At 47.5% G+C, this 261,141-nt stretch overlaps 3 protein-coding genes and 1 long non-coding RNA gene across 6 annotated transcripts; 2 read left to right on the forward strand and 2 right to left on the reverse strand.

The window, feature by feature from the left end:
* The first annotated feature begins 587 nt into the window (after positions 1-587).
* Positions 588-7,899, forward strand: LOC129736985 (uncharacterized). Its single transcript, XR_008734252.1, has 2 exons — positions 588-3,276; positions 3,330-7,899. It is a non-coding gene; the product is annotated as an uncharacterized LOC129736985 (long non-coding RNA).
* Positions 7,900-9,129: 1,230 nt separating this feature from the next.
* KCNB1 (potassium voltage-gated channel subfamily B member 1) lies at positions 9,130-137,213 on the reverse strand. 2 transcript variants are annotated; one of them, XM_005435928.3, is made up of 3 exons: positions 137,023-137,213; positions 134,313-134,965; positions 9,130-11,755 (listed from the first exon to the last, which is right to left on the reverse strand). In XM_005435928.3, exons 2-3 carry the CDS (start codon positions 134,877-134,879, stop codon positions 9,734-9,736), a joined length of 2,589 nt encoding a protein of 862 aa, XP_005435985.1. In that variant the 5' UTR covers positions 134,880-134,965; positions 137,023-137,213; the 3' UTR covers positions 9,130-9,733. The 2 variants fall into 2 exon arrangements, with proteins under 2 accessions (XP_005435985.1, XP_055578740.1); XM_055722765.1 differs by lacking the exon at positions 137,023-137,213 and adding an exon at positions 136,081-136,480.
* Positions 137,214-164,750: 27,537 nt separating this feature from the next.
* B4GALT5 (beta-1,4-galactosyltransferase 5) lies at positions 164,751-205,077 on the reverse strand. Of its 2 annotated transcripts, none has more exons than XM_055722461.1 (9): positions 204,792-205,077; positions 178,658-178,792; positions 174,202-174,315; positions 173,217-173,341; positions 172,426-172,542; positions 171,404-171,591; positions 171,044-171,166; positions 170,438-170,539; positions 164,751-167,840 (listed from the first exon to the last, which is right to left on the reverse strand). In XM_055722461.1, the coding sequence occupies exons 1-9, from the start codon at positions 204,916-204,918 to the stop codon at positions 167,693-167,695; spliced, it is 1,179 nt and encodes a 392-aa protein (XP_055578436.1). In that variant the 5' UTR covers positions 204,919-205,077; the 3' UTR covers positions 164,751-167,692. The 2 variants fall into 2 exon arrangements, with proteins under 2 accessions (XP_055578436.1, XP_055578437.1); XM_055722462.1 differs by lacking the exon at positions 204,792-205,077 and adding an exon at positions 188,535-188,745.
* A 20,043-nt stretch (positions 205,078-225,120) lies between these two features.
* On the forward strand, positions 225,121-255,982 carry SLC9A8 (solute carrier family 9 member A8). The gene is made up of 16 exons (XM_055722364.1): positions 225,121-225,278; positions 226,021-226,199; positions 230,786-230,866; positions 235,782-235,840; positions 238,905-238,988; positions 239,937-240,038; positions 240,721-240,755; positions 241,813-241,956; positions 243,253-243,391; positions 245,222-245,327; positions 247,776-247,892; positions 249,409-249,491; positions 251,275-251,386; positions 251,817-252,037; positions 253,135-253,281; positions 254,531-255,982. The coding sequence occupies exons 1-16, from the start codon at positions 225,271-225,273 to the stop codon at positions 254,636-254,638; spliced, it is 1,725 nt and encodes a 574-aa protein (XP_055578339.1). The 5' UTR covers positions 225,121-225,270; the 3' UTR covers positions 254,639-255,982.
* The last annotated feature ends 5,159 nt before the right edge of the window (positions 255,983-261,141 follow it).

Genomic DNA, 261,141 nt, shown 5'->3' on the forward strand with positions numbered 1-261,141 from the left:
TTAAAGTGACCTTACTAAACTGAAAATGAACACAAGCAAATACAGAAACGTGCCATTAAAATGCTATGCATGGACTTCCTAAGATTTGTCCACTTGTGCATTTAACTTTTTGGTTTCCATTTGGAAATGTGGAGGCTGTATAAAATAAGAAGTAGAACTGTGCACTTGGTGTTTTTAATTTGATTTGTATGTGCAGGAACCTGTAAGGGTGCATGGAGTGCAGAACCATACAAGCAAGCTGTCAGACTGGGTAGAAACCTGTGCTTATTTGTTCTTTTTACATTTCTAAATGGCCATCAATTAACGACTCCATAAATCAGGGGGTTCAGATTAGAGCTTTGAGGGCTCTTACAGAAATTGCATTCCAGTATAAAAAAATTCTGATGTAATCAACTCAGAGAAAATATTCCTGAGCAGTTTGAATTACGTTTGCTCGGATGACTTGCATAATTTAACCATCCCACTGCTTCAGTTAATGGGGAAGAAAACCACGGTGGCTCTAGTAGAAAGCCCAAGTTTTTGCCTCAAGTAGCAGCCAAAGCAGCTTGTTTGTATAGTTGTCACACCCAAAGCTCTTTGTCTCCAAACCTCGGCTGTTCTCCCATCTGCATCTCTCTCCACATCTGCACGATGAAGATGCCGATTTCCAGGTGCTGCGTGTGACAGGGATCTGCCCGTGCATCGCGCACACACAGAGAGAAGCTGGGAGATGCCCCGGTCCCCGAGCCTGGATGTGGCTATGGCAGATGAGGGTAGATTTTCTCCGTGTAGGGTGAGGACTGAAGCCCACAGGTTCATGCACTGAATCCGTCAGGCTTAAAACAGGAGGAGTCCAGCCCAGCACTGCTTTCCTGAATCACGGCTGTACCCGTGAGCAAATAGCATCTGCCTAAACCTGCTGTCAACTGCAATGAGCTAAAGCAGAAACTCGGTGCCAGCTGATGGTGGTTATATTTTTGGCCAGTACATATGATCATGAAACAGAGCAAATAAAGGCTTTGGTTTTATCCATACCTTTTTATTTATTTCTGTAGTCTGTAGTAAGGGACCATTGCTTTAAAATCCTTAGACATTTGGACATATTTTACAAGACAGTACAGTTTCTGAATGTCACACATTGATCACAGTTTCATACTACTACATGCATATAAAGACACTGATTTTTTTCTTTTTTTTTAATAATTTGTTTACGGAAACAACTGGAGAGGTCAATAAACTTCAACAAAGAATGACTAAATCAAAGTTACAAAAAATGTAAGACTCTAAGTACACTAGTATATGGCTAACGTTGCTGTAATCACCCCAAAGTGCCAGGGTATTGAAACATTGCTTAAAAGGGGAGAGAACACCTGCTGATGTATTGCCCCTTGGGTCGATCCAACATAACCCAATGAAGAGATTCTGCAAGATGTGCAGGATCTGCTGGGCTGGGGCAAGAGGCACTGCCCTTCACTACAGACACGCTGGGCTGGGTTCCCCAGTGCTCCCCCATTGCGCAGCTTCAAGACTAACTGCGGTGCAAGGCAATGGAGGAACTTGTCATGTTCTGCCCTTTCTCAAGCCAGGTCACAGTCAGTTCCAATTTCCAGCTACAAAAGCAATTTGATCTACGTGTACTAGAAGAGCCACAGGAAAGTTACATTTTTCCAGTTTTTATTTGTTGTTAAACATGACGTTTTTCTTTTAAAGGGAACCTCACAGCTTGCTTATCCTTCAATGACTAGGGATGCTCACCGCTTTGGAGATGCAACAGGGAAGCCCTCGCCCGGGGCTCGCGGGCTGCTCTGCAGGTCCGGCAGCTGGCAGAGCTCTGCGGGTGCAGCAGCTGTCCTGTGCTTTGGGAGAAGGGAGACCTGAGCTGTTCCCTGGCCTGTGAAACACTGAGCAGCCGTGATGTGCAGCACAGCAACGGACTGCCCCAGCGTCCTTCCGCGGGCATGGCGCTGACATCAACAGCACTTGCAACAGCTTCTCATCGAGTGTTTTCTCCCCATTCAGGAACTGCTTCACTGGCCTGATTAGAAAGCAGGATTGTGCTGCGGTAAGTAAGTTGGGGTATCTTTTTTTAATGCTAATCTATTTGGAAAGCGAGTTTGGTTGGTAGCTGTGGCTGGCCTTTCTGATTGCAGTATCATGGCTTCAAAGTTCAAAGTAACATGGAGATGCTGCTCCCCCCCAACACCAGTGGGGAATGTTTCAATGCAAAAGCAATTTTCTGCACCCACCACCAAAAAGCCAGAAAGAATGGGAAAAAAAAATGTTCTTTGTCTTTGCCACAAGCCAACAAAACTGATATAAACAGAACAGATACCAGTGGTCACATGAGCCGACATGCGGCTAATGATACTTAGAGGCAGTGAAACGTAACAGGGAGAAGTGGCATAAAGGGCAGAGCTCCTAAATGAAATATGGAGATAGAGAAGAACTGATGAATCTTAAAATGGTCTTAAATGTAGATTACCAATAGGACCAGAGGCTGTGACACAAAGGTGACCAATGGCCCATCTGCTGGTGGTGTCCTCCCAGCATCAGTAAAATCCCTGGATCGAGGGCTGAGACTGTTGAACCGTGTGGCTGAGCTTGTGGTCCTGCTGCAGGGACAAGTTATCTGCAAGTCTGGGGTGCCACTTGCAGCATCAAGCCCACAAAGAGTGAGCTGACATGGAGGGATGCTCAGTCAACATTGGGATGACATGATTATCATCCTTATACCTGAAGTATTCTGTCCTTTCCCTGTCTCCATTTCCCATTCCCTCACCCCACTGGTTTCCTTGTAGGTGCTGTGGAGAGACACCTCCATCCCTGAGGTCATTCAGAGCTTTTGTTTGCCGTTAGCTTTTAGAGCTATGGGTCCTAATTCTTTACTGGGCTAAACGGGGCACAGCTCCATTGACCTCAATGGACTTTTACTTACAGCAGTAAAGAATTTGGCATTTCATGCAAATTTGGCTCCCTGGCTTCCACAAGGCTCTGGTCTGGGTGGGTCTTTGTACTGAGCCTGGCCCAACTGTTATTTTCTTGAAGGTCGTGTTGCTACAGCCTTGCAAAAAAACCCCTTTACAAATGTCAAAGGTTAGTCCTTGTTCAGTCTTACAGAATATCAAGAATATTATTTCTAGGTATAAAGTGAAGCTTTCTCTTCTAAGCCTCTAGACTGAAAACTTCTTGTGCGATGAAGCCAGAATCAAGCAAAGCAAAATTCTGAGTAGTATTTACAGATAGGAACACTTGTGGCACCCTACCATTGGTGTCAAAGGACACTTATTTGTGGCTTAGGTAACACCAGCAACGAAGGGGATACACACCCTGAATGCAGACTTTCAGTTTAGGTAACACCAGCAACGAAGGGGATACACACCCTGAATGCAGACTTTCAGTTTTTCTAAGGTTTCCCTTGTCTGGCCAAGACAAAGTTTCAGTGCAAGAGCCTAAATCTGATCAGCATGGGGTGTGAAACACATGCTGGAAAATAACCGCCTCTTCTTTGAAGGGCTGGTTGGTATTTGGGTCGTTTCTGTCGTGGGTGGGCTACCTGCAGGGGCAAATTTAAGACTAGTCTGACTAGAAGCTTTCTATGGTTTTGTTGATTATGCTCAAACAAACTTACTGATATGGAAGGTGCCTTTTGAAGGGTTTTATGTGATCGTTAATGACAGATAGGGCAGGCTATTGCATTAACTGCTTTCAAAAAAAGAAATATCCCACCCACTTTTAATACCTTCCTGTGTGAATAGGTCTTGCTGACACATCACCACATGCGGAACTGTATCTCGTTGTTATTCTGTTCATTTGGGTGGTATCTGGACTGTCTGAAACACACGGTTTCCCAAATTAATTGTTTCAAGTTAATTGGCTCATGTGGTGGGCGTATAAGAAAACCACACAAGCAAACAAAAGGAAATGGGACCAGAAACTCCATCTTTGGAAAAACCCATGGTCACTGACCAGACTGCTGGGTGGATTCAAAGGGAAATGTTTGTGCGGAGCTACAGAGCTGGTCCAAAGCTCTTTGTCATGCTAGACTTCAACAAGCCATGAGATAGCTTCAGGACACACGTTTATCTCATGGACTTTTTATTCAGTTTATGTGATGGTACAGCTATAAAGGAGCAAGGAAGATCATTAAGTAAGCAGGTGTATGGATGGACTTTACCATAACAAAATCCAAATCCGGTCCCTTTCTGAATGTATACATTCAGGTTTTTCATTCCCCCATAATTTTTTCTTGTTTCCTGATTTTGTCTGGGGCTGAAAATCGAAGTTCCAAAACCCAGTGGGAAATGAAAGTCTTGACCCTTCTGTTTTAACCCAGGAAAAGCTCCCCCGACGGTGGGAGCTTTGCCTGAGCATTGTCAGGTCACTGCCTTAAAATAAGAGCCTGAATTTCAATGCTTATCCCAACTCCACCATAATGATGAGGACAATCAGATTCAAATCCTCTCTCTCTCCTTTATGCTCTGAGCTTAATCAACGTAAATCTGGAAAACCACTGAAGTCCAGGCTGTGGCTAACACTAAAGCCAGAGGCATTTGCTGACATTTACGCTGCCATAGCCGAGGGCAGAGCCTGGCCCACGCTGTGTTTCTCAGAAGGAACACCTCGGTTTCCATAGCCAGTCCCTGGGTATTTTTAAGTACCACAAACAGGAAAATACAAAAATGTGACAACATCAGACAAACTCAGTGACCTTTTGCAGACGCACTTCCAGGAGGGATGTTGCAGGTGTTTTTCAGAACAGAAGAAAAAAAATGACAACAAAAAGGTTAAGGGATCAGCTATGTAAATGAACACCAAGAAAGCATCTAATATATTATTCTGTAATACAAAAAGAAGAAATCTGACTTGATTACCCTATTATAAATTTGCTAAAAATACAGATATATATTTATATTTTTATATATATATAATTTTTTTTTTTAAATCTGAACAGAAAAATAGACTACTCTGGAATGCATGAAAGTCACATGACTTTTCCATACATCAGATACTTATAAAGCCAACACAATGGCAAACAGGAGGTACAGAGGTAACTAGAACATCTGTACTTTATTCAAGAACTATTTAAAGCCATATTCTCCCCAAGTGGGTGATCCTAAAGCAACCTAAGGTAACACTTGTTCAGTCTGATTACCGTAAGCAGAAGTGACAGACCAAACATGAAGACATCGGAGCTAATTTGGTCGCCAGGGAAGCTCCCCTCCCCATCCCGCTCCCGACTGAGCTGCACAGGAGGGCGTCAGTGCCACACGGTCTCCATCGCTTGGCTACTTTATTCAGTAATTCTACTATGCACTTTAAAATGAGGTGTTAGAGACTATTGGAGATCAGGTAATGTGGAGCTTACCGACAGAGAGAGAACTTGGCTTTAGAAACCTTGTCTTTGCGATGAGTTTTAAATACCCTTGTGATTTACTATAAACTGTACCAGTCATAATTCTGTCAAGACATAAATATACAATAGGTACAAATATTAACAATACATTACAATTTTACAGAAGAGAATACTGTTTTCCTTAGAAATGTGTATCTTATTAGCTGCAAGGGAAGAAAAGGCTACAGTTTATCACAGCCATAGTTGCCAAAGAAACCGACCGCCTCGGATGTGTTTCTGTGTGACTTGCGCAGACAGATATTCCCCGGCATTTGACACACAGCATGTTCAGGAAGGGAATGTGCGTTCCATGGGTTTTCTTTTCCTCTTTTTTATTTTTCCTTCTTCTACCTTTATTGACTCTCGAACCTTTCAGAAAAATATGGATTTCACAGGAGACTCTTTTGTTTCGTGGTTTGGTTTTTCTTTTTTCCCCCGTAAGTGTGCTTAGGTGAAGTTTCTAAGAAAAGGCACTGAGAAATCTACTGCAATGTGACTGCTGTTTTCCTCTATTCAGGGCTAAAACTCAAAGGAGCTTTGCCTCCTGGTTAAGAAAACTGCACCCATTCCTTCCGCGCATATATATATATTATATATATATATATTTTATATATATGTATTAAAAACGATGTTGATGACGTAAGATACAAGCAAGTGCAGGCATCACACGTACATAGTCCGTTCAGATATGATGTCTTCTGCAGCAGCAGGTGAAACTCTGTCGGCTTGCTTGATACATGATGCACAGTAAATTCGCAGACCTGAATGCCAAATATCAGTGATTAAACTGCACGCTTTAGCTCGATGCAAGAGATATTGCATATATTCCCCAACTGTTATGAGCTTTGGGAAACACGTATCAAACAAACTATAAAATGAAATTGTCTTTTTAGTGTCTATAGGATTTGATGAGCGTTATGTTTTCAAAGCACTGCCTTTCCTTTTGTAATGAGTACAGATTTAGTCTACCATAGCATTATGTTAGAGTAGATTTCCCAGTGCTTACATTATATATATGTGTATTATGCACACACACACATATATAGATACATACTTCATATTCAGACTTTATTTCATTAAAATAAATTAAACATACTTCCTTTTTAACTGGGCACAAAATGAGAGCTACATCTTCATACACAAATAAGAAAGAAATGCTCTTCAAGCATATTATATGCTTAATTTTAAATTATTTGCTTTCTATAAGAAATCTATAGGACTTTGGCTATTCAGACTTAAAAGGTAGATTTTTAATGATACTTTTGAATTTGGCTTTCAAAAGTGACTCAATAAAATGCTACTTTAAAGGTAGGACTAAATAGATGATATAAGGTGTGTGTCATGAGTGATCACACAAGGCAGACAGAGGGCCTTTGGTTACAAGGAGAGTTGCACCAGTTGATTATCAGTTAAAAAATGATAGAATTGTTGATCTATACATTTTTGTCAGTGCCATCTATAAACCAAATACATCAATTTGGATGAGAGTGTGGTAAATACTACACTATATGGCTATATTTAAATACGTTCACTTTCGTGATATGTAAAATATGACTTTTTTTTCCACATGAAAGCATCAGCTCTAAAAATATTTAACTTGGAAATCACTATTACTTACTTTATCAAAAAAAAATTCCCTGATTTTTCTTCTTTTTACATTTGTGCTGATGGCAGACATGAATGATCACTGAAACATAGAGATTATGTTAAGACTGTTCTTTTTAAGATTTCTTGTTGCCGCTCTATGGCCTCGGAAAGCCACAGAATAAATCAGTATTTAAAGCTTATCTGCTGGAAAGTCACTTTACTTTTTTGTGATGACTCAATCTTAACTAGTATCTCAGCAATACGTTGGTTCCTCTAAGTACACTTGTATTTACTATGGCCAAATCCTAAAGTCCTTCACCAGGCAAAGAGCCCACTCAGAGGAACGGTGGTTTTGGCTGAGTGGAGGCAGAGTAAAAGCTAACGAACCTCAGGAATTGGCCCTGTGTAAATACTCTGGAGAGTATTTTTTGCACACGTAGGTGCCTTGAACTTATTTCGAGTACCTCCCGCATCATTCTTTGCATGGCACGAGGTCTCCTTCGCTGCCGGCGAGCTAATTCGTGAGGTGGTGGCTCAGGTCTTACTCACGCCTTCCTCAGGGTCTTGCCTTGCTGGGGCGCAAGGGTGAGTTCTGAGTGGGGACCTCGGGCTGCGTCCCGCCACCCGGGGATGGGGTCGGCTGAGCAGAGTTAACTCCAACGCGTGTACAGTTTTGTGCCAAGGAGAGACCTAACAAAGCTATCGTCGTAACCCATAATAGTTCCTAAAACATATATGTGCTTATTGCTTTTGTCCGTACATGCTGCATTCACTATTACGGATTACAGACAGAAGTACTGTACAGCTTGGACGGACAGACATTTACATTCAGGACTAACCAACGTGGTTTTTGTTTTTTGTTTGTTTTGTTTTTGTTTTTTACAATAGGAAGGAACAAAACGCAGCAGGCTCGAGCGGCTCGGGGTCTTCCTCCCTCCTGTGCACCTCCGCTCCCACGTCCCATGTCCCGGCACGTCCCCGGACCTGCTGCCTGCAGATCGCCACATACCCCGGCAGGTACTCAGAAATAGGTCAGGAAACGCTCATTGACAGAGTTATTTACAATTGAGTTTTTACAGTAGAAACAGAGAACAACAGAAAAGATTACCATCACAGTTATCACAGGACAGGTTGTGACTTGCTACAGGCGTGTAACAAATCACGGTCACAACAGGAGGCACAAATTAAAATAGTGCTTGGTTAAAGTGCTTGATTGTTACACTCTGCTATCCTACTCCAGCATCACAACAACAACAACAAAAAGTCAACGTAAAGTGCTTTCCCCCCCCGAGATTAAAAACCAAAGACAAATTATTTCCTACACAATTTGACATAACTTTATTGAAACAATAATATTTTAAAAACCTAGGCTGGTGGCTGCTAGTTCTGTTCATTTAAAATGGTCAGATCTTTTTTTTTCTTTTTTTTTTCTTTTTTTTTTCCTTTTTTTTTTTTTTCTTGTTTCCTTTAAAAATGACTGGATGTTATTAAAACATCAGGCCTGATTCTCCTGTCTCTCGCAGCTGCTTGACGCCACAGCTTTGCAGGAGCCTCTCCTGCCTGACCTCCTCACGAGAGAGAGCACAGCCAGGCCCGGGGCGGGTCGCTAACGAATCCCTCTTTTTGCATATTTATTTAACACTTGCATATCTTTCACTGCGCCGCTCGGGCGCAAAAAGCTTCAGACCGACCGGTTCCTCTCCTACGCCAAGGGCGAGCCTTTGGCTGAGGCCTGGGGTCGGCGTGCGGGCGGGAAGGGGAGGCCGGAGCCATCCCAGTACCCCCAGCACGCACCGCAGGGCCAGCCGCAGCATCCCCGCCACCGCGCTCGGCCATCCCCACGGGGCAGGGCAGCCAGCACCCCCCGGCCACGGAAGGGTAGGGTGAGAGCTGAGCTCTCCTTCCAGCCCTCCGCTCCCCAGCACCGGGAAGAGGGTCTGGCTGCGATGCCCCCAGAGAGTCCTGCTTCTGCATGGCTCCTTCACTCCTTCCCAGCGTGGGCTGTGGGTCCCCTGAGGGCCACGCGCTGGCCCCTGGGGCAGGGATCAGCTTTTAGCAGAGGGTAAGTGCAAGTTTCACTATGTCCTAGGGGATGTTTGGGCTTAGATACAAGTGGTGCAACTCACCCTGCTGATATTTCAAAAGAAAACATCAGGTCCTACAGGATATCATATTGTTAAACACACACAGAGCATTTTAATAATTGGTTTCTCTAGACCGTTACTAGTTTTAAATGGGTTTTGCTTGGATTTTTCCAATAATGTAAGTGTTCCCTGTTACCTTTAGACATAATATCCATCAGAGAAAGCTGTAGATGGGGAACAGCTGCCCTGAAGCAGTGAGCATTGTGTTTTTGATAGCTTTATACCAACCCCAACAATTTATTCCAGAGTTCAAATCTGGCTGCCTTGGCATCCTTTATGGAACTAATGGAAATCTGATGTTACTATTTCCAAAAGGAGCTCTAGCGTTCAGGGGGAATGGGTGGATATTTGGTCACATTGGCTTCACTGGACAACATGAAAGGAGATCAATGTGTGATCATGATTTGCAATCCTTATTTTTGACTGATGTGGGCAACGTCTTTAGAGTTGTTTCAGAGAAGGACATTTTCACAAACCCACACTGGACCTCCCCCAGACTTTTAGAAACAGGTGGCTTGTTTCAGCCAAGTTCATGCCATGCAGAAGCTCTTTTTTTTTTTTTTTTTTTTTTTTGTGTGTTGACTGTAAAGACATTCCTTTAAACTTTCAGTAAGTTCTTTTGGAGCCCATCTCAGATGCTTTGCTCATGTGTGTTAGCATGTCCTCCGCTGCCTGGTAATACATGGACTTCTGGGGAAATGTGATTTTCTAGTCTGACGGTCTCCTGATTGCCCTGGGTTCTTCCAGTGATACCTTCCATAGAGTAAATGCAGTTTTGCCCTATCAGCTTAGGGGAGGTGGGTAAAGCAGCAGCTTCTAGATGATTCTTCTCTGTTCTATAAACATTGTCCTTTTGCTTTAGATAGCCACTGTTTGTAACATTGTACTTGGGACTCATATTTCCAGGTGGGCTTGAATCGTAGAGCAGCTGACCTTCATCATCTGTGTCAGCATCTATATATTTGTGTATACCAGCATCGTGGAAGTTGAATGCTATGGCTGTCTGCGTCTCTGGTGACTTTGGGGGTGTTCTCGCACTCGCGGTTGTGTAGATGGAGGTTTCTGGGCTCATGAGAGATCTGTCGGAGAGTAGGGAAGAATCTGTGGCGGCAGCAGCAGCTCCCTGGCTCTTGAGAGGGCCTGAATATATTCTCAGTACATTTGATGCTGGTACTAATGTGCTGGTGTCCTCTTCCATGAAGTTGACTTTCAGAGATCGTAGCTTTAAAGGGTTAGTGGCCTTTATGGAGCTTTTGGGGCTTTCTATGAAAAAAGCAGAACGGTGGCTGCCTTCAGAGCTTGGGTTCATTTCCACAAATCTGGCCCCGCTCCCCTCCGGCCTGCTCTGCTCCTGAATCACGTTGATGCCACCTTTGCAGGGAAGGGTAGCGAGCGGGCTGTGGGAAAACCTCCCAGAGTCAGGGAACTCTGCCGCGCAACTGATGAAGCTGTCGATGCTGGACATGCTCCTCATGTCAATGATCCCGTCAGTGCGAGTCGTCAGCAAGGGCACCATAGGGCCGGGAAGGGTTTCCATTTCCAGCTCTTCCTTTTGCTTTCCAGGTTGACTCGACTCTTTAGTATTAAGGTTTGGCTGGGACTGAGTCTTTGCCATTTTGTTATACATGTCCTCTAGCTGTTGGACATTTAGGTGCTGGGGACTTGAAGACGACCTGGCTTTTTCTGGAGAACCTTGTTCCTTAGTTTCAAAAGATTTACTAGAGCTAGTTTCCGAGAGCGTTCTCTTCGTCCATTTCCATTTGCTGGGAGATAAATGATTGTCCTGAACTTTATCCTTTTTGGCTATGCTTTCTCCATTCTTTTCAACCACAATGTCCATGAGTTCTATACTGCGGGCAAATGCATCCTTCATGTTCATGGAAACAATACTGCCATTCCTTTTTGCCCTTTCAAGAGCTTCCCTGCGCTTAATGGCTTTCTCCTGCCTCTTCTGCTCTTTGTAGAACTCAGAGAAGTTATTGACAATAATTGGGATGGGAAGAGCAATCACCAGCACTCCAGCAATGCAGCACAGTCCTCCTACTATTTTACCTAAAAGTGTTTTGGGGTAGATGTCTCCATAGCCTACTGTTGTCATGGTGATTGTTGCCCACCAGAAAGAAGCTGGGATGCTCTTGAATTTTGTATCATCCTCGTCCTTTTCTGCAAAAAACACTAGACTGGAAAAGATCATAATGCCCATGGCCAAAAACAAGATGAGTAATCCAAGCTCATTGTAACTCCTCCTCAGTGTAAATCCCAAGGACTGTAAACCCGTTGAGTGCCGGGCGAGCTTTAGAATCCGGAGTATCCTCATAATCCGAAATATTTGGACCACTCGTCGTACGTTTTGGAACTGAAGTACACTTTTGTTGGATTCTGTGAGGAAGATAGTGACATAGTACGGTAAGATAGCTAGCAAATCAATAGCATTCAGCGGGCCTTTGAAAAACTTCCATTTCTTAGGTGAGGATAGGAACCGCAAGAGGTATTCCATTGTAAACCATGCGATGCACACCGCTTCCACGTGGGCAAGTTGGGGATTATCTGTGGTCTGTCCAAATTCATCCACGCCTTGTAGTTCAGGAAGTGTGTTAAGGGACAAGGCAATTGTAGATAGTACAATAAACATGATGGAAATGATTGCCAAAATCTGGAAAGGAAAGAGAAAACAGTGAGTTCATCTCCGAATGTATTATGCCGTCTACCATTGCCATTAACACATGGCTGTATTTCCACTTCTACATTTCAAGACCAATTTTGCTCTCAGCGCGTGGAAGTCAGATAACTGATGCATCCTGAGGTGGTTTTGTTTTGGAAGCTGCTTTAGTTATGCCAGATTCATAAAGGAGATAAAGCATCTACTTCAGCTCCTGCGCCTTCATCTCTGTGTAGTCAAGGAATGTGTACCAAGCAGCTAGGATGCCAGGAGGGCTGTGAAGCAGTTCACAGCAGGAGCTTTTGATTAACTACTAATGAGGTACCCAACAAAGCCCATCTGGACAACAGGCTCTGAAATCTAAGCAAGAAGGAATGTGATTGTGAATGGAAGATTCAATCAGAGCAATGTCCTCCATTTAATGCATGGTTACATCTGTGATTTTGGGTGCCTATGGCTAATTCCCGAGATGTGTGTACAATTCTGTTAGATAGAAGCGTACAAGTAATACACTCTTTTTTAATGACTCATCTCTAATCTGAAACTTGATGGCTGTGAAATACACCAAAACTTTATCAAGCTTTCTAAAACATTTTGAACTCTGAGCTACTCTGCATGCGATTGACTGGCCATCCTAGTTCCTCACTGCAGCCGGGGGAAGGAGCAAACTCATCCCGGCAAACCAAACTGCACAACATGAGACAGCCAAGGTGGGGCAGGTCCAGCCACTGGGGACCTCATCCATTGCCAGAAACCAGCGCCTGGGCTACAGTGCAATGAGAGAAGAAGGGTCTGCAGTGAGCAGCCTCTCTAAAAAGCCACGTAAATCCGCTCGGGTCCAGGGCCACTGACTCTGTGCAGAGCTGGAAAGTGTGAAGTGCTGGATTAGTGCATCTGTAGCTTTCAGGTGGTGTAGGCAGGCTGTCCTTCCATACCTGTTTTATATATACGTTAATGCTGTACTTTCTAGTTTTCCCTAATTACATCTTTTAAAATAAGTTCAGGGAGGTTTTAGAACTGACAGACAATTTGAGGAGTGTTTTTTTCTATCAGTGAATTCTTTCTTTAGTTAGTTAATTGGGTGGGATTTATCTAGTTTCTTAGGTTACTGCCAAAATACCGCAATGATTTCAAAACACATGTATATGTGACTCATGTTTTATGTATTCATTTCAGTGTAAGCTGGTCCCTTATGCTCGCTTTTCTCCTGCTTGATAGAAAAGCAGCATGAAATCAATTGCAACGTATGTGCGTGATGACTAGATACACAATATTAAGCAATGAATTGTAAAACATACACCGTTCTGCATCATGAATTGCAAATCTGACACACTCTTCCTTTGCCAATATAACTAGATTTTAGACTTCCTTACAGTGACCTTTCTCAGCCAGCCTTGCGATTACCACAATATCCACAGTTACCACCTGGAGCACTGGAGAAAGGAATTCTTGCAGGATTTCTCTTTAGCCAAGCCTGGCACAGATATTCTAACATTCAGGAAATATCAGACTTCTGAATGTTTAGCCCCCCATGGACAGACACTACAGAGGAACAAGCCTTGCTGCTGCAGGAGAAACATGCAGACCCAGTACAGTTCAGAAACCCCGCGGTCTTCTCAAGATAGGTGTCCAAAGCTGAAAGGCAGAAGTGCTCAACAAAGGCCGTAAGCTTTACTTGAATTAAATTCATATAGTAAGCCTAAGCTATGACTTTAGGAGAAAAGCCCATATACCTTCAAAAAATCCAAAACTAAGGCAAAGAGTTTCAATTCTGAAATTTTTATTTCAACAAGCATTTTGAAATCCACTCGCTGTTAAGAAAACCCCTTCCAAATCAATGTAATGAAACCATTTACCTTCTAACTCACTAAAATGTACTATATAACTTTGATTTGTACGTTACACTGCAGACCTAGTAATTTAATCTGAAGAATGAGATTTGACTAGAAACAAAAATTAACTCCATTAAACACTGGTTTCATTGTCTAAATTGGATTAAATGGAAGAAGTGAACACTGTAAATAGCCTCCTGTGCAATGCTCTAGTGCTGGGAATTTTAGAATAGCCTCGCTTGCAGTTTCTAAATTGTTGCCAGGAAAAATGCTGGGAGGATTCCTTTTCCTTTTTAAAGAGGTTGCATAAAATAATATTTGTGGCTCGCTGTGCTGTGCACCGTCGTAGTGCCAGTGAACCTTTTGCCTCCTCCTTGCCACCTTCCTCTCCCATAAATTTGCTGCTGAGATATGAACAACGCCACAACAACTTGTGCAATGGGGCATTTGCCTTGTTGAGAGACTTTGCAGGTCAGTGAGGCAAAGAAGCTGTGGGAAAGGCTTGGGGGGTGCAAAAAAGGGAGAAGAACCACGGGATGAAGAGAAACAGAGAGACACAGGGGAAAGTGCTTGAACTGATGGCTTCAAGCTCAGGAGAATAAAATGTAAGTATCTCATGGTGAGAAATGCAGATGCTAACTACTTCTGCACAGTTGTTTGTTTCAAAAGACCATCTTCTGATGACCAGGTAATGCCCCCAAGAAGCAGGGTGCCTGATTTGCTTTCCTAGAAGGCTCTTCTAGTGTTTTTGCTGTCATTTCTTTGTTTACAACCCAGCATTTCTGAAGGTGTTTGGGATGTTTTCAATGGCAATTTCAATTTTTTTTCACTTGGTTTTATCTCTGCCCACTATACACAGAAGGGCTTATTTGTAGACTTAGGTGTACCTAGTGTGTTTTATCTCTTTCACTTTCGGTGTAAATATTAACACTCCATCTTTATTCAGTGGATGGCATCCAGCAGCAGTAATTGGTGTCAAAGCTTCTGTTTCCTTTGATATACCTTCCTTCTTTGAAGATCAAGGCAATGCCAGATGAACATAAATTTGAAAACTAGGAGATCTGAGGGTAAAATTTGTTTTTGGTTTAGCAGATTTAGCCACAGAGCTAAGCAATAAAAAGAGAGAGACATTTATCATTTCTTCTGCAAGTTGCAGCAAGATGTCACCTGTGCTCCTAAGATACAGATTTTTCTCCCTATTGATCTACTGCAATCATACATCTTTGTGAATCTTGTCAGGCTAAGAAAAACTTCTAAATGTGAGTTGACTGTTCTCAGGTATTCAAAGCACTTTTCATTTTGAGAGTACAAAAACCTGAGAGATGGAATATTTCCAGCGGGGATTAGAGGATCCTTCTACTTCTCTAAAGCATCTAAAGCATCCATCAGCATGTCCTGGTAGCATCCACCATCCAACAAAAGACACCCAAGGAGCAGCTGTCTATGGAAAACTGGATCCAGCTGCTGTTGCCAGGCATTAACACTGCATCCAGTGGCACAGGGCTCTATGCCAATGAATTTACAGTCTGGGATTTCAGATTCTAGAAATCACCGTCCGTCTGTCTGGTAAGGTTTTCTATCTTAGCAGCTTTCGTATTTTCATATTGTCAGTAATAAGAGACAGAAAGCTGAAGGGAAGACATTTATACCACTGAGAATGCCTCTAGCCATGCTCTGTGTGGCAGGCAACTTTTTCATTTGATTCCTGGCCTTTCCTCTGTCCTTTCTTCTTCCACTTGCTCATTTTAACAAGAATGGGACAAATCTGGACTTGAGCAGGAACGATCCCTGTGCAGAGAACGAGGCTCCGGCTGCTTAGGCAAGCGGTCACCAGGAAAAAGCGCCTGTTGTCCCTGCTCCAGAGTGCTGACCCAGAGTCTGGCTGCCGCATCAGCAGCTGCTTGCAATGGAAGCAAGAATGGGCCAGGGGCCTCCTCCTGTAGCACTAGTTTCCATGTTTCCTTGAAAACCATGCAGCACAGCCTTGTGCTGGTGAAAACTTTTGGGATGGCAACCAAAGAGCTGAGGCTGAACAGGCTTAAGCACAGAAAAGTCCCTTGAGTGCCAGCTCAGACTTGCAGAAAGAACCAGGAGGGGAAAGTTAAGTATTAGGGGCCGGTTAAGAGTTTGTGAGTGCTGCAGAAATGTGCATATTCCTCCTTATAGAGCTAGCTGTACCCCCTCCTGTATCTTGCTGATGGCTTATCTGGCATATGCTGACTTGTTATGGGAGCTAGGGAAGGTACCTCCAGTATCCCTGCAGGCACATCCAAAGCTTCTGACTTGTCTGCCCCATGTCTGCAGTAGGTCCTATAAAACATGTAGCTAAAACCACAAAAAAGCTTGCAGCCTAAAATTTGGAGGCATAGGAAAAAGATTTGGAGGCACAAAAGTCTGAAAGAACTGGCCTGAGGACAGGCTACATTGGTGGCAGAGGCAGATGAGAGAATCCATGTACTCCTGGTGCCACCTCCATGAGCGCTGCTCTCCAGCATCCTCACACGGGCTCCATTGGAGCTAACGCCAGGAGCCCTGACAGCCCAGGTCTTGCTGGGCAAGTATCCACAACAGAACATCACAGACACTCCTTAAGCAGCTCATGAAGCTGGCAGGGTTTAAGACTAGTTTTTCCCCGCACAACTTTCAGACAATTTCCGCAGCAGATTGCCAGAGAGAAGCTGTGTAGCTTCCTCTTTGCTTCTGTATTTACTCTTACATTTCACCTGTAGCAACATACTATAAATTGTGAAATACCCCATCACGTACTTTTCTAGGTGACTTGCAGAGGGTGTTGGACGGGCTCCTAATGACAGCACTGGCTCGTAGTGCAAGTCTCGGTGTGTATGGGCAGGATTCCAGAGAAAAAAAATCTCCACTAAACTGACTGTTTCAGAAAGATTTTTGTTGAGTGAATCTCTGGATTGCTCTTATGGCTCCTCTGTGAAAGCTAAATAACCCAATGACAGGCAGGGCAAGGTTTTGAATGAATTTAAAGCAGTTGCCTCAAAGTGATTAGCATGATTGTACATACATGCTGGTTATTACACATGCAAATGAGACAAGCAAGCTGATTATGTGAGTAAGTGTAACCAGTTTGTGTGCAACTGCTGCTTCCTGAGGCAGGATGGATGTGCCATGCTTGCAAGCCACTAATCCCCATCTCCTCCAGCATCTCCCCAAAAACTGGGCAGGTAAACCTGTCAGGAGATACTCCCCTGCTCTGCACCTGGTGCTTGCTGGGTGAGAGTGGCCCCAGAGACTCACCCTTTGTGTTGGCAAGGTCACTGATATTTATCACTTGATTATCTGCTCTTTGGACTGCTAAAGACCATAACTAAGGTCAAGGCATAAGACCAGAGACTTTCAAGGCTATTGAAATTGGTGAGAATTGGCTGTCCCAATCCTATAGATGGCTCTAAAATCTCAGTGTGTAAGCACCCTGAGATCTATCTGCTCATGGCAACATGCCCTACACTTTTTTTGTCTTCATACTCAGTAATGAAGCTGATATAGCAAGGAGAAGGGGTGGTGTGTGGGAGAGAGTAGGAGGGTGTTTGAATATAGATTCAATATTCTTGGAAATACGATGAGGAAATTGTTATGTAATCAAGAAGTTCAATAATGGTTTTGTCTAATGTGCTTTTTTAGCTCCATCAAGGCCTGCAGAATAAACTTGGCATCAGGAACAGGTTTCATTCATATGCTCCATTTACTAAGGGATTTTTCCTGCAGCCCCCTTACTTCCTCAAGCAAACAATCTACTTTTGAGTCAGACTGTCCAGCTCCAACCTGCCATGCCTATGCCAGCCTCTGTCTCCCCAGGCTCTGAGAAACAGAGTGCAGGGTGTATTTTGAGCAATATCCAACATGCTGCAGAGTGCACAAACAGATGGAGAGTTCCTTAATCTTCCCCCTGCTTCATTCTGCATGGGAATAACGTCTCCTGCTCATGGCAGCTATACATGCCTATGGTATTTATTGTCAGGGACTTGTTCTAGGAAATAGTTCTTCACTAGAAAATGCCTATCTATTCATTAACTGGAAGAGCTCACAGAAAATGCTCACTTCTGATGTCATGATTCTGACCACTGGGCTTGCAGGACATTTTTTCTAGAAAATGCTGATGCCATAACGAAAAGTAACATTTGCTTCTTGCATTATGGCAAGAAGTTGAGGTCAAACTTGGGGATAGAGTTGCAAGGGAAATGCAGAGAACCTTTATTTTGCTTTTTCATGTGGAAGGATGTTAAGATGCAAAATCAACATTCTTTGTTGAATCTCCAAAACCCTTAAGGCCCACTGATTCCTGTGGAGTATAAACCATGCTGAAGAGCTTTCCCTGGTGTGGCACTTTACATGCCTCTTCTGCATCCTGCCCCAAGCGGGTCCTTGAGACCCATTTGCCCCAGGAGATCTGAGCTCTGGAGGGGTAGGACCCTGCACACACCAGCTCACTCACATCCCTATGGTGTCCCCAGTGACTGTGTCCACAGTCTATGAGAAAGGAAACTATGCTCTTCTGTAAGCATCACTGCATAGTATAAAAACCATAAAACCAAAATCAAGGTAAAACCATTCATATTTTGCTTTGGAAATACATGAGATCTTAATTGTAACATTGCCTGGAAAAGTCCAGATTGAATAACGGTTAATTACCTAATTTCGGTTACACTTGTAATGATTTTACCTGTTGAGGGGGTTAGTCTGGTTTAAAAGGGGATACAATACTTCTGCTGATTATATGCCAGTGCTTCGTTTGCCTACAGGCACCCAGAGAGCTGCAGCTACAACTGCTGCTGACTAAGCTAAAGTGGGCAGAAAAGTAGCCTTCAGGCATGGCTGCCTGCAAATTCCTTAATGCTGTTAAGAACATGTTTAGTTGTCAGAGAGCTATCAAGCCCCATTAAATGATAAATGGTGTCAGTCTTCCTTCTGAGCAAAGCCCAGATGCAAATGGTGTGCTGGAGAAGAAAATGATAAATGAATGAAAATACTGAAAAGGCAAACTTCAAAGGCATATGCTGCCTTCAGACATCTGTGCAGTGATAGTGCTCAAGAGAGGATGAGAGGGGAGCATCTGTCCTATTTCTGCTGCTGTTAGCCTGGGGAAAATCAAAAAAGAAAACAAACGCACGGCACATGGAAACTGAAGTTTCCCATTTTTTTTCTCCTGGCCTTGCCTTCTGCCCAGAAAGACTGCAACCCCAGCAAGCGGCACTGCTGCAAGAGACTCAGCCCCAGCAGCACCAGACAGACCCAAACTGCGTGTCCTCCCTGCACGTCCATGCAGATGAACCTTACTGCCATGCTCAAGCCGCAGCAGCGTGCTCTGCTCAGGCCTCGCATGTCAGAAGGCGACACACGCTTCCAAGGAGGGCTCCAGCCGTGCCAGTACCTGCTGTCCCCAGCTCCCCGCCAGCCGGAGCAGGGGGTCTCCCTCCCCAGCCCTCCTGCCACCACCCTTCCCAGCCCTCTGGCCTGACCCACTATGCTTTCAGCTTGCTCACACCTTCCCACCCTCTGTGCCATGCAAAACGCTGGTCTTGCAGCACAGAAGGTGGAATGGCAGTGTGGTATTGCACAGCCTGGTCTTTCCCTGGAAGACAACTAAAGACACAGACACCCCCACACCCTCACCACTCCCACCCCCCCCATGCACAGAACATCCCAGCGGCTCTTCAACCCTTTGCACTGCAGCACATCATTAGCTGTTAACAGGGTCAGGCTCCAGACCACCTGCCCAGGCAAAGCCTTCCCTCCAGCTTGGTGCTTTGCTTTCAGGTATCTCTCCCACTCCTGCTATATATATTGCATTCAAGTAGATGATGGTTTGGATTCAGAAAAATAGAAAATAATTACAGAAAAGAGTGCTGTAACCCTCAGCACTGGTAAACGCCTTGGAACATCTCTTCAAGATGCTTTTGTGATTTTACTCTGCAACAGGAACAGAATATGTTCATGATCAACTCCCACTGTCCCAAACAGTCTGCTCAGCCTCAGACACTGTTTACAGGGGATGCTGTGCTTAAAGTGTTGGTGTTTGCTGGAGTAGTTGTGGAAGGGGTTTTTTTAATGGTTAAATTCAATCAGGAATGTGCCAAGATAGCATGAAATCAACTAAATGTAATTAAGTAAAAACTATTAGCTTGATTGCTAAACCAGTCTTCCTCTCATGACTATGCATGAGAATAATTGATATTAATTCTTTTCAAATCTGAGCCACATTAGTCCTGCATATTATAGTGTGGAATTTTTTGGAAGAGTAAAGCGGTTCCACTGCCACTTTCTCACCAAAAGGTATAATTAATGTTGCTGCAGGGAGATTTACCTAGTCATTGATACCATACTGGGTTGCCACATAGAGAGGAAATTAGAACAGAGCTGAAGTGACGTTTTGTCTGCAAAAATGGTGACCTGTTTAATATTTCTCCCAGAAATGTGTTAGGAGAAGTGGCAAATCCGGTTACCAGCACCAGCCACACGAATGACATTACAAAGAGGCAGGGGAGCCTGCAGGAACAGCAAATCCCTATAGATAGAAAGGCAAAGGCAATATCTTCTACCTGTTTAATATGTTTGATGCTAGCATGGCCCTGTTACCGAAGCACCTGAGCATTTCAGGAGGCTGTTCCAAAGGGCTGGCTTTAAATTACTGGGGCTGCTGCACCTGGGCTCCTGCTGCCGGTCATGTGAGATGTCTCCATGGGGTTTTAGAGGTGTTTTTTTTCCATTCATGCTTGGAACAAGGGCACAAAATTCAGGCTGAAGCATTTCTACTGCCTCACAGGCTGGGAGAGAGAGACTTCTTTAGGGAAACAAATCCTTCTGTACCTTGGGTACAGCCTTCGCCTGGGCTGCACCGCCCCAGACTTTGCCCATACACTGTAAGGGGGGCTTTGGTGGCAAAGCTTGCACTGATGAGGAAGCCTTGGGCTCACACAGGGCATTACAGCTATTAATTGTCTCTTCCTTGCAAGTAGCCTGCAAGGAAATTGAGTACTAGCACCCCTCTTTTTGCAAAAGAGACATAGGAAACCTATAGGGAGCAGGAAACATCTCTGCAGGATCCCTCCAGTCTCTCAGCACCTTCTTAATTCTTAGTCCTTTATTTTGCTAAAACCTCTTTATTTCCTGATCAGCTTCTCTGCTTTCCATCATGCCCACTCTCACCTTCGTGCTCGGCAGGCAGACCCTCAATCAGACTGAAGGGCTTTGGTGCAGGGACGTGGCCACACATGGCCCAACCTTCCCAAAAGCGGCTTCCCAAGGTTTTGCTCTAATACAGCAGAGCACGGAGCCCTTGGTGAGGGCTTTGGCACAATGTGAATCAAGTGTTTTAATCTCAAACGTGGATGGTTCCTCCCTTTGTAAGCGCTGGATTAGATATCACATATTTAATAAAAAGCAACAACTGTATACAAACTGTGTAGAAAAGCAGCTAAAAGCTAATCCTTGGCAATTAATCACTCAGTACGAGGCAAGTGGTAAGCAGAGACAGCGGATAGCGAATCTGTTTGAACACAAAAATAAAGGCAGCTGTACATCAGAATTTCAACAAGAGAATTTCATCTCAGCTCAGTAAGACAAATTTGATGCATTCTAGCTATAAATATAGAGGATGAAACTGAAGTGTGGAGATGCGCACTTGGTTCTTTATTGGGATTTGGTTGTGTTTTTTTGGTTGGTTTTTTTTGCTTTTTTTTTTTTTAAACTGAGCTCAGAAAAAGCTCAAACTCTTTGAAGTGTTGGCTGGCAATCTGGGAACGCTCACTTGGGTACTTACTGACTTCTGGACATTGACACAACAATAAACCTTTCCAAACCACAAGAAATAAAAGCCTACCTCAGATAGCCCTTGGCTTTCTGATAGCTTTGAAACCTCTTCTGATAGCCTTTCCTATGTTACTGCCTCCCAGCAGGCTCCCAACAGACACAGCCCAGGCTGGCCAGCAGCAGGACAGGCATCACACAGCATCACACAGCGCAGTCGCTTCCCTCTCCCATCCTCTCCTTGACCCAGACCCCTGAGATCACCCCGCTGCTGTCACCCTCCCTGGGTGGTCACAAACAGCAGAGACTCATTTATGCTACTGTGGTACCTGAGAAGTCCTTTTACAACAGGAACTTACCTTTTCTTTACTACACCTTTTGCAATGGTCAGGGGACTACAGAAAATCAGAGCTGAATGAAAAGAAATAAAAAAAAGTGTGGGGGGGAGGAGGAGAAAAAAAAAAAGGAGAAAAAGAAAAATAAAGCCACTTTGTTTTGATAGGGAGCAGAGCTGGGGTTTGTACTGTTTCTTGGGTTTTTTTGGTTGTTTGGCTTTTTTAGTGGCTGTTTTACTGATATTTTGCCCTTTACCCTAATAAATGTCACCTGAAACTGGAAAATGCAGGTGTGCTGCCTTTCATTGAATGGTTTTTGAAGAGAGGGAGAGGAGTAGACAAGGTTCCCTGTAAATGGCAGCCGAACGGTACCAGGTGGCATATCATATTTTAATCCACGTGCAGAATAGCAAAGCCAGTCCAGAAGATTAAAGGGAACGATACACTTCCCTGGTTTTAGCGCGTTTTTCAGTTGCCTGTTTTGTTTTTTTTTTTTTTATTTGGGGTTTCTGTGTTAATATAGGATGATACCATGGTATATACTGGCTGGCAGAAATTAATCTTGTCACGAATGTACTTCTTTGAAAGGCTGAGCCTTCCTGAGCTCTTAATTTGAGCTGATTTGACTGCCTCATTATCATAGCAGCAGATTTGAGAATAGCAAAGTTGAACCTTACTTGAACTTGCTGGCTACATTAGCACTGTTTTTCTCTCTCCTCCCCACCTCCATCCATGAATAATAATAGCCAGAATCACTTTTTTTTTTTTTTTTTAATCCTACCGAGGCCTCCTAGTAACTGTTTGCTAAACAAACACACGCTAACATGGCGTGTTGGGGGAGAAGCATATTAAAGAGCCTGAGTTTTGTTTGCCAAAGATAGAACTTGTCATTCCAGGGAAACGTGCGGTTTTGACGTCCTGGGAAACTCGGGATTTTCTGTCAGGCACGTGGTCCCGTTATCTCGCACACTGAACAGACTGCAAGCACGACAGCTTCAGCGTTTGCGAAACACATACTAAGTGTGGATGGGGGCCAGGTCACTTGGTTTTTGCGGTTTTGTTCTGAAATGTCATTGCAGTTCAGCTGCCCAGCCCTCGCCTGGCCCCGCCGTTTTCCCCCTTGGAGCGTGGCTCTGCTGGACTTGCCCTGCTGTGGCTCCCGAGCTCCAGCCATGTCTGGGCGTTTCAGCCAGCAGAAAATAACCTGTCCCTCTAAACACACACATCTAAATCCTGAGTGCCACCGTCCCCGCGGCAGAGGTGCCCATCCCTTCCATCTGCAATAACTTTCTTCGGAAAGAGAGAGCGGGTCTGCAGAGGCCGTGCCCTGGGGCAACACCGCGCAATCCAGTGCAAGGTCAGACAAAAGCCACCCTGTGGGTTCCTTTAGCCGCTGGATAAAGCTCTGTCTCCCATCAGGTTGCATTATCCCTAACGAGCTCTGGCAGATGCTTCAGCTCTCTGCTCTTCCATCAAGACAAACTGGTAAGACCCACCTTCCCAAGGGCAGCACTTCACCTTTTCCATGCATGCTTGCGTGCCCACGGGGAAGCCCGGCTATGAACTGGGTCCTGAACAAGGCACATAAATTGCTCACGGTCCTGCAAAATGCTGGTTGCTGAACTGGGGGATTTACCCCAAAGCTTCCCTGCTGGAATAGGCGATCCTGGGTTCTTCTGGAATGGGCACCTATTTGTAAATACATTTGGCCTCACCATGAGTACAACACCAAATGCCAAAACCCCCCAATGGAGCGAGATTAGCAAAAGATCCCAGCTCCTCTCTAGGTATTAAAATATGGCTTTTTAATGCATGCAATACCCAGCATCTCTCATCAACAACACTTGTGGCAATTATCTGCTGCCTGGTGCGAGCTGGTCTGGTGAGAAGTCACCCAGCACATTTGGAAACGAGACACAGAGGAAGCCTGGCACAGAGAGAAACCCACTGCTAGGTGGGAAAACCAAATCCAGTCTAAACTGGGAGTCGTTTAAAGAAGGCAAAACACTAACGGGGAAAAAAACCCTCAGCGTAGCAGGGAAATAAGTTTATAGGAATTACTAAGGAATCTAGGAATAACCTTTCAATGGTTGAAATCTGGCACAGATGTGAATGAGAGTCCTCAGCAGCTGAGGGCTCTCTGTGCGCTACGTGGAATGAGCTGGCAATTCCCAAGGCAGTCCCGAAAGGCCAGGCTCATCAAAGGAGCTAATCCTGGCTTGTTGTTTTCCTTTATTTCTTAGAGAGGAAAAAGCATCCTAAGGGTAGTGATACTGGAGCTGTGTGTCCCAATTAACCTGCTGCAGGTAGGGTCAGTCTACTTTCTCCTGCATCCCCTTCAGAGGGCACAAAGTGTGTCTGTTCCCATGGCCACTCTCCCCTGGGAAAGAAAGAGGGGAAGGAAAAAAGGTGCCGCTCTATTTATGTGATAGTCCTGCTTTATGGTGCTGCCCTTCCTGCAGCCTGGCTGAATGAGCTGTCTTTTTATTTTTTTCCTCTCATTTCTCTGTCAATTGATTGCTCACTGCCAGAGGGTATTGCTGACTTCAAAAGCTTCGTTTTCTGGTTCCTGATCCGCTCATCTTCTCGTGGCTCATTGCTGCTGCTGGAGGTCAGATCCAAGTCCCAGAGTCATTAGGCCATTTTGGGTTTGACCTTGAGAGCTTCCCTTGCTTACCCATCACACGAAAAGCCCCTTTGATCATTTCAGACACACAATTTTTAAAGAAAACTCCAATGGCAGGAGATCATTATTTCACTGGTAGGTAGAAATAAGCTGGAACCGAGATGTCCCCAGCTAGGGTTAAAGAACCCCAGTGTCTGGGGGTGTTCCTGCTCACTGCTGAGCTGGGGGGCTGCAGCAGCACCCCTGCACACACCAAAAACTTGCTTCAACTCTATAAACCAACTCAATTGTTCTCTGGCGCCAACTGTTGCTGTGGATGGATTCATGGGTTGCAAGATGTTTATAGTCTGCATGAAAACTATAGCCTGTTCCTGAAGGTTTTCCACCTGGACTGGAAATTCCCAAATTGTAACTTCCAGTTAGTGGCTACTGAAAGCACAAGCTGAAAAGAAGAAGTGGTGAATCCTAATCCTGAGCTTCTGTGCTCTGCTGCTCAACTCCACCCTGTCCAGCTGGGTAACTATGGAGAAGAAGGTGCAGTGGTAAAAATGCCTTACAGAGAACAATTATTTTCTTAATTTAACACCTTATACGTTGCTCCCTGCAATATTGCAGAGGATTAGCTTGTTCTCTGCAGAGTTTTGCTAGCAAGGTCTCATGAGATTCAAATCTTTGACGTGAGATTTCTGCTACCTTCTGGGCGGGAATGTCTTTGTCAGGTTATCGAGCAGACAGTGGACTTGTTTAGGGAATGGTTACTTAGAGCATAAGATCAGCAGGGCAAGGAGCAGACGCTTTCCCTGGGCAGGCAGGGAGCCAGGCACAAGCTCTCCTTCCTTCTGGGGTGAGCAAACTGGACATGGAGCTGCTACTACTGCGGCTAAGCTTGACTGAAGATGTGTGGCTTGGGGCTGTCTATGCGTTAACTCATTTCCTCTAAGGCTTTGTACCTTTGCAGAAGGAATAAATAATGTTCCGTTCTGGATGGTCTCATCTTGTTTTGCTGCAAATGTGCCAGCGCAGGCTCCCAGCCAGAGGCTGTTAACAGGAGCCCCAGACAAGCCAGGCTTGTGCTGACTGTATCTGTGGCCCCATGGAAGACACAGGTGAGATGCACGCTCTGTGGACAGCTGGACTTAAACATCGACCTCCCCAGTTTAGGACCAGAGATCACAGGTGTCAACTCAGGAAAAGCACCGAGAAGGACCTAAGGCAAGGAGAGAGGCTGTTCACCTGTGGGACACAGCTGGGGACAGCCCACGTGAGGTGGTGTTTTCAGGAAGGGCTGACTTCTTCAGGATCGTTCTCATTTATGAACTTTTCCTGCTTCTGAAACTCTCTGAACATTTGATTTAAGGCAAGAAGAATAATAGTTCAGGGTTAAAGAGGTCAAAAGGAAAAGCTTTGGTAAAATAATTAAAATTTAAGATGAAAATATAACAGAAACATGAAAATAATGAAAAAGTAGCTTTGTTTCACACCCTTCTATAGCACAGGCAGCTTCTGTGTGTATTGCAGTGTTCGTGTGGTGAGTCCTCAGTCACCATCTGTTTATCTTGATGTACAGAGACGTGTCTGGAGGAGAGATGCAGTGACAGGATCCTGCTCCTGACCCGGCTGAGGTCAGCAGCAGAAATCCCTTGCTTCAGTAGGGCACTGTTTCACCAGGGGTCTTTCCTTCCCGTGTTATTTGCCAAAATACAATTCAGGGTGGAGGGATGAAGTCTTTTTCTTAACAAAAAGGATGCAAACACCGGGTCTGGCACTCAGCATGCTGGCAGGGTGGTCACTGCCTGCCCAGCCATGCCCCGCTGCCCTGCTCTTGCCACCAGCCCCATGAAGGGAGGCTTGAAAACTTCCCATTTCAATCCTGGCTTTGGGCAAGCTGGATACCAAATCGGACAAAAATGGGGCATTCTGGCTGAAACATTGCTCTTGGAAATATGAATAGTTACTCAGGCTTATTAAAGCTGCATGTAAGAGATGACAGTATTGGAAACCAAATAAAAAATCACGAATACTTTGTCAGCAGGGCAGGACGGGAAGGGATGGTTCCTATTTAAAGGTGTCTTAATCAAATGCAGCCCCTTCTACACCTCTACATTATGCTCCAATATGCAGTTAAACCGCTAAGCTAACAACGATCGCAGTTACCGAAGGGAGAGATAATGAAGATACAAAGCAAGAAAATTAGCCAGCAATGCCATGCTCCTGGTTTATTTCACTGCTCCACGGGGAAGCACTGAAATGCTGACAGTTTACCTTTCAAACCTATCAAATCAAGCAACTCTTGAAAATTGCTAAAATATTATTAACACAAACAGCAACATAGCAGCAGGGTTGCTTTGTCAAAGTGACAGCAAAGGCCACGTCTCCCCTCGCTGCCAGCAGTAGCGTCTGACAGCCACACCAGGAGGGATTTGCTTCATGCACACCTGGATGCAGGATGCGGGACCCTCCGTTCCTGCACTGTTGCACTTCTGTGGGTGGGAGATGGTCAGCCTTGCTCATACACTGAGTGTGCTACTATTGCAGCCTGAGAACTCACTTAAAGAGAGGATTTTCAAAGGCTGTAATGTGTGAAGTAATGGACCTCTGCCTCTCAGCTCCATCTTTTGCAAAACCTCCTCTCTGCACCAAAAAATAATTCCCAAATAAGTGAGCTTGAAATTAGTGTGGGACCATGTTCAGCCCCTATGAAAGGCAGCCTGGAAGGAGGGGTCTGCCTGGAAGGAGGAATCAGGAGTGCCTTTTGCAGGGCTCACCCGTCTCTTCCAAGACTTCTCCCTCCAGGTTCGCATGCTCAGAGGAATCAAGGTCGGACCCTGTATCCCCCTCCAAAGTTGCTGTTTGCCAAAACTAATTGCGGCCGATCTCCCTCTATGCGAAGACGGCAGAAAACATAGAAGAAATGGGAAATTTGGAAGGAACTATACAGTTAGTCAAAGAAAAATGTCAAGTGTTATTGTTAAAGAAAATTCTGTTGAAGAAAACAGTAACAATCACCAGCTCTCTGCATTTGCAGCTCGGTGTCTGCTGCTTTGAAATCAGGCTCTAGTTGATGTTATTTTGAGGTATTCAAGCCAGACTCTTGCTGTCACCATCTCAACGTTCTTGGCTTTGTTGCTGTTTCTCTGTTTTATTATTCTGAAGAAAATAAGTCTATTAGTGTTCTTTTTTTGGCAGAGGAACGGCTGCGTGAGCACCAAGTGGACGGACTCCAGGTGGCACAGTGGCTCAATGCATGAGTCCTTCCTGCTACAGCAAGGCGCAATGTCACGGGGATTTCCCTCCTGTGGCACAGGGGTTTTATGGGCTCTCAGGGTGTATCCTTGCAGCATTAAGCACCTGAGCTGTGCTCCAGTCCTGTGGCCAAATCCTGCCAAATGGCTTGTGCAGCCTGGATGTGATGCTGGGGGCCAGGGAAAGGGATGCACATGAGCTGGCACCTGTGTGCACATCCCACCTGGCCCTGGTCTACCCCATCCCTGCCATCACGAGGGTCTGTGCCACTAGACCTGAACTTCACGGGAAAAAAACCCAATCCTCGTTATACTGCCAAAGTTAAAATTCTCTGTAAGGGTCACTGTGTGCATGTGCACAGTGCTAGTGAGCCTTTGCCTGCCTCCAGACACACAGGGCACTGCTGCTCCCCGTGCACAGGAGTGCTGGGTGTAAATAGATGCCAGCAGCAGAGGTGACTCTCCCGAGCACAGGCTATGAACCAACCTGTCTTCAACAAGCTGTTCTTAAGATTACCTGGTAATAGCCCGACAGAGAGCCAGGCAGATCTCCTCCCTCCCAATCATTTTCTTTTAAGAGTTTATTAGATGCCTGCTGTTGTAGTAAAGACTGGTGCTGTTACAGGCTCTTGTCTCCGAGCGCTCCTTAATTGTCCCCTGAAAACCCCACCACCCCTCAGTACCCAGGCAATTTACCAGCCAAACGTTGATGCCTGTATTTAAAAGGGTGACCCTAGTTTGAGAAAGCATTTTTTGGGGGCCAATCTGTAATTTGAAACGGTTTAAACATATTTTTAAGTAACCTTGTAAAATAACGTGCTGCCAAGCAAGAGCTTTGGGTTAAATTATACCCCCATGAAAATCACAGCATGGAAAGGCAGCTGCTGGAAGTTGACAGAGTGTTAATTATGGCAGCCCCAGTGGGCGATACAGCAGCGGTACAATCAAGCCTTGGAAAACCTGTGCTTTAAGGCCGCCGGTTAATCCTGCGTGCCTTGCGCATGTCCTGCTTTGGAGCTGTGCCGCTGGCGCCAGTCATGAGCCCTGAACGACGTTTTCAAGGGAAACAGCTTCAGAATAGCCAAGCGTGTCCGTCCGCTTGCTGGGGGAGGTTTCTGGGTTTTTTCTTCTCCTAGTTCAGGCTGCTCCAAAAAATAAACACAGAAACTGCTCTGCACAGTGTTTCTTGACACGAAGCCACCGCTCTGCTGTGTTGCTTTGCGACAGCGGCATCATAAAATATACGTTCCTTGTGCTGCTCTGTTCTGACATCCCCAGCTTGCGACTTAAAAGTCAACATATTCCCCCTCCTCAGTCCTCTCCCACACCATCTCCTACAGAGCCAGAAGTATAAAAACACTAAGCCCTGTTGCTAATGGCCTAAGCAAATGATTTAATCATAGTGATGTAAAAGGAGTGAGGAGCCTGTAGGATGGAAAAAATGCTGGATAGACAGTAAGACTAATGAGGTAATGTGTAAACCCAGGCATTTTCTAACAGACGGGACGTGGCAGAGCTGACATGTGTATTCAAAGGGACATAAAAACATAGACAAAATGATAGCCGGGGTTGGCCATAGCTTGATTTACGCAGTGGAAACATTTTCCTCTAAAGGCGAAGGGGAGAAGCGTAGAAGGCACCATGCTTGGTGGTACAGTCACAGCATCGTGACTGGAGATGCAAAACACCTGTACTCAAGCACACCCAGCCTCTGCGGCTGCAGTGCGAGGCTGTCTCATGAGCACTCATGCAGTAAGTTTCCCAGGGCTCTGCGAGATGAGCCAACATCACTGTCCCCACAAGGAAAGGGGAGCCCAGACAATCTGTTAGACATAATCTGTTAGACATAGTGTGAGAGCGCGAGTGCCATCACCGAAGCAGCAGGCTGGTGCACAGGAGCCAGCCTGCATTGCTCATGCTGGCCACTACTTGCAAGGTAGCTCCGAAAGCAAACTCAACTGCTCTGCAAACTGAAGCCCACCCCATGCTGTCTGTGCAAAGCAGAGGGTGCCCCAGTTCACACCTCTGGCTGCCACAGGGTAACACCCATGTGCAGGCAAGCTGTCTGTTCACACCATGGTGGAGTTTGGGTAGCGCGAAGAAGCAAGCGCTCGGCAATGCTTATGGGCATGGTGGTACCACACCAGTCCCAAGGCTGGGATGAGACATCTGCTTCCCGAGCCAGGTTGGGCGCTGCTCGGTGAGAGAGCCAAGTGACACAGCTCCTGGGACTGCCAAACATATGGTGTGCTCCACGCGTGAGCTCTGTACATGCTTCTTAAAAACACCAGCTGCTCAAGGTGAGAGCAGGAGGACTGGGGAGGAGAGGACAGCTCAGGGACATGAGCACTTGTGCCCAGTTTTGCTATGGGATGGCTAATGAGGAAAGTCTGTGGTTTTGCCTGCCTGTTTTTACTGGAGAAGCCTCTTGGAAATTCCTGGTGGTACATGCAGAAAACCACGAAGCAAAAAATCTGAGTCATCTGTTTCAAACTGTCATAGCAGCTTCCCCTGTCAATCTGCATGACCCACTCAATTCTCATGCATTTTCTCCATTTTGGGGGAGCTGTGAAAAATAAATAAAATCGTTCCAGCTGATTGGTTATAACATGCTCAAACTGCAGTTATTTGGCCAAATTCTTCTATGGCTGTACCACAACTTGAGTTTTATATAACCCAGGCAATAACACCAGACACAAATCAGAGAACTTGGTCTGACTGCATTGCTGCTGTGCCCTGGACAGATTTACCACAGTTCAGTGTTCTGCAAGTAGCTTAGCCAGGGCTAAAAAAAAAAAGGAATTTAGTTATTAATGTCATTTTCCATTGAGATAGTGTGTGAAATCAATCTATCATGCTAAATCTACAAGTTCCAAACTGTATACATAAGGTATATTAAGGGATTTGGAAAGATTAAGAATAGCTCCTAAGCGTCTGTGTGTGTATAAGCACTGATTGTTTTATCTATGAATTACCTGCTGCTGTGCAGAAAAGGCAAAGATAAGGGAACCGGCCTGAATCGGCCTTGTTGGGAACAGCATTAGTGGGATTATTTGCTCGCAGCTGAGCTCTGCTTCTGCTTCTCAGGGTGATGTGACAGTATCGCAGAGGGGTGCTGCTCTCCAGAGCCAGGGGAGCCAGACAGCTACCTGCCACCCCTAAACCAGCTGGCATCTCTCCTTACTGTGCCTCTCAGGCCAGCGCTCACGGGATATGCCGGGGCCGTGGCACATTAAAAAATGCATTAAAACCCCACAGCGTTACAATGCAGGAGTGGCTGGGGCCAGTAGGAAGAGACCTCTTGCTTCCAGTGGGAGCCAAGGGTGTCTGCTGGCACCTCGCCTTCAGCATGGCGCTGCAGGGGTGTTTTGATGCCCTCTGTGTGCACCAGCTCCATGGGCATGGCAGCTCCAAAGCAGGATGGGTGGCTGGACTGTGACATGGGGCTGCAGAGCCACAGGAGGGTCTTGGTGTGCAAAGCCCACCCTGCACATGTGCCACGGCTCGGCCAGCTGCCAGCCTGCACTGCTGAGCGGGCGGGTTTCCCAGGTGGCAGCTCTTTTAAGAGCAATTGGGACAGCCTGAGGACTGGGCACTTTTAAAATTCCATCTTGTTTTCAGTGCAGCTTGCTGCTCTGTGTGCATGGATAACTACCGGGGGGGTTGTAGCTGTTCCTGGTTAGTGACAAAGCGTCAGGCTCAGCCTGGCCCCACTCCCAGAGGACCAGCAGGACTCTGGCTCTCATAGGCAGTAGCCCAGGAGTCTTGTCTCTGCTCCTAATAAGACATGCTGATGAATTAGCCATTCACACACGAACACCATCCTGCTCTCGCCTTGTGGTTTGCTGGATCTCATCATTCCCGGAGGAAGGCAGACACCCACCTCCCACAGCCACCGGGCAGCTGCGCTTACTGGTTCTGTGTGAGCCTGGGCAGGCGAGATTCACCAGGGCTTACACAGCTGGAGGCACCTGGACTTCAGCTCCAGGATTAGTATCAGGGGAAGCACTTACAAGGAAAGACCATTCCACGGGATAGCAAATACATGACTTGCGCCGTTAGTGGCAAACCTCAGTGCCCCTGGCACGGTGAGACATGTGCTATCCCACAGCGGTTACCTGGGCTGGTTCTGGCAAACCTGCGTAAGGAAGGATACCTTTCCCCAAACGCTCATAGCGTGCGTAACTGTGCAGTTTATAAAAAGCATCCTCTGAAAAGATTTTCCTACTGGGTAAAGGCCCATTATGAGGACTTCCTGGCTTATGTGGCTGTATATAGCAGCAGTAATCCTATTATGCTTATCCTAAACTGTCCTCCACCGAACAGTGAAATGAACTTTACAGAATGCTAGAAGCTTAATTAAGCCTCCAAGCCTGCTGCGAGCAGCACAATTCTGCCTCTGCAGCCGCATGGTCATGTTATCATAGAAAACACAAACAGCACACCTGTACCACAGCCCCCCCAAAGGCTGCCTCCCTGTCTTCATTCTGATTGTTCTCCACAAATTCAAAGCAAGTTCTTTGTAGGAAGAGTTGTCCTGCTAATCCTTTATGACCGAGAGCCCAAATCCACAACCCACATGCATATGGCAATAACTCTGCTCTTGCGAACAGCTCTGCTGCGGCTGAAGACTAGTTGCTCATGCATGTCAGTATTTTCATTGCACAGCTGTGAGGATAAATAAAATTGGTAATGTCCAGCCAGGCCCTGAGCCTGGCCTTTCTGGAGGGGCTTTGCAAGTCTCTAAGGAAGCAAGATTACACCTGCAGCTAGTGAAAAACAGCTGGGTAGCAGTATCCCCAGTGCTCCTATGGACAATTTTTGCTGAACATCAGCATGAACCTTCACAGCACCCACGCAGACTGGAGAGCTGAACAGCTGTGTCAGGCTGTGCCATGGGTGTCAGGGCACATTTGAATGGCCTGGCCATTTCGGTTCGGCTGTGTAAGCTTGGCTGACAACATGCATGTTTCTCCCCTAACACTTTTTCACACTATTCACACTTGACAGTCTTTGAATTGCTCCAGAAAAAGCTGAACATCAATGAAGCTCCTGTGCAGAAACCAAAGGGATGAGCAAGAGCGTACAAGCTGCAGCTGGAAAGGGCTATATTGGTGATTATCCTGCAATCTTAATATTGCTAACTAGTATCTTAAATATTGCTTTAAAAACCACAACGCAACTCACAATCCCGAAAATTGCCCATCTCTGACTGCCGCAACAGTCTGTCTGTGCCAGACATGTCCTGGATGGGACAAGACCTGACCCGAGGATGTCACAGCACATTTGCAAGCATGGCAAGAGGTGCTGGTGTCACCCCGTGTGTGGCCAGCATGGCTTAACTGCTAACCATCACTAAATACCTATTCCTGTGACCTTTTCAGACCTTCCTTGTGCCTTTTTGCACATCTGAGGTTTAGCTCTAGAAATTAGTATCTTCAAATGCTTGCTTTTTTTGGTGTAACAGACTGAGACAGGCTAAATATTTTGTGCTCTTGTCTTGCCCAGCTGGTAACCCAGATACTATTAGTGAAGCACAACTGGGTCATGTGAATTAATATTAGCATCTGCGTTAGCTGCTTTATTTACAGCACTGTAGCTGTCAAAAGTTGTAGGTAGCTTAAAAGTAATATGGTTTATTCATGTTGACACCAGCAGTAAAATAGCTAGATGAAGGAAGGCTGGCTCCTCAGGACCAAGAGGCCAGGCTGGGCTTGTGGCAAGCACAGGGCCAAGGGGGGCAAATGCCCAGTGAATGGTCTGCCCAGTGCAGGGTGAGGAGGGCAGCTCGTCCCAATGGACCAGCAAAAGACGTGGCCAGCGACACAGCCTAACAACATCCACTGGTTTTCTGTATTGCCCAAAACCAGAGTAAGTGTTGTTGAAATAATGGAGGATGGAAGGACCCTGATTTTCCCAAGCCCCCTGCTTCAGGTGAGTCCTGTCAGCGCCATTCTGGCTGCTGCTGGATGCAAACACGTGAAATGCGTGTGTCCTCATGGCTTAGCAACAGGGATAGAGATCGATACTGATTGTTAAAAAGGGAGCTCTCATGCGTCCTAAGCTAATGCCAGGTATTCTGGGTGGGGATCTGTGTTGCTTCGAGATGTGGACCTGGCAGGTTTTCATCAAGGTTCAAGTTGAACCTTTTCTTGACGGCTGATCCCTGGCTCTGCTGCTGCAAACTTCCCCACGTGGTGCTGCTGTCACATCAGGACTAAGGGACACAGGCCCTGTTATTCCCAGCTCCTGCTGAGGTGTGTGCCCACAGTGGGGAAGGGGGAGACTGCCCTGCAGCCCCCAGGGCACCCCCCCCCACCAATGTCCTGCCCTGTGAGCTTGGGTCCTCCCATGGCATCTCACTGTGCTTCAGCAGGGCTCTGTCAGGGCAGAGGCTGGGTTTGAGGCATCGGGTAGAAGAGGTCAATTTTTAAAACCTCTGATAGCTGTTTCAGTATAATTAAGGAATTAATTAACTTTCCAGCTCAGTAATTATGGAAGCTTGAGCCATATGAGGTAGTCCCTCTTTCCCTGTGGCTCTTACAGTGGTCAGCGAGTACCTGAGAACACCCTGCACGTCCTGTTTGGAGTGGGGGGAGCCAAGCTGCGGGGTCGGTGCTCAGAGGGGGCTGCTGTGAGTGAAGTCAGACTGGCATCAACCTGAGCACACAGCGTGTGGGGACAACACTTAGTCAAAGCCCAGAAGGTGCCATGAAGCGCAGGGCCAGTTGCACCTCTCTCCACTGAAGCCTGCAGCCAGCTCTCCGACATGCAGGTGCTCAATCACGTCTCTGAAGGGATTTCAAAGCCAGGGCTTTGTCTCCACCTTAGAACCTGCTGTGGTGGGAGACTGGGACTGCCAGCTAGTGCATCTCATGGTGGTTTCATTCCTGGTAGGTGGCCACTACCTTCTCCAGCAGATACTGTGTCCCTGCTGTGTTCTGCCCCCTTTCCAAGATGCCCTGTCACCAAGAGCCAACCATCCTGTAGCCAAAGCCAATGCTGGGCTGCAATTTTATAGGAACCAAGGTAACACAAATTTCTGATTAATAGAAATCTCAGCAAGGTGGTATTTAAGTAACTGCTGGCAGGGTGCCTTTTATCAGCAGAATTCTTAGAATTCCTTTTTCTTATCGGTAGAAATTGTATCAATACATTTTTCCAGTCTGCTCAAATAAAACCTTGGACAAAGAAAACCAGAAAATGGTTACACAGACCAACTTTACTGGGCAACAATACTGTTAATTCCCTGGGTGCCTAAAACTTGTTTTGAAACAGCATAAACCAGCAGAACAAACTCAGTGTCTGCAGGGCACAGACATTGCAGACAGGCCAGGAGCTTGCGTCAAGCAGCTGCCTTTGCCTCCGGTTCAGGCAAGGGATGGAAAGAGCTTTGGAGCTACCAGGGGTGTGTGACATTGCAACAAATATCTCCCTGGATTCCCTTAGCCAGTTACAGCTGGATGGCTTATCATGTCACCGCATGGATCAGATAGATCACCAGCTGTTCCAGCAACCTGCACCAGGAATGCAATCACTTGACTGTCGTAGAGTCCAGTTATCAGTGAACTAACCAAAGCAGAAACCGCATCCTCCCATACGGGACAAAGAAATTACTATAATCCTCTTATATTACTGTTTCGGTTGTTATCTGGATAAATTCTTAAGCCATTATATCACAACAAAGGCAACATCTATTTTTTAAAGTGAGCTAGTAAAAACAAATCTCCAGGAATCAGGTGGTCCCAGAGCCAGAGATATTTTTCTCTGTTGGATTTTGCTACTACTGGCTGCTGAGTTTCTCTTTGCCTTCAAGAGACACAAGTAGCCATCTGGAAGCTTTATCAACACACCAGAACAGCAGCTACAATTGTGCTTATTGAAAAGAGTCTAAATCTGTCCCAGAGAAAACAAAACTCTCCCTAGGACCAAGCACAGGAATGCCACCCTGGACCCATGGCAAATCTGACCTCCCAGTAACCACCAGCATACTGGTAAGAAGAAAAATTCTGGCTGAAGCATAAACTTTGGAACAAGAGGGACAAGCCCTACTGCACTCCGCTTTGCTGGGTGCTCTCTGGCCCATGTACTGACCTTATTCGGTATAAATATTCCCAGACTACAAAAAACCAGGGAAAGACAGTGGCTTTCTCTGATTGCATTTTAACATGGTGAGGCGCTGCCAGTCCTTGGGATTACACTGATCTCCTTACGCTGAGAATGAGCAGAGAAGAGGCAGCAGCAGTCAGATCCTTCCCTCTACTTGTCCCAATGTGTGATTTTGGTTTTAGGAGCAGCGTCTGCCCAGCAGTACAAGGACAGCACAGTGCACTCTTTTTTTTCACTTGGGAAACCACCCAACCCCAACCAGCTGGTGCCTGCTCCTCCATCCCATCCCTGCTCAGGCATTCCCCAAACCCAGATCCAGGGGAGCCCAATGTGTACATCCAGTGGCAGGAATTTATCCCTAGAGACTCTGAGCACCGAGACATGTGGTAGAGAGAAATAGCTATTTGCATACAATCAAGTGTAATTAACCTTGAGAATACATTATGCCCTCAAACCGGTGTGATTTTTCACCCAGAGTTACACAATAGCATATTTTCAGTTCAGCCTTTAGCTCCATTCTAATTTTTAAGACTCCGATTCCTACTATCCTTCTCTGCCATACAAAACTCAGTTCCTTTTGCCTGATCAATCAGTGTGATTGCTCTGAACTTGACCAGGTCAGAAATATTACAGTTACATTTGTGACAATACAATCATTTATCAAACCAGAAACATTCTGGGATCAAGAGTTGGGTTCCTATGGTCTGTGTGAAAAATAGATGCGTATTTTTGCATGTTCAGAATGTTCCCTTTCAACAACATTAAAAGAAAACCTCTCTTTTGAGCTCAAAGTGCCTTCTTTCCCTAGTTTGGTTAATTAATTTTTTTAAAATTACAGATGTTTTTGAAATGTCCTGGTCTGAAATTACTTAAATAAAATATCTTGAATACTCAGACCCAAAATATAGGATCTGGGGAGAAAAATGGTTGCACAATTTGGGGAGGGAAAATTTTCAAAGTATTAAAAATTATTTTAGACAAGAAAACTATTTCCTGCACCTCCCCAGTCTACCACCTGTGCCTTAAGAAGATCTGGCGCATTCCCTGCTTGGACCTCCTCGGCCTTTGGGTGGTTTGATGTCCTTCTCAAAGAGACAAGACACAGTCACAAACGTATCTAGAGATGCAGCTCCTGGGATGACACCCAATCACTATCAGCTCTTTTTACTGTATTTGCTGATGAAAATTTACATTTTTACAAGCAGCCTTCAAGATTATGCAGGAATTTCAATTAAATTTTCAAGTTTCAACCAAATTAGCATCTCTCCTATCAGACTCATCAGCCTTGCACTCAGCTGTGACACTGCACTGTGACAGACCTGCTGGGTTCGTGCTAGAGCTCGCACTCATCCCTGCTGCAGCGTTCCCATGAAAGCCCTCTGTCCTCGCCAGCCTGTGCCTCCTTTCTACTTCAGTAACAGGAAAAGGCAAAGCTTTTCTCCCCTTAATCAACTGCTGGCTCCATAGGTGTTCCCCCATCAGTTGTTTCCAGCAGTAATCACAGCGTTAGCCTCTTCTTGCCTTGCACTAAATCTAGACAATTCCCTACCAGGCCTGTATCAGCTTTGCTCTTTGATCTCCAAGGGAAGCCTGAAATAATTATGGATTTGTGCCTTTTTTTTTTCTTTCTTTTTTTTTTTTTTTATTTTTTTCCTGGCAGGTTTAACAACCCTCTGACCGGCTCTTTGGACGCTGTCCTGCCAGCTGTCAGTCATACTTTGTAGAGGCAAGTCCATAAATATTACCTCACCTTGTCTAAAAATCTCACAGAGGACTTTTTAGGGGATGATTTGTTGGTGTTGGCTGCGCAGCCCCTGCCAGCAGAGCCCTTTGAGCTGACTCTTACAGATGACTCTAAAGACAGCTTTTGAGTTACTGCCTTCATCTCTCACGGTAGTACCGACCCCAGCCATTGCCCCCGGGAAAGGAGAGAGCAGGGATTCTGGAGTTAGTATAACTTGTGCTGTTTATACAAATACTTCAGTGTAAGACACCTTGCATAGGACTTGCTCCCCCCCTACCTTTCCAGAAATGCCACCCTAGGCCCCCTGATCCTCTTCACGGCAAACAATTTCTTTGAACAATAAAGGCTTCCAGAGACTGAGAGGCGATGCTTCACTGCATCCCCTCTCACAGACACTTGCACATCCCACCTAATGATTACACAGACACTTCTCCCTGCATTAAAACTCCCAGAAGTACATGGTCAATTATTTGGAAGACTTGGGAATACCAGCAAGTGCTGCTCCTGATTTGAGGAATGAGTTGGAGCTGTTTTGTTGCTCTTTGCATTGTTGTTGTGGGGCCAAGAAGGTGGTCTGGGGGCTGCTCTCCTCCTCCTGAGGTCCACAGGAAGAGAAGTGTAGGGAGGACACAAAATACATGAAGAACTGGTGGAAGAAACAGTCACTCTGGCTGGTTATATTTGACTGAGAGCTCTGAGCATCTGTTGGCTTTAGTTTGCTAACTGTACTTTTTAATTTTGGCAAGGATGCCTGGAGCCCAGGAGAGGAATGCGCTGTATATATAATTATAAATCAAAATATAATATAATAAGTAAAATGAGCACTGAAAAATACCACTCACTAACTGCATATGCCATCTACCTAATAGTTCCAGGTTGTGAGTCACCACTTGAATTAAAGAGGTGCAGCAAAGCGGCAGAGGGCCAGCTCTGCAAAGGTACTCGGGGGTCTGGCGCCTGCCATGGCATCTACCCCTCGCTGAAGCCAACAGCTCGCAGCCCCAACCCAATCCACCCCCCAGGGACCCTGAGCTCAGCAGTGTCCTACCTGGCTGCCCTCCCAGAATCAGTGCCGGGTTGCACATCTCCTGCATTGTATAGGCAAAGAGTTAAATGCCTGAGAAATGGGATCACAGACCTGACCAGAGATCAGCCTAAAGGAGTGAAAGAAATCTTGGGCTGGGGCAGAGCTAAACATCACCGTAAAAGGCAGATGGCAACTTGCAGGAGATGGACACCTCCACCAGGGCTGTCTTTTCCCACAGGAAAAAAGGGAGAAAGAGAAGGTGGTGGCATACCCTGAGGGCTGGAGCACGGTGTTTGGGACTAGGGGGGTCAGTCCAAGCTCCGATCCCTGCTCCGCTGGGCTGGTGCAAGCCTTGCAGCAAGGGAAACAATCCGACTGCTGAGAGCTTTAGTCCTGGGGCATGGGAGGCTGTGAGGAGCAGGGTGGCTCTTAAAAAAAGTTACACAGGCTTTTTCTGAAGTGACTGCTTAAGGCACTAGAGAATGGAAATGTGAGGGCGAGAGGGAGAAAGATGCAGATATGAGAGTTTTCTGCTGTAACCTTAATGCCCTGAACACAAGATCAAATTTGCGTGAAGATAACGAGCAGGAGAGTGTGTGTAAGGGTCTTTCACGTGTTACAGAAGCAAATGTTACCCCATCCGCAGTAAAGTGTTCCCATAACACATCTGCACGCACACGGGCTTGCACACTGAGCTGCAATGCCCAAGAAAAGCCACCAGCCAAGGGCTAGACCTTCTCTGAGACCCCCATGTCCCTGGTGGTCCTGCAATAGTAGGTGCTTAGGAACTTACAAAAACCACCAGTGCAAAATAATTTAGTGCTGCTTCACTGACAGATGTCAGGATCCCATAAGAACAAGTCAAGATGATTTCAATCCCATAAGAACAAGTCAAGATGATTTCACAGCAACTTTAAGCCAGACAGTTTCCATCCTGCTGTCAAAGCCGTGGACACATGGACACTTGGCTTTGAACCATGTTCTCCCCACTAGAATCCAGCCACCTCTGCACTGGGACACACTGGGATTTTAATCCTGTAAATGACAGCATCAGTCCTGGCCTCAGGGGCTTCCCTGGGAGCGAGGGACTTGCTGCAGGATCCTTCAGTTCTGTTTCCAGACAATTAAATATTCCCAGCAAGCTGTTAAACTTTGAGAACTGAGCTGGGCTTTGGTCATCATTACTTAAATGGAGTGGATGGCAGAAGGCAGGCACCTGAAACCTTAATAAAAACCCCAGCCAAAAGGTGTGAATATCTCATTCCTCTACCAGAGCAGCAGCTCCAGTGTGTGGCAATGCTCTAATGACATGCTGTCTTGCTGTTCCAACTGGCCAGAAACAGAAAAAAAAGCCATTTTGTGACACATTTTTCTTTACAGGATTCCAGAAAAGCTCTAGGTCTTTTGGAAACATTAGCAACAACCTCAGAAGACTTAAAGTTATTTCCCTCACAGGTGTTTTTTTGTTCCTAAAGTGCTTTACATTTCTTATGTTTGGGAATGGCAATAACAATGATTAAAGCCCATAAATCTAGGAGCGAGTCTCCTAACCACCTTGTGTGTGGTTTAAATGAAGCAGATTTGTTTACGGTATATTAAGGGCACTGGGAGGTTTGAGCATTTTTACCAGCTGTTCCTTGTGATTTTTTGGCAGCTCTCTGGATGTCATTGTCATTCCCAACATATCTCGAGATGGCTCTCAGAAGCCCAAGGAATGGCAGCCAGGCACTTCGGCACCCTCCCGGGAGGCTCAGCATGCCTTGCATGCTCCGTCGTCGTGTTTGCTAAAGGAAAATCCCCCACTTAGCTGTGCCTTGGAGCATGAGAGGTCTGCAGGTCAAGAAGCTCCTCTCATTGCATGCAAGATGCAAAGGCAGGGAGAAAGAACACTTTTAAAAATACTATTTTAGTAATTTTAAAGCTTCTCACTAGGAGCTTTTGAATTGCTGAGAAAAAGGTGTTAACTGTGATGCTGGAAATACAGCCCCTTGCCCTCAGGCTGAACCTGGACACGGGCTTGCCAGATCTCACAGCATACCTGGTTCATGCTGATTGCCCTTACACTTACTCTTTCTGATATTTTTATCAAAATTTGCTTTATTCTGCAGGAAATTAACTGCTAAGCTTGGTGATTGCTCCTTCGTCTGATGGGGGATGGACCTTTATGATTCTCATAAGACCTTCAGTACATCCAGGTTGCGATTTGGGTGTTCCCTTTCCTGCACATTAAATGCACTTCTGATTTGTTTCTGCAAAAAAAGCTAGAGTGTTTGTTGTGGTTTGTTAATGTATTTTCTTTCTTGATTGATAACGCTTCAAGAGAATGTGACACATCTAGCTGCAAACTCTGGCAATACACCATACATTTTGTCCTGCGACAAGCCTCATCCAGTCAATGCACCAAGAAGTTAATTTTAATTCAGATACTTCTGATGATCATGTTGATGCAGTACCTGCTCTTGACACTTTTAAACATGATTACAGGCAAAAGGGCCCTTTGCAAGGCCATCGGGATAATCAGAGTTAGCCCACATTGACTGGGAGACTGAAGAGCATGAGATTGGAAGACTTTAGTGTGTCCATAGACTGAACTGATCTCAGCCACAATTTGGGTTGATGAAACAATCAGTTCCACTACTTCACAGAATCAGGTTTAAAAACCCTGTCATTATTAAAGGTTAAAAAAAGCTGTAGTCTCTCAGGTAGCTCTTCCCAAAGCAAAACAGAGCACAAATTAGTATAAATCGGTGCTTCAACACAACCGTGTAATTTGCATTTAGACTCTAAAGAGACAAATGCAAATCTTACTTTGCCAGACACGATGCTACACTGAGACTGAATGCTTCGGTGTGTGCCGTGGTACAGCTGAGTCAGAAGTGAAGAAGTAGGATAGGTACCAAATGAGAAAGGGATCGGGTGCGGGGGGGGATGACAGGGTGCCCCAGGGACAGTAAGTCACAGCGAGGAGGAAAAATAACATTTGCTGTTAAAACCCAGGAAGGAGAATTAGGCAATCTGGGGCCTTTTCCTAATTATGGCATTTTGGATTTGTTCTGTGACCTTGGGTAAATAATTTATTCTCTTTGTGCACGGTTTCCTCATCTGTAAAAGAAGGTTAATAGCTACTGCTCAAAAAGGTTGGCTTTTCTTGGCTTAGGTGAAGGTATGAGTCAGGGCAGACTTTGGCACGCAGCAAGTCTGTGATGTGCTAAGAGACACTGTAGAGGTTAAAAGTGCAAATAATTACTATTTATTTTACTTGAGGTAGGTGTCAGATACAGCTGTATCGATGATGCAAAGCTGACCAGAGGGGCTGCCGGCACCGGGAGCAGAAGGAGCTGTCAGGGGGCTCTGGCTTTTATGGGGGGTGAGTCTGGATCTGCTTTGGTCACTTCTGCTGTGGGTTTGCATTTTTGTTTACCAGAGGAGCAGCGTAAAGTGGAGCAAAGTGGGTTCTGACAGCTTTAGTAGCACAGGGAGTGGAGTAGCTACATCTTGCACTGTGGGTAAGAAGCTGCAGCTCACCCTATGACCACCTGCATTTCCACCCATCATCTTGAAATCCATAGTGCTATTTTGGAAGCCAAGCAGGAAGAATAACACAATATTGTACTTTCTTTAGGTCTTTTTCAACCTAGCTATAATGCACGGCAGATGTATTCACCTTGCAAACTTGCTAGCTGGCTGAGGGTGATGCAAGACGCCATCAAATACAGAAGTTTGGGTCTAACCATGTTTTCAACCCCTTTTATGTTGAAGCTGCCATTCCCAATGTGCAACACCTCTCCCCAGTCCGAGGAAATAAGCTCCCTACAGAGTCTTCCTGTCTGGCTTTTAGAGCCTTGGAGAACCAGTACCTAGAATAGATTTATGGGATCCATGAGCAACCATTCTTATTGCACTCCAGCCCAGAGTAACTGCTCATCTTGGTATTCAGTGACTTGATCAACACAGCAGTTGATGAAGCTGATAGTATGGTTTAACCAAATTACTGAATTTCTATAGATACTCAGTGTTTGCACCAATATACATGAGAAGAGAATTCATCTCCCAATGATAAGAAACCCTTTATGAAAAGCTATAAATGTTGACCTTCTGTGTAACTTTATATTCACTTCTTGCCTCCCGTAATATTGATAATGTACAGAGTCTCTTTAATGGTAAGTCCCAGTAGAACACTAACGACAAATCTGCTGTACTACTTACCCTACTATTTCTTAGTGGTGTGAAAATGCAGAGCCCAACTCATTCATAGTATATTAGCGCTGGCCTGAATCCCTGTGAAGTCACTTATTTTAGTTTCAGTGCACAATAAAAGAAAATGCAAGAGCCCTAATGCTACTGCAGCAGGGAGGCATCAGCCTCTGGCATCCTCTCTCTTGCCACATGGAGCAGTGGGAACCGCGCACGAGGGAGCAGAGCTGGTGGGGTCTGACCCATCTCCAGTGACAGCACCGTGTTGCTCTGTGCTCTGTTTGCTCAGGATGATAAAATAACTGCTCTGTAACCCTGCAGGCTGTAGCTTCATGCACTGCTAAAGTGAATAATAAACCAGCCTGGACAGCAGATGGGTTCTCCTGGCCATATAACAATGAACAGCATCCTTATATTTTTAGTGAATTGCTTCGATTTCTGTACCTTTTGTAAAAAAAGAAGCTATGTGCACTTACAAGGCAAGTCACATTTTAGGAGTTTCCTATTATGGATGTCATTCCCAATGGTTAATAACTCATCCAAGTGTGACTTGAGTAGCCCACATCATCAATATTAAATGTGACATTTACTATCAAGAGCAAAGTTTTGGGGATGCTGCCAGCCCCACTCACTGAGCTGTAAATATTTTGATCATTGAGCAGGAAGGAGAAGGAGCTGATCAGCCTGCACTCACGCCTGATACCAGCAGGGAGTAAATGGGTGTTTGCAGAGAGCCCCAAGTGGCTCAGCAATTGCAGTCTTGGCAGGAACATCTTTGGGCTGGTGGAGCCAAGGCAATGTGTAACACGCCTGTGACCCTCTGCCCAGGCTGGTACCCTGCACTGCGGAGACTGTGCTGCTGCTGAATGTGCCAGTGGGCACATGGGGGAGAGATGGAGAAATTCCTCTGAGGTTTTAACCTCATTGCATTGCAGCTGACAATACTCTGGAGCAGCAGTTCAATCAGTCCTGCAGATGTTTGCACTAAACTGGGCACCGGGCACTTCTTGGGAACGGAAGAGCCCCAGTGCCCTGGGGAAGATCACCTGGCCCACCACAGCATCCAGTTTCCAGCAGGTCTCTTGGATGGAATCAGTGACATGTCACCTTCCCTCCTGGAGACCAGCTGAAGCCTGGCAAGTGATTCATGCAATAATTTGACCCTCTCATGATGTTTTACACATCCAGTTTGCTCATGGCTGTGTCCAGCCTGGAGCTGCAGTTGTCTGGGATGTCTAAACATCAATTAAATCCAATACATTGATTTCCATCCATAAACATGTTGGTGCCTACATCTGTTTACTATGCAATATTGTTGCTATAGCTGCTTTATGATTGGAGCTGGCTGTTGCAGCGTGATCCCTGCTGAATGATACACAAAGGTGCAAAACCAAGAGGCTGCTGTTTTTTGAAATATGTGTTGTCACTCTGTGGTTATACTTGTCCCATGGCCATGAACACTGCAGAGCTTATGAGAAGAAAGGCCCTTGTGAAAGACCTCCACATCGGAGTTTCCTCCTTGTATTTCACCCTTCCAGAGCAACAAGACAGCTGGAGAAGCTAAGCTGGGTGTTGCTGGCATGAGAAACACCCCACAGCTCCTTCTGCTGAAGTGCAGTGAGCTGCTCATTCTGCCTCTGCTGCATCCAGCACCAGGTTTAGGAAGTCCCATCAGCTCAGGAATTAGGGAAATGGAGCTGCAGGCTCTGCCAGTGCCAAACAGCAGTCCGGGCACCCTGGCTGTAGCCTCGCCTGAGCTGCCACAGATGCAACAACTCCACGGTTACCAGCAGCACAAGCCACTGTCTGGGGCAAGCCTGCCCATTGCAAATGTGCTGCTCTTCTTCTGAGCAACAGGGTAAATAGAGACAGAAAGCTTTCCTGCAGCGAGGAGACGTAAATCATAGGCACATACAGGGCCCAGGGGTGCTGCTTCACTCCAGCCTCTGCTTTTCCACCATTCCATAATTTAAAAAACCCAAAGCAGTTATTTCTACTCTTTTAGGCCAGAGTAAGCGCTGTGTCTTTTGCCTGCTGCCTGAGTTGCACAACTCCAGCAAGCCTTAGGTAGAGCAGAGAAGCCCTTGCTTTGGCAGGGAGGTGGGGATACAACAAGCAGTGCTGCCAAATAACAGGTTGCTTAGCTGGGAGACCACACGGAAAAACTGAAAAATAAAAATTTGACTAGACTCAAAATATTTTTTTCTGTTCAAAAGAAAAAAAAGTTTGATTTGCTCTGGGTTACCAAAATTAAGATATTTTTTTTTTTAACCAGAGAAGTTATCTTAGCACGATTTCAAAAAAGAACCATTTCATTTAGAAAATATTACAACAGATCACTTCCCTTCAGCTCAAATAAAATGTTTAGCCATCCCTGAATTACAGTTCTCATTGCTGCAGACTGAAGTATTCCTCAGGGCTGCAAGCTGTGCAATGCCCCTCTCTTCCTGAAAAGGAGTATTTTGGCAACTACAAGATTTACTAAAAAATACATCACTCAGCTATAGCAGTAAGGAAACGCCAAAGAAACACTGTTAAATAGTTATATTAATTTTTTTTCAGCATCCATTATTTTAAGGGGAATAATTTTTGGAAAAGTACCGAGCATGTTTTCATGAATGTGATCCTATAACTAGAGATGATAAATATGCCTGGAAGGTCTCATTACTGCGCAATGGCACTGTATAATAAAGACTGCAAATTCCAAATAGCTTCATTACTCCCATTATTGTCTTTTATCATCATTTAATTGTGTGTATCAATTTTTAATAAAGAAACTTCATGTGCCTATGAATTAGCTCATACTGAGAGGGGCTTTCATTGACTGCAGAAACACAGCCAGGCTAGCCGGGTCATCCAGACACAGAAGCAAGGTGGAGCAGGATGAAGCATTTTAGTTATTCTGGTCAGCATGATGAACAGAATCACTTGTTAAACTTTACTCAGTGTCACTTAACGTTATTAGCCCTCATGGACCACAGTGATTTTACTGCTCCTCCAAATAACGACAAATGGTGCAGCTGGACAGGGCTGAGCTATTCACTCCAGTGATAATTGCTGCACAACGATATTAAAGAAGCATTCACCAAAAACTTCCCCGGTTAATGATGTTTAATTCATTATGAAATGCAGCTCATTACTGTTGGAAAGAAGGCCATTTAGCAACCATCAGCTTTGCTAATACTGCTGAAAGTTTTGCAGTGGTCAGACAGCAAGGGGGGAAGGCATGTTTTAAAAATGTATTTTCACTTCAGAATACAAATGGAAAATTTTCTGGCAGTATTTTGAAAGGAAATAACGTCTAATACCACCTGAATCTCTTGTTTCCCTGTAAAATCAGAGCAGTCAGTTGTTTGCTTCTGGAACTAATATTTACATGAGATTTTAAAGGTGTAATTTTCATTGCAAGAAAATCTCCTTATTCAGCACTTGTTCGCTGCCTGCTTCTCACCGGCTTTGCTCTGACACAAGTACAGGCTTTTTAACCACAGCCTGTCTGAAAGGACTTTCCTCGCTGCCACTGAGTCACCAAATTTCTCCCAGCAGGTACTGCTGCTCATGCTCTTGTGGGTGCTCCCCCTGGAGCAGCAGAGCCCAAGGACAGTGTGGTCCCCGCACCACACGAGGTTTAAGCCTCTTACCCGAGGCAGCCTCCCTGGTGCACCTGAACACGCAGTTGCAGGATGTTTGTTTAATTGAGGTGCTGAAGGTGAGGCCAGATGGTGCTCCACTTTTGAAGCTCATTAGGGAAAGGTGTTTGGTGACTCATGTCTAATACCACGTTAATGTTTCTCCAAGCCCTCGGGTACAATTCCCAATGCGTCTTCTGGGTTGGAGTTACCGGGTAGACCCGCATCGCCCTGAGCCAGAGCTGTGCTGGCAGGTCAGCCACATAGCTCCATAGTAAGACCTACAAGTGGAGCATTAAAACCCACCAACAAGAGGAAAGGAAAGCTATAAACTCTCAAAGTAATCTGTTCTGGAGTCTGTTATCTCAAGGTCCAGGTAGACCCCTTGGCCATCCTGATACCACAAAATGTCACTGTTCATGATGCAGAGAAATGACCCAGGGGACACAAGCCGCTTTCCTGGGGTGGCCTGCAGGGGCTCTGTGGGGCTAGGTTAAACCCGCAGATTCTTCTAAAAAGCAGATGTGCCAGCGGTGTTGCCTCCCTTCCTCCACAGCTCATCTCGAGACATACGTGGACAAAGCACAGCGCAAGATCAGTTGCTGTTGTACAAGTAAATGGCAGCTTCCCCACCGATGCGCTCCGAGCTGCACACCATATGTTTACAACAGAGCCATTCTAGATATTGTACAAACATTGCTTAATTAAAGAGCAGATAATTCTCCGGAAAGGACTGAATAGCACTGTTATCATCAACATTTACACACGCAGAACTGAGATGTAATGACTGGCCCGTATTCATACTGGGTTGCATGTGTCAATATGGGCGCCCATCCCTGGGGATGGTGGGCATGGTACCTGGCTCCCAGCACGCCCTCCTGGCCATATGCACCTCTAAACCCTCTTCATTTTATTTTCCTCATTCTGAAATTGCAAGCATTACCCAAGGACTTCCAGCATGACAAGATGAGACACCTGAGTAAAGGGACCCAAATGCTCTTACTCTTCGTGGTATAAAAAACCAGGAGGGCCATGGCCCCAAAACAGCGTAACAATTTGTTGGTTTAAATTATCTTCTCCCCGTTTTTTCCTTCTGATCCTCCCAGAACCTAGACTCTGGTTAGAACCGGTGTCAGAAAACATCTAGCTCCAGTACCGAAAAGCAAAGCCACCTTTCTCCAGATAACATTACCAGGTCAGCAACAAATCTGTACTGAAAACATGAGATTGTGTGGACCAGGAACGGGCCAGTCCTGTTCCCTGTAATGGCGCTTAGATGCCATATCACATAAAATAGTATTTTGCTCAGAAGGGAGCCAGGAGGAGGATTAATCAGTTCAAGGGACATTGCTTGGGACCTGCAGCAGGACCAAGAAGTCCCGCTGTGCTGTGGTCCGGCAGCTTGTCCCTCCCCGTGGCTTGGAGCGGGGCACGCGCTGTGCCCTGAGCATTGCCTACAAACACTGCTCGTGCAAAGGCTGGAGTAAAAGCCACCACGAACCATCCCAGCAGCCTGCACTATCTACCACCACTTGCTGGAGACAGGGCTCGGCTTTCTCGCCTTACTCTGGGGTGCTGCACGGTTGCCTTGGCAGACAGCAGCTTGGGATGTACAAATGCAGCTAAAACCAACGGAGCAACCATCAGCCAGTACAGTGAGCAGTAAGTGAATTTAGGATAGGATAGGATAGGATAGGGTAGGGTAGGATAGGATAGGGTAGTGTAGCGTAGGGTAGCGCAGCATAGCATAGCATAGCATTAGCATAGCATTAGCATAGCATAGCATAGCATAGCATAGCATAGCATAGCATAGCATAGCATAGCATAGCATAGCATAGCATAGCATAGAATAGAATAGAATAGAATAGAATAGAATAGAATAGAATAGAATAGAATAGAATAGAATAGAATAGAATAGAATAGAATAGAATAGAATAGAATAGAATAGAATAGAATAGAATAGAATAGAATAGAATAGAATAGAATAGAATAGAGGAGGTAGATCTAGTGGTTTGCAACACAATTACCCACAGCAACCATACAGGAGCACCAGAGGCAGTGCAAAGGAACTGGGCTGCTATGGAAAAGACTGGTTTTACCTGGTGTGATGGGGCACACCAGAGTGCTCAGCTCAGTTTCAGCTCTCCTCAGACAACCACAGTACTGAAAGACAAGAGAGCAGAGGTGCCAGTTCCCTCCAAGGAGATATCTCAGCACTAATTCACATCTTTTGAGCTAAAAAATTGTACAGGGTAATGTCAGGTTATAAAACAGGCACTTGATTTGCCCTGGTTTAATTAAGATAATGAGAAGTGTAGGATGATGAGCTATGGTTCCAGGCAGCAAGGAAAAAAAAGGGAAAAAAAAAAAAGATGAAGAGCAATTACATTTGGAACAGGCCTACAGAGTTAGGGGCTGGGAAGAAGGCTGTAACAAAGGGGATGTCTACAGGAGATTTATTGGTACCAAAAATAGAGCAGGACAGGACTGGGCGACTGGAGAAGTTTGGTGTAGCAAAGCCTTCTGCATCCAGAAGGCAGGTGCCCATGCAGCCTGCTGGTCCTCTCCAGTGGTGTCTGATGGGTGGAGGAAAAATGAGCTGGGGAATATCGGCACTGTTCCTAATGCACAATTAGAAGTTCAACCCACCTGCAGATCTCTGCAGAAGGGCTGCTCCCCGGTTTGCTAGCACCACAACACTGCTGACTGCTCATAAACCTCGCCTAGTTTTGTTTTAATGTATCATTGCCAGTGGTGGGGTGGCTAGCTGAATTAAAACCTGGTGCACATGCTGCGTGTCGGACAGACCCCTCAGTCTCTGACAAATAGCTCAAGCATGTGGTTAAGTCTCCAAGATTTCAGTGGGACTTGTGTGGACCCAAGCTGAAGCATCTGTTCAAGTGCTTCGCTAAACTGAGCTTAGCTGCTCCCAGTACCCAGACACACATGAGAACGCTTCTTCTTTAATGCAAAATGCCGGGAAATCCTGGATAAGTCAGTCTTACTGTGAGGCACTATTAGCTCTGCTAGCTCTGGATCAAACCCAGAAAAGGTTCAGTACTTTCCAGTTTAAATATAGTCTGCCCTTCCCTAAGTCCACCAGTGTGCATTATTTCTGTCCCAGCTAGGAGCCCGTGATATAATTTGGATGAAAGTGCCTGTTAGAGAGAGCACCGAGTTCATTACTGATGCTTTCTTAATAGCAATAATGGTAATAAAGACAGTAACAATAATACCACCACCACCGGCACCAGAACTGGTATGCCTAAATTTACTATTTCGTAGCAAATACTGTTTGCTTCTTTTATACCATTATTACAACACATTGCCTTGGAGAAAGAGACCCCTAAAACCACAGACCTGCCCTGTCCCTGCAGCATTGTTTTGACAGCAGTTGGAAACTGTATTCTAGGAAATCCAGATTGCAGGCTGCGCTGGGACAGGGAAAACTCCAGATGGGTCTGTATGTGCATGCTACGAAATCCACCACCACCACGATTAACCCAGCTCACTTAGTTCTACCAGAAGTTCTTCAGCAGTGTAATTAAGCTTATCGGTGATCTAATTGGGTCTGGCTTCAGCATCGGAAGAAGAGCCAGAGAGAGAATTGCTCGCAGCAGGAGTGAGGAGAGTTTAGGCTGGAGGCAGTTGGTCAATACTTGGCTGACATGAGACTCATTATATATCTCCTTAACAAATAAGCATTTAATTTCTCTTTCACTGTGTCTGACCCACATGACTGACATTTTATTGTATTGTGTTTCTATGCAGTTTTTATAAGTGGAGACCCAAGAACCATAATTTATTGACATTCTTTCATAAATCTTTAAAAGGGCAAGAGTGACTGACTTAATCAGAACAAATCATTTCCCCTTTGTTTGGACCTGTTTAAAATCACTTGCTTGCTACTTGATACAATTTAAGTGACTAATTATGACTTGATTTTCTCCCCTCCCTATCTCTTTGATTCATAATCAGTGCTTTCAGCTAATGAATTTACCATTCTCACAGTCCCATTAAAAACTTGGTCTCCTCCATGAATAGTCCTATTTATGCAAGTACCCCCTCGACTTCAGAGAGCATCAGAGTGATTAATTCACAAATAATTTATCTGACAAATGTTGTTTCCCCTCTCCCCCCTCCCCATCCTTGCAAACTGCTTGTGGGTGAATTAGAAATTTCTCAATTATTCATTATTCAGAATTACTTGCAATTTTTTTTTTTTTGGTAAATAATTTTTGCTCTAAACACTGAGTTTACTGCAGTGTGTGAGCACACATCATGCTCTCTTGGTCAGCTTCTGAAGCCACGTGGCCTCATTTCAGCCCACAAACAGTGGTTTTGGTATCTAACCGGCACAGAAGCAACGGAGAATTTTACTTTCTGACATACAAAATGATAGCTATTTCTGTATTATCTTCAATTATTTATCTATGAGCCCACTTCGAAGTATTTTAGGCAAGAGTTACATAAGAGGAAAGTATTGTTATGCCTTCATGTGCCCTCCTTTTCCCCGGGACGGTGCTCCTCGATCCCGCCTGCTCAGCCACCGCAGGCGTGGGCAGCTTTTCTAACTTCTGCTTGGCGGGGCTTGGCAGGGCATGTGCGCTGCTGGAGCAGCCCCTGATGCTGATGGGGAAGGGGATTCACCTGGTTTCAGAGTGCTGCTCTCCCCAGACTACACCCTGCCTTTGCCCCCTCTCACTGGGATGCCCAGGACAGGGAAATTCCCTGTGCTTCCCAGCTGCAACACCTCGACCCAACAGATTCTGAGCCGCTCTGAGCACTGGTTTTAAATGGCAACGAATGGAGCTGGTGGAGTTGTGTGACTCCCAGTGCCTTGCAGGGACAGGAGCTGTGCAGCCTCTGGGAGCGGTGGCAGCCAAGGGTCGCGTTGCCCAGCCACGTGCCAAGGACCTGGCGTTGTGGATGGGCTGCAAACAGCACCCAGAGCTGCACCAGCAAAGGAGCCCAGCACCTGGGGGCGGACTCAGGGGTTCCCCAGAGACATGCTCAGCATCAATGTTCCCAGCAAGCATGTGCATGCTGGGCTCAGGGAGACTTGTGGCAGGTGATGGTGCAACTGCTGTCATGACTGCCCAGCATCACTCTTACAACATCTGGGATGTCTGATCCCCGGCGAAGCAGAGGCTTTGTTGGGGGCAGGCGGCTGCAAGCATCTGCCAGGCCAAGTGAGGCAGCGTCCGTGAGCTGCGAGGAGAAGCTTTTTATTTGTCGGGGGATTGGATCATTATCCAACAATGAATTCTGGGCAGCCACTTACTCTCCTCTTTCTGTGGAGGCTTTTTCCACTCTTTAGACTCAATATTGTACGTAAATAGAATTGATCTAGGTCCTGAGAAGCAGCTCCTCGGCAAAGGAAAACAAGAAAGCTCTGCAGAGAGAGGTTTGCCAGGACACACACTATATCCCTCCTGGAGCAAGTGGTCCTTCTTGTAGAAACCCCTTCACATGCAAAGTGCTCCGGTGACTAACAGAGCTTCATCTAATTTAAACAAAATGACTAAAATGACTCCCTCGCTTTCCCTTCTGACCTCTGGTCCTTGCTGGTTGCCATGGAAAATGGACAGATGAAATCCACGAAGAATTTAAAGGAGAACTTAATGAAATTGAAATTGTCGCCCTAGAACCTTGTTCATCAACCTGTTTCTTTGGTGGCCTGGCTGTTAAACAATTGAACAGCAGTACTGACAGAGCACAAGTTACAAATCAAGGTAGGTAAAGGGTCAGGTGAATGAAGGCAGCTTGGCAGACGGCACTTTGAGCCGTGACAGGGTCTGCGCTGTGTGGAGATCAGCACGTCTCAGCCTGCGGTGAAGGGGGTGTCAGCACCTTCTGGCTGTGTCTCCAGATGCCCTTCTGCTGTCACTTGTTCCTGTCAGAGGAAGGGCTGGACTGAGGGTGGTTACAGGGATCTGAACCAGATCAGCCAGGTGCCAGAGAAGAGGAAGGAGGTCTGGAGGGCTTAATAACATGTGTATGGGGCTGGGAGTTTCCCACTCCATTTTATGGCCTCTCTGACCCTATCTCCACTTAGCAACATTAAAAAAAAAAGAAAAGTAGGTATCTATTATGCATAAATAACCTTGTTGCCATGACAGCAGCAGTATCTGCAAGCACGAAGAGTATCAGGAGCTTTTAGGTAAATGAGAACCGACACCCTGCTCACCAAATGAATCTCCCAGGTTAACCAGGTGAAGAAGAGCTCAAGTCATCTGCCAAAGGGCAAAGGGCTGGATAGAAGTGGTTTTGGTTTTCAGGAGATTTCTGAGCACAACAGATATTTCATCACTATGCCTTTGGAAAGAAACCAGCCTCCGGGGCGTAGGCTCCACCGTGGAGTGTGCAGGATGCACACGCCAGTGACAGAGCAGATGCAGCACCGTGTCATCCGTCACAGTGCTTCGCCTGTCTGCAGCTCACTGCAGCGTCATCTGTCTGTCACGTCCCCATATCTGCCGTAAAACTGGGCAGTAATCGAGGAGCTAATATTCCTAAAAGATTTGGCACATTTCCCAAGTGCCATTTTGGACTTTCATGAATGAACAGTGAACAGTGACTCACCCACCGCAGGGAGAGCCAAGCTGCGAGCAGGGATATGGGGGGAGGCAGGTTTGGCCCATGCCAGCAGAGATGGGTTACACAGTGGATCATCCCAGTGGTCTAATTCATCATCATCTCTTAGAGCAATCAAACCCAGATGAGGCCTCTAAATCTCTCCCTTTTGTTTGCAGTTAGCTGCCTCGTTCTTTTCAAGATCCTGTGAAGGAGAGAAAGGGAGTGCCGCGAGAAGACAGGGGCTCACCAACATTTTGTGGTGGGAGAACTGGCTTTTTGTAGAATATTCATCTTTAAGAGATAAAGGAATTGCAAGGAGGATGCTGTGGATAGGTTTTCCATGTACATGTGTGTGCTTTATCAAACCCTAAACCTCCATAAATTAAGCCAGACCAGGAGAGCTCAGAAATACCAATGTGCCTGGTGCACAGCCTTGCTGACTCCTGAGGACTGGATGCTTCCTTTGCCTTGGTGATCTATTTTTTTTTAAAGTCTAATAGCCAACGATTGTGGATGAAGCATTTCCAGCAGGTCCTCTGCCAGCACAGGTGGCAATTCAGCACCCGGACACCCCAGCACCTCTGGGTCAGGTTTTCCATGCCTCCCTTACACAGCCCCTGTCCCAGACACAGGCCTGATAAGCTTAATGTCCCAGGTGATTACTTTGGGAGAGCTGATCTGCTATTCCACACCAGCAGCAATAGGCCTGGTATCAACCAAAACCTGGGAGAAATCTCTCTCTTACATAATATGCAACCAAGAAAGGACAACAGCTCACCAGAGGCTCCCCCCCATCTTTTAAACATTGTTTCAGGGGCTTTTTCTCCAAGGCATTTTTGAATAGGAGCTGCAAGTATTCAGTACAGCTAAGATTAATGATATTGGTTTTATCCCAGCAATGTATTGCTTAATCTCGGGTTTCTGCTTCTGGAAAATGATTTCTGTATTAACAGGATCTCTGTGACATGCCTTCCCCACGGCCCCACTCTCTGTTCCCGTGACTGTTCCCATGACCATCACGTCCAGCACTGGTGAACTGGGCCAGCGCCTGCTTCCAAATTTATTTTTAAAAACCATTTTGCACTGCACGATCGCTGGTGCCAATGCAAATCTCTGCTGGTGCCAGATGGAGGAGAGAGGCCAACAGGTCATTCCTGCCCCAGATCTACCCCAGCCCCTTCCTGCACTCACTTCGCTGGCTCTGCTGTGTCTCAAAAAAGCTTTTGCTGGAGGGGAGCTACACGTAAGCTGAGCCCTGAAAGTGACCCCTCTTACGCGAACTAATGACTCCAATTTTTCCATGCAGAGTGCTGTAAGAGAAAATTTCCCTCACTGACCGCTTCTGCCCTCCAAGGAACAACTCCAAAAATGTTCCACAGACCCTCTGTAGATCCCACTTTGGGAATTAGTAGTGTAACTAGGATATATTTTCCCCAGGGAAAAAACAGAGGCTTTTTTGCTAAAACATTTTTCTCCTTACAGGAAAATGCTTTGCTATTGAAGTTTCAAATACAATGTGTAAATCTTTCTTTTAAACCATTAACTCTTCCTTGGCTCTTCTTATCTTCTCAACTGTCTCTTAAAAACCCAGACACAGAAAGTTACCCCTTGGCTAAAAACCATCTGGATTCAGAATTGCTGCCACTGCGCGCCTCGGGAGGTGGCCACTTTTGAAAGGAAGGGGGATCTGGATGCAACGTCAACCTACAATTCCCAGCTTGTATCTTCATGTTTAATTTTACAGAAAATCAGTACTTATCATTATTCCAGCAACACCGAGACATACTCCCTGCACACTTCTTTGTCAGACAGTTCTGCAAGACTTGTTCAGAGAAGACTGAACAGTGTCACCCCAGCATCGCACGGGGATGTCCTACTCATTCCTTTTCCTTTCTGGAGGGTGGATACTCACTCATGAACCACTAAGAAAACCTATGTTCATCTATTTAAGACAGAAATAATTACACTGACTTAAATGTGAAATCTCCAGCATGCTTTTCCCAACATTAATATCTCCTTGTATAGTAACCTTATTACAGCCAGAGAGAAGTGACCCCACCACAGTACTGGCCTTGTTTAGGTTTCTTAGTAAGTATAAGAAGATTACTATATATATTTTATTTCTGTTGCGATAAGCAGCTTAGACAATATGACTAAGGGTCACTCCATACAATAGCTCTATGTAATTATATATAATTTTCTGGTGTGCAATGAAGTGAGCTGAAGGTTTCCAACGTGTGGCTTCAGGTCTTTGCCATTAACCAAGCGACTCTGTGCTAAGACTAGAGCAGATTTTTTTTTGTTTCCCATAGGAAATAAGGACATTTTGACATTTACTGTATAACACCATTTTTGAAAATATACTATGTTTCAGATAAATAAAACCATTTTGAGAATACTGAAAAATTTTGTTCCATGAGGTCACGCCCTTAAGAAACACTATGAGCTATAGAAAATAAGATGAATCTTGGAAAGAAAAGTCATTCCAAAACTGAACCAAAGTTGTACCATCTCCATTTTATCAAAAGCAGTATCTCCCTTACTGTTTTCTTCCACAACATCCATCTCTGCTGATACCCACACTCCAGAGCAGGCAGGTAAAGCAGCTCACCGCCTGGGTACCTCAGTGCTCATGCAGGAGCAGACCCTGGTGCTGGCTGGCCTCTTGTGCAAGCCCCTGTTTCCCAGCAGAGCCAGCCAAACTGGAATTGGGCTAGCATGCAGTCAGCGTACTGTGGCTGAAGAGCCAAAATACCATGGAAATAAAGAATTTTAACAGAAGACAAGCTTCTGGAGGCAAAGTGCTTGAGGGGGAACTCCCTGGGCAGCCCTGAGAGTCTAGGTGCCAACAGGGAACTCCTGATTTCCTGGGGGGGGTTGGTCAGGAGGACTAAACCCACCTTGCCCCCAGTAATCCCAGTTCAAGAGATCGCAGGGAGTTGCCGTGCTGGGTGTGATGTACAGCAGCCCCAGCACGGAAAGGCAGTGGGTGCAAAGCCGCATCTCCTTGGCCTCAAACTCAGCTCGGTCTTGGCATGGACCTGAGACCTGGTTGTCAGCTGCATCAGCCCAAACTAACCCCCAAGCAGGGAGCCACAAGGCTTCGTAAAAACAGTGCAAACCCTGCTTTCAACATCAGCTCCACAGGGCTGGGCAGAGGCTGACGTTAGCTGTTCATGGGAGCAGAAGCAGGTCTGGCAGGAAGCACTCTCCTGCTCCCTGGTTTCCAGAGTTGTATAATTCTTTCACCCAAAACGGGTGAAGCCACTGACAACTGCATTTCACCTCTGCTCCTCGAGTGTCCTGTTATACTGCAGGTTTAAGAGCACTTCAGAGCTGTGCTTGTACCATCCAGAAACATTTCCCGTCTGTGGTAAGATGCATTAGCAAACAGGTCAAAATGCCATTTACTGAATACTCAGTATTACTCAGCCATTTGCTGAGCGAAAAAACCAGCACATTAAGGAATTCAAGAGATAATGCAGCCCAGGGCTCAAGCAAAGTTAACTGACCCACAGTCTGGTTTTGTGAACACCTGCAAATGTCAAGTTAGGGGTTGCAAAAGGAGAACCTGGGGTATTATAACTATAACAGCAATTGTCCTTATCGAGGGATTCCCTTAGGTCCCTTAACTGAGGTAGAAGAACCACAGAATGGTTTTGGTTATAATGAAAGTAAGTACTGTGCTCCTCACTGCACACCCATGCTGAGCCCTGAAATCCACTGCTCACCCACATCCAGCCCAGTGCAGGTGTAAAGAGCAATACAGGTACTCAATGAACAGCCTAATTTACAAGCCAGGTGATACCAGTTTAATATATAAGCAGTTAAAAACGCACCCTAAATCACATGTAAACAGACACCTATGGGCAAAGCTGCATCTCCAGAAGCAGAGTAGAATTTTCTTCTCCGTTTCTCACTTGCTGGGTGCATGAAGGCTGCAGCAGAAGCACCGAGCACTTGAGACCCAGTGGTCTTTGGTTATGAGGAGTGCAGCCTGTGGAGCATCTGGTAGGAGCCCTACAGAGATGCCTCCAAAAGAGCCCTTCCCTGTGCTGTCAGGCTGGGCTGGTGAGCCCAGAGCCATGCCCTGCCAACATGTGGAGTTTCCACCGTTCAGGAACCCCAAATCTCTCCTGCTTGGAAATCCCTCCTTTACAGAGTGGAGCATGATGGAGCATTTCAGGGCCCTGGGTTTGTGCTTGTCACTGGCCATGCTCTGAGCAGACAGTGAACGAGCTACTAGACATGCAGTGCTACGTCCAAAGGAGACAAAAATCCAGAGAAAGAAATGCAGGGACAGGTTAAGAGACAAAGTGATGCCAGAGACGGCCACTTCAGCACTGTCACTGTACAAAGAAACTCCCCCTCCTGCCCATGCTGACCTGCTGGCTTTGGCAAAGGTGTGGACCTGACCTGACCTGCCCCTGGGAAGAACTCATGCAATCCTGTGGAGCTGGTGGCTCTGGAAAACCCTCTGTCCCCTGCAAGCTGAGCTTGCAAGGTAGAGAAAGTGCCAGGCAGGGAAAATGCTTTTGGGCAAACTGGTGGGATATTGAGGTTCTGCTGTTTGTTAGGGGAGGGCCAGCTCTCCCCTGACTCCCAGAAGCACAGCCTGATACAGTGCTGCCCTTCCAAAGTTGTTTCATTTTCCTGACAAACAGGAGACAAAACACCCCTTGAGACATGAGCTGCAGATGACCAAAGCTTCACTACGGTCCTGAAAGAGGGCTGCAGGTCAACTTTAAGTCTTATTTGGCCATTAAGATACTGATTTCCTATTGACTTTTTCTGCTGAGCTTCCTATGGAGAAAAGCCCTCCTTAGCTGGGTCCCCCAGCAGATCCTGCTTCTGGCACATGGATTAGGTGATCCTCCAAAGTGATGGTGGCCTACAGGAATTTTTCCTGCAAGAAGATGACATGGTTTTTTTTCTGCAAGGTGCAGGGGAGGGCTGCATCTGATTTCTTCGCAACCCATTTCACACAAACCCTCATTACCACTTGCTCTAACCATTTCCCATTAGCCTGCAGTTTTTGCAGGGAGTTGACGTTGCCAAAAAACAAGGTCTGAGTAGACCAGACAGTCTGAACTCCCTGCTCACCCCTGGGGCTCCTGCCAGCCAGATCGGGAAGTGCTGCTGGAAGAGGAGCGAGGGAAGGTGCCTGGCCCCTGCCATGGGGCGCTGCATGCGAACCGCAGCTCAGCCTTGGCGAAGCACAGAACGCCTTCAGTGTCTTTCCCGATGAACAGCTTTACAACTCAGTCAATCCCCAGTATAATTACACACATCATGTATCATTCCAAGCAGATTCATTTTGAAATCAAGAGCTTAATTGTGAACTACTTTTTTATTACCTGCTTATGGAAGATTTTGAAAGGCCTTTGAAATCCAGGATGCTAAATGGCTGCTCCACGCAGAAGAAGAAAACCCTTATTTTCTACTTTCTTACACTCTTCCCCTGCCCCAGGGATGACTTTTATTCTAAGCCTTGTGTATGTCAACATCTCCTTCCATAAACCAACTATTAATACAGGGCTGATTAGCCCTAGCACATACCCAGCTCTTTGTAACCTCACTGAGTTGAGATGGGGATCAGAGAGAGGTAGGAGCATGAATAACGTATGTCAAGTGGAGATCCACCTAAAATCACATGGCTTCCATTCTTAATCAGAGAGACCGAGGGAGGTGAATGGGCTGCAGCTCACCCTCACTGTACATCTCCCTTCTGCACATCTGTCTCTCTCATCATTTGACTCAAATTCTTCTGGCCTGTTTCTATTGATCATTGGACATCACAGACTGAAAAACAGGGGCCAGGTTCACCTCTGCCACAAGCAGCTCTGACAGGACCCACAGCTCTGACAGCCTTTGCCCTGCAGCTGCAGGCAGGCACCACCGGCTTTCCCTCCCCTTCCCAGGCTGGCTCCCGGTGTGCCCGCTCAGCCCCCAGCCCTACATGAAATCAGGGATACCCAGCTTCATCTGGCCTGGAAGAAAACCATGGATTTATGGAGCAGCTCCCCTTTCTCCCCTCCACGTCACCCAGTGAAAGCCCCCCCGTGTCTGCTTTCATGAGGTGTTACAGAGCCTCACTGCACCCGAGGGTGCTGGGGGCATTGGAGGGGGGGGCAAGCAGTCTGTGCCATAGCTGGACAGCAGAGAGGATGAGGCAGGGAGAAGGGGGAGGTAGCATGGGGTCAGCACCATGCCTGGTTTGGGCACAGAGAGCCCAGTGCAGGCAGTGGATTTAGATTTACAGGCAGCCCATTCTTGCTGGGAAGGGGCCGGTGTCTTTGAGAAGGAGCAAGAAAGGGGAAAGGAGATCATGTTTTCTCAATGCTCTTATCTGAAGCAAACCCTTAATAAGGATAGGGATGAGCCCAGATAGAGGGGAGGGTTACCTGTGATACTGTGAAAAGCTGGTGGCAGGCGGTGGGCTGCTGGGGAAAGGGGCAAGCTGCATGGAGTGGGGGGCTCAGCTGGCCCCCAGCAGTGCTGACGTAGGCCATGGACCTCCTGTCTGGAGGAACATATACATGTGTACACTGCTGTGGCAGGCTGCCACTGCCAGCCAGCATCTGCCTGGACAGGCAGCGCTAATCCCTGTCTCTTAACCTTGTAGAACATGTTGGATAACTTACCTGGCTAAAAATGAGAAATATTACCTTGGGCAACAGGAGTCAGGGGTTCAAATGAACCCAGACCCCCCAAGACAAGGACATGGTGTAGTAGCACCTGTCTGACACCTTCCTTCTCTCCTCACCGGGACTCTTAGTTCTCATCACTGCTGGTCCTCTTATATTTGAGTTCTCGTGGCTCTAAGGTTTTGGGGAAAAAGGTGAAAATTCAGTCTTTTTTGATGAAAAGAAGGCCTCCCTCCATTCTCTAAAGAAAGCAAAGCCAGAGGACACTATGGTGTACTCTACTCTGGAGGAGAGCCCATGAAATACAGGAGTCCTGGAAGACACAGCCAGTGCCAGTGTTTTCCTTACAGACTCAGCACAACGGGAGCGGGGGGGATATGGGCGATCTGCAGGGCACCCCGCAGGGTACCATCCACACTGGACCAGATACATCCCTGCAGAGTCAGCAGAGCACAAATGGGAACTGTTACCCTCGTCCCTCACCTGTTAGCGGCTGCTCTCAAAAAAACAGAGAAACAGGGATTAAAGGATTGAAAACTCACTGGGTATTAGGAGCTACAGAAATACTCATGGTGCGTGTCGGTTTGCCGCAGGCGAGGTGACAGCAGCTGCTGTAGGACAATGCCACAACACGGTGTGGGTCTCCATCCCCTGGGCTCAGGGTCTAACAGCCATTTCAGTCCCCCCTGGTGTTTCTGTCCACCTGGGGGGAACTGCTATACTGACTGGAGCCCTGATATACTGGGAACCATCAGTTGTGGCAGAAATTCCTCTGTGAGGGCTTGGAGAACTCAGAAGTGCTATTATTTCCTGCACTTAAAACGACTGGTAATCAAAAGCTTTGTTTGGAAAGCCCCATTTGTGCCTCACACAACCCTAGGCTCTGATGTATACTAAAATCTCACTTTAATTATGCATGAAATGTACGTCTTTGGCTTTTAGGGACAGAGGAAACAGTTTTGTCTTGGGAATAACTGAGAATTATTTTGGCCTGGAGTCAAGAACACGCAGCCCAGTTTTTGTTCATTTCATTTGGTTTTGGGTTACTTTCTAAGTGCGGGCAGCTGTTTGACGAGGGCCCATTTCCTACAGAAAAGAAAGTTATTGTGCTCTCCACAAATTCTCTCAACGCACCATTGCAGAGCCAGAGCAGGCAGCGTAACTCCTGTCTTCCCAGCTCCGGGGCTGCTGCCTGGCAGATCTCCAGTGACTCCAGAGGACACGTAAACCTGTTCTGAGTTGTGTTCCACCCCTCCACACCTGAAAAACCAACCATGAATCCTCCAACACTTCTAGGCACCTAATTAGTTTTTAAACAGTGGGCCAGAAAAAGGGTTGCAAATCATGTAAGTATCTTAGAAAAATGTTGCTGCTTATTTTCTGCTCGCATGCATGCTCCCTGCACCAGCCTGCAAGCCCTGACTGCCAGTCTGCCACGGCACTTGGGTGTATTTGCAGAAACCATCGTTTGATCTCAGCTGAGCCGGGTGTCTGGGCACCTGGCAGTTTCCTGTGATCACAGATAAAATCCAGATGATGCTGTCTTGCCTCCTTCCCTCTGCACACACCCAGCAGTGGGCATCAGACATGCCTCTGAGCTGCTGCCTCTAAGATACCCACCACCCAACAAGGAGACACTGGAGCTCTTCCTCTGCTCTCAGATACACAGAAGTTACCAGGAAAAACACTAAATACATGGCTGCAGATTCCTCCTTCACTTAGGCAATGTCCAGCCCTCCAACTCCATTCCTGTTCTCCCAGCCCCATGCTGGCTGCTCCAGCTCTCCCCTGGGTCACCCACACGAAGCCCAGCTTGGATGTATCCTCATTCCTCTCATCCTCCCTCTTCCTTTCCCTCTGTGGCACTCACCTCTCCCTCCTACTGCACACTAATCCCTCTCCATCCTCATCCTTGTGCTGGTCAGCGTGGAGGGCAGCAGGACCTCGGCCAGGCCAGTGCCTGACCTGCCACAGCAGTTCCCAGGGGACCAAGGGGACGCATCCATCCCTCGGAGAGAGTTGGCATGATCCCTTCTTGCTGGGATAACACACAGCCAAGGGCTCAGCGCTTCTGCCTCTGCCCCAGATCACTCAGGCCAGGTCCATCCCTGTGTACCATGTCTAAGTTTCCCTCCTCGTTACTCACAGTGATAAAAAGGGGCTCTGGGCGACCTCTCAGCTCACGCTAGCTTTTCCAGGAGAAAAAAATTTGCCTCTTCTGAACCTCCCTCCCCTTGCAGCCATGAACAGGGAGCTGCTTGCACCCTGAAGCACAGCTGGTACCTCAAAAACGTGCCTGGATGATCGCATTCATCGGTACTTTGGGGAATGTGGCAGGAGATGAGGTCCCTTCTGCTGCCTGCAGAGCCTGGCAGGGCAGGAGGGAGGGCTGAGAGCAGGGTGGCGTGATGAGGATGGGGGATATGGAGCTGGGAGAGGCAGTGGAGGATGGGGGAAGCTCCCCATGGTGTGGACTCATCCTGGCTCTGTTTCTGACAGACAGCACTCTGGTTTCCTAGTCGGCACCAAGTGGTAAGGGGATCTGAATGTGGCACAGCACCCAGGGGAGAGACGTGGCCCCCTCTCAGCACCTGGCTCTAACGCGGATTTTGCTTTTCCCCTGACTGTACAGAATAATCTCAAGAGGTGAATACAAACAACCCTAACAGATGTTCCAGCCCAGGGCTCGCGCAGCCAGGTGGCTGGACCGTGATCCCCCCAGCCATCCCAGCCAACATCTAGGCAATTCCCATGGGTTTCGGTGGGACAGGACCCAGACTGGGGTGTTTCTTCCTCAAAACCTGGCCCTGAGTGAGCAGGCAGCCGTGCAGCACAGGACCCTCTCCTGCTCCCAGCACAAGGTGAATGAAATCCAAATGCCACTGCGCTCTGCGGCAGGCATCTCGCTCACAATCTCACTCCCGACTTCAGGAGCATCCCAAGAGCTGCTTATTTCCAGATTATGCTTCCAAGGAAGAGCAAACAATGCAGAGCTGCCATGATATATTTAACGATGAATCATTCCCTTAAAAATTATCAGCTGTGAAAGGCTTTCACCACTCTGGGGATAATGCAATGATGTATTTCATGTGAATCAGTGCAGAGCGTATCCATGGCAACCCCATCCTCTCAGTTTGCCAACAGTTGGGGTAACCGGCCTGGAAGAGTTGCAGAAAATAAACCCGCATATTATGGGTTTTTAAAGGAAAAATCAGGCCTGTTTTGAATTACAAGTGGCTTGTCTGTATGCTTGGCTTAGGCTTGTTTGGTTGGCATATTGCAAGACCTTCAGCGGGTATCACTACCCAGGGAGGTAATTCATCATCTCCGTGCAGCATCCGTCCCCACTGGGTGGGCACAGGCACCCAAGGGCTCCTTCCCCGGTGGCTCCCAGCTCACCACACACATAGCCAAGTGGCCACGGGCTGGACCCAGGGACCCAGGGACCTGCAGCAGGGGCTGGCCGTGGAGGCACACGGGTACAGGCACAGGCGTGTAAGCCGGCTGTGATGCTCAGAACTGAGCGCTTGATTTAGTAGCCTGCCTCCTACTCTCAAAAGAGGCGTAGGCACTGCGGGGCAGATCGTCATAAGGCTACAGGCAGCTGAGCCGGCAAACAGATTCTAAGCCCACCCCGAGGGCACTGATGAAAGTAATGCAGATCCCACCATAGGGGCAGCGTTTCTGCCTGTCGGTAATTTTAAAGCAGCCAAAATACTTGTGATATGCTCAGAGCCCTGTTTCCAGTGGGTGCTCCAGAACCTGCGGTACTTTGGGAAGAGAGCAGGAAGCACCTGCATCTCCACAGGGGCTTGATCCCTCAGGATGTATTTTTCGGCAGGCTTGGAGAACACCCTATCGTGTTCGACAGGCTGCTGTGAGCTCCGGGAGGGCGGTTTGTGGAAAACTGCTGCCCTTGCCTTCCAGAAAGGGCAGGGCAAGAGACAGAAATTCCCTGTGCGATTGTGAAGTTGTACCAAGCAGCATCTTGCATTACTCAGAAGCTGAGTTTTGAAGACCATAAAGAATTGGGGAAAGTCTCAAAGGGAAAAAAAAACCATTCCAGTTTGCTCTTTGGCTTTAGCACAGGTGTTAGACTCTCCCTGGTTCAGTAATATGAATCTTATAGAAAGGGAAAAAATGTAATTCTTCTGTATTATAGCAGGATTATCATCAAGTTATTTAAAAAAACCACCCTGCAAAAAGAGTGCCATGGCTTGTTTAACCCTCATCAGCTCAGTTTGGGGTCTGTGTCTGCCTCAAGGACAGAAAAAGTAGAGAACAAGTTCCTTTAAGGAATGAAATGGCTGTTTTGATGCAGATTGCTGGGCATTAGCAGGCTGTGTTTGAGGTGCCTCTCTGTGACCAGACCAGGAATGCTCAGGAATGGTGAGAGCAGCAGAGCTGGACCATCCCTCCGGAGCGCTCAGCCAAGCTTCTGAGCCTCAGCCCATTCCTGGTGCTCCAGAGCCCTGGGGACATGTGAGCTCTGCTGAGATTTCCTCTGTGCAGATACCTAATGGGTTTTATGCCTGGTATTTGGAGTTCGAAAACCTAGCCTGAGGCAGCATAAAACATGATTTTCCCCTCAGTATTATGTGGTGAGTGACTCCAGCCCATCTTTATTTTCTCTAAAGTGTTATGAAAGACTAAACACTCCAAGAAAATGGCATCCATTCACAGCACGCCAAGGGCCACTGGCAGTGCTAATAAAAATTCTAATTGCAAGAGGATAACTATCAATCTCTCTGACTCATGCTATGGAAGATGCTGAAATGGCACTCCCGTTTTCGTCTCTCCAGCACTCTGTCGCAATGGTAGTGTCTTTATGGTAATGTCTATAAAGCACATGCAGGTTTTTATATGTTTTCTAATTTCACTGAACATATCCCTTATATTTCCCCATTAAAAAGGAGAAAAACAAAGGGGCAAAGGATAAAAGGATGAAAAATGGCAGAGAAGAAAAAACAGGGAGAAAATTGGGTAAGGGAGAGGTAGAAAGAGAAACAGTTTGGCTTATGCCAACCTAAGATTTTTCAGTCTTCTAAATAATTAGAACCAAATATTTATCCATTTCTCCATGTTTCACCTCTCCAAAACTTTGCTATCCCACATGCCACTAGGTCAGCCCAGTTGCCATGCCCAGCCCTATCCTGGAGGCCGCCTCCTCTCCCACCCAGCAGTCACAGGTCAGTTGGCAACACAGATTGCTCAGGAGAACCAGTTCTGCTGCCATGTGGAGAACTTCCAGGTTGCTGGGCTATATCCCAAAACACCACCAAACCCAGCTCAGGGAAGTAAATTTAAGGAGGTATCCATTATCATATTAGTCCTCCTACTAACTTCCAGCCATAAGAATTGTGTCCTGGCACAGCCTCAGGTCTTACAAGCCCATCCACATTGTCAGCAACGCTACCTTGGTCTCGGCCAGGACCAGAGAGTACAGCCTTGGGGAACAAATGTGAGCAAAATCTAATTTTCTGCTGGATCAACCTTAATTGTAAATCGATAGCTGAGGTTTTTACTGCTTCACAGGGTGCTTTGGCGCTGACTAGGACGAAAGTTATGTACAAGTGCTGGTGCTGAGCCTGGCACAGGTGATGGAGCCTGCTGGGTTAGGAAGCCTGAATGGCAGGAAACTTTGTATGGGCAGTCACTAACACTCCTGCTGCATCACGAGTATAGAGGCGATTAATTACCCCACAGTGCCACAGAGAGGCTGGTTATAACTGGAGTAGGTGAAATGACAGAAACTGGTATTCTGAGATGTACTGGGAGGTGCAGATCCATCTATCCCCACGACTACCTGCCTGCCCATGGTAGCTCACCTGCTGAATGGCTCCTGGTTAGTATTCAGCAATACCTGGACAAGCAGGGTCTGTCTAGAGAGGGGAGATAATGTGAATATTCAGGCTAACCTGGGTGATGCTTGTTTGGTCGTTGATATGTAAAATCTGGGGCCAGACTCTGCCAGGTGACTGCAATATTTAATATTACTGTATTATTTAAGTAGTTGCAAAAGCTCACATTTGAGGAAGGCTGAAAGGCATTTCTATACATGTATGCAGGTATATTCTCGTTTTGGAAGAATGGAAACTCAACCACCCGGGTCATAAGGGAGCTACGGGGTGCTCCATCCATGCTTTCAGCTTGGACAATGGCAGCACCAGGATTTCTGGCTTTTCTGTGTGTACCCCTTCCATGTACATAGTCTAAATGTAGTTAAATGGACGTGGCAGTGCCAGGGTCAGAGCCCAGGTGTGCCGGCTTTCAACATCCTACCTTCAGACAAAGCCATTCGGGTCCAAATCACCCATTCCAGAGGTCTCCTCTACCAAAAACAAGTAGTGATAGAGCAGAGTGACCAAGGCCCACGGTCTGTGCTTGTGTCCAGGTAAAAGCTTTGTGCTTTCATATTGAACCTAGAGGGGACAGTCTAGAAAACCATGCTGAGACTGTCTGTCCATCCTAGCCTCTGCCTCAGTGCACACCTCATGTGGGACACATCCATACCTGGATGTCCAAGGACAGCAATGGGACCAGGCTGAGATGTCGGGACCCTCCTGTAACGAATGTTGGCCAAGAAACCTGCAGCTCTCTAGAGAGGCTGCAGAGAGGCTCCCTCCCACATGGTGCCTGTCTCATGCTGGGCAGGGCTGCGTGCTCCTCTTCCTCCCAGCTGCTGCAGCCTGCCAGTTCCCATCTGTTCCCCTGCCCAGTAGCACTTGAGTACCAGCATCACTCTGCTGTTGCCCATGTTTTATTGATAAAAACTTGGTCACTCCCTTTGGCAGATGACTTGAGAGGTCTGGCTTACAAAGAAGCATCTCACCCTGCTCTGTTTCATTTCTACCAGGTTTCTGTCCACATTCTCTCTATGCAAGTCCATTGCAGCCTGAGCTGGTCTATGCCTGCCAGCTGGGCTTGGTTATGCTAATGACAACCAGATACACTGAAATTGCTCTGATTAGCAGGCTCTGCAAAGTGCTGCCTGTAGTTAGCACCCTGCAAACATGCAATGCTAGTCATGACCAAAAGGATATGTTTTCCTTACCCACATCTGCCAAGAACCATTTCACAGACTTCTTTGAAGCAAAAATACATGTCAGTGGGTAAAGCAGACCTGGACACATAAATTCGCATGGAGCAACAGAACTTCACTGTCTTCCCCTCAGAGCATTAGTCCTTTTCTGCAGAGGTAGTATCACACCACTGACAATACACATGTGCATAACAAGAATAAGATCAATGAATCTCTACCATGTATGGTAGAATGAACAGAGACTTCTTTGAGAGAGAAAGGCAAACGTATATTTTCCGAGGCCGAGGCCTGCCATGAGGTCAGCTAGTACAGCTGATATCAGCAATAAAATAAGATCTGACTGATTTTAAGGAGACTCAGCAAAGCACATTGCCATGCAGGATTGGGACCTGAGATGCTATTTTCAGTACTGTGTTCTTTTCATACTCATGCCATTGGTGAATCTGCAGCATGCAAGCAGGCAAGCCACAGAGGGGAGGTTAAAAATACTTTTTCTGAATACATAGCCCTAAACAGTGGAACCTGAATTTCATCCTATTCAGATAAGAAAATTGAATATGCCATTCTGATAACGCTGTTTTCAAGAGGTGAGTTTTCCTCTGGAAGCTGCCACTCTATTAATACCCTATGTCCAGGTCTTAACTTTCATTTTGCATCACAAAGTGGCATTTGTGGCAGATAAATTGACCATTGCCCCCATTCTATTGATGACATTGTGTCTTCCAGAGGTTAAATGACTTTATCAATGTCCTATTAATAAAGAATACATTACTCTCGATTGCTTGCTTCCTTCTAGGCACCCTGAGATCTGTAGTTCTACCTCGAGAGCGGAGTCCTCCTGTTCTCAGTTCTCAGCTGCCGGATCAAACTCTGAGGACCTCCCAGCCTCCCATTAGAGAAGGTGTAACGTAATTCAACAGAAAAACTCAACAATATCCTTTTACTGTGTTGCCTTAGTGGTCTGCATTGATGGCTGCAAAAGGCAGTCATGGTTAAATGTCCAATACTCATATTTTTTTATCCCTCTGGGTTTGTTTCCTGGGCTGTGGATGCAGTAGCATGTGCTTGTGTGGTTTTACGTATGGTTTTGGTAATCATTCTTTGCAACCAGTTTCTCCTATGGACCAGTTGGGAATGGCTGACAAGCGCCTGAGGAAGTTCTCCATGAAAACAACCTGAGGGTCTCTCCCTAGTCCTCACTGTCACCAGAAGTCAAAACTCTCACAACTCTTCTAAACCCTTCTGCTGCTCAGGGTCTGGCAGCTAGAGAATTATCTATTTCCTTGAAAGACAGTTTCTGAAATGCATCATTTTGATAGGTGATAGGATAACATTGTCCTATTTTGTAGGAATTTATGTTTTGAAGCGATACGAGTGGAGTTACAAACAAAGTAAGTAGAAAACCAGAAAGATATGTGCACACAAATTTACATGGTTGGTATGACAACAGGGATGTTTTGTTTAGATAAGACTGAAAGGCCTTCAGGGGAGAATGAAAGAACATGTACACTCCAAAAAAATGCAAATCTGGAATGGCTTCCCCAAGACAGACATAAATTTATTAATAATTTCCTTCAGAGGGAAGATAAGGTTGGCACAGAGGAGAATTAACCTGAGAATCATCAGTTTGCAACGAGCTGAAACCAAGTAGTAAACAGACATCATGATTACATTACAGCTGCAACTGGGAGAGATATTTAATTATTAATTGTTAATCATGTGAACAAGTAAATTTACTCCACCTCCGCTAACATTGCTCTGCGTGTTTGAGAGATGAAGATCTACAGCCCCTCAGAGCCACTTACACTCTGGCTTGAAAACTCCCCCCAGGTCCAGCTTTGAGTTTATATGTGCCAGGAACCTCCAGGAATCCCCTTTGTTTGTGAGTGTTTGTGAGTGAAACCCTGGAGGATCTCCTGTCTCTTTCAGACAGGAAAAAAACAGTGGAAACTCACCATAGTTGGAGTCCCACCTTGGTAGCATAAAGAAAAATTGGCCACTGGTGTTGTTACTTCTGGTGATCTTAATTTGAAAGCTCCTAGAGGGACAAAGCAGCATGGAGCAGCTGCCACGTTCCAGCATGACACTTGCAACATGGAGAAGACCCTACTCCCTCCCCAAGATGCGTGTGACTGAGTCTGTGAGGACAGCAGGGTGGTGGAGAAAGCCACCAAAGTCAGCCTGGCACTGCAGATGCTATGCTATTCCCAGCTGCAATAAACCAGACACAGAATCAAATATTCCCTTTTCTACCAAAATCGCAGCGCTTTCTGGCTTGTTTCTTTCTTTAATAGCCAAGATGGTTAGAAGGTCACTGTACGCTCAGCCTTTTAATGCATTATATGAACTGCTTTGAAGCAGCACTGGGTTTGTTACCCTCTCTTTTCCCTGCAGATAAGAAGTCGGATGGAGCAGCCACCGTGGGAGCAACCCGCGGTCTCATGAGCCGGGCTGTCCCCACGCAGCCCAGCTGGGAGCTGGGAGCGTGCACAATGCCAATGGAGCTGTGCAGAGAAGTGAGCAGCTGGGGGAAGTTATCAGCAGAGAACCGTGGAGTGTGTGACACGGAATTAATAGCACATATCGGTTCAACTTGAACCGAGAGCCAGCCAACGGCAGCATTGAAAATACATTTCCAAGATCATTCCATTTTTCTATGTCCAGCAAAGGTAATACCAGGTATATGCTGCTATGCCCTCCCAGTACTCCTCCCGCAGGCACTTTGGTGGGGGAAAGAGGGACAAACAGCAATGGAGAAGGCTGGCACATTTCCCACCCTGACATCCCCTGATTTTATGCACAACAGAGAGCTTTCATCTCTCCAGACTCAACAGCTATGATGCTGTATTTATCTTTACTTTAGCAAAGCTAATCAGAAAAATCTGTTTTGTGGAAACTTGTGATGGTCTGGAGAGCCGTCATTTTTATATTTTCTTTGGAGCAACAGAAAAGAGAACATGGGATAATGTGCTTTGATAATGAATCGTTTCAGTTTGATGAATTATGATTCTTTGTGCTAAAAGTGCAAAGTCATAATCCACTATAGAAGATGACATGTCGTATGGTTGGACTCGACGATCTTAAAGGTCTTTTCCAGCCTAAACGATTCTATTATTCTTTGATTCACATTTTAAAGCTTGTATTTTCATCTAACTCAGAAGCCAAAATGACACAAACTGAAATGATCAAATCAAAGGGAAACATTTTTACCTTAGCAAATTGAAACACCTTTGATGTTATTGAAACTAAACAAGAAAGTCAAAATGATTTGACGTTTCCCATGAAAGACTTAGTTGGTACTGACACATTTCCATGACATATTTCTAATTTGAGGAGGATCTGGGGAGGCCCCACACCATCACAGCCAGAGCCTCCCTGTCCCTCTCGCTCCCTTCCCGAGTGCTGGCTCTGCACTGACTCATTGGAAAACCACAATGCTGGTGCAAAAGGGCTCAAGTTTCCCAGCCAGTACTGATTCTGGAGGTCCTGTGGGGCTGTTTGGCATTCCTCCAAGGGGCTTCAGCTCCCAAAGCCATCCCTCGTGCCCCCAGACCCTGAAAAGAAGGAGGGTGGCTGACCAGCACTGTGTGGGGAATCCCACAGACCTGAAATGTTGCAGCGGGGGGTCAGCACGTGGGCTGGGGATGCTGGAGACGATGCAGCCCTGGCGCTGGGCTTGCAAGCCCCGCGGAGGAGCAGGATGCCTCTGTGCATGCCTGTGCTCTTTCTGTTGGCGTGAGCAGAACTCCAGAGGAGTGTGAGCCTCAGCGCCTTCCCATCTCACGCAAATCAGTTCCTTTGATGCTCTTCCCCACCTCCCCCTCTAGAAAAGTCTCTTAGACGCTTGTGGGGACAAAGTGGGTAGAAATCAGTTCCACTGCTACAAGCATTAAGAACCTGCAGGTATCAATAAAAAGTTTATGGAGAAATTTATGCAATGACTTATATGATTCAGCTGAGAATTATGCTTCATCTTTATCATCTTATACTCTAGTGCAAGAAAGAACATTATTCTTTGTAAAATCCTACAGGGTTTTTTATGACAGATTTAAGAAAGGAAACAAGAACTGCATATTCCATCTGATTCTTCAGTACCCCAGCAGTATCTTAATAAAACTAGAAAACAAGATAAGGTAGTCCAAAGTGGAAAATACTAATACCCTTTCAAGTACATGGCTTTCCCAGTACAGGTGGAATAAAAAAAAGGAATTAATTGTAAAGTCAGTTAGTATGTGATTTCATTCCAAAACACATGATATTTCTAGGTCTGCCCTTTAATATTCTAGAGAGGAGAAATCTTAAACCTTGATTTTTGTGTTTTGACTTAAGGGAACACGTGTCTACCACCTGTTTACAGAGCAGTGTCTCAGCCAGCCAATTATTTAAATACCGAAACACAGACATCACCTGTGACTCAATTAAGCTGTTTCTCTACCTTTCCAACCTGAAACAATCTCCCTCTTGTTCTGGGGCACTTTCTCTATCTGGCTGCTAAAGAAACAGCCTAGCCAGAAGTAATTTGCTGTATCCGAGCAAATTCACCCACAAGAGAGGAGAGGAAAGTTAATTTAAGCTCAGCCTTTTCACACAGCCTAAGACATCTGTCCGGAGCCACCCTGGGATCCAGCTGTGGCCACGCTTGGGTGTTGGAGGGGCAACAGTAGTGATGGAGCACACAGCAACACCAGCCCATGACAGCTGCTGTGTCCTGGTGGGAAACAGCAGGATCCAAGGTCCACCTCCTGATGCTGCCAGCTGCTTGCTGCACGGCCAGGCCGAGAGCAGTGGAGGCCACCGCTCTCCTCCTGGCAGTGACAGGAGCTCTCTGTTCTCCCTCCTCTCCCGGACAGGATTCAGCGTTAAAAATGGATCTCGTTCCATACATAGAAGCAGACAGACCCAGAAACGTCACCCAGCTGAGTGTGCAGCCTTTGCGAACTTGGCCGGCAGCTTCCAGGTTTACCAGAACTCCCATTCCCACTGACCTTATAGCGATTACAGAGGCTAAAACCACAGGGCCTTAACCATTAGACCAGAGAACTTGTTTACACAGTGAAGGACAGCAGCTCTAGCGGCACGAGAAGTGAAGCGGTGACGGTGTGAGAAGGGAGGATGAGGGTGCTTTCGCCATGTAGGTGGTCAGGTCTGATGTAGGGAGGGCAGGGATGCTGGGTGCCTCCCTCCAGGTGGCTGGAGGAGCCTCCTCCTGCATGAAGCAGAACTGCACGTCTCTGCTGAGGTGGGGTTTTGCACCAGGACAGGTATACATTTTGATAAGTCCCATACAATAACAAATTCCTGATGTGAACAGGCAAATAGGTCTGACCTGCACTCGTGTGTCATGGGCTTCGTGGTGCAGATGTGTGAGAAGAGGCAGGGGGGAGGGTCCCCAGTTCTCCTCCTGTTCCAGCAGTTTCAGGTAGTTCTAATGAAACCCTGGGCAACTCAGAAGCTGCCACAGTAAGGTTATATAAGTACCTGTCCCACTGCTCACTAAAAAAATGAGTTTTCAGAGCACTGCCTTGACATAATAATAACACATCAATATTACAAGGCTGTTTGACGATACACATGAAACTGCTATCTGGAGCTAACTGTAGCTTGTAATAGATGCTAACCTGAAGCTATGAAAACATATGACAAAACAAAGCCTTAAAATAAAACAGAAGACCTTTATGAAAACAAGCAAAGTTTTAAAAGGTAGGATTGTGGTTTACCCACAGAAGCACAGTAAGTGCAAGGAAAGACTCAGCTGCTGGAACAGTACAGGACAAACCACCCACGCCGAGTTCCTTAGAACAAGTGAAACTTTTGCACCTCATTGGCCTCTCCCACGTGCCATCAGCCTCTTGAAAAGACAACCCATCCGCCACCCTCACGTTAAACTAGATGCACCAGGAGCAAATTTCAAGGAGTGTAAGGAGCCAGACAGGCTCTTCTCTGCAGAGAAGCATTATTCATCTGAGTTCACCACAGATGCTGAATGAGGGACAAAAATACATCAACAATCACCATATAACACCATTTGATAGACTGTGGGAAAGAGACCTGACCCAAGAGTACCGAATATTTATGACACAGATCTGTTCAGTGTTCAGACTCAAGTGAACAATGTTCAACTTAGTACTTCCCCTTGTGCTCATTTTTATCATGTTTGTTCAGATTGCTTCCTCGCTGCCAAATTTTTGCCAGGGCATCCCAAATCTCACTATTTAGCAATAGCTTTTTATTCCTTTTTACTGCCACCAAAGCCTAATCCTGTATGTTAGCAGCCTCCTCACAAATGTCATAACAAGAGGTGCATCTGAGCTCTGAGATCCTCGGGTCTGACTTGGTTTGTAAGTACCTCAATGGATTGCAACTCCGTTTTATCTAGATTTACTGCTTTGAAGAAAGCAGAGCATTTTGTGCCTGACAGATTCATTTGAGTTTTAACTTCAAATATTTTGCAGGATAAACTCACAGCAAAGGGTTGAGTTATACAACTGGAAACACTCAGAAAGAGCCTACAATCATGAAATACATCTGGAGCTAATCCTTTCGTTAGGGTATTATTTTGGGCTCTGAGACAGCCCTTGAAAGGACCTGAAGAGGGTTCCAACCCTTTCCCCTACCCTCCTTTGGGTGCCCCTTAGTGCAGTCACACCTGGGTCAGACCTGCCCTCCTGCGCTGAGCAGCTCAAGGGAACTCACACATTTGTGACTTGACTTCCCAGCGGGATTTGTGTGACTGCCAGGGTTTGGCATGCTCGGGGCCTTCGTGACGCATTGACTTCTCCCATCAGACTTGCTCTCCTGCCGAGGAAGTTGACTAAATGGTGATTTTTCTGATTTCTCCGCTCTCGACATGACTTGCTTTTTGAATATATTCACAGGTCCAGAGTAACTTACGGTACGCATTTTTTTCAAGTCTTCCTTTTTACATATCTATACAATGTGTTGGTAGCCATCATGTCTGAGAGCCTGGTGGGATTCCTTGGAGGCTGCATGTGCAGGACTAATGCCACTGACTCATGCAGCACTTTGGGGTCCCCAGTCCTCTCCCCGAAGCATGAGCAGTAGCGCTCCTATTTATAATGACTAATGACTTATTTAGCATTTCTCATTTCTAATCCCAAAACAGTGCAGAAGGAAAGGGAACTAACAAAATCCCGGTTTGACAGAAAGAGATTTTTATCCTCCTGTAGCACAGGATTTACACAGTAATCAGGACATGGAAAAAAACCCCAGTTTTCACAGCTTGAATCCTAGGGCCTTTGGCACTGTCCCATATTCCCTGACCATGGATCAAGTAATTTAGCAATACATCGGTCCCTTCTTACTAAATCAGAAGTGTGCTGATGTTTGGAGAAAGTTCAAGGGGAAGGGAGTGGGACAATGATGACAACCATTATTTTTTAAATCTCTTTGTCCTGTAGAACTGGCTGATCTGAGCTGAATCACCATGGTTAATACACGTTGTTCTCAAAGCTTTTCAGAACCGTGTTTGAAAAACAGGAACACTGGAAACCTTGTAGGAAAAATCATATTCCCATTTTGAAGAGATCATTTTGGACAAGTTTACCAAAAAATGCGATGATCTATCGAACAACTTTCTAAAAGGAACTGTTACATGCTGGAACCGACCAAGGGCTTGACTCATTCAAGGTAGCTGAAAGCAAATCCATTGCACAGCTTGGGATCAGGTCTGAAGTGATTCTCTTATCCTTTCCATGAGACCAAGCGGGACCAACTGTCCTGCTGGCAACAGAAAAAGAGCAGAGCAAATGGGTGTAAGAGTGAGGTCAGAGTCAGCCCTTAAATCATCGTTAGATAACAAGCCATGCTGGCTTCATTATTTCATTTAATGACACATGAACTATAGAGGTGTGGGAGTAGAAAATGAATTATCTGAAAAAGCCAAGATTCAAATTAAAACATTTTACACAGATAAGGATTCTTTTCCTTTCTTTGAGAAAGCTAAAAAAAGGAGGGAAATATCCAGAATTTTAGCCCAAATAACACCATTAATCCTAAGCAGAAAAAGACATTATTCTGCTTGGATCCCTGGAGCAGGATGAGAACATTTTATCCTATGCAGTATAGCGATTTTCCTTGTTTACATGTTGCACATCATATGCTCCTCTCCTAACAAGCAGCAGTCATTGCCAGCCCTTCAGCAGAGCCTAGCCTGAGTGTTCATATTATATGCATGGCTGTTTCAGAGCCAAAATGCTGTAAAATAATCTACCACTTGAACTTATTATTATCTTGACTGCCAAAGCCAGCTGCTCTTGCTGTTTAGCATCCCTTTTCAAAGGAAACACATTGTTTCTACCAGCTTTGGGTCTCCTCTCATACACTGATGGAAGCATGAATAGCTTTTCTGAAGCCTGTGGAGTTGTGGAGATGTAAGCTTGGGGCATGTGAGAAGGAATTTATTGCTGTCATGTTGCCTCTGTTGCCATAACTCCCCCAGCCCCTCAACCAAATATCTGCTCCAGTTGTGCTGGGAGTGCTACGACATGTAATCCTTGCAGCATCCTGACTCAAAACAAGGCTGTTTTGTTTCCTCTGTGGTTTATTCTGCTTATGTGGGAGCTCCTGTGAAGCCAGGGGCATAAATACATTGCGTGATGCTACTTAGACCTCGAGGAATTAGTTGATCTTGGAAACGATGATGAAGAGCCATGCTGTCTGAAATAGGATGATTTTTATTATTTTGTTAGCTGCTGGCACAATCAAGTCACCCTCAAGACAAAAGGTACGACAATGAGATTTACCTCTTTAGAAGATGATTTGGGTCTTATCCAAAGATCTTTGGTGCAATATGTGTTGCATACAACAGCTAAATATTTTGTGCACCTTGCAAAAGAGATGCGGAAATAAGAACATGTGGAGAACATGTGACTTCTACAATACAAACCCCTTTCCACAAAGTTTTTTTTTCATCTGCTAAGCTTCGCCTGCTCTTCACACATGACAACTGTTCACAAAACAACGGGGTCCTGGATAACGGGATTAGAAACTGTGAGCCCTGAGCTGAGCTAAGCTCCAGCCTTGCTGCATGAAAACAGCCTCTGAGCTCAGCAGATGACAGGCTGGAGTAGGGGGAAAAGACAACTTTTGGGGAAATGCAGGGGAAGTCCTGCAGTGCTTCCACCTTGGGGAGACATCAGACAGGGCTTGCTTTCTTGCAGGCTTTGGAAACCTATTGCATGGCCTGGCCCTGTATGTATTTGTTGGCATTTTCATTTGTATTGAGGGATGTCACTGAGCATGCTGCTGTGACATGGACACAGACATGGGTGACAGGACACAGGCTGGTTGCCACTGACAGCAGCACGGTGCTGCCTGACTCTCGGAGAAGTGACCGTGGTACGTCTTCATGCCACGCAGGCAACATGACCAGTGAGGGCAACCAGCTGTGACTGCTGGAAGAGCAGAGCTGTTGAAGCAAGGGGGACGGCAGTGGGAGGCACGTGCGGTGCCCCAGCAAACCAGCCCAGGCGTGCCAGACCCCGGCTAGGCAGGCACTTGTGTGTACTGCTCAGCGTGCAACGCTGTCCCCCCGGCTATGTCCAAAGCACGTTTAGTTTGGGGGGTTTACAGAGCTCCAGCAGTTTTTGCACGGAGTGATGAGAGATTATATTTATCAAAGGAAGGAGAGGAACTGCTGGCATCCTTTGTGTCTGCCTGCCTCTTTCTCTGCTGCAGTGATGCTTTCTTGCAGAACATGAGCAGTGTCTCACACCTGCTGCTTAATGCATTTTCCATGTGTGTTAATCATACAGACTGTCATTTATATGCCTGAAATCCAAGGTTTTTTGCTTTCTCAACTATTTGCCTCACTTCAAAATGCCTGGAGGTGGTCCCCTGGGCACATACACAACAGTGTTCACATGCTGCATTGGTTGGATGTTCAAGAGGTACTGTAAGATCATAAACCAGATGCAACACCCTATATTGTTGCTAGAAATGAGTGGAAGTTAATATATAAACGGTAGACAAACAGAATATTTCATTCTGCATACAAAACTGCAACTGGAATACACAGATCTAACACCAGAACTAAAAGTGTCTGTAGCAACAGTTATGACTTGTGCTCGTTCCTTCCCACCTGCATTAAAAAGTACTTCTGCTCATTTGATGGCTTTTCAACCATATCAGAGCTCTTCATCTGAGAACACAATTTCAGGCATCAGGTAGGGTCTTAGCAGAGGTTTTAAGCAAGACTTCCTGAATATCTTCCCGTTTTCCCGATTTTTTCTTATGAGCTGGCTAACCATTGCAGCCCTGAAACACCTAGGCTGATGCACCTCAGAAGCATCTGGAATACTAAGGCACAGCCTGGAGCCTCTTGCTTCAGATTAGCTGGGAAAGCAATTGCAGCACAGCATCAGCAGCTGAATGACTGCACTACCCAGTGACCTTTCGCCATTGCTGCCTACTCATGGCACCCTTCAAACGATGACCCTTCCACCAGTTATTACTGCGCTGGTTCTCCTGTGGTTCTGGAAACAGCCTCAGCGCGTGCTGCCAGGGATCCCTCTGCAGCTCCAGGCTTGCCCGTCGCATAAGCAATGGCAGCAGGGAGGGAACCAGCCCCGACACGGTGCACCCACCCACGGAAGCACAGGTTGGGAGCCTGCTCTGCAGTATCTTCATTGCTTTTATTATCCACATTAACTACACTGAAGACAATCCTAAGCCACGCTGCGGTCCCCATGGAAACAGGTCCAAAGAGCTTTGGCTGATTATTAATCAAAGCATATGAACGCCCTTTCTCCTCCAAAGGTCCTGAGGAAATGACTCCTGTTAGGACCCCCTGGAGCAGATGGATCAGCAGCAGAACACAGACCCGGGAGGGTGTAGCCTGGGGCTGGCATGGGATTTTACTTGCTTTTCCACAAGGGATGGAAAGGAGGAAATCTGCCCAAGTCTCCAGCAAGTCCCTACCCTTTTTATCCCACAATATGCCATGAGATCATTTAGAGACATGAAGTCATGCTTGTCTCCTTGGTCTCAGTGCTTGAAGGCCAGCAGTGGCATTTCCAGGGCTAGCATTTGGGATGACAAAGTGTTTGCAAGCAGGGTGAATCATTTCCCTAAGGACACCCTCAGACTTGCTGCAATGCATTCAGGAGGAGAAAATGTTCTGCCTTTGGCCTTGACAGTCTTTTAGTATCTCTGAAGTCCACCCGTCAGACAGGCAGACACACAGGGTGGTCATACCCAAGGCCTCAGCTGTAGCAATTACCGATGCTCCCAGGGCAAAACAAACACAAATCCCAGTACCAGACTGGTTACATACCAAGGGTTATGAGGCATGTGTGAGAGATTACAAGCAGCACAGTGAGGAAGGGGCTTTAGAGGACTCAGACCCTTTTTTCTTAGCAGATGACAGACCAAGGGAACTGCACTGGTGGGAAGCAGGTGCCTCCTCCTCCACCCCTGCCCAGTTCTTAGACTAAATTTGCACCGGGGTGTGATGGGCAATTTATGTCCAAATCAGAACATAAAATTTTAAACAAAATTTTAAGTTCATATAAGCAGGATAATCTAAATTATTTATGATTTCACAATATTTTTTTGTGATCTAAAAAATTGTTCATTTTAATATTAAACATAAAATATATGAAGTCTAATCATAAAAGCTGTTTTGAATCACACATCAGAAAAATCCCATTTCAAAGCTTCTCTTAAACTCTTGTTTTAAACTTGTTTCAGAGAAGGGAGACCTGAAAGCTGACACTTTCCTGTATGCAGCTTCAGCTTCAACAGTCGTCTTCTAATAAAAATATTGCACCAGAGACCCAAACAGAATTTCTACAGTGTCAGATTGTTCCCAGATCTTAAAATAGGAGACTTGGGGTTATCAAGCCCAAAGTCTTTCTTGGTCATAAGCTCTTTTTTTCTTAAAGGAAAAGCAGACTGGCCTTTCCATGAGGACCTGCAGCCCCAGTGACGCCACGAGCACTTCCCTCCCGTGGTGAACTAGCCCCAAGCTCACATTCAGCAGTGGGAATCCTTCTCCCTTTCCAGGAGTTTTGGCACTGGGCTTTTTCATGGGAACAGAGAAAAGCAGCCTGGGAAACATCACCCTCTGTGATCCACCAGCCACCACAGAGCAAGATGATGCAGCCAAGAGGTTCCAGCCACCTCCAGGACAGACATGGCACCATGCAGCTGCGCTGCTCCCTGCATAAGGTCGTTACAGCAGCTCAGCACCTGCAGGACTCTCCAGCATGGTTTTGTGGAAAGCTGCTTCTAGTCTCCCCAGGCAAATGCTTTCCCCCTTGGAAAGCCTCCACCTTCACCAACAGGCAGGACCACCAAGTGCGCAGCAGCCTGGGTGCTGCTGGGCAAGCTGCTGCTTCCCAGCTGGCCCCATTTGCCACTTCGTGTCTGCTCTGCAGGAGGTTCTCCAGGGTGGGAACTGAAAACGGCAGTGCCCAACACCAGGAGAGCCAGAACTGGAAGCTCTTTGCCATTTCTGCTTGTTTGAAAATGGCATCTTGGCAGAGTTGAGCTTCCTCTCCAGGCATGGCAGTGTCTGTGTCTGGAACCCCTGGTCCCCCGAGGAGACCTCTTGCCATCTTCCATGCTTGTGAGCCAAGGAACTACGTAGTCCTTCTAACCTGCTCTTCTAAAAATGAAAGCGGTAGATTTTCCTCTTCCATTGACCCATATTTTTTCTCCCTCAACACAAAAGGCACCCTGAGGAGTGATAAGATAAATTCCTCCTTCCCTCTGCCACTTTCATGACTAGCTACAATCGGTTTTGCTCATGAGATGCCACAAACCATATATACAAGCTGCCACAGAAATATGCAATTAGAGTAGATCTATACCATACATGGTTATGATCCCTGGGAGTTAGAGGACAGGGAAGCTTTCGTGCTCAGACCCAGGCCATGGGCAGAGGAGCACAGAGCAGCCAGGCAGCCACCAACATACCGGTGTGCGGCTCCCACAGCTCGGCATGCTCCCCGCCGTGGTGGCAGAAGGGAGCATTGACTCACTTGGAAGTGTGGTGGGATCTCATTGTTAGCTTGCAGTTCTTTTGTGGTTCTTGGGACAGCCGAAATGTTACAAGATGGCAAAGTCACTGATCACATTCCTCTCCCGGGAGTTTCACAAGCTTTAAACGTCTAAAGCAAACAATACAAATAGAGCAGCAATTATGTACTGGAAGTTTCCTTTTCTGTCTTGCATTAAACAAAGCCTTTTTTCTTTCCCTCTATTCTGGAAGGTTCAGGCTCTCTGGGCTGCACCAGAGAGAGCTGCATCCCTCCACCCACAGCCGCATCATGGCCACTAAGTGGTGTAAGCACAGGGTCTCCGCGAGCCAGCCACTGTGAGGTCTGCACAAAGGAAAACAAGATTGGGACTTCATCCCTAAAATTCCTTTCCAAAGTCTTCCCAGCTACGAAAATGTCTCCTCTGAACCATTATGCCTTCTTCAAGCAATGACACTGAAAATTAGGCCATGACAGGACACTCAAAGGAAAAAATATCAGTTAATTCCAAGGAATTACGTGTTCCCTCACTTAAGTTCAGAAACGCCTGCTCAGAAGACACACACAGTTCCTCAATCTATCCTCCAGCCAAACTCAAAGAGAAATTCCTTGATCTCTGAAGAATGACTGTTTTGCAGAGTTTTTAGATAAATTCTGAGCTAGAGGCATTTTTACAGAGAAAAGAAAAGGCCCATCATCATCTTCTGGGCCATAAATGGAAGCCTGAGGCGTGGTTTTGTGTGTATGTTAAGATCAGGGTCAGAACAGGTCCGAGTTTTCTATTTCTAGTCAAAAGCTTTACAAAATAACCCAGTGCCAGCAAGTCCCATAACCTTCTTTGCATGGAAAGGGCAATGACCTCTTGGCCAGCTACAAAATGAGAATATCCAGTGTCCTTCTGATGTCATTCTTTTCTTATGGAAGAATAAAGGCTGGGGAGAGGAGATGGAAACCACTGAGAGTGAGGGGCGTTCAAGATGCCCCGTGTCAGCAGCACTATCCTCTTTCCTAACAACTCCTGACTTCAGCCAGGCTCCAGCTCAAAGTGAAATACAGGGGTTAATCCTCAGAGGCAGCAGCTGAAATAACTGGAGGTCAGACACTAGATCCTTCCTGGTATGTTTTAGTCTTTCAGAGGATTATGAAGCTTTCCATAGAAAGAAAAGGTTATGCATGAGCTCTTGTCTCTGCCCAGAATTAAGGTGCCCTGGTCCCTCCTCACCATCCTTTGCTCTGCCCGGCAGGGAGCCACGGTCAAATGCATATGACAAGAAACAACAAAATGTTTAGACACTTAATTCCTAGTTGGACTAATAGATATGAGCTGTTAGGTGTTTGTATAGGAATTGGGAACCTTAGAGCTTTTTGAAATTGGACTTAAATTTTGGTTTTTCCTTAATGAACCAGAAAGCCTGTGGCATCATCATGAGAACAAATCACATGGGTGCTGCCTATTTTCCACATCAGCGCCTTACCCCTTGGGCATTAACAGCTTTGAAAATTCATGGGAAAACACACGCATAAGACCGCTTCGGGCAAAAATCTCTGGCCTTAAAGAAAACACAGTGATGAATGATGATCTCAACATGAAATTAACGACCTGAGAATATTTTTTGCTTTCCTTGCCATAATGAAGAATTTGTAGAATTATCCATAAATGGTTAATGTCCTCCTGAAGATGGTCACAGTTTATTACTATTATTACTATATTACTACCATAATGATTCAGAGACTGGCAGAGAGAACCTGATCAGAAGCCCAAAATCTCTTGAAGGTGAATGTCACATTTACGTTCCTCCAGAATCGTTTCTTCTTTAAAGTCCTCTAACAGCAACTGCTGTCCAAGAGCCTCTCCAAAAATTTACTCCTATCATTTGCCTATGTCGCCTTGAGGAAACAAAAATAGGAATTTCTATGGGCAACTTCCTTCTGTTGGGAAGCTTCTTCAAGCTTCAGGCTCTTGCAGGGCACATTGGAAAGTTGTAGTGGTACTTTTCAATCCTATACAATTGGGAGAAAGTACTCACACCTATCAGGATTTTAAATGGGAAGAACAACTGAAGTGTTTCATAGCACAAAGTTTCCCGAACAAGACTTCTAGCTCAGCAGCATTCCTGAGCACAGCTCAGTTGTCCTTCCAAAATACAACATGTACTGAGAAGACTTTGCTGTGTCTGAATACCTTTACTGTTCTATTTCTTCTTTTTTAAACATGCATATTCTAAGGTTGTTTTTCTTTAAATACCTTGGTCTGGTCTGGAAGGAACGAAAGGCCAGTTCTCTGCTCATCCTTTTGCTGTGCATAATCTATAGATGTGGTCTGATCTCCATTTAGTGAGTGGGAATCTTTCTGGTTAGGCAGCAACAGTGCCAGTATCTGAGTTTTACACGAGGGAACTGATGTACAGAACAATTTTTTCAAATATATATATATATATAAAAAAATAAAAATATATCTCCACTTCTGTGCAGAACTACATAGGAAGTTTGTTGAATCAAGCCTTGCTCTCGAGTCTCTTAGATCAATACCTTGGCTGACAACATCTTCTTCCCTGACTTTTCCTGTTCCTCACACAGTATCTCCACCAGCTTTGCTTACTCAGCTTTGAGGAAGGCGAAAGACTAATTCAAGCAAGTGAGATGCATCGGGAATTTTATATATATATTCAGACAGGGAATCCAACAGCCAGGGGCAGACAGGAGTTATTTCTGTTGCTGCCAATGCCAGAAGAGCGCAAGGGAACCGAGAGCTGCAGACAGCTGAGAGCAGTGGGGTCCTGGGGGGAGGCACAAGCACCCTCTGACTTTACAGCTGCCAGTGTGGGATGGGACAGACCTGATACCATACACAAACCAACAGGCATGAAGCACATCGAAGTAAAAGCTCTTTGACACTGCAGCCTTAATTTCTCCTGCTCCATTACCCTCCCATTAAACCCAAGCAGTGTCTGATGCATCTATCTGCTAGAGATGGGTTGCCTGCACCCCCAGACAGCTGCCCCCCTCTCCCACGTGGAAGCAGGTGGGCTGTTGGTTTGTACTGCATGACCTACTTGATGACGGCAGATGTGTTGGCTATATTGTCCCTAGGGCTCCATACTAAGAATAAGTAAGAAATAACATTTGAAACAAAACAGAGCTCATTTTTAGTGCTCCAAGATTTTAACTTGGTGGGACTGTCTACTACAACTGACCGTAAAATGTTACATAGAAATCAGATGATACTACAAAAGCGTATGTTACAGGATAAAAGCAAGAGCTAAAAACCCAGCTGTAATTTTAGCAATCTTGTCCATAACATTAAATCACACACCAGTGCTCCACAGACTCTGGATGATGCATATTTTACAGCCTTATTTTTATTGACAATAATTTATACCCTGAAGCATTATTGCCTCTGTATGAAAAGCGCAATTCTGTTTTCCAGCAAGCAAACAGCTATCCAGAAGGCACCCAAGTCCTCCAGAGAGAGGCATCAGCAACAAAATGTTTAAGGCAGAATAAAGAATTTACTGCTGGACCAACACAGACTATAACCTATTTTGCCAGTGACCTTTACTGAACAGTGTAAATGAGATATTCCAGTCTGAAAATGAGCTATAACAATCTGGCAATCTGCTGCTGGAACGCTGAGTGTCTGAGGGGTTGGAAAACCCACTTTCCATGTAAAAAGGGATGTGCTTTCTGCAAAACACCAGCTCTGCACCGCTGCTGGCTGCCATGTAGGACAGCAGACCTGTGGACAGTCACACTCGCTGTCCTTACACAGCTGAGAAAGCCACTGGCACACCAGAAGTGCTGCTCCCCTCCTCTGCCCCCTCCCGCTTCCCATCCAGGGCATCCTTTGGCCCCCCGGAGGGCTCAATCTCCACACTGTTTCCCACAAAAGTCTTGTGGGGCAAGGTGGAAACCAATCTCGCATGTACGCAATGACCGTGGGGTGAAGGAGAAAGCTGTAAGGGGATCCTCACCATGTTCCTAAGTGATAATATTGACCAGCAATGCTGAAAGGTAACCGAATTTTGCAGAACCAAACCCAACCATTTTCCCCACAAGGCCCCCAGTAAAGATAGATTTGTCTCTCATCAATTATCCAGTCCTAATAAGCCATCTGCACTTTTACTAATAAAAAGGTGAAAAACTTTCATTTCAAACACTCCTATTTCAAGAAAATGTACCTAAATTATGTGCATTTATTTACTGCAGTTGGAGAACAAAATACCCTTTGCCTGTGCGTTCCCGGTAACTACATGCGAACTTTAGCATAGTCTACGCATTAAAGAACACCTTAATATTTAGTGGTAAAAATAGATGGTATAAATGAATGGCTATAAAGCTCTCACAGTTTACTTCCAGCAAGGTTTGGTCTGTAATTTTTAACCAATCGACATCTTTTCAGTTGACAAATGTGAGCCGGTATGTATCATGTTGCCTTGTGAGGCTGAAAATAGATTTTGCAAATATGTTTCTTGGTGCGGAGGTGGTTCATAGAAGTGAAGCAAAAGATGAGGAGAGAAAAGATGGACACGTTTTGGTTCCCAGGGCTGGATTTGAGTGTCTCTCATCTGCCTAGGCTCATTAATCAGTCCAGAAAGGAAACTCTGATCCTATTCACTGAGTGCATGACTTGTACTCAGAGAATGGAGCCTGGGAGTGACAGTGCTTCAAATTCATGCAAAAGGATACAGCAGGAACACCATCTAATGTGTCCTACTATGTCACACCATCAGATAAAAGAGCAGGCACTTGTACTGAGATCCTTAATTCTAATGGAGCCTATGGGATTTTCCAAGTTGCATTGACTGTATTTTTTAAATCTAGAGGCTAGTAGTGGGAAACAGAAAAAAAATTGACAGCAATGTATTTTGTTTCCACTTGTATTCTATACACTTGAAAAAGGTGGAGAAGAGTGTGGCTTAGGCTCCCCACATACTCAAAGGCTAGGCTTAGTCAGAATTCTCATGGGCTGGGTAATCGCAATCCTTCACCCTTCAGCCTGACTCGGGCATCGGGGGTCCTGGAGAGCCAGGGGCTGTGGTGTCTGTATGCAGTGGAGGGGGAGGAGGCTTTACCCCCTGTGGCGTCTGATCCCTGAACCAGCACCACAGCCAAGGCTGTCACTGCAGGACCACCGTCCTTGGCTGGAGATGCTAGGGAGGGTGAGGAGGGAGAGCCCAAATGCAGGCCACAGCCAATACACAATTCAGTCTCCTGCTGAACCCCTAAGTGCTCAGAAAATCTCATATTTAAGGCATATATATCTCAAACCTGCTGCTTTTCAAATGTAAGATTCAAGGCAGCCCTAATGTTCACCTAACCCAAGTGGAAACTGGAGGTTTGTTTGGGTTTTAGCTGGAAGAGAGTTTTAGTATGTAAATCTCTACTGCCACTTAATATTTTTGTCATACTCAGTCTTTTCATTTCTTCAAAAGAAAAAGAGACACTTCATTGACTCGCTTAGTCATTGCAGGAGGAACAATGTTTGAGACCTCTGAAAAATGTTCAACAGCAACTTACGTGAAGAGCTGTAACAGCTGGAGTGGAACCATGACTTGACCAAAATTAGAATTTGCTACAACTGTATGATTTTTATGTCTGGCAAAATATAGTAAAATCATCACATAATAAATTACTTACAACTGACCTATTTTTATTTAGAGCAAGCAGAGAAAAAAGCCTCTGCAAAATGAGCTGGAGGAGAAGGGGCTCGGAGGACGTCTGCTAGAGCTACGGGAAGCTGAGCCTGTTGAAGAGGAGATACAAGGAAAAGGATGGTCAGCCGATGTCTTAGGGAGGGAGACGGTCTTCACTTTCAGAATGAAGATGATGGGTACCTGAGGGTCTAATTTCACAAACACGGGTATGAAAACGAAAATTTGCATGGATGAATTTGGTTGTCCTCCTGCCCATGGCTTTGATTGGGTAAAATTTCAGTGGGTGGCTTCCAGCTTGCTGCTCCATGGACCCATAAAGGAAAGGACAGTTTCATGGGTCTGTCAGTCTTATAAACCATGCATGAAAGAATTCCAAAAGGGCCTGGTCCCTGGGTAGGAGACACATGAAAACCGTTGGCTGAACGAGGCAAGAAGCCGTCGCTGGAGCAAACATTCAGCGTGATGCCTCTGACCCGCGCCAGCCCCCAGACAACCCAGGGGCAGCTCACACACGTGTGCCCCCCGTGCGCAGGAGCATGCCTGGGGCAGCGACCCAGCCTGGGAGCTACTCATTGCCCAGCTTCAGGGTTGCTTCATACCTGCGGGCAGGTCTTCCACCAGCCTGTGCCTCAGTTTCCCCTGGCTGGGGATGAGCGATGCCTGTGCCCTCCATACACACGGAGGAGGTCAGTGGGTGACAGGACGGGGTGCGCTGGGTGTCACAGACAGCCACACGCATGCCAGGATCTAGGTGAATCAGAGCCACAGGGACATATTGCTAACTTTAAGCATTCAGATCATGAGACTGGTACAAATACATATTTTTTTTCAGGCTCTGTATCTGCCTTCTGCGTTTTTTAACCTTTGATTTTGTATCTTAAAGCTTTTTTCTGCACTCATGAGGACCTGAGACTTTCTTTTCTTTTTTTAAATGAAGCTGAGCCCACTATGTACTCCCAGTTTTGGCACAGCAGGCTTTAAAAAAAACACATGACCAAGAGACCAGACAATTTGCACCAAGTCCTTTAGTCCATTTGCACACAGCCACTACAGTGTAATGTGTTTGTTTTGCTATAGTTTGATAGATTATTCCTGAGCTGTAAAGTACCCACCTACTTGCTGCTGAAATTATGCAGAGAGAAGCGAGCTGAAATAGGTTCTGGAGTTATCTGCCAGGGACATCCATGCATGTTTTTAAGTTTTATGATCTTAAACAACCACATACTGTTCTGTCCCTAAAGCACATCTACACAGTGAATCACAGTATATGTTCTCAAAGAAAGCAGCAATTTTCTGCCTTTCTCCTGTTACTCAAACTAATACAGAATCTAAATGAACTTTTGTCAAGTACTTTAAAATTGCCCTGTTATGGCACCAGCACAAACCACTGCCTTTTAGCTTGGGTTTCCACAAAATCAAAGTTGTAATCTTAATCCCATTTAAATCAAGGCAAAGTTCCCATTTCAAAGACTACCACGGCATCCTTTGTACTTAGCCTGCCAATGCAATAGGAGCAGATGCAAAAGGAGCGGAGGGGGGATATTTTTCCATCAAGAAACATATGCTGATGGGAAATATCCTTTTTCAAATGTTTAAATTTTCTGAGAAGTTGAAATTTTATCCAAACATTGTCCACTGAAAAAAAATCCTGTCTGTTAATGGTTGCAGTAGGTTACCTTCCATGCCCCCAGTTCTATCTGCATTTTTTCGTAGCGAAAGTTTTCTAGAAAACACTTTTCTCACTAAAGCACTGTAGTTTTGAAATTTTTTTCTGAGTGACGCTGGGAATCTGTAAAGGGGAAAGGAGGGAGAACAGGGAAATGCATTTCCATTTCCACATAGCCATGTCCTCCCATGCACCAGGCCTGCTGCACAGAGTCACGCCATGTTATCGCAAGCCATAAACACACAACAAGAAGCAGCCACACAATGCAAGCTGTTGTATCTGACATAAGATGACACAGGTTGTCACAAGAGTGCTATATCAAACAGCCGGGGAAAGGAAATAACAAGAGACACTTTACAGATGTCTGGACTGAGGTTTGGAGGCACAGCCGTTCGTGCATTGCAAGGGTAAAAACTCTTCGTTGGGTCTTGTACACAGAGTGTATCCTTCCATTAATGGCAAAAATACACCAGAATTAGATGAGTTCTTCTCTGGAGCTTCTTTCTGCTCCTGTGTATTTATAGCCTCTTTCAATCCAGATAACGTGGCTGACAAAGCAGGATTGATTTGATTAGCATGTAAATAAAGCCTCATTGCTGCTCCTAGCTTGTCTGTCATGGTTATGTTTTGATGGGATTTCTGTCTGCCTTTCCTATTTACATCTGCTTCTTGTTTGCCGAGTTCCCGAGCCTGCATGTAGGGAAGGGCTCAGGTCTCTGGGAGCTGTTGGATGGAGCCTCCTCAGGCAGCAACACCACAAGGCACATGTGGAACCATCTGAGCAGGGATCCAGGACTGATTTCCACTGGGCCACGAGCAGCACCAAGAGTGTGGTGATGCCCAGCATTTCCCCATGTTGGTCTTCACTGGTCTGGTAGAGAATGCGCAGGGGTTGACCGAGCCGAAAGAACTGCATGGGGAAGTAAGCACTCCAGGACATGGCCAAGTTTGGGAATCTCCTAGAAGGATGCTAATAACCCCCTTGAACTGTTTTACCCAGGTACCTGTGGACATCTGGGCACCACAGAGGCAGCAGACACATCCAGACATATCTAACCAAGCTGGTCTTGGACAGCAAGGAGCAACTGAGGAAATGTCTTACTGACACGGAGATATGCCTTGGTTTCCACGTGACAAAAATGGAATTATTTCTTGCCTGTTAGCCATAAGGCTGATTTGATAGTATCTATGTGCTGCAGCTGATGTGGAAAGAGCCTGAAAGCCAGCAGTGCCCCAGCTCAGCCAGTCCTGTCTCCCTGGTATCCCAGCAAAAGGCTGGTGAACTGAATAGTCCATTGGCCATGCCCAGCTCATGCTAGGGACATGAGGGGACTTTGGCCATGCTTTCCCTTGCACTGCCGGAAGGATCCTTCCGTCCTTCTAGGGGGCTGCTCAGTTCTGAGCAGAAATCCCCAGCAAAGAGCAAAAGGTCCCATCCTGAGCACGTGGCATGCACTCCTGGCTTGGCTGCAAGAGCAGAATCCCATCAAAGCCATTCTGCACATTCCTGCCCATCAGGGAGCAGCAAATACTGGTGTATTCACATCTCATTTTTCCAGCAAAGCAGTTCTGAACAGAGAAAGAAAGAAATCAAGCACATTCCACCAAATGCTGGCCAGGTAACTACATGCATCTCCGGGAACAGACCAAGAGGAGCCACAGATGGAGAGGTTCCAGACTGAACGGTTCAAGTAATGGTTAAATATGTGATCCCCAGAATTAAGCAAACAAATCCCCTTTCCAAATAAATTCTACCACTCCCCTGTCACTTACAGAGATGGGGCTGCTTTGAGTCAGTCTAGTGAGGAAGGATAAATCTGCAGAATTTTGTTCTAAAGGTAACAGCTACAGGACTGAATCCTGACAGTGAAAGATGGTTTGCAATAACATGTTAACAGGAAACATAATCCCAATAAATGAAAGTGGCAGAAATCCACAATACAAAGTAACAGACTGCAAGCAAAAATTGATCGCCAGATAAATCACTACTATCAAAATAAGACTTAAAAATAAACATAGAAATCGCCTTGCAAAACTAACAGAAGAGTTGCTAAGTAAAGGACTGGGTTTGTATACATAGGCATGTATATGTACACTCACACATGCATGAAAGCCTGTGTGCAGACCTCTTCATATGTGCAAGAGCACAAGTGTGCATACATGTATTCACGGATTAGAGAACTTTCACTTTTCTCAGAGTAACTGCATGCCCAGGGACCTGCCAGGGATGCTCACACACACCTCCAGCAGCAAAGAGCCCCTAAGAAAGTCCCAGCCCCAGTCTGGACTGACCAAAGGTGTCACACCGTGTCCCCAGAAGTAGGAATAGTGCTGCCCTCTGCTAGGGGAAGCCCTGGTTTCCCCGGAGAGGACATAGGAAATTCAATGGGGATTGCTTTTCTTTCCTCTGCTCAGAGCAGACCAGATTTTTGCCACGCCACGAGACTGCTCATAGGATGTTCTCTTTGCTTCTCGAGATGAAAATCAACCTGTTCCACATATAAAAAGCCCAGGGAACATGGATGGCTGGTTTGAGGCCAGACCTGCTGTTCAGATCATGCACGTGGAAGGCTCAGCCTGAGCAACGCGGCTGTGCCCCGCTGATCTCCCCGGGCTGCCTTCAGATGGGAAAGGGTTTATTGATATTCAGATTTTGATCTTCTAATAGTCCTAAAGCACTGCAAGTACTTTTGGTCATTCATGCCAGTCAAGGAGAATAATTACAGTTGCGAACTGTTATCTAAGAGAGGTCTCCGTCATTCAGTCCCAGATGCCACGCTGATGGGCTCCCTGGAATTAATGTGCAGTCAGCCATTAGTGCAACAAGGTGGATTAGGAAAAACAGAACTTCTGATCCAAACTGAAAGAAGGAAACTACGTTTTTGACGTTTATACAGAACAGAAATGCAGAAAGGTGTTGTTAGAGCAATGCCAAATCAGTTGGTTTCATCGTGTTGAAGTAGCCAAGGGAATAAGCACACTACACCTTCACACCACTCGCCTCTGAAAACACAGTGGAAACGGCTCATCCTTGTGCAAAGAAGTGCAAAAAGGAAGTTTAACTGGTGTCTCTCTAAAACAAATCCAACAAAGCTGTGCTTTCAGATGGAAGACTATTCTGCATTTAAAAATTCTTTACTGTCGCTGAGAAAGCACCAGGGAGGACGCAGTGCCCAGGGCACCCTGGCCCCTCCGTGCATTGCCAGACTCCTTGGGTGGCCTTGGCAAAGCAGCTGCTGGGTGCCCGGTCATCCCCCCCAGAGGTGAGATAACGATATTTCTGCAGATAAAAAGATTCTATCATGACCAGGGATGGAGGGGCCAGCCCCTCGCCCTGCCTTCTCCTGCTGCTGAAGGTCTCCTACGGCTGCACTTATTTCTTACCCCCCTCCAATAACTTCTTCTTTCTTATTATTGTCAAGCAGCAAAGATGGCATCACAGAAGCGCTTGCTTTTGTGCACGCTCTGGGGCTGTGGAAATTAATGGGATTTTTATCTTTGAACAGAGAAAGAACAAAACCAGCAAGTGTCCCCAGCGGGACTGCTCCCTGCGCAGGTACAGGATGGGTACCATGCCTTGCATCCTTGCTGCGGGTTTAATGCTCCTGCCACAGCAGGTTTCAGCATGGAGACTTTGCAGTATGAGCCCTTAGAAACTCTGGATGTTGGCAAATTCCATTATGAGATAAATGCCAATATATCCAATGAATCTCCCTGTTTGCGGCGGTAGGGTTAGACAGCCCGCACGCTCGGATTATATTACCCAAAGGAAGCACCAGCCAAAGACTGCCTAATGTAATTTTCCCTCATTAGGAGGTTATTAGTAATTCCACTTGTAGGGCTGTACTGCGTGCTGCATCCTGACGTTCAGCAGTATTTCAGGGGATGGCATTTTCTACTCTCATTTATAGGAAATTGAAAAGATCAAGTTCACCATCATGAAGGCAACATGTGGTCTGGGCAGGGAGGTGTTTGCCCATGCATTTTTCATGTGATCCTTGCATCAAGGTTTCATGGGCATCTGACAGCATGACTTTATCAACAGGTATGTCCCTAGTTTGGGGGTGGATACACAGAGGTGAGGGACTGAACCACACGTATACCCATAGCTGGCAACAGCCACCCCTGCACAGCACGCTGGCACACAGCTCGGTGTGATTAGATGCAAACCCAGCGAGCCACAAGCAACAACACCTCTGACCACACAAAAAGGTGTGTGTCTCTGTGTGGCAGAGCCTGTCTCCCTAAGCATGGCTGGACCCAGTCCTGCCCGCTCTGCTCTGCCCCAGTTAACAGCTCCAGCAGCACCAGTACAGCATCGCGGCTACCGAAACAGCCCCGGCAAAGCAACAGGAGCACAGCTGCATCTGGGCACGGATGGAGCCATGTGGGCGGGAACCAGAATTGCCAGCCGCAGGAAATCCTGGTTATTATAGGTTTAGATAATGAAAACCTTCTGCCTTGGAAGGAAGAAAAAAAAAAAAAAAAAAAAAAAGCCCTGAATCTTGAAATCTCCTATGGAATGAAGTTCAATAAAAAGTTGACTCACTCAAATGCTGTGCTTTAACAAGATGGATATGCATGATATTAATATTAACTATACCAAGGAAATTACAGTTAAATATAATATCTGTATTTAACACAAAATTAAACAAAACAAGACCATCAGTTCATTTGAGCTGTTCCAGTAGGGAATTCAGGCAAAATTAACATGGCCCACAAAGCATCTTAATTTAAGCATGACTGAAATGTTGTGGTTCTGCTGGCAGATTTCTGAACAAAACTGAAGTTTCTAGCTATGTTATGTGGCTTCAACAGTAAATCCATTTTCCCTGGGGCATTGTCCTACCCTAACAAAACCCCGGACAAGACTGGAGCATCCCTGAAGCCTGGGGCTGTTCCCAGCTGGTGGAAGCACAGTCCCTGCTCCTGTTTTGCTGCCCCACAGCTTCCTGCTTATTTGAAAACATGTAGCAAACCACCGTTTTTAAGCAATCATCCAATTTCTCCCCAGAATCTTTTCTGCTGCCTTCTCAAGGGACTGGTACTGCTAATCACTTTGGTGTTTTGAAACCCTCCTTGTAAAAGCCATCTCTTCCTCCCCTCAGCAGACATCTGACAGAGCTGCTGCAATCAAACATCGCAGGACACAAACCAGGACAGTGATTCTTTGGGCAGGCACGCCTCTGTCTCTCTTATAACATATTAGCTATTTTTATCCATTACAGAAAGCTAAAAAAAGACGATGTGGTGGTTTGGGTGGGGTTTTTTTTTGTAAGAAGTACTTCAGGGAAAAAGAGGCTCTGCACTGAATCCTTCAGTAATTTCTGAGCAGCACCCACCCAAATACTCAACCCCCTTCCCCCTGCCTGCCCCCTCCCACAATTAGCAGGGACTTGACGGGGGGAATGGCTGGTGGGTGTCTGTCTGCCTGTCCCCCGCCAGGGCTGCTCCTCCAGCCACCGCAATATCACGGTGCCCCAGTGCTGCTTGCCATTTTTGGCAGTCAAGCCCAGAAATATGCAGAAGACATAAATAATTCCTTTTTCGAATTTGGTCAAGAGGACAGAGTGCTGGCTCCTGCCAGCGGCGCAGTGCTGGGAGGGCTGGGATGCAGGCAGGGGCTGACCGGTATCCCTGGGCTGTGGGGCACCCCGCTGCTCTCACCCCCCAGTGCAGGGGGGGTTCTCCTAAGCTGTCAACTATCCATCCTTTCAAGGACGAAGGAAGGGAGAGGAAATCAGGGATCTGGTGGCAGCCCTAAGACAGGACATGTTTTAATACTGATTCTTGCGAGGAGCACTGGGGGAGCACAGCAGAGGCTGATCCAGCGGGCACCAAGTGCGGATGGTCCCTGCCTTGCAGTGCTCCCAGCCAGCGTTTTGGGGTAACCGTGCCCTTGTCTCACATGTCCCTGCCCTTTGGGGGAGAGGCAAGGCAGAGGTAGCTCATGCAGGGAAAGGTTTTACTGCCAGAGCCTGAAATACCGAGTGGGTGCCCCGCGGTGGCTCAGCCCTGCCAGGGCTCCCCATGTGCTGGCAGCACCGCAGCTGCTTCCCTGCTGTGGGCACCTGGGCAGCAAGGTCCCCACTGCTGCTCAGCCTCTTCCAGACAGCCCACAGCCTGGGTAAAATGCATGATTTGACCTGTGAATTTCTTTCAGAAAGCCAGGTGAAGGCAGGGACTAGGTGGACCAGAGCAGAGCAGGACCCCCTGGAGCAGGACTCTATACTGCCCAGCCTGCCTGTCTCCTGTGCTCTGCTGAGACTGCCACATCTTGCCACGGCTGCTCAAAGGGGTTGTGTGCTGGAAAAGTGCCACTGAAGAGTGAATTCCTCCTGCCCCACTCCAACATGTGTTATGTACCTGGATGCTGCCACCCACTCGGTCCTTGGCTTCTCCACTGCTGCTGCCTGCCAAGAGGCTGAAGATTACAGGCAGAGACCCACTCATTAGGGAAATAACCATTCCTCATGCACATTATGACATGGCAGAGTTTCAGAGTGACATTCAAAAGCACTGTCAGGCTCTGACCTTCTGCAAGACACATTCTCCTTTTCCAAGGCTGCTGACACCTTCCCCAGAACAGCTCCAAAACCTACCCTTACACCTCCCCACGCCCATCAGAAAATGCCAACACGTGATGAAGACCCCCATCTCCCAGGGCTCTCAGTCCAGAGCATCCTGACTCAGCAGCACAGTACCAGCACAAGAGGGTAACGAGGCACTGGCACTGCATTTTGTAACTTTTAGCAGTGTCAGGGCGACAGCTTATTGTGATACATCTGACTGCCTTCCTTCAGCAAGTCTCAGATTCTGAGAAGCTGTCTGAAGTTCTGTCTGAAGGGCTGGCTTCACTCTGACCAGGACCTATGTGCCCTTGTCCAACAGTGGGAATCCAAAACCAATTCATGCTCTGAAAAATTCTCCTTGTGTGTCTGCTATCAAAATCCATGGTCACACCTCTGCTCTTACCGGCTAGACCAGATTGGTATGAGAGCAGCTGCTCGTGTAGACAGAAGGCAACAGCACCTGATATCATGCTGATTCTTAATCTGGGACCTGTCACATCCAGGCTGAACAGAGGAAACACAAATATAGGAACAAAGCAAGCAGGAGATGTGCTTTCAGGTCGGGATGCCTGTACTCATCATCACTGGACATGGTCCTACTTGGTGCATCAGGGCACCAGTGTGAGGAAGGAGGTGATGTGAAGAGCTATCACCAGATAAGGACATGGACCAGCGCTGGTCCTTGGTCAGTTAAGGACCACACTAAAATTTGGTCAGATCCTCCCGCTCTGCTCAGTCACTTCTCTAGATTCTTACAGAGTCATCTCACCAAGTCTGACAGCCCTGTGCACTTTCTCCCCACCTTATTTCTCCCCACATCCAGTCTGTGACCAGACGTCCATCCCAAACGAGCACCTCCTATGGTAGAGGAAAAGGATGGGAAAACTCAAAGCCCGTTGCAATTTCCCAATTAAACAGATCCCTGTGGCGAGTCAAGGTATCTTTGTTCCCCACATCGACTCTGTGCCTGCAAAGCCAAACCATGCACAAGGCAATCCATAAAAAGTGAGGAAAACTGCAGGCTGGGCAAAACTGCTGACGTATGAACAGGGTTCAGGCAAGTGTTTACAACATACAAGGCATCTCGCCTCCCCAGCTGGGAGGGCAGGGGGACCTGGCAGCCTTGACAGGAGGTCCTCTCCCCACTGCTGGGGTTCCTCAGCTGTTGCTCACCGTTAGAAAGCCTACAGGAACCTGCAGTGGTATTAGAGCTAGTCTTGCATCAGAAAGGTCTCAACTTGAATATCTGAAGAGCATCTTTAAAACTGGCCTGTGACCATGCCTTGTACTGAGAAACAACCTGCCCCCTTGAAATGCTCTGGGATTTCATTAGCTGACAAAAAGCCTGTCCAGAAGAGTCCTTAGCACTGAGACAGCTGCTTTATGCCAGTATTTACTTCAGCTCTCCAACTGCAAAAGGAAAAAAAAAAAAAAAAAAAAAAAAAGCTGAAATATTCTCCTGGTGCCCTGAAAACAAAACACTCCAGAGTTTTGGCACCACAGGCTGATCCTTAGTAGGTGGAGATTTGCATTGACTCCAGCTGAGCTTTGCTCTTTGACATCAGCACAAGAACTCGCCTGTGTCTGCAAATACCATGCTTATGCAATGCTACTAAATACATTCCCTTGCTGCTACTCGCACCAGCTTGTAAATACAACCCAGTGCAGCCACCGGCCCTGCACAGCACAGAGCCTGCACAGCACTCAGCGCTGCAGCTGGCTGTGGGGGAACAGGGATGTGCTGGACAAGCAGGATTCATTTTGTTTGGTCCAACGGCACCGTGGGTATTGACAGGTGTGAGCTCCTGAAGTGTTGCTCCAATAATTAAAACACAGCCCATTCTCTGCAAAAAGACTTGAGAGGGTTTTTCTACCACCTGCACAGGGAGCCGCAGGTCCCCTCTGCCTGCCCAGGCACTGAGCTGCCCCTGAACCAGCCATCACCGGCCCATCAAGCTGCAGAGGGAAAAATCTCAAGTTTACTCACTGTGGGTGGAAAAATATTTGCTGGAGGGCCCAGTTTAATGAGTGAGGGGATAAAAAGGCTGCAAAAACCCCAGTAAATCTGTTTCATGTGTGGCACTTCCTTTTCTTTCATCGTAATCTTCCCTCACACTGGATGCTGGCGGCACTGACAAACTGCTTTGCCTTCCGTGCAAAGCACACGTGATGTGTGTTGCCTATGCAATAAATACAGCATAATTCAGAGATACCAGAGGGAAGGGATGCTCACAGCCCCCCATCCCCCTTCCACCTCCATGCAGACGAGGGTTCTCCTGTCCGTGGGGTCCAGCCCAACGGCCCCGCATCACCCAGCACACCTCCTGCATCAGCCCTTCCCTGCCGCCTGCCAGCCAGCAGCTCCAAAAGCTGAAGCTGGCAGATAGCCAGGAACAAAATAGGGTCCACTAACTGCCCTGCAGGCTTTGCAGGCTCCAAATGAGCGGGGTGTCTGGATTTTCCTTCTTGTGCTTTTAAAGTGTCCCCAGTCGCAGCTTGCATCTCCAGCAGTGGGAATCAGCTGCCATGGAAACCTTGCAAATGCCCTTTTCTAACAGCAGCTGTCTAAGGCACAGCTGAAGTGGATTCCCTCCCCAAGACACACAACTCTGAAATTACCCCTGCTATCCCTTGTGGGATCCTCTGTGCTCCTGCAATGTTAAGATAAACGGTTTGGAAACCTGTTGTGGAGCAAATTCACCGCAAATGAGGCTGGGCACAAAAGGATCATAAGCCAGAAATTCAAAGAAATCCAGATCTACAAAACTCTGTTTCAGTCTTGTCCTGGACTAACGAGTTTTCTTCAATGACATTCACTGCCACAAAGGTATTTCCTGGCACTGTGAGGCTTGCAAGGAAAAAAGAAATATTTCCATCTCTTGCAGGTAGACCATGATTCAAATCATCTCCTACCCACTTCTCTCTCTCATTAGGGCACTGAAAAGCGCTGTCAATAAGGCACAAATTGCTCAGCTGAATGAGGCCAACAGGCAAATGGAGGCATGAGATTGTGCTCAGAAAGTGCTGAGCTATAGCAAGGCAGTGGGAGGCAGGAGCCCCTTAAAGCCTAAAGCTTCTTTGGTGCTGTTGACAGCGTGGGCTTGAAAGAGTTTGGTGAGCATCCCAAAACATTGAGTGCAACAGAAACCCCACACGCTACCCAAACGTGCTGAAATTTTAGGTGTTAAAGATGCAGCTTGAAATCTACTGGCCCACAAAGATTATTTAAGAAAAATCAGCAGATACTTAACCTATCTGAGGTCCTAAGTAAAGCCACCATGAAGTACACATCTTTTGGTACCCAAAAGCCTTTCAGAAGCCAGTGCAGGGTCAGAGGCTTGGGCTGACAGGCAGCTGCCAGCAGCAAAGGCACTATCCCGGTCCCCCATCTTCTGCTCTAGGCACACAAAAAAACTCCCTCGAACTTTGGGAAAGGCAGCCAGAAATGCAAACACCCAAACCTTCCCTTGAGTCCTTGAAGGGCCTCCTGATGGAGTCCCTGCTGTCAGAGCCTTGCTGCCACACTAACCACCCTGACTTGGACACTGAATTTCCCAGCTTATTTGTTATTTTAATAGGTTTCACAGCGGCATGAAGGAAGAACAGCAGATAAGATCTGTGCAAGTTAACTGAAACAGCCATCAAGGGAAATTTTGACAGATTGATAAGCAACTAAATGCGATTCTTGTGACAAGAGTTCTCAGACAGCTTAAAGATTAATGAACAGTACCAGCCCCTGGGAACAAGGTCTCCAGAGCTGCAGGACACTCCCAGAAGACAGTGTGCCCCATCCCAAAAATGCCCAGACAGCAAAAACAGGGACAGAGGTAGGGAAGGAGTAATGGCTACAAAAATACTGTACAAGTCATTCACCACACAGCTTAGCTTTAGGTTTCTTCTGCTTGGTATTCAGGTCATTTGACTTGTCTGCTTCCCTGATGAGAGAAGGGAGCATTTCACAAGCCAGCTAGAAATTGTTTTGACCAAACAACACGTGAGCGTTGCCAGAGTACATTGCAGGCAAAGCTGAGAGGGCTAGAAGGGAGATGAGAGGGCCAGATTTCATTTGTTTGAGGATAGATGATCAATCTGGATTTTAGCCTTTAACCATGGGGCCACAGACCCTCTCAGCCTTCTCCATTTACCTTCGTTCCATCACACCAAGAGTCTGGTGCTCAAACACCAGTTGACCCCTGACCACCAAAAGAAAGGGTCCTGCAGCAGTAACACATCAGCTGGGGGTACACCCTCGCCACCCATTGCTTTGTTCATTTGTTGTGCCTGGCTGATCTGTCTTTAATCACTTTAAGTTATCTGGTATTCAAGGGAGATGCCATTTATAGGCTTTAATTGCCAAGCTCCTACCAGTTTTTGTTGTTGCAAAACTCGTGTGCTGTCAGTCAGAGACAGTCCCTTGTTGCAAGATAACAACACGAAATTTCACTGTACAGAGACCTTTTATAAGATTGGCATCTAATTACCAGCAAAAACCAAGAAGTTGCTAATATCTTTATCAAAATACAGCATGATATGTTTCACATACAGAATGACAAAGGCTTAGCACCCAGGTCTGTCCCAGTGCTCCCTGGCATTTCACCTAATTATCACGGCACAGCCTGAGTTTGCATGTCCTGGAAATCTGCTCAGCTACAAGGAAACATTTCCCATCCTGTACCTGAGAAAAGCAATTAGCAGTATCTTCCCTCCCACCTCCTGCAGCCGGTACTCAACCCAAAAGCTCTCCACTGTCTCTCAGAGCAGACCACGTTCATGCATTTCCTTAGCTTTCCATCCATGCGGGACTACAGCAAAGCGGAGGGCAGGCAGCAGTACCCTCCCTCCCCAGCCCCATGGCTGCTGAAGCATTGAAGCTGGCTCAGGGCTCAGCTCCTCTCTCTGTTGGGAGCAGGATGCCCCCGCACCGCTGCAGATCCCACTTGGCCTCTCAACGTGCAGCCCAAACCCAGCAAACCCCCTCCAGGCTGTCTGACTGCCAGGTCATTTCAGAAGCCCCTGTGGGCACCTGGAAATGTCAGGAATTCAGGTGGGCTTGCTTTTCTCCCTCTTTCTAACTTTCAGACCTTAGTGTTAAATCAAATGTCTCTCCAGACCAGCAGAGCTGGATCACCATCACTGGCGGCTGGCAACAGCCTCGGTGTTCACCTTCCAGCCAGCTGTGTGCTCAGTGATCTTGAACTGAGCAAATAAGTCCCCTCAGGAATTTTTTTCTCTCAAGGACAGCTTGAGTAGAGATAGTCTGACCTCTTATCAAGGCCTCTGTGGTTTGGTGGTAAAGAAAATTGCAACAAATTCCTGGCCTGGAGTTAGATCTCTTCTGGGCTCGGTTTCAGCCGGTGATGGATTTCTTTCTGTAAATGGGCACCACCTTTTTGTTTCAGTCCTGGTCTTATTGGAACAGGATGACCAATAGCAAAAACTTGCCTATTTTCTTTCTATTTTGTAGGTGCTTTTCAGCTTCTTTACTTCCTGCTGTAGCTCCTCTTGGTTAGCAAGCTCCACGATGGCCAAAGGTCTCTTGACTCTCCAGTCCCAAGGGAGGGCTGGCACAACTGCAGCTGTGCTCGGCAGCCTGCCGGGATGTTTTGTGCTCCCACCCCCAGCACAAACTTCATCCCTGCCTGCAAGACATCGTCCAGCCCCTCTGGGAATCTTCCAGATGCTCCTTTACCTCTTTTTTTTTTTGAAACCCATGGCTCTTTATTAGAATTTGCTCTAATCTTATTTTAATTCCTTTTGCAAAGTCTCTAGCTGCCTTAGATCTACTCTAATTCCTTTTGCAAGATCTCCACCTCTTGTTTTAAGCCTTCGCTTAAAGTCTTTTGGCCTAAGGTCCTGGGCTCTGTGCATGACTTGGTTATTTGCTCCATCAGATTCAGCAGCCACACTAGCTCACGGCTTGTTCCTTTGAAACGCTCCTTCTTCTGATAGCCAGGCTTATCCCTGCTTGATTTGGGGCCCCACTAGATGACCTAATTAATAGGAAAAATTGACAAAGGACTTAGGCATTTCTCCAATCAAATCCTACTTATTTATGCAGAATGAACAGCCTTGGTTCCCTGAAAAGAAGCAGGAATGAAGTTTCCTTTCTTACAGCTCCAGGCATGCGTCAGCCAAGATTTCACCCCTCTAACTGCTCCCTTTTAAACTCTTCTGGGATAACCCCTCCAGGATGCCCCTCCTGATTTCTTCCCCTCCCTGACTCTGTTCCTCCAGCCTTTATTCTCCTGTTGCCCAGATTGATGAAAATTCATCAAACAGCTGCCTGGAGGTCCTTTCCTCAAGCCATACCAGGTACAGCGAGCAGCTGCGTACAGGAGGAAAGGAGCGCCTGTTAGAGGCAGAAAAACCAAGGGGTCAACTCCTGCTGACCCCACAGCTCCCACTAGTGCAGTCTGGGGCAAATCACTTCTTCCCTTTGAATTACATTCTCTCATTTCAAAAACAAAGGCATGACAAAGCCTTCAAGAAAATTTTGGTCCGGTTTGGATGAAATCACAGACTCTGTAAAATAAAAACCCACTTAGCATGTGCGGGCAGCTGTGCCAGCACAGGTATCACCCACTGCCTTGCACACACACGGACCATTACCAGCTCCTCTAAGGATCTCTGTGTTCCTCTCTAAACCTGGGTCTCTAAATAACATCCCGGGGTTGCCTTTGCCCGTCTTGCCCTGGAAGGAGCTGCTGGGGCAGTTCAGCCACCCTGCAACTGCCTGAACTGACCGAGGGGAAGGAGGAAGGGGAGGAGGGAGCTTGTTTTTCTACTCGACAGCTTTTGGAAGTGAAACCAGCAGTAATAAGAATTGCATTGACAGACAGAAAGACAAGTTTTCACTGTTGGTAAGACCGTAAAAGACAATTGTTTATTTAAACTAACTCAAGGTCACAGAAATGTCCAGCTTGAGAGAACTAATTTTTTTTATTATTTTTTTTTTTACCCCTTTGAAATTCTGCATCTGAAGTTGCTCAGAAGATGAAGCAGGACGGTATGTGAATGTGGCTCCCGCTGGTAGTGGGAGGGCAAAGGAGGGCTGGACAAGATGCTGCAGTCTGAAGAAAAGCAGAAGCTTTCTGTGAAAGAGTACAGATTTAGGCAGCGTGGAAAGGTCAGCCCTCCCTCCCAGCAAGAGCAAACCTCAGAGGCAGCCAGAGGATTTCACAGTCTCTTCTTCTAGTTTTGGAAAAAAAAAAAAATCACTCTCTACCTTTTGAGTAGCAATGATTTAAACGCTGGGTTTTCCTAAATACCACAGGATATTTTCCAGGTTCCTTCCAGTGGCAGGTGGCTGGGCACTGCCATCACCATCAGGGCTGTGGCACAGCCAGGGTGAGCCAGGGACACAGGATGGTCCTTGGAAGAATTTCTAAGCAGGCAGGGACACATCGTTCTTGCGAGCCCATGTTTCACCCAGACCTAGGGAAGGCCACCGTGCCCCTGCATGGGGCATTGTCCTCCAGCCGCTGCACTTGAATGTGGGGTCTCTGAGGAGCTGTGCTAGCAGAAGACTTGGCTGGCTGGGCCATGGGCATGTCACTGGCACCTGAGTGCTGGATAAAAAGAAAACCACCACCACCCCAACCTCAATCTATTTCAATACGACCGGGACTGAAACAAAAAGGCGGTGCTCACTTACATCTGGGACACGACTGCCCAGGTGCACTCCTTGTGCAAGCTGCTCCACTAATCTTTCACAATTTGATGCTTTTTTGAGGATGCAGACCCTTTCCCTGATCCCTGCTGAGACCTTGCGGGCAGCCCTGTCCCTGCCCGTCCTGGCTGGCACCGATCGCTGCTCTGCCAGGTCACTTATGCTGACAGCTCCAAACTGGATCCCAGATGCCATTTGATGCAAGAAGCTTTTGAAGGTCTGTAAAAGTCCCACATCTACAAGGCTGGCTTCTCCACGGCAGGAGGGAGAAAGGTTGGAGAAGTCACGTGGCAGAAAGAGAGTTTGAGCCTTTTTGTTTGAAGAGACTCTGCCTGAAGCGTTGGAATGAGAAGGTGCCTAGAGAAAGCTCTGAAATTCAGATCTTGATTGTGAGCACAACCAAAGCAAAGTCTCGTGTTACAACTGAAAAGAAACACTGTCAAAACTCTTTGGATTTACGGCTACTGGAAACCACGTCCCAACTCTTTTCTAAATCGGTTCTCTCTGAATTCAAAAGAAAGCTCACTCTCTGCAGAGATTTTGCTGAAGAAGAAAAAGACGGTACTTGGAATTTGATTTTGCTTTTGTTTTATCAGGGATTGTATGATGACTTTTTCTCACATGGTCCAATACAACAGAAATTGACTGAAATCAGTGCCATGGGAAATGGATAAGTCAGGTTTGTAAGGGTTAACTTACATTTTTCCTTCATGGCTTTATATGCTTGTGATCATGTGCCAAACAGACGCATGACTTAGTTCTTAGAATCTTCTCTGCAGATAAAATACCGTTTCAACTCAGCCTTTCTATGATGCAGAAAGAAAAAGTCTTGAAAACAAGCATAAACCAAGCAGCCTCATGCAGTGAAGAGATGGGATTTCCCACTCCCCTTGGACACCTCCATCCACAGTCAGCGTGTGCTGCCTGCGGTGCCTCCCGGTGCCACGGCAGCCCACCGAGCCAGGGACGCATGTCTGGGAGCATGGCATTGGCTCCAAGACTTTCCAGCTTGGCTTTTTGTAGTGTGCAGTTCCTATCACACAGCCTGTGTTGATTTTCATTGGGAGGGACATGATTAGTCCTCCCAGCGCAGGGCTGTTACTCTAAACACACCCGTCAAAGGGAGAAAAGAACCATCCCATGACAGGTTCCCAGCCATCTGATGGTGATTGGGAGTGATAATTAAAAATTGTGAAGCAATGCAGTCTCTCAGAGGTGTTGCATATGCTTTCAAAAGTAAGTTGAATGACTCCGAACTGGAAATAGTGCTGTATTCTCTTGCCAAAAAACATTTGCAATTTTGGACCTAGCTTTTACCTACGACTGGTCAAATACCCATATACATATACACCTGCACTTGCAGCTCCATACCGTTCTATGCATGCACTGTAGGAACAATCTATAACTACCAGGAAGATCTAGTGGGTGAAGAGAGCCCATGTGCTAGGGGTTGGTCAGCAGGTATGTGACGCCTATAAATACAGGTATCATATATATGCACATTCAATAGAAATGTCTGCACTGTTTTGTTCCTATGTTAAAAAAACATCTCAAAACAACTCCCTTTGTAAAATGCTTAGAAGACAACCAAGATGACCCAAATTCAAATAAATTGAAATTTAAGGATGATAGAATTGTGCAAAAGGGACTGTGCAAGCATTTTCTTCTGAATTCATGATGCAACATAACCTGGAGTCCCAGGTTCTAGTGGAGAGGGCCCTTAGCTGTCGCATACATGGCTAAGAGGAGATATATCATCAAGGGCATTGGAAAGCGAGATCATCCACTCTCAGCCAGAGCATCTTACTCATCCTAACATGCTCTGCACACACCGCATGCTACCCACGGCCCCCAGAGCACAGCTCACCCCCGCGTGAGCTTTCCTGGCGGGGGACCCGGGTCATTGCTGGGGCCAGCTGTACCGTGTGTGCCTGTGCCAGGATCCTGCCCTGCCACCTCCAGGCAGCTTCAGACCAGCGTTGCCTCCATGGCTACTAGCACAGCTCAATGATATATAAACCGAGCCTCAACAACCACTCTCCACTTTGGTGCATGAATGGGAATTTGGAAATCTTGCAGGCGACAGGTGTGGTTTGCATCCCTGCTCTGTCCTACCCAGTGCTGTCTGGACACATTAAAACTTGTACGTGCCACATCCTAGCCTGGAAACCACAACTGCTTCATTTTCCAGCCCTAACAGCCTTGACCTCTCCCAGCCTTTCATGCACTCCTGAGACTCATACTTATCACAAGATCACAGTGGGCTTGTGTTTTTCATTCTCATGTGATTAATAAATTATGCTCTACAGATATTTAAGCTGCTCATGTTTATTTTTCTGTCAATAGAAAGAGAATGTTTATTTGATCTGGGAGCTCTATTTTCCATTGTCTGAATTTAAAGTTCAAAACAAAAACTTTAGATATTGGGTGATTTATGAGCCTCTGCTAAAAATAGCTCAGCTCATTCTCATCAGTTAATCTCCTATTTTGCTCTTAGCAGTATCCCAGCAAAGCAGTGGGTGAAAGAGGAATCAAAGTCAGTGGCTACTGGTAAACACTTATACTTGTAAATATACAGACACCCTGACAGCACATCCAACTCTGCTCTGCCAAGGCACTGCAAACACTGAAGGATGCCCCATGCAACAAGCAAGGTTCTACCATAGACTCCCTCAAGAAATGTGAACAATCTTTTGTTTGAGCTATACTAATTTATAGCTTTAGCTCGTGGATTGTTACCCTCTCAGGCTGTGGCATCTAACCTCAGCTACTGCTGAGTTTGGTGCCGATACCTCTTATTTAATCTTCATTTCTGGACCACAGCTTCTGAACAAACTTCACTTACTACATGGTTTCCTCCCTTCATAAACCTATGTGGTGCACCACAGAAAGTATGTTCTCTCCTGGGAGCTCAGAGTAGAAGGAAGAATAGGGATGCAAGGCACTGGACTACGACTCCCATGAATCCCTACAAAAGCATTTCCAAGTAATTTTTTTTTTTTTTTGGCAAAAATATCCAAACGGTCTATAGGGGGGAAAAAAAAAACCAAACACAAACCAACCCACTCCCAGCAAAAAAAAACCCCAAAACTGCTTCATTTTGCTGAAATATAGTTTTCAGCTAGAAAATGGCTTTGCTGGAAAATTTTCCAGCAGCTGTAGCTATAACAGCAATGCTTCCAGGGGCCCTGGGAAAGGACAGCGCTGGCATAGCTGATGAGCTGGTCTGCTGCCAGCGGGAGGGAACCGCAGGGGAAAGGCCCCTTTGCCATACGGGAAAGCTCCTGTACACAGGTCCTGCTCTCCTTTAAGCTCAGGGAAGCAGCCTGCAAGGCGGCCACTTGGTCGGGCTCTCCGTGAGCAGGAGCAAGGAGCCGGGCATTCCTCCTCCTCCCTCGGAAGGTGCTGTGAGCACATGTGCGAGGCAACCCCTCTGCGCCGGGGCGGCTGGGGAGTGTGGTTCCCACCTCTATATAAAGCTTCTGATTTCCTGTGATGCCGAGCGTGTGGGTGTCAGCGAAATGGATGTTTTCTGTCAGGGATGACAGTACTGGGGTGAGCGTCTGCTTCCGCAGCATGGCAGCACCGGGAAGGCAGGCACGAGCCGCGGATGGCGCAGCTGCCCCTGCTGCTGTGTGGACAGGAGCATCCCTTAGGAGAGGATTCGCTTTCCACTGTCCTTTCACTGATCTGATCTCCTTTCTTCCCCTAGAGATGCTGAAGCTGTGTTCACAGCTCAACAAAAGGACCGAATCCACGCCGTGCCCCGCAAGGCTGTTCGGTGGGGGCAGAGCAATAGATGTGTGCACAGCCCGCAGCTCCCTGGAGCTCAGGAGCACAGTGCAAATAGCAACGTCTCCCCGGCACCCACCTGGGGCCATCCCATATCCCTGTACCATTTCTCTGGATAAAGAGCAAAAGACAACTGGTATTTACAGGGCAAGGAAGGTCTCTAAGGTTACGGCTTAGGGGATAAATCATGAAAAGCAAATAAGCCAGTCTGTTGGCAGAGCGGGCAGAGCCAAAAGCAGGAGGAGTGAACCTCAGCCGTGCTGCGCTACAGGCTCCAATTCAACAGGAAGGTGCTAAAAAAATAATAAGTTTGTTTGCTTGGGTGCCTAGCTGGGGGAAACAGGCCACCGTGTCCTCCCGCAGGGATGCTCACCTATGATTAACCTGTCTGGGTGGGGGTGGGCAGTTAATAGCTCCCACCCTGCTACCTCCAAAAATCCACCTCCAGCAACACCAGCTCCATCTGCCCGGTCAGTGCTGCCTGTCCCAGCGGCAGGGCTTCCTTCCCACAGGGGACAGGGCAGGGTCTGTTCCCACCCCATCATGCTGTAGCATGGCAAGTCAGACCCTACGTGGGGAGGAGGCTACAGGCCAGGGCTGTCCAGATCGTCCCCCCACCAGCAACCCACTGGGGTGGGCAACCCGAGCTCATGGACCCTCTCAATCCCTGATTTCCGGAATACGTCAAAAAAGTATAATTAAGGAGCCCTCCCCTCCTGGCGGAAGTCTGCTTGTGTCAACAGAGAGACAGGAGTATTTAGCAGACTTCTTTTTCCATCCTGCTAATTTTAGCCCCTTATATAACATTTCTTTTCAATACAACCCAGTTTCTGTAGCCCACTGAAGGAACGGCGCTTCTCATTTGTCTTACACCAGTGCCTAAAATATTCCCCAGAGCCCAAGGGCTGGCTCTGTGCTCCCCACCGCACACTGGGCCAGTGCTGCCCACAGCAGCCTGAGGTTTAAATAGACCAGCATCCAGTGGGGCACGGAGGCAAGGTGGGCGATGCCCTAATGCAGCAGCAGCACCGGGGGAAGGAATAAAAACCAGTATCTCCCAGTGCAATGACAGGACCCCAACTCCAAGTACCCCTATGCAATCACCAGCAGAGAAGAGGGGTGCTGGTGTGGCACCTTCCCAGCCTCCACATGCTGATGCCTGAACCTCCTAGTGAACCCTGAAGCTCCACGTGCAGACACTTCATCTTTCAGCCCTTACTGCAAATTTGCTCAGCCCCTTTCCTGCTCTGCTTTCAGCTGTCATCTTTGGCAGCGAGCAGTTCTTACCTTCCTAAGTAAACCTCGAAGTTTGATTGTGAAGCTCCAGAGCACATCAAAAATACATCAAAATAACTCATACTCCCTTTGACGGGCCACATAAAGTTTTCAATTAGCATTTCAAAGCTACCATCAGGCATGGAAGGCAAAAGCAAACAAGGCAGCAGCAGACACCTAAACCTGTCAATCATCCACGAGGCCGGGAGAGCTGCAGAAATAACCGTCTGAGGCCAAGTTCATCCCTGCCATGACACTGCTGAACTCAGTGGCTTTACACACGTGATAAGTTTTGACTTTTCTACATTCTTTTTCATGTGACATGGTTGGTTATCCAGCACGGCACCAGCAGGCAGCCTCCAAGTGCCTTGGGGTAACACAGCTGCCAGGTGAGTGGTGATCTGGCCAGTTAACTGGTTGAAAAGCAAGGAGTTCTCACAGCTACTAAAGGGGAAAAAAAGGAGTTGCCTGCAAGCACAGAGCGCTCTAGGGAGATGCCACTGAAATGACATGTGTAAAAACAGTGTCAGCAGTAGAAGCAAAGTGTGGTGATTCCCTGCGAGAACGGGCTCTTCCCACGCTGCGGTTGTGGATCCATCCCACAGCCGACCTGCTCTCCGTGTGGGGAAGTCGCTCGGTTCCCTTTCCCCTCAGCACTCACTGGTGCAGAGACAAGCATGGTTATTTACATGCCACCTCGATGGCTTTGTCCTTTCCTCTGTATCGAGTCAGGCCTCTGAGCTCAGTATCCACCAAGGATTTCTAGTGAAGCTTTGAATAAATAATGAACACCTTATTTCGCTTTACAGTAATTAATCTCAGGGATAATGCACTAATTTGCCAATGCTGGGACCATTTATCTTTTCCTCAAAAAGAAGTTTTGCTATGAAAGTCTCACTCTAAGCCAATAAAAAACAAACTCCTGTGCCCATCCTATGCCAATAACTGGTTTTAGCAGCAGCTTAGAGAGGAAATATTTTCTCTGCAGCACAGTGGTATGGTCCCCTCCCATATCTAGAAAAGTAAAATATCTCTCTCATCCCCAGCATCCCCTACAAAGAATTGACAAGACAATAAATGGTGTTCCCCAGTCTTCATGGGGTGACCTCTGCCTTCCCTTCTCTTTTCCCTTAAAAACAATAGTAAAGCCCTTGGGCCAGGGTGCCTGCACAGCACCTCGCACAGCAGGCTCCTGGCCCCGGACTAGACCTCCCAGGCACTACCGTAATATAAATAAATATGATTCATTAAGTCTAACTTGGAATCTGGCAACTGATCCTCTGAACAAAGCTGGTGAGTAAAGCCCTGAAGAGGTGGAACCAGCCACAGTCTTCATGATCGTATTACTCAGCATGAAAGAAATCATCTCAATCGCTCTGACGTGTGAATTCGGTACAGCTGACCTAAGTGGTGGCAGAAAATTATTTTCATCGTAAGCTTGAACTGTTTGACCTTCTAATTGCACATGATACCCAAGAACATATTTTTTTCTCAGCTACCTAAGTGTTGGTGTGCAGTGCCAGACCCTGAGCTGGCATCAAGCAGCATAAATCCACCACATGCAACAAGGCTGGAGCCACCAACACCAGCTGAGAAGCTGCACAACACGTAAATAACGAAAAGGAAAGAGGGATTAAATGTTAACATCTCTAACACCCTGCAGGCCAGAATTAGAATAAGTGACAAGGTAGTGTTCCTCTTTCATAACATCCCACAGTTTGGGGTTAAAATTATGGGGAGAGCGCTACATACTGCTGTTAATGCCCATAATATAAGCATGTAAAGACAGTGATCCCCAGGTAATCAGTTACTGGCAGCTGGTGCAGCCTGGCTGGCTCAAGGGGAGGTGGGACGGTTTGTACCAGCTTGGGATGGCAACTGAGCTGCTCCTGCATGGGCACCATGGCTCTCTCCAGGAGGGGTTTGAACGGGGTGACAACATCGGTTCAGAAAGTGTGAGCCACGTCACAGGGAAACAGGCAGTGAGTTGGGCAGAGGAAGCACCGAGGGAGCTGAGGCTCTTCCACCACCTGTCCAGTAAGGCAGGGACTCCTGGGCAGCAGCAGATGCAGTGAACGAGCCAGACAGAGCAACGTCTCCTCTCCTGCTCCCCCTGCCCATCTCAGCAGCAGCACCAGGGGTGCAGAGTAACAAGGACCAGCTCATACAGCTGCGTGCCTAACGAGCCACTGCAAGGCTATCCCTAAGGCAATGGAAATATTAATTATAAGTGCATCATGCCAATGTTTGTGAACTTGTCAGTGAGGCCTGTTAGTAGGGCTGTTGAAAACCATAAAATATTTGTAAGGCAAGAATCTATGGAAAGGGAAAATTAAACCTGGAAAAAGAGTTGCTCTGCTGACGAGTGGCCATCCTCTCGACCTTCTGGCAGCTGGGGGGCTGTCACGCTTGGGGCCAGTCCCTGGGCACTGCACAGAAAGAAGATGCTGCAAGAGCCCAAGGCGTGCTGTGGGGGCTGGAGCACCCTGGGGATGGGGTGACAGCCCAAGAGGGCATCACATCTGCCCATGTGAGAGCAGCTCTTGCTACTCCAAAAGTTCCATCTCCCACCAGTTTTTCCTGCTCCATCACCTTGGGGCAGGTCTGTGCTGTGTCTTTATACTAAAGCCTAACTGGAGGTGAGGGCCTGGGGAAAGGTTTGCCCAGGCTTTTTGGGCTAGGTCTTTTCGAATTTTAAAAACCAGCCTCCCTCATTCTCCGTCAGTGTCTGCTCTGCTTTCTGCAGATGTTTTCCCATATCGTCACCTCTGGCCAGGCTGGGTCTGCCTGTCCCAGTAACGCCAGGCCCAGGGCAGCATCTGCCCCATCGTGCTGTAACCGCTGACACCAGCACCCACACCCCCCCCAGCCAGCCTGGCTGCACAGCTCTCCCCAAAACCCTTCCTCCATCGAAGCCTAGGCCCTGCCATCATGACCTCCGCAGCTACCTGAGCTCAGTTAAAGATGGAAAAATTCAGTTACAGAAAATATGGTGAGAAGCACTGTCCGAGGGGCGTTGCTCAGGGGCCGTCAATCTGAAAAATAAGGGCCTTGAGTCTTCATGGACCCTGCCATCCCTCCCTCCTGCTCCCATGCTTGGATAGCAAGGGCTTAGGATGCATCCCTGGAAGTGCTCAAGGCCAGGATGGATGGAGCTTTGAGCAACCTGGCCTAGCAGAAGGCATCCCTGCCCATGGCAGGGGGTGGGACTAGGTGATCTTTAAGGTCCCTTCCAACCCAAACATTCTATGACTTTATGAGTAAACATCTGCAGGGCAGGTTTCCACAAAACATCTGCTCCCAGCCACTGTCAGAAATATCCCCTGGTCTTGGTATGACAGTCTATATATTCCTTAAAATTTACATCCTCATTGCTTTGAGTCAAAAGGACTGAAATCTCACTGGGTTCTTTGCTTCAGTAAAACCGAAGGAAGATGTATTGCTAATGACAGTCCCTCACGGAGAAAACCACCCCTGTATGAAGCACGCTCGGGTTTTGTTATTCCTGGAGGCTGTCAGGCAGCTCTGGGGCTCCTTCACCTCAGGGCCCCCCTCCAGCACCCCAGGGACAGGGTCAGCACCACTGGGGATGGGATATCTCAGGCTTTGAGAAGAAAGGAGCAAAAAATGGGGAGAAATTAAAACCAGGGCAGAAAGCTCAACTCACAGCAGGAAGAACCAACTCTTGCTTTGCAGCCTGAACAGTGCAAAGGATTTTGTTCAGACATTTCTCAGCTTATACTGTTCCACCTCAACCTTGAACACAATCCAGCTATATTTATGTCCCAAAAAGAATAACCCCCCAAAACCCAAGCATCTCAGCACATGGCAGTAGGACTTCCCCTCACCAAGAGTCACAATTGGAAGAGGGAAGGGAACCTCTATGTAAATTTGCATTACCTGCATTTTATATAGCAACAAAGAAAAGAAAGAGATGCATATATAGTAACAGGAAATGTATATATCCATAGGAAAGGAAGACGGGGTTCTAGGAGCATGTACTGGGGGAAACACAGCACAATCTAGCAACACCATTTGGAACGGCCCATGAGGGTGGTATTGAGAGGAGGAGGGACCAGACGGGGGTTTATGTGGTCAAGTGAGAGGACCCAAGGTGTGAGCAGGGAGCGAGCAGCCTTGCCTGGCACAAACCCCCTTGCTGTGGGGATGGGAAAGTGGCCTGGGCTCAGCCAGACTGAAATAAAGGACATGCAGGTGTGGGAGGATGGAGAGAAGAAACAAGGGGAAAATAAACATGAGAGAGCACGGACAGAGGAGTTGTCAGTACAAATACAAGGGAGACACCATAACTGTCATCACACGCTACCGCATAATCTAACACCTTAAACCCTCCCGGGGTTTGGGTAACTGGCACTTCAATCTCCTACTTGTGTCAGGCCACTGAAGTTGTTGCTTTACAGAGTGTTTCTCCTCCGAGGGTAATTACCCCCTCGCTGCCATCAGCCGTAGCACAGTCAGTCAGCTGGCGAAGGGGACAGAAAACAGCATCAGGCTGAATGGTCTCACCTTCATTGCAGAGCTGGAATCCAAGTGTGCTCAACAGCAATCCAGGGCGGATCTCCTTCAGAGCAAGGAGTGCCTGGGGGTCATGGGTGGCAGGGGGACACACTCACCAGGCATCCCAGGAGTGTTTGCCAGGGTTACACTGGGTGCTGTGGCCACGCACGGGCAGCCCAGCGCCGGCGAGTGGCAGAGGAGCGGCGGCGGATTGTTTCTCAGATGAGGTTTTTATTGTGACAAGTGAATCATCAGAAGTGAATCTAACAAAGATAGTGTCGTAAGCTTAACAGAAAAATTATATCCTTCTGGATGTGTGTTATATTTGGAGAATAAACTGAAGAACAAGGCATTCCTCAGTTTAATCTATCTCCTGTGTTTGCCTGGGGAAAAAATATAAACCCTACAACCCTTGTTTTCTCATTTCCACGTAACCTGCCTTTATGAAAGTTGAGACTAAGACAGCCCTTGTTAACCTTGCTCCATTAGAAATTTTTGTAAGTACACACTGTCCATGGCTTTTTTTATCCTCTGCCTCTTCAAAGAGCTCTCTTGGGAGGGATGAAAGTCCAGGCTGATGCAGCAAGATGGTAATGCCACAAGTACCCCCCTCACCTGAAGTTCACTTACCATGCAGTGACCAATGCACTTAGTTTGCAGATACGGAATTTTTTAATTAGGAGAATACAAGGTCAACCTCAACTCTGATACTCTTGCTGAAGGATGGAGAGTTAAGGTCCGCATTCCAACTTCAAAGGGACTTTTGGGACTCAGCAAGTCTGCTGACATCTTTCTGATGCTGCATGTACCTGTATCAAGTGAAGGCACCATCTATGCCTTAAAGGAAAAGCCTGATGAAATCCAAAATGCACATAAGGAAGCCTGAGAAGCTGTGAAAATCTATAGGCGTTCTTTCTGAAAGCAAAACTCCATGCTTGCAAGACCACTGTTGGACAAGGTTGTCCTGCCCATAAATATGCTCATTTCTAATAAAACATCCAAAAATTACACAGACAAAAGTGAACACTTTTGCCCAAGTGTCCGTTTCAGCTGATTGCTTACACAGATTCATCCCAGGTCTGCTGGTTCCTGCTGGTCAGTGCACACAGGAAACCAAATCTGCTCTCTGCTGGGGAACCAGATGTAAACAGCCTGAGCTGGTGGGAAAGCAAACCCCCCTGCCCTCGGTTCTGAGTGAACATTGTCAGGTTGTCCCTTTGCCACTGACAAGGAGCTATGAAATCCAAGGCTTTGCATGCTGGGATCCCACAAGTTCCCAGTGGGAAAACAGCCCATTGACTGACAAGGACTGAAGAACAGGATTGCAGGGGAGCAGAGCAGAGAGAGGCCAATTTCACAGCCCATGTTTCCAATTTCACGGTTGTAGCCGCACTGTTCGGGGTGGGGATGTGTGCCCATGCACAGTGCGTCAGACATCCCTTGCACTTCCCTTGGCTGAGAGAGAAAAATTCAACTCCAGACACAGCATTTTGGTATGATGGGAGTTTTATGGGAGCTGACTTCCAGGCTCACGGCTCCTTCAGCCTCTCAGTTAATATTTATAAAGCTCATTATGTGTGTAGTGTTGTGCAAGGGGAGGAATAGGGTGTTCTGCAAGGGCAGAAAGTCCAGGGTGGGAGGTCCAGGAGAGCAGATCTTACTCCAGGCACCAGCCACCTCCCTGGCTGCAGTGGGGCACCTGATGTAACCCAGAAGTTGAGAGAATCAGGGGCAAAGTTTTCGGCCCGGGCATTTCATTCAGGCTCCATGCACCAGTGTGTCTGCAGAGGTAAAGGGCAGCCAGGATAAATCCCCAGGCAGTCACTGAGCTGCCAACATGGAGTTAAACACTGCCACATTCTCAATACCGAAATACTTGGAAATCAAGCCAAGAAGCTGGACTTTAGAGAAAGAACAAAGGATAAGTCCATCTCACTGACTTGTTTCCTTTTTGGGGTTTTGGAGGTTTTGTTTTCTTGGGGTTTTTTTGAAACTCCGATCAGATTTGCAGGAGTGGAAATGTATTTTAAAGAGGCAAGAACAGGCTGCCCCTCCAGAGGACTCTCCCCTGTTCTGCCCGAAGCCGCATTAACTCTGTCTAAAAGAAGTAGCCATGTCATGACTCATACTTTCCACTCCCCACAATCCCTCTCAGTAGGATGCAGATTTAAGAGTTTTCCTCCAACTTCAGTTTTGTTATAATTTATGCACCTGCTCTGAAAGAGCCTTTGAAAAATCTGACAGTGGAGAAAAAAGGAGCCTGTTTTATCTGTCTGACGGACAGGCTTAAAAAGTACCCCACCGCAGTGGAATTCTGCATTACCAGGAAAATAACATCTGCGCCTATAACTTTCTACCAGGCTGTTAGCAATCAAAAATAAACTACTAGAAATCCTTTGTCAGAGCAAGGGCAAAGCTTGAGCAAAAGAATAAGCAGTTCAACGGAGCCAGAAGTGTGTGGCTGACACGAGACAGAGCAAATGTCATTTTCAAAACTACGCCAATTAATTATGTACGAGTGCATGGTCAAGGGCCCAGACCTCATGTCTGGCTCCCAGTGACACCAGCAGCAGTCATGCTGGGTCCCACATGCTCCCCGGGCCTCTGGAGCCAGGTGCAAGGCAGTGGGTATTTCTGTAAAAGCATTTTTATGGGTTTTTGGAAAGGCCAATAAATAAAATTAAGTTTTGACGTGCTTGTTATTTTAGGAAAAATTACTTTCTCTCCATTGTCTCTAGGTCTGAAACAGCAAATGCCACTCCAAAGCCACTTTGGAGTTGCAGCTTTACACATAATGACAGATTACGTCCACATTGCATCTAAAAATCTGAAAGTGACAGTCCACGAGACCTTCCCCATCCAGTCCAAATGGCTCCCCAGGCCCACAGTCAACGTGGTTCAGGCTTCACAGCCTCTCTGCAGCCTGCTCTCAACACAACTCATCCCACCTGATCCTCCTCTGCCAGTCACCTGCTCTCAAGCTGAGCGCTTCCCCTGCCTGCCTTTTGTTGGCATCAGCCACCAACGCTTTCCCAAGGTAAACAGCTGTTCCTGGGCTCAAACCTCTCTCTCTTGCTCCATTTCCAGCTCTGATCTGCACTGCACGTTACTGCAGAAAGGAAAATACAAATTGCATCTCCTCGCTGGTTTTATGCATGTTGAGTTCATCTCAAAAGATAGATTTCATTGCTCCCATCCTGCAACAAATTGCTTCCAAAGGCACCTGTCTCAGTGTGTTCCCACCTGGCTTGGACGCTGCTGTCCTCTCTGCTAAGAGATGCATCCAGGCTTCCATGCAACGCTGCCCAATGCACCCCCTCAAATCAAATCCTGCCCTATAACCTATTCTGCCTCACACAGAAGATAAAGCTGTAAGCTAGGAAGATTTCCTTGGGTTACTGTTTATTCAGCATAATTTTACAGTTCTCTTGGTCTATGTTGTGTATTTTTACCGTCTCATAGATTGCTCCCTCCACCTAGAGAAATAGCAGCGAGTGCACAACATGTGCTGGAAAAACAAACAGTTTTACTGCTGGCTTTCTAGAAGCTTTTAATAAATAGCTGCATCTCATTCTAAGTGTATGTTGTTCTAAAGTGCTGATGGTATCTACCTGCCTGATGCAGTGCTTTCTGAGGCTGTTAATTAAGAAAACGTTCAGTTTTATCGGTGTTAGCATCTGGGGCTGTGTTTTGAACATACAAACAAATGGTGCCCCTGGGGAAAATTATTATTTCTGCTAGAATGCAAAGTGAAGTAATATGCGGGTAATAGAGACAGACCCTCTTAAAACAGCTCAGTTTATCTTCTCCATTTCTAGAAAGTCATATTACCCAGCTGAGAGTATATAAATGATGCAAAATTGCCAGGGTGTTGAGTTATTTTGGGATATTCCAAACCCAAGTGATAATATATTGGTACTCCTGTGATTGATTTATTGAGTGCTAATCCTTCTACAAACCCTCTCATTCTGCAGTCAATGAGTAGCTCTCCCCCAAAAAGCTCAGGAGCCTTTACCATCCATCATCTTGATGACTGCAAATATCTCTTTAATGGTGCGAGCCCCAGGAATGATTTGCACCTTTACGAGTATGAAATGTTCAGAATACTCCTTTCTCTGGAGCTTCCCTAAATGTCAATAACAGGAAGGGGACACAAGGGTAGTGGAAAGGGATTTAGAAGTTTGCTAGTCTACAGTAAAGATGGATCCCACAAGTAACATCTCCAGGTTACCTGTGACCTTCACCATTCTTAGTGCTGCTAATATAGACGCCTTGTACCATACAAACCTTCTATCATTAAATAAATTTTAAAGGAGCAAATTTGATAGTTTATGCACTTTTATACCCTTCCCCCAGCAGTGGGGGAAGCATTCACTTGTAAAACTCAATTATAACACATCTGTTAGCTCTATAATTACACCAGTTAGGTCATTTTGAATGTAGTAGGTGTTGCTCACCTCAGCAACTAACCTGCCATTCCATTCGCATTTTGTGCGCCTTCCCAAAGGCTTAGAAATACACATACATTCTGGTGCCATGCGTGGTATCATACAACAAAACTTTACTCCTTTGAAAACCCTGGTGAGGAGACCTAGTTGTGGGCTCAGCTTGGGCAGAAGCAGCTCCTACCTTCTGCCAGAGGTAAAGGAGAGAGCTTGCTTTTGATGCTTTTCCTGCAACGCAGAGCTCAGATTAAAGACTTTAATCAAACGCTGCCAGAAATGCTGGGAATGCTGGGAAGGGGCTCTGTGGGGATGGAGACATGAAGGCAGCCAACAGCGCAGAGTTTCCCCAGGTCTTTGCCAGCACAAAGTGCTATTCATCTGCGCAGCACTGGAGCATCCCAGTGCACACTTGCCTCTTGCCGTCTCACATGAAATTTCATAAACCACCAGAGTGCTCTGTAAATAGCAAGGAAAGTATAAACAGACCAAACCACATGCCTTCACATTAATGCTGGTATACCATCAACTTCTGAACCCAAATAAACTTTGCTGTTTTTTGGGTTTTTTTGAGCTATCAGACAATCCCATGGCAACCAGCCTTTCAGACTAGTTGTCATTTGATCAACACAGCTTAAGTCATTCATCAGAAAAACCAGGTCCTTTTACCCAATCTACTTGCTTAAAAAGCATTAATTTGGCCCATACGTATGCTGTAAAGCTGCCCCGTGACAGAGTTATTTTGGGATAATGTGTGGTAGGGTCACAGAGCACCTGTGATGGAATCATTTGCTGCAGAATGCTTTTATTCAACCCTCAGTGACTAACTCAATCCCAAACACAAGATAGCCTTTGCTCTTCACAGTCTCCATGGCTTCAAATACGCAATCAAGGAGTAAACTGTCTTGCACGCAGCACGTACAAAAACATCACTGTGGGGAGTTAGTGCAAAACTGGTGTTTGGTAAACACAAGCCCTGGCTTCCAGCAGCCCAATGTCCACACCCAGGCAAGCTTCAGCAAGCTCCCAGGCTAAGCCCTTCTCCCTGCCCGAACTGATACATCCACTTGCTGTTGAGAAAACAGCATAATTGCACGCCAAGTGCTAAGTCTAATGAAACTACATTGATTTTGTTGTTAAAGCCTACGTTTCTAGGATTGCTGGCCTACCAAGACATGTTTTCCCAACCATACAGACAAAAAAATGCAGAGAAATCTCATTAACAATAAAACAAATAAGCCAGCAACCCAACAGTGCTTGTTCCAAATTCACATCCTAAAGGTGACAGGTTTTACTGTGCTCAGCATCTTGCCTCCTCCCTGATGACAGTTTTGAATGGCGCTGGGTCACTGGTCATTAGATACATCTTTTACACCATACCCCTACTGATATGGGGGGAGGGGGCTCACAATGCCAAAACTCCTCTGTACACAGGCACTGTGACTGAATGGCTACAGAAAATGGGAAGGATGGTAAAAAGGGAACAGCTGTTCTGTGAGAAGGAGAATTGTGTTATTGTGGGTAGTTTCTGGTTACAGAGCTCAATGATGCTGAGCAGGGATTTCATATGCGGGGACTATTCAAGTTGAAAATCTGTGCCCAAATCCGGTGCTGGGATCATGACCCCTGGAATAACAGGATAAGTTTTTCTCACTTCCCTGCCTTTTTCTTTAATTCCTTCATTATTTTTCAAAGTTTTTGAAGTACAAGTTGCAAAGGAACACCTAAGAGATGACCCGAGGATGAATGATGAAAAATGGCAAGTCTGGGCAGCTAAGAGGGGTGGTAACTCCTGCGGTCACCCTCTGGGTGTGAACACATGGATGAGGAGAACAATGAAGGGCACCGATGTCGCTCCAGGAAGATCCATCAAGAGGAGAAAATAAAATTGTGGCTTACATTTGAACGCAGGAGGTAAATACTGAGGCAACATGATCTAGCCTCATCTGGTCTCCTGCCTCTTCATGGGCCAAGTGGGACCCTGCTGCCAGGAGGGTTTGCCAGGGATCAATCTCTCTTTGATGTCCTTGCCTCCCTCCATCACAGCACTCCAGGTTGCTCAATAGACACCCAGCCCTTCCATGCCACTGATCCTTTTCAGGAGGGCACGAGCACACCTTTAGTCAGCTTTGGTGAGATGCACACACATTAGGAAAGCACACACTGAAAGTGAAGCCTACATGTACATGCTTTGCTGAATTAGACTGGAATAAATTAGCAGCAGAGAAATTCATTCAATATTCAAAGATTTGGTGAAGGTATTTGCACCTAGATACAGCTGCTGTTCACCATACACATCCCACAGGCAGGGCAGGGAGCTGGATATCACTGTCCAGTGTCCACAGACAAGACGTGGTTTCTTCAACAACCTCTTCATCTCAGTATAGGCAGAAACCATGGCAAACATTGACTGTGTTTATGACAATCACCGCACAAAGACTGAGCGCCAGCTACCTGGAGGCTTTAAACGTGCTGGGGAAGTGCTGCTCTCCCAAACTGGGCCATTTGCTATCTTTCACTTCCACACAATCTGCAGGGCAGTAGCTTTCCAGCACAGCCTCCCCAGGAAAGTCTCTTTCTCAGAAGACGGCAGACTTTCATGCTCACAGTCTAAAACACAAGCATGCAAGAGTACACTGTCCAGAAGGAAAAGAGCCCAGGATGCATATTAATTACTGGTGGCATAAAGCCCAGGCAAGGTTGCTGCTCCATAGTCAAGCTATAAATCTGTCCAAATAGGATTCTGACCACGTCTGCCTTGTTTATATTACAAAATTTTATGGCTGTATGATTCTTCACCTGGAGAGGAATAGTATCCCTGTACAGCCAGTTAAGGCCTGAGATTTATTGTCTGACAAAAAAAGACCTCTATGTTCTCCGCAGGCTGGAGAGCATCCGTGTGTGCTGGCTGGCTGCAGCGGGGCCAGGGGCTTTCCCTGGGGAACCGCTCAGCTGCTGCACCTACAGTGAGACACCCCCCCTACGAGCTGGTTAAAAGTTCCTGTAAAAGTTTTATCCCTTTGTTTTCCCCAGCAAGAAGAGCTTCAGAGTAACAGATAGCTTTAAGCTGCCCTGCCTCTACCAGCCTATTGATCTAACTGAGCTGCTGCAAGGGCATCCTGCTCCTTCACCCTGGTGAGAAACATCGTCCATCAGAAAGCTCCTGTTACATGGATTGCTGCTTTGAGAGGGATTTTGCTATGCAGTTTGGGAGGATATTTCCAAAATGAGGTCAAAAAGAGGTTCTCCCCCCTTTGTCCCACAATTGCAGTAAGCCTGGCTCTGCAATGCTGACAGGAGAGAGAATCCAAGGTTCCCTTCAGCAGGGAGGGGAAAGGACTTGCTCTGGATGTGCAATGGGAGACAGATGGCTGAATTCTAGAAAAATACAGATTCCCTTCCCCATTTCAGCCATACCTCACAGCTCCTGGGCCCAGCACCGTCATAACTGTAGCCACAAACAGCAGATGAGACCTCAATGGTCACATAGGATGCCAGGGCTCGGGTCCATGAGATGCTCCGCTGCAGCTTACCAGCCAGGCATGCCAGCTGAGGGAGGGAACTGCTGGTGTGCCTGCTCTGAGCCCCAGCCAGGGGGGCACAGCACACATCTGATGGGCACCAGCTCAGCTGGGTGGTTTGGCACTGCCTGCACGGCTGACTTGCTGTGGGAAACACTGGCCTGTGGACTAGACCCAACTTGGGAGATGCAAAAGCTGCTAGTGTGCCTCAGTTTCCCTGCCAGCAAAGTGGAAATAATTAAGCAGACTCCTGAAGAGCGCTCTGTGATCCCCTTGGGAGGAAAGCCGCAGAGACAAGCCTTCCCTGTAGATATGAAGAATCCAATTTCTGCAATCAGTAGCAAAAAAGTATCCAAACTGACAAAAAAGGGAATGCAGGTTGCCAAACGTCTGTTTCACAGAAACAATCTCTCCAGGCCTCTTGGATGTTGCAGATGACACATTAACCTTAAGCACTGAAGAATTTTAATTAGAGGAGGAAAATTTACTTATTTACACAGAAACTTAACCAGCACATACTCCTGGCCTCCTCAGTGAAATGGGTCCCTTAATTGCACCATAACTCGCTCCCTCTTTCCTACATGCTTAATGTTAAGCAGATGCTTAAGGCTTGTCAACTTCAAGGAGACTACTCACATGCTGAAAGTTATGTGAGTATTAAGAGAAAACTCTTAGCAATGTTTTCATTTTGCTTCTAGCCAGATCCAGCCAGAGGGTCAGCTGGATCTGAGCATCATGTATGCCCCAGGCAGAGCAGGAGGATCAGCTGTCTGTTTTGATACTCACTCTTAAGAGATAACTTTGAAAAAGGGTAGGGGAAGGCATCTTCCATTCCATGTTATTATATGAACATATAGCTTCAAAAAACTCCGTTCTGTACTGGGTCCCAAAGGGAAATATTTGAAATAATCCATATTCATTAGAGTTTTTAATTCCTGACACACCAGAATTCAGCAGACTGCTAATGAAGATGACAATTATACAGCACTTCACACAAAAAGCAAACCAGAACAGGTGCAAAGGCTGGAGCTTTGCCATACTTGCTCTCTGTTCTTTGGCACAGGGCATCATTGCTTTACTTAAAATGTATTGAAACATCCCAACAGTTTAAGAAGCCAGTGTGAAAGGAAAAGGGGTGACATTTAAGATTAATCATTAGCTGTTGACCACCTAAGATACTAAATCAAAAAGGCGACAGCTGGCAAAACTAAGCTTTATTTGTATTCCTTCTGAAGAACACAAGGAGAAATGATGCTCCACCAGCAGGGCAGCAAAAAGACAGACTGTGTTTGTTTTGCCCCTTGAATTAAGGCTCTGATGTACCAGTACAGGGCAAAGAAGTGCCCAAAGGATTTACATTCTAACAAGACAAGCATGGGAAAAGCAAAGAGAGATTTGCCATCTTTTACAGATGTTCATCAGAGGTGCAAAAGAGAAAAGTCACCTTTTGGAGTTTGTGCAGAGAACTCACAGCAAAGCCATGACCCCTGAGATCTGACAATATCACCTATGTCAGTGTCCAACAGACCATCATCCCAGCTTGGGGTTTCATCCCACTTGCACGGCAGGAAGACAAACCAGAACAGTACAATGCCATAGGCCCGAATTCAAAAACATCAAGCTACATTTTGACTTGCTGGAAACACTTTGGGAAAGACTGCAGCAAGGAGGTCAATGGTGAAGGACTTCTACTGAAAGAAACAGGCTTTTAAGGGGGGGTTGCAATGTACTTTTGGTGCAAAAGATCATTCTGCAAGCAGGAAAAGGGAGTCTATTACCAGAATTATGGCTTACTCCCCCAAAAAAAGTGCTAAGGAAAAGAAATATTCCAGCAGGCTGGTGATCATGTAGGGAACAAGAGACGAAATGACAGCAGAGATGTGAACTGCTTAAGAACCTGGTGGAAAAGGAAAAAAGAATAAAATTAGGAAGAGACTTAGTACTTAGCTTCCCTTAGGATAAAAAGTCATTAATTACTGATAGAAAGGATCTGATTTGCTGACCATTTAAACACTCAACTGTACTGTATGCAATGATATGTCTAATTTGCACACAATTATCCTGTTTTTCCACACACAGATTAAGTAATTGCTTGTATAAACTGCAAGACATATTTGCGTATTCCAGCTACCTGATTTGCATGCTAAATCACGGCAACTGCGTGTACAACCTAGCTGTTCATCTTTCCTTTGCACACACATCCCTAGGTCTGCTCAAATCAGGACCACAGGTTACATTTGTGTGGAAAGTATCAGTAGCGCATTCATGTACCAGAGCTGGCATGGAGTGCCTGGGGGAACGCTACCCAGTTGCTGCGGGATTAGTTTATACTGACAAAACCTGTGATGCAACCAGCTTAGGTGAATTAAGCAGGGACAGCCAAAGCAATAACTTTCTCTCCATATCTGCCCTGCTCCCTGTTTTGGAGATCACTGCCTTCCATGCAAGTCTCCGCAAGAGGAGGACAGCCAAACAGGTCCTGTAATCCTTCGCTGCTTTGCACAGCTCAGAGTCCTACTGAAAACCGGGATCTCAGTTTAGGGGAGCTAGGGGTGGTAAGGTAAGCAGCATGGTTAAAGAGCAGGCAGAGGCATGCCATCCTTCTGCCACTTCTCCTCAAGGAACCGGCCGGTTTGGTTATGGGATTAGCAATTATGGAAATGAATTCCATACCTTTCTACGGCAGTTTGTGTTTTCTCTGTAAAACATATTTATTACTTGTTTTGGGGTAGCGTACCTGAGCTGTAAGTCAGGACAGTGTTGCGCTTAGTGCTATGTAAACACCAAACAAAGGGATGGAACTTTCTGCAAGAAGTTTATGAACTCAACAAATTACATTATTACTCCTGGAAGTGGCATTGCCATGCCCACGTTACCTAGACCACAAAGCAAGTTTTCCAGAAGACAGTGCAAACTAAGAAGTACTCCACACCAACTTACAAGAAGCTCTTAAGAGCATCCTTAAAAATAAGTACCAAGTCAAGTGGGTTTTGTTCATGGACATTCATTCCTAGCCAGAAACTTTAGCAAATTTGTTCTTTAACTTAACAGACATGCAAAAATAGCAGAATTATACCTGCCCTAACATTCAGAAAAGAGGAAAGAAAAGCCAGGTATCACTCCAGTGGGACCTGATGCACTTGCCTAGCATGATGGGAGTCTTATATTTCAGTAGGTAGATTGCATATGCTAAAGCTGGCTTTGGCCAGGGCCACAGGTGTTAAATGAGACCATTCCCTGGGATTGCTAGAAGTCTAAAGTTACTCCTATAGAATAACATTGTGTGTAAACGCAGATGCAAAACACAAACATGTCAATTAGCAAAATGAACTCTGATACCTGACATGATCTAGAATGCAGCACATCTTACACTTGGTGGAGGTATCTCCTTACCATGACAGCCCAAAAGTGCCCTGTCCTGCCATACCGAGCCAGATACAGGAGCCTGGGAGTCAGAAAGGGGTCAAAACACATACAGCAAGTGTTGAGTCTGTTGGTACCTTGGGTGGCGTGAAGGATGTGTGAGGTTCTGACTCCTGAAAAGCTCCCTTTGGCAAGATCTGCTTCAGTCAAGATGGGGCTGGGAGGCCCGGATGAGTAGGACTCAGGCATCACACACTGCACCTCACCTGCTTCAAATTTACTTTGAAGGATCAAAATAACAATAAGTAGGACCCAATGTACCTGGAGTCAGCTACCTATCCCACAACTTTGTCAAAATAAACTAAAAATAAGTGTCATTCGTGCTGCTTGTCACCTCCTCCAGAAGGCAAAACTCAGGGTTGACGTATCCAAGAGCTCTGGTGGTACCAGAGGGTCTTCAGCCCTCCTGGGAAACCATGCCAGACCACATTCTCGTAGTCCTTCCCAACACAGGCAGTATCTATCTTAATACCTTGCAAAAACCAGCAGGTACTTAACACTGCAAACCAAAACTGCTGTTGTGTGAGCCTGCTTTCATCATAGTAACAGGTAGCACATTGAAAAGACATGGCTTTTCTCAGCTATATGCTGTAAAACCTGCCGAGATCAATCAGACGCTTACCTGGGGAAGACTAGAGGCTAAGAATAACCATGTGTTGACTAACTTAATCCAGCTCACTAGCAATAAGCATGAGATACATCTATAAAATGAGAGTGCATTTGCTGCCAGAACATTGTTGGGTTTTGGTTGGGTTTTTTTATCATCTCTGTTCTACCTTAAGAAAAACTATTCTTTCTGAGAACAAACCCATTCCTAAGTGATGTTGGTCAAGATAATAAGACATAGATGCTCATGCAACTCTTAGTCCATGGGCTGAGGGGAAAGAACTAAGGCCACTGTTGCAGTTGACCCTGTGCAGGACTTCCTAAAGCTTTGTGCACGGAAAGGAGAGCGCTACCTTAGGTGCGACACCACAAAAACTCCTTCCCCTGCAAAAGCAGACTCAGCCCGGGAGCAGCAGCTCTGCAGTGGCTCCCTGTGGAAGGGAAGAGAGCAGGAGAGCAGTCAGAAATGAAAGGCTCAAGGGTGAATGTCCCCCCACTCTGCGTAGTGACACCTTGGTGAGACCAACTGCACTGGGCTTATAGCTTTGGGTCCTTGCACTCATGTGGTATGGGCACTGGAAGAGACCCCATCGCTGTGACAGCCTTGGTGGCCAGCTGGGTCTGCTGAGGGTTAAGAAGACCCTTTGTGGGACACTACACGCACTTGATGGGCTGCACCGCAGGGCCACCTCCTGCAAAGGATAACAAATGAAGGCTCTCTTGGAGCAAGGATCAGTAAATCCCATCACAGAGGCGGCTTTGGAGAAAGCCCTCCGCCACTAGCTCTGCTGCTTTCTACCAGCGACACGAGTTCTGCTGCCAGTCGCAACTTCCCTCTTGCCAGCAGAGATAATACTGTGTTGGTCTAGAAAATCTTCTAACTGCTGTCTTCAGCCTGTGTCCAACACCAATCAACTTCAGATATAATGGCTCAGACACATTGACAGGCAGACTAGTGGATTCACTTACAAAAAACGCAACCAGAAAATTATAATATCTGCTCAAACCTTCCTAAATCAGGTTTACTCTTGCCTGTATCTGGGAAATTTTCTTATTTACTATTTCTTCTGCTTTGTCATATTTAAGTGTAGATTGATGATAATAGTTACTGCACCAGATAGACATGAGGATCACTTAATTAATGTTTGTGAAGCACTTTAAGATCCTCAGATGAAAGGAGAGAAGAAATGCAATGTATAATTATGATGTTTTATTAATAAACTTCTGGCACATTGACAGGAGAGGAGACAACATTTTTTTTTTCTTCCCTTTTCTAAAAAGATTTAACTTTAATGCTATGAAGGACAGATTTACTAAAAATTCACAAATAAATAAAAATCTCCCTATTCCATCTCCTGATAGCAGACAGCAAACATGGCTTCAGAAAGAGAGTTACACTCCTTTTCTATCCAGACACTTGATGAACCCATAGTTCTTGGGAATGGACAGATTTGGAGAAATATAAGCATGTGAAGGTAATTATTAATAGTGGAAGTGGTCAAATGCACCAGCTATGAGAAGTAAAGAGAGTTTGTTTAATGTGTGATTGCTACGGTTGATAGGAGCACGTGATGCAAAAGAAAGTATTTCTGCAGAGCAATAGATGGACATTTTGAAACAAACAGAAAAATTACAGCTGTGCGAATGAAGTTTTTCAGAGCTGAGAATGTGCCAGATACAAACAAGATTCCCAGAAATATGAAGAAACCCAATCTGGGATGGATCCCTAGGCAGTTTCATGGAAGCATTAAACGCTTATATATTGCAGCTGCCTCTTGAATGCTTATGGCTGGAAACCAGCTGCACCAGAGGAGAAAAGTGGTCCTGGGATTAGGGGTGGATTATGACTCTGTTCCTTGCTCCATCACAGACCTTGATAAGCCAGTTAGTCCCTCTATACCCTCTCCAAGTAAATTGGGATAATCACGCTGCTCTCCTTTACAAGACAAACGTGAGGACAAATTACAATGCACTCAGATACCAGGGTAGAGAAAGCTAGGGACGGGCAGATGCTGAATCACTGCAGAAAAAGTTAAGAGAAGACTGGACATTGTCATTTAAAAGGGTCCTCAAGGAACCAAAGAGCTGCTCCTGGTGCTTTGTGCCACAACATGTTTCCATTCCCAGTTTATGCCACCACTAGATACCATTGAAACCAGCCAAGCCAAGCATACCCGGCAAGTGGAAGAGATTTGTTGTGTTGTGGGAAGTGTGCTTACTACAGTTCCTGCTCCCTACAGAAAAAGTAGCAAGGCTGGGACAGATATCTTTGCTCACATCTTCAGTTTATTTTTTGAGCAAAATTAGTATTTTTTTTTAAGAGATACCCACAAGGAACCTTAAGTCTAAAACAAAATTGGTAAGTATAATTAAGTTTTAGAAACATTTTGTCCATCAGTACCGACAAGATAGCATTTCTGGTGTTTATGTGTTTATGTACTGCAAATGAGATTTACAGCTCCATTTTGCTCAAAAGTGAGCAAGAGCAAATGCACTTAAATAAAATAAAAAAACCTAATATGTGCTTTTGGCTGAAGACTCTTCATGAATCCTAGTCCAAATAGCACTGAATAAGTTCAACTTCTAATAACCGGAACTGATTATGCACTGCAGAAAAAAAATGAACTTTAAAATAAATTGCTCCTTCCATTTGCTTTGACTGTTCAATCCAACTTTTGTTAGCAACAATTTTTTTTATCAGATTAGATGGATGCCTGACCAATGTTGTCGATACAAGATTCGGGTACCAACAAGTACTTCATTTTTTGCTTTGATACTGATTTCTCTTGCCCACTCCCAGGCTTCAGGCACACAACTAAGGCAGAGTGCCGAGTTAACGCCACCTTCCCCACACTGCAGTGCCAGCACCTCAGGGTGCAGTCACAAAACATCCACAGCCACGGGATCGGTGGTCCACATTATTGGACCAGAATAGCTGCAACCTTCAGCAAGAACACCCAAAGGAATCACAACAGCCTAGGTGAGACTTGCAAATGGGGAAAGGAGGAACATTCCTAAAAACATCAATACATCTTTGAGGCCAGGCTAGAAGGGAGGTCCCAAACTACCAGAAAGACCAGGCTCTGACCATAACGTTCACACGGATACTGTTACTATCAAAGACAGCAATTGCTTTGTCTTAGATACTATTCGAGTTGAGTAATGTTTGAGTCGCTCATTATGTTTTCTGTGCTCAAAGCAGAACTCATTGCTAGGATTAGTTCTTAATTGACAATAAATACCTTGCTTATATAGGTTAATTTTGGTACAAAGGAATTCCCCATATGGAAGGGGAATGTTAATGTACTATGTGTGCATACATATCAACATATACTACATTAGATATGTATTATGATTTATCATTTCACAATACAGCTATTTACATATATAGTCTAACATATGTACCCTCCTGCTATTCAAACACACTTGACACCATTGACACTAGAGTCAGAGCTGCACCACAGCGTGCTGAAAATGCCTCAGCACAGACCTTCTGCTTTTAGATCTACTAGAAGACTTGCCAGTTTTCCTGTAACCACGCATTCCTCAAACATGACAAAATTTCCCAGGACCTTCCCATGCAGACTGGGCTCATTTAAGTAGGAATACCTGTGCGGAAACAAGGACAGGTTTGCTTTCTCACGCCTTCCCCTTGAATAAACTGTCAGAGGGCTGCCAGCACCTTTCCCTCTGTAATACCCCACTGCAGGCAGAGGCCACTGGAAGTTCATCTATACCGTGAAAATGTACTGGTGACACAAGATAGGGGGTAGCTAGGACCCCCCCCCAGCTCTGCCCTAGCCTTCCTCGCTGACCTTGGGGCAATGATCACCTCTTCACTTTAAGATGAGGATAATACATATATCACAGGTTTGTCCTAGCCTTAACTAATCCATCTTTTCAAAGCATTTTGAGAGCTTTGCTTGATGAGTTCAGACATTATAATACTCATCTGTTCCCATTACATTCAATGGGAGTTGAATGCCAGCACCTCCTCCTCCACAGTCGCAGGGCTGGGGCTGCTGGGGCTGTTGAGGGACCTAGAAAATAGATGTGCTTGGGGTGTGTTTAAATGCTGGCATTTTGGAAGGGGCTATAGCAGGTACAAAGGCATAGTGTTTGCTTAGGGGTGCTCAGCACTCTTCCAGGCTTGGCCTAGAATAAAGAGTAGACCTTTTTAATTAAAAATCAGAGTAAGACCTCACCGAATCCTCCTGGTAAACATGTTCAGCTAGTGCCAGGTTGTAAAGGAGACAGAGGCCTGGAAGAGTTAGGACAGGAGAGAGAAACCAGAGACCAGCCAAACTCAGCGGGGAAGCTTACTACAAGGTTTACTTTTGCTGTACTAATTGAGAGCACCAGGAGGTGAACATGTGGCTATTGCCCCAGGGACTAAACTTAGAGCAAAGTCATCTTAAGGATAAAGAGTGCCAAAGCTAAAGCAGCTCAGACGCGACAGTTAAGCGATGGGGTGTGGGGCAGGGATCCCTGAGCTGTTGCTAGCTCATAGGTCCATGGCACAGAGCAATGCAGAGCCAACATACCCACTCGGCCCTCAAAGCAGCTTTGCCCCATAATGAGAGACCTCCAAGCCTGAGCTCAGCTATTGCCATACCAATGGTGCCAGTGCTCCCAGTACTACTGCAACACATGGGAAGCCAACCCAGCCCACGATGGAGCTAAGCCTCAAGATCCAGGAAACAAACCAGGCAACTCTCCCAACAGTAAGGGTCTGGTCCTTGTCTGCCTTAACGTGGTAGCAGCAGTGACGATGTGTATCTTCTATGTGTAACTTCTTGAGAGAAGGCTAATATTAATGTCTTGCTCACATTCACTGGCCGCATTTGTGCCTCTTCTGTTGCTGCCAGATATCTCCATGGAGTAAATCATATTGACTGTGTTTATTATAAGAACTAAGTGATCAGCTGTGAACTTTCTTTGACATAAATATTTTGCCATTAGCAATGACAAATAGCAACACTCACGTTGCAAAAGTAACATTGGATTATTCCTTTCCATGGGGGTATTTGTGTTGAAAGAAATCAGAAGAAAACTGTGATCTTCAGGATCAAGGGAAAGAGGTAAAAGGAGGAACGTGATGGCAAGGATATTTATCCCACTGTGTAAGAAGAGTTAAGTGAAGAAAGTATTTTAAAAAGTGAGAAGGATTGATTTTTTCACACAGCGCTGGAGCTCCCCTGCACAGCTAGCCTTGACTGTGGCTGCAGGCAGCACGCACCCATGGGGCACAGCATGCTTGGCTCAGCAGCACATGCAAGCACCTTGTACAGGTACAAGCTGAAGCTGCACCCACACATTGTGTGCATTACACCACACCAGCATATCTGGGGGAGGGGAGGGTGGGGATCAGGCCCAGTACTTTTCTTCTGAATCCCATTATTACTAAACCTCTGCAGTTACAGTTGAACAAAACAGGGATTTTTCTATTCTTGCAAGATTTCCTACATTTCTGACTGGTGGTGTTGGCACCTTAAACCACGTCTGCTCACAGGCTGAGCAGGATGGAAGAATGATGAGCAGCAAAGGGAATTAATTTCTCAGAGACATTTTTCAAAGGTACAAATGAGAACTGGTGCTTTAAAAATAGCTTTGACTATATTTCTATAGCGCACGTCCTGTAAGGGATTCAGCCCTAGCACATAAGCTTGTTGCTTCCCTCCTGTGACACGCAGGCAGGCAGTCTCCCACTGATGTGGATGCTTAGGCTCAGGGAAGACTTGCTCCAGGCTCTCCTAGCAGAAAGTTACAGGTTAAATTAACAATCCAGGAGTATGTGTACATATATCTGTTCATGCATACTATACTTCATGGACTGTACGGCAAGTACATCAAAAGAACTACCAGGTGTAACTGTTTTAACTTCCCTTTTATAAAATTCTTTATAGACTGCAGACCTGCAGGCTTGGATTGTAAACTGCTGAACCCAAACCATTTTCAGGCCAGAACTGCCAGGCAGCTGCCTGCCTGGATCCAAGGGCTGCTCAGGGCTGCAGTAACAGGTCTAGAGAAAGGATCACCTTGGAAGGGTGAGGCTCCCACTTGAAGAGCTTAGAACAAGTTGTTGGCAGATGCATCCCATGAAGGAAATAACATGGGATGTTGCATTAGAAATGTGGGAGACTACCAATGTAATGTTATGTGACGTAACATATGAGAGACCCTGGACAAGGACTCCCAGCAAGATTCTTTAGAGCCAGGAAACAGTCACAGGACATTATTACCAAGCCAGCAGTGTCACTAGGCTGTTCTCTTCTACCCCTCAAACTGGGAGTTTAGGGAGGCTGTAATGCAGAGGAGTTCTGGGATCTGGCAGCACAGCAATACATTGTGGGAAGGTCACTAGTGAGGCAGAGGACACGTTGCATGGAATGATGTAGGAATTAGAGCTCCCCAGACAAAAGATTTCAGAAGTTCACAGGAAGGACAAGCCCCCAGAAAGGAGCTGCAGGTTGAAAAGAGATTGATACAGAACAGCAATGATTTGTGCACCCACAGGACAGCACTGTGCTAGAAACCCAGCAACAAACTATAGACCAAAGTGGCAAATCAGTGAACCCAGGGGAAAGGCTTTGGAACGAGGTTCTGCTTTTTTAGGATCTCTGAAGACAGGAGTTTACCTTGGATGAAGGGAAAAAAAAAAAAAAAAAAAGTCTTTTATATATAGCAGGAAAACCAAGGCAGTAGCCGCATCAGAAAAATGAAAGCTACAGATACCAGCAAAATATGGGCAATCTGGCTTTAACAGACAAAGTCAACATCTGCCCTGTGATGGTAGCCTCAGAGGCAGACGAGACAGGGCTAAGATGTGACCCCTGCAATTAAAGAGAGGGGTTTCCTCTGCTGAATGCTAAATTCAGGCAGGTTTGGAGATGAATGAAAACTGCATGCCATAAGGGAGGGCCAGGAATAGAAAGCCCATGTGGGGGAAGAACTCTCTAGATGTAGCAAATGCATCTCCAAGAGGCTTTATCATTCTTATTTTGTCACTACTATCAACAATAATAAGAAAAGAGCTTACAGAGCAACCTCCCCAATCCCTAAGCAATGCATCCAGAGATTAGCAGCAGAGAGCAGTGGGCAGCTTGAGAAAAGCTGTTCAACAAATGTAGAGGCATGCATAATAAGATTACTGAATTGGAGTTGCATGTTTTCAGGGATAAACGTGATATTATTGCACTGGCAGACGTAGTAGGAACAGGGGAAAGGATGCGAAATAGCCTGTCAGAATGGAGGGGTTGCTGCAGCTGAGCTCCCAACAGGACAGGGACAAGTGGGAAGTGGAGGCAGCGAGGAGGAGAGGAAGTGCACATCCTACTTGACATGCAGATATGCAGAGAAGCTTTTTGCAAAGTGGGTGATGTCATCGTGTTTTTCTCAGCCTTCAGGACAGCAAGAGAAAAATAGATGAAACCAGCACATGCAGAGGAGTCTGTAAGACGAGCAGACTTCCCCCCCTCCGCTCTGTGCAACACTAATTGCTCAAATATTGATCGGGAAAATAATTTCTAAGGACTAAAAGAAGAAAGGATTTCTTTTCCTCTTAAGGGGCAAAAAGGGCAATATTTTTGCAGAGTTGCTGGAAAGGTCCAGGTGACCAGAGGATTTCCAAGACCATATAAGTTAGTTAAGATGTTGAGTTGTTCTAATTTGTTACTCGTTTATACTGGAAGGCACAGAACAACAGCAGCCTGTGATTTTTCAGGATGCCATGAAGACTAGTTGAAATAACAGCTAGGCTGGCTCTCTCAAGGGGCATGAATGTCTCACCAGGCAGGCAAGACACCCACAGATCCTAACTAGCTTGGTTAGTAAAAACAACAGCTACAGGAGGGACCTCTGCTTTGGAAACCCAGGGCTGCTAGCTGCATTGTGGGTACCAGAAACAAGCTGCCCAGGCTTAGCCTTGGCAAGGGAAAGAGTAATTAAGATTAAAAGCCCAAACCAGAGTGCTGGAGAACTGCTAGTCACTACTGCCCTGACATGGACACTAAGTCCCAAGAAAAAGCAGCAGTTCTGCTTGGCTTCTGGAGAGCTGCTTTTCTTTCCTGGGGAAAGGAAATCTACCATACCAAAAAATGTAACAGCTACTCCAGAAAATATCTCCACCTCATCTTCATCTAGGGTAAATCTGGACAGATGAAAACACCAGAGTGTCCTCTATGGTTTAAAATGGATGTTATGAGTACACAAAAGTACAGGAAGAACACTGTTTAAAAAACAAAAATCAGCCACCAGACTATTCACACAGACTGAGAGAATGATAAAAATAAGCAGGAACATGCAAAAACAGCAATTGCAGGAAGAGGAGGAAGCATCCAATGAAGACTGCAATGAATATTTCTGAGAAGTACACAGACAAAGTCACTGGAAACAGGAGAAACTGGTCCTTTAATAAAACTTTTAATTTCTCCCTCTAGTCTTACAATGTATTTTAAATAACTTCTGGTTAAGTATTTTTTCATTTGGTCGATTTTGTGCATAGGGGTTTTCCCACTGGGCAAGACTAGCTCAGGGGAGTGCAGCACAGCAAGTGCCTCCCAGTTAAATGGACTGGTGGGTGAAATAGTTTGGGCCCCGGTTGCCCAGCCTGAGCCTGGGGAAGGGCTGGGAATGCTGTCCCCATGGCTTTAGAGCATCTCACACAAGGACAGCACAGCTTCAGTGACAACCGCAAGGGACTGCAGTGTTATAGGAAAGGAGCAAACACCCCAGCTCTGCTAGTGCTGGGGGGTAACAAGGCAAGCCTGGGGCTTCACCAGCTGTCCAATTCCTCATTGCAGAAATCGGGAGGCTCTCATAGAGTGGGTATTGTAAAGTCTAACAGTGTTCTCTCCAGTCACGTACAGGGTGAAGCATTGCACATAAATAAGACACTGCTTGCCATGAGGTGGTTAGTTTAAAAGCCAGACAGATTAGCCAAAAGATATGGATAAATCCCCACTGGGTAAAAAAAAGCAACAAAATTTAAGGTCTGGGGGATTCTTCTCCTATTTGAATGCTGTTTTGCATCCTGAGGTTTATCAAATAATTCCTTGGGGAAAAAAAAAAAAAAAAAAAAAAAAAAGTAAAACACAACTCACACTTTCAGTATTCAACCAGTCCCAGTATAACCATAAGAAGCTCTGCAGCAAGCTGTTATGGAGGAGTCAGGTCAAGTGTTGTGCAGAAAACGTGAAAATACAAACAATGTTGACAGCTGGCAAGAAAGCTCACCATGCTGGAGCGGGAGTTAGGTGGTGGGACATGGCTTACAGAGGGGTTTGTGTTAGGTTTCAGGGAGAACCTGCATTTGTAGCCATTTTCTAGACTTCTTAAAGGAAACATGAAGGTAGCCTCGATTTGTTACATTTAAATGGAAAAAAAAACTTTGCATTGAGTGGCACTCTGAAGAAAAAGAATAGGTGAGATTAGTACAGATTTTCCCAATGGTGATTTTAGGTCTTTCAGTGACAGTCATTAAACCTCAGAATAGTTTACTTTGTTCCCTTTCCATAGGAACAGTCTAGCTCCCAGACCTGGCCAAGCAGATGGAGCCTGGCTTTAGGAAAGGTGACAGAAGTTCCTGGAGGCCCGTGGCCTTAGCGAAAGTGCTCCACTGAGCAGACAGCTGAGGAAAGCTGGCCAGGAGCTGTCAGATTTAGAAAAATTCAGCCTGAAAACAGAGCCTAGGCACAGCTAGCTAGGTCAGATAACAGGTCAGGCTGCCAAGTCCCTCTCCCCACATCCTTCCATCAGGAGTAGGAGATTTGGTCCAGCCTATTCAATGTGTGGAATGAATTCTCATGAAGGTGATCAAAGCAAAGGGCATACTCTGGCATGAGAGAAAAGCTATCCAGCAGCAGGGAGAAAATCGGATAAAGAATAGGCTTAGCAGCTCTTCTGTCCCTGCCTGGTAAGCTAATTGTTCATCATGCACATTTTCCTTGCTACATTTGAATTGAGTAGAAATTGGTGTTTGGGAACTGCTGGAATATCTGAGGTCTGAGAACGTACAGCACCATTTTCATTACAGTAATGAAGTCACAGAATGGTAGCTTTAAACATCAAGGGTAATAATGCATTACCATTCCCTCTCAATTAATCCAAAGCCTGCAATGCCGAATGCACTTACTCCGAGAATTTTCTCGGAAAATGATACTACAGTATTTCATTTATAAATCACAAAAGACACTTATTTGGCAAGAATGACCCCTGCTCATATACAATAAATCATGAACATCAACAGTCTCTAATGGATTTTGAGTCAGTGCCACAGACAGCCAAGCCCGGGGCCTGTGTTTCAGGATTCCAGGACTGTGCCAAAGGAGACTTATAAATGATTAATGCATTCAGCACAGTGTCATCTGTGCCATTGGAGAAAAAGAGACATTCTGGGCCTCCGTTTGTCATTAAAGAAGTGATAATCGGTTCAGCAGCCGACCATGCCTCTCCCTTCCCCTGCCAGAATGAGCCATTTAGCTCCACACTTCATAAAATCCCTTCCCCAAACTTCCACACATGCTCTTGGTTCATGATGCGCAACATTTTGATAAGAGAAAAGAGGGAAAGAAGAAGTCTGTTTTCATAAGTGGCCCACCAAAGCCAGGGTCCCTATGAGATGGAGCCAAGGTTTGCATTTGCAAATGTACATACAACAGGGAGGTGACGTTAAAGAGATAGCTGGGGCCTCTTTCTACTACTTTGCCAGACGGTGAGGACACTGGTCCATAAAAAATTCAAGTTTGGGTCCCTACTGCTCTGTCTGTCGTGCTTTTCTGTTATTCATCACACAGTTTTCAACCTCTCCCCCTTCACTTTTGTCCCCATGGTTACTGAATCACTGCGTTCAGAGAGATTTTCCTCACTAAAGAACGTGACTAACATGAGACAGCTAAATTATCAGAACCAACTCTGACATTGGTTTCTCCTAACATGGATCTTATCTTCCAAGCGCCTTCAAATAGATCTGTTGCACAAGTACCAACTTCAGAGTAAGCAGCACTTCAACTATTGACAGAGACAGAGCTGCAGCAGTATTGCACAGGGCGACTTAAAATAGGCTGGATTCAGGTAAAGGATGAAATTCAAACACTGGCTTTAGCAGATCCACCGCCTTGGAGCACATGATGCAAACAACTAGGAGATGTGTTTCGCTGCAAAATTTTAAATTAAGCCTTAGAAGGGGAGGCGTTATTTCCTGAATAGAACTGGGTCTTAAAGTTCAAATACATTTCCTCTTCTTAAAGGCCAGTTTGATTAAGCAGTAGGAGACACACATTTTAGGCCCAAAGAAATCTCTGTTACAAAACGCACCAAGGCGGCCACTGGATAACAAGCCTACAACCTCTAGCCACAGCAATCCATGTACACTGACCCACAGGGCAGTGGAGCTGCTCCCACACTGAGCGGCCTGGGCTGCCTCAAACCAGATCCCTTCCAAAATACCCGCCACCCCCCCCCCCCCAAAAAAAAAATAAATTAAAACTTGTTTGCATCCGAGAGGCCTTTCTCCCCTTCACTCTGAGCATCCACAAGCCTCCAGACATGAAAGCAACGTTAGCAGGACAACACCTTGTAAGAATCACCAGTCATGAGCCAATATAGACAAGGCTTGAGAAGAAACGTGAAGCTCTTACCTTGGCCGCTACGGAGGAGTTGGGCTTCTCCAGGAGGTCCCAGAGCTTTTTCCTTTTGTCAGCACAGCAAGTGTTATCAAATTCCTCCCCTTCCCTTTCCCTCAATGTCTCAGCTTCTCTCTTCAGCTCCTCATTCATCTGCTCCTTCTTCTGGTGGTAGCGGGCCTGGCAGCAGGACTCCAGGTAGATCTCATCCACCCCCCAGTAGTCCAGCTCCTGGCTGAAGGACAAGGCGCACATCTCCTCCATCATGTGCAGCTTGCCAGTACGGTAGAAGTTCAAGATTGAGGTGAATGCCCCGGGATGCCTGTCGAAGAAGTACTCGTTCTCCTCCAGGTTGTAGTCATCACAGATCTCCATGAGGGAGTCATGTGTGTTGCAGTCTCTGAGCTTACCCAGCCTGGTCCGTGGCAACCTGTCCAAGGTCCGCCAGAGAACCTCGTGGGCCAGCCCCCCCACGTTGAGCTTGACCCTTCGGGAGCAGGCCTTGCTCCTGACGATCTCGGTGGGGTCCGGAGGCAAAGAGGTAGTAGAGCGAGATCCATGCTTATTCATCCCCAGAGGCATCGCTGGTCCCCCTCAGGCTGGACGCTCCAAGGTGCGGCGTGGGGCAGGACGCTCTCCTCACCTCTCCTTCCCCTCCATGCCCGGAGCTGCAAGAGAGGCCAAGCCGTGGGTCCCCGCCCGCCGCCCCCCGCCGCCGCCGCCTGATCCCCGCGCGGGGGAGCGCCGGGCGCCGCTAATCTGCCGGGGGGGCGGCGGCGCTGTCCGCACTGGCGGTGCTGAACCGCGCTCCGGCGGCCGGCCGCTGTCCGCGCCCGCGGTGCCGGCGGCCGCCCGCTCCCACGTGTCGGCCCGGGCGCTGCCGCCGAGCTCCCCCGGGCGGCGGCCCGGTCCCGGTCCCCCCCCCTCCCCGCGGCGCCCCGGGAGGGTCGCTCGCACACCCCGTCCGGGAGAGGCGCGGAGGCTGGACACGGCCCCGGGAGCCTCTGCTAGCAAAGGTCTGGGAGCTGCCGAGCGAGAGGGGAGAGCAGAGCTCAGCAACGCGCCCCAAAAGGCGCCGGGCCGCTGGCCAGGGGTGCGCTGGCGCGTTGTCACCCATCCCGGAGCGACCGGCTGGGAGCGCACCGGCCCCGCCACCGCCGTCTCCCGAGCGCCCGGCCCCGCCGCCGCTCCCTCCCGCAGAGCGGCCCTGCCGGACCCCGGGTGCCCCTACGACCCCACCGGGGCACCCCCCGCCCTCGGAGCCGGCGATGCCCCCGGCCCTGCAGGCTACAGGGAGGCGCGGAAGCTTTCTATAACTCCAGGCTTGCAAATTTCCCCGAGGAAAGAGCTGGGGAAGGGAAAAGGGGGAGGGGGGCTATCTCCAGCCACTCTAACGACGCACTCTACCTCTCCGGGCTACCCAGGGATGCCCCCCCACACCCCCACGCCAACCTCCGCATAACAAAGAAATCAACGAAAATCGGAACAAGGAAAAACCCCGAGCCTTCCCTGCAAAGCCGGGTGGCTTATGACAGCCCTGAGCACTGTTGCTTACACAAGATGGCACGAAGAGAAACCCCGGCGCGGAAAGGAACGGCTCCCCCGCGCCCAGCCGGCACAGCCCCGGGGGTTCGGCTCCCCTCCCCGCCGATCCAGGTCCCCCCCAGCCCCAAAACCGAGACACCGCCGCTGCCCCCAGGCCGCCTCCGGGGCTGCTCCCCGCCGCCGCCGCCGCGCACGGGGAAAGGCTCCCTCGCCTCGCCCGAGCCCGGCCCGCACCTACCTCCTCCTGCGGGCTCCCAGCGAGGCGGTGCGGGGCTGTGCGGGGCCGAGGGCGGCTACATCGTGCGGCGGGGCGGGCAGCAGGGGCGGCCCCGCTCGCATCCCCCCGCGGGCAGCCTCAAGGCGGAGGGATGGCGGTGGCGCTCCCGGCTGTCCACGGAGCCCGGGGGGAGGGGAAGGGAAACGAGGTAAATCGGATCCCTCGGCAGGAAGCTTTCCCAGGCCTTCCCTCGGCTGCGGCTCCTCGCTTCTGCCTACAGTCAGCGCCGAAGCCGCATCTGCCCCCGCCCCCCCAGCCCGCTGCCGGCGCGGACACAAAGGAAAGCTCCAGCACTTCCTCCTGCTGCCTCGGAACGGAGATCAACAAGTCTAGGCTGAACCGCCGGCTTTTCCCTGCAATTCTGTCCCGGAGTTGTTTGGAGTGAATTGGAAGTTGGGGGTGGAAGAGAGGAAGGCAGCTCCACCGTGAGCTGGGATGCAGCATTGCAGGGAAGGTTAACGCTTTCCTGGCCGGGCCCCGCCGCCCCGGGGCTGATTTACAGCGGGGGAGGCGCCTGGAGCAGACCCAGCACCGGGGGGGGGGAGGGAAGAGCCGCAGCATCCCTCCTTAGGGGGATGGGGCTCTTCCCACCATCCTCCAGCTCCCGGTGGTATCACCCGTGCAAATAGGAGCAGGGATTGGTGCCAGCAGATGAATGCTGAGCCGAGAGCGCCTGGGAGCCCAGCAGGGCCACCCCCCCCCCGGCTCCCAGGCCCTGCTGGCTGAGCCAGGAGCAGCTGAGCCCAGCCAGGCTGCACATCACTGAGCAGGGAGCAACCCGGGCCCTCGGCAGCCCCTCGGCAGGGGAAAGACCCTCTTCTCAGGGTGGTTACATGTATTGGGGATACAGGTCTGTGCTGCTGCTTAGGATTGTAAGTATAATAAAAAGGAGCATTCACTAACCTGAAAATACAGCAGAAGTGGAAAAAAGGGCGACTTTCCAGGCAACAGCACAGCATTTAAAGTATCCCTCTGTCCTTGCCTTCTGCCTTCACCCCCAACAAGGGAAATGGACCTTGCCTGGAGCTCCATTAGTACCATTTAATGGGTACATTAGCACTTAATGCAGTTCACCTGCTTAGGCTGGTGTACCAGAGGTATCCGGCAATGCAATGCTCGTTAGCCCTTTGTCCTCTTGTATTGATTGACCATGGCTTTTGGACTCTAGTGACAATTCCTGCTACCAGGTTTCTAAAATAGGAGCCCAGTGTCTGATTTTATGTGATTAACTAGGGGAAAAAGAGTCTCAGTGCTGCTTTTCCCTTCTTTCTATGCTTCTCTCCCTAGCCCCCACCAGTCTCCCATTGCTCAGCGTACACAATGTTGATGTTATGCTTTTATATTTGGTTTTGAATGTCCACATCTTCCTTAGAGATAGCTTTCTGAAATCCCAGGCAGTGTTTGTTTTTCTCCAGTACCTCCCACAACTGTATATCAACTGTAAATTTCAGAATTTCTTAGAAGTGGGTCACTACCTTCCTTTTGCAGATGGGGAAAATAAGATATAGAAAAGCAAGATCACCCAGAGGGAGTGGAAGGAAGAATTGGCAATAAAATCTGTTGACCAGTGTAATCCCAGACCAATACCCATCCACTGAAGTAGCTCCTCCTACCCCATGAAAACCTATAAGCAGTATCCAGAGGTGAACAGATCTCCCCTGACTTTCTCGTCATTTCACCTCCAGACCCTGCTTTACTCCTCTTATAGCAGAGAAGACGACCATTCCTCAGGGCTAGGAAACCAAACCTGTTAATGATTACAAAATGCTTTGAAAATTCCAGCTGGCAGATGCTATAGGAGAGCAAGTTAGGTTTTTGTTAGCACTGGCATCCAGGGCACATCATCTCCCCTTGTGAAAATGCAGTCTGCTCTTCTGCGGGAAGAGGGTGCTGGGAGGGAAAATGACAAGTAGCCAAATGCAGGGAGATGCATCAGATTCAATGCAGTTAAATCACTGGGAGAGAGGCAACTTGGGTTTATTAGCAAGGCATTTGTATCTTCTTGCATCACTCTTGCTACCATGCCAATGTCATTCACATGTTCTGCCAAGAGGCCAGTGAACCAGCTGTGAAGGGGGGCACGTGAAGGGGTAGCATGGAAGCACAGACTCCTCCACTGCTGTTCCTCACCCTTCCACGCATCTTCTTGCCAGTACTGAAAAACCATACTAGAGTCTCAGGTAGAAGCTGTGAGAGGGAGCCCTGCTCAGGACAGACCCTCCAACTGGCTGTGCCTGGGGTGATCCAGGAGTCTGGGGAGAGGAAAGGGTGTTTCCACCCCCAGGACATCTGTTCCCTACAGCATTTCTTGTCCCAAGATGGAGAGTTTGTCAACAAGGGGCAGTGCAGGCCTGAGGATGCAGAGCTGTGCAGCCTGCTCACTCTTCTCCAAGGTTATCTAACCCCCTGGTTTGGATATACATTTCAATTGAGATTTTTGTACTCTGAGCTTCTGCAAACTTAATTTATGGTTTGTTATTTCCACAGCCTATGGAGCCAGCCAAATGCTTGAATGCAGTCCGTGGCAACCCCTGTTCCTTTCCAGGTACTACAGCAGTTCTTCACAAGGAAACACCTTAAACCTCAAGTACTTTAGAGGAAATAGGCAGAGCCCAACAAATGCATGTTCTCCTGGGCTCACAGTCAGTAATATACACATATCTGGATTACACCTGCCAGGCAGGAAAGGTCCTTAAGACAGTGTTTGTTGAGCTACAACGTGACAGGGAAATAGGCTCAGCCTAAATGTGGAAATATCCCTCTGCTGATCTGCAGTGACTCCTCTGCCTGCATCAGGAAAAGTGTCACATCTTCGCAAACACCCACGCCTATACAACAGTCTGGCATCTTCCTGTCCATCCTGCGAAGCAAGAGGGGAGGGCAATTTACGTCATGTTACTGGTCAAAGAAGAACAAAAGGCTGTGAGAAAAGAAATACTCCTCACCAGTAAACAAGCGCTCAGCCCCGACACAGCAATGGTATTTGGAACAATGGGTTTCCAGCAGAGATGGGCACAGCAGCTTTGGTGGCCCATGATTTTTGGCTGGTTCCTGATGCTGGAGGATACTGGATTTCACATTCTAAAATGAGCTATAAGATGTAACAATTACACCTATTGTTCTTGCAGCCCAAGGGCCTTGTACTCATCCTGGTGAGTGGGAAAGACAGTTATACACAATAAGCTGTCTCCGTTACAGTGTTTCCTGTTATGTCCCTTTAAGGATTCCCTTAGTTTCCAGGGATTTTCTTTCCAGCATAGAAACACTTTAAGTACAATGGAGATTTTCTTTTGTAGTCCAAAATCCTTCCCCTTAAACGGGAAAAAAATTACCAGGTTTCTTGGCAGAGAACTGTAGCAAGTGTTGAAAAGGGCAAAAAGAACTGAGATACATAATGCAGAGTGACTTGCGCTACTGAGAGCCCAGGAGCATGGAAATACTGGAATACCAGGGAAGAATACTGGAAGCAGACAGCAAAATACAATCCAAAAATGAACCTTAAAGAGACAAGGTCCTCCTTGAAAAACTTAGGCAGAGCTTGGATGACAACAGCAGCAGCAGCTGGGCTCCACCACCACATTGTCCCTTGCTGAAAGCCCCTTTTGGAGGAGTTGAGCTGCACTACTGTGGGAAAGCAGGCTCTGCATGCAGGGGGGAAGCCATGGTAGCCACGGCTTTCCTGGCCCCCCAGCATGCTCCACCGTCCACTCTTGCCTTGTACCAGCTCCTCCTCTCACCACAGTAAAAGCCTTTCCCCAACTGTTTAAGTCCATAATAGCTTCTTGGTGCAGAAAGCAGGGTCTGACCTCTGCCAGGCTCTCTGGGTCCTCAGAGAAGTACCAAAGGATCGGAGAGGGCTGAGCTGCATGGCTGGATATCTGCAAAAGTGGGAGATGGATGGAGGAAGAGTGGAGAGGTCTCAGCAGGGACCAAGGACCAGACAGCAAATGCCCCTTGGCAGAGGGCAGTCTCTGAAAACAGTCTCAGCTATGGAAAAGACAGGTGAGGGCAGCCCTCTCTCATGTTCGGGGGGACAATAAGCCACAGGGGGACCCTGTCCTGTAAGAAGTTGAAATTTCCAGCTTATGTAAACTTTTCAGATGCATTTTGAAGTCCCAGGAGTACCCAAAGTCGTCCCATATCCCCAGTTGCAGGCAGGCTTCCCTCCCTCCTGCTGCCTCAAGGAGGGGCAGAGCAGAGCTGCTTCGCTGCTTGCCTGGCACCACTCTGCCCAGGCTCTTGGTGCTTAGTCAGCCTTGGGCTCCTTTGGCCTTCAGGAAAAGGGCAGGAAACACGCCAGTGCAAATTGGTTATCAGAGAAGCTTCTGGTTCAGGTTCCCACAAAGCGCATTCAGAGCCACCCGCCTTGGCTCCAGCTTTCTGCCTTTCCCAGGGTGTGCATTTCCTCTGTTAAGTCTCCTCTCTGCGCTCACTGACCACAAGCACACACCCTGCGACTCTTCTTCCCAAGGATGGCTCCATCAGACCCACCTTTCCTCTTATCTTGATGAGGATGAGTCTGGGGGACTGACTGAAAGCTGTGGAAGCACCAGCCTATTCCCTAAGGTGGCCAGGTGTGTAAAGCATCACCTCCCGGCTGCGCCTGTCTTGTTCACATCAGGTTTGAGATCAAATACAAGTCATGCAGGAACAAAAAATACACAAACTTCTCTGCTGATTAAGGAATAAAAAGCCCCCAATGGGCCAATTTGTTCCTGTCACCCACCTGCTAGGGAATTTGCAAAATGACCTGAGAAATGAATTTTTTTCCTACTTATCATCATCCTAAGCCAAATCCTTGGGGGCCCAGGTCCCTGTCCTGCCCAGGAAGGACTGGTGGCAGCCCATGGAGGGTCCAGGGGGACCTTTTATCCTCCTGGCTTGTGCTGTTCAAGGCAGGGCTGGCACCAAGGGAAAAACAGCTGCCTATAATATGTTACCTAACATTTAGCTTTAAGCGCCAAGATCTGTAAAGCAATTGGACTTACTGTGTTATTCAGCAACTGCAGATTTATTAGCCCCTGAAGGGCTGGAGGCTCACATTAGTCACCTCCCCACCAGTCAGGGGGAAGGGCAGCAGAGCTAGAGGTCTCAGCCAGTCTCTGCAGTGGTGATGTGACCTCTCTCTCGCAGGGGTGACCAGGCCACTTTCCCACCTGCTGAGGGCTGTAAATGGCCCTGCAGCCCTTCACACCCCTTGGGGGCTGTGGCACACCAGACTCATGCTGACTGCAGGTGGACTGGGCAGTCTTTTGGCAAAGCCAGGATGCAGGAGCCAGATGCAGTATCATTCCCAGGAAGTCATGGGCAAGAGGCCCTGCCTGCCCTCCCTAAGCTGCCCCCATGGCTGGGATTCCTCTGCCTCCCTCAGCCTAGCCACCTCCCCCAGCTGCCACAGGGATCCCAGCCATGGGGGGAGCTTGCACGTAGGGGAAACCCCCTTGGACAGCCAGGCAGGGGCTGCAGACATGGTGGGGCAGCTGCTGATGCAGGGAGCAAGGTGACGTCCCAGCTCTGAACAAAAGACACAAATAGGGATGTAATGGGAACTAGATAAATATCATTGACCCTTTCATGCTTCCACCAGCCCTGCACATTACACACGAGTCTGATTCAAAGGTGGTGGGTGCTGTTTCTCCCCCTGGGTTGGAGGAATCCTGACTGCTTTAACCAGCATGTGGAGGGAGAGCCAAACTTCTTGAAGCATGCCACAACAGGGGGTGGGGAGCCCTCGCCTGCTACAGGGGACAGAAGCACTGAGAAAGAGCAGCAAGGGGAACGACAAGTCCACCTTCCTCCAGTAGACAATATGCCAGCTCAACTGCTTCAGGAAAGGCTTTTGGCAGCGGGACTCCAAGCAGTATAGCTAGCAGCTGGGTCTCCAAAAGAGCTTCCCTGTTCCAGTCCCTGGCAGCATCTTCCCGTGTGGCTGAAGCAAACACAAGTGATGCTGCAAGGGAGCTGGGGCTCTGAAGGGCAAGTCAGGGTGCAGCTGCTCACAGCATCCTTACAGCTGGAGAGGCAAAGTCAGGTTCTCTCCCTAAGCATCTTTCACCTGAGTTTGGGGACATAGTGTGGGAATGTGGCAACAAGGCAGCTGTGACCTGAACTTGTTCCTAATAGGATTCACTGCTGCTCGACAGACACCCAATTTCCATCCCTGCCCCATCTCTTGCCCAGCTCCTTTTTAACAGACACAGGCTGAAGGCTCAGCACTGGAGGCAGAGCAAACACTTAACTCAGCCAACAGATAAAATCTGCTTTGGAGTCTAATGCTGGGAAAATGCTATCACTTCAGTGTCCTGAAGTGGGAGTTTTCTCAGGATAATGAGAGTAAGAATTGCTCTGCTCTTGCATATGCGGATCCTAAAAGGATTCTGCAGTCAGAGAGCAATTTCAGATGGTTCCTGGGAGGAAAGTACGGTAATATCCTCTTTCAGGCTGAGGGAAATTGAGACTAAGAAGGATTAAAGTGACCTGCCAAAAACCACATGGGGTGGGGGATAAATGAGCAGCTAAATGTACTTTAAATCTTAAGAGCTATCCTTCAGTGATTCCTACCAAGATTGTTTGCCTTGTCCCTGTTAGTGCCGCTAACGGGGAGCGTGTCTGTCAGAGGCTGCTGCCACCCGTGGCAGAAGCTTTTCTGAGAGTCGCACGTCTCGGTGAGAATAAGGCTGATGGGAGTACCCAACAGTTTAAGCTTTTTGATGCTCATCTTTTATGAGGAACTGGCAGAAAATGGGCAGGATTTGAAAACCTTGCATGAACCCAGCCCTTCTTGGCCATTTGCTGATCCCAGTTGCCCTAAGCCTTGAATAAAAGCACTCCTCCTTCTCCTCGCCATTGTGCCATTCAACAGCAGTAAAAGCTGGGCCACATTGGGGTCCAATGCCAATGGCTGCAAAGTGACGTGGCGGGGTCAAATCTAATTTCAAGCAACTATTTAACGCTATTCCTAGTATTAAGGGGGCCTAGGTCCCCTGGGGGCAGGTCCTGGAAGAAAGGCTGGGTGTCTTGTGCCACCAGTGGGGCTTACTCCTTGGAGGGGGAGAGCTTTGATTTTGGTAACATCCAGTCACAGTTGCAGGAATAGCATAAATTGTCTCTGGGAAGGGTAACTTCCAGCCTTCCTTGGGTTATTTTGCATCTGTAACTTGTCTTTAACAAAATATGTTTTAATTTGCAGGATTATGAAGATCGCTTCAAAGCAGCTTATCTAACACACTAATTCTGCTTCCCTGTTTTTCCCCAAAGTATTTGTGGGTGATGCAGAAGGCTGCGATAAGCCATTCTTGAAGCCTGCCTCGGATTAAACTTCTTCACATGGGACAGCACTACTCCCCGTGAATTTTAATGAGCTCTTCTAAACATGCCCTTTTCGCCGTATACACGGGTTCTGCAGAAGAACAATACCCAGCACCAGCTAACCAAAAAGAACAAATCGAGGGTAATCATACAAACTGAAAACACTGCAATAACTTACCAAAATGCAGCTTCACTTCCTTGATCTCAGCGGGAGTGGAGGATGCTGAGAGCAGAGCAGGTATTGCCGCAGTGCCCAGCTCAGAGGGTGCTGCAGGTCTGGATTTTGAGACCAGGCTATTGCACAGTGCCCACGGAGCAGTAAAGCAGGGCTGGGAAGAGCCAGCAATGAAGCAAGGAGTTATCTGGAGCAGACCAGGAGGAAAACCAGAGGATGAAGCCATCTTAAGATCATATTTTTTGGATGTTTGGGTAGTCCCTCTTTGAGGGTGCCAGGGGCATTTCTGCTTCCCCTTGGGATTTGCAGCCTTGAGACCCTCTCCTAAAGTTTCATGTGCTATATCTTTCAGTGTATTGCTTACTGGTCACTTTGTTTCTCAGAGGTGCAGCTGGAAAACATGGGTCCAAGCAGATTTTTAATTTTTTTAGAAATACTTCAGCAATGAACACTTGTCGAGGGAGCAGAGACCCCTGCTCAAGTCCTTCAGCACAAATAGGCTCAAATCCACTCCCTGCCCCCAACTGCTTTAGATTTAGGCATGAAAATTCTCAACAGCTTCACAGCAAAACCTTTACCCCAACATCTAACCCAACCATCCCTGTCCCATGGAGACTCATTTTCCAGTGTGACTAAACACATAAAAAGGTCAACAGCTTAGAAATTTCTACCATCTAGCATTGGAGCGCTCTAAAAAGCATTTTACTATCAAACTCCTCACTACAACACAGAATTAAGGGTTCTGGTGAATGCTTTATTTTTTGCAAAAAACAGTTGCAATCCAGCTTTGCTGTAAAGCACATCAGGCTGCTTCTGTGCAAAGGGCAGAGGATCCGGCAGAGATGCCTCTGAAATCCCTGCCTGTGCTTATGCCAGCTCGGGGAGGGGGGATTCAGCAGAACTCAGATCCACTGTGGAAGACAGAAATCATTGTCACCTGTTTTAAGCAGAAGAAAAGGTATGGTCTGGCTACGATGGTCTGGCTAAGCTCCTGCAGCTTTGCAGGTGGTGAGTGCCTTCGGGGAGCAGCAGTCCTGGGCTGCCACCACCGGCTCTTCAAATCTCTGCTGGCTGGAAGGGCGAGGCTGGGAAGGGAAGGGGAGAAAAGGCCACAGATTAAAAAGCAGCGGCATGACCCCAGACTTGGGATGCCTTCCTGCTCCGTGCAGTGGCATGGCAGTCACAGGTGCCCCGCAGAGGACATCGCACCCCATGGTGCACCCAGCACAGCGCAGGGAGTCACATCAGAGAGGGCTGCCTTGAGTGCAGCCATGAGACATTGAGGGCTTGACATGGTCACAGCCTTCACTAGGGGACAGACTTCTGTCCCCATGTCCTCCCTGTCTTTGAGACTGCAGGCTTCTGACCCCCCTCCATTCACATGGCTCCTGGCACAAACCGGATTTCCTTCCCTGCTCCTCGCATTTATGTTCGGCCATTCCAGTAACCAAAGTAATAACAATAGCAAAGATTCCTCAGGATTATCATAATAGAGATTTTAACTTTAAGAGAGTTGTCAGCTGTTTTCAGTTGTAGGTACCTTTTTCTTTTTCCATATGTTAAATATTGACACCTAGCCAGCATAGTGTGAAATTTAAAAGGCCCTCAGTTCAAGCAGTTATCCCCAGGAAATCCCAGTAAACTCCCAAACTTCTCACCCATCGTTGTGCCTGAAGAACAAGCAGCCATTTCAATATTTCATAATTGTTCTCCAAAATCCTTTGATGGCCATTCAAGCTTAGCCTGCATTTCCAACCTATCTCCTCACTCCTGATGGGATGTGCAACAGGGCTAAGTAAGGCTGCCGAGGGATGACCCACTCACACCTCCACCTGGTGGAATTCACCACAGCTGGAAGCACTGAAATCCTCTGTCCTGGCCGCTGATGCTAGGGGATGTCCACCTTCCCTCTTCCCTTTGATCTTGGTGCAGAGCAGATCCATGGCTCGAGGCCATGGCTCACTTGCTGGAAGGAGCGGGGTGTTTCTCCACCCCCCGCACACTGCCCGTATCACTCTGCATCATGCTGGGGGAACATAAGGCATCTGGAGATGTTCTCTCCAGTTTTCTTCAACTCCCTCACCCTGTCTTTATTTTCTGGTGTGTTTGCAAAGGTCAGCCACAGTCTTGCACTGGAAAACCAGAGGTGAGTGAACCAAGCCCATCCCAGCACTCGCTTGGCCATCATCTACAGATGGCTGCTCTTCAGGCAGTCCCTTTTTCTCTTGCACATAAAAAGTGAAGGTGGCTCTCCATCAAAATCAGAGGAGCTTAGTTAAATACCTCTGCTCAGCAACACATCAAAGCCTCCTCCCCAAGCCCAGTGTGTGTGCGGGTGATCTCTGCGTGCCTTGCCCAGACCAACCCCTTTGATACAGAAAGGGCACAATCCCTTGTGCAGGGGGGGGCTTAGGGAAGCCAAGCAGCAGTTCAGCTCTCCTGATTACCAAGGGCAACCAAGTATCGTTTCAATAGATCTTAAGCTCCATAAAGCAGCTACAATTCATTCCTAGCCTAAAGCTATTTGTCCTGCATGTGTGTTTTTCTCCTTTCTGCAGAAAAAGTCCATGTAAAATGTGGATTGACCTTTAGGGTGCCACACGTGGCTGCACAAACCCTTCCTGCCCCTGGTCTTTGCTCTCCTAAATGATGCTTTCAGAGGAAAGGAGGCAGGGAGATGTAGGGCAGCAGTTCAGAGGCTGATGAGGGCTCCGAGTGTGGGCCCCCCCGCAGGGGCTGGGGGCTGCAGGGAACATGCTGCCTCTGAGGGCAAATACCCAGGGTCCCAGCAGCTGCTTTTCCAGTTAAAGCAGCTAATAGCCCCCAGGAACAATGCACACAAGGGAATAAATAAAATTAAAATAAAAAAAAAAAAACCACTGTAAAAAGCACAGTTTTTGAGCTTGCATTGTTTCTTCAGGGTAACAAAGGTAAGTATTTTATTCAGTAATAAAAAGTAGGTTTGCTTGAAGCTTCCATAACAATACCTTGAGGTTAGTTCAGCTGTTCCCCTTCCCCAGCACTGGGTGCAAGCAGGTCTTCTCCACTGCTTCTCTAGGGTTACTAAGACGACATTGGCAACTGATGGGTCCCTGCAGAAGTGCCCATCAGTGGGTTCTTTAAGTTAAAGCAGCATGTCCTACTGCAGCCATGCAAAGACCTGAAGTAACATCACACAGATACGCAGGTACGACTTACCCTGGCAGTCCCAGACTGCTGAGCATGTGCCATTAGGAACACTGTCCCTTGGTATCCCTTCCTTGCCTACGGAAGAGCCTGGGTTCATCTCGTAGGGATGTGTGAGCAGAGAGGTGTGCACTGGTCATCTTGCTGCAACATCAGCATCAACCATGTGAACAATACGTCTTGAAGTATCTATTCTTAAAGCATCCACCTTTGTGGATTTTTATTTAGTAAACCAAGAAAGACCAGTTCAATTTTGAAAGAAATTGACTAAAACAAGGGTTTCCCTGCAGAAAAAAATTAATTAGGACAGGAACAAGCACAAACAAGCAGCAGTGCCTGGGGAACCATCCCAGGAACTTCAATGGTTTGCTTTACAAGTCTTTGCAGTGCAATCTGAGACCAAATCTCCCAGCCATTTGCTGGATCAGGAGAAATGTGATGCTCCAGCCCTCATATGGACTAAAGCACACTTTAGGGGGGTGACTTTGTAGATACAAGCAAATCCTTTGGCCTGCTCACAGTTTCCAGGTTTAAATGCAGTCTTTCCAGACCCTAAAGGAGCTCCCCCAGAAGAGAGCAGGAGGCTGTCTCAGCACCAAGCAGCTGGAAAGCTGCAGCCTGGGAGAAGATGAACTTTCCAGCTAGTGCCTTGCAGGAGGGCACGTATAAGCACCAGTAGTTACAGGCAAAGCAAGACTTGTGCCTTTCTGCTAGGTGCCACCAGGTTTACCAAAGACCTTGGTTCTCAGAGAGAAATAGTCTCCCCAGGTTTGGAACAAAGGGTTACTAGATTAGCTGCCTCCTCCTCCCCCTCTTCCCTGCTTCAAACACAACTGGTCTGCCAGGGGAAAGCTGCACAGGGCAGCAGCTCCTTGGTGCTGTGAGAAGCCACTGCAGCAGCTCTGAGCCAGGTGAGCTGTGCACAGCACCTCCAGCCCTTGGGGAACACCTATACAAACACAGCAGCCACCTTTAAACACCCATCTGAGCATCTCCTGCCCAGCCATGCTGCGTGCAGGTCTTCTGGTCCACCACTGCTTGGGCGGGGACCTTAAACCCTTAAAAACCCTTAAAAAGTGTCAGGACTTTTTCCAGTGGCTAAATATGGCACTAATGCACTTTATATGTACAGTTGTGATGCTGAGTCACACCAGAGCATCTTCCCTCCAGTTCTCACTCGTTATGCTGCTGTCAAGGAACATCAACCCTCTGCCCAGACCCTGGGGCTCACTCTGTAGAAATAAAAGCACAGCATTGTGTGTACTTGAGCTCATGAGTCCATTAGCTATATTTAGCTCCCATCTACCCAAGGATTTGCAAGAAAATGGATGAATGTGCAAACTTAATTGCAAGTTACATCCTGTAGTTTCTGACAGTTATGTTTTCCCTTGAAATATGCCTCCAGGATGCAGTTCTCTTTGAGTGTATCTAGTCCTTAGTTACTTGAAATGACTGCACAGCATGCTGGAACCCCCCAGCATCCTCAGACACTCTGTGTCAAAGGTAGAGGCTCACAGCTACAAAGCTGATGTACAGCAATGCTATTTTTTGAGTGCAATTTTTTCTTCATCCCAATGGACTAATCAATATATTAGTTGGGTTGAGAAGCAGGACAGTAACAATTCTCAACAAACATACAGAGAAGTGGAAGAAGATGATCAGCTGATGGAAGGCAAGCCCTTTCTCTTTTACTCAATCTTCAATTGATATTGAACCCTGATGTCCTTTTCTAGCTGTGACATCCCAAAGTGGTGTCTTTCTCTTGTTAAACCCTGGAATCTGTGAACTTCTGTCTTTCACTTCCAATTCAGAAGAGGTCAACTGAAGGAAAATATATCTAAAATGGTAGAACAGTCAGTTCAGAAGAGCTGTCTTCTGTTGCTGCACTTGGAAGATACCTGCTTGACCTACCCAAGTTATTCCATATTCAGTTACTTACAACTTTGCCAAGATTAAAATGGCTCAGGTTGGAATTTTCCACACCATTTGTTGATGTCTAGCAGGAATCAAAGGCCATTTCAGGAAAATTGGCTATTTTCAATGACCAGATGAGGGGAAAATTACACAACATTAACAGGGATGAGATTGTTATTGGAGAATGAAAAATAAGAGATTCATCTGCCATTTGCAGGTTGCATCTCTCTGTAGATTGATAAGGGAGAGGAATTAGGATTTTATGGGAAAACTTTAATTATAGTATTTCATATCAATTAGCTACTTGATTTCGCAATTCAAGTATCCCTCTAACAAACTAGGAGAATGAAATTACACTAATTACACCAACAAAATGAAACCAAGACTACAGTGTAGTCGGGATCCTGGGAGCTCTCCCTCTATATTGCACCAGTAAATAATTCCTGCAGTTTGGGAGTTTTCCTGATCTATGGTATGAAACCCAATATTTAATTAAAAAGATATGTATGAAGTTCTAAAAGCATCTATACAGTTTGATGAGGAATAAGCATAAATTTAACAGATGGGTTTGCTGTGTAATCATACGCTGGAGATATCAAAGGCATCCAGTGAATTTTCTATGTGATGATCTTTCTCCCAAGCTAAGGGACTTCAGCTGAATTCATTAGCATCACCATCACCAGGAGCACGCTGGGGAGGAGAGCCACACTCCGCAGACTCGCTGCACGCTTACTGCTTGATGCTACTGGCTGCACGTGGCTGCCCAACACGTTTCCTTGCTCCTGCTCCCCGCACGCTGCAGTACTGAGCCTCCCATCTAGAAATCTTCCTCGGTGGTGTCTGCATTGAGGAATCTCCTGTAGTTAAGTTCCTGAAAGACAATAATGCCACATCCCAGCTAATTGACCTGTCCCTGGTGCAGACAGCTCATGCTTGACGCATGGAGCACAGCCATTGATGCTTTGCAGTCTCCCAGTGTTCATGGGAATGAGACAGTGACAGGGGGTCACAGGAAAGAAGACCCTTGTGTGGGGACAGTTCTTTGGACAGCATCTGCAAATAGCTCACAAAGACAGGGCAGCTCCTTCAATCAAGTTTTCCTTTGGAAAGTGACACCGAGTCCCCACGCAGAGTAAGGCTGACATTTTGCTCTGGCGCAGTTTGTCCCCATCCATGCCCAGCTCCAAAGCAGCGACGGTCCCCTCCCACCCACCACGGTCAAAGCTGCAGCAGGGAAGCAGCCACGTCAGCAGCTAAATGTTTTCCACTCTTGCTGGGAGATTTTTTTCTTTCAGCCCAACCTGTCTGAGGATATTCACTGAGCTAAACCAGTATCTGGAGCCCACACACCACAGCTCTGAACAGAGCAGGACCATCACACCCGTTACTAGCCAGTCTCTTGACCTCCCACACCGCCCTCACCATTTTATTACGGTTTACATTGCCGCGGTCGGCCCCGTTCCTGACCTTTCGGACCCTTACCAGGTTGCAGCGTGAAGGAAGCAAAGGCCATTTGCTCCTGTGTTACAGGAGGAAGGACAGAGGGAGGCTATGGGGTAGAACCCGTTCTATATTTGAGCCCTGCATCCGGTTGTTATGGCAACAGGAATTCCAGCCACCACCGCGTGCTCCTCCAAACGCCTCCCCGCCATCCTCTGCAGAGCCCAACTCTGCATCACTCACCAGCCTCCTGCCTAACACTTGGGCTGAAGGGGAGGCAAAAAAAAATGTGCAACTCATCTTTTCACAGAAAGATTTTTCCTCCAGAAGTGAAAAGCAAATGAGAAGAACAGCTTAAATAAATATGCCTACAGAGACAAGCGCTGAGCGCCAAGTCTAGCAGCAGAAAGGCTCAGACCCGCTCAGCTCATGGAGCCCACAGGGGCTGGGAGCCACCAGCATGATGAAACCCACCTGGTGTGTCCCCAGGCAACTGCTCTGGATGTGAACAGGGTGCTCACGGGGTGCATCCCGGTGGGATGGGAACGAACCCCTCCTTCCACACCCACCGTCGGTCCTTATCAGGGCAGACCTGAGGCTCACACGTATGGTAGCAGGAGTTTGTCCCTTGCGGTGCCACTTCCCCAAGCTTAATTTCTTTTGTCTGACAGGTGAAAGTCTGCATTTCATCCCTGCATCCATCCATGTGCTTATATGGTCCTCATCTCCGCTGTGCACAAATCTCAAGGGCCACCAGGACATGGTTTGCTTTTTTTTGCAGCTATCAAGCTGGAATTCATAAACAGAAAAGCTGTATGTGAGACATACGAAATAAACCTTCCCTTCCCCGTCACTAAAGCCTCGGCTGGAGCCCTGCATCCAAGTTTGGGCACTGTTCATCAAGAAAGAGAGGCCCAAACTGGCAAGAGCCCAGAGGGCAGCAGCAGAAGTGACCAGAGATGGAGAAAACAGCCTCTACAGAGAGGCAGAGAAAATGGGTCAATTAACTCATGAAAATGGAAGGCAGAGCAGAGATGGGGTAACAGGTTTCTGTTCCTGTAGAAGAGAGTGTAGAAGAAAGGAGACTTGCTTTCCGTGTCTGCTGGGAATCAGACAAAAAATAAGATGAGAGAATTAGAATGGCTGTTGGGAAAAACTTTCATAGCAGAAGTACAGTAAAGGCCTGGGGTAGGTTGCCCAAGGAGACTGGAGGATGGAGACATCATGAAGACTTTCAAGAAAAAGGTGCTTAAGCATCTGTCAGGGATGGTCTAGACATATTGATCTGGGCTTGGTACAAGAGGATGGATTAAGGTACATCTTCCTGTCCCTTCCTGCCACACATAACTTGGTTTTTCTGTGAGAACCTCACCTATGCATTACCATCACACACTGATCTTCCACACACCTCAGCAGCCATTTACAGCAGTCAGAGTCTTCTTGATTGCAGTGACCGGAGTTAGATCTGGTATTTCAGAAGGAAGCTAAAGTTTTCAGCGGCACCCCGGCAGCACCTCTCTTTGCAGACTCAGCAGTTTTCAGCTTGCCTTTTCATGGCCACAGCAGCCTGGAAGCTCAGTGTCCCCAGCAGCAGCATTCACAGGTCTATCTGCTCCATCCCTCTCAGCTGATGTCCCTTTATCTTAAACTAGCAAAACCTGTTACTAATCTAGCAAACATGACCCAGCACTTAGAAATGTCTGTAATGCAATAACACCTTTTCTGCAGCCCATCAATGCCTGGTTTTCTACGCTTTTAAGTTTGTGCTAAACTGTCTTGACTGTTCTGGAGTTAACAGCAGCTCTTTGCATCTTACTAAGAGTCAAAATCCTTTGCTTACTAGGAGACTGTGGAAAAGAAGTCAGGAGATTGCACACAGCATCCCTGTGCGTCTGAAGAGTGTGCAATTACTAACGGGGTACAGTACCACATTAAAGCTGACAGAGCGATCCCAGTGGGGAGGCTGCTGAGCAGCCAGGAAGCTTGAATCCCAACTGATTTGAAGTACAAAAGCAAAACCCCCAACAACTGATAGTTGAAACAGAGGGAAAATGAAGGGAGTGTATCAAAACTGAAATGAAATATTTTTAAATTGTCACAAGAAAGTAGCAACTGACCCCATCTGAAATAACTCTGGTAACATGGCAGTCTAATTCCAAATGGCAAGGCAAAATAAATTAAATCAAAGCCCCAATGTTTGCTTCTGCTCAGCTCTATCAAAAACCTTCTGCTTTGTATCAAAATCAGATCCAAACTGCCCTCCACAGGCAGCCAGGGCTTCTAGGTCTGTAACCCAGCCAGGGAGAGAGCCGCTCAGCGGGCACAGCCCTGCCCCTGCTCTGGGCAAAAAATGCTCATTAAATCTGTGCAGCGATGCCACCAAACCAGGGCAGAGGTGCCCCAGCAGCATCGCACGCTCTCACTGTGCCGCAGGCAGGTATCTGGGCATCAAAAAGGATCATTTATGGGTTAGATAAGCCAGGAAAGGAGTAAGGTGCACCTGAGGGAGACCTCCACAGCTGCTGCGTGGCAAACAGATGCTCCCACAGTTGCCTCTTACCTCTGGCTTCCTCCCCTGAAAGCTGTTGTGCAACGCTCTTGCACCCTACGCCAGCTCTGCACGCGGCGACGTGACCGTGCACACTGTGCAATGGCTGCAAACCACAGACACAGGGCAGCAACTCTGTTCGAGGCATCCAGTCCCCTTGAACACGGTCTCCTAAGTTGTCCAAAAGTTTTCTTTTCTGGTAAATTCAATTCTAGGGAAATAAAGCTCAGTTATTGGGAATCAAAACACGCAGAGGAGGTGCAGCAGCCCAGAACAGCCGCATTGTCCAGCATCCCCTGGTTACATCCACATATCAGCTTTGCAGCTTGTCCCTCTCTCTGCTTCTACTACTTTTTCTAATTCACCTTGAACTGCTGCCACAGCTGCAGGATACTTTAAAAGAAACAGGAGAAGCCAAAAAACCGCAGGGCCTACATTACCCTAAAAATAAACACCCGAGAGGAGTCAGTTATTAAAACGGTGAGTAGATGAACTGGAACCAACAGAGCTCCCATAAAGCACAGAGAGGAAAACACAAATGGGTGTCAGCACCACTGTGGTGACAAATGCCACCGTCCCAGCTCGCGCACAGCACCAAGTACTACAGCGGGCTGTGAAACAGCCTCTTTACAGCAAAACCACCATTATTACAAAATAAGACTGGGAGGAAACGCAGCCTGTCAGCAGCCCAGCAAAGGGTCAGATTGGCCAGCGCTGGGTACTTTTGTTCTTGTTAATAAATAAATAAATAAAGTTGGGATGATTAAGTGGAAGCAAAACAGTACTGTTATCAATACAGAGTGCCTATGCAGTACATTAAACCCAAGTAATTTAAAGAGCAGAGCATATCACACAAATAATTCATGCTCTTTTGGTAAGCACAATGCCACTTTAGCTGCCTAAATTTTCAAGGAGAAGGTTGCTTTTTAATTTAAATGTAGGCATTTACAAACACACGTGGGTCTTTAATCATTCATGTTTGGAGCAAGCTGCCTTGGTTGCGCGTTACAAAGAATAAAGCGGCTTTCATCTTTCTGTGGATTACACCCAGCAAACTGCCGGGCTGTGAATGAGCTGAGGAAGTCTGTCTTGTGATGAGAGCGTGTTTTGGTCCCCTGTGCAGCACAGAGTCATCTGGGAAGATGCATTTGCTGAGGTCAAACCAAAAAAAGAACAAAGTGCTGGAGAGCCAATGCGATGCAAAATCAATCTGCCCCAGTGCCTGCCTTAAAGCAGGTTCTCCCTCGCAATTAGGGATGTTATGAAGGCAGATAACCAGAATGCAGATGATTTCAAATTGCTTTCTTCCTAATGACACTGCAGGAAACAGCCCTCTCCCTTCTTCCCCAGACCTCTGGCTCAATGGGAACTTCTCTGCTGGCTCGTGATGCCCTGGATGAGGGCAGTGCAGGGGGAACCCCAGCCCTGGTCTGAGCAGTAACCTCCACAAAATGGATATCAGCCCAAAATAAAGTTATACTGCTCAGAAAGCAAATCAAAAGCAGCCAACACTCATCATTCCCACCCGCGAGGAGGAGAGTAGGAGAGCAGCTGCATGGTCACCCCAGCCCTGGCAGTGACCTGTGGCCAGCATGGAGCAGCCATGGCATCAAAACCTGCTCCGCGTTCCTGAACTGCTCATAGATGTGTCCAGCCTGTAGCCCGAGAAGGTGGAGCACTGCAGTTTCCTCTGTCATTGCCAGATAGCATCAGGGACCCAGCTCTAGTCAAAATGAACAGTGAAAACACTCTGTACTCATGGTGTTTGCCTTCATCTGGTACATCAGCATTTTGGTATTCAGTGGCTCTCTTGTCACTCACTTCTCCTTGCTTTTGGACTCCTGGTTAAAACCACCAAAACCATCTCCCAAACTTCCAGCAATAGATAGATAATCGTTGCTGGCACATGGCATCCCTGGCATCTGCGGTTGCATGGCCCTCACGGCAGGACAGACACAGCCCAGCTGCTGCCCTCAGCGTGTTCGTGTCTCAGGTCCCACAAGGGCATGACCTCCACGTTTTGGTCTCAAGGAGGCATGATGTCTGGGGAGGAGAAAGGCAGCTACAGGCTTGGCTGGATGGTGATCGGGGTGGTGCAGTGATCGGGGGTGGGGGTGGCCGTGGTGCGGCTGCAGGGTTTGGCTGGCACAGCACACCTTTCCCAGGCAGAGATCAGCGTTCCTGCTGACGAGGCTGTGGGGTGACGAACACAGTGTGGGAATGAGCAGCCCCGCGCCGCTTGCATGAGCAGACCCAGCCCTCTGATCTCTTCACACCATCTCAGCAGCATCCAAGGCAGCTTCCATCATTTCCCATCCTCCTTGGTGCACGGAGCCACAGGGCTTACCCTGGGGATTTCCTGAGCTGTACGGCACTAAGCCTTTTGGAGGAAACCACGCTGGTTTAGCCCAACTCACCCAGTACACCATGGTGCTCAGACTAAGCACTCCAACCCATGGACGGGTGAGTGGGCTCTGCTTTGTGCCCACGGCCCACAGCAACCTACAGCAAAGGGATCTGGCTCCATGTCCGAAGCAAAGCCACCCCCTTGTGACAGCTCGGCCCCTGGCAAGGCACCTCCACGCCTGAGGAGGATGGAAAAAAAAATATGATCATGAGATTAAGTCTCTAACTCAGGCCTTTCAGGTTTTTAACTCACTTTTAGCAGAGTTATGCTTGTTACAGCCTTAAGGACAGTCTCTCCTCCCTAGAGACAGTTCTGCCAGCCCCATACCAGCTTTCTGCCCTTCTCCAGTGTCCTGCAGTTTAACTGCGTGGCCAAGACACTTGATATGTCCAGATCTACACAGCAACTATTGCTGCGGTGGTCTGGCAGCTAACCCACAGCCTTTGTTCCAGACCTCTCTCCTCGGGATGATCCAAGTGTATCACAGTGCATTGAACCAGCATCAGAGGGAGCTGGCTCAGGACCTTGCACAGAGGCTTGCAGAGAAACCACAGTGCCAGAGACAGAACTCGACTCACCCCGCTGCCACACTGCCTTATCCGATTCATTTTTCATCCGGTGCAGAGATTCAGCACACAAAAACTCAAACTATAACAGAAGCTGCTAATGATTTGATCCCTGTCATCTTTCAATACACTGCAGAAATCCTTCAAAAGCGGCAGAGGCAGTGGTGATGAACAGGGACAGGCGCAAAGGCTGGACCTCAGCCTAAAGTTCTTGCCCTGAATAAGAGTGTGAGGGCATGCCTTCCCCTTACGAAAATAAAGTAATATAAAAGTCCAGCACCGCTATCACTCTTCTGGACACATTTGGATAAGTAATGGGTTAGATTATTGCAAATGGAAAACCTGACACTGGAAACTCTGAGCTGCTGCTTAGAGCATGTGCAACCTCCTGCAAACACTTGGGGGTACTTCTGAGGAGCTCTGCTCCAAGCTCATAGCAGTGTCATTGCAAAGAAGAAAAAGTTACTGTTTCTGTTACTTATTAATGTCTTTAAGTCACAAGTGCATGCCATACAGACAAATAATCACAAGATCTGACAGCTGGCAAGCAAGGAAGACTGCGCTGGAGGGAAGAGGATTTAACTGTTTAAATTCAAGCCACTGGAAGTATGAATATGCTTTTGAGTGTTATTGATCCTCTCAGAGCTGCCTTTACTCACATTGTGAAGTCTCCTTTGGCTTTGAGGTGCAAGCACAGTGCAAGCGCTGAGAGTTTTGAAAAAGTATTCTGAGACACATTTATAATTTTGATCCCAAGAAAAATGTTTTCGCTTGATTGCTTGAGGTTCCTCCTTTCCATTCATCTCTTGTGTTGAAACCACACACATGACTACAGCTGGAGCAGCCTGCACAGAGGTGGCTGCTTCATCCCTGAGCACATTTCTCAGTGGTCCCCAGGCCCCCATCCCTAGGCATGCCCCTCAGGAGGGACCCTCTGTCCCTAGGCATGCCCCGCAGGGAGCAGAACCTCCTGCACGAGGTTGAACCCAGCTCACTGCAGCAGGGCTGATGACCCCATGGTGGGACAGAGCCCTGACAGCCCCAGCAGAAGGCACAAAAATGGGATTAAGGGCACAAAGGAGTGACTTTCCAGCAGCCAGTGATCATGGCACACCCGTATCAGCATCACCATTTCAGCTGTAGGCTGCTTTGGCAATCAAGAAGGGCAACTGATCATGCTGATATCTTGTTGTATCTGACCCAGCCAAGTAAATCTCTCCCAGCTCCATACACACACAGCCCTACAGCTACCTCAGGCAGAAAATGGAAGAAAAACAGGCAGGCATGTTGTCGGGAAGGGGAGAGGAAGACACCTTATGCTGTCAGCTAACAAGGCTGACACAGCTCTGGCAGAGTAACTCCTTGAGCAAGAGTGAGGGGAGCAAGGACCGTGGAGACCCTTTGCTGTGCATTTCCCTGTGTTCCTGTTGTCTCCAGAGTTATTTGGGACTGAAAATATAATGAAGTCCAATAGCTATGTGTGAACAGGTTGTCAGTACCAGGAGACATTTTCACAGAGCACAAGCTGCTTTCCCAGGTTCAGCGGCCGAGCCACACGGTGATGGGGCACAGACACTGGAGAGCAGAGGTCTGGACGCAGGTGTTTCTGAGCAGCAGATGGGTCTCCAGCCCCTCAGGCTGCAAAAACTCTCAGTGAATTTAACCATAAATGTTAAGCACCTTCAGCCTAATGGCCAAGCCATTCACTGACGGATGCTGCAGACCCTGAAGGTGCTCCTGCCTGGGTGCTGCAATGATAGAATATCTCAGGTTGGAAAGAATCCATAAGGATCATCAAGTCCAACTCCATCAAGTCCCAGCAGGAGAAAGTATTGTCCTTGAGCCACTGGAAACCAGCCAGGAAAACCACTTTTAGTCAGTCATCACAGCCTGCCCGAGTTGCAGCCATCAGTGTTTGCATCAGGAAAGTGTGGGAAGCCGCTAGTCTGAGTACAGCACTACAGGGCTCTGCACTTTTTTATCTCAAGCAAAATATCCATAACCACATTTTGCACTGAAGATATCTTAAAGAAGAAAACCAAACCAAACGCACCATCAAAACAGACCAGCTGAGTTTCAGAAGGACCTTACCTACCACCCACTGCCAAATGGTTGAAAACATCAGTCTCCATCCTCCTCCTGAGCACAACCGGGAGCTGGCAAAGATAGCTGGTGACGAGCAACCTCCCCACCCTGCTGGAGCCAGGCTTTGGGAATCCACCAAAGAACAACGTTCCAGTTTTTAACTTGACTTTAGCCAAACTTTTCAGCAGATTGTCTTTTCCCTGACACATCTAGCAATATTTTGTCATCATAAATTGACTCAGGTTTATATTAACCAGAAACCTCTCTCATTCAATATTTATTTTGAAAAATGTTGGCAATGAGCACTAATTCAAAGTAGATTTATACTCACAGACCATGATAGAGCTCTGGGGTGAACTTCCTAGAACATGAACCTTAGTTTACCAAATAAGAACATGAAAAACCCAAAGAACCGATTCACATCATCCAACAAACGCAAGATAGATACGCAAGGGCAGCAGGAATTCGCCAACATAAACCACTGTCAGACTTTGCAGTATTCATGTGTACTTAAGAAAAACATGAACTGCAGTGTCTTGAGAGGAGACAGTACTTGAAAGGAGTAAAGCATCAGGTTTAAAAATCCACCACATCCTAAACTGCACCTGGTGGGACACAGTGCTTCTGGAGCAGGGTAGGACATGTTCCCAGGGGAACAGCCACTGCTGCCGGCTTGCACAGGGTTTGGGAGCAGGGGTGAGTTAAGCCTTCAAGACACCTTGGTTTTCTGAGAGAAACCTGGTTCCCTGCAAAATTCCCACAGGGGAAAAAAAGCTCTCAAGATAGACTCATGGGATGTTCAGAAACACCTGTCTCCTTTTCCAAATGCCTTCCCATATTGTCCCAACTTACATCCCAACCTCCTCCTGTGCAGGCAGACAGCTGGACTGTCACAAACGTGGCTCACACCCCCCCCACCCCCCCCCGCAGAGGACCCAGCTCCCCACTCTCTCCCTCTGATAGCCAAACGGTTTACCCAAAGAAGGCATGAGAGCATGGAGAACTTCAGCTCCTTTCTAGGCTTGGTTAGGTCCCTGCTTGGGGGGGAGCAAGGGCCAGGAGTGCCACGGCAGTTCAAGGGGCACCCACGAGGATGCTGCACTCCCCTAAAAGTCAGAGGAAGGAGCGGAAGGGACACAACAGCAGGCAGCCGTGAAGGTTGGTGGGATGAGCAGGGCAGGGGGAACCCAGCCCCACTGGGTCCCAGAGAGAGCAGGGGCACTGGGAGGGGTGCTGGCAGGGGTGCGAGGGAGCAGGGGTGCTGGGAGGGGTGCTGGGAAGGGTGCTGGGAAGGGTGCTGGGAAGGGTGCCTTTACCGCAGAAGTGGCTGCAAGAGCACTCAGGTTTCTTGAGCCCATCCATGGGAAGGAGATGTGGCTTCACCTCCCTGTGTCCATCTCCTGCCATGACACTGACCTTGCAGCTGTTTCAGGAGGCTGACAGCATTTGACCTAGGCATGTTTATCTGATGTTTCTACAGAATAATACATTTCACTAAAATCAGGCTGCAGTCTGGGCCAAAACAGGCAGGGAAGGAGGAAAGGGGGAGCTGAAAAACGTCCAAGCACTTAAACATTTTATTCTACTTTTTTTTTTTTTTTTTTAAGGCAAATCATTTTGCAAGACATTGTTTAAAAGAAGAAAAACGTTGTGTTGATAAATATTAATAGAGAAAAGGGTTAAACAGGAGGGTAAAACAGCATGAACATGAAACATCATATATGAGTTTGGGGACAGATGTTTCTCTTCAGCTCAGAACTTTCCCTAGTTTTGGTCACGGGACAGGAAAATCTATGGCAGGCTCAGTGCTCTGCGGAGGGGCAGTGGAAGGGAGACCCTCACCAGGCACTGTTACAGAAAGGAATGAAGCAACTGAAAAAGTTACAGTGATGTCGTCTGGGTGGAAAGTGCCAGCTGCAAGAGAGGGATAACTCACCCAGAGAAATCAGGGAAGCGTCACGGAGATGTCGGGGAGCATCTTCAAGCCCCGGCCTCATCTCACACCCAGCAAGCAAAAGCCGTCAGCCGCTCACCCGGGGGTGCCCAGCCTCCGTGGGTGCTCTGAGTCTCCTGCTTCGCTTTCACTTGGCGCCTTTTGCTGCCTCTGAAATTCTGGGATTTCTCTCCCTCGTGCAGAAACTGGTCCCAGTTTTTCCCCAAGCTATTTTTTTATTTTGCCCAGCTGGCATCATTACCCCGACCAGCAAATGCTGGGGATGCTGGGCTGAGGATTGCTCCTGGGAGCGGGAGAACCCCCTGAACCCCCTTCCCCTCCGGCGCCTTCCTCCCCCTTCACCCCCCCTGCCCCGGCTGCCCCCAGCCCCACACCCCAGCGGCCGGTCCCCCGGGCTCTGGCTGCCCGCCGCACCCGGACCGGAGCCGGCAAAGCGCCGGTACGAGCCCGCCGGGGGGGGAGCCGGCCAGCCTCGCTGCCGGGGCTTCACGGCAAAGCAGGACCCTGCGAGGCCGGGCAGGGGGCGGCTGGCCCCCGGGGGACACACGCGTGGGTGCCCCCGCCGCCGCGCCGGAAGGGGGACGCAGGGTTCGGCGGCGGCGGGGTCGGGGCCTCGCTCGCTCGTGCCGCCAGGCGGCGCTGTGGGACCGCGCTCCACCGCCCGCCCCGCCCCGCCGGAACATCCCCCGGGCCCCGGCGGCACGGCTCCCCCCGGCTGCCAGCTCGGAGAGAGGGGCCGGGGCCGGGGCCGGGGGTCTCACCCACGCCCCTGGCAGCTCTGGGCTCCTGCTGCTTGCGGAGCATCTCCCGAGCCCTCCTCCGGGCGCCCCGAGGCCCGGCCCCGCCTGCGCCCACCCCCGCCGCCCCCGGAGCCCTCAGCCCCGTCAGCCCCTGCCGCAGGGCGGTCCGGGGGGGCGCGGGGGGAGCAAGGCCAGGTCCCGGGGGCACCCCCAGCCCCGGCCCCGGCTGCCCTCCCCGGCTCCTCCCGCTCCGGGCTGCCCCGAAGCACCTGCCTGTTCCCGCCTGGGGACGGGGGCTGCAGCGGGGCGGGGGTCCGGCTCTGCGGGGGGGGGTCGGGGCTCAGCGCTGCCTCCGCAGCGTTGCCTTCTGCCCCCCGTCCCCGGAGGGTAGCAGCGGCCTGGCCGCGCCCCAGGGCCGGGCTACAGCCCCCGCCGCGGGGGTCCCAGCGGGCAGGGACCCCCCGCAGCCAGGCAGAGAGCAGCTGGGCAGGGACCCCCCAGGCAAACAGCTGATCTGCCTTCCAGTGACCCCCCGCCCCCCACGGGAGCGAGCTCCCAGCCCAGCCCGGTGCCGCACGGGATTACCGACCGCGGAGCCAGGCACGGTAACCCCGACCCTGCCTCATCCTCCGCTTCAGGGGGGCTCCAAACCCCAGCAGAAACGAGCTCTGTTAAAATGAGCTGTTCGGGGGCCCCCTGCCCTGGGGTGGCTGCCGGGGCCACGGCAGCTCCAGGCTGATCAGTCCCCCAGGAGAAGTTTCCAGCCACAGAAGCAGCTCTGAATTATGAATGAATTTGCTTTGTCAGAGGCAGGGCTCTGCTCAGGGGTTAGGTCTCAGCCGTGTGCTGGGGACACTTATCGGTAACAAAGCCCCCGGCACACACGTACCCCGGGATGGATCCCGGGCCGTTGCCTCAATAACACGATTAGCTGCCATAATGCAATCAAAGCGGGGAGCGGTGCTGGGATGAAATGTAATCAGAGGGGAGTGGTGCTGGGATGTGTGGGGAGGCAGTGTGCCCGGCGGTGATTCCTGGGCAGCACAGCTGGCTGCATCGGCATCGCCCCCCAGCCTGGTCCCCAGCCTGTCTCATGGGCCGACGCAAATTGCAGCAATGTGGCCGCAGGGACTGTGCTGGGGCCACCAGTGTTAGACCTGGGGAGGCACTGCCCGTGCCCGACCCCGCCGGGGGCAGAGCAGGGGAGGCAGGGCCCGCCTGGTCCTGTACCTTGGCTCTGCAGCGAGGCACGCACTGCGAGGTGACTCGCAGTTTTATGGCCGGGGAAGCATTCCTGTCCGCTGGGAACCCACCACCAGTGAGCAGGAGGTCCTGGGGATGCAGGTGGCTGTGCAAGGGAGTCCCAAACATGCCACCTCATCTGTGGCCTTCAGAAAGTGCCCTGCCGCCCACCGTCCCCTGCTCAAGATGGCACTTAAGGAGCCAGTTTCTCACCTGGATGTCCAGGCATCCCATAGCTCCCCTTGGCTGACCAGCTCTGCCTGTTCCCCCCAGCCACCCACCCACTCATCCTGCACCTGCGCCAGCACAACGGGGGTAAAGGACCAGCCTGAGTCCCCGCTGCTCACAGGGGAGTGTTCGCTCTAGCATCACCCGGGTGATGCTGGACGAGTTTTTGGTTTTCGCCCTTTTTGCTGTTTCCTTATCCAAAAGCAATGCGGTGGGCACGCAGCACCATCAGCGGTGCTGGAGAGCCTGGGAGCTGTGACGTGGGCCAGTGCCTGTGGCTCTGCTCCTCGCGCCCCAGGCTGCCCGGATAAACCTCACGGAGCTCCGGCCTGACCCCCCACAGCAGGGCAGTGCCTGGGGCTGGGGGGTCTCCTCCCCCCTGGGGGAGCACAGGGGGCTGGCACAGACCAGGGGGTGCCCGAAATCCCTGGAGGGATGTCACCGAGGCTCCTTGCTCCGGTGGGTGCTGCTGGGGCAGAGCAGGGTGCTGGCTGGGCACCACCAGGGTGGCCAGCTGGCAAAGGGGGCACCCGGGGCGGTGGGAGACGGGATGCAAAGGGTGGGCATGGCACAGCGGACACTGCTGTGGGGCTGAGCTATCGGTACCGTCTGCGGGGGAGGAGAGGGAGCTGCCGGCAGTCCTTGGCTGCATAAGTGGGAGAGTCTTTCAGAGAAAAGAGGTATTTTAGGAAGTCCTCCCCAGCAGGCTTTACTAAGGGCAGCTGCCTGAGAGCCTCCATGACCCCACCACTCCTGCTCGCTTGCCCCCTCACCTCATGATTACAAAGAACCCTTCTTAAATAACAGTCAATATTGTCACACTGCTCGCCCAAGAGAACAAATATCTGGGGACACCTTGCCCTTCCCGTGGGGAGCACGCCTGCAGCAGCAAACCCCCAGGCTCGGGGGGTCAGCAGGAGCCCCCGGCTGTGCCTTTGAGAGGCCAACCCAAGAGCCACTGTACATCAGCACAACACTCCTGGGAGGAAATTAGTAACCCTAAAGGGGAACAAAATTCCTGCAACTAGAAACTTTTAACCTAAAAAAATGACTTCCCAGCACTGGAGGAGCCTCTGAAGCCATACTGAGGTTTCACCAGGGGTATCACCACGTGCAGCCGCCTAATCCCAGGAGATGCACTGATGGCATGTGCCAGCAGCAGGGCTGTGCCACCGGCCACTGGGCAGACAGCCTGGCCCCGTCCTGCCAGGGTAGATGCTGTTACCCTGGAAAAGGTTACACTGATGAATCTTTGGGGGGGAAAACGTTTTCTGTAGTATTTACCAGATGTTCAGAAAAAGCCTGATTTCTAGAGCAGGTGCTCTATAGTGGAAGGAGTAGCACTAGCCTCACACTTCCAACTTGAGCTCATTGCAGCGCAGGGACCAGTGCCTCTGCCTCTCCCAAGCCATTGTGGGTGCCCACGCTCACACCCCCCAGCCCGGTGAGGCTGAACAGTGCCATAAAAATACTCGTGAACAGGACAGAAACTCCTGCCCCAAGCTCCTGCCCAGCCTTTCCACCAGCTCCTGAGCCGGGCATCCTCTGGGCATCCTGGTGGGGCTGCTCCGGATGGGCAGGGATGCCCTGCAGCTGCATGCCCCAGCACGCGTGGCCCCCGCTGCCAGCCCGGGCCAACCCAAGCAGGTCTATTGTGCCACACAGAGATGAAGAGGGGAAGAAGTGTGAGAAAACACCCTGCTTTGGCAGTTAGGGTTCTTTTTGATGCACTCTGCAGAGAAGCTTGAGGGTTTTCCAGCCTGAGCAGCGGGCGCTCTCCCGCACAGGCATGGGCTGCTCCAGAGGAAAGCCTCGGCTCTGTGGCTGCTGGTCTGCAGCGGTGGCCATGCCAGAAACGTGCTGCCATGCCAGTCCCTCGCAGGGCTCCTCTCTTTAGCACCCTCCCAGCACAGCCCGTGCAAAAGGGGGTTTGCTCCAGCTCCTGTTTTTGCAGCTGGCCCCAGTGAAGGGGTCCCACGCACACACATGGGATGCAGGCTGGAGGCTTTGCTACCCATCTCATTTTTCCTGTATAGGAGCAACCCCAATATTTTGCATGTGCATCCATCTCCCCCAGCCACTGCAGGGACAACACAGGCAACAAACCCCTCGGGGCAGCCAGGGTACCCACAGAGGACCCCCCACAAAGTGAGGTCAGACTCCCACCAGCAAGACAAGCTCCCACCCTCGCTCCTGCAAGTGTAGGGGGAGGCAAGGCTGCCATTCCCAGGCGGGTGCAGTGGCTGGAAGGAGCCTGTCACCCCGCAGGCTCCAGCCAAGCACCGTGGGTGGGAGGAAGCTTCCCAGAAGACAGAGAGCTAAATAAAGGCAAGGCCTGGAACAACCCAGGGCTGCCAGCTATTTATTCTAGCATGCCTGTACACTGCAGAGCAGGAGAAAGATATTTTAAAGCTGCTCCAAGGACGCTTGTCTATCTGCCTGGGTTTGTTGATCAAAAAATCTAATCACCAGCCCTCCCCACCAACAGCTCCAAGCCCTGCACCACCTACAGCCATGTACCTTCCCAAATGCACCCTCTCTACAGCAGCCAGCCCCTCCATCAGTACTACACTGAAGCAGATGCTTGGAGAAAAGGCTGTAGCATGTACAGTGTGGTACGAGCTTGGGGAGCATCCCCATCCTGCACTCAGTTTACTTCTGTCCAGTCCTAATGACAGATTTCTAACCATAAAAATTCTAACCATTTTTAGCATCCAGGACTTACCCTTCTCCACTCAAACTGCCATAAGCACTTACCACTCCGGGCTTACAGATCTCACCTCCTTCAAACAAAAAGCACACCCCAACTCCCTATAAAAAAAAGCAAAGACTGCAAACTTTGTTCTTGAATATGTATTTTTTACTGAAAAAATCATTCATAAATTAACAAATACAAAAATGTACAAACACATGGGTAAATAAATGTAATGACACAAAGGATTGCTTTGCTGAGAAGTGTGTGTGTGTTTTAAAACACTAGTCTTCAGTGCAAAAACGTCCCCCTGGCACCTCTTAAAAACGTAACAGTAAGCTCAAAAGCCATGATGATGGAAACTACTTTAGAGTTTAAAGCCACTTCTGATGGTGAGCGACCCGAAGTGCGTGGCTGTTGCTCAGACGGTACCTCCCTTAGAGAAGCAGAGCTTTATAGATAATTAACTGTCAATAAATAGTTTTTCAAATAAAATCCACATGGCTCATTTAAAAAAAAATTAAAAAAAAAAAGATGTCAGCATTGAACAGGACCTGCCCTCCAGCAGGGCTGACCAACGGTGTTGACATGGAAGGGGTGAGTGGCCTTGTTGAATCTCAGCTGCCAGAATATGTACAAGTTCTCCTTAATATGAGAATTTTTACACCATAACAGCACATGCGCTTGACAGTATGTTTTTAACAGTTACATTTACTATACAGGATTTGACATAGCTGATAAGATTAACAGTGCACATTTTCAGATATTCCACATCTTAAAAAGGGGGGAAGGGGGTGGAGAAAAATCAACGTGATTAGAACAAAGGAACTATGAAGAAGGATGCTGCTGGGGCAGGGGGTGGACCCTTTTGTGCCAACCATAGAGTGCATTTCTGAGCAGAGGTAACGGCTTTTTGTTCAACACAAGGTGCGATGGGTCTCAGGTACACATCAAAGGCTGAGGATCCCGACTAAGGTAGTTTAACACCTACTCACACACACATGCATGATTCCTGGGGTAGTGGACTTGGACTAGTTGAAATACATTCCTTGTTTGAAGCACCATTAAACAAAGAGATTTCTAGCAAGGTCTCAAGATGAAAGAAAAGCGGGGTAGGGCAACACGGGTTCAGCATCTGGAAAGGGTCCACGTGAATTAGACATCGAGATTCAGAAGCAAAAGTCTTTATTGCTATATGCGCCATAAAAAGCAAGTCCTCACCTCTGCCTATAAATAGCCAGGTTGAATCCCCTTGGGAAGTGAGCTTAAAGCACATGTAAGTTCAAAGACTTTAAAACCTAAGTTACAAACTTATCAGCGCTTTTCAAGGGCAGGCTTGCTGTCCTCTCATACGGGCCGATAAGATCTACACAAGAACTCGTGTTTTCTAAACTAACATTTTCTGGACACAGGTTAGGAATGCCCTGGGCAGTCACACCCACAACAGATGCATATGGGGATCATACGTCCACAGAACCAAGAAAACAATGTAAACCATGAGGAGATAAGGAAATTGAAGGCAAACAATGCAATAAAGAGAAAGTTAAAGTACATTGGAGGTTACGTACACACCATTGTTACGTAGAAATACAAATTAAAAAGCAACCCCCAATATATTTACTTTTAAGTCAGAGGTCCAGTAGAAGTGACGGTGTCAGTGCTGTGTAAAGGACCGGACCGAGGGGCAGCGGTGGGGAGAGCCCGGAGCCCAGCCTGCCCACCGCGGCTGCGGGGAAGGAGGGGGCGGCCCACGGGAGAAGGGAGCGGGCACTCCAGTTTGGGTGGCTGGATGGGGTGTCGGACCAAGCTCTCTGGTTCCTGGTCCTCATGTTTTCATGAGCTTGATACGTGCGTCCTTCATTTCTCTTGCTAACCTCCCACAACCTACCCCACCAGCTGCGCCTGCGCAAGGGCCACCAGGTGCCGACGGTGATAACCACAGGCACTGCCTGGCTCTGACAGCACCAGTGTGCTGCTGGATTTACACAGGAACAACCTCCCAAACTGTACCGTCACGTTACGGGAGTGATGGCAGGGTGCTGCTGGTGCGGGGAGGGCTCCGTGGGGGGTCAGCCGCCCCATTCCGAGGATGGCGCCCAGGGGCTGCGCTTCCCGCAGCAGCGGGGATGTGAGCTCTTGAGCAACCTGCCATGCTCATGCTTACCACCACTGGGATAGAGAGCAACAGGCAAAGGATTTTATCCCATATGGCTTCTGGATTCATTTGCACATCGTGTTGCAAGAGTGACAGAAAGGGGAGTTTTGTCATAAATATTCCCATCTCCTCACTCTCCCTGGAAAAAGCCACCCCTGTGGTTTCTGGAATGAGCAATGACATGGCTGTATTTCATCCGCTACACTGGCAAGTTTAGGGCCCTGTCCCACAAACATTTCTGCATATGCACAGCTTAAATCATGCAAGCAGTCTCACTGGCTTAAAAGGGAACACCTTGCACAAGTACAGTGATGCACACACAAGTGTTTACAGAATTCAGGACTAAAATGAGTGACTGTATGTAAACCTCTAGCTTGGATTTGAGCCATAGGAGGAAAAAAGGGGCAATTTACACAGCATATTTACACTTACACTTCTTTAAGAAGCGATTCTGTTGTATATACTTCAAGCAGGTCATTTAAAAAACTGCACAGACATAGAAGAACGGTATTAGAAGTCGCTTGATCTCCCACCAGGGCAGTTACCGACTGAATCACTCCCGACGTTCGCCATCGAGAAGCCAGAGTCCCTCAGCTGAGCTGCTTCCTGGAGGAGAAAGCACGTCCGAGGCGAGTCCCAGTGCCGAAGATTGCTGGAGGAGGAATGTGGAGTCGAGAGCAGCAGGTCAAACAGTTGTCCTGAAACCCAGAAAGCAAGTGGCAGAAAAAAGAAAGAGACTGCTGAGCTCGCTGCACAAGTATCGGGCTGGATTGGTACAGCTAGGGCAATTTGTGCGTGCACTTTCAGCCTTATTCTCCAAAATACTGTGATCCTTCATTAGACAAAGTGTTGCTTGTCCTTGATAACCCTTGGAAAAGAAAGTCTAGTGTGGTGCTTTCTTGGTGAAGGGCAGAGCAAAGTTATTTTCTCCTCTTAATATTCAGGCACCAGAGCCAGCTCCGGTGTCAGGTTAACAGTGATGTTCTTATACAAGGCGTCATACGTGACGTTTGGAAAGTAGTTCAAGTTATTGAGGCCGTCCAGGGCTTGCCTTTCTCTCGACTTCCTCAGCAAGGCATACCTGTGGAATAAGAACCAGAGGCCAGAGTCACTTCCCTGGATCCCACAGAGCCCTGCAAAGTTCTCCCAACGCTACTAAAACACCCTTAAAACAGCCAGTCCCAGCAGCAGGTACAACCCAACACACTTCTGAGCCCTTAATAAAGGGAACAATCACACTTTCTATACTGGTAAACACCACAAACTTTGAAAACTACAGTCCATCACTGGATGAAGAGTAAAATGCTCCCTGTGCCACCAGCAAGCACTCAGCTGTCAGAACAGCCTGTCACTCCTGCCCAGAGCCTGGGGGTCCCATTCCCAGGAGGTGGATGAGCATGGGGGCCTCCTGCCAAGCCCTCACCAGACAAAGCATTCCAGAGAAAACCAGTAATGGGTGATGTGGTCCTGCCCATTTTTGACAACCTAGGCCACAAACAAGAGCAGAACTGAATTGTTTTAGTCTAAGGGATGGGGGACAAGGAAGTAAAACTAGAAAAATGATGGTTTGGGGAAGGAAACTGCAGCTGGTGCATAAAAACTACCCACCTCAACCATATTTAGGGGCAAGATGATGAGATGTACAGGCTGAGGGTGAGACGGGCAAAAAACAAAATAAGCAAAAACATTTCATCAGGACATGACACTGACTTTCTGCACCACAGTGCTGGGTGCCTGGCAGCACCAGGACGAGTGGGAGCTGGGCTGAGACCTGGGGACAGAAAAAAGCACCAGGGAAGGGATGTGCCAGGAGGAAGAGGAAGATGCTGGGTGAGAGCAAAGAGGGAAGTGCTAAAGCTCGTTTCAAAGTCACAGCATCAGGACATGGGCAGGACACTTAAGTGTCTTGATGAACACTTTCCTTCTCCACAGCGAGAAGTGTTGGGTCCCCCTGCTCGGGTGGGAGAAGCAGCAGGGCTTTCAGATGGCAGCAGTTAGTACTTGCCTGTGGGTGAGTACAGAGGAGAAGGAAATTGAGGTTTCCGTGCAGGACACAAGAGGGTATCTATTGCTAAGCCTTGCCTAGGCTGGGCGTCGAGCTCCGGATGCAGCAGCAGAGGCAGGAGCACTAGCAGCACCGGCGCCAGCCTCACCAGGGCCACCACTGCCTTACCCACCACCACCCTTCACCACAGATCCCCCTCCCACAGCTCCTGCTGACATTGAACTCGGGCTCCTGGCTGGCTGGGGCCAACAGGAGACCAGGGAAGCATCAGGAACAAGAGCTCAATCCCACTGCACTGCCAGCCTTCCATGCCTCAAGGGTTTGACTAAATACGGCTTTAAGCCAAACCAACTTCTCTTTTTCAAGAGTGGAACAAGGTAAGTATCTCTTAGTGGCTGCGTTCTGCCTGAAAGAGAAATGGAAACTAGGGCTAAAGATGACAACCTCAAATGGAAACTCCCCAAAAAATGAGTCTTCTGTAAAGAGACCCACAGATAGCTGACATGGTGTCTGCAACATAAAAACCCTCCTTGCTGCCTCTTCTGCAGCAGCAGCCAGGAGCCCCTGCACAGAACAGAGCTTGCATGGTCCAGCAGCTCATCACTTGTAAGTGTTAATTCCTGCAGTTGTTTGTGAAAAAGGTATTTCTCTCATTTTTGTTGCACAGTTTTCAGAAGACTCGAGTTCCACCCAGGTCCCTAGGCAAACGCAGTCATTCAACCAGTTCTTGTACCTTCTGAAACAACCCTGGCTCCTGGACAAAGGGGTCAGAGATGTCCTGGAAAGCTCCAAGATTTCAGCTTTTTGAGAAAAAAAGACAAAACGTTCACGTAGTACGCAGGCTCCTTAGATGCAGGGGACAGTCAGTGCCCCTGATGGATGTCCGAAGTCTCGCAAGAGAGCAAACCCTGAGTTCAGGGGCTCTGTACACTCAGCCCAGTTTGGGGCCAAGAGGCAGGAACAGAAGAATGGGAAGGAGCGAGCTGCTCCGTCTCAGCACTGCAGTGGAAGTGTGCTGGAGCTGCTGCCATCTCCCTGTCTGCACACACCATCACGGGATGAAATCGGTGTCAGTGCTACCCTCCGACTCCAAACCCTGAACACCATCCACTGCTGAAGAACTCCACCGCAGGAGGACATCGCTGCTGTGACAGCAACTGCCTTTGCGGCACAAAGCCAGGGTGTTGCTACTGGACCTTGTCAGTGTTCTCAGGGACACCTGATGCTTTAGCAGCCACATACAGAGAGAGCCCCTGCTCTCTGCCTTCTGCGGGATGACCAGTTCCTCCTTCAACACTTGGGTCAGGCTCTCCTAGGAACACGTAAGCTTCTCTGACTTCTGGCATTAGCCACCCCTTTGGGAACATCCCGCTGGAGATACAGGACAGGCCCACAGCGTGCCATGCTGACAACTCCCTCTTCTGGATGGCACCCAAGCAGCTAAAGCCACAAAGTGAGGACCCCTTGTTGCAGGGATGCGGGATATAAAACACAGGGATGAAGGAATCCCGACAGTGCTCTACCTCCATCTCTCCACAGTTGGTTTCCTTCAGGAGTTGAGGCTGTTACTGCCCCCAAACAGCTGCAGGGAGCCTTGTACTTGGTAGACTCTTTGTGAAGGGCTTTGGAATTCTTAAAAAAACCCCACAAGATATTAAAATTAAACTACTTGCCTTCCCAGGAACTGGACTTCTCCCCGATGATGGTGAGGAATTGATTTGTATTTCCCTGTGTCTCCTTCTGGTCGAGTCACCGAGTAACCTGCATACTGCACCCTGCATTAGAAAGGGGAGAAATAAAGTAAAAATCCGTCGTTGCATTTGCTGTGCTGTCAGCACTTGCCAGGGCTGCACAGTCAGCGCGCTTGCGGCTCCGACAGCAGCTCTGCCTTTCCACCCAGCAGATAAGCCACACAAACCTCCTCACTCCAGCCCAGGCTCCAGGCAAGCCACACGACACTCGGCACCTCAAGGCTTCAGCTCAGCCGAGATCAGTTTGAGCTCAGCAGCGTGAGATAACCGCACACAGGGCCAACAACTCCCCCAGCCAGCACTACTCTGAGTTTCCCATCTAGTGCCTGCACGGGCTGGAGCAGCCCCTGTTCCCACCAAGCCACCGCAGCCAGGCTGGCTGGTCCCTAGCCACGGTGAAGCAGGCGCAGCAAGCCCAGCGCCGACTGCCGCGGTGACAACGCTTCGTGCCGCAGCATGTGCAAAGCCCGGCACGCAGAACCACCACCAGCAGTGAGCCCAGGGGCGCCAGCTGAGCCAAGCCCATACCTGTTCCAGAGGTCATCGTCTTCGCCGCCCCAGCCCCAGAAGGCGTTAGCGAAACCATTGATCTTCTGAAACTGCTCGACAGTCAGGCCGCTCACCCCACCGAAGAACTCCTTGTAAGGGAGCCTAAGCGGGAGAGAAGGGGTTAGGGCAGAGCCCACCAGCACTGCAGCTCTCCTGCCTGCAACGGGGAAAGCCCAAGCTGGGAGGATGCCTTCTTCTATTCCCCTCCCATGTTCACTTTGCACAAAGCCTGAGAAGCAAACTGAAATTCATCTTCCTCCTTTTTAAAAAAAAAAAAAAAATACATCTGACACTGGCTCCTTAGCTACTATGGTAGTGGGGAGGAAGAACAGTGCTTACAGATACATGTACTTATCCAGCTTGGCTGCAAAGTGCCTCGGCATCTGTCCACACCCATAATAGTTACGGTCATTTTCTGGTATGTGGTCCACATCGTGGAAGATGAGACAGTCCCAGTCCAAGTCCTTCATTGCTTCCCGAAAGCCAACATTGAAGAGCATGGCACGGTTAAAGGGGTGGTTTCCAGCCTAGGAGGGAGAAAGTTCCTTCTCAAGGGGAGTCCCGCGCAGTTCATGTCCGCGTGTACTTTCTCTGTCTTGTCTAGAAAACTGGAGGGCAACCAGCTCCCACCAAGGTACCGCAAAAGGAAACGATGTATTGGGACAGACTGGTGAGATCAACCAAGACTTAAATATTCACTTTACTGTGCAGGAGCAAAAATAAAGATGCTAAAGTCTTATTTACTCAGACACTTGGAAAAAAAAAACCCCACCCCACTACCCAGTTTTCATCAATTTTTTTAAGATAGAGCTAAATATGAAAGTACATTTACTGAGTGGATGAAGCCATGTGTATACCAAATGAGAATCTTAGGTTTAACATTTATAAAAGTCTTCTAGATACTGCCCAGACAAGAAATGTCTGACTCTGGTCAGGCCACCCTGTGCCTAGGGGATGCTCCCCAGAACAGATGTACAAACCCACAAAAATAACGCAGCATTAGTTAAACTACAAATACTAGGTTCAAAGTTGTCTTTTTTTTTTTTTTTTTTTTAGAAATACCTCCTCCACTACAGGACTTAAAAAAACGCAACCACACCACCCTGAATCTACTTCATTTTCAGATAAAACCAGTGATTTTTGGGCACCCCTCTTAGCTGTGCCACTTCTAGGCAGAATGGGACAACTTACACATTGCAACATGAACCCTAAACCTGCCACAGGTCAAATGATGTGATCTGGCAGGTAAGCTCCTTGGGACATGGCACAGAGCTACACTTGCAGCTTTAGCAGATGCATTTTTAGCGCAGCACATCCATGCCCCAGTGGCTGCTGCCCAGACCACCCCAGGGCTCACTCACTTGTTCCACAACGTAGAAGGCGAACTGTAAACGTTGTCGCTGCAGCATGGGAATAAGGTGTCTGAAGAGGACAGGAAGATGCTCGTATCGATTGCGGAATGGGATCAGGATTGCCACCTGATGGGGAGAGGACACAGCTCTTACTGTACTGCACCAGTGGCTCCTGCTGCTGACTGACCCCTGGGCTGGGGAGCGGGGCCAGCTGGTATGGTGTTGTCGGAGGAGCAGCACTAAACATGGTGTCTCAGCTCTCCCAAGTAGGGCTGAGCAGCCTGAAACCCATCCAACCCCCACAACATGGATTTGTTATTCACCTCTTGGGGAATTGTTGCTTTGGGGAAATTCCATGTGACCTTGACTGGGAGGGAGACCCGCTGCCCACCCCACTGCCTCTGCCCGGTGCCAGGCACAGCAGGAGCGGGGCCAGGTCCTGCTATCATGCTGGCCTAAAGCCACCGCCCGCTGGAAACAGGAGTCCCAGCACTGCCACCTTGCCTCTCTACATCAAATCCTACCCCGGACAGGCCAGCAGGGAAGCAGGCAGGCAAGCTTGCTGCCCGACCCCTCAGCAGTCCGTGCAGAAATCCAGAGCTGACTCACGCAGCACTAAAGCAGCCTCTGAGCTCAGCATTTCTTCCTCAGGCACTGCAGCCCCACACTTCAGATCCTTATATTCATTACTCTGAAGCTGTAGCACATGAGAGACATTCCTGTCTTCCCAGCACCCCCCTGGGACCCTCCACACCCCCCGTGCTCAGCAGGGACATGGGGCTGCCCAGCACCCCAGTTACCTTCCAGCGAGGCAGGCAGTCGCTCGGCTTCCAGTGGCCTCCCAGCTTGATAGAAGGGTCTTTTGAGAAGAACTGGTGGATATCCTCCATCGTGATCTCGCTCATATTTACATCAATGAGGCCCTCTGCAGAGACAGCAGGGAGAAGCAGGAGGGGGTCAGGAACTGCTGTGGTCCTGAGGTGGCTCAGTGCCTGCTCAGGGCAGCACTTCGCTGCATCCCTGCCCTCTATCCCCGGCACTGAATGCAGGCAGCCTCTTCTTTTCCCCAAGCACCAACAAAAATGATTAGGAAATGCTGCTGGCACGACTTGTAACACCTCCATCTCCTCGGCAGCTGGGCTGTTTAGCCTTTGTGGCCGATGGATGCGCTCCATTAGAGACCCACACTGGCCATGGCACCCCTCTACTCCTCCATACAGGTTTCCAGCAGATGCAACACCCCTCACGTCGGCAGAGAGCAGTCTCCCCCTTTCAGGAAAAATTTACCTGCAAAAGCCCAGTTTTCCACTGCAATATCACTTTGCTGGAAGCATTTCTCCTGGCTGTGGCTCCCTTCTGGGGGTCCACCACCAGCCTGTCTCCTGCACCAGTCCCTGCCCAGCTGTACCGGGCACAGCTCAGGCTGGGACCAGTAGCACTGCCACAGGGCAAAGGAGCCACCCCGCTGCCGCTGCCCCTGGAAAAGAGCTGGCCGAGCCTTTTCACCAGCTCCCAGCACACAATCCCTCTTTTGTTTGCGTCTGCCAAGCAATGGGTTCCTGCTTCGGCGGGGAGACGTGCCTCCGACATAGCAGGGATTAATTTGTGTGAGTGGGTAAACAATGATTTCCCAGGAGGGGACCAGGCTCCAAACAGCGCTCCCATTCACCCCCAGGTACCCGGCAGGGAAAGGTGCAACGTTGGCGAGCCAGGGAACGCCACGATGTGCCCTCCAAAGCCACAGGGAACAGGACAAGGGCACAGGGCTGTCAGGATGCTACTCACTCATAGAAGGGAGCCTCTCAGGGCAGGTGAGGTTGGGGAAGTAGGTAAAGTCTTCAGGAAGAAATGTTGTGGCTTGCAGAAAGGTGTCGTTGTGGTTCAGATCAAGAGGATAATCTGAGGAATGAGAAAAAAGAAAAAAAAAAAGAGTGCACACTTGAGCTGCAGGTCTTTTTTATTTTCAGCCACCTCCCTGTGCCACTGTGAGCAGACTCCAAAGCCACCCATGGCTAAGGATGTCCCCAATGGCATGTGAGTGTCCCCCCACAACACCAGCTCTAGACTTGCAGCCCAGCTATGGGCTCATCCCCACCCTGGGTCTGGTGGCTGCAGAAGCCCCTGTGGCCTTACACAATGCCACACCAAAGAAACCTTCACATTTTCTGGCCAGAGGAAGAATTTTGAGTGTCACCTTTAGGTACCACAAACAGCTCAAAGTGAAGGAGCACATGGCACTTGGAAGAAGGACCACGGCACAGCAGGAGGAGACTTGCCCCTCCAGCGGGTCCTTTCCCAACAGGCTCGGAGAGGGAAGTCCCCAGGCAGGTCCTGATGCCAGCAAGGACTGTCAGTGCAGCAGTCTGCGCAGGAAAATCCTGCCTTGCATCCTCCTCAAAGGATCAATAAAAATGATCACGTTACACCTGGCCTTTCCTCTGCTTTACACCGTGCAAAAGCAGAGGAGCCCCCGTGCCCCAACAGCTGCGGCAGTGCCCAGCACAGCACATTTTTCAAGCCCCCCCCAACCCCCTGCATCCTTGTACCTCCCAGGCAAACTCCCTCCAGCCTGCTACACCTGGAGATGTTTTAAGAAGGTTTTTACATAACCATGAACTTCTGCTTTCTACAGCAAAGTCACCAGCTTTGCATAAGGCTTCTTTAGCCAAGCATAACCTTCATTTTAGGCACTAGAAAAAGTTCCCTGTCTGTGGTAAAGCATCAGCTGTTACAGGAGGATGTACTTTCTCTGATCTGATGTTGGCCTTTTGGTCCCACAGCACCAACCTGACACCTCACAGTGGTCCTGGAAAGCAGCCATTTAGTGCTGAGCCACCCAGTCCCATCACAGGCAGCCCTCGGACCTACCAGGACAAGGTGGTCTCATCCTTTCTAGTTGCCTTCCCATGCAGAGGCATCTGCAGAAGCACGCCTTGGGGCTGACATTCACCATGCCGATTCAGAGCAAGAGCAGCCCTGGTTTCTCATGAGCACAGTACAAACCAGCTGGTGTTCAGGCACCCAGAGACAAAAAGGAGGTCTAGGATCCCTCCTGCCACCCCCCCCGAGAGCTGTCCAAGCAGCTCTGCTAAGCCTTGGACACAAGGGTTGGCAAGTGATCCATCAGCAAACTTGATGTTACAGTAGGGAGCCAGATTTTTAAGTTATTTGACTGAACCCAGTGTGAGATTCACACATTTTTTTAAACCAGCAGCTATAACCTTTCAAATTAAGCATACATTTAGTATCAAGAACATACTGATAGCAAAAGGGCTTCACACATTTTATCCTGAGAGCAATTTAATAAACCTAGAATTACAGTGTAGTGAAGTAAATGAATCTGCTAAGATTAAGAGTTAAGAATGTAAGTCATATTTAAGGATAGGGACATTTAAGTAATTGCTTAAGCACAGTATATTCTCTGCAGCAGAAAGGCTGCATCTAATAACCACATTCATGATGTATCTGGGAAAAATAATCTAGTGACAAGTTAATCTTTTTAAAGCAAAGCAGGGAAGGTTGTCTTTACCTGCAAGGTCAAAATCTTTCATTTCAATTAACTGGGGCAAGTAATTGCTGGACTGATATTTCAGCTTGCTTTATTGTGCTAGTATCTACCATCACAACATGAATACTGTTTATCCACGCAAAGAAGTGGCACCCAAACTCTCTCAGACTCAAGATGGACTTGTAAACAGAACCTAAGAGCTTTCCAAGTATGATAGATACTGTTTTGAATGCTTGATGCTGTTCTAAATTTTAATAACCAAATTCCCATTAGACTCCTATCACCAAAGTACACTCTCAATATTTGGTCCAGCTGACAACACATGGTGAAGCTCAGCTCCCTTCTTTCGCATAAAGGGCCACCTTCTTTGCTTGCAGAAGCACAGAAGGGACCCTTTTTGACTTACCGAACAGGAAACCTATTATTGCATCTATTAGCAAATGCAGAAAAAGATAAATTACTTCCCCATTTTAACACAAGAGGAAAACAGCTAAGGGCAAAGAGTAAGTGCAGCTGGATGGGGACAAGCACACTGTGCTCGCAGCAGACCACTCTGTGCTTGGGCACCTCGTCATTCAGGGTGGGACATCGCATCTTTAAGGAATCTGCCCCAAAATTAAAGCCCCAGGAGGACACAAACATGAGGCAGCACTGCACAAAGAACTGCTCCCCCCTGCCCAGCCCCTTGCTGGAACACAAATGATGTGCGGGAGAGGTTGCAGCTCAGAAAGCATCGGCAGCCTCCTACCTCCCAGTGCTCCCATGCAGCTGGAGCAGGGACAACCAGAGAGGGGTCACAGGGTCTTCTACTGCCCAAACTGGTTTGTGACCTGTGGAGCTCACACCCAGAAGCAGCATCCCCGACCCTGCTCCACATGCCTCGCCCAGCAAAAGGGGAGGGAGTGCAGGGATGGGGAGGGGGCACAGGGAGAGATGTGACATCCACTGCTGCCTGCAGGGCAGGGTGGAGGCAGGAGAGCCTGGGGAGCTGCTGAGATGGCCAAGGCCTTTGCTGGGTCCATCCCCACCACCGCACCAGGTGGGCTCGCTCTCCTGGCCGTCACTGTCACGCTGCCCGCAGCGGCGTGGGGAGGATGCGCTAACCAGGCAGTGCTGCCCACCCAGATCCCACCGAGGCACCCAAACCTAGAGTCAGGGAGGCAAGATACTGATCCCAGTGTTAACATAATCCTTGTGGCCACAGTGCCACGTGCCTTCCAGATGTCACCACCATCCGTCATGCATGTGCTCTGACCTGCCTGCCAGGGAAGGCCGCCCCAGAATGGTGCGCAGCACTTGTGTACGTTAAACTCTCCTTGCAGCCGGAACTCTCAGGGCAGGAGGGGCATCTGCCCGTGCCTGCAGATCTGGGACAGATGTGAGGTCCAAGCAAGGACAGTTATTTCATTAATGGCACCACCAGTATTGCTGCGCTAATGTGGTAACCATCCCCCTGCCTGCTGCAGGCAGCAGGAGCACACAGCAGGCTTCTGCAGGGCTCTGAGCCCTGAGGGCCAGGACAGCAGCAGGGCTGAGGCTCTCATCACCACAAGCAGCAGTGGGAGCACCAAACCCTCCTCCCCTCAGGGGATCAGTCACTTCCTCACCCTGCGTCTGCTCTGCTCCATGTTTCCAGCCTCAAAAATAGCCCATGGTGGCAGCCCCGGCTGCCTTCGGAGGAGTCCCAGCATGTCAATCCCTTGCACAAGTTCGTAATTCCACCACCACCACCACACCACCCCCCATCCCCAGCCAGAGTACAGCTAAACTGTCAGCCACCCCGCTCAGCTCCCCAGCAGGCTGACCAGCAAGGACACTGCTTCTATTTCTTGTTAATAAGAAAATAATCTTGCCCCGTGAAACCCTGCCAGCCCCTGCCACTGAGCCCTCGCAGCAGAGGAGCTGAGCTCAGCTCCCTGGCACTGCTGCAGCCTGATGCCAGCCCCACCAGCATGGGGCACTGGTGACATGTCAGCAGGGGAGGTACCCGCTTGGTGTCACAGCAGCCCAAAGGCGATGATGCCTCACCCTGCCTTACACACAGCCAATGTGCATTTATGCTTCGCTGTACCAGATTTACACCAAAACTCATAACCCTGTTATCAGCTTTATATTACAGACGATGAGCAGCCTGGGAGTGGGAGCCTGCGACTCTGCTCGCTGCATTCTGCCCAAAGTTCAATATATTATTTGTGGCAGGTCTCCAGCCAAGTCATCTCTGCTCATCCTTGCATGGGAAGAGTGAAGCTTATGAGCACAGGCTCCTCCACGTGCACGGAGCCGGGGATCTGCATGCGCTTGTGCCTGGGAAGTTATTTTTTACATATGAAACCTGATCCTTGCACTGAATTCCCAATGTTTACCTTCAGACTGGTTGAAGCTAACAAGCTGAATTCCTGGAAAGCAAAGAGGTTCTCAGCTCCACATTCCATCATTTGAGACCTTTCAAGATTTTTCACCCGTTACACAAGTCAGAAGCATTTTTATGTTTTATAAAGAAATTAATATTTTTTTTATATAGTGCATATATATACATATTCATTCTTTATATCATATGTATTTTATGTTACATAAAATATTCTTACATATAAAATAAAAAAAATAAACCAATTAAAGTTCCCACCCTGCATTTACCAGCATGCATTAATTCTTTCAAGCAGAGTTGACCTGAACCACTCTTATTTCCAATGGAAACAGAATCTTTGATCAAAATGACAATTACTCAAGAAGTACCTGAGTCATTCACACTGCTGTTCCTCTTGGCATAGGCACTGCGGACCACCTGCTCGTACACCTGAGCTCCTATTGTTCTCATGTTTTCACGAATCATGATGCCTTGGGCTTGCATCATGAAGAGGTAGGTGTTCACTGCAAGGAAGAAGAAAAAAAAAAAAAAGGAATATTTCCACAAGCATCAGCTTTTATAGGAAAGAGAAATAGGAGTCTTTTGGAACCATTCCCAGCCTTCTGCTTGGTTTCAGCTCCCTCCTGCCAGGAGGACCCCCAGGTCGCACGTGCCTCGGTTGCCTGACGGGAGCTGGGAAGGGCACGGAGTCGGAAAGCAGAGGCGTAGGGCATGTCTGGAAACCCAGCTGATTAATAAGGGGAACGTCCCCAGCTAGACCTGACAACACAAGCTGAATGCTGTGTTACAGTCTAAGACCAGTACCTTTTGCTGCCCAAGTAGGGAAGTTTAATTAGGAAATATCATTATAACAGGAAACCAAGCTGCACGCCTGGAGAAGGGCAGTTGTTCCTAGACTGCAACACCAAGGGTTGACACTTGCTTGGCAAGGGTGCCTCAACGGGCACCACAAAAAACATCCCACTGCCAGTCTCTGAGCCCACCAGCAATCTGGAAGTCCCAGAGCAGGCAGCATTTTGCAGCACAAGCCCCCTGGGTCCCTGGGACCAGCCCACCCCCCACCCCACCCCACCCCACCCCCCACCCCCAAAGCCAGCTTTCTTCCCCCATTCCTTTCCCTCTGACCCTGTGCCCTGGCACAGCTCAGACTGAGCCTACTTAGGTTTCAGTTTAAGCTGACACCCGGCGCTGGCAGACACGGGTCCCAGAGCAAATGGCAGCAAGCACAGCCCTGCACCCCCAGCAGCACTCGTGGGGACGCAGGACAGCCACCATGCATGCCCCAGCACCCCTCACCAGCATCGCAGTGCCAGCCACGCGCCCCTCGCAGTGAAGTTTTAGGCTTAAGAATGAAGGGAAGAAAAAAAAAAAATAATCTTGATTTCAAAACCGGGAGGAGGGGAGATCTAACAGTTCTGTATTAATATTCAAAAAACCAGGTCAGAAGATGCTCCAGGAGGGATGAAAAGGGCAGCAGGCCAAGGGAAGACCAGGGACCCCGCACAGAGGAGGGCAGTAACCGATGAAACGTCATCACGGAACATCCATAACGAACAGGTCATTTCCACAGCAGGCATATCACAAGCTGTAATAGCCTGAAACCAGAGGCTGCCGGTGCCAGGAAGGTACAGTCACTGCTGGAGTCACGAGGAGCACAGATTAGATAGGGCAGCCCAGAGATGGCACCACTATCAGAGAGTGAGGTCCCCCCAACACACAGCCAGACGCACGCCCCCCAGCCTCCCTGCCCTGCTTTCCCCTTTTACACCCACAGACTGAGTCAGCCTCCAGAAAGGCTGCTCAGATGCATTTCCCAATCCCAACCAGACTTTGTTTTCACACAGCTAAGTAAATATTTTAAAGGGCAACAGAGCCCCACGCCATGCCCAGAGCCCCCACAGGTGCTGCCCGTGCCCAGCCTGCCTCCGAGCCATGGGCAATCATCAGATTTTCAGCAAAAAGAGGGTCAGCTGCATTAAGTCCTTGGCAACTAAATGGCTTTGAAATGCAATTTTAAATGCCCATTCCCATCCCCTCCCTCCCCACAGGGTACCCTTCGTGGTGGAGCCAGTGATGGCACCCTGAGCCAGTGGTTACAGCAGCTGCAAGCAGGAGCTGCCTCAGCCAAAGCTGCACCCACCCAAACCCTCTTTGCTCACCCGCCGTCGGGGTCCATTAGTGACAGCTACAAAATAAACATGTGCTCTGGTGCAGCTCCTTGGCAAGGCACTCCTGTTGCAATGACAGCGAGGCAGCAAGGGCTGCTCCCACTCAGAAAGATGGGGAATCTGCTCTGCCAGATCCCCAGGGGACAAGGCTGAATGAAAAGCTGGCATTTTGATGTGGCACTACTGGCCAGAAAAGAATGTAGCTGGAATTCCCATGCAAAGCCTTACACCCAGCCCTAAAACCTTCATATGCTCACACTTGGACTCGTGTCCTGCTCAGAGCTCAGCATGAAACTGCGTCGCCTCCCAGCATCAGTGATTCAGCCCCAGCATCCCTCCCCACCACAGCCCCAGCATCGCCAGGCAGCTGCCAACCAGGATTTACGGAAATGAGGCGTTCCTGGAGGAAGAATAAAAATTCACAGAAATGGGCTTGTTCAGGGAGGGGGGCAGGGGGGCTAGTGGTGAACAAGCGAGCGACACAGCCAGGCTGGCATGGCCTTGGGGTCGAGGGCAGGATGCACAGGGCAGCCCTCCCAGATGACCACAACAGGACACAGAAGCTGGGCAGTCTCTCCTCTAGCTCAGCAGCCCAAGTCGCAGCTCTGCCTCGGTTGCAAAGGTGACATATTAAGGGCTGATGCTTGGGGCATACAGCTCCTCAGGACACATTTACAACGTCCTGCCCCACTGAGAGCACCCACCCCAAGCTGCGGGCAGACACTGCGAGGCTCTGCAGGGAGGCAGCACAAACCCAACACCGCGGGACAGGAGCGGCATCCTCCAAAGCCGAGGAGCACAGCAGAGTGTGGGCTCCTAAGGGAGAGCGGCACAGCCTCACCTCTGCCATCAGCGAGGGTTAGCGACTGCCCAGCTCCCTTCCCAAAAACCTGGAAGGCTAACCAAGAGCCGGTGCACGGAGCAATGGGTAGCTGAAGCCACCCGAGTGGAGTCGCAATGCTTATCAGGACCAGGCTGCTGATAAGGAAAGAGGGGGCAGCAAGCCTTCACCTCCCAGCTCACATGGAGTTTGAGTCAGTGGCAAGGTGTAACTTGCTGATGCTGAACAAGTAATTTAGCTTTTACTTCATTACGCCTTCCATTTATTGGATAAAGCAGAACCAGGTTTGGTGAAGCATGAAAGAACAGGAGAGACTCAAACCGGCATCCAATCCCTGCTTCATTTAAGGACGAGGGAGGTTTGCTGGGCGCAGTGAAAGCGCCATTTGTTCCCCGCTGCCTCGGCGGGCAGACGGAGCAGGGCTCACCACAGCCACATGACACGGCTTGCTGGTCCACGGACTTGCAGTGGGAATCCTGAACAGACTGTCACAGCAGCCACCATCCCAGGGGAGCACGAGCACAAACAACGCCAGCTTTGTTTAAGGCAGCAGTTGTCTTTTCACATATTAACCCCTTTACTCAGATGACTCAGGAGATACCTGGCCACAGACAAGCCGTGCCACCAACACGCCACACCCCCAACACCAAGATCCCCCCTGCCCCAGCCATATGACCCCAGCCCAGGGGTGAGAGTCCCTTCTCCTGCCCCCAAAATGACCCCCACCATGAGATAAGCTTCACAAACCCCATGCTTATCCAGAACACGCAATCCATTCAGGTCAGAAAATCAGATTTAAAACTCATGATTGAAAACATTTCACTCCACGTACCCACACGGGGCTTAAATTAGCCCCACAGGGCTGCGGTGGCCAGGGCTGGGTCTGGACAGACATTTGGGAATCACTGCACCGAACTCATACCTCAACTCCTCCGTTTACTTTGCTTCTGATGAGCAAATCGGCCACGTTTTAAATTTATTAAGCCTGACCTGGCTGACCCGACATCGCTCCAGTGCCAGAGCCCCCACCAGGGAGGAAGGACATGCCGAGCATCGGGCATCCCCTCTGCCAGGGGAGGAACATGCACACACACCCCCACGGTGCGCTCGGTCTGAACCAGGGTTCAGCCAGAAAGTAATTCTCCGTGTTGTGAGATATTGCTAACCTAATCACATAGGATGATCTTGAAAATTACATTGGCCTTCTGCCTTTATTCCATTTGAGCATGCAGCACTTCAGACCACATACACGCAGCAGTAACAGCCTGGCCACGGCCACAGAGCAGCAGGACAAGGACAGGAGAGGGATTTTTAGCTGCTGTGAGTGGTTGCGGAAATGTCCCTTTTCCTACCAGTTTCCAGCAGACCCTCACTACCCACGCGTAAAACAAGCAAGCTTTAAGAGTGCATTTGCCCAAACGACTGCCTGAAAATTATTCTTGTTAGCTCGTTAAAGAACAAGTCAACCCTGCTGGGATTTAAACACGTGGAAACCATGACATCAGACCTACAGCTTGCCACCAGCTGGAGCAGAGGTCCCCGGCTGCACCCCAGGGCTGCTGCACCCCAACCCCTGCCCACAAGCAACAGGGATGGCAAGCGCTCGTCCAAGCCACGAGTGGATGCAGTGACTTCAACTGAGGAGGTAAAGTCCAATTATATAAATGAGTGCTGAAGGCTTCCTGTAATCATTTCTCCGGTGGTATTTTCGGAGCACTTCTAATCAAGAAACAGCTGACTCGCTCATGGAAAATTAATTTCACTGTGATGATATGTACCAGAAGAGGCAGCAGGGTAATTTGCAACTTGGGAGTTGATTCAGAAGAGGTCTGAGCATAAGCCGTGCCAGCTACCGGCACAGGAAGGAGACAGACCTGACACATCTTGCTCTTGACCGCAGCATGCTTCCGCCACCTGCGGAAAGGACCTTCCTCCAGCATCCCCCGGCACAGGGATGGCGCGGCACGCCAAGCCCCACACTGGGAGGGACAGCCACCGGGGCTGGGGTCAGGAAGAGGGGCCAGGCAGCTCACAGCAGCCCTGCATGCCCGCAGCAGTATCAGCGCCCAGCACGACACCCAGGCTTTCCTGAGGAAGGAGCAGGTCTTCCTCTGCTTTGAGATTCAGGACTGTTCCGTTCAGCATTTTTCCCAGTTCATTAGTCCGTCATGCAGATGCACAAAGGGGCCCCATTTGTGAGTTTACCATGGTCTCACTGCGACGTGCAGCCTTCTCCCGGGAGCTCTGGGGCAGCTGGACCCCAGCCCAGCCAGGGCAGCCAGCACATACCCCTGCCCTGCCACGGGAGCACACATCCCAACAACCCCATCATAAATCCATACAGCCAGGGAAAGGGAACTGCTGCTGCACAAACTGCTCGGCCAGGCGCTGGGAGCAGGTAGGAAGCACCCAGCAGAGCCTGCGGGACCCCCGCACGCAGGAGGCACAACAGACTCCAGAAGGGGTGAAGGTCCCACAGGCAGCAGGGCTGGGTGCTGAGGTCACCCAGCACCCTGCCAGGGCTGGGAGATGCTGCCCACTGCCAACACCTCCCACGGGGCCCAGAGACAGCCAAACCAGCAGTCACGTCTGCCTTAAGCCTTTGGTTAAGCTCTCCCAGCAGATCCCCAGCATCAATTCAGCTCTGTTAGCATTAGCAGTACAAAGGGGTTTAATCAAACTAAGCCTCCAAGGAACAGATAGACAGTTAAGATAGTCTTAACTCTTAAACAACCTAACTAGGAAATTTAGCAGCATCCCATCACTAACACACCACGAGACCTCTGTCTCTATTAGCCTTCCAGCAGCACCGTATTCCCCAGACATACAGAGTGCCAGAACAAATAAGCAAGCGGTTCCTATTAGTTTTAGAGAATATAATATTAACGCCCTCACTGTTACTTAGTCCTTCACCTATAAATAGTACAGGAAGGAATAATTTGATACGTTAAGTGGTCTAAGAATTAACAGTGCAGCAGCAGCACTGAGCTGTTAATTACAAACCATCCAGCCCCAAAATTGGCAAGTTCACAGCCTGCACGTGCACGAAGCCAGTGGGGAAGATGGGAGACTGCAGGGATGCTCGACCAGAACCTGAATACAGGGAATCTGCATCTGAACTGTCTTAGAGAAAAGTGACCCTGGGGAGGATTTAGCAAGGGGGAAGAAAATTCAAATTATTCTAATAATCCCTGAAATTTTAATGGACATATTTAAGATGGCAGCTTTCAGTTGCAATCCCACAACTGGACAAGCTAAGGTGTTTGTCACTTTGAAGAACGCTGCACCAATTTTAGGATACCCAGCAAGAAAAGCACAACATGCTCTGCACATGGGAAAACTCATGAGTCCAAGGGAGTGTTTACAGCACCAAAGTACCCATGGAAGGAGCCCTGCACCCCAGCAGCTGCCAGGACAGGCGGAGGGATTGAGCCCCAGGTCACCCAGGCACAGTCACACTGACCGGGACAGCAAGGAGCCCAGCGCCGGCACGCACTGTACCTGGCTCCACACAAGTGATGCTGCGGGTGGGGAAACCAGGAGGACAGAGTACACCCGTGCACCAGGGCAGCAACGCAACGGATGGCTGTAAGGTCACACAGGGCTTTACAAAGCCCAAGAGCAGCGAGCAGCTCAGCCCCTGGGCTTGGCTGCAATTCCTCTTTCCAAGGAAGGGCGTAGTGACATGTGCAGGCTGGAGCACAGAGCATAACAAGCATTTGCCCAAGTTAAATATTACCCTTCCCAGAGAGATTCGGACTCTTAACTGCAGCTCAGGAGATGCAATTCCACACGACTGTATCTCCTGTTTATTTTCCATCCCTCCTCCTTCACAGCAATGGGCAGCTCTCCCCATCTACAGCCAGCCTGCCCTCCCCATCTCGCCTCCCTTCGCCAGGGTCAGCGCAAACACTTCCAAGGAGAAAAAGAGCATCAGCTGCCAGCAGATTTCTCCGCACACAAAGCATAAAAGCACAGCACTCACTGGGCACTTGTGGGCACCGCACAGTTAAATGCACAATAAAAGGCTCTTCAGCAGGCGGAGTGAAATGGTTGCTAACCTCTCTGGCTGGCAGCACTGGCAGGCTGCTGCTGGCTACCAACAGCAAACATTTACAGCTCAGCATTTGTTCCTTAGGTTCATTAGGAGACAAAGCGGTGGAAATTCCTGCACCCCAGACACCATCTCAAAGCAGCAGGAATCCTGACACCTAAGCCCAATGCTCACATAGGATCAGGATAAGGAAACAGAGGGAGGGTTTCAATTTAAAAAAAAAAAAAATAAATCAGTGAACACTTGGGCAAGCAAGGGAGAGGAAGAACAGGCAGATACTCCCCCGTGCTGCCCCAGAAGCAGAAGGGCAGGGGAGGATGTGGGCAGCCTGGGACAACTCCTCATCTCCCAGGTCGTGGGAATCAGAAGGGCTGCAGGACAGAAAGGAAATCCTTTACTGCAGGCAACCCCAGGCACCAGCCTGGGCACCCTACTCAAACACGCAGCCTTAGGACGTACAGGAAAAAGGGTACACATGGGGTGGTACTCCTCAAGAAATGCATTCAACAGGGCGTTTTCCTCAGGGCTGGCCTTCACCAGTTGAAGCAATCTGGAATACAGCCAAACCACAGCAGAGAACAGAAGACAGGTTAGATTTGGATTTAAAATTTCTATATACATCACACACTATTTAAATAGATTTTGAAATCACCGATTTGTTAGCCTTCCAAATTAGGACATCAGCTGTACTTACTGGAGAGTATAAAATTGTCAAGATAAAAACAATTTCAGAGTCATGGATTTACTGACTCAGTTCACACAGTACAAACTGCACTGTCTGAAGCTTTCACACCCTGACTTTAATGGAGAAAAAGAGAACGGGACTGTTGTTTAGGATATTCCCCCAAAAAACAGACAAAAGACCTGATTTTTCAAGCATGTTTTACAAGTTCAGCATGGCTGAACAAAAAGGGTTATCACATGTACAGCCTCATGTTTACGGCAATGAGCAGTTCCACAGGGGAGCCTGAGATGTTGTTTCTGCTCAGTGGCTTGCCTCTTACACCAGGCTGGACCATCCCAGTTAACACATACGAAACAATATGCCCTCCCAGTTATGCTTAAATACAGGCACCAGATTTGTAGTTACAGCATCCAGGATGGCATTTGCTCTCTGATCAGTTCAGCAAGACCCGTGGCACATCTTCCACTGCCATTTACTGCTAAAGCACGGCCCAGCTCCTGTGAAATCTTCTTTGTCTCCAAAAAACCAGATTACCATGGGGCAAGTCCTGCCCCCTGCCTAGTTTGCCCATGATGCATGCAATCCCAGGGGACCCACTCCTCACCATCGGAACGGTGAAACCCAAGGCAGCGATTTTTAGCCCCGCAGCGGTCTTTCCTACGCCAAGCTGCTGGCTGCTTCGTGTCCCCAACCTGAGCAGGGCAGGGACACCCCACAAACCGTCCCACAGGAGGTTCAAGGCAGGCTGCAGAGCGCAACCCTCCGCCTGCACTAAGGCATTTACCCTAGCAATACCCAAGCGCCATAACATGATTACTCTTATCAGCAGGGCAGTATCTACCACCAGAAGATGCAGGCTCTCATCTGACCTGACATCGGGCGCTTTGACTCCTCACTGCGGCTAAAAAGCCCAGAGCCAGGAGCACGCACTGCGATACTGGGTCAGTACCTGCTGGTGGGAATAAACCACCCTGCAAATGCTCCAGCCCTGGGAAGCGTAAAAGCAGCTTTGCAGCAGACACTATTTGCACTGTGGAGACTGCATCTAAGGAGAGATCCCTCTGTAGCAATACACCAAGACTGTCCCTGCTGTGATTTCTTTCCCATACATTGCCAGGTCCTGGGAAACCCACCGTTTCAGCAGCCAGAGAAGGAGCACTGCCACAGCCCCATCTCCACACTATGCATCAGCCTGTCTCATCTGCCCATTAGCCCCTTCAACTCCTAAAAAATTCTCCAAGCTGAAATTCTTCAATCACGTGGGATTATTGTTGTCCAAGATTTTAAAAGGCAGCAGCTCGGAGCTCCCTGCCAAGGGTACTTTTACCGTACAGTGCCATTAAGATCCAAGTAGCCTGGCCTCCGCAGTAAGATTACAGAGTTGTTCTTGTCTGCAATAATTAAAGACTGCACTGCAAACAGTCCGTACAGCTGCTGTGTTTTTATAGAACAGAAAAAGCTATCAGAGACAGGATGGGACTTTGAAGTTCCAACACACAGACCATTACCTATCAGATTTTGTAAGAACTCTGATGTCCCAAGACATTTATCAGCTTTGTTGTGACTTATGCAGCCTTGAAATACCTAACATTTTTAATATGGTCTTCTTCCACCTGACAAGCAAGCTGGTAATACAGCTGCTGTAAATAAATTAACTAATTCCATTATCAGAGTAGGGAATTATTTTATTGGAAGTAATTCACATCTGCAAACTTATTTAGCACTTAACTAAGAGACTACACACCAAATCACAGCCTGTGTGATGCCCTCCTGTATGTCAGCAGAAAAACAATGGTGTGACAGTCTGTTCGGGATGCCCTGAATAGGACATAAATGTCTGAAATTGAAAAACTCTTCTCTCCACCACCCCACACCACACACCTCTGCTGCGCCCCACGGCTTCCCCCCAGGATCACCCTGCTCTCCCTCCCTCTGCTGACTCGTTCCTCTGGCAAACATTTACTAACAGCACTGCTGCCCTGGCGCCAGGCATAAAGAAAACCCTAAACCCTATTCCCCCCTTCCCGTGATAAAGTGCCCTGGCATCAGGAACCACATTTGCACTGCCCTTTACCACAATCAGCACACTTGCAGAGTTGTGCCTAACACACTACCATTAAGTTACATATTAATCCCAGATAAGCAGAAAAAAAGCTATTAAGTGAGTGAGCTCATCAAGGGATAAGAAAGAGCGCCCACAGCCACAAGCTGTAACCAGGCTTCATGGCGTGATGGGGACATGCTGGCTGCAAGGGACTGGAAGCTTGCGGCCCCCCAACTCCCACCCCACCAGGTTTGGGGTTTATACAAACAGGGGAAAAAAACTGATGCAAGTTCAGCATCACAGGGTGCCCGTGAGCAGGCTGTGGGGACAGGGCGCTGGGCACTGAGCCCAGCTGCCCACAGCAGCCCAGCAGCATGGGGCACACAGTGCCATGCCCGTCCCACCGCAGGCAGCCAGGGCGGCCTTCTCCTGCCCGGAGCCACCAGCACTCACCTGTGTGGTGGCTCTACAGCTGCCTGGGGACTTCCAAGCCAATGTTCTTCCTTAGCACCCCCACCCCGGCAGCCCTGGAGAGAGACAAGTACATGTGGGGACACACTGGGGAACAGCAAACACCCCCTCCCTGCAACCCACTGCCCCACAGACACCTTTATCTCCTCACACACAGCAGCAGCTGAAGTTTTAGAGGTGTGTGTTTACTGAGGGATCTGATCATCAATATGAGAAACAGGGCAGGGGAGGGAAATAAAAAAATAAACTAATCAGATTCCAGCCTGCCTGCAGCCCGAAGTCAAGCTCTGCAAACAAGAGTCATACATTTGGCTACCTTGGAAAAGATAAACACGCTGGGAACAGGAGGCCAGTGCTCCCCAGGTTGATCATCCCTCCCCAGCCCCACGTGGGACACGTCCCCCCCGCCGTGCCCAGCTCTGCTGTGCTGCCCCAGCCTGCCTCCTGCACAGACCCCCAGATCAGGGCAGCACTTGGCAGACTAGGAGGGGAATTAACTTCTCACAGGTGGGCACATCTCTGTTTGGGCTCAGGAGCAGGGTTTAGACATGGCAGCTCCAGAAGCCCATCCATGGGGGCCAGCACACAGCACCCACAGGTGCTCCAGCACCTACCACAGCCTGCAAACAGGACCCGGGTGGGCAGGAGCAAGGCAGGGCGAGCTGGGGAGCAGCTCAGGGCTTTGTCACCACAGCACAAGGGTGGGCTCTGGGAAAACCAGGAGCATGCTGGCACCTTACTGCGCAACCAGATCCCTGAGCAGAGGCAGAGCAAGACACCAAAGTCCAAGAGGGCACCAAACCCCAAGGGGACGCCCAGCATACAAACACTAAGGGTGGGATGGGTCAGAAACACAACCTCTAAGAGCAAACACCGGCCACCTCCTGCACCAAGGCAGCGCCAGGCCTTGCAGTGTTTCAGTCTCGGATGCAGAGAAGGAAGCCCCTGTGCTCACCTGAAGCTGTGGCTGATCCTGACATGGGCTTCCCTGCCCTTACCCAAGCAACTCCCTGTGACCATACGCAGAGCCCAGAGATGCCAGCCTCCAATTTCTGTCCCCTCTCACATCCAGCTCCCATTTAAGTCTTCCTGGCCTCCAACCCCCACATCACTACTGGGAAGCTAAAACTCATGAGTGCATCAAGCATGCTGTGAGGTCTCAGGGATGACATGTTTCCTTTGCATCCTAAAAAAATGCACCAAAAAAAATATGTATCTTGGTGTGCATCTCACAAAGATGGATCAGAGCAGCTCCCCATCAGCCTCAGGGCCAGGGCAGGCACTGGGAGAGCCCACACAGGACAGCTGGAAGCAAAGCTAGCTTCATCAGGGGTTAACCTCCTTCTCTCCCTCTGCAAACATCGCCCTCAGTTCAAACGGGCAGGGTTGGCTACTGCAGACACCCATGGGTTTGCGAAGGCTGCAGGGAAGGAGCCGGGCACGAAGCAAGCGCAGGACCCCAAGGGGCCACACAGAAGGAGCTGATCAGGGCTGGTGTCCCACAGACTGCCCACAGCAGCCCCTCCAACCCACCCAGCACGGCACCAGCCCAGTGACAGCAGCCCACCCTCCTCCTGGCCGAGGCACCAGCCCTTCCCTCCATGCTGGATAACGAGATTTTTAGATTACACCAATGTATTCAGTCAAGTTACCCGATGTGTGCAGGTTGCGCTTGCTTCTCCAAGGTATTACAGCTAAACCCCATCCTCCTCCACTCCCCCATCCCAAATGTGGCCAAGCCCTCAGCAGCACCTTGCAAACACAGCCCCTAAGTGCCAGGTCCCTCTTCAGCAGCACCCTGCAAATGGGGTGTGTGTGTGTCTGACCGGCTCCTGAACCAGGTGCAGTACCCCAAATGCAAAGTGGGGAGGCAGCCGGGGGAGTGCAACAAGGGGGGAAAGGGTTGGTGTCAGCACCCGCTGCAAGACCTGCTTTGCTATCAGCTTTCTGCAGCACAGCAGCAAACAAGCCAATTACTGTGTTGACTGGCATTTTTTCTACTTTAATTATGTGAAAGCAAGGTTAACCTAAAGCACCCTGAAGCTAGGCAGCCCCCCGCCCCCAGCACAGCTCCCTCCATCTGCTCTTGCCCTACAGCCCTTCGCAACATCATGTGTGGAACCAGCAACCCTGGAGCTGCTTCACAGGGCCAGGTACCAGCAGACAGCCCACTGCTGCAACCTAGAAGCTGTAAGACCATTTGATACAACCCAGGACACCAGAAAGGCTATGCTGACAAGACTATTGCAAGCTAGCAAGTCTGCCAAGGCCTCCGAAATACAAAAAGATGCTTGACTAATCCTTGCCCATAATTACAAAAGCAAGTTAGGGCAGGAAGACACATAACGGGCTTAGGCTGGAGGAGAACTGAGGCCAAGCCTCATTTGCAGGTTTGATTAGCAATAAATTAAACATGGGAACATTTTGCAGCCGGCTGTCACACAAGAAGCTCTGCCAGCCCCACACAAGGGCTCAGGTCACATCCAGGAGAGATGGGGCAGCCTGAGTGTGGGACCCCCATGCCTGCAGCACAGGTGGGATGCAGCTGAATTTATTGCCCCACATTTACTCTGGAATAATTTCCACTGCAGCATGCAACAAGACAAAAACATGAGGAGGTCTGAGAATCAGAGCGGAGAGAAGTCTGCAAAGCAGCATCACTGCTTTAAGCAAAGGGGAAGGAGCAACAACACTGCAGGGAGCACCAGCATCTGCTGCTGCATGATAACTGCACTGTTCAGTTCATCTCAAAGCAGAAGTCACCAATACCTGTCCTCCAGTCCCAAATCCTCCAAGCCACTTGCTTGGGGTATTTTCTGTCCTGCCGGCAGTGCCAACAGTCACAAGCCAAGCACCGGATTGCTGCGAGCTGTGGCTGCCCTCCTTACGTCGAATGGCAGGGAGACAGAAGGTGGTTACCAGAATAAGCCTTTTTAAGAAAAAGGAAAGACAATTTGAATAGCCAGCATATTTTCAGCAGCTCATTCAGCTAAGTCAGGGCAGCTCGCTGCGTGCAGGTGAAGCGGCACAGGGCACGCTCACAGCACAATGATCACAGACCCACAGGGACAGGGCACCCGCAAGCACCAACACACTCCCCACAGCACAAAACTGTAACCTTGTGAAAAAAGAGACAGCCATGCACCTTGGACACCCTTGCCCTACCACTCCAGGCGGATGCTGGCAAGCACAACAGCTCTTAACTGGAAAGTGATTTTAAACTTCCCTCTATCTGCTGATTGCGACACTTCCCTCTATCTGCTGATTGCGACACTTCCCCCTGCCCGCCGTGGCACACACACAGGCACAAACCCAGCACAGCTGGTCTGCTGCCATGCCCACACCGGCAGTGTGAGCAGGGCATGGGGTGGGAGGGGGCCAGGTCCCCTCTTGCCCTGTGCCAGGACAAGCTCCAGGCAGGGCAGCACCTGCCCGAGCCCAGCAGAAGCCCTGTGGCCAGCAACCCCAGGAAACAGGGAGAGGTGGGCTCCCACCGCCCGGCGTGCCCCCAGCGCAGCAAAGGGCCGAGCAGCCAGTGCCTCTGGGCTGAGAGCGCAGCAAGAGGCATCATCTGCTTTACTCCTCTGCAACCAGCACGAGCTCCTCCGCTGCCACAGCTGAAGTCCCACAGGCTCCCAGGGACACGATGCTGCAGCGACTGGCATAAGGGCAGGGGAGACCCTTGTGAGGTCCAACGCTGGCAATGGCCACTGCAGGGGGGTGCTGGCCTCCCTGTGGAAGCACTGGAGAATCTGGTCCCTTCTGCAGAGCCACACAAGCTCCACAAGTCACAGCTGCTTTTCTAGAAGGTGGAAGCCTGACTGCCAAATGCCAGAGCATCTCCCTTACCTGTCAGCACAGAGCTTTATATATCTGGAAACATGGGTTCAAACTGCAAGCCAGAAAAGGACGCCCTTTTCCCCAAAATCCTCCAGGATGCTGAATGACTAAGAACATTTGCACGCTCCTACTTCCCCATCACTTCAAACTTTTCCCATCTGGTTCTGCATTTGGTCACTGCTGCAGTCTGAAACCTGCCTGCTAAACTACCCAACTTCTTCGAAAGCAAGCCTTGCCACACAAACACGGCTGGATAATATTCTTGCTCAATAGCTGGTCTCCAGGCTGGCATTTTCAAAGGCTTTGATCCATTTCAAATAAGGCAATGAGCTTAGCCCTTGATTAAATACATAGCATAATCCACCTAAATCTTGTTAGCCGAGAAGCAAGTCGCTCATCTCACTAGTTGTGGGTGGCGTTGTGTTTCACTGCCAGGCAAGCCAGGCTACCTCCAGCGTGACAGTGCCCCTCGGGGACACAGCCCAGGCAGGCAGAAGCACTGGGGCAGCTGGCAACCACAGCAAGAAGGTGCACTGCTTGCCACCACTGCCCCAGCAAGCCCATATGGATTCAAGGTGCAGAAGTTCACAAGACCCTTCCATAAAGCTTCTCCCTGTAACTGGCAAAAGCCACCCAGGGAAAGAGCTTGTCAGCTTCCCGCTGGAGGACACAGGGAGACCACTTCCAGGCTCACCCCATGGCCAGGACAATGAGCATCCAACAGCCAGCAAAGCTCTAAAAAAAAAAAATAAATTAAAAAAAACAACAAAAAAACTACAGCAAAAGAAATCATAGAACGGTTTGGGTTGGAAGGGACCCTAAAGATCACCGGGTTCCAACCCCCAGCCATGGGCAGGGACACCTTCCACTAGACCAGTTGCTCCCAGCCCCATCCAGCCTGGCCTTGAGCACTTCCAGGGATGGGGCAGCCACAGCTGCTCTGGGCAGCCTGTGCCAGGGTCTCACCACCCTCACAGTGAAGAAGTTCTTCCTGATATCTAACCTAAATCTACCCTCTTTCAGTTTAAACCCATTCCCCCTTGTCCTATCGCCACATGCCCTTGTGACAAGCCCCTCGCCAGCTTTCCTGTCAGCCCCTTTAGGTACCAGCAGGAGCTGTAAGGTCTCCCCAGAGCCTTCACTTCTCCAGGCTGAACAACCCCAGCTCTCTCAGCCCCTCATCCCAGGAGAGGTGCTCCAGCCCTCTGCCCATCTTCGTGGCCTCCTCTGGACTCGCTCCAGCAGGTCCATGTCCTTCTTAACGCTGGGGGCCCCAGAGCTGAATGCAGCACGGGGCGGGGGGGGGGGGGGTCTCACAAGAGCAGAGCAGAGGGGGAGAATCGCCTCGCTCGACCTGCTGGTCACGCTTCTTCTGGTGCAGCCCAGGACATGGCTGGCTTTCTGGGCTGCAAACAGCCATTGCTGGCTCATATTCAGTTTTTTACTGACCAGCACCCCCAAGTCCTCCTCCACAGGGCTGCTCTCAATCCATTCTCTGCTCAGCCTGTGTTGCTGCTGGGGACTGCCCCATCCCACATACAAGATCTTGCACTTGGCCTTGCTGAACTTCACGAGGTTTGCTCGGCCCCACCATCCAAGCCTCTCCAGGTCCCTCTGGACAGCACATCCTTCCCTCCAGCACATCAACCACACTACACAGCTCACTGTCACTGGCAAACTTGCCAAGGGTGCACTTGATCCCACTGTCCATGTCACTGACAAAGATGCTGAACAGCACTGGTCCCAGCACAGACTCCATAGAAACGCCACTCAGCACTGGTCACACCAGCGCAATCACTGGCCCCAAGTGAGGGAGCCAGGCTGGAGCGCAGGATATGCTGGTCACGCTTCCCCTTCCTCGGGACGAATGAATCTGTGGCACGGCGTTTGTAGAGCATTAGCAGAAAGGCCCGGCTGCTGCGTGGGAAGCGTGCCACAGCAAGGGCAACTTTCCCCATGCCAGACAGGCAAGAGCCTGGCTCTGGGCAAGATACAGGCATGCAGCCAGGGTCTGCCTCGCACGCACAGCCCGCTCCCAAGGGTGGCATCGCTCACCAGCTGAGGAGGAAAAGCAGCACCGCTTCCCTCCTGGGTCCCAGGCTGCCTCTCTCCAACTCCTCTGCACTTCCCAGCGCAGATGCCAGTGTGGGTGCACGCATGTTCATGCCATCCCCAGCAGCGAGACATGGGGGAACAAGGCAGTTGGGGAAGTCTGGCAAAAAGAAACCCTCCTGCCCCAGGCAAGCCTGTTCCTCTCTTGCTTGGCTCTGGGATAACTCTATAAACATATATATATATTTATATAAGAGGTGAGTCTTTCAAAGCCCACAGAAGTAGAACACCAAGCAGGGGAAGACTATGAAGATGCTTTTCCCAGCCCCAAGGATGCTCCTTCCCAGCCTGAAGCTGTATGACCCCACTCCCCACCAGTTCCATCCAAAGAGAAAATTCTGTTGGGACATGGGACAGGAGAGATCAGCTCCAAAGACTACAGCATATTTATTATTTGAGTCATTAGAAGACAAATTCTCTGGAAAGCACTGCTGCTCCCTATTCCCCTCCAGGTGTCGGACCGGCTCTGAGGGGTGGTGATTTCCCCCCCAGGGCCGATCCCAACCCAGAGGCAGGAGCCCCGCAAAGCCCTGCTCCATGCTGCATTAGCAGCTCTACAGCTTCCCGCAGCAGCCAGCCACGTTTCAACATCCACTGAAGGATTTTAAGTTAATTTAACCATGTTAATACGTTATGTGGTTTCTGTCATCTCAATTACCTTAAAAAGCTCAGGCACAGATCTCAGGGGGAATGCATGGAGGAGGAAAAAAACTACGATTTAAAAATTACTTGGGGGGGAATCTTGGGCATGATCCCAAAGCAGAGTCTCTGGCAGGTCGGGGGGGGAAGAGAGAAAACAACCCTCACAGGATTTCAAAACAAACCAAAAAAGCAGTCAGAGACAGTAACTGCTTTAATCAAATACTAGCCAGGAAGGCTCAGCAGAGCAGATCTTGCCAGTCACCAGCTGGCATAGCGGGAACCAGCCTTTTGGCATTGGTATCCTCACCCAGAGCCCAGCAAGGGAAAGGGCTGCCTGCAGAGGAGCCGGGATGATAAATGACAGCAGTTGAGCATTGCAGGGGCATTTCACCGCTTCAGAGGTTGCTGCTATAACAATCTTCTCTGACTCAGCAGCTGAAAGGGACGCTGGGAAGGAAGCACCATAAAAAAAAAAAAAGTCATGCATTATTAATATGGACTCTGGCAGCAAGACATGAGTTGGAAAAACACTGAGGGGGAAAAAATATGACTGCAGAATAAGAGCGAACTGCATGTGTGGAATCATTTCACACTCCTGCGGGAGCTGCTGCGCTCGTGGGGCTGCTGCGGCTGGGGGCCACCCCATGCACCTCCTGAGGGTCCCCAGCTCCAAGGGAACACCATGTTTGCCGACAGGACCTTAATATCCAGTTTTCTCCCCCAAAGCAGGTTGCTGCAACCCTAGCGCAGAACATACCACACGCCTTGGGCATGGCCCACACTAGTTTCAAGCTAGGACAGCCCTGGGCTTTTCTGCTGTGTAAGACAGCCATTTTAGCAGGTTTATTTAGCTGTGGTCGGTGCATCACTTGCAGACTCCCAGCAGCTTCCCCTCGTTGCTTTGCACCCCAAGCAGCCCCCCAGCAGAGCCCTGGCCACGCTGCCGGGTGTTTTAGCAAGAGCAGCCATTGCACAACGTGCCCAAGGCTCCCACGCCACAGCCACATGCCACACAGGGACATGAAAGGCAGGAAACAGGACTGAAACCCTTTCCTTTTCCTGCCAGGTCAGTGAGGGAGAGAAAAAAAAAATCAGTTAGGACTTGACTACCTGGTGCACTGCAGTGTTTGCTTTCCTCTTCTACTCTGTATGCTTTGTACACATTTTTTTTTCCAGAGGCACTTCATAAACATTGGCATTCACATAGCAGTCTTCACCACTTCCCATCCAAAATCCTTGCTCAAGACATAGCCTCTCCCAACCTGCTGCTGAGGGGAGACACCATAAATTAAGAGTACAGGCTCCCCCATCACAGGCATGACACAGACCTCCACCAGCTTGTCCTCGTTGTTGCAGCGTAACCCTCTGATCCCTGCACAGGAGCCTTTTGGCAGCGTATCAGCATATTTATAAAGTTTCAGCACAGCTTGGTCCCTGGCCTCTCCAAAGCAAGGAAGGTAGCTAACAGTGCCAGGATTCAAGACATTCCTTTGATCATCTGTACGACAATAGCATTCAAGTAAAACCGATCAATTACTTTGCCATAAAATTCCCTAGATATGCAAGCAAACACTGGCTGAAGACTGCTTATACCATAGTCCAACCTGCAGCTGTGTGATGGGTTTTTTTTGCCTGTATTTGCTTTCTTCCATTACGTGTGCCGTGGCATCCTCCATGCAGAAATACCTCCCAACGTTTACCTGGCAGGTTAGAAAGGCACAGGGAGGGAAGAGCTTTGCAGGCGCCATCTCACATGCAGCCCTCTCGCAGCAGGCTGGGAGCACACAGCCCAAGCAAGCACCGTGCAGACATGTGCCTGCTCACCGGGGCAGGAAAACAGTGGCTTTCTAACAGACAGCTCTCACCAAGCAGGGAAACCAAGACACAAACTGGAGGAAAAAAAAAATACCCATGGTGCTATTTGAACCCAAATCCCCTGCAAGCAGCCTCTCCCTTGCAGCAAGAGCTGGGGGGGAAGGGATGGGTACCCAGGTTGGGGTCCCCTCTGCTGCAAGGGGGGCTGGCCAGCACCCTGCCAGCATCTTCAGAGGGGCCCCAGGGCAAGACCCATGCACAGGGCAAGGACGCTGGAGGCACTTGTCTCAGCCCAGCCATGTCACACACAACCACAGGTTTGCAAAGGAAAGAGCCCATTGGTTTTGCACCTCAAAACCAAAAACCTACAAAAATGAGCTTTAGGAAGTCACAAACAACATGGCCACAGACTTTCCGCTAAAGCCCAGCCCAAGCAAGCACTAGCCCCCTTGCCTCCTCCATGTAGCCAGGAGGTACGAACAAGCCAAGCTTCTTGTACCCCTGAAGTAGTATTTACATGCCTTGGAAAAACAAAGTGTCAAATAAGGTGTACTAAAGCTTGTGGCTTTATACAACACACCCACAGGTCACTACAGAGCACAAGGGATACCCCAAACCTGCCTGCCCCCCCGGCACAACAGCCTGTTCCTCTTTAGGTTTGAGCACAACCTGCAAGCCCCAGAAAATTCCTTTTGTAACAGAAAAAGGGCTCCGCTGCCCTGCCAGTCACCAGGATGGGGGTTACACATGCTGTCCCTCCATCACCCCTGGGACCTTTCCAAGTAGCAGATGAGGACGGCCAAGAACAGTTCTCCTGCCAGGCACTGATATCACCCCTCAGCTCTGTGGTCTACCTCTCCTTTCAAAATAAGAGCAGCTCCAAAAAGCCCTGGCATTTTTAATGTTCTCAAAAACACACCCACAAACAACTCAAAAATTTCTGATTTGGGTTTTTTTCTTTGCATTTCAGCAGCACAGTCCACTATACATTTTCTGCTCCATCTCTCAAAACAGGACTAATACCCACAGTATTTACAGCAAGTGCTAGAAAACCTTCAAACACACATTAACCACCCTAACACACCAGCATTCAAAATGCTGTCAGACAAAACCACAGTCAGAACAACAGTCAAAATGCAAATGCAAAGAAAAAGCTAGTATGAAAATCAACTTTACTAAACTAACCCAGCAAAGATTTTGTCAAAGTAAATGCATTCTATTGTAACAATGATGCTTTAAAAATAAAGCTGTTCAAGGAAAGATTTTCTCGCTCTGTATAGCTACATATCAGTTTCTCTTCCAGACTATTCATCCCTTGATGCTGCCACAGGGAGAGCTGAGGGCTCTGCAGTCCTACCCAGCCAGCAGCACAGCAGCCCCAGCCAGCACCACTGCTTGAGGGTCACCAGTGCCAGCCCTGTGATATTCCCCAGAAGTTCAAATAAAATTAAGCATTTTAAGACTCCATGCACTGCTTGGATATTAAAATCCACTAACAGTAACAGCATTCAAACAGGAACAAGTGCAAACATACAGCTCCCCACATTGCTCATCTCCATTCCCTGCAGTCGTCCCCTGGGTGTTCCACCGTACCCTGCAGAGCAGATGCTGCCGAGTTAATACAATTAATGAGTCCACCTGGAAAAGTCAGCCGATCAGCTCAGGAAACAAACCAGCAGTGTCGGAGCCCTTATCTCCCCCCAAGCCAGCAGCCAGCTGAAGTGGTTGAGTACCTGGTGAAGCCCCAGCCTTCCATGGCCTCCCAAGCCCATGCAGATCAGGTCTCTTGGAAGCCTGGGCTGACAGCACTAATGGCTTTGCTTTAAGGTTTGGTCTGTGGCAGAACATCAAGTTTCGAAGCATTTAATTTGCAGGAATGAACCAGTACCTGTAAGGTTTTGTGACTGCTGAGCAGCTTCCAGAAGCCAGGCCTTCCAGAGGTAGACAGATGAGACAAATTCTTCACATCCTCCCTGCAGTTGCAACACCCTGCGAGCCACCAGCAAAATAACCCAAACCAGATGTGCCTGACAGACAACACAGGTGCTTACAGGCAAAGAAAGTCCAGTAATTCACCTGCCCTCAAATAAATCTTGTAATTTGTTAGCCTTGACCAAAAGGTGGTCTCCAGCCAATGCTCTGCACCACCAGCACTTTGGATACATTGGCACAGGAGCAGCAATGTGCAAGCAGGGCCTCAGCTGCTCTCCTGCCTGCATCTGCCTCTGAGGAGGCTCAGTGCTGGAAAAAAGTGGTGCTACCAGAGGAGCAGTGTCCCACAGCCACCACCAGTCTCCTTCCATGCACAGCACAGGAGATCCTGAGCTCAAGTTACTGCATCTAGGAGCACCTGAGGATTTCTTACTACCCCCAGTCACTGCTGGATCCAATGACTGCAAAAACCTCAGCAGGATATGCTGAGGAACTGGGCTGTTCCTTACTTTGGTTGTGAAATGCTGCTTGGCAGATCTTTCAGGCAGAGAGGGTGGAGGAGGGCAGCACTGTTGGTGTTTCAGTGAGGTACCATACTCCCTTACACTGCTGAGGGAAGGCTCAGAAGATAAGAGCCAGGGCTACAGCCGCACAAACCTTGTGTCATTATTCCATGCTGCACCTTCACCTTCTGTCCCAGCTCAGGCAGTGCCCAGCCACGTGGCAAGCCCAGAAGGACACCTGCACCCAGCCTCTGCCCAGCCGAGCCAAGGCCACCACAGCGCACCAGTGTTTCTCTGATGAGCTGGGTACCAGCAACCCCTGCCCCCTCGCTCAGGACTCTGCGCTGCCAGCCCCCTTCTGCCTTTCTCTCCACCGGCCGCTCAGTCTAACCATGCTAGTCCTGATGGCATCCCCACGAGAGGTGCACAGAAGGTACAGCAGCAGGTACCCACTCCCCCATATGACCTCCCCACTCCCCTCGCCCAGACTTGGTGTCAGTCTCCTCCCCCAAGTAAAAAGCAGCAAGACAAGAGGAAATGGCCTCAGGTTGTGCCAAGGAGGTTTACACTGGATATTAGGAAAAATTTCTTCACTGAAAGGGTTATCAAGCATTGAAACAGCCTGCCCAGGGGGCAGTGGAGTCACCATCCCTGGAGGTACTCAAAAAACACATAGATGTGGCACTTAGGGACACGGTTTAGTGATGGACTTGGCAGTGCTGGGTTAACAGTTGGACTCAATGATCTTAAAAGTTTTTTTTCCAATCTAAACAATTCTGTCATTCGAGGGCTCACCAGCCCCAGCTCTGTGTCCCCACAGTGCCATCTCCTCTCCTGGGACCACGGCCACTACTTTTCCTCTGTTCCTTGACACCAAGGGCAACTCACCCACTCCTCACAGTGCCATGGTCCCCTCAATCTGGGGCAAACTGGCAGCAGCAAAATCTTTTGGCATTTTCACCCGTGGATCTTCTCTGTGCTAAAATTTGTCAGGCTGATGCATTAAACCACCAAACTGGATCAGCCACATCCAGCCATGTAATGTTCTTGAAAGAGACCAAAGCCACAAGCAAGCTGTACAAAGGAAGCTGCTGGTCTGCACAGTACTGCTCTGCTGTCTACCCAAACACAGCGTGAAGCAATATCATTTCAAAGCACTCCTGACTATCAAAATCAAGTTCTTGTGCCATAAAGGTAATCCAGGGATAACGCTGCTACTTCGTGTCCTGTACGACCAATGGGGAGCAATTCCCAATAAGCTTTCGGGAAGTAAAGCCAGAGCGAATTACAGCTGTCTCACAAAGGTAATAGTCTCTCACCCAATAATTTCTCAGCATTATTTTCCTGCATCAGATTCAATCAAATAAGACTCCAGTGCAAACTCGAGTTTTAAAAAAATTTAAAAAATTAAAAAAAAAAGGCTCCAGTGTCTGGAGGGACAAGGGAAAAGCCAAGGGCAGCTACCCAAGCACCGGGGAAGGTCCCTGACCTCACTGCTCCCAGCCACGCAGCAACCACCCTCTCTGCGAGGGCCAAGTCCAAGGCCTGAGAAATTCCTACTGTTGTAGCGAGTTATCAAGATGAAACAGCAGCTTGCAGTGCAAACAGCTTGTCAAAGCATTACTGTTCCAGCTGCAGGAAGGAATTCCCCTGATTTCCTAGGCCCTGTTAAAAGAGCATAAAACCTGACATTTTTAGGAAAGCTGGATGAACCACCACACCAGAACAACTCTGGCAAGCCCACTTCTTCACATTCCTTCTGGAGAAGCGAGAAGCACGCAGGGTGGCTGTCCCAGGAGGGCGAAAGCCTCAACGCCAGCAACAAGCTCTGCAAAAAAAACCTGCTGAGGTGCCTGCTGGACCCCAGAGTGAGCCCAAACAGTTCACCCAGCACCAAGCTCTGCTTATTCCAGAGACAAGGCCAGTGCAACTTCTTGTAATTAAAACAGTCTGCCTCACAGCTCTTTACCCTGCTGCTGCCACTCACAAGACTTCAGAGCAAGGAAAAGCAAGCTCCCCACCCATACAGCATCGCCTCATACCTGCTGCCTGGTGAGGCTTCTCTAGGAGGAGCGGGGACCCATGCAGATACGAGAGCATCTCCTGGAGCCTCCAGCCACTTCATCTCCACCAGCCCCGGCATGCCTCAGCCCCAGCTCACTGCGGAGCAGAACAATTGGCCGCCTCATCCAGCGCACAATGGCCACGATGAGACAGACCCACATCATCACCCCAGCCACAGCAGGGACAAAAGCAAGTGAGCGCCAGGGAATAGCATCGAATAAAAGGGCAGCCTTCTGTATTTGTGCCATCAGCTGGGTCCCTGGTAATTTACTTTCCGAGGTGGCTGTGGGAGCACGGGGATGTAAGTTCTCAGGGTGATGCGTGCGGAGGACACCCAGACATGGGATGCGAGTGCAGGGAAAGAGGCAGCACTGGGTGTTCACATTTGATCCCTCTGCACAAACTTGATGCCACAAGAAAATCTCAGTTCCACAGAAGGAAACCTCAGTGAAGAACAGAAATAAGGAGCTACCCCAGTCATCACAAACCCAGGCACAATACAGACATAAGCCCCAAGAGCTCTGAACTCTCTGGGTACCAAGCGTGGTGATTTGCTGACAGTAAACATGAATTTCTTCCTGCTTTTCCGTCTCAAGCAGACCGAGGGCATGCTGGCATTACCTGGGCTGCAGGGAGCCAAGTACAACAGCCAGCCGGGCAACAGGCCAGCGCTGGGGTAGGCAACCCAGAGCCCAGGCTGGCCTCGCCTTTCCCACCTCCAAAGGGCACCAGGAGCAGTTTTCCAGCCGACAAGAGAGCCGGCAAGCACGCCAGCTCCACGCCAATGCGCTGAGACAGCACCCAGAAGTGCAACTGTCCCAGTTTTCTCCTGGCACTGGCGCACAACTGCTCAAACACAACAAGCCTTAACAATGCTGATGAGTTTTTGCCCCCCAAATGAGGGGCTCAGGGACAGGCTTGGCCCAGCTCTGCCCTCTGCCACAGTGACAGCACATCCTACTGCAGGGATGCCTAGACCCCAACTCCCCTCGCAGGGCTGTCCCCCACGCCATGGGGCTGACACTGTCCAGGCAGGGCAGGCTGGCTCCAGCCCTGGCAGCACCAGCTGCTGACCCCCACAAGCGGGGGTCTGCTGTAACAGACCCTCCCCAGCAGCCTGTGGCACCACACAGATGAAAGCCCTTCCAGGCCCAGGCTCCAGCAGGTTCAAGCTCACTTGCAGCATCATGTCATGTTTATTTGGACTTTTTCCTTTTTAACTGATGTATGATCAAGTAATGGATTCATCACTCCTCTGCCTGTGCTTTAGCTGATGAGCTGCAAGTCCTTCTTCAGCCGCTTCTCCAGCATGTCCTGCAACAGACAGTTTTAGGACAGAAGCTTCTCCAGGCCCTTCAGTGGCTGGAGAAAACCAGCCCAGCCCTACCCCACCACACCAAGGTGGCGGCAGGCAGGCCAAAGGCCTCCAGAACACCCTGCTGACAACATCTCTCTGTCACATGCCATACAATTTATTAAAGTCCCCAGCTCTGCTCGTGTCCTCTCATTTCCTTTTCTTCCAAGCTTCTCCTCACCACTCTGGCCTGAACACAAACTCTCTTCAAGCACTGGAAGGACAAGCCCAGCCACCCCAGGAATACTGGGGCTGGGTTTTCATGACTGAACACTTTTGGCTGAAAGAGGGAGAGAAAAAAAAAAAAAACAGGAAGCAGATCTTCTGTCACCTGATGGGGAGATGACTCAGAACACCACTGAAATCCATGGGTGGGTGGGGAAAGGGACCACCTTCACCTCCCTGCCTCTTCTTCCAGCATCAGAGATAGTGAGAACACTGGGTGGGACATGACCACATTATCCAAGGTCCACTTAGGAAAAGGCCTCTGGGCACAAAGCTGGTTTTAAACAGTTTTTTATACCCTACAGCATCTCCAGCACCTCTAGAACTGGCAACCATGCAGAATAGGCACAAAATGAATTAGACAACTCTAAAAAAGGAACAAAACCACCCTTATAAGAGAAGTTTCCTTCTTAAACTGTACTATTTCTAAAAAGCTATTCCCTCTGGGCCCAGGGAAGTCTGTCAACACCCACACCACAGCTCTTGGAGGAGGCATCCCTTGGGCCTGCCCCACAAAGGGCTGCGGGATGCATCTGATACAACTGCCGGCCCCACAGCAGCGCAAGAACAGGACAAGTCCAGCTGTGTTTACAGAGGGAGCAAGCAGCAGCTGCACCACCCACAGCACCATGTCCTCCAACACATGCAAGAGAGCAGCTCAGCAGCTCCGAGGCCAGCCTGCAGGACAGTGGCCAGGAGCTCGGTGGCCTGCCTGTGGGGACAGCAAAGCCCTGGGCCACCACAGGGATGCCCAGCCTCACCCAGGCTCTGCCCAGACACGAACCCCATGAGCAGGTCTTCGCACACCAGCCAGCCCCTACCTAGCCCCAGGAAAGGCTCCCAAAGCCCACTGGCAGCCATGGGACACCATCCGTAAATAAAAACCCACAGAAGTCACCTTGGAAATCACACAAAGGTCTCCATGGGATGTCCAAGCTAGGAATGGCATGAGCAATACCAATGACATTTCAAGGAGAAACTCCCATCCGCAGGATTTCTTTTGAAAGGGTTGTTTTCATAGAAATAAATTGTTGCCAAAGTTTGGTTGAAGGCCAAACCGCGAGCCTTGGCTCCTCACAGAAACAAGACACACCATATCAAGACAACAGCTGCTTTCTGAGGAACGAGTCTTCCCGTATCTCAGGGGAGATGGGCACGCAGCCCCGCTGGCCCCGCCGCCAGGCACTGGCCATTTTGATACCGGGGCCCCCGCGAAGCACACTAAGAGGATAGGAAGGAACGCGCGCTCCTTCTGAAACACACACTTCTCATCTTCCCACTTGACAAAAAGATTAGGATTTCCGCCTGAGAGCGAGTTTAGACCACAAGCACTTGGACAACGCTCCGCTTCTTCAAAACAAACTCGCAGGCAGGAGGCAGGCAGGAGGCTGCCAGGCTCGCTGCCCCCCGCCCGGCTCCGGCAGCGCCACGGCCCGGGGAAGCCCGCGGGGAGCGCAGCCGGCACCTCCCGTCACCCCTCCGTGTGCCCACCCTGAGAGGCACGAGCAGGCGCCCCCCCGGGGGGAGCCCCCCCACCCCCGGGCTCCCCCAGCCCCGCAGCGGGGCGAGGACGCGCTGCCGCGCCGAGCCCCGGGGCACCGCGGAGCCGCAGCCGGGGCCGCCGGGCCCGGGCCGTCCCTCTCGGGGCAACGGCCGCCGGGGATGCCGCCCCCCCTCCGCGGATTACTCAGCGTTTCCAGTGGGAGACGGCGTGCCCCCTCCCCGCGCCCCGGGCCTCGGCCCGCCGCTTACCGATGCCCGGCGCCACATAGACGAAGTAGAGGAAGGAGGAAGAGAGCGAGAAGAGGAAGAGCGCGGCCAGCAGCGAGCGCCGGGGCAGCAGCCGCCAGGCACAGCGGGGGCCGCGGTGCCACCGCATGGCCGATGCGGCGCCGCCGCCGCCGCCGCCGCCCTGCTGCTGCTGCTGCCGCCGCCCTGCTACCGCCGCCGCCGCTCACATGCGCCGAGGCCCGGCGGGAGGCGCCGCGCCTGGGCCGCTCCGAGCCGCCGCCCGCGCCCAGCGCCGCCGCATGAATGAGCCGCGGCGGGGCGGGGCGGGGCGGGGCGGGGCGGGAGGCGCGGGGCGGGGCGGGGCGCCCGGGGACCGGCAGCAAACTCCTGCCGCCGCCGCCGCTGCAGCGCCCGGGGATCCGCAGCAGAGACCGCCCCCCCCGCCCCCCGCGGCTGCCGGGCACCCTGCGGCCCCGCTGGTGGTCCTGGGGACACCCGGCCACGGACCTGGGCACCCCTGGTGGTCCCGCGACACCGGGCAGCGCCCCAGGGACACCCGGCCATGGACCTGGGCACCCCTGGTGGCCCCAGGACGCCTGGCTGTGGACCCTGGGGCCCCGGGCAGTGACCCAAGGACACCTGGTCATGGACCTGGGCACCCCTGATGGCCCTGGGGCACCTAGCTGTGAACCCCAGGACCACGGGCGGTGACCCAGGGACACCTGACCACAGATGTGGGCATGACTGATGGTCCCAGGACACCAGACAGTGAACCAACAACACCTTATGATGGACTGGGCACGTCTTGATGGCCCTGGGACTCTGGGCAGTGATTCAGGGACACCCAGCTATCGACCCGGGCACCCCTGACGGCCCCGCGACACCTGGCCGTGGACCCCAGGACACCGGGCAGTGACCCAGGGACACCTGACCACAGATCTGGGCAAAACTGATGGCCCTGGGGCACCAGGCAGTGGCCTCAACATGCTCAGCCATGGTCCTGGGACACATGCTGATGGTCTTGGCACACCCAGCAATGGTCCTGGGACACCCAGCAATGACATTAGGACACCCAGCCATGGTCCTGGGGTACCACTGATGGCCCTGGGACACCCAGCAATAGCCCCTGAGCCTCAGCAATGGCCCTGGGACACCCTGCAATGGATCTGAGACACTCAGCAATGGTCCAGGGACAATCAATGGTCCAGGGACATTCATCCATATGCCTGGAACACCCAGCAATGGCCCCAAGACACTTGACAATGGCTCAGGGCACCCAGCCATGGTCCTGGGACACCTGGTAATGAACCTGAGACACCCAGCCGCAGGAGAGCAAGGACACTCAGCCCACCAGGCAGCAGGGGTCTGTTCGGATGAGTGCTGTGTGCCCCCCAGACACTGCGCAGGAGGCGCAGCCTGGGAGGAGGTGATGGGCACAGATGGGCAGAAGTGAAGATGGGGCGAAGCCATCACGGTCAGTGCAATGATCAGCACCAGCAGCAATCAGCAGCCCCGTCGGTTAAAGAGTAATTAAGCAGTTTTGCACATGTTTCTGGGCAGTTCCTCTGTTGTGTGTAGGAGGAGCTGGAAGGAGATACGGAGATGCCTGAAAATGAAAAACTGGAAGAAATGCCATCCCCATCAGGGGAGCCAGAAGTAGCTGCAGAGCAGATGGGGCCCAGTCCAGCCCATGGAGCTGTGATTTTTGCCTCATTTATGATTGCAGGATCAGTGCAACTCAGACTTCATTCAGGGGAGGCCGGAGGGAGAGGTAATTCTGTATTTCATGGACAGCCAGAGCTGAGAAAACTGAGCCCGGGCTCCCAGCCAAGGGCGGGATGCAGGGCTGTGGATCAGGCATGCAGGCAGAGGCTGGCCACCTCCACCCAGGGTGGGCAGCAAAGGCAGGGGCACCTCCCGTAATGGCAGGCTGTGGGGTGGGAGATGGGGACAGACTGTCTGCTGGGACATGTCCAGTGTGTCCCCAACTGCTTCCGCGCCCCAGGGTGAGCCTCTCCCCAGCAGGGAGCGAGGCATTGCTCAATCCAGACTTCTGACCCAGCCAGACGGTGACTGCCTGGCTGTGGGCTGGGGGGTGCCCAGCGCCAGCCCCATGTCAGCCAGGGGCCAGACGCTGGGATAAAGGATTCTCCAGGTACAGCTGTATATCACAGTAATTCCAGGAAGGATTAGCACCCCTTCCAGCCTGGATGCAGTAAGGGCAAATGAAGAAAACAGTTCCCATGTTTGACAAATGGGAGACAAACATGTTCCTGTTAGAGACATAGGTTCTCAGAAGAGAGAGGAGATAAAAAACAAAGATAAAGTAAAAAAGAGCAGGGATAAGTAGAAATCTCTCTTTAAAAGGTAAGGCATTAATTTTCTTAATGTGCCAAGGTGCAGAAGGATCTCAAGGGCAGAAGACCCTCAAGAGCCAGAAGGCTGAGGAGGAAAGCAGGGATTTCCCTGAAGAGGCTGTGTGAGCTGCATTAACTTCAGGAACAAGGAAACTGGTACTTGTTCTTCTTTTCCAGAATTGCCACTCCATCACCACCTTAACTGAAATAAATTAATCCCTGAGCCCTATTAATTTCTGGGAGCCCACAATACTCCAGCAGAACTGCACGGCCAAGTGGTGGCTGGAACTGCTGTTTGCAAAATACCTTTTATCCAACTCCTAAAAGGATGCCTTGGTCAAGGAAACTCAAGATTTCTTGCTTGGTTTATGATTTGTTTGATGCAGACATCGTCAAAGGTGAGACATCGTCACAACCAATAATCTAACCTTTTAAACATATTTAATTAGCAATGACATTGCTGGAGGAGCCACCCAGAAACTCGCTCCCAGGCCCAGGCTGCCGCAATGGGGACTGTCACGGAGGAGTGAAGCCAGGGAAGCCCTGGAGCCATGCTGGGGCATGCCTGCCCTGCTGCCCTGGCTCTGACTCACCTCACCTCTCCCTCTCCCAGGGCTCAGCTCAGTCCCACTCAGCCCGCTTCACTTTCCCCACCCCACCCACCCCTTTTTTTTTTTTTGCTTACTCCCTCTTTCCCTCTTCTCTCCATCCTGCCTCTCCACTAAGGGAATAGAAACATCAGCCAAAGCCATTCTCCCTCCCTTTGCCCTCTTCCAATAAAATAAAATGAAAAACAACAGGAAGAGAGATTTACAAGTCTCAGATCATTCCACAGGGCCAGGTGAGGACTTTGGGGTGGGAGCACTTCTGAGCAGGGCTGTTGCAGGGAGCGTGTGGGTGGCTCATGCCCAGGGAGTCCTGGCTCGGTCCCACCACCTTCCTCTGCCTGCCCTGCTCCAGCCTGCACCTGCTACTCCAGCCCTCCCAGCCTGAGGTGGATAAGCCAAGTCCCATTTTCTGCAGAGTTTAACATATGGATGGTGCCTGAGACACTTTAAGGAGGGCTTGTGTGAGCAGCTTTGCCAGCAGCCTGAAGGGGAAGGTAAGATCTCTTGCTGTGTGGCCATGAGCAGGAATGCAGGGACAGGTCCTGCCAGCGCACCTACGCTCACAAGAAGATGTAGCTGCACCCTTAAAGCACGTCTCCACATAAAAGGCATTCTGCATCACTGGAGGGAGAGCTCTGTTTTGATGGCTTGGGGGTGCCCCGGTGCAAGTGCGGTGCTTGGAGGGACGGTACAGGCACTATTGCACCACGCATGGTCTGGAGAGGCTGGAGCTGCATATTCACAGTGGCACCAACACAGTTGCTCAAGCGCTGTGTGTGGGAGACCAGCCTGGCAGCTATCATTGCTCACTCCTGATGAACACTGGCATGGCCAGGATGGGCAGACGTCTGGTAGGGCCAGATCCTGTGCCCAGCTGCGAGAGCATCGGAGCCACTATGGGAGAGGGTGGCCAGGGGCTGCCCTGCACCCTGCAAGGAGCAAACTCACCTGCCCAGTAAGTACCCCAAGGTCTCGGACCTCTGAAGGACAGTGTCACATGCTCCCAAGGGCCAGCGGGGAGCAGGCAGGGCTGGGGAGCGCTGCACAGCAGGGTTAGCAGCAGAGCCACACGCAGGACCTGGCCCCAGAGCAGGCAGCCGTGTAAAACAGCTGCTGTGGGGAACCTAATCCTCAGTTTTGGGTTTGAAACAGTCATTAAAGGGCTGCTCCACTTCAACCACACACCTTTTATTGCCACTTTATGCAAAGGCTTGACGCGGACTGTCTAATCTGGGAGGATAATCTTTGTTCTGCCACTTCAGCGAATAACAGATTGTAGCAAGGATGTCACAGCCCTCACTAGTGTTTTGCAGTCTTTGTCATAGTCTCCAGAGCTTCTGGCACCTTCAGCCCCAATGGTAGAGACTTTCCAGAATAGACTCCATCCTGTGATTAGGAAAATGCCTCTACTTAAAGGTGAGGACAGTCAGCATTGCACCATGTCAGCCCTCCAGCTGCTCAGCAATGCTGTTTGCTTTAGATCTTCCCTGGAGTTTCTGCTGCCAGATGGTTTGTGAGCAAAGTGGGAGCCTGAGCTGTGTCACTCAGAGACGGACACTTGGGGTGGAGTAGATGCTGACCAGCTCTCGGCTTTACAAAAACAATGTGCTCCCTCTGTTTTTTACTAAAAGTCTCTTTGCAACACAGGGCTTGCTCCAGCTCCATTTAAAGCCAATGCAGTGTCATCACCAGCTTTGAGCAGGAGCAAGATACAGAGGATGCACAGTAGGAATGTAAATATTTTCTACATTTACACCCACAGACACAAAGTATGCAATAAATACTCACTCAGCATATCGTTTGCTGTGTGCCAGATCATAGACATAATTATTGATGCAGCAGGTTTTTCAAAAAGACACAACAGGGTGTGTACTTAATTTGGCAATAAGAGCACACCTAAGTGGCCCTGGCATTTTTGGCTGTTAAGACCACTGCCACCCACGAGTGCTGCTGTTTTATCTCACATCAATGTGTCGGCAGTAGCAGAAAGGAAACCAAAGGCAGATATTTGTTTATTAAGATGGAAAAACTCAACTGAACACTGCAAGGTGCTCCTTGCCAGCAGAATTACTGTAGACCAGTTCTCAGATTATGCCACCCACTACACTTTCTAACAAGGCTGTTAGGGCTCCTATCTTAATAGCACCTGTACACGTGCCTAACCATAGGGACTGCTCATTCTACCACAGTCAACAGATGTGTCATAGCTCCCAAAAGGAGGCAATATCGACAGAAATTATTTTGCAGAGCTTCATGTTCACTTGGAAGGTGTCTGTCATCAGAAAAGTAGGCTAAAATATTAAGCTTGTCATGGCACTTTGCAGAGATTCAATTGATTTCGTTGCCTCTGTTTGCATCAGCCTACCTCTGGAGGCTGATGATCTATCCCAGTCAAAGTGGTCTTGTGCAAAGCTCATAAAATGCCTTTGGGATCTAAATATTCTGTTGAGGGAATACATCAGGCTGTACTTTCCAAAATTTCACAAGGAAGGAAACTTCAGCAGACAAGAAGTAAAATTATTGCATAATTTAGTGTAAGTCCCTTATCCAGATTTTCAAATGTCATTTAACAAAGCCCCTCTCAAAAAGTTATGATGATGGCTGGGCTAAAATACTGTCAAACAGCCTGAACGGTCTAAAAGTCAGAAAATAAATAGGCCATCTTCGGCACACCAGGAGGTCGAGATGGGGGTGCCAGGAAATTCTCCACTGGGGCCAGCCTTGTTTGTGGACGGTATGGAAGAATACTGCTCTTCCCTGGTCTGATTGTAAGGACATCGGGAAAAACCAGAGGAAAGGGCAGTGCAGGCAGAGGTGAAACCCTGCCTAACTCCTGCCAGGTGATAGCGATGGAAAAGAAACATCTGGACTATTCAGACATTCAGCTGGATTTCAAAACTAACAGCAGAGGCAAGAAAATGGGATCAAACTCTGCCTGTATTGAAGCCACCTGTAAAAATGATTTCAGGACTTCACACCATGTAGAAATGTGACTGCCTTCCAGAAATCTGGGGACAAGGACAACCAGGAACAAAGAACAGTTCAGAGGAAATTGCTTTCTATTAACTCATAATTACATAATGCAAAAGTAACTTGCAAAGGCCAACAGCTTAATTGGATTCCCAAGCGGGGAAGACAGTTGTGTGGTGAATAAGAACCTTCCAGCTATGTTAAATACCGTGTTTTAAATATAGAATATAAATTCTGCTGTGCAGCAGAAAATGCCCATTACCTTCAAGAGCTGCAGCTGAGGGGATTTTAACCATTTCCACTCAGTCGCTGACCAGCGCAAACTACCCAGGTGACCTGACGAGATGGCTCCATTCTGGATGCCTCCTCATGCTTCCAGCCACACAGCTGAGTCCCAATTAATTCTGTGAATATATTTAGATATTTTGCTGGAATAACGTGTAAAGGCTTCCAGCCATCTTAACCTTCTTCCCAGCCTGGATTTTGATTAAGTGGAATAAATATTTAATTAAAAAGGCAAAGAGCTGAACCTCTTGACTACCCAGGCTTTGCCTCTGTAGTCATTGCCCTTTGATGTACAGGGAAAAGGCTTGTAGGACTTTCTTAAAACAAGTGCAGCCTTTCATTTCTTTTAAAATCATAGCAAGGTTGGGCTCGTTTTGGGGTTTGTCGCTCAGAAGCAGTGTGGTGAACGTTGCACAAAGTGATTCCTGCTGAGCTTGGTCTGATGAGGGGAGGCTTGCTTTGCCCTCCACAGCCAACAGGACCTTGGGCATTTGTTTTCCAGGTCCCCATGTCACTCAATTCCCTACGAAAACCATAGGGCTGGAAGGCTGGCCCTGCTGCCCCCTGCTCCCGCAGCAGTCCCGAAGTGGTGACTGCCTGGCTAAATGTTTGCTGTGATGAGCTGTAACATAGACATGGAAAAAGCTCCTGGTCATGGCCACTGCAGAGCTCCGGGGGACCTGCCGGCTGCACTGCGGTGGGTACCAGGCAGGACCATACTCAGGATGTTCTCCTGTGTAGAGCACTGCTGTGGTGCTGACACGAGGCAGGTAACACTGACACACTGCATAGTGGGCTGCACATTGGTGACAGTGCTGGGTGAGAGGCATGCATGGTGGCCATGCTCCCCTTCCCTTCCCTGTAACCTGCAATTCAACAAAGCACTCAAATACCTGCTTAAAAGTCACCAACTTCAGCACGGCTTAGGCATGTGCTGAATCAAGGCTTGGGAAGCAGCTCAGCCCGTGCGAGCGATCTGCTAGAACCATCAACACCACCCTTTCGGGTTCCCTCTCCTCTAGGCTTAATTATCGCCTGCTTTTGGTGCTGGCACCACTTGTGCTGTATGCTTTTATTTTTCCCCAAAGGAGCATTTGCACCTTTGCTATATTTATTTTATTCTGAGGAAATCCTAATGATTTTCTGTCATGCTTGATTTTGTTCCTGTTTCCAATGGGACTCCTGCTGTTGCTCTATAAATATCTGACTCTGAAATCTTTGCAGAAGCGAGCGTGACCAAGAGCAGAAAAGGTGAAGTCAAGCTAAAGAGACCTTTACCAGCTCTAAAAACAGCTGCTGCTCTTGCTGCTGCAACTGATTTATACCTCATCTGGAGAGCAACAGTTCATAGCCCAGAATCGTTGCCTCCGATGATTTATTTGGCTGTGCTGGAGTTTGGCGACGTGCTGTATAATGTTTTTTGCATAGAAGTGTCACTCTGAGGGAGGTTTAATTGCTTTCAACATGGATGATGATGAGAACGCCTTGGAAAAGCTATTTGCATACATTTTCTCAAATGCCAAATGTGTAACTTCCTCCACGCTCAGGCAGTCTGAGGCTGCTTCCCTGCATTACTCAGCTGTGCTGGGTGCCTCTGAAAAATTAACAACCAGAAATTCCCTAGCATGGAGCAGAAAGTTAAACTCAGGGCCAGCAGGGTTGTTTGTAACAGCTATAACAGGACTCTGAATATGGGGTTGCAAACTATAAACCGCCCCAGGCCCCCAGCATGCAGGGCTCTACAGATGCTGCTGCTCGCAGAAGTCCAGCGTGAAGCAAGGGCGAGGGCTCAGCTTGCCCATTCCCAGGGTATTGGCCTGACTTACTGAGCAAAATAAAGTAAATGAGTGATTTCAACCGTACAGGGCTGCAGTCAAAGAGCTGAGCTGCCACCAAGGGCAGGGCACACACCTGCACAAAGCAGCACCCGCACCACTGCTCACACACTGTCTTTGCAGTACTGGTTCTGGAAAACACTCACCAGAGTCATCCCTGTGATGACCTTCACGCAAGGCCAGGAGGTGCCACGTGCACATCTCTTGTCCTTCTTTCTCCACAGAATTCAAGGGCAAAGTATCTCTTGAGTGGCCTCCGAGGTTTGCACAGCATCCATCACAACAATCTGGTTTAAATAGATCTTTACTCCACTGCATATCTTACTCTACAGGGCAGTTCATTTTTCTAATTACTTAATGCTTTGAAGCATCAGCTGTTGACATAAGCAGGACCCTGCCTATAGCAGTGAAATAGGTATTGATTCAATACCGTCAGTGCAAGGATCCTCAGGCACCCGGAAGCGACTTATTTCCAAACTGCAGCCATCCCCCTAGGCAAGCTTGCTGCCTGCCTGCATTTCCCAAGATACATGCTCTTTTTCAGCCTAGACGTTGTACCTGGAGAGAAGAGTTATTTACAGCAGTCCGGGATCTGCAAGCTGGTTGGCACCACTGTACGACAGCCCCAGCTGTGCTGCCACACACAGCAAAAACCAGGAAGAAGCACAGCGTTATTCTGTCCATCACATAGTGAATCTGCTGCAAGACTAACACCTTCTGGAAGGATCAGATTTATTGTAGAGGTGCTATGCAGCTGCGTACATGTGTGTGATGGATCAGCACCTTTTGCGTGCAATGGATTTGCTAAGTGTGTACAAACCATCTGCCCAGTAAAGCCACAAAGAAAGGCACCAGCCCTGGTTCCCCACACAGAATGGCAGAGGTCCCATTCACCCACAGGGAAAGACGGCAGTCATCGCAGGGTGGGCCTTGAAAGAGGCAGAGCATTTCCTGATGGACACCACAGTTTTGGTGTGACGGGGTTGTCTGTCCCAGCCCGGATACTGCAACATGGCACCATTTGGTGGTGGCACCGTGGCTGCCAGCCAAATTGGTTTGGTTTTGCACATGTGGCTCTGTGTGTGCTATGTATCCATCTGAAGAACAGGAACAAGGGCTGCAATCCATGAAGAGGCTGAGCCTGTGCTGATATTTCCTCTGGTGAGCTCAAGACGTCAGCCCAAGCCCATGCCAGGGTCTGCTGACAGCACAGAATGACCCCAGATCACAGGGCAGGGCAGGAAAGGCAGAGCATCACCAGCTGGTACAGGAATGGTGGAAACCGTAGCAAAGCAGAACGCAATCATCTAACCTGGAATTTAATCAAGACACCAGGGCTCATATTTGCTTGTTATGAACAACCTGAGTGACTACATGATGTAACTGCAGACAGAAATATTCCAATTAAAGGCTGGGATTAATTTTGTAATAGCAAAAGTGGAAGTTGTAGTTTCTTTATTTCTCGCTGTCACCCAGTTAAAGAAGTGTAATTCTGTGGAATTTCTGTGTCAGCCAACATCCTACCTTCCTGAAACACAAGCTATGAGGTTCATTACAGAGTTTTACAGCTGTATTACGTGGTCTATGATAGAGAGGCGGCCAGTGGCGATGACCTACTGGCTCTTCTGGCCCTAACTGCTATGTGTCCCTAAACAATCGCCACCTCATGATTCACAGGGAAGAGAGGTACTCCCTGCATTACCAGCATGACAGCTGGTTTCAGCCAGGTTCACAGAGTTTCTCATCTTATGCAACCTGCATTAGTTATTCACAACAGCTGACGGCGGCTAGCAGGCGAGTTTGCTAAGAAGGGTGCCTAGTTACAACAACAAACCAAACTTGGCTTTGCCATGGGCATATTTTTCTCAGATAAACCAAGAAAAAAATTTTTTTTACAGTGTGCCGTTCATTGTACACAACATGGATTTAAGCTGTTTAGTTTGTAAGGGTATTTTGAACTAAACAAACACTTTTTGTTAACATTTTCACTAGCACTGCAGATTTCTAGGTTTAGAATAGCACTGATCTCTTTGAGCCAGTACTGCTTTGCTAGGACAGAGGGGTGAGAAGTTGTACATCCCAGCTGAAACTCTGAGACCATGCAGCCATTTTTCTGGCAGTGTCTCTGAAATTCATTGGAGGCATCAGCCGAAGGCCTGACCCTCAGGCTTTCCCTTGGCTTTCAGAGCAGGGGGAGCCGCTGGGTTACAGCTTCGTCTCGCCCCACAGCTAGGGAGAGACATGGGCAGCAGCACCGTGGCGATGGGTGAGGCACCCCCTTCAATTCGTGTACCAAGGCTGGATGGATGTGGCAGAGAGAAGGGGCAGATGGAGCTATCAGAAGGGTCATTGCGGGGGTGAAAGGAGGCTGCCAGAGCTGAGCTCTTCTTGGGAAGAAAGGATCCAAGGAGAATGGCCTTGCCAAGGAAAGAAACAATTCCCATGCCCTCAGCTCTTGGTCTGTTTTCAGCAGGCTCTCCTCCTCCAGTGCTGCTGGAGGGGGTCTGGCTGGGGTGGAGTGGATTTTCTTCAGAGGCTCTGGTCGGGTGCTGTGTTTTGGATCTGTGACTAAACCAGTGCTGATAACACCGCAGTGTTTTACCTACTGCTGAGCAGGGCTGGCACAGCATCAAGGCTTTTTTTTTTCTTTTTCCTACTCTGCCCTCGCAACAAGGAGGCTGGGGGTGGTGAGAAGCTGAGGGGGAGACACACAGCCAGGACAGCTGACCCCCAGTTACCAAAGGGGTATTCCATGCCATAGGATGTTGTGCTCAGCAATAAAAACTCAGGGACAGGAGGAGGAAAGGGGGATGTTTGAGGTTATGGTGTTTGTCTTCCCAAGTAACCTCTGTTTGCTTCCCTAGGAATGGTCGAACACCTGCCTGCTGATGGTAAGCAGTGAATGAATTCCTTAATTTGCTTTGCTTGCTCATGCAGCTTTGCTTCACTTATTAAATTATGTCTCAATCCACTAGTTTTTTCCTCACTTTCGCCCTTCTGATTCTTTCCCCCATCCCACTGGAGAGGAGTGAACAACTTGGGTGGGTGCTTACCAGCCCACCACAGCTAGATAAGTTTCCTTCCATTTAGCCTTTCTGTTTCTTTTGTTATGTTTCCCCCCTTTCCTATGAGATGGTTACCACTCTTGCCAGTGATAAATCTCTGTTATTGTTGCTTTTTCATTTTAACTCTCATAAATCTGTACTTCTCCTCCTATCTCTGCTCCTGGCTGCAGAAGCAATGTTGCTCTACCCAGGGCAAGGCAGGCCACAGAGCCATGGGAAGGGATGCCCTGCTCTATGATATGGGGCCTTCATGTTGTGTATCAAAAGCGATTTGTGGAGTAGGTGTGAACAGGAGCTGTGTTTTATCAACAAACCAATTGCTGTCCTGATGAGGGATTACAGAGATATCAGAAGCAGCAGAACATTCTTCTAGGGAGACACTTCAGAAGAGTGCTCATAAAAATCGCCACCAGCTGCTTCTGATGGAAAGAAGACATGAGAGAAAACATGGTTTACTAGTTAGAGCAGGAGTCAGCACATTCAGATTACTGTTTTTCTCTCTGCTATCACTTTGCTGGATACTGAACTGGATACTTGCCTCATATCAGCTGTGAAACTTCTCCCAGCAGAGGCACCATGGGCAGGGTAACAGAGCCTACCAAAATATCTAGGTCCTACTGCTTGGATTCCCAACAATCTGCTAAACAGCACTCTGGCTGCATCAGGGCTACTGAGCAGAAGCACCCAGGTGGTGGGACATCTGTGTGCACGCTGTCATTAAATCACACTTTGGGGTGCCCACCCCAGGTGCCTCCCTGTGTCCCAGCTGCCTTTGCCATGCCATCCCATTACTGGCAAAGGGCAGAGAAGATTGGCATCCTTCTTGGAAGGGCCCTGCGCTGCCTCCCGCAAGGGCTGGCAGGTATCGGAGGCAGCTCAAGAGCAGGCTGCTCATGTAAGCGTGAGGTGACAAGTCCTGGGAGTGCCCAGCAGCTCCAGGCTACTGCTCCGAGCGAGAAATGCAGTTTGTACAGTTGTTCTCTTTTACCATTGCCGTTTGTTTGTAGACATGTCACAGCAGATGCTTCTCACCAGTACAACGGATACTTGGACTCATTTGGGTCTAGTACCAGTAACTGTAATCCAGCTAACAACACAGTCTGTTTATCAGAGTTGTCACAAAGATTTGTTAATTCCCACTACCAGAAGGGCTTTCAGGATAGTCTGCAGCAAGGAAGGAGGAAGAATTTTTAATGTCTATGCCAACAAGAATGTAATTCAGAGAATACCTAAACACTGCCCTCAGCAAAAAGGTATTCAGCATTACAAACAACCCCCATTGGAGGGGCAGGCAGTGAAGAACTGCTGTGGGAGAGAGGAAGGCAGAGGACATGCAAGGCCAAGCTTCCTGCAGCTGGTATTCAGGTTTCACCTCCCGGGTGATGAATGGCTTCTGTCCGGGAAGCAGCTGCTGCATGGCCACCGAGGGCGAAGGCGGACACAACACTCATGGTCCCTCGCAGTGCATGGACACACATCCAAGGAAGCTGGGGCAGCCAGGTCCAGAACAGAAAAGGAGGTGGTTCTGCTCACAGCCCGATGCAAACAGGGGACTGGCTGCTAGAGGAAGCTGCAGATACTATACGTTTCCACAATTTCAAAATGCTGAAGAGTAGCTGGAGGCTATCAGGAGCAGGACTGCATCTGCTTGCCCTGCTCTTTGTCTCTCAAGAGTTCTGCTTACAGCCTCTGCTGGCTTTGTGTAGGAGAAGAGGCAGGTGTTGGTTTTTTAAATTCTAATTCTAGTCTGACCATAATTGATTTTTCCGTTCTTGGTTATTTTGTTTGTCTTTCTTAATTTACAAATGATGGTTTCTACTGTTGGCATCTTCTTTCCCTGTCATCCCCTCTATACATGCACACATGCAACATGCCATCAAATTCTGGGATAGATACACATGCACCAAATAGATACACTCCAGAAATCACACCTGTCACAGGCTGTGGGAGGCTTGAACTTGCAATGCATGTTTGAAATTAAGCATTTAACAGCCCTCTGAAGAAGAAACTACATTGACTTGAGGAAGACATTCAGGAAGATATGGAAAAGGGTGGTACTTTGCTGTCACTGCCTTCTCCCCTCATTTTCTGACCGTGCAGAAGCATTTGGAGGCCACTGCTGGAAAGAAGGCCCAGGGCCTGCAGGACCTGCTGGCCTGACACAGTGCAGCTGCATCCCTGGGCCTGGCAGAGGACATGGCCATGGCGCTGCATAATGCTGGGCTTCAGCCTGTGGTACGGTGAGCCTGTGTGGCTGGCTGCCTGTGGTGGCCACAAACATCAGATAAGAAAGGTGTTAGTGAGAGCTGTCTGTGCCAGTAAACAAACAGAAACCTGTTTACTGGGAGATTAGAGTGAAAAAGTGGGACCAGATATCCCCAGTCTTTTCGAGTCTTCAGATAAAGCATTGGTCAGAGGGCAGGTGGTAGGGGATGCTGTGAGATGTGCTTCCCAGCTCACTTGTTGACTTGCTGTCCATTTCAGGGCTGTTTCTCCAGCCTCTCTGTGCCTCAGTTTAGGCATTTGTAAAATAGCAACTGCCTCCTGCTGAAGCCTGTCACTAAGCATAACCCATTCATGCTGGGAGAGTCACGTCTTGAGACAGAAGGCCCATCACACACTGCTGCGAGAGCAGACTCGGATGAGTCATGGCACACAAGCACAGCACCAGCTCTGAAACACATGAAATGCCTGAGCTCTCAGTCCAAAAAAATTCGCTGTTTAAAAGCAAAGCTGAGGAAGGACAATTCCTCTATGTCCTGTCTCTGGGCTGCACCTCCTGGCCTCACTTGACAGGGTCTGAACCATTCACTCAGCACAGCCTGTCTGCTGGGAAGCCTGCCAGCTCCATGGATGGGGACTGTGTCTGCCTACCCAGCGGAGTTGTCGGTGCGTGGCAGGGCACAAGCCAGCATGAACAAGGATCTGGTACCAAAAATGAGGAAATGAGGTTGGAGTCAGGAGGGCTGCATTTTCCTGAAGGGCAAACAGGGCTGGAGAAGTCAGCCATTACTTCTCAACAAAGAACACCTCACCCCACCCCCATGTCCAAGGAAAGGGAGGAGTTCAGTCTCCCCAGCCTGTGTATTCAGCCACCTAACTGGCAGTGCCAGCAGGTGACATGACAGTGACCTTGGGAACATTCCCTTCCCAGCGCCCTTTGGGTCTGTGTTTCCAAGGGCTGATCCCATTTGTTTGCATTTCATTGCAGATGGATCACAAGTTTTGGTGACTGGCCACAGCAGCACATCTTGCTGGGCACTGACTACAGACATGTGATGTACTTCCCTCTGTCACTGCCTCCTCCTAGAAACACTCCAGATTTAGCATGTCAGAAGCAGATAAAACATGAAATGAAAGGCAAACAAATAGTTTCTTTTTTAGATCCATGCATCCAATAGTTTCAAACAACAAATACCAAAGCAACAGGAGAAACATTATCTGCTGAGAACTCATGCCTGGAATTTGCATATATATATATGTATATTTGCTTATATTTATATATGTAAGTGTGTGTATATGTATTCACACAGGCATATGCCTACTGCATATATCTAGAGAACAGGAGAATAAGACACTATATATACCAAGACACATTAAGAAGATATAAAGCCAAATCTATATAGTGAAGGGTTTAAAACAATTTTCAGCATTTCATCAGTCAGCTTAAGAGAATCCTTCCCATCTGCCCAAAAGCAATAAAGCAAGCAAATTACACAGCTGACTCTTTCTCTACCTTCTTAGCAGCATGTTTAACCTTTGCCTGTATAATAAATAAATGTCCTGAGTCTTATAACAAAGATCATTCATCCTTTCTTTTAAAGTACCATCAGTTCTCTCTCAGTCTCATACCAGAGTGCAGGAGAACTGAGAGAAGGGAGTAGGAGGAGATGATCTTACTGCACAGATTGTTTTCAGGCCAATGCAGCTCCTCAGCATTCACATCCCAGCCTGCCAACGTCTTCAGGAGCTGTGATGGGACCGATCCTGGGGAACGAAGATGCCCCCAAAAGGCAAGGCTTTTGTAAGCAATAAGTGCCCTGTCAGCACTTTGGTGCCATAGCCATAGGCATTTCCTCACATGCAGCCTACAGATACTGACATTTTAAGACTACTCCTGATTTTGGTATTGTTGATACTGCTGATTTTGTCTTATGTCATTGAAATCCCAGGCTCATCTTGTTGTTTGGCCTATACCATATACCACACCAAAATCAGAATCTGGCTTCAGGTGAGCTTAGAGTGTAACCACTCTCCACACCCCAGGAAGTATTTTCTTTTTACTACAAAAGCAAGCTATGAAGCTGATTGGTGTATTTAAGTACTTGTAGGATAGTTCTACATTAAACTTAGGTGAAGCACTTCTACCTTACCTACACGTGGCAGCCTCCTCCCACCACCTAACAGTGCTGCAGGAGGAAGTTCAGTGGTCTCTGTTTCAGAAAGACTTGAATCAAGGGTCACTCCAGCCTGCTTAAGATCACCGTGTTTGCAGATAATCCAAAAGGTGAATGCAGAGCTCTCCACGGCCAAAGGCTGCCATATCTGCTAAACCAGGTCCCTAGAGTAAGCGTGGCATGCCCTTGCTCTTTAGAGCTCACAGCCTCCACTTACAAGAAAGAACAAAGTCCTGTGCCTGTAAATTAGCACCTTCCCCTACATTTCCAGCACAGGGTTACAGCTGGTCACTTACTCATCTGTGCTTGCCCTCAGTGTTCCACATAGCTATCTATTTAGGCTGCTCTGTATAATTGAAGAATTAAAACTAAATACTATGTTACCTACAGCCACATCATCTTAGATGAGCTTAAACAACTGTGAAATTCCTGGGATCTATTAAAAGAAACATTCAGTGCATACATTAATCAACAGATGCTCAGTAGCTGTGTATCAGAAAACCACAAGTGAGAAGCAGGCTGAAAGGCCTCCTGCCAAAATGATTACTTTCTGTTGCCACCAAGTCCTTGGAAAACCATCTGTATAGAGATGCTAGACCGGTGTTCGGTTCAGTAGTTATCTCGGTGGCAGTAAGTCTGACTTACCCCTTCTCAGTGGCAACAACAGGTCAAGCAAGCCGTGGTATTTCCTGCTGATGAGTCAGAGGTGAGACATGAAAATCACTGTCTCTCCATACAGAACATTTTAGACATTATAATTTGATATCACCTGTGGTTACTTCACCCACAGTGTGTGCTCTCAGTGGAAATGTGACAATTCACAGTAGCTGACCAACTGCACCTCCTGGTACTTGTGGCTTTCTGTTCTCACACAGTTGCTTGACTCAGCAGCCCTTGATCAGCCTCCAGCTGCTCTGATGCTCCCTGCTCCCACAGGGGTCCCTGGGATTCTTGTCCTCCTCCTACCTTTTACCTTTTTCTTTTTTTTTCTTTTTTTTTTCCCCCCCTTCAGATCCTGGCTTTTGTGAGGTTCAGTCCTGGATTTTTATTTCTCTAGGTTCCTAGGCCTCTGCTTTCCTGGCTCAGTCCTCCTTCCTTCCACATCCCTTCCTGAACCCTTCCCATGGCCCCCAACACCCATCTGTGATTTCCCTTTGGCCAGGGCCAGCAGGCACAGTGAGGAGAAGGTCAGCTCACGTCCTGCAGAGTTGCATCTGCGGTCATCCCTTTTCTACATCAATCTCTCAAGACTAAAAGCACATGACAGCTACAAGAAAACAAGCGTGGAGTTTCCTGATCATGCCAGTTTAATGATTTAAGGAACAAAAACAACCAAAAAAATGAGGCCAAGGTCAAGGCCAAAACCAAAAAAGCCCAAAACAACACAAAACCAAACAGAAAGCAAAACGGCTAAAATTTCTGGCTTTCATTCTTAGGCCAGATGACCTATTCTTCACGCCAAGCAAAACTCGAGTGACTAAGAAAGATAGTTTTAAGTTTTTCTTTATTCTGCACCAGTCTGGTACAGAAATGAACATCACTCTGGTGACAGCTGCAAGAGCCCATTGCAACAGATGAAGATTACACGGGACTCTAGCCATGCCCTTTTCCTGGTCTGGCACTGCTGCAATGGCTCTACGTCTTCCACCATTCGCTTTTAAGAAACTTTGCCCTTGCAGACAAACCCAGCTACTCCTTTTAACTCAGAGCAGCATAGGCACAGCTATAAGATATGGAGGAAGTGGGCTACAGGGAGGAGGAGCAGACTCCTATCAGAGCTGCACAACAGGAGAGGCACCAGTTATGAAGTGGCAAAAAGGAGGCTTCCAGCTGTGCAACAGGGAAAAAGTTCTTCACCCTGACAGTGGTGCAGCATGGGGAGAGGTCTCCCAGAGAATCTGGGAACCCTCCATCCTCAGAGATTTTCAAAATTTATCTGGACAAGAGCAACGTCCTCTAACTTTGAAGTTGGCCCAACTGTGAGCAGGAGGCTGGACTGGAGCTCTCAACTATTTTTTCTCTGATTTCTAGATGGATAGGGTAAGAACCAGGCGAGGAGGACTGGGCTGCACAACAGGGGAGCTTCTTCCTGTTGTATGACCCAGAGCATGAGCCATACCGTGTGGAGGCGAGATGCCCCTGGCCCCCACTGTCCTTCTCTGCCATGTTCCCACCTGTTCTCCCTCAATCCCTTTCAATTTAACTTCTTGCATTTTCATGGAGCTTCCCAGAAAAGCAAAAGAAAACACCCTAAAATTAGTAAAAGCTAAAAACATGCAAATTTGCAGAAGACCAATTCCTTTTTAGAGATGTCCTCAAGGGAAACACTGAGAATTCACCTTTTAGCAACCAGCAACTTCCAGCCATCTAGACTGACCTCCATAGTCCTCCGGTGCTTTGACACAGGGCATTTGGAGCACTTCACAAACACTGAAATTGGCCAAGTCTTGGCAAACTTTGAATTTTAATTTTTGCACAAAAAAGGAAGATAGCATTCACAGGAAATTTCCTGTGTTTCATCCATTTAAGTGTAACACATTCTGGATCAAGCTTCATTATTTATGGATGAAGTTGTTGTTCAAAATCTCCACCTCAGAGCATCATGAAAACAGAGATCAAAGAAGCAGAAGTGCCTGAGCTTAAGATGTGTTGGAGGGCTGCAGTCGCCCCTAGTTTCCAAATGGGCAATGTCCAAATGCACCACTTTGCAAAGCTCCACTCTCGTTTTTCACTGACATCAGTAAGCTTTAAGTGCGCCACATCACATGTGCTAAACTGAAGTCACACTCTCTAAATTGTACCAAACACTACTGGGATGGAGGGAATGAGTTAAAGCAGTTAGGGATTAGCAAACTGCAGATTGTCGGAAATTAGCCAGCGTGGAAAAAAAAAATTTGGTTGTAACTGTAGTAAGGCTATCTAAGTAGGTCACCACAAAACCACATCAGAAGATGAGAGCAAAGAAGGAGGTGTGGGTTCAATCTCACTACAGGAAACCAGACATTCTCCAGCTTTGCCCTGCCTGTGGAACAGATAAAACCAGCTGCTGCCCAAATCTCACTGTTTTAAAAAACTCATGCATGTTCACACCTATTTGAGCGGCTTTCACTTTCATGTAAACGATCACATGAGTGACAGTGTGTCTGTGCCATAAATCTAAAATTTCGTTTTGATTTAAGTGCACAGCTGATACGCTAAAGGGCCTTCAAAATGACCTGAGCTATACAAACCAGTATGTCTGCTGTACAGTCCCCTTTTTTTGCCCTGAAGAAGTCAAACCAGCAACGAACAGAAAAGGCATGTAATGACATTATACTGTTTGTTTCCATAGTGCCCACCATCCCAGCATCTCAGAGTTTCACAGACTGGATGTGTGTCCATGGCTGGCTTTATAAGCTTGGAGTTGCTAATCAGCCCCATTTTCCAGGGTTTTTTTTCCATTTCCAGAATGGATTTGCGGGAGATCTCAGAGACCCGAGTCAGAGCGGCAGCCTGTGCCAGAGGACGGCATTTGAAACTCACACTGAGTAAGGCTGACAACTCGATGATATTTTAACTCAAGAGCACTTTGACACTGATTTTGAGGCACTGGCTTTCTATTTCAGTTTGATGGTAACCGGATAAATGCTGATTTGACGCTTCCTTTTTGCTGTAAGGCTAGGTTTTCAGTCTGTGATTGAGCAGTGAAAGCCGACCACGGATCAGCTGCCCAGGTCTGCTCAGGCAGTGGGAAAGGGTTAGAGGAGCTGCACGTTGATCGTGTCTTGTTTAAAAAAGTCAGGACCAATTTCCTGCTTTTAGGCAGAATACTTTGACGTGATACTTCGGCACACTTTTGCAGTCTTTATACCCAGGTTTCAGCAGACCCTCTCCAATAACCCTACGCCATCCTGACCTCAGTCTCCATTTAAGCACAAGGGGTTACGTATGAGCTTGGGTGATGGTGGTGGAGGGACAAGGAGCCACCAGGCAATGACAGTTGAGGGACAAGTTGCGGCTGAGTGATGGCAGCTGAGGGGAAAGCAGCTGGGCAATAGTGCTGGGGAAGGAGCTGTCAGGTAACAACGACTGAGGGACAAGCAGCTACTGGACGACTGTGGCTGAGGGACACGGAGCTGCTGGGCAGTCCTGGCCAAAGCAGGAGGAACCACCAGACAACTGCAGGACAAGGTGCAAGGCCAGGGTGACTGAGGGAGAATAAGCTGCTGGGTGGTGGCAGCTCTGAGGGACATGGTGCCAAGCAGCAATGGCTGAGGAACCAGGAACTGGGCGATGGTGGCTGAGGGACATGGCACCAGGCTGTGATGGCTGAGGGACCAGCCGCCACAGGGCAAAGGTAGCTGAGGGACACAGCACCCAGGCTGTGATGGCTGAGGGACCAGGGCTGCTGGGTTATGGTTCAGGGACCAGAGGCCATGGGGGATGGCAGCTGAGGGGCCAGAAGCCACAGGGTGATAGCGGCAGAGGTAGCAGAGGCCGCGGGCCGATAGCGGCTGAGGTAGCCGAGGCCACGGGGCGATGGTGGCAGCGGCAGCAGAGGCCGCGGGGCGATGGCGGCTGAGGTAGCCGAGGCCGCGAGGCGATGGCGGCAGAGGCAGCAGAGGCCGCGAGGCGATGGCGGCAGAGGCAGCAGAGGCCGCGGGCCAATGGCGGCAGAGGGGCCGGGCGGCAGGACACACCGCCACCGCTCCGCGCACGACGACGCGCCGCCACCACGCGCCCAACCCCTCTCGCCTCCCGCCGCGCGCGCAGCCGCCCCGCTCCCACGTGACGTCCCCCCTCCCGCCCCCGATCACGCGCCCGTCGCAGGAGGCCGGCGGCAGGCAGCCCCCGCGCACGCGTGCGCCCTCCCGCCCCGCCCTGCTTCTACCATAGAGACTGCGGACGCGCCCGCCAGAGTGTCGCCCAGGAGCCCCGGAAGTGGCTGCATGTGGGGCGGCCCCGCAGGAGCGCGGTGGGAGGTTTAAGCTGGCGGCCGGCAAGATGGCGGAGTGAGTGCGGTGGCGGGTGGGCCGCGGGCGGCGGGCGGGGTTGGCCTGCTTCCCCCAGGCCCTGTTGGCGGGAAGGCGCCGTCTCCGGGGCAGGGCCTCGCTGCCGTGTGTCCGACGGGGGCGCCTTTGCCTTTCCCCTTCCCCTCAGCAGGGGCTTCCGGGGGGAAGGGGGGGCAGCGTCCCCAGCCCCTCGGTGCCGGCCTCTCCGCTCAGCGCGGCGCCTGCAGCTGCGGGACGGCCTGCCGTGTAGCGGGGCAGCCCGGTGGGCTCTGCCTGCCCCTGGGCTGGGGGCTGCGGGGCGGGCCCCTGGTGGCTCTGGGAGCATCGGGCCCCCGGGAGCGGGAGGCCGGCTCTGGAGCGGCCCTGCGCGGCGGGGCGGGCAGTGGGAGCTGGCGAGTGCGGTCCCGGGGTCCCTGCACAGCAGGTTTGTTACACTCGGCAGGCTGAGCGGGGTACTTCATTCGCTTGAGTCTGGCTTTCACCTGCACCCCGAGCTGCAGCACAGAATATTTGGTATCTGAGGTGTGTGAAGGAGCTCAGCAATAATCGGCTTCATGAATCTGAAGTTCCAGTATTTATCTGTGATCAGAGACCACTTCTAAAAAACACTCTTAACGTGTTGGTCACCAGTACAAATTCACTGTGACCTGGTAGTTATTTCATATGTGCGTGTCTTTGGTAGGCTAAGTCTTCATCTTGCTGCTCCCATCCAGTGTAATCATGTATTATGTTATCCTGACAGGTCCGCAAATGCCACACGTGAAGTCATCAATGTCACCCTCCACACTACGCTGGCTGCTACTACCAAACTGGTGGTACCAACACCTGCTAAACCTATCCTTCCAGTTCAGACTGGAGTCCAAGCGCAGCAAGAGGAGCAATCTAGTGGCATGACGATTTTTTTTAGTCTTCTTGTTCTAGGTGAATGATGAACTGAAAGTCTTTTAATCTCTGTTAATTGTACTCTGTCTGAAGGATATAGGCCAGCTTTCTAAATCATATTTATTTATCCTCTGGTTTTCTCTCCATGAAGTGGAATATATAGGCACAGGGATTTAGAAAATTGGGTATACAAATGCCTGAACCTCCCAAAACTGTAGAAGGCTGAAGACTGTTCCAAACCTTTTCACCGTGGTCTCAAATGTGCAAACAACATGCTTAATTGTCTTTGCCTTCTTTATCAACACATGGCATATGTTCATATATGAAAAAGACACTGTCAGAATACTCTATGGTGTTTGCATCTGTCTTTGAGGACAGTGTACTGGATAGATGCCAATTTAACTACTTCTAGCACTTCTGGCCAGCCCTCAGATATTTTGGTATATAAACCAATAGAAGGCAGTCAGATTTACGTGCACAAATACTAAAGTTCAGTATCTATTTTTCTGGCTCTCGTTACTTTCTTACATTCCTACAAGAGTATGATAATCTGCAGATTGCCATAATTGTATTAATGTTGTACATCTATAGGCATTTTGAATGACAGATGCATGCCCAGCTTTTCTATAAGTCTGGGCTGTTATCTTATTTTAATAGAATATAGTTATCTCTCACCATCTGCTTAGAGCAGTGCTGTAATCAAAACTGTAAGAATAACAAAACTTTATGGAGGGTTGAGGTTCATCTGTTCTCATTTGTGTGTTTGGTTCCTTCAAAGCAACCTACGCAGAGACACTTTCTTGTGACAGATGGGTCACCTAGTCTTTTAAGTGGTTATTCTTTCCAGTAGCAAATGGAGAAAGTAATAGCTATGGAGTGGACAGCAATGCAGAAACTTCTTCAAGACATTGGAGTTTAAAAAAGGATTTTTTTGCCTCCTATAAATAACTTACTAAGTGCAGCAAAAAGTAGAAGGCTTCTACTTATTTCTAAAGTGTCTACGTGTCTTCAAAGAGGGTTAATGTTTTTCCAGAGGTCAGTGGCATATTAGAATTTGAACAGAAACAAAGGAAAGACCAAAGCAAAATGCAGTGATCAGAAGACCTCTAAGATTAAAAGAAAGTTTCTGAATACGTGTGTCTCGTGGATTTTAAAAGGGCCATTCATGGAAAAATTGTATTCTTAAGTCGCAAGAACAGAGCTATGATTTTTTTGGCTGTGTTCCAGCCTATTTATGCCATTTTGGTAACTTAATGGATCTTAAAAGCATCACCCTCAGGACAGGGGAGTTCCCTGAACAAAGTAAAGCCAGTATGAAAGCTTATTGTTCATAGTTATTCCCATTTATAATGTCTGATTTAAGAGTGTAGGAATAGTAAAAATGAATGTGTATACCATACTCTTAAATCTGGATGTTGTGAGCTGTAAAATGCTCTTTGAAATGGGCTAAACTGGAATAGACCCAGAAGCAGATCAGTTCATGGCTGTGTAGTGTCAGAGTCAAGCACTAAATTTCAAGTCCCTGAAGTAGCATGAGTTAGTCTTTGACCCCAGATTTCTATGGCTTGTTTATCTGTTCAAACACCAATTCGCTTTCAAAGTCTTGCCTCTGTTCTGCTGTATTCATGTGACCTATGAATTCCCTTCTTTTATATTATATGCTTTTACTGTGCTCATCCTTAAAGGGACACTCAAATGGTCTTTTAGCCTGTCCAGAACACTGGGTTTTTGAGTCTGTTGCCTTGTTGTACTCCTGATACATACAAGCGCCTGGAGCAGATGATACACTGCCAGATAGGAACTGAGCAGTCTTACACAAGGAGTGGGTGACCAACAGCTAAAGAGTATACCAGGCTGCCATAATATTTATGGTGGTGGGAGTTACTTCTTAGGGTATGGTTGCTTTTTGGTTTATTGCCAAAGTAGTCAGAAGCTGCTAGACGGGAGATGGTGATTAGATCAGTTGAATAGAAGGCATGTTTGTGCTTGCGTTGGAGTTCGCTGGAAATCCGTCATGTCCAGATGCCTTTATGGATCTATCCCAAAGAGCAGTATAGAATGCTTTTAACACAGTAATCCTAGATGTCGTTACTAGATCCATATTTTTCATGTTATGAAACTCAATAATACTGATTGACAGGTGAATAAAAACTTTGCTTGGGATACATGATGAAGCTATTGCTCCCATAGTCTGTTTGGCACTTAGCAGCCAAATATCTTAGTTGCTTGTTAGTCAGCTTCTGAACTGCTGCAGTTTCTACTACAGCATTTTAAACACACCAGCTTGCGTGCATTAAAGTATCGTACTGTAAACTCAGGGGTTTCAAGAACTGGTTGATCCAATATCTTAAAGATTGGTGGAGTGGAAGTGGGGTAAATATGTGGGAGAGCCCTGCCAGTATTCATGAGTGGAACCATCCCTGCTCATCACTCCAAACCCACAGCTTTGTCCCTGAACAAATTACATGCCAGTAATTGAGCAAATATTACTGGTTTTCATGAGTTCTTGCTCAGTTTGTAAACCCATCCATCTATCCACGTGCACGTCAATGAAATGTTTACCATGTTGTTATGAACCGAGTGTACAAGATAGCAAGTGGCAGAATGCAGGTGTTAGTGTGATATCCCGTTCCTTAGCACCATATCGGAGAGTGGGACAATGAAAAATGATACTTTATTTATGAGGTTTGTACTTCTTTGTGACTATATAGTTAATACAGATCATGTTGTAGACCCCAGTAGTTCACGGGTGGTGGGATCCAGTAAACCATGCCAGTGCTGAGAACTACTTGTGGGCCATTTTGCCCCTTTTCAGGTTGAAATCTGAAAACACTCTTCTAAACCATCTCTGAGTGGCTGGCTTTTAGCGAACTAGAAGGAGCTGTTAAACCAAATCACCAAGAGCAGTTCCAAGAAGCTAGTTCGTTCCCAGGTTCAAAATATGCACTGTTGTATTGTGGCCTGGCACTGTGCTGCCCACGCTGAAATAGGGTGAGAGTCACAGACACAAGGCACGGAGTAAGGAGAATGAAGATTTCTGTTGCAGTTGTGACTAGGTTTGCCAAGTACACAGTTTAAAACAGTTTCTGCTGCAATTAACAGGCCACAATTTGATTCCTGAATGTAAAATGCTGTTGACTTTGCTTGAGCTTCAATTGCTTTCTGACAAAACAAGCAGTAATACAGCTTATATCCCTGGCCACTGCAGAATGATTTGTTAGCAAATAGAGAGAAATACGTGTATTATAGGCAAGCAAGCCAGATGTTGTTTCTTTGGTTGACCCTTTGTTGAGCTAAATTAAAATGGGAGAAGAATTGTGGTACTTTCAATATGGGGAATATTTAGATCAAAATTCTTAAGAATTCAATAACCCAGGATTATTTGATTCTTTTAGATAAATTTCCTGCCTGCAGTAGTTGTAAATAAATCAAATGGTGTCTTCCAAAATTATCCACGGAAGGTACCCAGATCTGCTATACATCCTTTGTAATTTGCCTTTACCATTGGCACAGAGGCTGTGATGGGATTTTCCTATTACTGTAACCTTTGTTCTTGTTGTGAGACATAGGCTTTCTCCCTACTGGGTGAAATACATTACTACAGTACAAAACTGAATTTTTAAAAATAATAAGTGAATGTTGCATCAGATTTAAATTCTGGTTGTTTTTTTACTTCAAGCCAGATCTGTTTTGTGTTTTTCTACACTGGTCTTTTCCCCTCACTGGTTTAACTTTTAGCAATGCTCAGCAATAAATGTCTCTTGCTGATCTGGATAAGAATTTGGCTGCTGCTTGTTATGAGAACCGGGGTGTTAGAACAGTTGGCCATCTGCAACCTCATAGCCCCAGTGAACGGGAGTTACAGAGGCTATTTAGCGAGACACTTCTGAGGTGCACAAAAAACCAAGAAGCACCAGTCACAACTTGCAAAAAGGGAAATGTGGATTGGAGAGAAGAACATTCTTCACCATAAGACTTAAGCAGTGGGACTGGGGTTGACAGAGGTTGTGACTTCTCTGTCTTCAGAGATTTTCAAACTTGACTGGACAAGTCCCTGGTAAGCCTTCTTTGATTTCAGGTTAGCCCTGCTTTAAGCAGGAAGTTGGACTAGATGACCTCGAGAGATCCCTTCCAATGTAATTTTTCAGATTCTGTAATTATCGGTTTGGGTAAAGTCCATTTGCTCAGAGGGACTCAGACGTGAAAGTGTTGCTTTGAAATTTTAATTGAGGCCATGTGTACATGTATGTTTTAGTTAAAAAATACAAAATGGTTTACCAACAGCTTTATTAAAACTGTATTCTGTATAACTCATTTTTTACAGCTACTGCTCAGAGAATGTTTTCTTGTAAGCTGAATCAGGCTTTAAATGTAGTAATACTTGTATTTTTAGGAGATAATTTTGAGGCCTAAAATTTGCTTTTAGTTATTCTCTGTCATTTGTAGATCCATTTATGTACTTAAGTGAGAATTAGGTTTGAACTAAAATTTGGTTACTTGCATTAGTGAGTTTCTACTGAATCATTAGAAGTAAGATTTGCTGCGTGCATTTTAGTATTCCCACTTAAAAGTATATTTTATTCTCTTCTAACACTTCTAAATCTGATTTTTTTTTCCCTTCACAGCTATCTGCATCATATTGGTGCATTTACTGATAAAATACAGACTTCATTTTTTACCAGAGAGTGTGGCTGTTGTTTCTTTAGGTGAGTAACTGGGACATTTTTATATTGAATTTGTTTACAGACTACCCTCGGTAGCCTGTACTTGAAATAATGCTCTGTTATGTGTTAACCATCACTAGAAAGATGTGGCAAACTGCAGCAAAGAAAACAACCAATTCGTATGATTAGATTCATGGGAGAAATCAAGAAATGAGCATATGTGCAGAGGCTAGCCCAGTAAAATGATACATAACGGGCACTATAGGGATGTCACTACAGGCAGCTTCCTCTTATTTTTGCATCTGGACAAGATATGGCCACATTCCCTGGCAGCAAGACTCTGGCCTTCCCTTTGAAGTAGCGTATGTGTTTGTATTAGTTTTGGTGGAATGATGTCTGTGTATGTGATTTTAATCTAGTTGGGGACTGTAATTGCATCCTGAAAACTTGGCTGGACTTCCAGATACTGAACTATCCCTTCAGTAACATGACAAGAGCTCTTCCTGTGACATGAGCTATAAGAGTACCACTCTTAACGGAGATCAAGTGCTTACTTAATATGAATCAAATTGGGAATATTCCTAATCATGTAGTTTTATGTTAGGGTAATTTCATTTATTTGTATGCTGTTGCTCCTGATGTATAAATGTGTAAATGAGGAGGGAATCGGGCCAAATACAGTTATTTTCTCTACATAATGTTTAACATAACGTTTAAAGAACCTGGCCTAACTAATCCCAGCAACAGTTTTTCAGCTGTCTCTGTAACTTGTTTACAAGAATCTGTGATATTTTGCTTCTGTTAATACTGACACTTTCACTGACAGCCATTCTGAAAATAGAACACAAAGAGAAAGGTGCTAAGCTATAATCCTAACGTAGCATGGGGGAGTGTAATACTTGTTGAGCAGGTAGATTTTGTACTTTCTCCTGGGCTTTGCTGGTGTCTTCTGCTCTCATTTCTTAACTGTAGTTTCACACAATTTCTCAATGGGAGGGAGTAAGCTTTCTGGTGCTTGTCAGTACCTTATGCTTTCTGAAAAACAGGGATCTTCTTGCATCTTGGGTGTTAGATTGAAAAAATCTTAGAGCTGTTACTTAGCAGAAAGAAAAACATATTTTCCTGCAGGCGTGATTTCCTGAATTTTTAGAGAACTCAATTTGATGCAGATCACATCACATTACTGGCATAGTAGAAAGTATTGAAGCTTAGGAACATTCACTTGCAAGGCCCTATCTGAGTTTCGATATTTCTGTGCAGTTGAAAAACAAGTAGACCTGTAAATCTGTCAGTGCTGGTATGGATTTCCTGGGTATTGCATGCACACCTCATCGTTATCGGAGCAGCATCCACAAATTTGTGCGTTTGTGTTTCTGTCTACCATCTTACGACATAGAAAGATCAGAGCTGCTGCAGATCATCCTGTCTTACTGTGTCATCCCCATAGAAACCATGCAGCATTTGATTCACTGTTGACACACTTCTCTTCCCTTCCCTTCTTACATTATTGCTGTGGATAGTTGAGATGTCTTGTGTAGTATATCTTCCAGTGTCTTGAAAGATTCCAAAAGGACTGTACTATCCCTTTATATCTTCATCTTTGTACACAAAAATCCAGGTGAAGGATGTTAATTTGGCTTCTAATGAGGTTAGTTACCATTGTTAGCAAATAGCTAATCTAAATTTAAGCCTAACCCCCAATTTTAAATGCAGCAGTATATTGATTGCTCTTGCTGGCATAGTTTTGGATTTTCTTTGCTATAATTTCTTAGGGTTTTCCCCAAGCCAACTACTGGGCAGTGCTGAGCTGAGGTGTCAGGCAAGCTTACGTCACTGCTCCTGCTGAGCTTTGCAGAGAGCAGCAGAGGCACAGCCGTTCTTTTTCTGTTTCTTGTTCTTGGCATCTCAGCAGTAGGACAAGGATTTTAGCTGTGCTAGTATGTTCTGTGCTTCTGTCAGTCCCAACAAAAGCTCGTTCATGAAACTAGTAAGTTGTCTTGCTGGGGCTGTCACTGCTACTCAAGATGGGTAAGATGGTACCAGTTGTGTGCATCTCTTGTGGTTTTACATAGAGGGTGTATAGGAGACCTGCAGAGTTTGGTTTTTGTTCTGAACTGCAGCATAGCTGTAGTCTTGTCTCCCAAACCAGACAAGCTGATACCAGCAAATGCAATTCCACTAAATCAGGAGTTATACCCAGTAGCAACCCAGCTAACAGATGTCCTGTGTCACTTAAGTCTTATTTATTTAGTGTATTGACTCAGTCATATTTAAACTACTGTCAACTCTGTTGACAGGGTGTGGCATCTGTATAATTATTGGAATTGCCAGCTAATTGCTGGTCAGTGAGCCTCTGTTACTGGTAATGATCTACACAGCTGCAAGAGCACAGCTTGAGTTTCAAGTATCCAGTGTTGCTAGCCATGCCAGAAGTGAGGTGTGTCCTGTTTTGTCCTGTAAATTAAGCAAATACTCTCAGAAAGTTATTGAAGACTAGTAAAAATGGCAGCAGAGAAGACAAGTACGATTTTCATGACTGCTTTTCCTTCCATTGTCTAAGCTACTCGGGAAGCTCCACTTTACAGTTTCTAGGTTATGTTACTGTCCCAGGGGACAGGATGGGAGTGCATTCTCTGGATTGTGGTCTTCATTCTTAAAAGTTACTGGAATATTTTTTTGTAAAAACAGTTGCCAGAAGAGTTTTTCTCTTTGATTTCTTAGTGAGTTTTAACTTGTTCTCAAGAAAAATAAAGGCTGGTTGTAATAAGAAGATTCCTATAGCATTTTCAAAAGAATGAGGCTTAGATTAACTCTTACAGACTTAACTTTCCAATTAGCCCTATCACACAACTGATCTGCCTGATTAAGTATATGGAACCAGCTGAACAAAACCTGCATTCATTAATCTAGTAATAAAAGAAGAGTAGTTTGTAAGGATATGTGGGACAGGTTTTGAAAACCAGTGTCCAAGTTTGATTCTGCTGCTATTAAACCCTCTTGGTGATGCATTATTTTGTGCAGCCTTTTCATGACTTGACTTAGCATAATTTTTGTTTAGTAGTACTGTTGTGTGTAACATGCAGCTTTGTGCTATATAAAGGTGTAAGTTGTATGATTCAGGATTATCCTTTTCCCATAATCTCTGCTGTTGCCTTAAATTTATATTGTTGTTCGCTTAACTTTTGATATCATAAAAGGACCTCATCTGTCTGTGTCACTGTTGTTAGGGTCAGCTTGTGGTTAGCTCTTCCTCTAAAAAAGAGGTCGAGACCAGCCTTTTACTTAAGCCTCGTGAGCTCATAGGATAGGGATGCCCAGCTTGTAGCCCACAGGCTGTAGTTGGCCTACTCAGGGGGGTCCAATTTCACAAAGTTGTGCTGGAGCCCTTCCACTTCAGGAGATGTGAGTTAAGGGATTCTCTTTTCTTTTAAATCTATGTGAGAGCTCTCAATACTAATTCAAAAAATACTGCAAGCTCATTCAGGAAGTATATACTTCCTAAAGTCTGTGCCTTCAGATGTATGCAGTCTGGTTGTTGTGGTTTGTTGTTTCCCCACATAAACTTCTTGTTAAATGATACAAGTACTGCCTGTACCAGTTGAAGACAGTGTTGCTCCTCTGCAGAAATAGAAATGTTGTAGTTCTCAGCTTCTGACACAGCTTCCATCCCAGCATGGAAAGCCTGCCTGTTAGTGCTGAGACCAGTGTTCATATGGCATATGAGTGGCTGTATCTGCATTCTGCCCTCCTTCAAAGAACAGCAGACCTTTGATGTTCCCTCACTAATGTTTTGCTCTTCCTTTCTATATAAACCATTTCATGAAACAATTATTTCTGTCTTCTGGAACCAGTGCTCTCACATATTTTTTATGTGGCTTTGTGTGTATGACACATCCATCAGGAGTAATCCATGTGATGCTGTTTGTAATACTCTTTTGATAGCTACATCATGAGAGAATGAAAACGCATGACTTAAAGGAAAGCATACTTTAAGCTTCTTAGCCACATTTTACCTCTCATTCAGTGTATTTCGTGTCTACATCCCAGTGTTTGACTATGAAGTCTCCATTATGTAAATAATAAAACACAACTGTGCAGAAACACAGATCTGAACTTTGACTAAATAACATTTCTCATAACTTCTTGATGACTTTATCTGTTTGAATATGTACAGGAGGAAAGAACCTGATAACCTTTAACTATTGAGTTTGCAGCACCCTTGATAAATTCTTCTATACTCAAATTAGTATTTCTACATGACTTAAAATGTGTGTAATTCATTTGGGAAATAGTTCTGACAGTGTCTCCACCCTGATGAGAATTTGTTGCCTACTTCATTGCCAGTAAGCACTATGATTTCATTGAGACAGAATTCACTTCTGTGGAGGAGACCGATTTCACTTCATCTGTGTTAGCACTGCAAATACCATTGAAGTGACATGAAGGTTTTGTGCTATGACACAGATATCTAACTCATAACGAAGTGACATGAAGGTTTTGTGCTATGACACAGATATCTAACTCATAACGAAGTGACATGAAGGTTTTGTGCTATGACACAGATATCTAACTCATAACTTCCTGATTCTTTAGCATGAAATGTGAAATTTTAATAATATGCAGCTTAGATGAGAAACGTTTTTGAGTAAACCTGTTACCTTTATGAACCAATGAACACAGCACTCTGAATATGTGTGTTCAGGATTTGAATATCCCAAGTGACAATCTGTTGTGTAGGGAAGCTATGTAATTATGTAACGTACTGGAAAATGGCATACATCTGACCCAAAAAGCAGTTTGTGTTTTTGTGAATTGTGATAGGAATGAAAGACTTGCTGCTTTATGTTTTGCTTTGTTTTCACTTTTAAAACTATTTTGACTAAGAGTTGATAAACAGTTAATGGAAACAGTGATGTGTTTTGTGAATATTTCAGAATGTTATCTCGTTCTCTCCTAGGTATCCTTATGGGAGCTTTTATAAAAATCATAGAGGCTCAAAAGCTGGCCAACTGGAAGGTATATTTGAAGCAATGAATTTTTAATTGTAGAAAAATCCTTAAATGTTTAAAATAAGGCTGAAATATTGGTTTCTTTAGATGTAATTTCCAAAAATCAGGTACATTATACTTGATGCCAGAATTCAGGTTTTTAAAAATAATAATACAACCAATTTGAGGTCCTGATCCTGCTAAACATTTTCTGCAGAGTATTTTTTTTTTCCCCAGTAATCCTTTTCACGGTACCAAATCTGTTCCTGTTAGATACATGGTAGAAGGTACTGAGCATCTTTGGGATCAATTAGAGTAAAAAATACAGCAGTTCAGTTATTTGTCTTGGATACTTTTTGATGGTATTTTGTCCTCTTCCTCCTTTTAGCCTTGATTTTGTAGGTGTTTTCATAGAAAACAGTGTGTTTTGATAGGTTGTAAAGTCAGATGTTTTACCTGAAGATGTTGACATGGATTTCACAGAGGTAAAAAGGAGCACTTCTTCAGAATAGCTATGCTAAAATTCATGTTATTTACTTGTTTTATTTACTTATACTTAAAACGAACAAATTGTGGTGCTAAGAACAGACAGTTCTCAAAGCAATCCGTTCAGCATGGCATGTTTCCTGGGTGCTTCTTTTGCTTCTTTTGGAAAGACTGCTGAAACCAGCATGCCTGAAGCAGCAGCATGATTCATGCTGATTAAGACAATGGAAACATGATTTGAGCTGTATTTCCAGCAGAAAACGCAAGCAAAGCTTCTGTGCAGGAGGCTGGTGCCTGGTACTTTATGGATTTAGACGTTAGGAAGAAAATGTTAACAGTGCTGGCAACCAAACATAGGAACATGTGACCAGAGAGATTGTGGGAATCTTTATCCACAAAGATATTCAAAACTTGGCTTAGTAGTGAATTCTCATCCTAGCTTGCAGCTTTATAGTTCTTGGCAGTTATTTCCCTAAAGGAAGATTTTTTTTTTTCCTTAGTTGAAATGCATTAAAATGCATAGATTTTAAATCAGATGTAGCTTTTTAATTACGTATTATACTCTTTGTCAACTAACTTCACTAATTCTGTGTACATTTATGTAAGCAATTACATAGTTCAAGAGTTATGTTGTAATACCTAATTTCTACGTATTTATTTATTAGAAACAGTGGATGATGCACTGGTTAGTGTTTTTTCATTCCTGTTTTGTTTCAACTGGATTTGACTTACAATTGAAAGTCAGTTAAACAACTACAAAATCAGCATTTTAAAATAGCTTCTTATTGGTTAAATAAAATACTTTGAAGAAGATTGCCTCTGTAGGAAGAAAAAAGGAATCTTGAAGTATGTTCTGATTTGAGCACTGATCCTATAAACACAGGAAATATTGATCATAGCTAGTGAATTATATTTCTGGTATGCATTGGTCAAATGTTGGAAGGCACTGCAGATGCTGTGTCCAGTTGCTCGTGTTATCAGCTAAGGTAAAGGGTTGCAGATATCACATTATTATTTGCTTATTTAAGTTACTTTCACTGTGTTAAAGCTTAGGTCTTAACATAGGCTGTCATAACTTCAGATATTAAATGTTTTCATCAATAATTATTATGTGCTTTATAAAATGGTTTTAAATATTATAAATTTACTGGAGCTTTTTTTATCTGATATGGAAAAAATTATAATATTTAACTGCAGGCTATGTACGTGTACAAAGCAAATCTTGGATGATATCCCTGCCCTAAGAACTTTGTAATGTAATTTCTTGCAATTGTGCCTTATTAAGTCTTCGGCGGACCTTGTACTTGCTGGTGTTTCTTGCTGGCTAGCATGGCTGATAATTACAGTCTTCATGTTTTACTTTCCTGGTCTCTGCTTCAATGCAGCACAAATGCAGTCCTTCCTTTTCATTATTTCTCCCCTCCTTGTCCAGCTTTGCTTTCAGGGGCTTTTAAACAGTGTAATTAATCAGGTATGTGGGTTTTTTGTTCTAGCGCAGTTACTGTGTTGACAGAAACTAGGTAGTGTTAGCCATCGACACATGGAATTGTGCATGCAGAATAATGGACTAAAGCATTTCAGTATAAAGGATGAGTTTTATTTTCTAAGTCCCCCAAATCCTTTAAGATGATTATCGCTGGTACAGACAGGAACGAGACTTTAAAGAGATGAGTACTTTTTTTTGAAAGCTGATGTTTTAACAGAACAGTCAATTGGCAGTTTAACCTGGATTTATACAAATTAATCACTGCTTACAAAGGTGACAAGTTCTGCTGTATTCAGACCTCTGGTGACCAGGAGGCAGCCTGGTGGGTAGAGCACGAGAGGCGCATTCAGCCAGGTTTGCCTTCTGTGCTTAATCTGCCAGCAGAAAAAACAAGGTGCCAGTGCCAGTTTGGGGGCACAACTCCATAAAGCGGTGTTAGTGAGTTGATGAGATAGGTGTCAAAGAGTATGGTCACCAAAAAATAACATCTTACTTCATGGTAGGCTTCATTTATATCACTCTGATGGTAAAAAGGAACATCAGAACATTAAATTACAGGCATAAATGACATTTGCCAAGAAGAATCGATCCTCAGACTCTTAACAGCAACGTATATCTTGAGCCTGTTCACTTGCAAGTGTACTAACGTGATCTGTTTTCTGCCTGTTGGGTGATAAATTTTCTAGTGAAACTGTACTTGGTCATAGCTAATCTAGATTATATTCAAACCAGTGACTGGGAGGCCACTGTCTTGACAGTCCTTACAGATTTTGAGACCATGAGATAGAATGGGAATACTTTTCTGTGGAAACAGAAAGTCTTTTCCTTTGCTATAAACAATCCCTTTTTTGTGCAGTTTACTTGGATACAGTAATTTAAAATTAGTAATGCCTAGATTTCCATTATTGGATAAAAAAACTCCAATAGAAATATCAGCCCTGGAGAGTAGCTTTCTGTTGTTCAGTCTTTTATTTTGTGATAAGAAGGGAGAAAGGTTAATGCCCTTTCCATTTTCCAACATTTTTTTTTGTTTGTTTTAAATAATTTCCCTTCTGAGAGATTAGGTGTTATTTCAATAATTATGATATCCTTGAAATTATACTTCATTTTTGTTTTGCAGGAAGAAGAAATGTTTCGTCCAAATATGTTTTTTCTGCTTTTGCTTCCACCTATTATATTTGAATCTGGATATTCATTGCACAAGGTTAGTTAGCCCCTGCCAGACAGTCATTTTACATGTTGAGGTTTTGTTTGGAACACATTCTGCTTGTAATTAATCTTCATGAAGTTTAGAATAATTGCAAAAAATTCCATCATGTTAAATTTTGCATCCTCAATTCCCTAATGATTAAGCCTTTTCAACCCAGAATGCAGGGAAGGTAGCTTATTCCTGTTAACTGAATGTTGGCAAGGTGTTAGGTACTACATAGAGCTTGTTTCCCTTGGTTGGAGAGGTTTCTTACCTCATCAGAGCTGTACGAGGGCTGATGTGGAGGAGGCAAAATGGGAAGGAGTAGGATCAGAAGTGGGAAAGGTGGGGCCACTCCATAGCTAAAGAGGAGGTAAATGTTTACAAGGGTTTTCACTGTTTGCCCGAGAGCCTGTGTTTCCGTCGGCATTTCTCACAGCGCTGGTCCTGGCTGAAGCGGGTCTGTCCTCCCTGTGTGCTGCCTTTCAGCTTGAGCTGTGCTGCAGAAAGGGAGTGAGCAGTGGGTGACAGCATTATCATGAATTGGTACCAACACAGAAGATTTTTTCATACAGAATCACAACCTAAGAGATGGGCTAGCAGCTGGGAAGTTTACAAGCCTTTTCACATGCCCTGTCTTCAATAGATGGCTTAATTTACAGTTCTGTCAGGTGGGGAATATGTCAAAGTGCTGTGAATATCTTGCTGTTGGTGTGAGCATTGGTTTGTTGTCGGTGTACCAGACTGACAGCCTGTCCTGGGTATCAGAGGGATTTGCTGTTACCCTCAGGAGAGCAGGCAAATGGGGTGGGTGGATGTCCTGGGGTACCTGGCACCAAAGTAATAAAGCTTTATTATTGGAAACCCAGTTGTGAATCACAATCTAATTTATATGCAGACCCAAACATGAGTTTTCCCTCAGATAATTTTCGTTAATTTACTTACTCTATTATTGTGTTCCAGGGTAATTTTTTCCAGAACATTGGTTCCATCACTCTGTTTTCTGTGTTTGGCACTGCAATATCAGCTTTCATTGTAGGTGGAGGAATTTATTTCCTGGGCCAGGTAAGAATAACAGTTTTGAAGCACTTAAGTTTATTTGCTTACTCTTTGAAAGTCCATCTTTCAAGAGCAGGCAAACATAGTGAAAGTGAATTCCTGGGTCACAAAGTCCAGTTCTCTGCTGTCACAGAGGCAATGCTGTATAATCCCTTCCATAGATACAGCATGCTCCACGTTAAAAGCAATTAAGACTTGAGTTTTACTTTTTTAACTTACTCAATCTTCCTATCAGAAGGCTGTTCCAAAACCTGTATTCTCTAGAGCCTTCTAATTTCCAGTATTAAACTTACTTGTTCTTCTCTCAATATTTTTTTTTTTTTTTGCTTCTCTTCTTTGGTTGATTAGTTACAGACATAGATAATTACATTTTCTCTCAGACTTCATTCTGGTAGGCCAAACAATCCATACTTTCCTCTTTGCCTCTCAGATTTTCATTCCTTTGAATACCTTAGTTACTCTGCTCACCTGTATCTTTTCCAGTTTCATCTGGTCTTCCCTGATTTTGGGTGACCAGAACTGTAGGAGTAGATCACTGTTGAAGGGTAGTGTTAGACTGGCTAACATCACTACTGTGATTTTTTTTCGTGATAGCAAACTTAGGATTTGATGAATAGTTTCATTTTTTGAAACAGCAGAAAAACACAGTGGGTTGTGATTTGTTGTAATGTTTTACTTATTTTTTCAGGCTGATGTAATTTATAAACTCAACATGACAGACAGGTAAGCTCTTGGGAAAACGGTGTATATGAATGAAATGAAGCATTATTCAAGGTAACTGTCTATGGGAAATGCACTGTAGTTGGCCAGCTCTTCTGCTTATTGTTTACATTACTTAGATTCAACATGGTGTATGACAGTAATAAACAGATCAAACACTTCTAAACCCTATTTATTACACCCTTGTTTCCAAATAGTAGTCTGCGCTTAGTGATTTTTCTAGCTGGGTTTTTTAACCAACTTTTAAATTAAGTTAAAATGTACAAACTTTGGTTGCTATTACTAATATATATGATAGGGGCATAAGTTCCTTGTCCAAATCTTCTCTTAGAAGACAGAATGAGTTTTTCAGTGTCAGTAATGAAGATTTTTTAAGAACTTGGCAGAGGATCTAATCAGTTTTTAGGAGTACAGCACCCTACCTGTTTGTGCCTCATTTAGTTGGGATTTTCGTTTGTTTGTTTATTGTATAGCAAATACAACAGTTTTCTGTTAAAAACCATAAATAAATGGATTACCAAATAAATTGGGTGGCAAGCAAGAAAATAACAAGTAAAATATGCATGAACAGCAAAAATCTTCCTTACTTGGTTCCAGTGTTCAACTTTACATAGCCACAGCTGAGCAGTCACATTGCCTCTGTATTGTCTATTTTTGGATTCCAAAGTAAAGGAGTTTTAGCAATTCCCTTTAAATCTTCCTGACTAGTACTCCTGAACAGGTAACACTATACATGTATGGTACGTGGTTTGGGCTGCGTCTGTAAAGTTGTTTTCGTTTCCCATTCCTCTGATTTTTTTATTTAGTTGGAGCAAGACATTGATAGCTATTTCTCCAACATCTCCTCCAGCTGGATAACAACTTTTCTCTTTGGTATATCAGAAAATGAAAAACAAAAACTTCCCTTTTGTCCCTTCAGGTTCTTATGAATGGGAAGACTACTTTTCACTGTGTAGAAACTGTTAACACATAATGTCTTTGTTACTAGTTGTTCACGTAAGTTTACTAGGTACACAGCTTTCTTTAATCTAGCTTTCTGGGTTTTTTTGTGTTTTCCCAGTTTTGCATTTGGCTCTTTAATATCTGCAGTTGACCCTGTGGCTACTATTGCCATTTTCAATGCCCTCAATGTGGATCCTGTACTTAACATGCTGGTTTTTGGAGAAAGCATTCTCAATGATGCGGTCTCTATTGTCTTGACGAAGTAAGTGCGTTGGAACTACACGTGTTTATGGAAACAGCAACCATGCTATGTTCTGTTAATTAATTGTTCAAATATACAGTAATTCTTCCATCTCCATTTGGAGCAAATCATGTGTTTCTGGTGTAAAGCTGAATTGTGTATGATTTTTCTTTGTTAAAAGCAGTCCATAACATAAACTGTGCAGGCAGAAGACAGTTAATGGATGTCTTATTACCACTACCTGAATGTCTTATCTCATTGACCCCAGATAACTGATTGTTTTCTAAGTCCATACATTGACCAGCTCTCTTCCACCTGAGGGTCCTGTCAACGGAAACCCAACCTGTGTCCTTTCAGGCTTGCACAAAAATATTTAGCTTGCCAAATACACAGCTGTGTCTCCGGTATTGGCTTGTACCCAAGAGTCACCTTCAGCTGGGGGGAGGGCAATGATACTTCAACATCCATGCAATAGGTTTATGTATATGTTGGGACTATATGGAAGAAAAACATCCATATACTTATGCTTTGTCCATGATAATTCTTTGGGATTGAAAGAGTATAAAAAAATAAAAAGTCTATCTTCATGTTATTGCTAAGGTCAGTAGATATGACTATGAATGTATAGAAGTAGATACACGAAGAAGGTAATGAAGTTAGTCATTTTTCAGTGAACTAACTGCTTTTAATACAGTTGTGGTTCTTTTATGGAAGACCATGAAGGCTAACAGGAGTCAAAAGGAACAGTAGTTGGAATCCATGTCATCTTTGCATGGAATTTTTATGAAATACATTGCTGAAATTCAAAGAGAGTTCTCCCCTTTCCTCCTGAGAGCTTCTTCGTTCTTCTTCAGTGACCTTCTTGCCTCTCATCCACACCTAAATATTTGATGAGAGGTCTTCCTGTTCATTTGTTCTTCTCTGAAGATCACATGATCCACCTCTTTTCTTTTTCATGCCCTGAGTTTTTACCACTGCAAAATGTGTTTTCCTTTTCAGAGTCTGAAAATTGTTTTGTAATACTGGGCATTACCATAGCCTATTTACGCCATTCTGGGGATTCTTCAGCAGAGCAATGCTGGATTTTCAGATTTTTAGCAGAATTAGGTTTCCCTTTGGGGATTATGCTAAGATTTGATTTAATGTGTTTTGACATTCCTCTTGTTATGTGTATCACAGTAAAAGCCTTTTAAGAATGGTAGCCACAAAGAAACGGAAGTCTTTTTTTTTGTTGTTCTCAAAAGACGTTTGGAATTTTGGGATCCAGTCTTAGAATTTGTAACCGTTTCTTTTTATTTATTCGTTAATTGTATCTAGCACAGCAGAAGGTTTGACAAGAGAAAATATGTCAGATGTCAGTGGATGGCAAACCTTTCTACAGGCACTGGGATACTTCCTCAAGATGTTCTTTGGCTCTGCAGCACTGGGCACACTTACTGGTCTTATTTCTGCATTAATATCCTTTTTTAATTTTGGTGATACACATGTATAAATTGGTGAAATTCAGCATTTGAATAGTATTTTAGTTTCCCATCTTCTCCAACATTTCTTAGGGCTTATTTCTTATTAGATGTTATTTTGTTGGCTGCAGATTTCCTCATGCTCATTTTGGTTTTATATTAGTGTGCATGCATGTGTATTAAAAAGTTGCATAAATTTTTTATGAACATAATTAATGTCGGAAATGCTGTATAGTAGTGTATATTATGTGCATTGGAGTGTTATAAAATATGCTAATTGTTTTGTGAATTCAAAATATCTTACTCCATTTCAATACTGATCCATTTTTACAAGCATATGGCTCCTTTTTTACATGCATAAAACAGTTAATTAAAAAGGAAAAAAAGAACTTTTTCCTGAGGGCTTTTGAGTCAGACCAGCTCATTTGTCCCTATGTATCATATTCAGGCAGCTGAATAGATACTGTTCCATTTGGATTTACTCTGAGTTATATTTTGCCTCTTTTACTACCATGAATTGGTTGCTAAACAACCCAGCGGCTTCTCTGTTGAGATAAGGAGGGACGTTTGCTGTAAGTCAGACACCTTTGTTACTTTTCAGAGCTTGTTTTATATTAATACTGTCTTTGTGCTAGGTTTGTACAACAGTTATTGATGTCATTTGGGACATACTGTGAAGCACTTTGTTTGTAAATAACAGGAACAGTGTGTTTCATTAAATGTAGACACACTTCCGTGTCTTAGTTCATTAGCCTGATTCCATGAACTTTTAAATTATTCCATGGATCCGAACAAAACTGGGAGACAGATGTTCAACACTTCTTTCACTGGTATCTAAATTATATTAAGACAAAGAGAAAAGCAGCTTGTTTGCCCTATTGCAGTTACTTGTGCCTCAAATTATTGGATTTACCCTAAGCATGCAAAATTTCAGTGTGGCAAAGGACATCTTTTACCAGTTGCTATCAAATAAATATCGTTGAAGGTTGTTGCTTGTTCATGACCCAGGAGGAATGTGAACTTCCATGTCACAGGCATGTGAATTTTAACAAAGATGGTAGGTGGAGTATCTTAAGCGTTAAGGCAAGGATGTGATTGAAGGAATATTCCTCGCTGTTAATATTACTGCAAATCCGTCACATCCATTTGAAAGTAGCTAGAAGTCTAGTGACTGAGCAGAGGAGATTGCATGCATGCTTAGTGTGACAAATAATGATGTCTGACGCAAAATGTACTTGTACTTGGCCACTGTGCTGCAGAACCATGCATGAGATACAAAGCAGAACTTGTGGCCCCTTGACAAGAGTCCACATTTATGACTACAAACGTAAAGTAAGTTTTAAATATTATGAGTATCAAAAGGACATTATTTTTGTTAAAACATAAATGAGAGCTATTTTACTCTTACATTTGCTGTTTCATAGTGCTCCTTTACTATTTAATGATTCTCTGTGGATTTTCTGCAATAGTTTTGAGGCAGATATTTCAAAGACTGAATGTGTAGGGAAATGGCCCTTCTAGCTCCGAACAGTTTGGTGTGTTGCTGTCAGTGTTGTATGGGTACATCAGTAGCAGATCTTTTCTGTCTTTAGGTCTGTCCTTTCTGTTAAATTTCTACCAGCAGTAGATTCTATAAGAAACAGTCCTCGTAAGAAATTATTCATCTTTCCATACTTGAGTCAAAGGCCAATGTGCAGGCTTTAGTAGCTATTCAGTAGATGCAGTACATTAAGCGTAATCCTGGTTTTGTAATGGAATAGCACAGATTTAAACTTGTCTTTGAAATGGTTTTTTTTTTACTTTTTCCATAACGTTTTCATGTGTACGTGCTAAAGCATATTGATTTAAGGAAGACACCCTCCCTAGAGTTTGGGATGATGATTATTTTCGCTTACCTTCCATATGGACTTGCAGAAGGTATCTCACTCTCAGGTGAGTAGCAAAATGAGTGGGTGCTGGTTTCTTTGGTACATTTAAGGACTAGATATTATTTGCGTCTAAGAGGGCCCCTGGTTTATCACACGTTTTCTCATTTAACCTATGCTTTTACTTTTAACTTTGACATACTTTAAATAAACACTTATTCTCTACTTCATGTTATAAAAGTATAGGAAAGGTAATTGCAGTTTTATAAGCATTAGTTAATGAACATAAAGACTAGTATTCTCCTTGGTTACCTCTGCCTAACAGAGAATTAAAATTTCAGCTGCATGCTGTAGATCTGAGCCACATCTGAGCTGACTTGGATCATATCCAGCCCACTACGCTTGTAGCCGTATTTCTGCCTGTCCTTCAGTGCCATTGGGGAAGTCAACTGAGACCACTGGGTGTCATATGTATCTCTGAATACTTGGTGGAAGTTTTGCTAAAGGCCACAAGAAGAGGCTTACAGTTGAACTTCTTCCATCATTCTGTGGAACCAAGTATGAAGACAGGGTCCAGTTCTGCTGGATGCCCAATGTCTCTGATCTTTGCTGATTTAAGTGGTTTTTAAAGGCAATCAGCTTCCCATCTCATTTCTCAAAGAAAAGTAGGAAAGGATGTAAGAGTTACTATAATCCAAATAGCTAGAGCCTCTGCTTGGCTCTTGATTTTCCTTTTTTCCCTTTTTTCTAATTTTAAGTGCATTAAAAGATATATTTGCTCTAGAACTTGAACTGTGTAAGAATGTTACAAGTTTGTGAGGAGTAGCAGCAGGACTAGATTTCTTGTAAATGAGCTGCAAGTTTGAAGTCAGACTTTCTGAAGAAGTAAATGTGAGCTGATATGACTGTTTTGAAATGGAACTGTAGCAGTGTATATCAGCATACCTTCACTGTCAGTGGAGTTGTATTTTTTTAATATGTATGAAGATATGACCTGTAATCATGGTAGTTACACAACGAAGGTGCGTAATCCTAATGCAAACATTCCATTCTGCCCACTTGCATCCAGAACTACTCCATATGTGTGTATAGGTCAATACATATGTAGGGAAATGATAGTATAGGAAACCTGAGCAAGTAGTTTGATATGTTAAAATATCTGTATTGCTGTAAAAACAAGTTTTTCCTTGTGAGAAGATTATTCTGGAGGGTTTCAAAATGTGGCCTTTTCTATTTCTAATTTATATTGCTTATTAATATAAAATTATAGTAAAATACTACAGAATTACAGTGTCATTGCATTATATAACCAACATATCTGTATGTTGGTATACAATGAAAAAGAATTTACAGTAAGATTCTTAGTTAGTTACTGTCAGGATGATAGAGGTTCTTTGTAATTTTATTTGTAAAGACAACCTCTTTAATTTGCTGACATGCCCTCAAGAATGACTTCTCAAGAAATACAAACTTTGAATGACCTTAGGTCACCTGTGTGTTTCAGACAAAGGATTCTTGTATTCTCAGGTATTTTAATCCTTCCAGTTGCGTTCAGGGCCACTCCCAGGCACATAGCTCCAGCCAAATACTTCTAGTCTTTTGAACCTTGCTTGTTTGGGGCAAAGAGGACATAATCCCACATGTCATCCTGTCCTCTCGAGTTTTGCATTGCAATTGATTTCGTCTGGGTTATGCTGTCAATTTTGGTCAGTCATTTCCTCACAGGGAAGTTGTTCTTCAAGTGGACTGCTAAATTTTTCCACAACCCTAACCATCATCTCAGATGACATCCTTTGCAGGTGTAAGTCTATGCAGCAGCCGTGGAAATGCTTAAAGATATCCAGCTCCCTCTGAACAGTGAACAGCTGACAGCACCTGTGATATGTCTTGAGCAGTTAGCAAGATAGAGTGAAGTTCAGATTCTTCCCATAAATAACCAAGAGCTGGCAAGCAAGGTAGATGGGAAAAATCCCTAACACAAATCAAAATACAGTGAAATCTGAGGTAGCTGTTCTGGCCTGTGATATCTGTTGCTGTACCTCTGTCCAAGCTGTGCATGTCAGTAGGGGGACAGAACTCTATAAATGGCAAATTTGGTGCATTTTCCCATAGTGGATAGCCAAGATACATCTCTGTAGTAACTTACAGCAGATGCTTTAGTGACGCTTTCTGCTGGAGATAAGGGACATTCTGCACAGTAGCGTTCCTTGTGGGCCTTAGGTATCAGGCTGTACCTTCCTTACAGTTGGGATTCTATGATCCCTATGAAGGTAATTTTTGCCCTGAATTCTCAAGTGTCAATAGCTTTTCTCATTCTCAGATTGATGGAAAATTGGGGGTACACCTGTATGTGCTGCTCATTCTTAGCTTTTTATGGTATTGGTGGATGTGGTGCACCATACTGGAGTGGCTCACTTGTTTCTTCGTAAGCTTTTGAGTTAGTAGGGGTGATGAACACAAATATTTGCAGTGCAAGCTATTCGTCTTCTGTTGACTGTCACATTTTTATCTCCAGGTATCATGGCAATCCTCTTCTCTGGCATTGTGATGTCTCACTACACACACCATAACTTGTCCCCAGTGACACAGATTTTAATGCAGCAGACACTGAGAACTGTTGCTTTCATGTGTGGTAGGTTCTACCTGCTATTCATATCCAAGATTAATGGTTATATTAATATATATTAATATCTAATATTAATAGTTTAAACATATATTTGCCTGAAATGGTGATTCTGATGGCAGCAGCAGAGGTGTGAATTTTCTTTAGGCCATGCTTATGTCAGTAGTACATGTCTTCAAGAGAGGAATTCCTAGTAGTGGAGGCTGGAAGGCAGTCAAAAGTCACCTTTCCTGCCATACTGGATAAAACATCCAGTAAATCTCTCCCATCCTGCAGGCTCCTGCTAGGATTTGCCACAAGACTGATAACCAAATGAGATCTCTGACTCCTGTATTCCTCTGGTCAATTTTTAGTTTTAGGAGATGGATTTTTAGCGGTATTTTTAAAAGCAGTTTTGGATATAAGAAGATACTTGCAAAAACGATAGCTTCACAAATGGAGAAGTTAGTTTTGGAAGTAGGGATACAAGCATCTTAGAATCCCATAGTCTTTCTGTTTCTTTTTACAAGCAAACTTTCAAAGAAGTGGCATGCTTCTGTATTACTAATATAGCCCTGGGTTTTAGGGGATGGCATGAATGCGTTCTGTATTGTTTGCAGGAATATGCATTTGGAACATGGTCAGGGAGCGGCCTTGCTGCAAACTAAACCACTCATTACCTGAGCACCAGTAGCTCATCAGGTTTGGTCTTAATCTATTACAAATGCTAAAAAAGCACGTATTCATTCAAAAGACTGTAAAACACGTCTGCAGCAGGTTGTGAACATGTAAGTGGCCAGTACCCAAAGCACGACCAATGTCTTATGCTGCAGTAACTCAGGTATTGCTACTGTCTGTCCAAAACTGTCCTTTTTTTAACTGCCTTTATGATAAGGAACCTACCTTGCTAGGGCAGCAGTGAACTGACGAAACATCTTGACTCTGCAGTTCTCTGATGGTGTAATGGATTGGTGCTGTGGAAATAAAATGTCTGGATTACTGTAGTCACTGTGCAGTGGTGGTACTATTTCAGATTTGCAAACATCGCTTCTAGGGTTGTTAGATCATACAGTACAGTATTTTATTACAAATCAAGTAATGAACTGCTGCCATTTATAAGAATGTAAGGCATTTAATATTTCGTAGTAGTGTTCAATTTGCAATATATGAGATTGTGCCTTGACATTTCAGTTTTGTATAGAATCTGATTCAAAGCTACAGAAGTCATTAGGAGTTGCTCATGTAGCTTGTGTTCTGCAGTTTGTCCTATATTCCTCAAGTAAAAAATTCCTCGGTCTTTAGAACAAGGTTTTGCTAGCTTTGTTTCATACTCATTAGTAATTTACAGCTAAAAAAAGCCTGCACACGTAGACTAAGGTGCTGTCCACTGACAGCAGGAGTGGAAGAATCTGGCCTTTTGCTTAATGGCCTTTGTGCATTCAAAACTCAGGAAATAGTATTTTATGTACCCTATGTAGTGACTTATAATAAAAGTAAAAAATATTTTATATCATTACTTATTTAACATGTGATTTCTCTTTTTCAGAAACGTGTGTTTTTGCATTTCTTGGCCTGTCAATTTTTAGTTTTCCTCACAAGTTTGAAATGTCCTTTGTCATCTGGTGCATAGTAGGTATTTACTTTCATACTTCTTTAGATACCTTGGTATTCGGGAGGGTGGAAACACCTTACAGTTAAAACATTTTAGAATAGTTGTTATGTTTTGTTGGTTTTATGAAAATACTTCTATGTTTTTATATATTGCACAAAGTTAACTATCACTAATAGCTAGCGTGAAATTATTCATCTAGTTCTCAGCACTGTGGTGTACAAATGCATCAGTCGTCTTTAACGAATTTTGGTTTGCTGTTTTTTTGGAGCCCTGTTCTGTAAGATTATTAAAAAGAAGGAAAACAACCTGACTTGTTTTGACCCTATTAGATTTATTAAAATAAAAGAAATCTCAAAAGGTGTTGAGAGGTTATTATACAGGCCACTTTATTCTAGAAGTTATTTTACAGAAAACAATCCTGAGTTTTTACGTATCTTTAGCGCGAAGGGGCAGTTTGTAGAAACTACAATGCAAACGAGTATCAAACTCTGCTCCATTTCATCTCTCCAGGACTACAGACTGCTCTTGAATCTTTATTTCTTGTATATCATTGCAGTTTGTTTAGATAAACCAATTAATTCCATCACTCCTTCAATTTAGTATCACAATCCAATTTAGTATCACTTCTTCACTCTGTGCTCGCCTTCTTCAGAGGAAGACCTTACTCAAACCTTCTTCAATGTGTACTCATTCTTTGACTCCATTCTTAAATCTTTTTCTTTCATTCTGTATTTCAGCGTAGTTTTATGTAGTGGCACTTTGACTTCTGTTTCACATGGCGGTTACCTACATCTATTGCTATTATAATTGTCTAACATAGACATGAAGGGTATGTTCCGTTTTGCAGAGTCAAAAGAGGGAAATGTGAATCCATTTCCAGTCATGTACAGCAATGTATACTGGCACATTTTAGTCCATGGTTCAAGGGGAGAATTGTTACCTACAATTTACAGATAGTAGTAGCAGCATGGGGAACTGCTCTCACTGCATTACACCCAGCTTCCTTATCTAATATATATCTAAGGTGTGACGCTTCCTTATATTGCATTGCCCTCACAGGTATAATGCAAATTGTGTAATTTTGGGGTGATTCATAAAGGAAAACAGCACAGCCCTTCAAGGATCCTGCTGACTAATTTGAGGATATTTACCTTACCGAGGTCTGTTTGTAGTGGAGCTTAAAAGCAATGCCATTGTGAAAACCTTTGTTATTTGAGTTGAAGTTTTCACTGTATTTGTTAATTGTCTGCCATTAAATCAATAGTACCTCCACACACACACCCCCCTCAAAATGTTACTTCAGTGCATGGTATATTTTCTAAGCGTACCCCGGGAAGTGTTGAGGAACTGGATTACATGCTGTTTGTTTGGCTTCTGGCCTTTTTCTCTGAGGAACTGGTCCATGGGGAGACAATAGAAATATCTTACTGCCTTTTAGCTGCTGTGCCAAGGGAATGATTAAAGGGGCTGAACTGAGGAGAACTTTTACCCAAAGTAATTCTTGGTCTCCCTGGAACGCCTCTTGGGTTTCATTTATTTATTAAAAGTAAAGTGGTGTCTGGTCTCTGTCAGTGACAAGTCTGGTTGAGTTTCAGTTAATCAGACAAAATGTTTAAAAAGTTGAATTCCACAATGACCTATGCTGAGGGATTTCTCTATGTCAGTTTAGCAGCACGCCTGCTTGCAAGACTTGTGAGTGAAAAGAGCATATTCACCTTACCCTGTGCAAACCAGGTGCAGCCGGGGCCTGCTTGAATGTAACACATCAAACAGTCTTTTGCTTTTATTTCTGTTTTTCAGGTACTTGTTCTGTTTGGTAGAGCAGTGAATATTTTCCCACTTTCCTACCTACTCAACTTTTTCCGTGATCATAAAATCACCCCCAAAATGATGTTTATCATGTGGTTTAGTGGTAAGTTAAAGCTCAAAGTGCAGAGAAATGGAAAAAATGTTTTACCTTTTACATTGTGTGGGCTACTCCAGGAAGAACTGGGTTTCCATCTGTGGAACAAAACTCAACATTTTCACTGTTCTGAAACCCAAGTGCAGTGTATGTGTTCTCTTTCCTGCTTATGCTAGAGGACTATGCAGTGGTGATCCCCACTAAAGCTTTTCTGCAGAGAATCTACTTTTCTTCCTAGGTCTAGCAACTTCACAGTTTGAACAGTATCCAGAGAGCTCAGATTGATTTTAGGGTGGCAACAAATGATAAACAAACAGACACAATACAGGATTGTAAAAAATCTTTTAAAGATGGAGAATTCCTGTTGAGTTATCAGGGTGCTGTAGACCAGTGTGCTTGTTGATTCAGTCTTCATTGATTTACTGTTCTCTTTGATCAGGCTTACGTGGTGCAATTCCCTATGCCCTCAGCCTCCATTTGGGCTTGGAACCGATAGAGAAGCGGCAGCTCATTGGGACAACAACAATCATCATAGTACTGTTCACAATTTTGCTGCTGGGAGGAGGAACCATGCCGCTCATCAGACTGATTGACATTGAGGACTCCAAAGCACGCAAGAGGAACAAGAAGGACATTAATCTTAGCAAGACAGAGAAGATGGTTGGTTTGGGTTTTTTATTCAGTGGGTCACTGATTTGTGGGTTTTATTTTTGCTTTTTACATTTCCCAAGACTTGTGCATTATATTTTCTAAAAAAGATAAATGAAAGCGGTGGAAAAAGCCAAGCAATGTAATTTTAAAATATCCCAAAGGCAGAGCTTGGTTAGTGTTAGCACAGAGTAACTATTTGGACAAAGGGAGGAGAAACAGTTTCTTAACTTACTTTTTATCTTAATTATAATTATGATCTAATTTTAAATTGATCCATACAGATTAAAGTAACCCCTGAAAAAGCATAAAGCAGATGAGAGAGGATTGAGTCATATACAGAGGGAAAGTAGCTAGTACAGTGAGTCATGAATTAATCATAAAAGGCAGATGGGAATTATTTTGAAAGAGTCAAAGCAAAGGCCATGAGAAGGTGGTAACAACAGCACCCCTCTGCCTGGGTTTTATTTTAACGCAATTTCTGGCTAAGCAGGAGTATTAAAGAAAACTTAACAGCCAGTCTGAAACCTCATGTGCAAAAAGCTGGAGTACATAAGTCATCCCAGAGCATTTGTCTGTTTTTCCACAAACCATCAAACAATATACGGAGGGTATTGTTCTGTAGGATCTAAAGAACAACTCCTCCTGCCATGAGGTTTCAAAAAGCTTGCAGTCTTCAAAATTATCTTACTCTGTCCATGTAGGGAGGTGTGTATAGGAGCACAGGGATAGGGTGTGTTCCGATACAGGGCTTGTTTTCAGCGAGACAATGACATTAGTGTTGCTTGCTCAATAAAATCTTTGTCCAGCTCACAAGAGAAAGCCTGCACACTAGAAATATGCTCTCAGCAATAGTAGCAACACAAAATATGGAACATTTGAGGTCTTTTACCTTTCAGCATGAAAAGGGAAGCTAAGTGGCTCTGGGTATCAACAGCTAGACTGATCCGTACAGCTATAAGCCCTGGTAGGCTGGGCTGATAATTTCCATATTATTCCAGCATAGGAGTTGGTTATGAGAAGGGAGAACACAGAGAAGGGGGCTGAAATAAGCTGGAGGGATGACTGCCACATTTCTTATGTTGTTCCAATATTTGTGGTCTTTCTAGGGAAATACCATAGAATCCGAACACTTATCAGAGCTCACAGAGGAGGAGTATGAAGCCCAGTATATAAAACGCCAGGACCTCAAAGGGTTTATGTGGTTTGATGCCAAGTATTTAAATCCTTTCTTCACCAGAAGACTCACACAAGAAGTAAGTCTTTCTTGTTTTCTTGAAGAAACTGTGGTAGACCTGGTTGTCATTTCACTCCACACCATTCGAGGCTCATAGTGTACCCATGCAACTTCTACGTGAGGAACAGTGAGTTATCTAATGTATCATTTGTGCATATGTAGAGCAGCTGTAATGAAAAGCTGCACTGTAAAATTGCAGGTTGGACTAAATGAGCATCTCTCAGAGCTACCACAATTAAACTTTTAAAGGTGTATGGATTTATTGAACTTGCCTTTAATCCTGTAAAGTACCACAAAGAGTATCAGGAGTCACTAGTTACTACTGTTGCTAAAAAAACCTGCTGCAGCTTATGTGGTTTTTAATGAGCTGTTACACAAAGTTCCTGCCTTTTACTATAGGTGGTCCTGAGGATTCTGGAGCTGCAATTTTTCTGCAGAGTGCAGATTTTATCTTGGATATATGCACCAGCATTGTAGCCTTCAAGACTTCGAAGCTGTAAATGCAAAATGACACCTGACTGAACATGTAACTTAACACTGAGTAGCTCCGGGAGGTGTAAATACTATGCCATTTTCACTCCCACGCATCAGAAACCTGAGACTCGTTAGCCATGTAATTCACTGGTTTTCCAATTTGCCACAGAATTAAGCATTTTTGCTGTAGAGTAATAACTTTGTGTAAAGTGTGCACATTCCATCTTCCTAGCCTGCTCAAACATACTATTTTTCCTCTTGTTGTGTACCTTTCTTTTCAAAAGAATGCTTTCTGCAGTTTCCCCACAAAAGCTAAAGGCATTCTTTGCAAAACAAAAGGAAATCAAGAAACCAGAGTAAGCATCTGATTCGTAGTTGGTAGCCAAAAGCACAGGCTGCCTTCCAGACTGCAACCAAAGGCTAGAAAAATAAGTATGTGAATCGCCAAAGCAGGTCACAAGCTTCCCACTGTCTCTGGGAATGTGTAGAGAGAAGTGAGATTCAAAGCCAGGCCATCCAGACAGCATTAGGATTGTTAAAACCCACAGAGCAGGACTGTCTATAAAAAAATAGGTAAAAATACCTGTCATCAAAAACATCATCCGTGGAAAAAAATTACTGACTGAACACTTGATAAATATTTTCTGGTAGGAAACAGAGTTGCTTTGCATGCTTAAAGACCAGGAGTGGATTATTTCTTTTGGAATATGTTAAACTGGTCTTTCTCTTTTGCTCTAACAAACAAGTAGTGTTGTAGCTATGTAACGAACTGTTCTGGTTTCTGTTTGCCTTAGGACTTGCATCACGGGCGCATACAGATGAAAACCCTCACAAACAAATGGTATGAAGAGGTACGGCAAGGACCCTCGGGCTCTGAAGATGATGAGCAAGAGCTGCTATAGTAGACCAGGGCAGGAGTGCAGTGAGTTTATCATTTGAGCATTAGAAAGAGGATTTAAAGTATCAAGGGTCTGACTGCACAAAAGCTGGAAAGCTAAGAAGGAACTTTCTGATTTCAGACATGTCTTACGCTACCTGTTTAGGTATAAAACCGCAGACGGGCTGTGCTTGATGTTACTGGTCAGTGATGGAAGCCCATTAAGTGTCAGACACTGGACTGAATGAAGAGCCTTTCATTCAGATGGCACAGCATAGCAAATTTCATGCAGCAGAAACATCTGCCGTGAAACGATGACACTGTTTAATAGGGGAGGTCTTCTTCCTGTTACAAAATCTGCTATACATGTATGCTGAAGTACAGAGCCATTGTATGACTCTGCAAAACAGAATGAATTGCACTTTATATACACGTATATATATATATATATTCATTCACAGCATGGAGAGTCTTGACAGTTTATACTGTGAATTTGTTTCAGCACTAGTAAGGGAAGCAGACTGGAATAAATCTGTAATTTATGGGATTTGCACATTATGAATCCAGGGAAGATGCATACCTTGACAAAAAGCAGCTGTTGCACATACAAGGAAACACCTCTGAAAACTGGTGGGTTTGTCATTTAAGAAATTAATTATTTCTATTATTTTTTTTTTATACTGAGGTATCTAATCCACAGAAGTGATTATAGCATGGTTTGGGAGAGTGGGCGATTGTATGACACACTACAGGACTGCATTTTGAAATTGTAGTTTTAATGTATTTTTTTCTTCGGCTAAAGCCAGTTGCAGTTGGGTTTCTGTAATTGGCTGTTGCTCCTTGCTGACACTTTGGCTTCAAATCTTAGAAAACAGCAGCTTTTGTTTTGCTGAGTTCATGAAGTGTCCCAAACACTCCAGAATTCCCTAGTGGAATTCTTAAGTTCTAGTGGAAGCAAAAGCAGTGTGTACGTTGAGCCTGCAAAAATGGAATCCAGGTACAGAAAGGTTAATACTGCACATGGCTGAAGCCGCCTTGGTGGGGAAGTGCCAGACAGCTTTCATTAAGCTGTCCCATTTTTTAATAAGAACTTTCTCTTCTGTTTGCACTGTTTCAAAATCAGCAGCAGCATTTCACTTTCTCTACATGGCCTAGTCCATTTGCTCCAAGCGGCATACAACAAACACCGTGTGTGTAGGTGCGCATTTGCCATGGTTACACATGCAGCAGTTTGCTCGCACTGCCAACCCAAATTCCTTATTAGTCATTTGCATATTCACTGTTGAAATGTGAATTGTAGTTCTGCACATAAATTTGACATGCAAGTGCACGTTTGTTTCTGAAAGTGAGACATATTTTTGGTCTGGTTTTGCTACTAAGGTTTTTAATCAGCCGCTTACCTGCTGGGAGGAATAAAAGTTCAAGAATGTATTTAGAATCCTAAACCTGTGTTGTCTGAGCAGTTTTTCCAAATAACACAACTTACGTCCGGCCTCCCTTCTCCCCTTTCCCTGCTCCATCACTTCAAAGAACTTCTCTGCTAATCCCAGAGCTGAAACACACACTGGTGGGACTCTGGGTGGGACATGAATTCAGCTTCTGGTGTTGACCAGAAAGCACCTTGCTCTACAATCCTTAGGAGCAGATCTGTGTAAAAAAGTCAGAGTTCATCTTCACCTTTCTAGACAACAGTAGACTTAATTACATTTCAGTTATCCATCAGCCTTACTAGGTTTCTCAGGTTGAACATGCAAGCCCAGGAGTGGGCTGGAAGGTCTCTGGGAGCTTCTCTTGAACTGGAAGGCGTACGTTGATCTAGATGCTATTGCACTGGGCTTACTATTACGCCTTAGTCATGCTGAAATATAAAATAGCGTCTAATTTCTATTGTTATTCCGGTGAAATAGGTCACCTGAGAAATAATTAGAGGTAGGTGCCGATAGATCAGCCCCGTGGGAACTGCCACCAAGGCAAAGTGATCGGTTCCTGCCCTCTGCTGGCCACGAGCCGTTCGCTGGGAATAATTTTACATGTTAAATTGAAGCAATTAACTGATACAGCTAGAATTAATGAAATCACTTGGAAGCAATTAATGTGAAAATTTGGATGGCTTAATTTAAAAGCATCTATTCTAAAACTTCAGAAAATACTAACTCCCAAGTTTTGACAAGTGTAGGAGCTTTGTTCTCTCGGTGCATGCGCTATCTTCCTTATTTTGGAACCAATGGAAGAAATTTTTACCATAGTGGCCAACTTTCATATTAATTTACCAATACATTGACTTCTTAGTGTCAGTCATTTCAGAGTTTGGACTACTTTGCTTAAAGTAATATGCTTAGAAAAGAAAAATTATGTCTCCTTATTGACTTGCTTTGCAGTTACTTTAGATAGTTTCCTATTTTATCAGACCAACATTAAACTCTAATCCTCTTTCCAAAAGTATGAGCAGCCCCATCCTAACCTGGTGCGATCTGCAGATTTGTGCAAGGGTAAACTTGATTTTTGCACTCTCAAATACGGAGCCAGCAGGAAGTACAGTGCAGATGTTGCTAATTACAGAGCCATGAAGTTCTGCCAGACAGCAAACCCAGTGGCTGTTTCTCCTGACGACTGAGGAGCTGTGCACAGGAGAGGCAGGGGGAGCCCAGAGCCCAGCTTCTGGCAACTCAGAGCCTCCCAGGAGTTTTTTTTCCACCCCTTCCAGCCCATCCTATTCCCCAAACCAACAGGAGCTTTCACCAGTTTTCACACCACTGCTCAAGAGGACAGCAGACCCGCTCTGCTATGCGGTCACGGCCAGCTCACAGGCCTGATCTGTGCCTCAATTTACCCAATAATCAAGATCCCCTTTGCAAAGCCAGTGGGTGGCCCTCCGAGCTGCTTGATTTTTGGGGCTGCTAAAACTGTGGTCAGCTTGTCCAGCCTAACAGCAACCCCTGTGCCAGGCAGGGAGGGGATGGGGATGCCCCCGCCTGCCCCACTCCTTCGCATCCCCCATCTCAGGGCAGCTGCACTGAGCACAGTCGTGCCACCAGGCTTGGGACAGCACCCAAGCGCCCACCCTGTGCAGGGCTGCCGCAGAGTGACATGTCCGGGGCACCTTGCATCCCGAGACAGCTGCAGGACCGGCACACGCAAAGCGGGTCATCGCCACAGGGTCTGGTTTAAGTTTAACGTGCGCTGCCTTTGAGCCCCATCCTGCCCCAGGTGCCCGAGAGCCAGACCCCGGCCCCAGCCTGCTTGTGACTCACCAGCTAAATGCAAGTAAACACCTCCAGCTTTCCCTGCCTTGGTTTCATCATGATGAAGATATTTTTAACTCAACCACACCAAGAAACACTTATTTTAAACACAAAAGCACCTACGGGCTGTTTCTACAGCCTGATCTAAAAGCCTCCCTAGAAGGACCAAAAGCAATAGTCATTATCTACTGTTGAGGAGCTTCACATTTGGAAAGGCGGAGCAGGGTTCTGGGCTTGGTTTGTTAAACACCCTTCACCTCTTCCCAGCTGCTGTGCAGCCTGAAGGTGAGGCCACCCACCTCAGAGAGGAGGTTTCCACCCACAGGGCTCCGTTTAAAGGTCAGTGGCACAGACCGCAGCTGAGGGCTGCTCAGCCTTTGAGAAGAATGGGGCCACAGGAGGTGTCGCCAGAGGGGAACGTACAGCTTTGTGCAACCACTGATTTTGGAGGTACCAAGGGCCTGGGTGCAAGGGGTTGCTGGCCATTACCTGGAATGGTGGTGCAGGTGAAGGACAGCTTCGATTTGAGCTGATGGGAACGTCATCAGTTATTCCTGCTTTAATATGAGCAGGAGCCGGATGAGCTTGTGTGGGACCTGCCAGAGCATGAAGCTACTGGGGATACTGGTCCTGCTCCCAGTCCTGCTGGTGGGGAGGCCAACAGCAGCACAACAACCAAGAGCCACCGGCTGGGAGGGGTTTATACATTCAATTCACCACCACAGCCAGAAGTAATGAAATCACTCTGAAGCAATTAAGACGGAGGAATGTTAAAAGGCAACTGCACTAAAACGTCAGAAGGCACCCACTATGCTTGTCACAACTTGGAGTTAAGATTTCATTTTCCCTCAAACTACACGTTAAGCTCCATAGTTTGGAACCACCGGAAGAAATTTCTACCATTATATCAATGATTCATTTTCACATCCATTTGTAATTTTGCTGACTTTCCCCAACAGACGCCTTCTTCCCCATTTTTCCTTTCCCAGGACACATGGTTTCCCTGCCACCTGCAAGTGTGTTGCTGTGCCCTCAGACCCCCAAGTGATCCCCGGTTTTGGTGGCACACAGCTCACGGTGGGCCCCGGGGATGCTTGGGTTGATGCGCCCTGGCTATGGGCCACCTCCAGCTGGTGGAAGGTTTTGTCCGTGGCAAACTGAAAACCAAGCAGAAGGGTAGAGCGTGTCCCTGGGGTCTCAGAGCGGCTCCGAGGGGAGCACAGCAGGCACCGTTCACCTTGCTGGAAGTGAAGCTCTCCTTGCGGAGCCAGTTCACAGCACCAGTGCTAATACAAATTAATCTCAAAGGGCAGATGATTTTTTTTCCCCCCAAAAGGTTCACGTTTGTACACAATCCCACCGCTGCTACCCTTAGCCGAGCCCGCTGCCCAGGCTGGAGCGGAGAGGGAAGGGGTAGAAGAATTAGATTTGCTCTCAGCTTCATGTTTGTGAAAATCCTGGTTTACTGGCCATGAGCACTGTGAAACCTGGCCTGAGAGTGCGCCTGGGGTCTGGAGAACACAGCCCGGCCGGGGCCTGGGTCGCCGGGAAGGGGCAGCCTCGGGTGAAGCCCTTTGGTAAATGGAGACCGAGGCTCAAATCACACAACAGCCGCTTTGCCGTGGCCAGCTGCAGGGTGCTGCATTGCTCCAGGGTCCAGCCCTGCACACAGCCAGGGTCGGTGCGACAGGACACTGCTGTGAGGCGTGTGCCCGTGTCCCCAGGACAAGCGGGAAGACCGTGGACATGCACCGGCTGCTTTAATTCACCCTTAAATTCTCTTTCAAACCTAAACTGCTGCTGCGAGGCTCGGGCTCTCCTGGCAGGGGTAGGAGTGCATTGCTCGCCTGCCTCCCACCCAAGGTAGGGCACAAAGGAGAAGGTGTCCTGGAAGTGCTGCAGTCCGGCAGGGGTTGGGAGGTGGTTGCTGGTTGTGAGAGCTGATTTCTTTAGCTTTTGGTGCTGCCGCAGCAGCCTGGCCCCCAGCTCTGAGCCGGGGGGCTGGGGGCTGTGTTACTGCTGGGCAAGAGCCTGGTCCTGTGCAGGGAACGGGCCAGGGGTGCCTTGGGGTGGGTCTGGTGCGTGGCGGTGGGTGCTGCGGGTGCTGCCTTTCCCACTCGGTTCTGGCTGAGTTAGAGCACTTGTGCCTCTCGCCAGCGATGGCTTTGTTTTCAAATAGCCATCGTATTCCAGGCTCAGTCAGCCTCTTGAGGCTGAAGAAGCTGAGGCAAGAGCAGACACATGCATTCCATCGACCTCCATGTGAGCAAGATGTAGTTACCGCTCAGCCTGAGCCAAAACACCTGCAGCAAGAAACCTTTTTCCAGGAGAGATGCCTTCCCAAAGGCAGGCTGGTGGAGGCCAGTTATAACCAGTTTCACAAGGCGGTTGGCCCATTCTGGGATTATACTTGGCGCAAATCTTCCATGACTTCACATCCATCAGCGTCATAAAATCACTTTGGTAGCAGCCTGGTTGCGTAGGGCAATGACCCCTGGGCTTTCTCCACCGACGGGACCGTAGGGCTCTGGGATGTGGGGTTTTATTCTTCCAAAAATAAAGGGACCCAACCCCCTTCTGTCCTGGGCAAAGAGAAACCCCCTCCCACCCCGCAGCGCAGACCCTACCTCAGCCCTGCAGGACGAAGCCATCAGGCTCACTGCAGGGGCTGCCCTTGCAGGGGGGGGCTCTTGTCCTCAGGTAATTGATGGCAGCTGATGGCCCCTTCCCAGCTGGGGACACTCATTAAATCGGCACCAGCTGTGCCGCGTCCCAGGGGAAGGTCCAGGCGCGTGGGTGAAGGTACCCGGGTTATGGCAGCCCTGGGCTGTGCCAGGGGAGGGACCCTGGACTTACTGTTTGGCCAGGCCATGGTGTATGGAGTTAATTACGTTGATGAGGGTTTTGCTAAGTGACTGCAGTGCTGCTGTCTGGACTGTCCAGCAGCCCCAGTGTCCCTACGAATGTGGATTAAAGCACACTCAGTATTACATGCTTGCAGTGTTAGGCACCCTCACACCGAACTAGAGATGAAGGTGCTGATCTGGGGTTTTCCTGGAGTAATAAAGGAGCTGGGGGATTTGCAGATATATACGTATTTTTTTCCTCTTTAGGTGAGTTCTGGGTGGCAGTGTTTCCTAGCTAGCAGGGGCCAAAGCAGCAGGCCAGGAGGGCTGGTAAGCAAAGCAGGGACCCGATGCTGCATCAGTGGCTGGACCGTGCCATGTCCTGAGCCCCTCACAGCCCCCAGCCTGACGGGGGTCACATCCTCAGCCGCCCATCACCC

The sequence above is a fragment of the Falco cherrug genome, chromosome 10 (assembly GCF_023634085.1).
Source record: "Falco cherrug isolate bFalChe1 chromosome 10, bFalChe1.pri, whole genome shotgun sequence".
NCBI classification, from domain to species: Eukaryota; Metazoa; Chordata; class Aves; order Falconiformes; family Falconidae; genus Falco; species Falco cherrug.

What these genes read in the sequence shown, in the direction of transcription:
- KCNB1 (XM_005435928.3), bottom strand. Translation starts at nt 134,879, where the DNA reads ATGCCTCTGGGGATGAATAAGCATGGATCTCGCTCTACTACCTCTTTG. An exon ending in ACTCCTCCGTAGCGGCCAAG is followed by an intron (nt 11,756 to 134,312) that starts GTAAGAGCTTCA and finishes TTTCCTTTCCAG; the next exon opens with ATTTTGGCAATCATTTCCAT.
- B4GALT5 (XM_055722461.1), bottom strand. Translation starts at nt 204,918, where the DNA reads ATGCGGTGGCACCGCGGCCCCCGCTGTGCCTGGCGGCTGCTGCCCCGG. An exon ending in CAGCAGTGTGAATGACTCAG is followed by an intron (nt 174,316 to 178,657) that starts GTACTTCTTGAG and finishes CTCATTCCTCAG; the next exon opens with ATTATCCTCTTGATCTGAAC. An exon ending in CCTTCTACGTTGTGGAACAA is followed by an intron (nt 171,592 to 172,425) that starts GTGAGTGAGCCC and finishes TCTCCCTCCTAG; the next exon opens with GCTGGAAACCACCCCTTTAA.
- SLC9A8 (XM_055722364.1), top strand. An exon ending in CCTTTGTCATCTGGTGCATA is followed by an intron (nt 249,492 to 251,274) that starts GTAGGTATTTAC and finishes TCTGTTTTTCAG; the next exon opens with GTACTTGTTCTGTTTGGTAG. An exon ending in GTTTATCATGTGGTTTAGTG is followed by an intron (nt 251,387 to 251,816) that starts GTAAGTTAAAGC and finishes CTCTTTGATCAG; the next exon opens with GCTTACGTGGTGCAATTCCC.